This window comes from Phoxinus phoxinus (genome assembly GCF_949152265.1).
Source record: "Phoxinus phoxinus genome assembly, chromosome: 1".
Taxonomy (NCBI): Eukaryota; Metazoa; Chordata; class Actinopteri; order Cypriniformes; family Leuciscidae; genus Phoxinus; species Phoxinus phoxinus.
In genome coordinates, this window is record NC_136876.1 from 20,764,233 (window position 1) to 21,008,025 (window position 243,793).

The 243,793-nt window shown below is 40.2% G+C and overlaps 8 protein-coding genes and 1 long non-coding RNA gene across 39 annotated transcripts; 1 reads left to right on the forward strand and 8 right to left on the reverse strand.

Annotated features, from left to right (window-relative positions):
• Positions 1–23,931: 23,931 nt before the first annotated feature.
• gngt2a (guanine nucleotide binding protein (G protein), gamma transducing activity polypeptide 2a) lies at positions 23,932–26,528 on the reverse strand. The gene is made up of 3 exons (XM_079610406.1): positions 26,010–26,528; positions 24,550–24,639; positions 23,932–24,426 (listed from the first exon to the last, which is right to left on the reverse strand). Exons 2-3 carry the CDS (start codon positions 24,631–24,633, stop codon positions 24,301–24,303), a joined length of 210 nt encoding a protein of 69 aa, XP_079466532.1. The 5' UTR covers positions 24,634–24,639; positions 26,010–26,528; the 3' UTR covers positions 23,932–24,300.
• Positions 26,529–30,085: 3,557 nt separating this feature from the next.
• Positions 30,086–35,368, reverse strand: LOC307010002 (beta-1,4 N-acetylgalactosaminyltransferase 2-like; the record flags this gene model as incomplete). Its single annotated transcript, XM_079634306.1, has 7 exons — positions 30,086–30,940; positions 31,055–31,280; positions 31,366–31,509; positions 32,949–33,130; positions 33,277–33,363; positions 34,259–34,439; positions 35,222–35,368. The coding sequence occupies 7 exons, from the start codon at positions 35,366–35,368 to the stop codon at positions 30,759–30,761; spliced, it is 1,149 nt and encodes a 382-aa protein (XP_079490432.1). The 3' UTR covers positions 30,086–30,758.
• A 23,241-nt stretch (positions 35,369–58,609) lies between these two features.
• Positions 58,610–93,414, reverse strand: LOC307010512 (beta-1,4 N-acetylgalactosaminyltransferase 1-like). 4 transcript variants are annotated; one of them, XR_013800204.1, is made up of 13 exons: positions 89,671–90,028; positions 87,962–88,093; positions 81,883–81,915; positions 81,651–81,797; positions 81,105–81,211; positions 80,819–80,856; positions 75,317–75,497; positions 74,976–75,062; positions 74,637–74,818; positions 62,746–62,889; positions 62,372–62,600; positions 61,003–61,795; positions 58,610–58,721 (listed from the first exon to the last, which is right to left on the reverse strand). XR_013800204.1 is itself a non-coding variant. In XM_079635283.1 (12 exons), exons 2-12 carry the CDS (start codon positions 88,078–88,080, stop codon positions 61,614–61,616), a joined length of 1,449 nt encoding a protein of 482 aa, XP_079491409.1. In that variant the 5' UTR covers positions 88,081–88,093; positions 93,345–93,414; the 3' UTR covers positions 60,833–61,613. The 4 variants fall into 4 exon arrangements, 3 of the variants coding, with proteins under 3 accessions (XP_079491409.1, XP_079491410.1, XP_079491411.1); XM_079635283.1 differs by lacking the exons at positions 58,610–58,721; positions 89,671–90,028 and adding an exon at positions 93,345–93,414 and having other exon boundaries at positions 60,833–61,795; XM_079635284.1 differs by lacking the exons at positions 58,610–58,721; positions 89,671–90,028 and adding an exon at positions 90,617–90,709 and having other exon boundaries at positions 60,833–61,795.
• Positions 93,415–94,757: 1,343 nt separating this feature from the next.
• LOC307010442 (beta-1,4 N-acetylgalactosaminyltransferase 1-like) lies at positions 94,758–113,380 on the reverse strand. Of its 17 annotated transcripts, none has more exons than XM_079635116.1 (12): positions 113,268–113,380; positions 102,806–102,937; positions 102,658–102,696; positions 102,393–102,530; positions 102,203–102,309; positions 101,907–101,941; positions 101,537–101,717; positions 101,273–101,359; positions 100,997–101,178; positions 100,039–100,182; positions 98,652–98,880; positions 94,758–96,959 (listed from the first exon to the last, which is right to left on the reverse strand). In XM_079635116.1, the coding sequence occupies exons 2-12, from the start codon at positions 102,922–102,924 to the stop codon at positions 96,778–96,780; spliced, it is 1,443 nt and encodes a 480-aa protein (XP_079491242.1). In that variant the 5' UTR covers positions 102,925–102,937; positions 113,268–113,380; the 3' UTR covers positions 94,758–96,777. The 17 variants fall into 17 exon arrangements, with proteins under 17 accessions (XP_079491242.1, XP_079491233.1, XP_079491241.1 ...); XM_079635107.1 differs by having other exon boundaries at positions 102,393–102,512; positions 113,268–113,357; XM_079635115.1 differs by lacking the exon at positions 113,268–113,380 and adding an exon at positions 104,572–104,725.
• A 7,689-nt stretch (positions 113,381–121,069) lies between these two features.
• Positions 121,070–139,126, reverse strand: nags (N-acetylglutamate synthase). Of its 2 annotated transcripts, none has more exons than XM_079630217.1 (8): positions 138,662–139,126; positions 137,446–137,732; positions 136,797–137,010; positions 129,065–129,236; positions 128,320–128,359; positions 126,994–127,125; positions 121,384–121,566; positions 121,070–121,296 (listed from the first exon to the last, which is right to left on the reverse strand). In XM_079630217.1, exons 1-8 carry the CDS (start codon positions 139,025–139,027, stop codon positions 121,119–121,121), a joined length of 1,572 nt encoding a protein of 523 aa, XP_079486343.1. In that variant the 5' UTR covers positions 139,028–139,126; the 3' UTR covers positions 121,070–121,118. The 2 variants fall into 2 exon arrangements, with proteins under 2 accessions (XP_079486343.1, XP_079486344.1); XM_079630218.1 differs by having other exon boundaries at positions 136,797–137,007; positions 138,662–139,120.
• LOC307007894 lies at positions 134,872–135,553 on the forward strand. The gene is made up of 3 exons (XR_013799708.1): positions 134,872–135,005; positions 135,236–135,290; positions 135,449–135,553. It is a non-coding gene; the product is annotated as an uncharacterized lncRNA (long non-coding RNA).
• Positions 139,127–140,596: 1,470 nt separating the features above from the next.
• On the reverse strand, positions 140,597–148,319 carry LOC307007855 (uncharacterized protein). Of its 2 annotated transcripts, none has more exons than XM_079630234.1 (2): positions 144,908–145,393; positions 140,597–141,953 (listed from the first exon to the last, which is right to left on the reverse strand). In XM_079630234.1, the coding sequence occupies exons 1-2, from the start codon at positions 145,178–145,180 to the stop codon at positions 141,186–141,188; spliced, it is 1,041 nt and encodes a 346-aa protein (XP_079486360.1). In that variant the 5' UTR covers positions 145,181–145,393; the 3' UTR covers positions 140,597–141,185. The 2 variants fall into 2 exon arrangements, with proteins under 2 accessions (XP_079486360.1, XP_079486361.1); XM_079630235.1 differs by lacking the exon at positions 144,908–145,393 and adding an exon at positions 146,535–148,319 and having other exon boundaries at positions 140,793–141,953.
• lsm12a (LSM12 homolog a) lies at positions 147,116–157,700 on the reverse strand. Its single transcript, XM_079630311.1, has 5 exons — positions 157,510–157,700; positions 154,040–154,173; positions 153,831–153,940; positions 151,630–151,756; positions 147,116–148,593 (listed from the first exon to the last, which is right to left on the reverse strand). The coding sequence occupies exons 1-5, from the start codon at positions 157,634–157,636 to the stop codon at positions 148,498–148,500; spliced, it is 594 nt and encodes a 197-aa protein (XP_079486437.1). The 5' UTR covers positions 157,637–157,700; the 3' UTR covers positions 147,116–148,497.
• A 1,291-nt stretch (positions 157,701–158,991) lies between these two features.
• hdac5 (histone deacetylase 5) lies at positions 158,992–237,185 on the reverse strand. Of its 10 annotated transcripts, none has more exons than XM_079630140.1 (26): positions 236,972–237,185; positions 219,489–219,717; positions 185,548–185,831; positions 185,325–185,469; positions 184,315–184,420; positions 183,963–184,096; positions 182,012–182,143; positions 181,032–181,144; positions 177,128–177,247; positions 176,198–176,438; positions 175,344–175,567; positions 174,957–175,241; positions 169,972–170,137; positions 169,754–169,887; positions 168,749–168,869; positions 168,162–168,211; positions 166,829–166,936; positions 166,647–166,702; positions 166,323–166,410; positions 166,052–166,171; positions 165,668–165,765; positions 165,366–165,484; positions 164,900–165,033; positions 164,125–164,209; positions 162,918–163,074; positions 158,992–162,821 (listed from the first exon to the last, which is right to left on the reverse strand). In XM_079630140.1, the coding sequence occupies exons 2-26, from the start codon at positions 219,508–219,510 to the stop codon at positions 162,782–162,784; spliced, it is 3,282 nt and encodes a 1,093-aa protein (XP_079486266.1). In that variant the 5' UTR covers positions 219,511–219,717; positions 236,972–237,185; the 3' UTR covers positions 158,992–162,781. The 10 variants fall into 10 exon arrangements, with proteins under 10 accessions (XP_079486266.1, XP_079486268.1, XP_079486269.1 ...); XM_079630142.1 differs by having other exon boundaries at positions 175,362–175,567; positions 236,972–237,173; XM_079630143.1 differs by having other exon boundaries at positions 175,362–175,567; positions 185,325–185,466; positions 236,972–237,165.
• Positions 237,186–243,793: the final 6,608 nt, after the last annotated feature.

Here is a 243,793-nt window from a genome sequence, read left to right on the forward strand (position 1 = left end):
CTTTAAATATTTTTACCTCAGGTACATTTACGGTACTTTTTTGGTCAACAGGTCTCTCTGAAATGACCAAATTGTTGTTTTTTCTTGGCATGGTGAATTTGTTAATAATCATAAAGTTTAGGCCTATAGTGGAACCTAATAAAGTAGTGATTTGCCAAGTTCTTTAATCCTGTTCTGAATAAAATGATTACTCTGGTAAATATTACAGTGTATTTGTATATACCGGTACATATCATTCAAAAGTTTTGGGGTCAGACTTTATTTTCAAAGAAATTAATACTTTTATTCAGCAAGGATGCGTTAAATTGACCAAAGGTCACAGTAAAGACATTTATAATGTTATGAAATATTTTATGTAAAATAAACACTGTTCTTCTGAACTTTCGATTCATTAAAACATCCTGAAAAAGAGTATCATGGTTCCACAACAATGCAACTATTTACAACATTGACAATAATATGTTTCTTGCAACAAATCATCATATTAGACTGATTTCTGAAGGTGTGACGCTGAAGACTGGAGTAATAATGCTGGAAATTCAGCTTTGCCATTATAGGAATAGCTACATTTTAAAATATATTAACATAGAAAACAGCTATTTTAAATAGTTTCACAATTACTCTTTGACTGTATTTTTCTCAGAAAAATTAAGCTTTAGTGTTCATATAAGAAACTTCTTTTAAAAACATAAAAAAATCTTACTGACTCCAAACGTTTGAACAGTATTGTAGGCCTACATTTAATGAAACGCAAGCAGAACAAACTTCTGTTTATAATTCATGCACCATTCTTACATATATTGCTGCATTCTGTTCAAGATACATTTATAATTTCTTTCCACATAAATTTGATAATAATAATAGCCTATGCTTCTAGTTCTAACTCGAGAGTGAATGTCTGGCCCTTGACTGGCGCCCTTACATGTGTCATTTTGTGAGCCTCTAAAAAACGGCAAGTCTCACACACAAACAGGAGAGGGGGACAGAGATTAGCTCAACATACGGACATCATGCAAACTAACTAACCCTCAAGCCAAGGAGAACGGGGAGGCTGGGCGAGAGGAAAAGGAGGTAGGTGGAGAATGAAAAAAAGTGGGTGTGGTTGGAGACTCAAAATAATGTGACTTAGAGATTAAAAAAATAAGAAACTGAGTTTAAAGTAGCCTAAACATGAATGACAAATCAAAAAGTTGGATGCTAACGCTGTGATTGTGTGTTAGAGCGGGAAAGAGAGTTAGAGGGGAAAATAGTATAAAATAATAACACTAAATGCGCTGAGTCGCTGACGTGCCTTAATGTTTTTATTTGCTGAGCGAGTTTTAACTTTTGTCCTTCCAAAAGTCTGGATATTACTTCTGGGAATCTTGGAAATTATTTAAATTCCGCATTTCTTCCCTATTGTGATGTAGGCTAGGTATAGGCTATATGAGTTGAAATGGCGTCTTGAACAAGAACATTTTTTTATTTAGCCTATATCCGAATTGGTTGGATGTTGAAAATATATACGCTCAATGGAAACACGTCAATTTCGCAAAAACTACACATTACTAGCAGTCTGTGCCAACTCCAAAACTGACACGGATTCGATTTCCCTTTCGATTTCCTTTGGTCAAATAAATTAAAACCATCATGGGATTGATAGCCTCAAGATTCCAGCAAATCCTACAAAAACAAACTTCTACATGGAGGTCTAGAGCTAAAGGACTAGCGATGGTTGAAGGTTTAGTGATATTGCACCTTTAAATCTCCCGTTCACTCTGTGGTTCTCTCTGAAGCTGCCTACTTGCCTCTACATGCCTTAAGTGCCTTTATTCTCTCTCTCTCTCTCTCTCTCTCTCTCTCTCTCTCTCTCTCTCTCTCTCTCTCTCTCTCTCTGCTGAACACAGGGTCCCATATGACTTACAATCTGCTGTAAAAATTAGTTCACTAACAACACATTCAAACTAAAATCCACCGACTCGTATTTACTGTACATCCATCCAATAATATTTCAATACCATTGATGGCAGAAGACAAAACTGCTTTGATTATTAATCAAGGTTGGAATGACTCAATAAGGGAAGAGAAAACAACCAATCATCACCATTCATCAATCAGCCAGATACTTTTTAAATAGGTAATTTGTTGTTTAATACTTGCTTTATACTTTTGTTGTGTGTAGGCTGTTGTATTTATTTATTCTGCCATTGTGGCCTAAAACAACATACAGGATTTATATTAAACATTAAAAAGGGAATACTTTGGGATGGCGAGAACAAAAAAAGCTTTGATAGAGAAAAAAACAGCATTTAAAAACTGGAATCTCTTTTTAACCTCCAGACATACTGACATTCCTCAGTAGGTTTTGGAGAGAAGGATGATGATCTTCCCACCTTCCTCTCTCCTTAGCTTTCTCCCTTTGCCTGCAATCTGATCAGGAGTCTTGGAAGGATATTTTTGTCAGACTGACAAACTGTGCTGTCAATTGGAAGCCAGATATTTCCTCTTTTCTTTTGTCCTTCATTTAATATTCTTCCACAGACTTAATTCTAAGGTCCCAGCAGGTCAGTATAATGAAGATACAGGAAAATGTTCTTATGCAACACATATCTATTCCAGCATCGACAAATTATCTGTTTAAAACAGAGAATGCTTCATAAATTTCTGCCATGCTGGCGAGGTAGTGAGAAAGTACTTTTTTTTTTGTCAGAAAATAGAAACTCTGTATCTGTGAAGTAGCCTAAAGAGGCTTCAAATCATCATGTAGAGATTTAAACACCAGTATAATATAATTAAAAAGTTGTCAAAACTGTGTTTAAAGGCTAAAATGTCTCATCACCAGATCGTAACTGATCAGCAGAATCTGAAACTAAAAGAAAAGGGGAAAAGAAAATGAACAGAGTATCCACAAGATACAGCATAACTGACGCCCTCTACTGGCGCTCCAGCCAAAAAAAAAAAAGAAAAAAAAAAGATTTGAGATTTCATAAAGAGCCTCGAATGAAGCGATAAGATTGTAATATCTGAAAAAAAGTGATTAAAAGGGTCCAGGACAGAGTTCCTGTTCAAAATGTAGAGGAAAGTGAAAATAAAATAACATAAAAAAATATGAAAAAGTTAAGTACTAAGAAAGAAAACCAAAGAAATGAAATAAAAAAGAGAACAAATGAAAGTGAGGATTTGCAATGTCTGAAGGAATGTAAGGAAATATGGAAAAGGGGACCATCAAAGAGGAAGAAAAAAAAACAACACGACTCATGTTCATCCAACCAGATTCATTCTACTGTCAAACAAACAAGTACACAATTAGACGAGAGAGAAACTGAATTAAACAGGTATTTAACTAATATAACAATAGCAGTGACTGTCAATCATTGTGTATGGATCAGCCACACCCATTCATCTCACACACACATACAGTTTATAAACACGTTTTTATGCCCTGCAGGCATTACCTGTGTGGGTGGAGTGGATATGAATGTGTGGTGAGCCTAATTGTAGTGTTTTGGGGCATAACTGTCTTTCTGATAACTGATTTAGTGTCTGCTTTTGAAATGTATGTTGCTTTATCTAGTATTTGAGGTCTGTTTTAATGTTTCAGAAATCCATTTTTCTTGGGCAAGTCAAAATTTGTTACCCAGTTCTATAAAGAAATCTGGATAATAGATTAAATTACAAGCAAAACGTATGCTGAATATTTTGTCTAGTCCACCCGGCCACCCACAGGGTGACTATGGTGTCACGCTGGCCTGACATGTCCGGTGCAGACGGCAGGACGAAGATCAGTGTTTCTCAGGATTTTCTAGAAATAACAAACCAGTTCTTCTCCCCTCACAGATTCTCTGTTTTCTATTCTAAGTGTGAGACAGAAAATAAAAAAATAAATAGGTAACACTTTACAATTAGGTCCTATTAGTTAACATTAGCTAATGCATCAACTAAAATTAACTATAAGCAATACATTTGTTACAGTATTTATTCATCTTTATTTGGTAGTTCATGTTAGCTTAGGTCATTCAATAATATTAACAGACATAACTTTCGATTTTATAATGTATTAGTAAATGTTAAAAATACCTCAGATTAATAAATGCTGAAGTAGTATTAATTGTTAGACCATGTCAACTTACATAGTTAACTAATGTTAACGTATTTTTGGTAAAGTGTTAAAGGGGTGGTTGATTATGATTTCACTTTTTTAACTTTAGTTAGTGTGTAATGTTGCTGTTTGAGCATAAACAACACCTGCAAAGTTACAACGCTTAAAGTTCAAAGCAAAGGAAGATATTTGCTTTTAAAGTCCGCGTGAACCGGAAGTTGCAAACGACTTTTCTCCAGTGTTGTGACGTATTTCCAAGTTAAACGGAGTATTGAACAGAGGGCAGGGTTTTACTAACTCCACATCAGCAACATAAATTAATCAACTAACCATTCAGAAATGTCCTGTTGCATTCTACATGTTGTTACTTCTTCTTCTCTCCATCATTGTCTGACTCCGGTTTGAACATAAAAGGCTAAAAGTTTTTGAAATTTTCAGTGCATGTCTGTGTGAGGTAAAACACAACCTCTTGAAGCTCCACCCTCTGTACTAGGAGCAGCAGCTTATTTGCATTTAAAGGGGCACACACACAAAAAAGGTGCTTTTTTGCTCACCCTCAAAAAGTGAAAATTTTAACGTGCTATATAAAAATAACTGTGTGGTATTTTTGAGCTAAAACTTCATATGCACACTCTGGGGACATCAAAGACTTATTTGACATCTTGTGAAAAGGGCATTATACCACCCCTTTAATAAGCATATATTAAAATAGAAAACAAGATTAAGAAGATGTTACCTTGTAGGACAGCAAATGGTTGCTGTTATATTATTAAAGTACCATTGATTTTGGAGATGTTTTGGGAAGGAATTTCCAAAGAGGGAATTATTCTATTTTATACATCTTCTAAAATTTGGTATGGTATATTTGAAAATATTCTATTTTATGCCTTTCTGTTTAGAAAGCCACCTGGCGGAACCGTCTGCGTCTCCTGTCCAAGGCCTGAAAGATGACAGCAGCCCTGACTGCTAAGGCTTACAGTGCCACTGGACAGGCCGCTTGTGCCTCGCATGCGATGGCCATCCTGCAAGTACACCAGGTCAAAGCAATCAAAGAAATGCACAAGGGTAGTTCTGAGCTGGGGTTGATGCAGGAACTGCGCACGGAGACTGACCTTGCCCTCCGGGTGATGAAAGTCGTGGTGTGGGATCTTGGCCAGACGATGTCCACTCTGGTGGTCCAGGAATGTAATTTCTGGCTGAACCTTGCTGAGATGCGGCATGCCGACAAAGTGCACTTACTTAACGGCCCCATCTCGCAAGGTGGCCTCTTTGGTGACACTGTTGAGGACTGCAGACTCAGGGCGATTAAGCACATTCTGCCCCGACGTGACACTTCTGCCACCAGGCCACCGCGGGCTGCCCCCCGGTCTGCTCGTTGCCGAGGGCATTCCCCTGAAACATCTACATCTGTTCCAGCGCGACCAGAGACAACACCCCAGCCTCCCCGTCGAGCATCCCGCAGGAAGGGGATGCAGCCTGTCCCTCAGGCCACTAAACCCTCAAAACGTCCATTGAAGCAGCCCTGATATGGGCAGCCCAGAGATGTGGGCAGTTGGACTCAGTCATAATGTCAATGTATTTTATGTCTCACGAATGAGTGTGCACGCACAGTCAGTGCTGAACTGCCTAAATACATTCAGGAGCAAAACAGCAGTTCCACTGAAACATTTACAGAGGCTCCTGGGGCAAATGGCATCCACACCCATGGTCACGCCATGGGCACACTCCGTGTGTCATCACACCGGTCTGTCGCCAAACTTTAGTCCTTGGTCGGACCTTGCCTTTCTACGGGCCGTAGTGCTCTTAAAATAAGTGTCCATGCACATAGTTGTGACAACAGATGCCTCCAGAACGGGTTAGGGCACTGTATGGAAGGAGCACGCAAGAGCACAGGACCTCACATGCGCTTTGATCATTGCTTCAGGGCAAGCACATGTTGGTCTGGGTGGATAACACTGCGATGGTCAAGGAGGATAAGGAGCAGGTCTTGATGGTTGCACATGACTTTGATGGTTGGCCCACATGTACCTGGTTCTCGGACCTGCTGCTCCTTGCGACAGCCCCTCCCTGGCAGAGTCCCCTGAGGAAGGACCTTCTTTCTCAGACGCGGCAGCTTATGGCACTTGCTACCAGACGAGCTTATGCTTTGAAGTGGAGTCTGTTCGCTGAGTGGTCCTCTTCCCATCAGGAAGCTGCCCAATCTGTTCTGTGCTTTCCTTCCTGCAAGAATGGGTTGAGCGGAGGCTGTCCCCCTCCACCTTGAAGATGTATGTTGTCGCTATTGCGGGGCATCATGTTGCAGTTGATGGTAAGTCACTAGGAACTAGGGGCGGTCACTAGGAAGGTCACTAGGGGCAACAGTGGCTCAGTGGTTCATGTAGATTGTCTACAAACCGGAAGGTTGGTGGTTCAATCCCCGGTTCCACCTGACCAAGTGTCGAGGTGTCCTTGAGCCTTGCATGGCTGACACCGCTGTCGGTGTATGAATGAGTGAGTGAATGGGTGAATGTGAGGCAATATTGTAAAGCACTTTGGTGGCCATTGGCTCTGTGAAAGCGCTATATAAATGCAGTCCATTTACCATTTAGGAAAGCACAACCTGGTTGCTAGATTCTTGAGAAGTGCCAAGAGGTTAAATCCTCCTAGATCGCGCCTCATCCCCCCTGGGAATCTCTCTGTGGTACTTTCTGGTCTGCAGAAAGCTTCCTTTGAGCCTCTTGAGTCAATTCAGCTTAAAATCTTGTCTCTAAAGACAGTGCTCCTGACCGCGCCAACTTCCATCAAGAGGGTGGGGGACCTGCAGGCATTTTCGGTCAACGAATCGTGCCTTGTGTTCAGCCTCTTCTCACGTCATCTTGAGATCCCTGCCTGGATACGTGCCTGAAGTTCCCACCACTCCTTCGAAACCAGGTGGTGAACTTGCAAGCGCTTTCCCTGGAGGAGGCAGACGCAGGCCTTGCATTACTGTGTCCCGTTCGCGCTCTGCATGTTTACGTGGACCGCACAAAGAGTTTCAGAAGTTCTGACCAGGTATTTGTCTGCTTTGGAGGTCAGCAGAAGGTGAAGGCTGTCTCCAAGCAGAGGTTGGCCCACTGGATATTGGATGCCATTGCCTTGGTGTATCTACCCCAAGGCGAGCCGTGCCCCCTCAGAGTAAAGGAGCGAAGTGCCTCCTCCTTGGCGTTAGCGCGCTGTGCTACTTTGGCAGACATCTGCAGAGCTGCAGGCTGGGCGACACCTAATACCTTCGAGACAACAATCTTGGGGTGGAGCCAGTTTCTTCTTGTGTGTTGGGTACAAACAGGTAATGTGTGGGAAGGCTGGCTCGGTGTCTCCCTTGCAGTGCCATTCCCCTCTAAGTGGGGGTTACGAGCTTGGCTCTCCAGGTGAGTTCCCCACTTGGCGAACCCTGGACTGAGGTTTCCTCCAAACAGCAGCTACAACCGTCTCCATGGTAAGCCCTGTCCCTTCCATCGCATTGGCATGGAAGACTATCATTCTGGGGTTACGTGGGGTGCTGTGTAGGTTAAGACTCAACAGGAGCAGTTGCCAAAAGGGCACGCTACAGCTTACCAGCATCTGTATCTCCATCACTCGTAACACAGTCCAGTGGTTGTGCCATTTTCCATAGGGACCCCATTTGCCACTCGACATAACTCTGTAGTGACTGACAGATGGGGAACACCTTGGTTACTGATGTAACCCTCAGTCCCTGATGGAGGGAACGGAGACTTTATGTCCCCCTGCCACAACCCTGGACCACCACTGACAGGATGAATTAAATCGTCCAAAAGTGACAGTAAAAACATTTATAATGTTCCAAAATAATCCTATTTCAAATAAATGTTGTTCTTTTGAAATTTCTACTCATTAAAGATTCTTGAAAAAAAATGTGTTTAACTGTTCCACAAAAACAACTGTTTTAATAATAATATTTTTTTTCTTGAGCATCAAATCAACATTAGAATGATTTCTGAATTATCATGTGACACTGAAGACTGGAGTAACAGTGCTGACAATTCTGCATACCATCACAGGAATAAATTACAGTTTAAAGTATATTAAAAATAGAAAACAGTTATTGTAAAAAATAAATATAGTAATAATATCTCACAATTCACTGTTTTACTGTATTTTTTGATTGAATAAACACAGCCCTAGTGTGCAAAATAAACTTCTTACAGATGTACTTGTATTCGTTTGTATTTACTGTCTGTAAAGTGGTTTATTTAAATAACTTTAAATAAAATAAAAGAAACACCACCAAAATCAATTACAGTCTCCAAATATTGCAGTCAATAATAATAATAATAATTAAATAATAAAAGTTAATTTCTGACACTGCATGGAAAAACCTTGTTCACCAGACCTCGTCTGGTCTGCAGATCTGAGATATGGCAGCCCGGACAGTATTATCTCACACAGTGTGCGGTTTTATAACAGTTTTTATAATGATCAGACTGATGGCTGAGGATATGGCAGAGGGAATGGTCATTTTGATGAAAAGTGTTATCTCCTTCTATATATGTTAGGAAGTGTGGTGATGCATTTATATCTGTCTCTGTTAAACAGAGAATGTTTTATTACAGTATTTAAAACATATATATTATCTATTATCTAAGGACAATGTAATATATGGAGGCAATCCTGTATTGTTTTTTGTTGGTTTATACTGTTCGTTTACTGTACCTTCTCTGTTATGGTTTGTGGGGAGATGAACCCAATCGCAGACAGTATGCTATTAACAGTTTTATTTAGACAAAAACAGGGAAAAACAAAACCCACAATGGGGCAAAACAAGACTGGTGGGCAAAAACAAAGACAAACTACACTAAGACTTGACTGACAACTAGACTAATAACAGCAACAAGATCAGGACTTTACAAGACAGCGTTTTCACAAGGTACTCACGGGACGGTCTATACAATGTCTCACAGGAAACACACAATGAGAATCACAATGAACCGGCACAGGACAGCAAACACAAGGGGATTAAATAGGGAGAAACTAATAATGACGACAGGTGATACAGATGAAACAATAATGACTAACGAGGAGAACAAGGGGGTGGGGTTGGGTGACGAGACAACACAAGCACACAGCCCAAACACAAGGCCATGTGCTTGCACACAAAACATGGGTCTGTCATGATCCTGCCTCAAGACTTAAAGAAAGACAAGGACTAGATGGCAGAATCATGACATTCTCAAAGTCTATTTAGTTTTGTTAGTTCTTCTTTTATGTTGACTCAATGAGCTTTGCTAAAAATCCTACTTGTACTAGCTGTAGTAAAATTGGCAAATAAACTTCAACTTACCATTTACAGCCATTTCTTTTGCTAGAAAAAAAGTCATAAATACTTTTTTTCTACCTTGCATTCATTCTCACCACTAATTTCATATTCAGAGACAATGTGGATATAAATGGGGCAGATTGAGAAGGTCCTGCCACTCCCAAGGCCTCTGTCTTTGTGTCCTGTAAACATGTGTCATGCATTATTAATTTAGAACAGATCTCTTCTGGAAAAATGCTCTCAGCTGACATTTGATATTCTTGTTCTGACACACTCTCGCATTCAAAGATTGCTGGACACACCTCAAATAAGTATCTTATGCTCACAAAGGATATTTTTTGTTGTTGTTAAAAAATACAGTTAAAACAGTAATATTGTGAAATATTATTACAATTTAAATGAGCTTTTCTATTTTCAAATATAATTTATTCATGTGATGCAAAGCTGAATTTTCAGCATCATTACTGCAGTCTTCAGTGCCACGTGATCCTTCAGAAATCATTCTAATATGCTAATTTGATGCTCAAGAAACATTTATTATTATTATCAATGTTGAAACCAGTTGTGCTGCTTGATATTTGTGTGGAAACTTTTGTAAAGTTTCAATGGTCTTTACTGTCACTTTTGATCAATATAATGTTCCTTTGCTGAATAAAAGTATAGATTTCGTTAACACAATCTAACTGACCTTAAACTTTTGTATGGTATGAATTGCTTGTGATTGAAAAAAAGGCAGGATATTATTAAAAGGTGTTTTAAACTCAGTCATGACTTATGCATCTAACTTGAGAAATTCACTGAAGTGTTTCTGGTTTTGACCAATAAATGAGTGTCTAAGACGGTGTTATAAATTGTTTAGTGGCAAGAGTAAGTCCTATATTATTCTTGAGTTTCCTCTCCTCATTGGAAAAGCACACAAATTGGAAACAGCTGTGGCCTTTTCTGGATGCCGGACAGTTGGAAGTCTCGTCAGAGCGCTGGATGAGCCAACGAGAAGGGCCACGGGAGATCCACATCTGGAGAAACGAGAGAGAGCGAGCGGAAAAGGATCCCTGACGCATGCCAGTTTCACCATCCCTCCTTCTCACACACAAACACACACACTCACAACACACACACACGCACACACACACACGCACGCGCGCACACACACACACACACGCCAGTCCTTGTGCGAAAGGGAGGAACATTAGGCTACTTTCTGCTGTTGTGAGGGAGGAGATTCTGAAATCTGAGCATTCACACATTCCCTCCTCTACATCTCATGTTATATTTGAATATTTTATGTCTTCATAAGGGACAGTTCACTCAAAAAGGAACAATCTGTCATAATTTACGCACCCTCATGTAATTTCAAACCTGAATGACTTTCTTCTGTTACAAACAAAAAGTATATTGGGGAAGAATATCCTGGCATTTTAATATAATGGAAGTAAATTATATAAGTAATTTGTAAATTGTATTTAAGTACAAATAAAATAAAATAAAACTCATGATCACAAAATTCACATTTATTTGATAAAATAAATAAACAGTACAGTATTACAGTAAAACAATAATATTGTGAAATATTATTACAATAATATTTAAAAAAAATATCAACATCTATTTTATTACATTTATTGACCACAGACAACAGTTGTATATTCCATGTCTCCCAAGGTCATATCATATTTTTGCATTAGAAATATACTAAAATCTAATTTGTTAGATTGAAAACTTAAACATCTACCAGCTCTCATCTGTATGAATTTAGTGAGAAACCAATTAAAGCTTAATAAAATAAAATAATTAAAAAATTCATGGTAATTGGGTGCATCACTTTAAAAAAATAAAATAATCCATATGTAGTCACACTCAAGTTCTAATTCCAATCTATGACCTATTTTACTGTAAATGTATGCAGAATACGGTATTAAATGTGACAAAGTGGCTTTAAAAAAAAAAAAAAGCTTTAAAGTCAGCAAGCATTGTCAACTGCAATGGATGACACAGCAAATGATGAACTAGTTCGCCCAAAAATGAAAATCATTTCACTTTCTTCTGCAGAACACAAAAGTTTTTTTTTTTTTTTTTTTTTTTTTTTGTGCAGCAAGTTGTCCAATGTCATTGACTTTCATTGTACATAATAAGTTTTTTTTATAGTTTGTGTTCAACAAAGTCAGTCATACAGGTTTGGAACAACATAAGGGTGAGAAATGACAACTTGGAGGTATCGTCGTATCTCAAAGTGCTTCACTGCCTTAACTGAAAGCCTCATATTTCTCTCAGAAAGATTTCCTCCCTCTGAATCAGTATTTAGACTAGAGAGTATGAATTACAGCAAGCTACCGGTGGCTATAGATATCCTGGCACTGCCCAGCAAAGACAGGCTAATTATGTATTGCGGTGAGTTTGACATGCGTGGCGCACTGACAATCGGGTAAAACCTCCTACTCTCCTAAATTCTCCCCCGCAGCCGCTCTCTCTTTCTGACCATGCTCAGTAAATCTGGCCCAAAACAGGAAGTCTGGAAACACATACACGCACAAAATCAGATTCTACTGATGAATATTCAAATATATTTTGAAAATGTTAAAGAATTCAACAGTTCACTGCTCATTTTTCCACACATTTTTTTTTTACTTTCATATTCCACAGAAAAATAATGTAGATTTCTAATGTTAAATTAAAAGAATAATTAATTTCCACATAAGCTAGGATCTAAAGGGGCAGACAAAACATTTAAATTGCTCATGGTGTTTTCTTCAATTCTATTTCCACTAAATTCACTTTTCCTCAATAACATACAAACATACACTACAAAGTTATACATAACTATACAAAATGGAAACAAAAGGATAAATTAAGTTGGAACTGGAGGAGAGAGGTCTGAGAGAGTTTTTAAGTAAATTTAGGGTAGGATCCATCTGAAATGCACAGACACACTTTGAAAAAATATATTTAAAGAGTGAGTGAGTCAGAGAGAGGGAAAAGGGAGAGGACTGGAGTTTTGTCTCTGACAATGGCTTCATTCATCACAGGCGTATATTACACATGTTTCAAAAGGAAATGTCCACTTAGACCTCCAGAGCTCAGGCTCACCACCACACCTTTGATTCCAGGCCTTGTCAAAATAGTCGCCGGAAGATTTACAAGGATAACACCATCAGTGGTGAAAGTAAGTGTCAGGCCCCTTGAGGCCCAGGTAAATAAACTCACAAGTCAAAGACCAATTGGTATTCATCAGGTTTCAGACGACTCGACAGATAAGATGTTCTCAACAAACTGCCGCATATTTCAAAGCTAAATATTCTCAAGGATTGACTGGTTAACTGAGATTGTTTCTAACACATGATGAGAATGGAATGATATTTTACTCATAGATTTGACCACACATTTTTTAATTGTTAGATGTACATTAGTGGTGTAAATGAGATGTTAAGTCTATAGATGGCGCTATAGATACAGCTTAAACCCGTTCACTATTCTGTTCTGCAAATAGCTGGTCTTCTTTTTTTGGAATGCTTTATTTTACACAAAAGAGTCAGGAGTAGGCCCTATAAAAACCAGGATCAGGGATCAGTGCTTTAGAGCTGGTTTTACTGTGGGTGTCTTCACACACTCTTCATTTATGCTGCAATGCTGCCCCCTAGAGTTGCGATGGAATCAGACAGACGCCCGTGACGCCCAGGGACCGCTGGATCTCCACACTGCTGGCTGACAGGTATGGCTGCACTAGATTAGTCTAAAAAATGAAGTCATCTATTAGTTTTCTTCTTAACTTTTGTGGTAGATTTTCCCTACGCACCTGACTTGAGATAACCTGGGGCGTTCAAATGTAAACTTACTAGTCACTGAGCATGGCCTATAGAGCGTGCAACAGAATAAGACATCTTTGAAGTCCCCTTTTCACACTGTTTCCATGGATTATACCATCTGGATGCTCAAAATTGATCGGGTGAATGCACATTTTAAACCACTTATTGTATACGCAAGTTATGCCGGGGACACACTTAAAAGGGATAGTTCACTTTGAAATTAAATGTTGGTATGTTTTAGATTACCTGAAGTGCATCCAAGATGTAGGTGTCTTTGTCTCTGCAGTAGTTTCAATTTTGATATTTTTAGGTCAAACCGTTCTTGTCTGTCAGTCATATAATGCAGGTATATAGGTACTGTCTCCAAAAGCATGCAGTATTTATATCGTTTTTATCTCTTTTACACAACCACGTCCATCTGATCTGTTTACTTAGCCTGCGCAAGCGCCGTAATGCTCCGGAAGTGGTCTCTTCCGCGCGAGCTTACGTAAATGCATTTTTTTACATCGGTTTAAACATCCCGGATAAGCGCAAACTAGTACCATTTCTATTAGCCGTCCTACCTACAATCTCTGTTCTGTGCATAGGTTCTGGTGTAAACAATGAGTGACATACGAGAGATCACTTCCGGAGCCTTCCGGCGCTTGTGCAGACTAAGTAAACAGATCACTTGGACGTGGTTGTGTAAAAGAGATAAAAACGATATAAATACTGTTCGTTTTATCACACAAACCGCTTGTCGCGTGTCTTAGGCCATCAATGTGCACTTACGATGGGGAATTTTTAAATTTGGACTTTTCTCTGCATATGCTATTAGAGACATCTCTGCATGCTTTTGGAGACAGTACCTATATACCTGCATTATATGACTGACAGACAAGAACGGTTTGACCTAAACATATCAAAATTTAAACTACTGCGTGACAAAGACACCTACATCTTGGATGCACTTCAGGTAAGCTAAAACATAACTAAAATTTTATTTCAAAGTGAACTATCCCTAACAACTGTAAGGCCGATTATTAAATGTAATTTGATACTTAGGGGAGCGCGGGGCACAACCTAACGCAGGGCTAAATGTAACACGGACCTTTTACGTAGTTACTCAGGGTCACGCGGGTTGCGTTTACACTCTTTTTCTCTCGCTGCCAGAAGACGGTCTCCCGTGGATTTGTGAATAGTTTTGGTAATATTTTGTGAAGATACGGGACAAAGAGTGTTTTGACACCATCTAAGTATTTTTTTTCATCATACGTATTTTTCTGTTTCTGAGTTGTGTGTGTATGTCACCAAATCTAACTTTATATTGCCTTAATCACTGTCTTGTTGGCTAAAACATGGCACCATTTTGAAACATGTCAGCAACTCCATAGCAACTGTTAGCTAGGTTTAAAATATTTTTTACACAGCGGGGTTAGTTGTAGCACAGTGTTACAACTAAGCCCCCAAGTGTTCACAATATTGTAGGCTATGGGATTTGTTTACTATATTGATCACTTGTTTATTTATTAAAAATATTGCCTGTTTTCATGTAATAAACACTTTAAATGTGATTTTAAGCTTGTTTTTATTATTATTACTGTTACTATTAATAATAATAATAATTTTGCATGCAAAACTGTGCAGCCCTTTCCTATATCTCTATCCATGATATTGATCCATAATAGAAGGATGATTGGATGAGGGATGGATGTATATATATATCTATCTATACAGATGTACAAACAATATCAAACTATACAGATAAAATAGTACTGAATTATGTGTGTTACACGTGTTACAACTACAAGTGTTACAACTTACCCCTCTGTCTGTTACAACTAACCCCGAATATGGGGTAAGTTGTAACATTTTCACTTCTGTCACTTTCAGTGCAACTGTACGAAAATGGAAGGTCCTAGAAAAAAACTTTAAGTGTTTATTTGTAGCAGAGATGTGTATGTTTCTTGTGTAAAAAAAAAAGATAAACCTAACCTAATTATTTTTTAAATAATTGAGCCAAAACCAAAATGCGTTAGGTTGTGCCCCGCTCTCCCCTACGACTGATCATGCCCAAACGGGAGTCGTTTGTTCAGTCGTGTCTGCTCCAGTCATTGGAAACGGTCTGTAAGTGTGTTCAGTTCAGTTATAGGGCCTGTTTAGGCTACACTATGCCACTTCATGCGTTTCCTCAGATCGGATAGCGATCTGATTTATCAAAACGATTCCATTTACACCCGTCACTTGAATCTTCAATTCCCGCGCTATGCAAATTTAATGCAGTTCACGTCACAGAGAGCACCAGATATGAGCTGCATTTTATAGCTAATTTCAAAATCAAAGACCAATAAGAGAGAGCGGCAACAGCCCAGGTAAGATCATTTTGTTTCTTTACTTTTAATGAAGATGATTGTGTGTTAAGCATCTGCGACTTACTTTCACTTTGATTAGCAATAGTTTGCACGTTGGCTTGATGAATAGATGCTCTGCTCATTTGCGGTGATGCGTGCTGCAGTAGCGCCATCCCAGCAAACACATTTAGGCTACGTTGTGGCAACGTCTCTGGCACGTTGCATTTCTGCTATGGCAACGTCGCTGTCTACGTGCTCGCAACATTAGGCTTGTTTGAGATGAGCAAAATCTGCGCAGAACCGATCACCGGTGATCAGTGCGAGATGCATGCCGGTTACAAATGTGTCCGAGTGCGGTCCGCCTTGCTCTGATGTCATGCCGACGTATGCAAAAAAAAAAACTCTCGCGAGCGCAAGGCGACCGTGTCGAATTCTGCAGTTGCGCGCAGTTGCTCTCGGCCGACTGCGCTGATCAAAAGCATGATGGGAAACGACTTGCTGACGACACAGCTTAATGCTCATTTGTTTAAACAACCATGATGTATTGTTCTCTTTTTAAAATTTTGATTTTAAAACTCTGATATCATGTTTTATGTGCATAAATTATGTGTGAATATTCCCGAACTCCCTGACAGTGCGATCTCTATATGGATTATGTGATTATGTTATCTTTATTTAATTTTTTAAATAAAAACACGTCTGTATTAAAGAAAAAAATTATTGATAAACACGTATTTGGAATGGGATTAAATAACCAGTGCTTTAGGTGTCTTGTTCATTATATTTATTTTCTTATAAAAGCAACAGAACTACATCCAGTTTATTAGCAACACTTGTGCCAAGCGTGAATCCCGTGAATCCCGCGATATCCATTTTTGACCTCACAGGTGTGTTGATATGCAATGAATAAACAGTGTGATACTTAATGAGACCTGCAGAGGGGGCTAGCGGGCAAAGAACGTATATTGACAAGAAGTGAAAGCCAATAGAACGTTCCATTGCAACACCAGCGCCCAGCAGCAGCCCTACGTTTCCGCCATTTTGGGGTGAAAGCGACTCGGCAGTCCACTACTAGTGATGTGTCGTTCGCGAAGGAGCCGGCTCTAAGAGCCGATTCTTTGAAAAGAGCCGGACTTCCCATCACTATCCACTAGCTTCTTGCTGTCGCTATGGCAATATCAGCTGCTTTATATATATAAAAATATATATTATATATTAAATATCAAATCCTAACTGAATGATGACAACATATAATAACGTACAATCACTAGAGTGATCATCAAATCCCGTTTAACAGTTTATTTCACAGACTTAGACAAGTCACTGCTTTCTTTTATTCCACTTGGACTTCATTGTCATTCTGTTTGTTTATGTGTAACTGTTACGGTAACTGTTATCTGTGCTGTTGTCCAGTAACTCCAGTTGGAATCTTCACCCCAAAATGGCGGCCGCGCCACCTAGTGGCTGTTACCCAGAAAGCATCAGAGTTTCGCCTCTTGTTCTTCTATACTCTTTGTAGCGGGTAAAAAAGGACTGTTAGATACAGTGGTAGAAGAACGGGGTTCTGGATGTGAGGATTTTGGTTCGGACATTAAAGTTTGAGCACAAGCTCAGTGAGTACTAAAAAATAAGTCTCATTCTTCTGACACAAACAACACATGGTACCAGGAGTAAACCGATTTGTCAAGCTTCAGTTTAACTCGTAAAATGGATGTTTTGAAACCACCGGAGGGACTGAAACTGGTGGGTAATGTGGACAGCAATTGGCGGTCTTTTAAGCAACAATTTCAGTTGTATATGGCTGCCATAGGACTGGACAATAAACCTGACGCCAGGAAGATTGCTTTGCTACTTACAGTAGCGGGTCCCCAAGCCATTGAAGTATTCAATACATTTGAGTTTGGCGAAGATGAAGACAAAGAAAAGTACGACACCATACTGGAAAAATTCAGTGCATACTGCTCTCCACAAAAGAACATCGTGTATGAAAGGTATGTGTTCCGGTCTCGGATGCAACTGCACGACGAAACTTTTGATTGCTTTGTGACGGATTTGAAGCTTAAAGCGCAGTCATGTGATTTTGGAGATCTGAAAGATCCGAATGATCCGCGATCAGATAGTGTACGGAATCCAAGATAAAAGGATAAGGGAGAGGCTTTTAAGAGATGCTAAACTGACTCTGGAAGAAGCAGAGAGACTGTGTCATGCAAGTGAATTAGCCCAACAGCATGCAAAGACGTTTAATGAAGTGAATGTCACAACAGTAAATGACAGTGCCAATGTGTCTGTAGTCAAAAATAAGACAAGAAAGTTTACACCACAAAAGAAAAACAGAGAAGATTCAGCAGCATATTCCTGCAAACGTTGTGGTAGCAGACATGAGCCCCGGCAGTGCCCTGCCTATGGTAAAAGATGCTCAAAATGCAGTGGAAAAAATCACTTTGCAAGACAGTGTTTATCAAAAGACAAGCCCAAGTCTGTGAGGCTAGTTGAAGATACTGACTTAAGTGAGACTTTCTTTGTTGGCATGGTGTCATGTGATAATGCAAATAATGAAAAAAAAAATGAAAATGCTAAACAGTTAGAAAATGAAGATACTTGGATTGCTTCATTGCCAATTAATGGGGCTTTAGTAGCACTAAGGATTGATACAGGCGCACAAGCAAACTTGATCAGCATGACAGAAATTAAAGCCATGAAAGAAAAACCTAAAATAACCAAGAAACCAGTGCAACTGAAAGATTACAACGGAAAAGACATAGAAAGCAAAGGCCAGTGCAGACTAAAAGTAAAAGTGAAGGACAAAATCCACAATGTACTGTTCTTTGTCGTACCTGAGGGCAGAGAGTCACTGATCGGTGGTGTTTCTTCAAAGAAGTTGAATCTGGTAAGAAGAGTATACCACATCAACTGCTCAGAAGCAGTAAATGCTCACACAGGAACAGTTGAGTCCATTGTGCATCGTTACTCGGACGTTTTTAAAGGACTAGGATGCCTTCCATGCACATACAAAATCAAACTCAAAGAGGATGCAACTCCAGTGATCCATGCTTCAAGGCGAGTTCCAGCTCCACTCCGGGAGCGCCTTAAAAAGGAACTGGAAAGGATGTGTCAGTTAAAAGTCATCACGAAAGTGGAAGAACCGACTGAGTGGGTAAACTCAATGGTATGCGTTGACAAAAAGAATGCAAGAAAAGAACTGAGAATATGCATGGATCCAGGAGACTTAAATCAAAACATAAAACGTGAGCACTACCAAATACCAAAAAGGGAGGAAATCACAAGTGAGATGGCAGGAGCTAAGTATTTCTCCAAGCTAGATGCAGCACAGGGTTTCTGGCAAATCAAGCTGGACGAAGAGAGCTCAAGATTCTGCACATTTAATACACCTTTTGGGAGGTACAGATTCCTGAGAATGCCGTTTGGCATTATCTCGGCTTCTGAAATATATCATAGAGCAATGGACAACATGCTAGAGGGTCTAGAAGGGGTTCGTTGCTATGTAGATGATGTGGTGATCTGGGGATCTACGCTATGTGAGCACAATGAAAGACTGACAAAAGTGCTCCAAAGGGTGTGTGAGAATGGACTAAAGTTAAACCGTGCTAAATGCCAATTTGGGGTGCAAGAAATAACATTTCTTGGAGACAAACTGTCTTCTAGAAGGATAGAGCCAGATGAAAAGAAAAGAAAAGCCATTTTGGGCATGCCGCGACCCACAGACAAAAAAGGGGTGCTCAGAATAATGGGGATGATCAATTTTATTGGAAAATTCATTCCCAGTCTATCAGTGAAAACATCAGCACTGAGAGAACTTCTCCATGACTCCAATGAGTTCAAGTGGACATCGAGAAATGAGAGAGAATGGAATGCTCTAAAGATAGCACTGACAAATGCACCCGTGCTGGCGTATTACGATCCCAACAAGAGACAGAAGATTTCAACTGATGCGTCGAAGGACGGACTGGGAGCTGTCTTGTTGCAGGCAGAAGGAGATAGTTGGAAGCCAGTTGCTTACGCTTCTAGATCCATGACGAAGACTGAAACAAGATATGCTCAAATTGAGAAAGAATGTCTTGGACTAGCTTATGGATTACAGATCTTTCATTGCTATGTCTATGGGCTTCCTACTTTCACAGTTGAGACAGATCATCGCCCCCTTGTGGCAATCATAAAAAAGAATCTCAATGAGATGTCACCGAGGATTCAGCGGCTCATCATGAAACTTCAACGATATGATTTTGAGCTTGTTTACACACCAGGCAAGCACTTAGTGCTGGCAGATGCGCTATCACGAGCGCCAGAATTGAGTACTGCTGCTTGCTCCACTGAAAATGACATTGAAAATCATGTCAACATGATCGTTGAGTCTCTACCTGTATCTCACAATAAAGCAAAAGAGATTAGTGACGAAACAATCAAAGACAAAGAGCTACATACAGTGATGGAAAACATTCACAGTGGCTGGCCAAAGGGGTCCTGTCCGAAGTACTATCATATAAGATCAGAGCTAAGTGTGGCAAATGGACTGTTATTGAGAGACTGTAGAATTGTCATTCCACACAGCCTGAGGCCAGAGATACTTCGTAGGCTACACGAGGGGCATCTTGGCATTGAGAAATGTAAAAGGAGAGCCAGGAACGCCGTGTATTGGCCGGGGATCAACAAAGAAATCGAAAACATGATAGGAAAATGCGAAACCTGTAACAAGTACCAGAGCAAACAGACAAGGGAGCCTATGATGGTTCAAGATCTCCCCACTGCTCCTTGGGAGAAAGTTGGAACAGATTTGTTTCACTGTAATGGTAAGGACTATCTGCTAGTGATAGACTACTATTCAAATTTTCCTGAAATTGCTCTGCTCACAAGTGCAACATCCAACAGTGTCATTACTCATGTCAAGTCCATATTTGCCCGGCATGGGATACCAGAGACTGTAGTGAGTGACAATGGTCCTTGTTATAACAGCAAGGAATGGCAACAGTTTGCAAGGCAATATGGATTTCACCATGTCACTTCAAGTCCACAGCATGCACAGGCAAATGGAAAAGCTGAAAAGGGTGTGCATATCATCAAACAGCTACTCAAAAAAGCCACAGACAGCAAGTCGGATCCTTATTTAGCTTTACTAAGCTACAGAACGGCCCCACTTGAATGTGGTTTATCCCCAGCAGAACTGTTGATGAATCGCAGGTTGCGCACAACCCTACCTGCCTATAAAGACAGCAAGGAGAAGGCTGAGATACAGACAAAATTTGAGAATACAAAATGGAAACAAAAACAGCGTTATGACAAGTCAACCAAAACACTCAGACCACTTGCCAAAGATGATGTAGTGCGTATTCAAGACCAGGATGCATGGAGTCGAAAAGCTACTGTTCTCCAGGAGGTCGGACCGAGATCCTATGAAGTAAGGACTGAGGAGGGTCACGTGCTCAGAAGGAACCGTCGTAACCTTCTCAGAACCAAAGAGACTTTCAGAGAAACAGAAGATAAAGATGATAGTGCTTTAGTGTCATATGCAGAGTCAGTGCCAGAGCTGAAATCAGATGGATGTGTACATGTGGACACAAGTGATGGTCACACAGAGTCACCTGTCTTAAAGAGATCTGAGCGTCAAGTCAGAAGACCAGTCAGACTCGATCTGTGAATAAATACTGGACATGTGATGTTTTCATCTTGTTTTAGTTTTTTTATATATAAGTTATAGTTATATATATATATAAGAGAAAATGTGAATCTTGTACAATTCAGGTGTTATTTACATATGTTAAGGTATGTTTTTTGTTCTAAGTTTCAAAGAAAGGGGGATGTGTTGATATGCAATGAATAAACAGTGTGATACTTAATGAGACCTGCAGAGGGGGCTAGCGGGTAAAAAAGGACTGTTAGATACAGTGGTAGAAGAACGGGGTTCTGGATGTGAGGATTTTGGTTCGGACATTAAAGTTTGAGCACAAGCTCAGTGAGTACTAAAAAATAAGTCTCATTCTTCTGACACAAACAACACAACAGGTGTCTGATCCACTGCGAGAAGAGAAAACTGTCCGGCTTGCCTGCGCTTTTTTCACTCCTCCCCTCACTGCAGCCGTCTACTCTCGCATACAATTCAGGCTAGGCAAGGCGCATCTCAAACAAGCCTATTGTAACAACGTAGAATTCGTGTCAGGGCTGTAGCAACGTTGTTGCGTGACATCAGCAACTGAGAGACGATTTTTTCATATGCTGCTAGATATGCCTAGATATCCCCCATTTAGCATTTTGTTAGATAATTATATACTTTTTTATTGTTTATCCTATTTAGTATTTAATGGGGCTATCAGTAAATTAGCCTAATTATAATCAACACCTGCAAGTGTACACTTTGAAGAGAAAAAAATGACAGAGGGTTTCGTTATTAAAACTGCATGGTAATCAAATTGCACTTCCAAAAGTCATAGCCTACATTTGTGAGAGAAAAAGAAAAGAAAAGAAATAAACGAATATACAAATTTATTTTAAGTAGGCCTATAATAAATAAAACATGAAAAGCAAAGGCAGATCAGAACATTTAATGAACAAATATGGGTTCTGTATGGCAGACAGTAGTCGAAAGCCGGCCGATAAAGGTCGGTAACTGGGGAAACATCCACAAATCCAGTGGAGCAAAGAAACGAATGAGACTAAGTAAATAGTAGACAAATCAAATGAAAAACGAAACCGTGCGAGCGAGGCTACATTAGTCACATTAGAAATTAAAGTTATAGGTTGTGTTTGATAGCTGAGGTAGGCTAAATTAAACGCAATACTCACGTATCCTTGCTCGATGATGACACAATGAGCCCAACAGGTGGTTGAAACTTAAAAGGCTGATTTTCCCGCTTCAGGGCAGTGACGAGTACATATGTAGTCCAGTGGTTGTCCAGAGAACCTAGGCACAACCTTAAGCAATGGCCGTAAACGGTGGTTTAATGTCAACATTGTGACAACGCTGTAACAACCTTCACCAAACAATGCAGTTAAAGCAACCTTTTGGCCATGTTGTTAAAACGTTGTTAGCAGGTCGGCTACGTTGTGCCAACGTTCTGTGTTTGCTGGGATATAGGCTATCTGGCTAGTCTATAACACGCTCTTACACGTTTATTTTTTAGCATTGTTGGAAGGAGTAAAATTGACATATGTGGTTTCAACAACCAGATGCATTTACACTTGTCCCGTTTCGTCTGGATTGCGGTCCAGTCTCCGATTCAAATCCGTCTCGAATGCGTTTCAGAGGGCATTCACAGAAAACGCATGTTGCCGAGGTGTAAACAGCCCCTTAGGCCTCATCCACACTACTGCGTTTTAGTTTAGAAACGGAGAATTAAAACGAATACGATCTCCGTCCACACCAGCGTTTTAGCTGCGTATTAGAATTGATCTCCGTCCACATTAAAACGACTGAAAAGGCAGATCACGTGACCATTTGCCAACACTGGGCATGCACGTGCCGGTGTAAACAGGCACATGTAGGCAGTTGTAGCATTGTAAAATGCAGAATTTACTTGCACAACAGCTGCTAGCAAAGACATCAACGTCAGTAACGCTTGTAATTCGTTATCCATGTTGCAGTCACTAACGTTACATAGTCCAGGCTGTTTTTGCATGTTTTCTTCCCGGGGACGGGTCATGTAATGGGTGTCTGACGAATCAGGGAAGGATACGCCATGACTGATGACATCTAATCATAGAGCCGAGCGTGAGCTTCTGCGTCATTGTTTCTAAAGTCCTCCGTTTTGACCCGTCTTCACTAAAACGCCCTCCGGAGATTCAAAATGCAAAACGGCGTTTCTAAACTTCTCCGTTTTAGGTCTTCGTTTTTGCCGTTGTAGTCTGGACAGGAGATGCAAACGTAGCAAAAGGTCTCCGTTTCTAAACGAAAACGCAGTAGTGTGAATGGGGCCTTAGAATGTTTCAAGTATTTGCTTTGGCTCTTGTTTTAAATATTTTTGTTTTGTTATTGTGCTTGTTGTTTTCATCTGTTGACGTTGTAAGCTGAATGTGGCGGTTGGGGTAGGAGTTGTACAGTATTTTGTCCCGCCTCTACTCACCTGTGTAATAACTTTGTGCTCAGCGTGAAATAGATGCTCAGCACCTCGTTCGATGCTGGTGTTTTGAAAATGCGGCGCTTCCATTGAAAACAGTTGGGATAATATAGTAGGGAAGTATCCGATTTCAGATGCAGCCTAACTGCAGGGTAAACAATGACGGCGATGAGGTGGCTGAGTGTCTCCCTCCATATTTAAAAAAAACACACATTTTAAATGTATAGATAAAATAACCTTCTGTACCCCATGCAAAACACTCAAATTAGTTACTATTGTTATATACACAGAAAATCAGATACAAGCTTGCATGTTTACATGACTCAAAGAGAAAGCAATCTTATGTTCTCATCTTGTGGAGTCTCAGTTCCAAAAAAGAAATCCTTTATTTATGTGGTAGAAGGAAAAAGTTATTTCATTACATTGAATGAACAGAGAATATTTTGCTTTCTGAATGTGACTTTGTTTTTTGAATAATGGAATGACAGATGGAACAATAGTGGAATTACAGCCAGTTTTATTTACAAAGAGTTTGCTTCAAGAGGGCTGCCATCCTTAACAATACACAATCCTTTTTGACTCTGTAAGTCTTGCAGTCTGTATGGTGTCTAGTAGAGATACTAAAGCTAAGCACAATGTGCTTACTCCTCATTTAAGTTCAGATAACAGATAAACAGCTCTCATTAGCACAAATAAACACATCCTCGTATACTTTTGCTACAATAATTCACATAGGCTAAGTTATTATGCATCCACCCTTCTCCTTGAAGGGGTTTTTGTCCTCAGGAACTCCTTTTATGAGAGGATCTTCTGCGGCTTGGGCCTCAACCCATTCACAAATCTCCTTTGCAGTTTTAGAGACCTGAGGAAAGGGGGAAAGTATGTCAGACGTGTGCCTTTTACTGGTACCTGAAAGGCTATGTAAAGAATGAATGACAAATATTTATTTGGGTTGCCAACTAAATCAGAAGGCAGTGGAACTTACAGGCTCTCTAGTGATCTTAACCTCCTTCTGAAGTTGTTCCAGCTCCATTTTCAGGATATCCTTATCGGACATATCCCGCGCCATCTTGCCCTGAGCAAGTAAAGTTACAGGGTCTAATGTTACATCTGTGACATTGGCACACTTTTTTGTGTGTTTTATTTGGATTTCCAAATACCTCAAAAAAGGATTAAAAATAATGGGATTTAAATCCAAGCATGCACTAGCATACATATGGTGATTAATACCCCAATATTTGTCCTTTAAGATCAATTTACTGTATGACACATTCTGGAAATGGAAATGCTTATATTAAGTGTCACTGCATTTACATATTTTATTATTCAGAAGTCATGTGAGCAGAACAGGTTCAAAGCATGATTGTGTAATATTAAACTATTATATTTGAAAAAGATCAGTTGAGTCGCCAAAGGTGAAACTGAAAAAATTTGAATATCGTGCAAAAGTTAATTTATTTCAGTAATTCAACTTAAAAGGTGAAACTAATATATTATATAAACTCATTACATGCAAAGTGAGATATTTCAAGCCTTTATTTGTTGTGATTTTGATGATTATGGCCTACAGCTTATGAAAACCCCAAATTCAAAATTAGAATATTGTGAAAAGGTTTTCATAAGCTGTAAACCATAACCATCAAAATCATAACAAATAAAGGCTTGAATTATCTCACTTTGCATGTAATGAGTCTAATATATTAGTTTCACCTTTTAAGTTGAATTACTGAAATAAATTAACTTTTGCACGATATTCAAATTTTTCGAGTTTCACGTGTAGTAAAGCTCTCTTGCTATTTTAAACAGACTGGATATTTTTACACAAGATAACTGAATTACAACACCAAACTTGAATTACAACATCAAACCTGTCTGTCACCTAACAAATTACAAAATAGCCTACATTTTCGGTCTGTCACCTAAATGTTTTTTAGCGTTATATTATGATTAAGGTGTGAACAAAATTGCTAACATTAATCTAATATCAAATTGTATTACATTAAACAAGTGTATATCATAAAAGCTTGGAATTCCATTTCTACATTAAAAAGGCCTAGGCTAAATATTTATGTAATTGATTTCTACAAAAATGTAATGTCACATAAAATGACCATATAAAATTATCAAGACCTTTTGACACAAGTAGCGTTTCCCAGATGAGCATGATAAAGTATGTCATAACTTATTAATATGGTTGTTTCATTTGGGCAAGAAGATTTTCCACTACTGCAATTTAAATTGATGCCATTCAGATTACACCATTCAAAATTCCTCGTAACTTTTACTGTACTCACATTACCTTTATCGGGCTGTATTGTTGTCTGGCTGTATAATATATTGTCTGGCTGTATAATATATTGTCATTCATATAATTCATCGTTAGAACATAATTATGCATACATACAGTACAGAGTTATCACCTTTAGAGCATTAAGTTTTACTTACCTATCGGTCAGTGGGGCAGCCAATGGAGGGAACAGGTCACTCCCTGCACTTTAAGGGACCATGTGCAGGGTTTGTGGTCTGGAGATGAACTGAGTGCTTCAGTCTGGTGCTGTCGCCTCTTCAGGATCACCTCCAGATGGTAAGAGGTGAAGGGGGGTGGAGACTGATCCCCAACAAGCACACTTCCTTCATCCAGATTTCCGATCAGCTTAAGGCATCTCGGTAATTAAGGAGGGCAAATCACCCGGAATAAGGGCAGAGCGGTTTATTTGTTCGTGTGTGGCCTGTTCTTCTTACCAGATTTAATTTTATGTAATGTCCCATCAAAAAATGCAGATGATTTATCTGTGCATTTCATGATTTAAAGTGCTTTAGCTTTGTCCAAAAAAAAATTGAGGTCACCATAATACCGGTAATAATAATTCGTTATATATTTATATAGCGCTTTTCTGGGTACTCAAAGGCAAAGCGCTTTACATATGGAAGGGGGATCTCCTCAACCACCACTAACATGCCACTGACCTTCTCTTGACAAGTGAGTTAGTTTTGGATAAGAAGGAGGTGGCCTAGACATGACCGACTTAATGTGTGAGCCATCTTATTAAAAGTCAATCATTCCAAAACACATCAAGAAGAACCAATAAGTGGTTGATCGATATATAGGGGTTTGCTGATGGACAATAAAATGCTTATGTACAGCTCTTATACATAATGCTTGTATACACATAATTCAATTTACACTGCATTTACTCAATATTCCTCCAAGAAATTAGAAACAAATGTATTACTAAATGTATGAAATTAAATATATTTTCATTGTAAACAATTACTTAAAATCATTTATTGATTAAATCATTCATTATCAATTGACAAAACTGTTCTTAAAATAGGCAGTTAATCAGCCTGGCTGATATATACTCTCATCATCTATAATTATCAATAATAACTGGCATGGGGATCACTGTTTTTTAAATGCATGTTTTTCAAGGCAAGAAACACAAATACTGTGACCTCTGATCTCTCTTTACAGAGGCACAGACCAGTTATATGTGACTGTTGACATGGAGTTATCCTTCATCCCTTTCCTTGTGTCATAGCACAATCCACCTGTAGGTGAGTGTAAGCAGTCCAAGCATTTCAAATAAAATCAGAATGTTGTGATATCCATAGTGGCGGAGAAATGCAAATGTTGACCTATATAGTCTGAAGGATCTTGTATTTGGTCTTTTACCTTTGCCAATTAAAGGCCTCATCTGAGTGATCTGTTATCTTGGAGACAAGCCTCTTGCCTTAAATGCGTCACCTTAGCTAATCCCATTACAAGGTCTTGACTGTCTAAATCCAAGAGATTAGACTCAAAGATGTCACTCTCACTTTTGCTTTTCACTATGAAATATAGAACAAGGTTATTTATGTCCTGTAGAACGGATTCCCTTGCTAATAACATAATTTTCCTTCCTGAACTGGTCAGTTCACCCAAAAATGAAAAAGAATTGCCATGAATTACTCCAAACCTGTAAATTGTTTGTTCATCTTTGAAACACAAATGAAGATATTATATATCTAAAAGATTTCTATCCCTCCATTTGTCCACTACCACTTTGTCGCTTCATAAAGTTCATAAAAAGAAAAAGAGTTCAACTAATCCATATGAATCGAGCGGATCAGTCAAAGAGATTGGATCTCTCTATATGATGAACACATTGAATTTAGGCTTTTACTCTCATATAAACATTGATCAGAAAACATAAACAGAAGGTCAACTGTACTTGCTTGACACATAACAAACCTCTGGTTTTTGGTTATTGCGGAAGCTCAAACGTGCTGCGTAACCTGCAACTGTTTTATGGTCTTTTTGGGAAGTCCAGTGAGGAGTCCATTACAATAATCCACCCTGCTGGTGATGAAAGCATGCATACGTTTCTCTAAGTCTTGACTGGAAACAAAGCATCTAATTCTTGCAATATTTTTCAGATGATAGTATGCTGATTTAGATATTGCTTTGACATGACATACTGAAACTAAGGTCAGAAAGATAGTGAGGTATCTTTTATTCCAAATAAACTCTGAAATAATTTTATCAAGGCTGTGGAAAGAACATTTCTTTATATATATTGGTATACATTAATAGAAATGTTTTTTTTTTGGAAGGATGGTCATTTTTATTATTTTAATTTTTCCTCCTAATGAGATTGGGATATGAGACCATCTCTGTAGATCCCACATTGTTTGATCCGGTTAATTTTATATAGATCTGCAAATATCTTAGTGACATTGATCCCTAAGTATTTAAACTGGGTTGAAGCTTTAAAGGGCAAGTATTCAAAAGATTGTTGATCAGCTAGATTGTTAATTGGAAATAGTATACTTTCAACCCAACCGTTTTCCCATATTAAGTTTATACCCTGATATTTGTCCAAATGTTTTTAACTCAGAAACTATCACAGGAACAGATTTAGACGGATTGGAAATAATAATAAATCATCCGCATTCAACATTATGCTCCTCCCCACCTCAAAAAAACCCAAGACAGTTGTGTTCATAGAGAGATTGCCAGAGGTTCAATCTTGCCTAGGGCAGCAAATTGGTCAGGGCCGGCCCTGCCAGGTGCATTTGAAGGTTGTAAACTATGAAGTGCAAAATGATCCTATTCCGGAGTAATAGATTCCTCTAATAGTTTGGGATATCTAAACTATCAAAGAAATCGTCCAAGTGTTTGACTTCTTTTGTTGATTCTGTTCAAGTTTACCATATAATTGTTTAAATTATTGATTGATTTCTGATTGATCTCTTGTTGTACAACCAGAACCTGTGTGAATTTCTGTTTTTAATTTTGATGTTTCAGAAACTATTATCCGATGAGCCAAATTATTTAATCTTTTGTCCCCATTTTCATAATAATTATGCCTGGAGCGATTTATCAATTTTGCAGTCTCAGCTGATGATGAAAGATTAAATTCAGTTGAAGAGTTATCCTATTTGCCAGAAGTTCAGTAGTAATTACACATTGCTGCACATTGTTGATCTATTTCTGAAATTTGTTCCATTAGTTTCTGTTTATTCTCTTTTTATGTTTTAGTCCGATGTGCATAAAGAGAGATAATTTGACCTCGTCAATAAGCTTTCTGAGCTTCCCATAATGTTCTTTTAGAGACTTCAGGGGTTTTGTTATAAAAATCTATTTGGGATCTTATAAACTTAACATGCGTCTCATCAGATAATAATATATTATCCATTCGCTAGGTTGGAAGTATATCTATTAGGAAAGCTTTAGTTGTAATTTAATGGGACATGATCCAATTGAACAATGGCTTCATAATCAATATACGTTACTGCCGAAAGTAATTTAGAATCCAAGAAAAAAAGAAAAAAAAATTGTTCTTGAGTTGGGTGTAAATGTCTCCAAATGTATATTATATTTGTGGATTTTAAATAGTTCCGGATCAGTTTTGCTGATTTAGAGAGCGGCTGTTGCCTGCTTGATGATCTGTCCAATACTGGGTCGATCGCCAAATTAAAATATCCTACTAAAATTAGGTTGTGGCTATAGCCATGAAGGTTGGGTAAGATTGCTAGTATTGAGTTTATAAATTTCTCATCATCGTAGTTGGGAGCATAGATGTTTGCCAGTGTTACAGGGGTATTACAGTTTTCCAGTTACAAAAATATATCTACCATTTGGGTCCGAAATTATATCAGATGTGATAAAAGGAATATTTGTATTAATTATCATAGCCGCTCCATGTGACTTGCAATTAAATTTTTAATGGAACATATGGCCAACCCAATTTTTATATAGTTGTTTGTGCGCTTGATTTTTATGATGCGTCTCTTGTAGAAAGGCAGCTCCCCAGCTTCCTAAGATGAGCCATATTTCCTCTTTTCACAGCACCTTTCAGGCCTTTACAGTTCCAGATGAAAAACTGCACATTAATTTCTTCTAAGTGTCTTTAAGGATCCCATCACACTTTTAACGATAATCTATATTGGTAGAGGGTACAACAAATGAATAAATATCCCCGCATCCACACAAAAGGGGGAGAAAGAAAAGAAAAGAAAAAAAACTGAAAGACACATGTAATGTACAATAATATTCATCCATTTTAAGAACTCCGAACTCCTCAACATTAACATTTACACACCTTAACCACCACTTCCCAAACAAGTTATATTGTATAGTATAATATGCAAAACTGTTATCCAATCAGTGGGCGTTTTCCAAGTCTTCAATGCGGCACGGCCATAAAAACCGAGCGTTTCAGGAGCTAGGCTCAAAACCAGGGTAGAAAATAGCCTATTACTTATTCATTTTGATGTTTTTGAATGTAAAAACCAAGCGAACATCATAAGTTGACCTCAGACAATAATATACACATTTTTAAAAAGCCAGTTAATGACCCATTTAAAAGGTACATTTCAAGCTTGTTTCTCCTGTAAGGCAAGTATCCTATACGCTGAGTTTCGGTTGATTTGCTCCAGTTCTTCTTGCAGTCGAAGACGGATAAACTTTCTGCTCTTAAGTTTATTCCGTGCACTGTCAAGTGCTTCATCAGATTTGTCATGTCTTGGCAGCAATCATTAGAGACTTTCATCCAGCATAACAAACTAAATTCTCGAACAAATCGCCTACCACTTTAATATAAAGCACCCGCAACAGCTCACTGTCCTCTGCTATTCTTCAGACTGGCAGATGTTATCTGTGCAATATGTTGTCGATTATTTTTTAAAAATATCAGTATTTAATACTAATCAGTACTTGATGTAGTTAAGATAATTCTTAAAGAAATGATGGGCCAGTTTTCTCTTCTCTTCAAGTTTCCCTTGAATCCGGTATGAGTCATATTCTTTTTGTGCCCGATGTGTCTGGTGACCAATAGAAAGTCCCTTGCATGATGCAACTAACAGTTTTCCAAGTGCATCAATGAAGAACTCTGGGGGGGAAATTAAAGAAAAGGAGAATTTTAGAATGAAAAAGAACAAGAATTAAATGTGCTAGGAATCAATCAATGAAGATGTTTTTCTGATATAAAATCTAGTATGTTTACCGGTGTGTCCAACCCTTTTAAGGAATGGATCAAAGCCAATTCTTCGCACTGCTTCAGTCCTCGCCAAGAAATAATTAATGACGCCATCCACTAAAACACATCCATTATAGCCTGAAAGTGGCTGATGAAACCCTCCTTCAATACGCTTTAGGCAGCCACCTTCTTCATCTCCCTCATCATACTCGAGAATGAAATGGAACTGGTTACCTGAGACTTCACCACCAAGCTAAAAGGAGAAAACGAGCTTGTTTAACAGTGCTGTAGTGCTCCAAGACCTTTCACCCCCCAAAATAATATAATTTCATACTTACAACATCTAGTTCTGGAATTGCTTCCATAATCTCCACAAAACTCTCAACTCGTGTCTTTTTCAAGAAGAAGAAGTCATCATCAACCCACAGGAAGTATTTAGTTGTGAGTTGGGATAAAGCCAGATTTCTGCCTGCAAACCATCCCTGAGGAACCAAATAATCATCAGCAAGTGCAAAGTTCATTTTATTTATATACAGTAGCACATTTTACAACAGCCACTGGCTGACCAAGAGGAAGATTAAAAGAAAATAATACCTGCATAACAACACATCAGGAGTAGCAAAAACAGTATCAGACTCAATTAAAAATAGTAAAACCAACCAACCTTAATTATAGGCCATGGAAAACAAGTGCGCTTTTAGAAGTGACTTAAAAGTGATCACGGAAGGGGCTATCCTAATTTCTAACGGCAAATTGTTCCACAACAGAGGCCCGACCACAGAAAATGCTCGATCCCCTCTGCGTTTGAGTCTGGAATATGGGACTAATAACAGGTTCTTGTCGCCTGATCTCAGACTGAGTATATGGTTGTAGCAGTTCAGATAGATAGCTGGGGGCTTGGTTACGTAGAGATTTGTAAAGAAATAAAAGGATTTTAAAATCAATTCTGAAATTAATGGGCAGCCAATGAAGGGACCTCAGAATAGGGGTGATATGCACTTTTACGACTATTAAAAAGGAATCTTGCAGCAGCATTTTGCACTGATTGAAGACGAGCAATTTGAGAATTTGAAATCCCGCAGTAAAGTGAATTGCAGTAGTCTAAACGTGAGGTGATAAAAGCATGAACAGCCATCTCTAGAGTTTTATGATTAAGGAAAGGTTTGATTTTCGACAGCAGATGAAGTTGATAAAAACTAGAGCCTATTACAGAGGAAATTTGTTTTTCAAAGTTTAAAGACTCATCTAGTAAAACGCCCAGGTTCCGTACACGTGAAGATCTAAAAGCAGATCTACCTAGATCGATGGCAGCCTGAAAACTAACAGCGGGTCCAAAAACGATCATCTCGGTTTTGTTTTCATTTAAAAATAAAAACAATTTGGGCCAGCCACAATTTAACTTCATCTAGGCAACTTAGTAATGATGAAAAAGCAGAAGGATAATTTCTCTTGATTGGTAAAAACATTTGTGTATCGTCCGCATAACAGTGAAAATATACCCTGTGTCTTCTTAGAATGGTGCCCATGGTAACATACAGAGAAAAGAGAGAAGGCGCTAAGATAGATCCTTGAGGAAGACCACCGGTTAGATGCGCAACAGAAGAGGATTCCGATCCGAGAGATAGGACTGGAACCACTGGAGTATGATACCTTTTATCCCTACATAATACTCTAGTCTGGATATCAGGGTAGAGTGGTCAACAGTGTCAAAAGCTGCTGAAAGCTATAAGAGTACAAGAACCACAGAGTCACCAGTGTTTGTGGATAGATAGATGTCATTTAAAACTTTCAAGAGGGCAGATTCAGTACTGTGAGCAGCAGTGATCAGCAGTGGTTAGTTGCCAGGTAATCTACACTTAAAATCCAAGATGTGTGACATGCAGCATTATATCAATTGAAGTGTTGGGGCAGAATTGTGTACCTGTGCAGGAGGCATGATGTAGTGCTCAATGTTGTTTCCAGACACATGTTCAGGCTTCAGGCTGTCATCTGCAACAATGATCGTTATATTTGGGTAAAACTTCCGGATACTCTGGATGAGGACGTTCAGCTCCTTATACCTCAGAAATGTCTTGGTAATTATGGTTACTTGCGAGTTAATATCTGAATTGCAAAAGAGAGAGTAGGTGCATTTCATAAGCAGGTTTTACAAACTTTATAGATGTTTAGTCATATGTTATAACAAGCATATCTGATGGCATGGTAGCATGCTGTTTTGTAGTGTTTTAATTAGTGGGTTGTGGTCTTACCTTTTCCTGGGTCATAAAGAATAGGAATTGGTGGTCTCCTAATCACGATTGGAAATATGGCTTCATGGTCCTCAAAAGAGAAATGACCTAAGGAAAGAAGACAATTACTATAATTCCATTTGGCCACATTCACAGAACAGAAAAAAGAGAAAAACAAGAACTACAACTGACTTCCAGCCACAGCCTCAGATGAAATCAACTGAAGATAAAAGAAGACATTGAATATCTCAAGACAACCCTCTACAATGGGAGTAAATCACTCTCATATGCGACTAAATCTTCACTCTGGGCGACTAAATAATGTCTATCATTAGACATTGGCTTACAAAAATCCTACAGTAGATTTTGCTCGCCAGTGTGTGTGTGTTTTAGAGGCCAAGTTTAGCATAGATATATTTTCACTCGTTGAACACTGATTGAGAGTTTCGCTCTCTGTCGATCTGTACTATTTCAATGCAACTCAATGGATGGATGCGTAGAGGAAATTTTCAGATTTATAGATTTTTTTGACAATTGAAAAATAAACCATGAAAAATTTCAATGGGGGGTCATATTGATACCAAAGACCAGATTTGTTTAAAAAAAATGTCCATACCTTTAGAACAACTGAATCAAGCTGTGTGTGTGTGTGTGTGTGTGTGTGTGTGTGTGTGTGTGTGTGTGTGTGTGTGTGTGTGTGTGTGTGTGTGTGTGTGTGTGTGTGTGTGTGTGTGTGGATGGATAGTGTAGAAAAAGTGACAAAATTGTATGCAACTGAGATGAAGGGAACCATGTTTATTTACTATGGAAAAGTCAGAGCCCAAGATAGTGTGCACACTGAGCAGTGTTCATTTAATCTGGGATAACCCATGTAACCCATGTGGGACCTACATGGAAACTACGGACAAAAGATAGCCCAGGTCAAGTCCATCTGGGCCCCACATGGGTGTGCTGGCTGGGAAGCTACAATTCAGTCTCTCCTGTACATTTAGATAGCCTTTACCCAAGTCTGATGTTCTGACACGGTAGATAGTGCTGGTGTAGGTCACTCTGGAGAGCAGGTCATTGAGTTGTGTGAGGTTGCTAGATGAGATGCTCAGTTCACTCTGACCCTGTCCATCCACCTGCTGTCCATCCAGAACATCCTCTACTGAGAGCACTCCACTCTTCACACTCAAAGACACCTGCAGACATCATTGGGTTTAATGCAAATGTAAGTTTAGATTTAGAATGGAATCTGAATTCACCAGTCTCAAGATTTTGCATCAACATGCATTTAACGCTTAACAAATAGACATAAACAAATAGTTGAATGGTCCATCCATCCATCTTCTTCTGCTTATCTGGGGCCGGGTCGCGGGGGCAGCAGTCTAAGCAGAGATGCCCAGACTTCCCTCTCCCTAGACACTTCCTCCAGCTCTCTGTGGGACGCTCCTGGAACACCTTCCGGGGAAGGCATCCAGAAGGCATCCGGAACAGATGCCCGAGCCACCTCAGCTGACCCCTCTCGATGTGGAGGAGCAACAGCTCTACTCTGAGCTCCTCCCAAGTGCCCGAGCTTCTCACCCTATCTCTAAGGGATCGCCCAGCCACCCTGCGGAGAAAGCTCATTTCGGCCGCCTGTATCCGGGATCTTGTCCTTTCGGTCATGACCATAGGTGAGAGTAGGAACGTAGATTGACCAGTAAATCGAGAGCTTCGCCTTGCGGCTCAGCTCTTTCTTCACCACAACAGACCGGTACATCGACCGGATTACTGCAGAAGCTGCACCGATCCGTCTGTCAATCTCCCGTTCCATCCTTCCCTCACTCGTGAACAAAACCCCAAGATACTTGAACTCCTCCACTTGAGACAGGAACCTTTTTTAGTATTTAATGGTGAAACAGGAAAAGGTGCATGCATATACAAGGCCTTTTACCTACGAAAAAAAAACCAATCACAAAGGGCATTGGAAGATTAAACCAACCTTGTACGCATTCCTCTTGATTGTTGTTACACTTCTTCCTTGTGTTTGAAGAGCGAGACCTGAAATTATAATATAGGGATGCACTGATATGACAATTTTGGCCGATACCAATAACCGATAATTCTTTACATTTGAAAGCCGATACATCTAAATTTAAATTTTGATATACTTTGAGAGCCTGATTACAAGAACAAAAAGCTTACTATTAAAAGCCATGTCCCAAACACTTCAACATAAATCATACTCATTCAATACAGTAGCCTAGTTTGAACCAATGTAAGATTCCTTAACTTTTCAAATTCCTTTTACATTCCTATGGCCAACATTCTTTATTAAAAAATGGTAACACTTTATAATAAGGTTTAATTTAGTTAGCATTAGTTAACGTGAACCAAAAAATGAATGAACAATCTTAATGTTAATCTCAACATTTTCTAACATATTTTTAAGATCCAAAGTTGTATCTTTAACATTAGTTAATGCACTGTGAACTAACATGAACACAAATATTTTATTAACTAACGTTAACAAAGGTTATTGCTCTCTGTTAGTTCATGTTAGTTAATGCATTAACAAATGAGACCTTATTGTAAAGTGTTACCAAAAAAACTATTGCCTAACAAAAAGTAAAAAAATTTTTTTTTTAATGTTTTTAGTATTACAGTAATAGTAAACATCTTTAATATTAGGCCTACTGTTTCAAATAACATCATTGCTGTTTGAGCTTCGCACGCTGAATCTGAAGAGAGTGAACACCCGTAAACTGAACCGCTTTGCTAGAAGGTTAATGAACTCAACAGTTGCTGAAGAATGCGAATATACTCAAAGAATTTACAACTATTTTATTCTATTTTCTATTTTTCTATTTTGGCTCCTGCGATGGGTAGGGATGCGTCCCATCCCTGTGCGTTGAGCCGACCAGATGAACCAGTTGTTTCCAGTGCTGACGGTCTTGTGCCAGCTGCTCTGCATCCTCGGCAACTCCATGATGTTGGAGGTTGCCCGCAAGGACGTCAAGCCACCGGGTGCGGGGTTTACCTCATGGTCGTCTCCAGCCTGCGGCCTTCGGATCAAACTGGAGAATAGCTCTCGTTGGATGGTCAGGAGGGAGGCGGAGGACATGGCCGAACCAGCGGGTGTGACGTTGCGCAGCTAGGCTCTAGGCTGGGACGTGAGGGCTCTAAGCGCTTGATTGGAAATCCGCTGGGGCCATCTGATGTTCTGGATGGTTCTGAGAGCCCTGCTATCAAAGCCATCTAATCTAGCAGCAAGTGGGTTACTTATTTAAGGGCCAAGTCTCCGAGCCATAAAGCAGGATGGGGAGTACTGCTGAGTTGTAAATACGGAGCTTCGTCTTGCGTGAGATGGTCTGGTGCCGCCAGAGTGGTTTCCAGAGAGACTGCAGGGCTGACGCAGCCAGGGCTCTTCTACGAGTAATCTCTGGTTTTAGGTCCCCGTTGTCTGTCACTACGGATCCCAAATACACAAAGTTCTTGACAGGCTCTACAATGTCATTGCCAAGCCGCAGGGAATGTGGATGCGGTCTGTCACCGACATACATGGACTTGGTTTTCGTCCAGCTCACCTGGAGGCCAAGCTTCTCAGCCTCTTCACTGTATATGCCCAAAGCGTCTCTCAGCTGGCTGTAGGATGTGCTGAGCAGGATGGTGTCGTCAGCGTACTCCAGGTCAGTCAGGTGGTAACTGCTGAAGGACACTCCGGGGACCCGCTCACAAACCCTGGACATCAGATGGTCAATGATGCAGTTGAAGAGGTCAGGAGCAGCCATGCAGCCCTGGCGGACGCCACTGGAGATGGGAAACCAGTCTGAGTCTCTGCCGTTGACGCGGACACAGCTCTGAGCGCTGCTATAAAGCAACTTAAACAGGGCAACGATATTAGGTGGTGCTCCAAGGGCGTGTAGGATACTCCACAGTGAAGTGTGGCAGACGGTGTCAAAGGCAGCCTTCAGATCTATGAACCCGATGTAAAGTTGGCGATCTTTACGGAATTCATAGGTCTTCTCTATCAGCAAGCGAACGGCAGAGATTTGGTCTGTTGTGGAGCGGTTAGGCATGAAGCCAGCCTGCTGGGGATGGCGGCTGCTTCTGATGGCTGGGAGAGCACGAGTGAGCAAGATCCTGGTAAAGAGCTTGCCGGGAATGGAAAGAAGGGTAATGCCTCTGTGGTTGCCGCAGACTAGCCTGTCACCCTTACGTTTCCAGATGACTCCTCTGGTCCAGTCGCTGGGAAGCCTCTCTGTCTCCCACACCTCATTGAATATGTGGGAAAGCCACTCGACGATGCTTTCACCACCTGATTTTAGCATCTCAGCGGTTATTGCACAGATGCCGGGGGCTTTCCTGTTGTTAAGTTTTTCCAGAGAGGCTCTGACTTCCTCAGGTGTGACTGGGTCAGTACTGCAGACAGCACTAGGGGCTGCAGCGTTAGCGGCCGTTGAGATGGCGGGATCAGCCGGGGAGATACCTTGCTGCAGAAGGAGGCTGAAGTGCTCTTTCCAACGTTCGAGGCAGTTTGCTTCAGTTGCTATACGGTTGCCATCAGAATCTTTAACCAGGGCTGTCTTGATGCGTGGGCCATTACGGGCTTGGCGCAGCAGACTAAAGACACGGCTCATATTGTTGTTATTGGCCACGGACTCTAGATGTTTAGCTTATGCTTGCCAGAACTTCTCCCTATCCTCGGCTATAGCCACATTGCGCTGGCAGTTCAGTCGCTGATACTCCGTCAGATCCCCTCGGAGCCGGGCCTCACGTCGCCGGTCGATGATGTTGAGTGTCCTCTCCGATGTCCAATGCTTTTTCGGGGAAGGTCGAAAGCATCCGAAGACATTGTGAGCTGACTGGATGACACTTTCCTTGAAGGTCTGCCAGTCGTTCACCTTGTCGGTAGCCAGGTTATCAAAGGTGCGGCGGATGGCGCAGCTGAAGTCTGTGGCGATGTTTGGATCATAGGGAATAGGGAGGAGTCCAGGCGAAGCTGAGTCTTGGTGTGCTGGATGGCTCGCAGCTTTAACTCTCTCTCGGGTCTGGCCTTGATGTGGCGAGGGGGCTTGTGTGTTCCAGTGACCCTGGAGAGCGATACCGTCGGGAGCTCGCTCCTGGTAGGGTCACCCTAGGCGGGCCAGTCTCCAGGGTAGGTTCCAGACAAACAAAGACCCCAGCATGTCGGTACGCTGTGAGGTGGCAGCCCCACCAACCGACTATCCTGCGGAGGGCTAACAACCCACCCAGGAGAAACAATTTTGTTACGAAACCGATCAGACTATTTTAATACAATAATAATTATATGTAGGCTATATATATGCAATCCCAATCATAGCTTTTAATGTTTTGCATTGCTGTTTGAGCTGAAGCTTCGCTGAAGCTGAAGAAAATGAGCACCGGAAAATGGGTTATTTAACTCAACGAAACGCATCCTATATGAGATTAATCAGATATTTATATTACATAAACTTAAAATTACGACTTATATCTGCACAAAATGACGCGAATGCACAAGCGAACCTAATTGTGCTGGTCAGCGTGTATTGTAATCCCTGTTCTGGACGCGCTTTTCCCACAACAACGCGCAGAAACGGCAACTAAACCCAGAGAATTCACAACGTCTTATTACAATAGTGTTCTCATTATAATGTCATGTATATAACAGTCCCAATAGTTATCAATGTAAATTGCTGTTTGAGCTACGCGTGTTGGAGCTAAAGGTGAGCATCCGTCCTTCGGATGAAACGTTAAACCGAGGGCCTGACTCCCAGAATGTCCATCAAAAAAGAGTAGGGGTGTAACCCTAGCAATCTGGCCAAATTTGTCCCTTGGCCTCTGTCCATCATGGCCTCCTAATCATCCCCATATACTGATTGGCTTCATCACTGTCTCCTCTCCACCAGTAAGCTGGTGTGTGGTGGGCGTTCTGGCGCAATATGGCTGCAGTCACATCATCCAGGTGGCTGCTGCACATTGGTGGTTGAGGAGATTCCCCCTTCCATGTAAAGTGCTTTGAGTACCCAGAAAAGCGCTAAATAAATGTAACAAATTATTATTATTATTATTACAATGAAGAGCTTTTGCATCATTCATGCATTAACTTAACCAAACGCATCCTATATGCGATTAATCATATATATATATAAAATAAACATATTACAACTTACAATAGCACAAAATGCTGTGAATGCTCAAGCGAAGTTGACTGCTTGTCATATGCTTGAATCCGTAAACGCGCTCGTTGTGCTGAAACACTGGCGAACAAGAATCCACGACATTCTTGTCAAGTTCTCACGTGATTTGTGCTTATCTTGTCACGGTAGACGTATTCTCTGTTCCTTCTAGTCTCGTGTTTATGTTGTTGTGTGAGCGCATGGGTATAGTGGGCGTGAATGTTATGACATTACCTGATCCGCTCCAGCTGTTCATCATCATCATCACGTCACCAGCTGCGGGCAATCTCACCACTCTATATATACTCACTGTTGTTCTATCATCCTTGTCAGATCGTTGTTTGATGTCGTTCGTGTTGGTGTTCCGGTGTCCTGTTCCAGCCTTGTGTTCCTGTCTTCGCGTCTTGTGTTGGATTCATTGTCTTCTCACCGTCACCTCATCACTGCACGTCTTCACGGATTCTGGCCACCGAAGTCCCTGCGTCACCTTACCATCTGCTTGTACTGTTCACCGTATTGTAATAAACACTGCCTGCAACTGTTTCCAGTTTCCGTATCCAGTGATTATGACAGAACGATCTGACCATGGAATGGAAGCAGCGGGCGTGTCTTCAGGATCCTTGGAGGACTTCATTCATCACACTGTCCAGAGGATGGATTCGCAGCAGAGAGAGATCGGCGATACGGGTCGCGCAGTACAAGCGTTGGTGACGCAGGTGTCCGAGCTCACCCAGCAGATCCAACGCCTACAGGGTCCCGCTGCGCCGCCCACACCGGTCGTTCCCCCCACAGCTCCAGCGCGTCCTTCTCAGTCTGAGCCCCGCCTACCTGCACCAGAGTCATATTCTGGTGAACCAGCCTTTTGCAGAGCGTTCCTGACACGCTGTTCAATGCACTTCGCTCTGCAACCTCAGACCTTCAGCACCGAACAGGCCAGAGTGGCTTTTATTTTAACCTTGCTGACTGGGAGGGCGTCGCTTTGGGGAACGGCGGTGTGGGAGAACCAGAACCCATGCTGTGCCTCGTTCCAGACCCTCGCCGCTGAGATGAGAAAGGTGTTCGACCGGGCCGTCTCTGGGAGAGAGGCTGCCAGGACCCTGGCAGAACTGCGTCAAGGAGAGAGGTCGGTCTCCGATTTCTCGATTGAGTTCCGGACCTTAGCGGCGGAGTGCGGATGGAACGAGGAGGCGCAGTGGGACATGTTCCTGCATGGGTTGGCTGATCACGTCCAGAAGGAGATCTACGCCCTGGATCTTCCGACCACACTGAACGGGCTCGTGGATCTGGCACTACGGGTGGATGCTCGGCTGTCCAGGGTCGAGCGCCGGACTCCGTCTACCCGACCCACCGGAGGAGTTGAAGGTTGGAGGCCCAACGGGAGGGACGTGGTCAGCCCCACATTCGATTCGGAACCCATGCAGGTGGGTCGAGCTCGGCTTTCCCGGGAGGAGAGGGAGAGGCGGAGGTCCCAGGGCCTTTGCCTGTACTGTGGAGGAGCGGGACATTATGCGTACAACTGCCCGGTAAAAGGGCCTAGCCCGATAGTAAACTTGAGGCTACTATCGGGTGGGATCTCCGCCAGGAAGACCTCATCCACGACTACATCTACCTCCACGCTCCTCCCGGTAAGACTAAGATGGTCAGTCCACCAGCACGACTGTCAAGCACTTCTGGATTCTGGGGCTGAGGGTAATTTTATGGACCACACTTTTGCACAGAAGCTTCAGATTTCACTCAAGACTCTCACCCACAGGATCTCGGTAAATGCACTTAATGGACAAGAACTCCCCACCATTTCTCTTTCCACCGAGGACATAACTCTCATCACTTCTGGCAACCATTCAGAGACCATTTCATTCTACGTCATGGATTCACCTCTTGCACCCGTCGTCCTTGGACATCCTTGGCTCATACAACATAACCCCCGTATAGACTGGCATCATAAGACTGTGCTGGAGTGGAGCAAGGAGTGTCATAAGTCTTGTCTTGTGTCTGCCTGTTCGTCTGTCCCTGTTTCTGTCTTTCAGGAGGAAGCAGGGGATTTGTCTAACGTGCCCGCAGAGTATCTGGACCTGAAGGAGGTGTTCAGTAAGTCTCGTACTGCTTCTCTCCCTCCGCATCGTCCCTATGACTGTGCAATAGATTTACTGCCAGGTAAGTCTCCGCCTAAGGGCAAGTTATATTCACTTTCTATACCAGAAAGGGAGGCTATGGAGAAATATATTTCTGATTCTCTAGCAACCAAGTTCATCCGCCCTTCCTCTTCTCCAGCGGGGGCGGGGTTCTTTTTTGTGGGGAAGGACGGTTCTTTGCGACCTTGTATTGATTACCGAGGGTTGAATAACATCACGGTAAAGAACACCTATCCTTTGCCGCTGATGTCTTCAGCCTTCGAGAGGTTGCAGGGAGCGTCTGTCTTCACAAAATTGGATTTGCGTAACGCTTATCATTTGGTTCGCATTAGGGAGGGGGATGAGTGGAAAACTGCCTTTAACACCCCCAGGGGGCACTTTGAATATTTGGTTATGCCGTTCGGGCTGTCCAACTCGCCGGCAGTTTTCCAGGCACTGGTCAATGACGTGTTGCGAGATATGATCGATCAGTTCATATATGTCTACCTGGATGACATATTGATTTTTTCTTCTTCTCTCCAGGAACATGTGCAACACGTCAGACGAGTGCTTCAGAGGTTGCTAGAGAATGGGCTTTTTGTCAAGGCGGAGAAATGCGATTTTCATGCACAGTCTGTTCCTTTCCTAGGATGCATCGTCTCGTCTGAAGGGATGCGGATGGACCCTGAGAAGATTAAGGCTGTGGTAGATTGGCCAAGCCCGGACTCTCGCAAGGCCCTGCAGAGATTCCTGGGGTTCGCCAATTTCTATCGGCGTTTTATTCGCAACTTCAGCCAACTAGTCGCACCTCTGACTGCCTTGACCTCCCCCAGAACTACGTTCAGGTGGTCAGACACGGCCGAGGCCGTGTTTGCTAAACTGAAAGGCCGCTTCGTTTCAGCCCCCATTCTTGTCGCCCCTGATTCCTCACGTCAGTTCGTGGTGGAGGTCGACGCGTCAGAGGTGGGAGTAGGTGCAGTGTTGTCCCAACGCTCCCCTGCAGACGACAAGATGCATCCGTGCGCGTTTTTTTCTCATCGATTGTCCCCAGCCGAACGTAATTACGACATTGGTAACAGAGAGTTGTTGGCAGTTAAGTTAGCGTTGGAGGAATGGCGCCACTGGTTGGAGGGTGCGGGGGTACCTTTTATCGTCTGGACTGATCACAAGAACCTAGAGTACATCAGAACTGCTAAAAGATTGAACTCCAGGCAGGCTCGGTGGGCACTGTTTTTCGGTCGTTTTGATTTTTCTCTTTCTTACCGTCCGGGTTCCAAGAACATCAAACCCGACGCGTTATCTCGTATATTTGATTTTTCCGAACGCCAGGTTACTCCCGAGTGCATTTTGCCGGAGACTCTATTCATCTCCACACTCTCATGGGAGGTCGAGTCGAGGGTCAAGAGCGCCCTAGAAGGGGTAACGCCTCCGCCCGGGTGCCCACCGAATCGTTTGTTTGTGCCGGAGGGATTACGGTCTGACGTTATCCAGTGGGGTCATGGCTCCAACGTGGCTTGCCATCCAGGAGTTAATCGTACTAGTTTTTTAGTCAGGCAACGATTCTGGTGGCCTCGTATGGCTCGCGACATTCACGATTTTGTTTTGGCTTGCTCGGTTTGTGCCACTGGTAAGACTTCCAATCGACCTCCAGATGGGTTACTTCAGCCGCTGTCGGTTCCTTCGAGACCCTGGTCCCATATCGCTCTAGATTTTGTTACCGCCCTCCCACCCTCTCAGGGGAACACAGTGGTTTTAACTGTGGTGGACCGGTTCTCGAAGGCAGCCCATTTTGTTCCCTTACCCAAATTACCCTCAGCTAAGGAGACAGCGGTAGCGGTCGTTGATCACGTCTTTCGTTTACATGGCCTTCCGATTGACGTGGTTTCCGACAGGGGACCCCAGTTCGTGTCCAAATTTTGGCGAGAGTTTTGTAGATTACTGGGGGCGACGGTTAGTCTTTCTTCAGGGTTTCACCCCCAGAGCAATGGCCAAACCGAGAGAGCCAACCAAGATTTGGAAAGAGTGTTGCGATGTTTGGTATCCAAGAATCCTTCCTCATGGAGCCAACAACTCTCTATGGTGGAGTACGCCCACAACACGTTGCCAGTGTCGGCCACGGGCCTATCTCCGTTTGAGTGTAGTGTAGGTTACCAGCCACCTATTTTTCCCAGTCTGGAATCCGAGGTTGCGGTTCCCTCCGCTCACGCCTTCGTTCAGAGGTGTCACCGCACCTGGACTAGAGCCCGTGAGACTCTACTCCAGGTGGAGGCGCGCACCAAGGCCAAGGCCGATCGCCACAGGTCAAAGCCTCCCGTATACGTCGTGGGTCAAAAAGTGTGGCTTTCAACTAAGAACATTCCTTTGCGCACCGTCTCTAATAAGCTTGCACCCAAATTTATTGGCCCGTTTACTGTCACCAAAATCATTAGTCCGGTGGCAGTCCGCCTCAAGTTACCTCCCGCGTACAGGAGGGTCCATTCCGCCTTTCATGTGTCCAAAATCAAACCCGTGTTTCATTCTCACATTAATCCGCCGGTCCCGGTTCCTCCCCCACCGCGACTCGTAGATGGGGAGACCACATATTCGGTTAACCGTATTCTGGACTCTAGGCGGAGGGGACGCGGATTTCAGTACTTGGTGGACTGGGAAGGTTACGGTCCGGAGGAGAGAAGTTGGGTACCTGCTAGAGACATCCTGGATCACTCCCTTATCGATGATTACAATCGACAGGTAAGGGAGTCTGGGAACGCCAGGAGGCGTTCTTAGGAGGAGGGGTACTGTCACGGTAGACGTATTCTCTGTTCCTTCTAGTCTCGTGTTTATGTTGTTGTGTGAGCGCATGGGTATAGTGGGCGTGAATGTTATGACATTACCTGATCCGCTCCAGCTGTTCATCATCATCATCACGTCACCAGCTGCGGGCAATCTCACCACTCTATATATACTCACTGTTGTTCTATCATCCTTGTCAGATCGTTGTTTGATGTCGTTCGTGTTGGTGTTCCGGTGTCCTGTTCCAGCCTTGTGTTCCTGTCTTCTCGTCTTGTGTTGGATTCATTGTCTTCTCACCGTCACCTCATCACTGCACGTCTTCACGGATTCTGGCCACCGAAGTCCCTGCGTCACCTTACCATCTGCTTGTACTGTTCACCGTATTGTAATAAACACTGCCTGCAACTGTTTCCAGTTTCCGTATCCAGTGATTATGACATATCTTCCTTTTCGAAGTGATTTCATCATGGAGAACAGCGAGCATCTGAAGTGTCTCAGCTGAAGTAAATAATTCATTATCGGCTTTAATGGCCTAATTTTCTTATCGGATCGATAACAATAACACTAAAAATAACCATTAATCAGCGATATCGATATGTGGTCGATATCATGTATCCCTAATACTGGTGGAAAGTTTCTTCACATCCCGATAACAATCACTAGGTTAAGTGGTCTAAATGTAGGCTATTATTTATATCGTCTGTGGAAGAATAGGACCATAAAGTGTTAGTCCAACCAGACCTCGCGCAGACATATGTCATCAGCGCGTTTCATCATGCCTTACAGACAGATGTCAGTGCAAGCAAAAAAAAAATCTGTAAAAAAAATCCACCAAGTGCACGACTACGGAAGAGCGGTAGAGGAAGATTAGACTGGCCTTTCTACAACACATCCTGACGTCACATGTTTTTACGGGATGTGTGTGAACGCACTCACAGATTCCGGAAAATCCCTGGCAGTGTGAAAGAACCAAAATCAAACGATCCCGGGACAAATCCCGGGGCACATTATCCGTGTATTTTCCGGAATCTCTGTGTGAAAGGGGCTTATGTGTTTTGAAGGAGGCATGGCAGGAAAGCTATAGTATGCTGACCTGGTATTAAACTTTTCTTCAGAGGAGCTACGTTGAAACTGGTAGGATATTGGAGAGGAGAGTTGGCCTTGGCGATAATAATGTCTTTGTTTGTCTTCATCCTGAGCAAAACGCAAGAAGAAAATAGTACTATGTTATAAAAAAAGTTATAAGTATAAGTGGCTCCCAAAAATAATCATCAATAGAATGTTCTCCTTGCGCCCCTGCTCAGAGATAATATGAGGATGCAAGTCGGACTTCTATGAGGGATGTACCTCAAAACAACAAAGCTACGCAGTGTGTATTTAACATGACACTGTTGTGCTGTTTTACAGGATTTTGGGTGAGATGTAGAAAAAAAACAGTTCAACCTGAGTTGATGTTGATTGAACTCCTGTGCTCTGCGCTCAATGATGTCATCCAGTTGATCTTCTGGTGCAAATTGCTTGGTGAGTTCATCTCCTTCACAAGTAGCATTTGGCCTGAGCAAAGGTCCAGTTATACTATAAACATGATAAAAAAGACCCCAGGTTAGGTAGACCATCTTACACAGATCTACTTAATTTTAACTAGCAAAATTGTATTAAATGTTTACCTTGAGACTGTGTCTTGCCCAGGACTGACACTGTTGAACAGAATAAAGTCAACAGATGTAGTTATACTTTGTTAAATAGTTTCTTTGACTTTGACCACATTTACACTGCTGTTCAAAAGTTTGGGATCGGTAAGATTTTTAATGTTTTTAAAATAAGTCTCTTTTGCTCACCAAGGCTGCATTTATTCTATTTAAAATACAACAAACAAACAAAAACAAAAAATAATATTGTGAAATATTATTACAATTTAAAATAACTTTTCTATTTGTATACATTTTAAAATGTCATTTATTGCTGTAAAAGCAGAATTTTCAGCATCATTACTCCAGTCACACTGTGGTCATCTCAGGAACAGACTGAAGACTCCGAATGCATGTAACTATTGAAACAAAGGAGACAGACGAGTGGAATCAGAACAAGGCATGTGACAAAAACAAACAGAAAGTCCATGAAAACCGAAACAAACTGAACATAATGCTGACAAACCCCAGTCTTCAGTGTCACATGATGCTTCAGAAATCATTCTAATATACCGATTTGCTGCTCAAGAAAGGTTTATTATAAATAAGTAAATTTAGTAAAAAATAAATGTAGGATTATTTGATGAATAGAAAGTTTAACAGAAATCGTACTCGGTTACTAACGTAACCTCGGTTCTCTCTAGGAGAGGGAACGAGTACTGCGTCGAATCGACGCTGCGGGAAAGATATTTCTTTGTCGAGATTGAAGCCCAAAAATTAATCCTTAATTTTGTAATATGTAAAACGCTTTTCTGTAGCATACAACCCTAGGCGGAGCAATACAGCTCGCCCATTGGCTGCTCCGCCAGAAAAGCACAGCCTATGCGAGGCCAGTGACGCTGACCAATGAGGGCGCTTCGCGCCCTTCTGCGTCATCTCCCGCCGAAACAGGCGTGGCCTAGGTCTATAAATACCAAGCATAGCTGCTTCCACTCCGATTTTTGTCACAGAAGCGACACATCGTGGGCATGCACGGCATGAGACGCAGTACTCGTTCCCTCTCCTAGAGAGAACCGAGGTTACGTTAGTAACCGAGTACGTTCTCTTACGTAGAGTTCTCTCCTACTGCGTCGAATCGACGCTGCGGGAACCCCTGTAAGACGCCGTGCGTGCTCTTGGACCGACCCAGACACCCGAGGGCGCGCGCACGCGCCCCGGCATGCCAGAGCCTACACCAAGAGTATACAGGGAGAGCGGCTAGGATAGCATCATCCCTTTATAATAGGGCCCCTAGGGGCATAATAACATATATATGTAAATAATAGATATATATGGGGGGGGGGTAAATAGCATGCTCATGGGACACATTGTCGGTGAGTGATGCTTAAACATTAGTGACCTGGGCCGCAGTGCGGGGCAGGAACACTATACCTGGTCTTAGACCGAGAGCAGTTTAGCCTGCAACGCGGGAACCTCTAGGTTATAGAACCTTATAAATGTAGACGGGGAGGCCCAGCCTGCCGCCATACAAATATCATGCAAAGAGATTCCGCTATACCAAGCCCACGACGAGGCCATGCCTCTCGTAGAATGTGCTCTGATGCCCAGGGGGCATTCCAAACCTCTAGATGCGTAGGCTAGCGCAATGGCATCCACTACCCATCGAGATAGGCTCTGTTTCGTCGCAGCACGCCCTTTAGAGCGCCCACTGAACGAAACGAAGAGCTGCTCCGTCTGTCGAAAAACAGCGGAGCGGGACACGTAAGCTCTTAATGCCCTGACCGGGCAAAGAAAGCTATTTCCGTCCTCAGAGGCCGGCAGAGCCGACAGGGAGATGACCTGAGCCCTGAACGGTGTGTTGAGGGACTTAGGTACATACCCGTGCTTCGGTTTCAACACGACTATAGAGTCGTTGGGCCCGAACTCCATACAAGAGGCTCTTACCGAGAGCGCTTGCAGATCCCCCACACGCTTCACTGAAGCGAGAGCCAAAAGAAACATGGTCTTGAGAGACAGATGTTTCATGTCAACTGAGTGAATAGGCTCGAAAGGGGCCCCTTTCATAGCGTTCAACACTGTAGAAAGGTCCCAAACGGGGACTGAGGGAGGCCTTGGAGGATTTAACCTTCTGGCTCCTCTAAGGAAACGTACCACCAGGTCGTTTCTGCCCAGTGCATGGCCAAGCGTCGGATTGACGAACGCTGATATGGCTGCCACATAGACTTTGAGCGTGGATGGGGTCCTACCCTTATCCAACAGCTCCTGCAGGAAGGAGAGAACCTCCGTTTCACCGCACTGAAGAGGTGATAGACCTTGGTCTGAACACCAGTCAGAGAACACCGACCATTTGGAAGCGTAGAGCCGTCTAGTAGACGGGGCCCTAGCCTGCTCGATCGTGTCTAACACTCCTCTTGGGAGTTTAGCGGGTACCCGTTTATGGCCCACACATGAAGGGACCATAGCTCTGGGTGAGGATGCAAAATCGAGCCCCTGGCCTGCGAGAGGAGATCCCTCCTCACCGGGATCGGCCACGGAGCAGTACTCTTGAGCTGCATCAAGACTGGGAACCAGGGTTGATTCGTCCAGTATGGTGCTACAAGAAGCACTGAGCATCCGCTTTTCCTGATTCGCTCGAGCACTTGGGGCAGGAGCGAGACAGGGGGAAAAGCATAGAGCGGACGGCGGGGCCAGACTCTGGCGAGCGCGTTCGTGCTCTTTGAAAAGAATTCCGGGCAGTGAGCGTTTTCCTGGTTTGCAAACAGGTCTATCTCCGCTCTGCCGAACGTTTTCCACAGCAGACGCACTGTCTGTGTGTGTAGGGACCATTCTCCTGTCGGAACATTGTTCCGTGAGAGTCTGTCTGGTCCTACATTCAGGCGACCAGGCACATGGATCGCTCTCAGCGAGCGCAGGTTGTGCTGGGCCCATACCAGTATGCGTTCCGTCAGCCTGTAAAGGTTTCGGGATCTCACGCCACCCTGGCGGTTTATATAGGCTACTACCGACGTGTTGTCCGAACGGACTAGGACGTGGTGTCCTTTTATCCGAGGACAGAAGCGCCTCAGCGCTAAGTCCACTGCCATCATTTCTAGGCAGTTTATGTGCGGTAGTTCGACTCGTTTTGCCCATTGGCCAAAAAACGGTCTGCCTTCGAGCAGTGCTCCCCAGCCTGAGGTGGACGCGTCCGTGGACACCACCTTCAGGCTCGAAGAAGTCCCCAGGCTTACACCTGACCGGTACCAGTCTGACGCTCTCCATGGTGTCAGGGCTGAAACGCATTCCTGATTGACCTTGAGGCGATAACGACCGTGGACCCATGCTCGGCGCGGTACACGCGCTTTTAGCCAGAACTGCAGTGGGCGCATGCGCAGCAGGCCCAACTGTAGAGCTGTCGATGCTGCGGCCATGAGGCCTAGCATTTTCTGAAATCTCTTGAGCGGCACTATGTGGCCGCTGCGGAAGGATTTCGCCATCCGCAGGGCATTTCGCCTGCGTTGTGATGACAGTCGAGCTGTCATAGACAGCGAGTTCAGCTCCAGTCCTAAAAAGGAGATCCTTTGACTGGGAAACAGTGAACTTTTCTCCCAATTGACTCTCAGACCCAAGCACTCGAGGTGATCGAGAATTAGGGTCTTGTGGCGGATGAGTTCTGAAGGTGATTGAGCTAGAATCAGCCAATCGTCCAAATAATTCAGAATTCGAATGCCGCGGAGTCTCAGGGGTGCCAGCGCCGCGTCCATGCACACTGTAAATGTACGAGGTGCTAGAGACAGGCCGAATGGCAGGACTGTGTACTGATATGCCTGGCCCTCGAAGGCGAATCTCAAAAATCGCCTGTGACGTGACGCAATTTGTATGTGAAAATACGCGTCTTTCAGATCTATTGCCATAAACCAGTCTCCTCGGCGAACCTGCGCGAGGATGGCTCTGGTCGTGAGCATTCTGAACTTTCGCTTTGTCAGCGCTTTGTTCAGATGCCTGAGATCTAAAATGGGTCTGAGACCCCCGTCTTTTTTCGGTACCAGAAAATATCTGCTGTACAGACCCCCTTCGCTCTGAGCTTGAGATAAAGGCTCTATGGCCCCTTTGCTCAATAGCTTCGCTATTTCGGCTCGAAGTAGATGTGCTACTTCTGTTTTTACCGTTGTTTCGACTTTCTCCGTGAAACGGGGAGGGCGTCGATGAAACTGTAGCGAATAGCCTCTTTTTTTAGTCTCTAGCACCCATTCTGAGACCCCGGGAAGTCTTTCCCATGCATCTGCACGTGTGACTAGGGGTTGAATGTAATCTGGGCCCTGGTCGCGAAATGGCGGCGACACGAGAGCAACCGTGTGCTGTGACATGGACGCCGTGGCGTGTGAGGCGGGGGGCATGTTTAACACAGTATGCATCCCGCGCGCGCTCGGCTCTCTGTGTCGAGAGAGAGCGCGCGGGACGAGTCCCGTAGGGCTCGATATGTTTGTGAATAAACGTGGGCGCTTGGTGGCGGGCACATTTATAACACCGGGGACATTGTGTTTGTGTACTGACTGACCGTTCGTTAGTTTCGTTTTTACAGAAACCGCGGAACGTGCAGTGTGTAGTGGTTGTGGGCACTGGATAGTGGGCACGCTCACTACATGCAAAGCACAATCGGCATGAGCCGATTTTATGTGTGCAGACCCTGTGTTGAACGGGGCTGTGCTTGTGTGAATGAATGGGCACTGGGTGGGCATTGCAGTTACACACATTACACCATCGGCCTTGGCCGGAACACCAGAAATTAAACTCTTTTTTAGATTTATCTGGGTCGCCGTGAAAACGGCGTTTGTGTGCAGGCAAACGGGCTTTACGGCCGGTTTGTTGGCTGCTAAATACACTGGTACAAACACGGAACTTAGGGCTGTACAAGCGAAAATCTTTGGTGGAAGTCCGGCCGCAGCGGGACCCGAACACCGTCTTTTTCCTAGCAGGGCTAGGATGGCGCCGAGGCCTCGGGCTTGAGTGAAATCTTGGGCCGAGGACCACGCGGTGGCGGGCGGCGTCCGGCGGAGCGAGACCGTGGTCTCTCTCGGGCCTGTTGCTGCTGGGCCGGTGCGGCGGGCGCGGGGCGCTGCTGAGTTCGGGCAGGCGGCTGTTTAGGGCGGCCTGTTACGGAACCGGAGCGCTTTGGCAGAAAAATGTCTCATGGCCTGCGAAGTTTTCTGTACCTCGGCGAATCGGTCCGCGAAGTCCTTCACGGAGGATCCGAAGAGGCCCGTCGTTGAAATGGGAGCGTCGAGGAACGCAGAGCGCTCCGACTCCGCCATTTCAGAGAGAGTCAGCCACAAATGTCTCTCGGAAACAGTAGCTGAGGCCATAATCCTGCCGATGGCGTGTGCGGCGGACTTTGTAGCGCGAAGAGCTAGGTCTGTGGCGCTACGTAAGTCCGGAACACTGATCGCGCCCGGGCCTTCCTCGTCTAGCTTGCAGAGGAGGTTAGCCTGGTGGATTTGGAGCACCGCCATGGTGTGCAGCGCCGATGCAGCTTGTCCGGCGGCGGAATACACGCGGCCGTTCAGAGCTGACGATGTGCGGCAAGCTTTCGATGGTAGGACTCCCTTAGCCCGCCGTCCAGCAGAGGGTGGGCAAAGGTGAGTCGCTACGGCCTCCTCGACCGGAGGGAGAGCGTGGTAGCCTCTGTCTCGAGCACCGTCCACTACGGAGAATGCTGGCGAGGCAGAAGTACGCACTCTGGCTGAAAAAGGCGCCTTCCACGATTTCGCTACCTCTTCGTGAAGCTCAGGAAGAAATGGTGCGTGTCTGGAGGGGGGCGCAGCGCGGTCTCCAGCGAGGAAGCGGCCATCCAGCCGGTTGAGTGCAGGTTGTTCGGGCGTCGACCACTCGAGGCCGAGGCTCGACACGGCCTGTGTGAGCAGACGCATCAGCTCTGTCTCGATGCTGATCTTCCCTCCTCGACGTTCCGGAACGGCGGGGGAGGGGAGGTCCACAGAGCTCGCCCATCCCTCGCTCTCCGAAGCGAGAAGCGAACAGCAGTCGTCATCCCCCTCAGATACAGCTTGCTGGTCGTCCTCCATAACGGACAAAGCGGCGTGCTGCGGCTGTTGTCCGTCGGTGAGCGACTCGAGCGAAACGTTGAGAGGAGCTAGCGGCGGCGGCGGCGGCGAGCTCCTCGTGGAGGGAGGTTCCGGGACCCGCTGAGCGCGGCGCTTCTTACGGCGCGGCGCTACAGGGGGCGGTTGAGCAGCTTCAGCGAAAGATGCCAGGCGAGTCCGCAGAGTCGCGATTGGCATCATGTCGCAGTGATGGCAGCCGCCATCACCGAGAGCGATAGCTGCATGTTCCTCGCCCAAGCAGGAAACACATAGTTCGTGGTGGTCCCCGTCGATGAGCGCGGCTCGGCAGGAGCCGCAGGAAACGCGAGACATCTTTAAAAAGACACTCGTGCTCTTTTGTGAGGAAAAAATGTGTGACGCAGTAGGCGAACACACACACAAAACACACACAAAGACTGAAAGGATATTCCACGCCGGAGAAGCGCAGCAGGGAACGGCGGCTGAAGGCGGCGATGACCAGCGGCTTCAGGTAAGGGCTCGTCCTGCTGAGGTGCTGTGTCAGACGGCTGTGGTGGCTCGAATCCGGTCCAACGATGCGTGTAGCTTCGTGAAGTAAAGAAAATCGGAGTGGAAGCAGCTATGCTTGGTATTTATAGACCTAGGCCACGCCTGTTTCGGCGGGAGATGACGCAGAAGGGCGCGAAGCGCCCTCATTGGTCAGCGTCACTGGCCTCGCATAGGCTGTGCTTTTCTGGCGGAGCAGCCAATGGGCGAGCTGTATTGCTCCGCCTAGGGTTGTATGCTACAGAAAAGCGTTTTACATATTACAAAATTAAGGATTAATTTTTGGGCTTCAATCTCGACAAAGAAATATCTTTCCCGCAGCGTCGATTCGACGCAGTAGGAGAGAACTCTACGTAAGAGAACTGTACTTTTATTCAGCAAGGATGCATTAAATTGATCAAAAGTTACAGTAAAGACATTTATAATGTTACAAAATTCTTCATTTCAAATAAATGAAATATAACTTTCTATTCATCAGAGTTTTCAAAAAATAGTTTTCAAGATATATAATAATAATATACTAATATTTCACAATATTACTGGATTTTTTTTTAAATAAAATTAAATGCAGCCTTGGTAATGTAAGAGTCTTCTTGTAAAAATTAAAAAGCTTACCGATCCCAAACTTTTGAATGGCAGTGTATGTCAAAGATTTTGTTTTTTTGTGCATCATTTCCAATCAAACTGCAATGTCATCAAATTATGCAAAAAAGAGTATTTAATTGTATTTAGTATTCATAAAATGACATGATGCTATGAATTTAATGAGGTTAAATGATGCTTATAATGCTACGAAATTAAGTTTATCCATTTTATTTTGAGAACAAATAATTTGAGATGTGGTGGAAATTATGGTGATATATTTATGTCTTAAAGAATAAGAATGACAAAATTAGACAATTAGTATCCTAGTGAAAAAACTATTACCAAAATGTTTATTTCATACAAATCTATTAACATATTTAGTGACATATCGCTTAAGACTGATATAAATATTATAATCAAACTTTTTTTGGAGTACCTTTTTATTGCACAATGCACATTTCTTAATATTAAGCCTAAAATGTGTTATAATATCACTATTGGTAAGGACAGTATGATCTCTGTATAATATCAGTCGTTAAATCCCGGTTACTAAAAAACTCTTGTTGCTCTGAAATCAGTGTAAATCATATTGATAATTTTCTAAATAAAAAGAAATCCATCATCTCATTAAGTCTGACATCACGGTTTCCAGGTCCAAACGTTCATTCAGGTGCCAAAAGCAAACAACAAACGGTGCTAATAGACACTCAAGGTTTGCTGTAATACTACTGAAAAATCATGACCCTATAACTGTTATCGCCATACCCGAAATATCAGATGGCTAGATAGTGATTCATCTTTCATAAATCATTAAAATATTGTTGTCTGGGACGCCATCATCCCGGAGATTAGAATGTACACTGAGTTTTTAAAACAATATCTTGAAAATGTGAAACGAATAAATAGTGGTTATAAACGGCTGTTGAGATAGTGTTCTCATATTAAGGCTTGGACTCGGAAACAGTGTTCATTATGTCACGCATTGAAGCTGAAGCGGATACAGAAAAATTGACTGTTTGTGTACTTACCGGGGTGCGGATATGCTTATCATGACTTTCAACAGTAAGAAAATGATAAGTGAAGAGCCAACCAAAAAACATTTAAGGATGTTGTGAGTGCCCAGCATAATGGGAATGATCTGAAATGATGTGAAATGATGACAGTTATCAGTTACACACACACAGGAGCATCACAACATTTCAATGACAACTAAAAACAAACTGAATGCGAGGCTGGAATGACATGCAAGTGAGTATATGATTTTCATTTTTGATTATTTATTCATGACATTTATGAAATGATTACATTTACACTCTTTTCTAAGCTGTGATGAAAGCCATTCGACAAATCATTCTACGGAAGTACACACACATCTTTGCCATCAGTACAGTACATCTTCTCAATCATCATCTCAATCTGACATAGGTCCACAGCCTTCTTTTACAAACATATCCACATGCACTAGCAAAATTAAAACCACACATGGAAACCAGACAAAAGTGAGATGTATACTTACCGCGATACGCCCAGTTCTGAAGATCACTTTCCACTGCACCATCCTCCTTGTCCAGTACTGGAATGGAGCAGATCACTTTACACTGTACCACCAAGGAATTGCTGTGTATCAATATGAACACTAATGCATTTACAAAATGAAGGAGTGGAAAATCTGCAGAGAGTAATAAGGCTAAAGGGCAATATGAGCAGAAGAACCCTAAGAGAAAAACGTTTATATAAAAAAATACTTTATCTCTCTTCAAGTGGCTACATTCTGATTCTGAATGCTTCTTAGTTCCTTTACAAAGCTTTCAAGTCTCATGTTCTTGATTCAGTGGCATAAAAAGCCCCTACTATAAAAAGTGTTAACTTCTATTACCACTCTTATTTATTTATTCCCTTAATCCTTTAATTATATAATTATGTTGTTGTTATTATTATTATTATTATTATGTATTCGATAATAACCCCCCTCACTAATCTGACGCAGATTTGCGGGAACATACGCATTCGCTTAATCTGCTTAGGAAAATAATTGAATAAGTAAGTCAGAATAAATCCAAATGTAACAATTTATTATTAGTCAGGTTGGGTAAATGTATCATGTCAATTACATAATCAGTTCAAAGATAATAAATAGAAAACATAAAATGCTCTGGAATAAAGAGAAACCTGACATTAGAAAAATGTATAATGCTGAAGACATCCAGCATTACAGGCTGATCGAAACTACAAATCGCCCCGAGCCTCTTGTGGCATTTCTTTAATATTCAGACCGAGACAAACTTCTTTCACATGGAAGCAGGGACGTGCAGAGAGTTCCTCAGGGGCAGGGGCTCAAATATAAAAAGGGGCATATATATATATATATATATATATATATATATATATATATATATATATATATATATATATAGGCTATATATATAGATATATATGTGTGTGTGTGTGTGGGGGGGGGGGGGGGGGGGTTTGCCATCACAGAAATAAATTATATATTTTTAAGTAGCCTATATTAAAATAGAAAACCATTATTTTAATATCTAGTTTTTTTTTTCTGTATTTTTGATGAAATAAATGCAGGCTTAAAGCGCTTAAGGGACTTCTTTAAAAAAAAAATAGTAATGTGTGTGTGCAAAAATGTTAAAATAATAAAGTCACCATTTCGCGTGTAGTTCAGGCAGCTACACAGACCTGCAGTAGGCCTGGGCTTCATTTAACAAACTATGATAGTTGCATAATGGTAAACGGTGTATCAATATAGACTAAATACAAGTGACTTGAATACTATACCATTAATGCTACTTTTGGTGCTGGTTTGTAGTCAATTAACATCCATTAGGTCAACGACGGAGATTCAGATCACTTCAATGTAAATTCGACTGTCCGTGTAATTTTCAAATGATTTATTTATAAATGACCGTCCATCGTCCAATGATATTTGAACTTCTTGTGCCAGATGACGATTGGTCGGTGTATTATGCATGACAAACAGGCTTCAGCGAATTAAGTAATATTTTAAAATATGTGTTATGTGGATTTTTAATTGAATCGACACGCAACCTTATATTATTATAAAAAAATAAAATAAAATAAAAGTTTTTTTTTTTTTCCTGCCGTCGAGCCATAAGCCTTACTCCCTGAAAGACGCTCGAGAGCATCGGTTCCCAAGCAGACTGTGTGGGATACCTACGTGTACACTAGTACATTTTCATTTTAAAACGCATAACTTTTGCTACGGTTATGCCCGCCGCCCACGCACACTCCGGAGTTTTAGACCCTCGAAAATGGAGACCGTCATCAAGACCGAAGCACGACACGCACAACTTGACGCAAGTGACGCAACCCATAGCAACGCGTTATAGCAACGACACCTCAGACTGACAGAAACGTAAAAATAAACGTGAATTTAGGCTACTTTAGTCTTGTACACATTGTCATGTAAATTATAAGCACATGCATTTTGTTTTATTGACCACAATATTATCAATGATATTTGTTTGAGAAGGGCACTTTTGATTAATTTTGAAAAAGGGCAGGGGCTCGAGCACCCAAAGCCCCCCCCTCTGCACGTGCCTGCATGGAAGCATAAGCAAACAATGGGAATTTGCATTCAGAGTTTACACCGTTTGAGGACAGGATTCCATTTGCCTGGAAGACACCTCTGTAAGCAAGATATCTCTTTACTTTTAAAAACTTTATTACCTTTTATTTTACTTCTTTGTGAAAGAGACCTTTGTATCAGTCGCACTGAGCCATTTCAAGTGATACCAAACATGTATAGCATAGTATGATAATTGTTCCCATTAAACCATATAGATTTTTGGGTGAATTGCAGGTGATCTCAGCATGAGAGAGAGACGAGATGGGGAAGGTGATTGAAACTGTGATTTCATCTTGGATGGGGATGCTAGTTTCTCAAGAGAGCGTTCAAATGTTAATTTCCAGAAATGTCCTTTGTCTTCTCTGCATTTTCTAATTTCTCCAATCTTACAGTATAGTATAATACCAATAGTAATACTTGGTACCGCCATTTCAGCTCATCACAGTAAAATGAAGTAGTCACAATTCACTTTGTGGAAGAAATATTTTTCATATTCTGATGCTGCCAGTTACAAACTGTGAGAGAGAGCACTCATTTACCAAAATGTCTCAAGTTAAAAATGAACTGAGAACGAGAATGTGCCAAGAACTTGTCAACTCTCTATAGCTTATGGCCATAGAGTCTTAACTCTTAAAAGAGCTCAGTTTTGATGTTGTGGATTACTTTGCTGGGAGCAAAACGAGAAAGAAACTCCTGCAAAGTAAATTGTTTTGCTTACTGGATAATTGTCAGGCAAAAAAAATGTGCCTGCAAAAGTTGTGCAGACTGCTTAGACTGCATTTGCTTGCTTGATGGTGTGATGTTCACAGGCATGCGTGTCACAGGGTGGTTTTATGGTGACAAATATTATTTTATTAATTTGATGCATTCTATTCTTGAATATTTGACAGTCCATTTTTTTTACGGATGTCTGTTTAAGGGTACCGTAATATTAAGGTAACACTTTAGAATACATCATTAATGAATAACTACACATGAACAACTGAGTAACACAGTATTAACATTCTAGTAACCAATATTAGACTTAAAGAGATATCAGAAAATCTATACTTTTTTTTCATTGATTCTGTAAACCCTGTAGCCTACATTGTGTACATGCAGGGATAGCACAGGCATTTGACGTGGAGTGAGAATGGTTTGAATATTAAAGATCATCATAACTTCCACTTTCTCTCACCGTGAATGCGCAGCTATGGAAAAGAACGGAAATGGGGGAGATAATTGGCCCCAGGGCCTTTGCAAGTCATAATCCATCCCTGCATATAGTATTATATTTTCTACTGTCCATGTATCAATATTTTATAGCTGCAACATTAACGTGACATAAAAGTGCTGATAGTGCTCAGTCACTGGCATCTTACAGGTAGAATGTCATCTATTATTTATTAAATTTGTCTATAATTTAACAATAGACACAATATGTAATGTCTGTTCTGGGTTTGAGTAATCTGATTAGTTTTGCACTGTTCCCAGTTCAACTTCCTTATAGTCTTTGTTCATCGGTTACCATATGCTGCATCTCAATTCGCCTATTTATACTACGCCCTAAAAGTTTGTACTCTTTTTGTGAAGAAAAAGTAGATACTTTTGAGTGTGTAGCAAAAAGTAGACAAGCTTTGGGACATACTATCACGTCATACAATTGCATCTTTAACGGTTGCTCTGTCGCATCCCGTTACCGTAAACTGACCTGTCAATCATCTTGTCACAGTTAAAATCCTCCACATTTCATTTCCTACCAAATGCAGAAGCACTTTGGTGGTCAGTCACGGGTCCTTCACACGGAGACTCTCCTCATATTAATGCATAATGATGCTTTTAAAAGTTAATGGCCAAACGGATCACATTGTTCTTGTAGATGAAATAACAAGGATAACATTAAATAAATCGATTTTTTATCATGTTAAACTTTGATTAGTCTCTCAAACGTTTATCTAAACCTTTCACCGTCGGTCGCACATATCCGCCATGTTTTGTAGTTTAACACTTTATATCAGATCCACACGTCCGACTTCTGGCATAGTCTTTTCCAGAGGTGGAAAGAGTAATAAAATATTGTACTCAAGTAAAAGTACTACTACTTAAATGAAATTTTACTTAAGTACAAGTAAAAGTACCGGTCTAAAAATCTACTCAAGTAAAAGTAAAAAGTAGCTAATTAAAAATTTACTCAGAGTAAAAGTTACTTAGTTACTTTTTTAACAGCGGGGTGGGGTGGGGTGGGGGGCTCTCCCGTGTAGGGTCGTAACGGTATGAGATTTGCACAGTATGGCAATGTCTCAGAAAATATTACTATTAAAGAGATAGTTCACCCAAAAATGAAAATAAGCCCATGATTTACTCAAGTCATCCTATAGGTGTATATGACATTCTTCTTTCAGAGTTATATTTAAAAAGTCCATTAAAGTGCCTCTATTCATCATAAAAGTGCTCCATACGGCTCTGGGGGGTTAATAAAGGCCTTCTAAAGCAAAGCAATGAGTTTAAGAAAAAAAATCCATATTTAACATGTTACAAAGTAAAATTCTAGCTTCCGGCCAAACGCAGTCTACTTGCGTCTAAAGCACAACTTATGACGTCGAAGTAGCGTAGTGCGTAATGGCGTAGCTTTAGACTTAAAGGGCACCTATTATGCCCCTTTTCACAAGATGTAAAATAAATCCAACACACATTTATGTTCAAACATCATGTTAAAGTGAATTTTGCATAATAGGTGCCCTTTAAGTGGAATCTGTATGTTCGTGTGGCCGGAAGCTAGTTATTTTACTTTGTAAAGTTTTAAATATGGATATTTTTCTGACACAAACTCATCGCTTCGCTTCAGAAGGCCTTTATTAACCCCCCTTTAATCAATTAATAAATAAATAAACGGTTATAATAAATTATTGTTATTATTATTATTATCATCAGTTAAAAAATGACAGTTAAATGAATGAAAACAGTTTTTTTGGTTTAACAATGCTTTTATTATAACAAACTTAAAATTATGTGTTTGTTTTGTTTATTAAAATTTCAATAAAACATGTCTAATCAACTAAATTCAATAACTGACCAATGACCATTAGATTAACTATTTTTAACATTAATAATTTATTAAAATGTTTAAGAATACTCCTATGAAATGTATTTTATTCAGAAAATGAATGTTTCTTTTTATGATTTAATACCAATAAATGTAAACTGTATCCTTTTATTTTTTGGGAAAGTTCTGCCGAACAGATTTATTAAATTAAACCATGGACCCAAAAAAAGATATTCCTTAAATAATGTTAAATCTTTTTAAATTCAAATTATTCTTGTTATTATTTTGAGAAGTATGTTCTATAGGCATACAATAGTAATATATTTCTATCATAATTTCTCCTAGTTACACTAAACTTTTATTTTGACGGGTTCTAGTGAAGACCTGTTTCAGAGTGTATTTGACAATGGTTTTTCTCAAACAAAATGATGAAAATGCTCATTAGGCGTTCTCTCAGAGCAGCTCTCTAAATGTTCATGTATTCATGTCCTCATATTGTTTGTGAGAGGCTGAAAACACAATGAGCATCAGGCATACTTGAGTATGTAGTAGGCGCGACGCAGCTCATTCACACAGAGGCACGCAGAACAAGCATATTTACATAGCAGTCTTTTTGCGCTTTAATATTCAGAGACCATGTCGCGATTGGATTTATTGCACAGCTCTACTTTCAATTTATTAATATAGCCTACTACATCATTGCGTGTTTTACGTGGCACCTGCGTTATGTAAATTGAATTTTCAAGACTGGATTCCGGGATTCACTCTGCAAACGGGACATACCCTTATCTGCACGGATGGATGGTGTTCTGTTTCATCCTTTTGCAGCCACATTGCGTCCACACTTTTTGCACATTGGATAGGCTATCTATCCTCGAGGACAACCACGCGTTTTTCCTACATCTAAAGTAGCCTATTCACATACTGGCCATATGGTTCGCTTCATAAGAATTCGACGGCGTTTCACTTTCAGCTGGGTCTGCATCACCTTTTATGCGCGTTTGTTTTTCCCATAGATAGACGGTTCTCCCGCCCTTCAATCAATGCAGTAGTTTCCGGAGCGCGATTATTATTATTTTTTTTCCTTGAAAATTATTATTTTATTTATTTTTTACTCAGTAACGGATATGATTTTAAAATGGAGCGAATTACAATACTTCAAACAAAACGTACTTAAGTAAAAGTAAAATTACAGATTAAAAAAACTACTTAAAAAAGTAGAAGTACACAAAAAAACTACTCAATTACAGTAACGCGAGTAAATGTAATCCGTTACTTTCCACCTCTGGTCTTTTCAATATGCTTTGGGACAAACTTTTTTTTTTAAATCTCACATTCTGTTTAGGATGTATAGTATGGACATTGAGACGCAGGGTATGGTGTTTGATTTGCCCCCATGTGTTACACCTGTGTCTAGTTAATTACCTCAAACAGAAACAAAAAACAAACCAAACCAAAAACTCAAACAAACTGAACATAATCCTGACAATTTCAACCCCTTGCTGCCAGAGAGACGCTGTAGACCTCAGGATGCAACTTATGGCCAACAATCATTTCAATAATTTTTATAAAGCAGCCTTATCTTAATCAATGTGAGATAGGTAATATCTCTCATTTTATTATTATTATGTACCTGTGTGTAGCACAAATGGGCAAAAAATATTGAACAAAACTAATTTACAAAAAAGGTACATGAAAAATTGCTGTAGAAATTAAACATTAAGCCAAAGCAGAGAATGGCTTTGGCTTTGTCAAGCATATGCGCTATCTGGCAAGAAAAACTAAATCTAAAACTCACTCATAAATACAAATACAAAGTCTGTTAATTGTTAAATAACATAACCCCAAAAGAAGAGATACAAGCCTTATAAAGGGAGAGAAGGACAGACGCCTTTCAGAACTTTATGTAATTCAGATAGTTCTTAAAGAAATGATGAGTCAGTTTTCTCCTCGCGTCAGCTTTCTTCTGAGTCCTGAAGGAGAAATATTTCCCCCGAGACCGATGTTTCTGGTGGCCAATGGAGAGGCCTTTACAGGAGGCAACCAACAGCTGGCCAAGTCCATCCATGAAGAACTCTGAGGAAAGGCAAGAACAGAAAATACCAGTTACTCTGAAGTTCATGAATTTTTCAGGTGTTTTGTGTGAAAATATTTATCTAGGAACTAATTATATAATATATATTGTTTATGATGATTTTTTGAGGAATATTTCTGATATAGAAACATGACAGTGAAGTTAATATTATCGATTTATTAGCAATGACACTGTCGGATAACAACATTCGAACTGAATTAAGCTAAATAATGGCACAAACTGCAACATTGACACTGTTATATATCTAACTTGAACCAACTTGAGCTGAATAACAACACTGCTGCTTTCTGTATAGTTTCTTTACAGCTGAAATTTAAGCTTTGAAAGCTTTTGTATTGTATAAAGGCTATATAAACTTGGCTATAAACAAATGTGATTTCACAAGACTATTAGAGTAATAATAATTATTGAAATAAAAAGAATTCCAATAATGCTATAGTTTCCAAAAAAAACAATGCTCAGACTTAAAAGACAGATACACACTGGATCTAACCAGAAGAAAGAAACCTGCTCTCAAATAAGTTTACAATAACTGACAACATTTGGGGAATAATTACCAGAGTGAGCTACTCTTTTCAGGAACGGGTCAAAGCCAACCCTTCTCACGGCATCCGTCAGACCCAAAAAATAATTTACAACTCCATCTACTAGAATGCAGCCATCAAAGTGTGGAAGTGGCTGATGAAATCCTCCTTTTAAACGGCTTAGGCAGCCGCCCTCCATTTCATCTCCCTCGTCATACTCAAAACTGAAATAATACTGATTACCTGATACCGCACCACCAAGCTAGACAGAAAAAAATTCAAAATCAGAATGGATTCTTAATCACTTAAAAATGCAGTTTGTTAATTAAACTGTTACTAGTTTAAGACATGGGGATATCAGCAAGCAAAACTATAGTGCCATGACCTGTGAATGACAAAATGCTTACAATGTCCAGTTCTGGAACCGCCTCCATAATCTCTACAAAGCTCTCAATCCGCGTCTCCTTCAAAAATACAAAGTCATCATCAACCCACAGGAAGTATTTGGTGGTGACTTGTGATACAGCCAGATTCCTGCCTGCAAACCAGCCCTGAAAAAAAAAATCAATCATCAGCAGCAGAAACAGTGAAGATATGAATAGTAATCAATAGTCACATAGCCTAGTCACATATCAGCTAACAGCAGGGCAGAAAATACCAATAAACCACTGTAAATGTAGAAGATTGGTTTAAAATCGAAGCATATACAGAGATTAGAGTTTACATGCACACTTTTTTGCTATTCTGATTGAGATCATTCTGATTGACAGATTACGGTTGACTGTTTACATGGAACGTTATCTAAACCGATCTGGTGTTTACTGTGCTGACGCTTTCAATCGGAATAATTTTGTGACATGCACACAGCTTGTCTGCCGCATCTAGAAGCTCATTATTTCCCACATCCTGTCATGTCAAGATGGTGCATCACTTAATCGTCACACTAGTTTTAGGCATTAGCCGCGTTTCCACTGTCGGGCCAGTGCGAGCCAGGGCTTTAAACGGGCCGTGCCGGGCTAATAGCCTCAGGCCAGTAGCACCGGGCCTGCGTTTCCACTGTCGGCCAGAAGCTCCACAGCGCTTCACTGAAACGCACCCATAACACGCCTCTCTGGAACAACGTCCCACAAATCCCTGGAAACAGCGTGATCTCAAAACAAACACGATAAAAGCGACCGTTTGCTGGCATTTTTGCTGTTTAATTGAATATTTTAAACCCAAGAATCTATGTTTTACAATAAAAAGTGATACATCATAATGAATTCATTTGTGTCAAAATTGTACATTAGTCAAACACAGAAAAGTGGTTTACGCAGTTTACCATCTATTTCAAATAAGAAAGAATACAGGACATATTTACATCACATTTAGAAAGAATGATAATTTCTACATATGCCACCAAAAAAATGACCCGAGGAGCTTTAGCACTCTCTCGACTCCCAGATATGCTAGTTATATTTTCAGTCAGAGGAAGCTCCCGAAAAAAAAGTTGCTTTATTTTATGATAGTCCGGTAAAGAGACGAGACATAGGCCACTGACAGATCAAATAAAAACAGGATTATGATAGCCTTTATGGTTTGTCTTTTCTTTTTTTTGATTGCTGAGCATTATTCCGTGGAGGTAATCGGAGACAAACGTCTCAAAGAAACCATTAAATCACCTATTAAATCTAAATTACTAGTAGCTGGAATTATGTGGGAGTCTAAAGCAGTTTGGTTTAACTAAAGCAACACATGGTTTAACTTTTGAGCAGCAGAAAGAGATGTTGATGTTGCAGTTGGACCATGAGAAAATGAATTGGATGTTAAAAAGCAGGTGGAAGTGGAGAGATTTCGCCAAAGCATCGATAAGGCAAAAATAGATTTAGAGGAAGATCGGTTGTCAATGATCAGAGATGGTTTATTGTCAAGTGAGGCTCATGACAGGCAGCAGTCTAGATCATCTGACCATTTTAATGTAACTTGCGCTTGTTGCCACAATTCAGTGAAAAAGACCCAGGCCGTTTCTCAATATGCGTTCTTGTCTGTACTTGTGTTCTTGTGGACTTGTGAAACGTCATCAGTCGCTGCCCAAGTACTGTTCTAATTCAAAGTTCACATCTAGCCAAGTCCAGTTCAAATCCCCGGATGTGTTCTTGATCCGCCCCTTTTACCGAGGATGCATGTAGAGGTGACTTGTGTGGACTTGAGATAGACAGGTATCCCAGAATGCATCTCGCACCACCAGCGTCAATGGCAGAGGAGAAAACCCTCGTAATATCAAAATACTACTGTTATCGTGTCACGAAATGTAATTCTAAGAGTGTTTCAGTCGAGAATGTAGTTGTTTAAAGCTCAAATCTGTGGTTTATTCATAAAGATAGTGCCTATTTGAAAAATGTATCTGACGTTTTCGGAGGCGATCCAGGCGATCACCGGGTGTTCAACGCTCAATTACCCCGACTGGAACAGCTTTTCATCGGCTAGTGCTTCTGAAGATTGCCGCTGTCTCTGGTGTCTCTAGTCTAGTGGTTAAACATGAGATATAATTTGTCTTGTGTATATCTAACGGGCGATCTTTGGTCTCATTAATCTATAATTTGTTCCATGGCAAATCATTTTGGCTGAGGGCAAAGTGAAGTTTCATAATTTTATATATTTAGGCTATTTAACTTGAGCTATTTTTAGGCTATTTTAAGCTGACTTATATTTGACTGAATTGTTTTGTGTTGTTATAAATATATGCAGTGAAGATAATCAATGTACACGTTGCCTGAACACCATTTGTGTGGCCATTTAATGTGTTTAAGTTTTTTTTTAAATGAAAAGAGGCAGAGTGTTGTTTTATACCATATTTTGTTTTATTGTTGCCTAAAATATACAGTGCTATGCATAAGTTTAGACACCCATGCTAAAGTTGACTAAAAAGAGGAATAAAAAATCATCTTTTGGAAATTGAACTTAATGCCTTAATTTAAAAAAATAGGAAAAATCCAACCTTTAAGGACACCAATTTTCTTTGTGAATGAATAATGTATCGTAAATAAATAAATGTTCTTCCTTAAAATACAGGGTGCATAAGTTTGGACACCCCTATGTTAAATTCCCATAGAGGCAGGCAGATTTTTATTTTTAAAGGCCAGTTACTTCATGGATCCAGGATACTATGCATCCTGATAAAGTTCCCTTGGCCTTTGGAATTAAAATAGCCCCACATCATCACACACCCTTCACCATACCTGGAGATTGGCATGGAGTACTTTTCATAAGATCATCTCTCAATGCAAATCAAACCAGCTGTTAGGCTAACTGAAATAAAACCATGCCAATCTATAGGTACGGTGAAGAGTGTGTGATGAGGTGGGGATATTTTAATCCCAAAGGCCAAGGGAACTTTATCAGGATGCATAGTATCCTGGATCCATGAAGTAACTGGCCTTTAAAAATAAAAATCTGCCTGCCTCTATGGGAATTTAACATAGGGGTGTCCAAACTTATGCACTCTGTATTTTAAGGAAGAACATTTATTTATTTACGATACATTATTCATTCACAAAGAAAATTGGTGTCCTTAAAGGTTGGATTTTTCCTATTTTTTTAAATTAAGGCATTAAGTTCAATTTCCAAAAGATGATTTTTTATTCCTCTTTTTAGTCAACTTTAGCATGGGTGTCTAAACTTATGCATAGCACTGTACATAAAAAGATAACCGGAGTAGCCAGAGCGTGCTGAGTGACGCGATTAAGAACGCCGCTGTTCCATTTGCAGAATAACCGGACTTGCGTCCTCTCGTCCTCGGGAGTTCGTTATCCTAAGTCGAACTTGGCAAGTCTGAACTACCAAGGACGCAAGTCCGAAGTTTGCGTACTTGGTATTGAGAAACGCCCCAGACACAATTTTTCTGTCGTTTGACCGTGTGGCTAAGGCCAGGAACTGGCCTGAAGGTTATTGTGCTCTGATGCTTCAGTGTGTGCTTTCTGGGAAAGCACAAGAGGCGTATGCATCTTTAAGTCCTGAAGATAGCTCTAGCTATGATTATATAAAATCAGCTGTTCTTAGAGCTTATGAGCTTGTACCAGAAGGATATCGCCAGAATTTCAGGTCTTGGGAAAAAGAGAATGGCCAGACATATGCAGAGTTTGCCAGAGATCTTTCAACTCACTTTAGACGGTGGTTAACTGCACTTTAAGTCACCACCTTTGAGGATCTGTGCAACTTGGTAATATTGGAGCAGTTTAAGAATAACCTGCCAGAGCGTGTTTCCACATACATCTCGGAACAAAAAGTTGTTGCAGCTGATTAGTATATCTTACTCCATAAAAGCAGTTTCAGGGAGCGTCATGTAGCTTCTAATTTTGGTGCATGACGTAGTGCTTTTGATGCACCCTCTGATATGGTGCGTTCAAGGAAAATCGGTCATATGAAACCTGACGGTAAAACAAGTCGTACATTTGATAATAGTGATGTCTAACTATTGTCATGAACAGGGTCATTGAAAGGTGGATTGTGCTGTATTAAAGACAAAGGGAATGAAAAATAATATTAGACCTGTGGCATTTGCTGCAACTGTTATAACTGACTGAGTTTATGAGGTGTGTTCAGCTCCCATTTGTGAAGCGGATGTTTTGGCAGCTTATGCTCCTTTCATTCGAGAGGGGTCCGTATCACTGGTAGGTGGTGATGTGAAAATCCCATTAAAGATCCTAAGGGATACGGGGGCCTACAACTCCTATATTGTCAGCTCTGTGTTTCCTTTTTCAGGGGACACAGATACTGGTGAATTTGTTCTCAGTCGTGGAATGGGATTCATTGTGTTTCCAGCACCTTTGCACAGGATGGTTCTTGACTGTGAACTGGTTCAGGGTGACGTGATGTGGGTGTACTATCGGCATTGCCTATTGAAGGTATACACATTTTGGGGAATGGTTTGGCTGGTAGTAGAGTTTGGGCTTGCGCTCCTCCCTCACCAATAGTCACATCAGGTCCATCGGAGTTTGTGTTAGATAAGAGTTCTGGTGCATTGCAGGAAGTTTCTCCAGCCTGTGTGGTTACACACGCTATGCACAAATTGCAGCTTCGCTGCTCTAAACAGTGGTTGCCCGCGGCAACACAGGAAGTTGTGCTGTGTCGCCACAAGCAACCACCGTTTAGAGGAGTGAAGAAGAAATTAAAATGCACACGCTAGCAGTATGTCCGCTGTTTGGCAGTATGTCTGCTGTTTGGCAATATAACTGACAAAATTATCGAGTTTATTGATCTGGATGACCAGCCACTGTCAGTCATCAAAAACGTTGGATTTTGCCGCTTAATTGATAATTTGGAGCCCCGGTACAGTTTGCCTGGTCGCAAATACATCTCTGAAACAGCGCTCCCTAAGCTATTCGCGACAGCGCGCGAACACATTTCATGTAACGTTAAACTAAAAGATGTGCAAACAATCAGCTTTACTATCGACATCTGGAGCTGCGACGCGACCCCGTTGTCTTTACTGAGTTTGACAAGCACACTGGGTGGGCACAGTGATGCTGTCATCTATACGTTTTAAAGAGATTATTTTCTTAAATTATTCATATGTAATTTTTTGGATTCCTAGATTTATTTGTTGTACTGTTTTTTATACAGTTATATTGTAAAACTAAAATACATTTTTCCGTTTACAGTATTAGATTTGTGGCTGCATTTGAAGTTATTTTTCACCTAAAAATAAATAATATACTACTGTGAAATGTATGTCAGATAATAAAACATTCTAGTTCACTGTGTGTATTTGTTCATTTTTTATTAAGGGATAAGTCTGAAGCACACCATAAAATAATTCTATAAATTCATCCAGGGCTAGTATGAATTCCAGCTGTATAGATACACACCCAGGTATCGGATCACTACTCGGTATCGGCCGATACCCTGAGTCCAGGTATCGGAATCGGGAAGGGAAAAAGGGTATCGGAACATCTCTAGGAATTGCTGTTCAGAAAATGGGTTCCAGTGAGTGAGGATGGTGTGAAAGATTATGTTTTCCAGGTAGTTGTGCCAGCGAAGTTTCGTTCCCTTGTTTTGAAGGTGGCACATGACGAGTGTGGGCACTTTGGTGTCCGTAAAACATATCTTAATATCGTTAAACATTTATTTTGGCCTAGACTGAAAAAGGATGTGTCTGCGTATATTAAGACCTGTCATGTATGCCAGCTTACAGGTAAGCCGAATCAGAGTATTATACCTGCACCGTTGCAGCCGATTCCAGCGGTGAGTGAACCTTTTACACATCTTATTGTTGAGTGTATTGGTCCATTGCCTTGTGCTAAATCTAGTTGAAAATATTTACTTACTGTTATGTGTCAGAGCACCAGAATATCCAGCTGCGTACCCGTTAAGGTCCATTACGACCAAGTTAGTGGTTAGGGCCTTAACACAGTTAATTTCCATATTTGCCATTCCTAAGGTGATCCAGATACACACCCAGGTTCAAACTTTACATCTCACATGTTTGGTCAAGTGTTGAAACTGTTGCGCATTAAACAAAATCAGTCTTCGGCGTATCATGCGCAAAGCCAGGGTGCTTTGGAGAGGTTCCATCAGACGCTTAAGTCTGTATTGCGGGCATACTGTACGGAGCTAGATAGAGACTGGGAAGACGGACTCCCGTGGCTAATGTTGGCTGCACGAGAGGCTGTACAGGAAAGTACAGGCTTTAGCCCAAATGAGCTGGTTTTTGGGCATACAGTACGGGGACCTTTGGCGGTCTTGAAAAGTGGCTGTGTTGATACTGAGCCACCGAAGAATCTGATTGACTTTGTGAATGGGTTCAGACACCGTTTGTTCAAAGCTGGGTGTATGGCACAGGAGAAATTGGGTGTATCGCAAAGTAAAATGAAAAAGTGCCATGACAGACATACCGAGAGACAGGAGTTCAGTCCAGGTGACCAGGGGTCTCATTTATAAAACTGTGCGTAGGATCCTTACTAAAAGTGTACGTGCGCCCGAAAGGCAAAAATGGCGTACGCAAAAAAATATTCAGATTTATAAAAGTGTGCGTACGCCAGAACCTGCACAGAATTCACTTTGTAAATCCCAGTCAGCGAAAGATTGTGCGCACATGCGTCTCCTCCCTGAAATAACCATATATGGAGCTTACAACGCCTAGTTTTACTATGCATATCCTCATCTGCATATCATTTGCATATGGTTATTCATCCACGTGATAACGTTACAAGACATTAGGGAAAATTTGAAATACGGATGTGCCGTCACATTACATTAATAAAAATCATTTAGTAGCCTATCCTTGCCTTGTTTTTGAATAAATAAATCAAATAGTGTAAAATACTTTTCAGAGAAAGTTTTTCTCAATCTTTTCCACTGACCAAATAGTAGGCTATTTTTAATTGATTTATATTTCTAATGGAAACAGATAGACCTTGTTGTGCATTATATTTGCACAATCTTCTTTTATCATGATAAGCAATCTCTGTAGTTAAAACATTAAAACACAGCATGCCAAAGGAAAAGTGTTCAAAAGCATTGCATCCACAACAAATATTTATAGGCTATTTATATATATATTTTAACTTTTCAGTAAATTTCATGTAGCTAGTTTAAGTGTTTAACTCCATTAATGAGAATGTCATAATCTGAATGTTTATATCAGAAATAAAACGTAGTTTAAATCATTGTTTTATATAAACTGTAGCCTATTTATGATTAGGACTCATAATGAAGATTTACAGTTTTACTTCATCTGCCGTTAGATATGCGTCAGTTTCACTAAACGGCCCAACGCGCTCGCTGGCGCGGACATTTAAGGTGTGGATATTTGCTTCAAGTGATAGGCTTGGTGAGTCAAATTATATTTGAATTATATTTCTGTATATGTATAATTTTATTTCGATTTTATGTCTAAAAGTGACCAAAAAGACATTTAACTCCAGCTCACCATCAGTGTCGCCAATTCCCTTTGTCTCCAGAATCTGCGTACGCACCGCTCAAAGTTTGCTTAAAGGTGCGCACATTCTCCCGTCAAGTTAGTTTTTTATAGATCACAACCTTTGCGTGGGAACTGGCGTACGTACGTTTCCAGGCCCGTTTTGTGCGTACGCACGCTTTATAAATGAGACCCCAGGTCCTTGCACTGATGCCTATTATAGGCTCACCATTTCAAGTTAAATATATTGGTCCATACACTGTGAGTGAGAAGTGTTCAGATTTGAACTATATTGTGGAGACGCCAGGACGTAAGAAAGCTTGACGACTGTATCATGTTAATCTCCTTAAACCTTACTATAAGCGTGTAGTTGAGATTGATTCAGGTCAATATGTGAAGAATGTTGTGTGCCCAGCGCTTTTGGTGACTTCAGAGGTTTTGACGCAGGAGTCAGATGGGGTTCCGGAGCCAGACGAAAGTTTGCTCTGTGGGAGACTGAAAAATTCAGAGTCTCTTTGTAATTTGGATAAATTGTTGGCTCATCTGCCGGAGTCTAAACGTCTAAATTGGTTGAGTTGGTACACAAGTTTCCATGTTTGTTTGGTGACATCCCTTCACGTACCAGTTGGATTAAACATGATATAGATGTTGGAGATGCTCAGACGATTAAACAGCATTTTTATTGTGTGCACCAGCTAAACTTATTTGTTCTAAATTTCTTAAACTTATGAGTTATTTGGATGCTGAGGTGGATTACTTGCTCCAAAATAATATTGCTGTTCCTTTTGTATCCAGTTGGGCCTCCCCTTGTACTTTGGTCGCAAAACATGTTTAGTGGGTTATTATCATACTATTATTATACTCGTCATTTTTCTTCCTAATTTACAGTCTTTCTCTGCACTCAAATATTCTGGGGTTGTGTAGTCTCTATTTAGGGCCAAATAACATTCAAGTTTACTTCGTTTTTCTGTTGTTTCAGGTAATTTTCTTGTGCTTTTATAATCTGGTTGGGCCGGATTGTGTGGATGAGGGTGTCCTGAGGCTGATTATTGTTAGTCGTGTTTGTCTGGTTGTGGAGCCTCATAGCGGAGCGGCTAAGTGCTTATGTTTGGCAGAATCGTTCAGTTTATGATACAAGCGTGAAAATTGGCATGAGCAGTCTCCATGGGTCACTTGACAAGAAAATTGTCCGAGCCACTTGAAATTTTAAGATGGCGGCCATTTTTCAAGATGGCCGACACCTTATTGGAGCAATTAGGCTTAAAGGAGAACTCCGGGCAATTTTTAAATTAATCTTGATCTAACACCTTTGTGAGTACTGTCTATAGAAAAAAAAACGAACCGGATTGGTCCTTGCAACACTGAGCTGCTACCGCTAATGCCCAGAGCTCCCACTCAGCTAAAACGGCAGTTATGGGGGCATATTCATAAAGAGTGTTTTTGTGCCTCTTGAGTATACAGACAAAGAACAAGCCTCACACTCTTCACACACACAACCGGCTACAACGCGAGTTCCCACGGGACTTCAGCGCGAGACTACAGCTAGCCGTCTAAAACACTATGTAGGTGAATTTACAATGGCTAAGTTGCTAAACGCATCTTGTTGTCATCTAAGGACCCTGTTCATGTTGGACAGACATTTTAATTGCATTTTGTGTCTGTTACGAGGCACAAAAACACTATTTATGAATATGCCCCCATAACTGCCGTTTTAGCTGAGTGGGAGCTCTGGGCATTAGCAGAAGCAGCTCCGTCTTGCAAGCACCAATTCGGTTAGTTTTTTTTTTCTATAGACAGTACTCACAAAGATATAACGATCAAGATTAACTTAAAAAATTACCTGGAGTTCTCCTTTAAGCCTAATTGCTCCACTAAGGTGTTGGACATCTTGAAAAATGGCCGCCATCTTGAAATTTCAAGTGGCTCGGACAATTTTCTTGTCAAGTGACCCGCGGAGACTGCTCATGCCAATTTTCACGCTTGTATCATAAACTGAACGATAATATCACTTAGCCGCTCCACTATCAGGACCAGCTGAATGAGGGGACCTTTATCAGTGTTCATTTCATGGTTTTTAAGGGCTTTAAAACAAAAAGTTTTAACGATAAGTAAATGTTTCCAAAATTTGATGGCTCGTTTGTCAATGTGGATTAGTGCGTTGTTCGGCGTGTTCCTCTGTATTCTCAGGATACTCTTACATAATTTGAAACTTCGCTGCCATATAGTGCAAAATAGGTTCTATGACTGATTGGAATATTTTGAGCCAGATTCTAATTGGCATTTCAACTTGGATAGACTTTTTAATGGCATAGAAGGCCCTTCTTGCGTTCTCTTTCAGTTCATTCACGGCAAAGTTGAGGTTTCCATTTGCACTGAATTTCAAACCAAGGTATGTGTAGTTTGTGGCATGATCAATTTTGGTCATACCAAGGGTGAAATTGTGTCTCTTTCTCTGACATCTGGATCTTTTCTGAAACATTAGAACTTTTGTTTTAGTTGGGTTAATCATCAGAGCCCAGGTCTGAACTGATGCAGGTTCTGCTGTAGACCCTCCTCTGCACACAGCTGTCTGTCTGTCTGTCTGTCTGTCTGTCTGTCTGTCTGTCTGTCTGTCTGTCTGTCTGTCTGTCTGTCTGTCTCACTCTCCCTCTGTTAAAAGTCACCATGAAATCAAAATGGTTCAAGAAGACATTTCACTTGGACATCACGTCACAATAGGTAAGAAAAGACTATCACAACTTCCACTTCATGCCAACTCTAAAGTGTGCAGAATGCTATGTAGCGTCTGGACCAATCAGACACGCACTAACAAGTAATTATATTTAATGAATAATCCAGCAAACTCACTCTCCCAACAAAGGTCTATGAAACTCCCCCCAAAACTAACATCACAAATGAAGCTTACCCACTGGCAGAACCTGGTGTCCTGTTACAGGACACATTAAGACTGATAACAAGTTTTACAACCCCAAAAGGAATTTCCAAAGGGCTGTGACACTCACTTAATTCTGACTGAGAAGGAGAAATAAACCCTGTTAATCCTATATATATATATATAACCACTTGTATAAACATGCATCTAATTTTCCCATCTCATGATTTTCCGTTTATGTGGTTTGGCTTATGTTTTATTGTAAACTCTAATGGGTTAATGTTTCAAACTTTGCAAACTATGGTTAACCAAAATCATGCGTGGCACGTTTGGTCTCTATAAACTCCAAACTTCGTCCCTCATTTGTTAATTTACATTACATTTTGCTAACTCTGTGAATCTTAAAGATTCTTCTCTTAAACACCCAATTAAATTACTTATTCAAATGCCTCCTAGAACACAATGGGTCGTAAAATTTTCCCTCCAAAGGAAACACTTCTTACTGGCTCACAGACCCCCAGAGGCTGTGACATCTTCACGCTATAAAATCACTGATCTCAAGATCAGCTCCCTCTCTTACTCTTACTCTTACGCTCTCTTACTCTCGTGGTCCTTCCTGAGAAGTCGTGATGTGAAGATGATGCTGAACTAGAAGTCCCCCAAGGACCCACAAGCTTGTGCCAGGCTGCGGCCTTGTCTTTCCATTCACAAAAGAGACTCTGACTCCAACTGGTTCTCTCTCATCAAGACAACATCAACCAAGATCAACTGGAGCCCCAACAAACTACATCAGGACAGTTTAATTCAAATGGGCGAGACATGCAAGTATCAAACTTAGTCTCATTATTTGATACATTAAGTATCCTTACCCCTTTTAAAGAAGGGCGTGTTAGAACTAAACTGATGGTTTGCTCAAGGCTGATGATCTGCTGATAATTCAAACAATGCTATAACTTCTTGCTTTCCTATATTCTGCTTCAGCTCTCTTTCCTGTATGTATGTATGTATGTGTATGTTAGAGTAGTTTAAATGTTTAGTCTAGTTAATAAAGTCTTGTTCATAACACACGTACGGTTGTCTGTGTCTCAAGCTCATATCCGGAGTCAATAATCATAGATTTTTGGCTACTTGCTCTTAGTAGTATAAGTAAGAAAGACATTTCCCATGCCCCGGAAATGTACATTTCTATTAATCAATTAATAACCAATATTGAGGGTTCACAGGATGAACTGAGTAATTGGTTGTAAAGTTAATGTAGCTACATCAAGTTAATCCGATTAACTGATCCAAATATTCATAATCAATTATAACAAGTTATGATTGGTTATTAATATTTCATAGAGCTAATTTGCTACAGCTAGATGTAACAAGCCGTAAGTGACGAAGATAACCGCCATTTTTACCCTTCCAGTCAAATTTTGCACTGGAAACATCAATGACAGCTTTAACTTGCTGGCGAGTGACCATGGTACAACTGGGATATCACTTATGTGGTACACACAGAAACCAGGTAGAGAAGAAGTGTGAACCTGTGCAGGAGGCATGATGTAGTGCTCGATGTTGTTTCCAGACACATGTTCAGGCTTCAGGCTGTCATCTGCAACAATGATCTTGATATTTGGGTAAAACTTCCGGATACTCTGGATGAGGACGTTCAGCTCCTTATACCTCAGAAAGGTTTTTGTTATAATGGTTACCTGCGAGTTAATATCTGAATTGTGAGAGAGAGTGGGAAGTAGGTTTGACATTTCATTGGTTTATTGGCAAATTTATAGACATTTATGATACATTTGTTATAACCAGCACATCTGATGACATGCTAGCATGCTGTTTTGTAGCATGTTTCACTTTGTATTTTGTGGTCTTACCGTTTCCTGGGTCATAAAGAACAGGAACTGATGGTCTCCTAATCATGATGGGAAACGTGGCCTTATGGTCCTCAAAAGAGAAATTAACTGAAGAGAAAATGTGGTTTGACAAATAAATGACTAATCTTGAGAAAAGTGAAGACTCTTTGAACAAATATTAAAGATATAATCATGCAGAAAAATTGCCTATTATGGGCCGCCACCATATATTAAACTTAAGAAATAAAGTCACCATAAAACAAGATTCGCAATTCATTTTATTCTGTAAAATGATGCATTTCTAAACGCTTTATGCATTTCTTAAATTGAACCCTTTACATGAGTGTCTCTCGTGTACTTACCCAGATCTTTAGTCTTGACATGATAGATAGTGCTGGTGTAGGTCACTCTGGAGAGCAGATCATTGAGTTGTGTGAGGCTGCTAGATGAGATGTTCAGTTCACTCTGACCCTGTCCATCCACCTGCTGTCCATCCAGAACATCCTCTACTGAGAGCACTCCACTCTTCACACTTAAAGACACCTGCAGACATCATTGGGTTTAATGCAAATGGAGTGCGTTCCCGCATGAGAAATCAATTTTCATAAAGGATTTTTTAGGCAACTGTGATCAACGCCTTGCTCACACACCAAGCCAGTAAAAGTTTAATCCACACTCAAAAGGTCACTCACTCACACACTCAAACTTCTAACTTTAAAGGGTTCTGGTCAGGCACTTCATATATAGAATGTTTTAGGGGTTCACATCATAGGATCATTTTATGGATTTAGTTTTAATAAATAAATAAAAAGTTTTTTTTTATTTTGATTCAATTTCATGAATTAGTAGGAGCCGATACAATTGTTTCCATTAAAAATATATAAACATCCTAAAATATGTTTATACCTTAAACAAAATTGCAAAATGGCATACATTTTGTCACTAATAGCGCCTCTGTGGCCCTTTCCGACCGAACACAGCGGGAACCATCACCCGGAATATTAGTTCCGCCCGGACTCTTTTCTCACACGGACCCAGTACTTTTCCGTCCCAGCTGTGGATCATCATCCCATTAGTTATCGCCTTTATAAGGCGCGGACTTTCTCTTGTTCATTGCGCAGTCTTATCGTTCCCTATGGTCGTAATTCTGAGCGTTTATCTCTGTATGACTATGGACTGTGTACCCCGTTGACGATTCCTGCTACCTGCCATTGCGACCATTGCCTGTCTATTGAACTGTGTCCTGGATTACCTACGTTGTTCCTGTTTTCTGGTGATTATTCCTGCCTGTCGACGATTCTTAATAAAGCCTTGCAGATGGATTCGAATGTGGACATGGGACATCATGGCCGAGATCACTGAGGCCCTAGAAACAGATCCTGCTCCTCCGGAATGCCCTCCTGGACTGACCTACGTCCCCGCTCCCCTACGGCATCGCGTATTGACACTGATCCACGAAAATCCCAGCGCCGGCCACCCCGGCGTCCAGGCGACCAGGGAACTCGTTCTCAATAAGTTCTGGTGGCCTTCCATGACTCAACAGATTCTAACCTTCGTCAAGGAGTGTGTCACATGCAACCAAACCAAATCCCTACGCCAGCGCCCTGTCGGTCTGCTCCAGCCTCTCCCCATCCCAGAGAGACCATGGTCCCACCTGGCCGTCGACTTCATGACCGACTTGCCACCTTCTCACCACAACACCGTGATCCTCACCATCATTGACCGGTTCTCCAAGTCATGCCGCCTTATTCCGCTTCCCAAACTTCCCACTGCATGGGAGACTGCTCAAACCTTGCTCAACCAGGTCTTTAGATTTTATGGTTTGCCCGAAGACATAGTCTCGGATCGAGGACCCCAATTCACGTCCCGTGTGTGGAGGTCCCTCTGGTCTCAGTTAAATGTCAACGTCAGCCTCACGTCAGGGTACCACCCGCAATCCAATGGACAAGTGGAGAGGTTGAATCAGGAACTCTCCCGCTTCCTACGAGCTTACGGTCACCTCCATCAGGAGGACTGGAGCGAATACCTCATGTGGGCTGAATACGCCCAGAACTCCCTAAGGAAGCCCTCCACCCAACTTACCCCATTCCAATGTGTGTTAGGCTTCCAACCTCCACTATTCCCGTGGTCCGGGGAACCTACTAACCTCCCCGCAGTGGACACCTGGCTACGGAGGAGCGAAACTACCTGGGATCTAGCACACACCAACCTTCGACAGGCAATCCAACGAGTTACCCGCCAAGCCAATCCCCTCCGGAGAGCCGCTCCCCCATACCGGGTCGGACAGTGGGTCTGGCTCTCCACCCGGGACCTGAGACTCCGACTTCCCTGCAGAAAGCTTAGCCCAAGGTACGTGGGTCCGTTCAAAATCCTCAGACAAATCCCTCCTGTGTCTTTCCGTTTAGATCTCCCATCTCATTACCGCATCTCACCCACTTTTCATGTTTCCCTGCTCAAGCCCGCTGTGGAACCGGGAGGAGAGGGGGACCAGGACGAGGCCGCTCCGGCAGAGACTCCTCCCCTAATGGACGCAGAAGAAAGCATTTATCAGATCAACCAGATCTTGGACTCTCGGCGCCGAGGCGGGGTCCTCCAGTATCTCGTGGACTGGGAGGGATACGGCCCCGAGGAGCGGTCTTGGGTCAATTCTATGAACATGCTCGACCCCCAACTTACTGCTACATTCCACCGGGAACACCCGGAGAAACCCACTCCTCGTCCTCGTGGAAGACCTCGGCGCCGAGGAGGAGGGGAGGGGCTCTGTCACTAATAGCGCCTCTGTGGCCCTTTCCGACCGAACACAGCGGGAACCATCACCCGAATATTAGTTCCGCCCGGACTCTTTTCTCACACGGACCCAGTACTTTTCCGTCCCAGCTGTGGATCATCATCCCATTAGTTATCGCCTTTATAAGGCGCGGACTTTCTCTTGTTCATTGCGAAGTCTTATCGTTCCCTATGGTCGTAATTCTGAGCGTTTATCTCTGTGTTGGATTTTCTGTGTATGACTCTGGACTGTGTACCCCGTTGACGATTCCTGCTACCTGCCATTGCGACCATTGCCTGTCTATTGAACTGTATCCTGGATTACCTACGTTGTTCCTGTTTTCTGGTGATTATTCCTGCCTGTCGACGATTCTTAATAAAGCCTTGCAGATGGATTCGAATGTCTCCGACTCCTTGTTACAAATTTGATTTGCTTAAAGCAATTAAAAATAGTATTTTGATTTATTTATTCTAAAACAAGGCCAGGATAGGCCACTGAATGATTTTTAGCAATGTAATGTGATGGCACAACCTTATCTCATATTTCCCTAATGTCTAGTACCATTAAACATGGTATCGCATGAATGGGAATATGCATGGAAATGATATGCAGTTAGTAGTAAGTAACAGATCCGCACACCGAATAAGCTCCCATTCAAAGAATTTTTATTAGTGACGTTTCGGGCCTCACATGGCCCTTCCTCAGACTGTCTGAGGAAGGGCCATGTGAGGCCCGAAACGTCACTAATAAAAATTCTTTGAATGGGAGCTTTTTCGGTGTGCGGATTTGTTACTTACTACTACATGGATCATACTTATGATCAGGGTTCGAAATGAGGGGGGTCTGGGGGGGTCCCGGACCCTCCATAAGTCATTAGGGACCCCCCATAATAATTTATTTTTGGATTTTGGGGGGTCCCCGACAAGTATATTTTAACATTAAAAATTAGTGTGAAAATTATAGGTCTTTAGTGACGTTTTATATTTATAACAGTAATTTATTTATTTTCTAGCGTGATATGAGGCAGCAATCAGGGCAGCTATTAGCAGCGTCCTACAGCGTCACAGACGAGACGCGAAGAGGCGTCGTCCATATTTTGTTTACAGTCTATAGTCACAGATTGTTGTTGTGGTGCTCCCGCAGCTGAACGCGGCAAAAGAGTGAAATCCTGAATGGAAATCCTGTAAGTGCTTTGATTATGTTTATATCTTGCTTATAGTAAAATTAAATATTAGGAGTTCGAATTGCATTAACTAGATACCCAGTGTAATGATTAGAAGAGTAGGCTACGTTTGTTTATTGCTTGCTGTATGTGTATGAAGTAGAACGGAATGTGTAGTGTGTATTAATATATTGAACCGAAAGAAACGGTACGGTACGGTATATATAAAAATAAATAAAACTTGCGTGCAAATTAAGTAATTAATGTAATGCGGAGCGGAACTACTGTTAACGTTGATACGCGGGTTCTTTTTAGGGACCCTGCCTTAGCTCTGAAGCAGGCTGCGATGTAAGATTGCAATGAATGCTGGGATAGTGTGTGTGTGTGTGTGTGTGTGTGTGTGTGTGTGTGTGTGTGTGTGTGTGTGTGAGAGAGAGAGAGAGAGAGAGAGAGAGAGAGAGAGAGAGAGAGAGAGAGAGAGAGAGAGAGAGAGAGAGAGAGAGAGAGATGGTAAGCTATCTAGGAAGCTAATACTATTAAACCAGACAGTTTCTGGTCTCATTGACTTCCATAGTATGAAAAAAAAAAAATACTATGGAAGTCAATGAGACCAGAAACTGTCTGGTTACTGACATTCTTCTAAATATCTTCCTTTCTGTTCAGCAGAAGAAAGAAATTCATACAGGTTTAAAACCACACGAGGGTTAGTATATGATGACAGAATTTTCATTTTAAAGTATCCCTTTAACACTCATATTATAATAATAAATTGTATTTCTTAAGTAATATTTTTCTTCATTTTAATTTTGAGAACTAGTTAAGACAAATAAATAAAATGTGCCTGGACATGTTGATTTTGAATAATGTGGTTACTATTGGATTATTGTCATTTTAATGGCTTTTAGTCATATTAGAATATATTACGTTTTTTTTTTTTTTTTCACGTGTCCCTAAATATTTTAGATCAGGTTATGGATTGACTACTTTGAAACAAAGTAAACTTTCTAATGTAGGTACAGTCTTTTCAGACATCTATATTTTTCAATCCAGCGGCCAGTTGTTTTACAAATTACATTTAATGTAACATAAGGGATGAGAAATGCCATTTGTATTTGATCAAACCCCTTGAAGGTGCATGGTGCTGCCATAATGAGTACACCTGGTGGATTTAGAGTCAACTTCCTTGCTCAAGGACAGAATGACCTGTTATTCACTTTGTCATGTCAGGGATTAGATTTATTTAAGGTGATGTAACTTTGTTGCTCCAGAGTTAGAGGTTTACCTGTTAGATTATAGCCACTTCTCCAGACACCACTACAATACTGGGCCTAGCCCAAACCATGAAAAACATCCCAAGACCATTATCCCACCTTCAACATTGGTCCATATATTGCCTACAGTATATAGTGAAGCAAGGTATTCTTCAGAATTTTTTATAATTTAATAATTAAATTTTAGGGGACCCCCCAAGAGTCCTAAGTCATTTCGAACCCTGCTTATGATCCAGCACCCGTATTTGAAAATAAGATGTGCGTGATTTACTCCTATGGATCCTAATGATATGCAGTTATGCATAGTAAAACTAGCTAAATCTAGCTTATGTGCATAATGCACACTTTTAGGATGAAATCTACAGAAAGTTTTATACATGAGGCCCCAGAACCAGAAGTGATGCAACCTGTTTAACGGGATACGGAGGTTTGCTCTCAAATGTAATGACAACCACCACCACAGACAAAACCCTTAAAACTATTTGAAAGACAAATGAGGATTTCAGGTTTCAGACTTCAGGTTGTAAGTCAGGTTTGTAAAGCATGCATTCTAATTCAAATTATTTGAAAGTAAATGAAGTATGAAAACTGTCTCATTTTTACCCAACACCAAGATTAAAAAAGATTAGAAGGACAAAGGTTTTTTGTTGTTGTTGAAACCAACCTTGTAGACTTGCCTCTTTTGTGCTTGAAGAGCAAGACCTTACAAATATTTGGTATTTAGAAATATTATAAATGATTTTAATAAAAATTTAATAATTTATTATAATACATTTATATAATATAAATTATTATTATTAACAAATAACACAAAATAATAAATCTGGTTTTATAATGCTTTTTATTTAGTAATACACACTGGAGCAAGTAATTGTGAAAAGCAACAAATAGGGCAGAGGTTATTGGTTTGAGAAACATTCCTAAACAGATTTCAGCTGCCATAAACTTACCTGGTATTATAGATTTTGTCAACGGAGGTATTGTGAAACCTGTGATTGGATATTGGAGAGGAGAGTTGGCTGGTGCAAGAATAAGACTGTTCAAGTTTGTTCCCATTCTGAGACAGACAAATGAAGAAAAAAGGTTAAAAATTCATAGTTATAATCACAAACAAAAGTGTCTCTCTGGTTGATGACCGACTTAAAGTGATAGTTCAGCCAAAAAAAGGAAATTCTGTCATCATAAAAATATCCTCTTCTGTGTTCAGCAGAAGAAAGAAATTCATACAGGTTTAGAACTTGAAGGTGAGTAAATGACAGACTTTTCATTTTTGAGTGAACTATCCCTTGTGTTTCTGGCACTCTTACTATATACTATACTCTTACAGATGATATGGGTTGACTCAGTCCTAAACCAGTGATAAATATTTGTTGCATGTAGGTAAAGGTAAGAATGCAGTGAACAAACAAGTCCTTTATTTGACAAGATACAACACGCCTGCTTAAAAAACTGTGAACTGCTGAAAGAAAGAAAGAGAGAAAGAAAGCTTTATGAACCTGAGTTGGTGTTGCCTGTACTCCTCCGCTCTGCGTTTCAGAGTGTCATTCAGCATTGTTTTTGGTACATGTTGTCTTGTGAGGGCAGCTCCTTTACTGGAACATGATGAGCGATTTGTACTGAGAAACGGTCCAATATTGGGGTAACTAATTGGAATTAAAAGATAATTGAAAACATATGAGCCCCTTTTAAAACCAGACATTTGTTCTGCTGTACAAATGTATCACTTACTTTGGTTTGATGAAATGAGGGTGAGGGCTTAAACTGTTGAGCAAACAACAAAGGCCCCCATTAAAACTGTTTTTATGTAGTGGAAATAGTCTAACAAATAAAGAGAAAAATGCAGCCTAATGCTTATGGTTGTAATACAATGAGTGTACTGCAAATCCAGCCTGGTCACTTTATTAATAGAGCGGTGCAGGTATGACGTCAGAACCTGGAAGTCTAATTCACCGCTGGTTCCTTTGAGATTTTCCTATGGGGTTTTATAATGGGGGTTTTCAAGTTGTGAGTAAAATAAAGCCTGCGGTAAGCAATGCATAACTTTATAGTTTGATGGGGGTTTTTTTCTACAATATACACAGCACACACTCACACCCCACGCTGTCTTATCAATTTACTTATTAATTTACATTTTCAAAAATGAACATAACTGCTTCAAAATGTGCATTTTATTGTTTCTGCCACAACAAAAAATAAAAAAGGTATTTACGACTTCTCAAATTTCAGATTTTTACATCTCGCAATTCTGATTTTTTTTATTTATTTTTTTTACTTTATAACAATTGTGAGTTATTAAGTGCGATACAGTATAAAATCACAATTCTGAGAAAAAAGGTCTGTCTTTTTCCCCTCAAATTGGACTTTGACAGAAGTTATATACCGGTAATCGCAATTTTGAGAGAGAAAAAGTCGCAATTATAATTTAAAATGTTTTATTCTGTGGCGGAAACAAACTTCCATACGTTTTCGATATGTTGTCAAATATTAAAGTCCCCATTATAAAACCCCACAGGAAATTTTTAGGAATTAAAAGTCACAGGAATTAGTCTTCTGTGTTCTGACGTCATCCCTGCATCATCACTCTATACATACTTGGGTATTAAAGGGGTCATATGATGGTTCTAAAAAGAACATTATTTTATGTATTTGGTTTAATGCAATGTGTTTACGCGGTTTAAGATTAAAGAAAGTCATTATTTTACACATACTGTGCATTATTGCTCCTCTATGCTCCACCTTTCTGAAATGCATCGATTTTTACTAAGCTCATCATTCTGAAAAGCATGGTGTGCTCTGATTGGCCAGCGATCCAGTGCATTGTGATTAGCCAAAAAACCTAAAGCATGCATGTGATGGAAATGTCACGTCCCTTAACATATTTGGAATATCAGCAATGATGACAAGTGCTAATGTCTTTATGATCAATTCGAGCCCGAATCTGAATCGAAAAATGCAGATGACCAATCTGATCGATTGGTCGAAAACGAGCGTCTCCACATGGCAGCAATAATAACACAGCGAGAATAAGTTATTCTTTCTTTGCGTATACATTTGGCCGGTGTTATGAAACACTGCACCCACACACTGACGTAGATTTGTGGGGGAGTGTTTGAACAAAGGGCTTTAGGAAGGCGTGGCTGACCTTAACTTTTATAAAGAATATCTCTTTAGGTTTGACACGTTGAGCTTTGTAACTCTGCAGATCTATTACTTGCACTAACAACTAACACACTAAAGGAAAACAAGAAATCACATCATATGACCCCTTTAAAATGTGTAAAATTTCCAGGTGTAAAACAAACATTTTTGTACATTTGGATCAACGCTTAAAACGTACAATATAGACGTATTGACATTTAAATGTAAACATTATTCGTATTTACAGCTAAAAAAAAAAGAAAATTACAAATCTTTTATATTATACATATATTTAATCGCCATTTTACCATTTTATTGGTAACTTGTAGATTAACCTACACACAAACACCCACAAAATCCAAAACATAACCATTTTATAGAAAATAAAAATAATATATAAATGTAATGGACCGAAATGTATAGGAAAATTACACTTTTAGAAACAAAATAGCATTAAAAATTGAGCTGCTAATCCCACTCCTACCTCTACCATTTATTAAAAATATGCAGACCAAGTTATTAATTGCTGAGAATCTTATCCCAATCCACTCTATGCAATCTGTAATAAATTCTAAAGTCTTGAATTTGAGTCTGTTCCTCACAAACGTATGGATTCTAAAGATGTAAAGTACAGCGCAATGAGCACACAAATAATATGAATTACTTTTGTGAATTTATGTTGCAGGTTGTGTTTTTTGCTTTTATTTTTCTTATTACTTTATGGTTATCGGCCACAGGACTGTACGACCAAATGCCCTTTGTGTCCCTCAGCAAACAAAATAAATATTACATTATAAACAATGGTTAAACTATTACAGAAATGCTATTATTTTAATGCCCCTCCTTGAACTGCCACCTTAACGTGGTGGAGGGGTTTGAGTACCCGAAAGACCCTAGGAGCTATGTTGTCCGGGGCTATATGCCCCTGGTAGGGTCTCCCAAGGCAAACAGGTCCTAGGTGACGGGTCAGACTAAGAGCGGTTCACAAACCCCCTTATGATGAGCAACAAATCGAGGACCGTGACGTCGCCCGGTATGGCGCAGCCGGGGCCCCACCCTGGAGCCAGGCCCGGGGTTGGGGCTCGTATGCGAGCGCCTGGTGGCCGGACCTCCCCCCACGGGGTCCGGCCGGGCTCAGCCCGAAGGAGCGACGTGGGGCCGCCTTCCCGTGGGCTCACCACCTGCAGGAGGGGCCATAAGGGGCCGGTGCTGAGAGGATCGGGCGGCAGTCGAAGGCGGGGGCCTCGACAACCTGATCCCTGGACACGGAAACTAGCTCTAGGGACGTGGAACGTCACCTCGCTGGCGGGGAAGGAGCCTGAGATTGTGCGGGAGGTTGAGAGGTTCCAACTAGAGATAGTTGGTATCACCTCTACGCACGGCTTAGGCTCTGGAACCACACTCCTTGATAGAGGATGGACTCTTCACCACTCTGGAGTTGCCCATGGTGAGAGGCGGCGGGCTGGTGTGGGTTTGCTTATAGCCCCCCAGCTCAGCCCCCATGTGTTGGAGTTTACCCCGGTGAACGAGAGGGTCGTTTCCCTGCGCCTACGGGTCGGGGATAGGTCTCTCAATGTTGTGTGTGCCTACGGGCCAAACGGCAGTGCAGAGTACCCGGCCTTCTTGGAGTCTCTGGGAGGGGTGCTAGAAAGTGCTCCGACTGGAGACTCCGTCGTTCTACTGGGGGACTTCAATGCTCACGTGGGCAACGACAGTGTAACCTGGAGGGGCGTGATTGGGAGGAACGGCCCCCCTGATCTGAACCCGAGCGGTGTTCAGTTATTGGACTTCTGTGCTAGTTACAGTTTGTCCATAACGAACACCATGTTCAAGCATAAGGGTGTCCATCAGTACACGTGGCACCAGGACACCCTAGGCCGTAGGTCGATGATCGACTTTGTGGTCGTTTCATCTGACCTGCGGCCGTATGTCTTGGACACTCGGGTAAAGAGAGGGGCGGAGCTGTCAACTGATCACCACCTGGTGGTGAGTTGGATCCGATGGCGGAAGAGGAAGCTGGACAGACTCGGCAGACCCAAGCGTACTGTAAGGGTCTGCTGGGAACGTTTGGCCGAGTCTCCTGTCAGAGAGATCTTCAACTCCCACCTCCGGCGGAGCTTCGACCGGATCCTGAGGGAGGCTGGAGATATTGAGTCCGAGTGGACCATGTTCTCCACCTCCATTGTCGAAGCGGCCACTCGGAGCTGTGGCCGTAAGGTCTCCGGTGCCTGTCGAGGCGGCAATCCCCGAACCCGGTGGTGGACACCGGAAGTAAGGGATGCCGTCAAGCTGAAGGAGTCCTATCGGGCCTGGTTGGCTTGTGGGACTCCTGAGGCAGCTGACGGGTACCGGCAGGCCAAGCGAACTGCAGCCCGGGTGGTTGTGGAGGCAAAAACTCGGGCCTGGGAGGAGTTCGGAGAGGCCATGGAAAATGACTATCGGCTGGCCTCGAAGAGATTCTGGCAAACCGTCCGGCGACTCAGGAGAGGGAAGCAGTGCCCCACCAACGCTGTTTACAGTGGAGGTGGGCAGCTGTTGACCTCAACTGGGGATGTCGTCGGACGGTGGAAGGAATACTTCGAGGATCTCCTCAATCCCGCCGTCACGTCTTCCATTGAGGAAGCAGAGGCTGAGGGCTCGGAGGTTGACTCGTCCATCTCCCAAGCTGAAGTCACCGAGGTAGTCAAGAAACTCCTCGGTGGCAAGGCACCGGGGGTGGATGAGATCCGCCCTGAGTACCTCAAGTCTCTGGATGTTGCGGGGCTGTCTTGGCTGACACGCCTCTGCAGCATCGCGTGGCGGTCGGGGACAGTACCTCTGAGATGGCAGACTGGGGTGGTGGTCCCTCTTTTTAAGAAGGGGGACCGGAGAGTGTGTTCCAACTACAGGGGGATCACACTTCTCAGCCTCCCCGGGAAAGTCTATGCTAGGGTACTGGAGAGGAGATTACGGCCGATAGTAGAACCTCGGATTCAGGAGGAACAGTGCGGTTTTCGTCCCGGCCGTGGAACACTGGACCAGCTCTATACCCTCTACAGGGTGCTGGAGGGTTCATGGGAGTTTGCCCAACCAATCCACATGTGCTTTGTGGATTTGGAGAAGGCATTCGACTGTGTCCCTCGAGGCGGCCTGTGGAGGGTGCTCCGGGAGTATGGGGTCCGGGGTCCTTTGCTAAGGGCTGTCCGGTCCCTATACGACCAGAGCAGGAGCTTGGTTCGCATTGCCGGCAGTAAGTCAGACTTGTTCACGGTGCATGTTGGACTTCGGCAGGGCTGCCCTTTGTCGCCGGTTCTGTTCATAATATTTATGGACAGAATTTCTAGGCGCAGCCAGGGGCCGGAGGGTGTCAGGTTCGGGGACCACACGATTTCGTCTCTGCTCTTTGCGGATGATGTTGTCGTGTTGGCCCCTACAGACCAGGACCTTCAGCATGCACTGGGACGGTTTGCAGCCGAGTGTGAAGCGGCTGGGATGAGAATCAGCACCTCCAAATCCGAGGCCATGGTCCTCAGTCGGAAAAGGGTGGCTTGCTCACTTCAGGTTGGTGGAGAGTTCCTGCCTCAAGTGGAGGAGTTTAAGTATCTTGGGGTCTTGTTCACGAGTGAGGGAAGGATGGAACGGGAGATTGACAGACGGATCGGTGCAGCTGCTGCAGTAATGCGGTCGTTGTACCGGTCTGTTGTGGTGAAGAAAGAGCTGAGCCGCAAGGCGAAGCTCTCGATTTACCGGTCAATCTACGTTCCTACTCTCACCTATGGTCATGAGCTTTGGGTCATGACCGAAAGAACAAGATCCCGGATACAGGCGGCCGAAATGAGCTTTCTCCGCAGAGTGGCTGGGCGATCCCTTAGAGATAGGGTGAGGAGCTCGGTCACTCGGGAGGAGCTCAGAGTAGAGTCGCTGCTCCTCCACATCGAGAGGGGTCTGCTGAGGTGGCTCGGGCATCTGTTTCGGATGCCTCCTGAACGCCTTCCTGGGAAGGTGTTCCGGGCACGTCCCACCGGGAGGAGACCCCGAGGAAGACCTAGGACACGCTGGAGAGACTATGTCTCCCGGCTGGCCTGGGAACGCCTCGGTGTCCCCCCGGAAGAGCTGGAGGAAGTGTCTAGGGAGAGGGAAGTCTGGGTGTCTCTGCTTAGACTGCTGCCCCCGCGACCCGGCCCCGGATAAGCGGAAGAAGATGGATGGATGGGCTATTCTTTTTAAGGGTTTCAAGTGTATTGTTTAACATTGTTATCTTTCAAAACGAGTTTGCAGCAGAAATCACAGAACAGAAGCGAAATGGTATTTCACGTAAAGTAGGCTAAATGAGTAAACTATGTGTAATATATAAGACTGAAAACGTAATTATGAAAGTTGAATATAAATGAATCAAAATATTAATGCCATATTTTGAATATCGATAAATAAGGATGCATACACATTTGTAGACTGTCTTAAAGTTGTAGGCCTAAATACGTAAATTTTTCTGTCAAATGTCAATACGTCAATATTGTACATTTCAGTGTGTATGAAAACGCAAGAAAATACATGTGGGGTCGAACCACACTTTATGCAAAAATAGACATGAATACTCATGAGATCACATTGGCAAATCACATTGAATTAAAGTGTCTTTTAAAATAAACAAAGATAGATTGAGGGGGAGGGTGAAAGGTTATACTTGTACCCATATGCTATTACACTTTTCATGATATTCAAGGCCCCCATTTGGATAAAACAAATGACCAGTGCAGTGCCAAGCAGAAGCAAGAAATATTTAAGCATGGGGTGGCTGCAGCAGTTCATTATGGAAGATGATCTGGAAGGACAAATAGTTACATACATCAACTATTAGTTACACAATAGCAGCAACAAGAACAAAACCTTTTTAGAACATTCCGTTATGGTTGCAGTTTAATAGGCCTAATGTTGCAGCATGGGTGAACATCTTTGTTGCTCCTGGGACAACATTTCAATCAACCAATCAGATTTGAAGGACAATTTTACAGTCAATGTCAAGTTTAGGCTTACAAGGGTTAGGTGCTGCTACATTAGTGTTATTCAACCATCATTTCCCTCTGATTTTAGGGATAATTTAGGTTTAGGGCCCCCCACCCAACGCAAAACGTCGTCAAAATATGCTCAATCGTTTGTGCTGTAAAAAGTTTTGTTTGTGTTGCTTCGGTTTTTTAGATATTAAAATAATATTTTTAGGTCATTCTGAGGTCACTCAGGTCACTCTGTTGTGCCGAATTTCGAGTCCCTGCCAGAATCTGACTCCCCCTCACGTGCACGCGCAATGACGCCACTTCACTAGTCGCGGCGGTCTTTTTTTAATGTAATCGCCGGCAGTTTCCACACGTGTAATTCCTATCAGGAACTCTGGATTAATGTTTTTTTTATAGTTATCTTTATTAATGGTTGTTTTGCCCTGCTTTATTTTGTTTTCGTTCTTTTAACTAGCCAATGTTATTTTTTCATACGTTTGCGTTCAGTATCTCCATGTCAGTCTGTCTGTTCCCTCCACACATTTAAATGTAGGCTATTTATAGTGTAACCGAGCTTTTGTATCGGGTTCGCTTAAACACTGTTGGATAATAAAATAATGAAAACGAGACACAGAAGTTCCATGAACGGTGCACACTTTTAATCTCTTTCACATCAACCTCACGTGCTTTTGTTGGACCCCTGATCACCTTATGCGCATGCACATCTCTCTCTTGCCTACGGCAAGTCCCAAAGGACAGAATGTGTTACACACATAAACGCAACATAACCTTAACTTCTATTCAGACTTTAATCTGTTACAATAGCTTCAGTAGTTCGTTTGTGTGTGTGTGAATTAAATAATATTAATATGAATTAATAATCCATAGTGCACCTGCCAAAAAACAACAACAACTGTTTATTAGATCTCATGGCTGAGGAAGAAAAAAAGGTTTGAAAAAAGTTAACTTAATTCGGTCTACAACCTTTGTTGTGAGATTTTCGAGTGCGCAGAACTCAGAATCCATTCACCGCTCAAGAAGCATGAGTTTTTGTTCAGTGCTACCACTTGAACACCTCTGATTGGCCATTGCTTGCGTTCAAGGAATCAACAGATATGGTTTTAATTGACTACATTGCTCAACGCTGCAAAACATAAATCAGCGCCTATGTCATGAAGTTAAATCAAAGATGTTATGTTTGTTCACATTAATCAACAGCTTAATTTGGCTTAGGTTTCTGTGATTTTATTTAAAAAAGTAAATCGCAATAAAATCTGTTTTGCTAGAATGTCGAATATTTTACGCCATTATTATATGTATTGTGTTCTTACAAAAAAAAGTATTAACATATTAGCTACAGACAGGTATAAAATACTAATTATGAAGATAAATAATAAGATAAACATACCGTTCGTTCTGTCATCTGACGTTTAGTTGCTCTCTTTCCTGAAAGCGAAATTTCTTGTGATTTCTCTTTCCACTTCACCACCACCCAGTTGTAAAGCAAAGCGCCCTGATTCAACAGGTGAAATGACTTTGTGTGTGGCGAGGAGGACGAGACCGTGGCTGCATCCCAATTCGCCTACTTACTACGCCCTAAAATTATGTAGCCTATCCTACTATTTTTGTGAAGAAAAAGCAGCCTTGAGTGCAGCAAATGAGTAGGCAAGCTTTGGGACTCGTCATCTTTAACGGACAGATCTGTCGCGTGCATCCTGTCACTACCCTGTCAATCATTGTCACAGTTAAAATCCTCCATTCAATCTAATTTAATTTCCTACCGATTCGGAGAGAAATGTAGCTAGCTCGTTCATCTGCCAGTGGGTCTTTCGTGCGGAGACTCTCCTCATGTTTGCAATTTGAATGTAATGCATTTAAAAGTTAATGGCTAAACGTATCTTTACAAAAGTTCACAATGCTGCAGATGCAATATAATGTAGACAACATTGAATAAATACAATTTCGTCAGGTTAGATACTGATAATGAATCACTCAATATCTAAACCTCTCTACCGCCGGACTCGTCCTCCATGGCTATATAGTTTTTTTTTGTTGTTGTTGTTTTTTACACTTTTCACTCATGTTCCTATTTGCTAATTTGGTTTATTTGATAAATGTTATCATAGCATTAGTGATGTTTTCTGATCTAGGCTCACATAATAACGTTTCTAAAGAAAAGGCTTTTTTGATTGCATTCACTTCCCTCTTCAGTTTATCTCTGTCTGGAAAATCTTATGCACTTTAAAAGAACATGATCCTCTCTCACTCCTGGTATCATGTCTCTTTGTCTTGTAGTGTGAACGCGGCTTATGTTGTGATTTATAAAAACAAAGTTGATGGGAAAATTTGTGCACCTGCATGCAAACTCTGACCCATGTCAAACACTCTCGCGCACGTGTCGGATTCAGCAGTTGCTCTCCACGGACTGCCCTGATCAAGAGCACGATGGGAAACGACTTGCTGACGACAGCTTAATGCCCATTGGTTTAAACAACTGTGATGTATTGTTCTCTTTTAAAATGTTTGAATTTAAAACTCGGATTTGGTGTTTTTATGTGTATAAATTGACCGTTTAAAAAAAAGACCCGGTTATTTGATTGTTGTCATATTTATTAAAAATATTTATAAAACATGTCTGTAGTTAAAGTAAAAATTATTAATAAACACTTATTTGGTATTAAATTAAATAACAAGAACTTTGAGTGTCTTGTTCATTATATTTATTTTCTTATAAAAGCAACTGAACTTAAATCACATCCAGTTCATTAGCAACACCGTGCACAACCGTGAATCCCGCGATATCCGCCTTTGATCTCGTTGGTGTCTGATCCACTGCGAGAAGAGAGATCTGTCCGCCTAGCCTGCGCTTTTTTCACTCCTCTCCTCAATGCAGCCGCCTACTCTCGCATACATTTCAGGCAAGGCAAGGCGCAAACAAGCCTATTGCTTTCACTTACCCTTGGCCGGTGTGGAGAAGTGATGAGTCCCAGCTTCGGACCCCAATAGTAGCCTATGTCTGATCTAAAGCTGTTCTCGAGATTCTTAATGTAATCAATCAAACTTTAATTCATGTAATAATCTTTTATTTTCCTTTATATAGTTAAAGTGAAATAAATAGCATTTTTAGGTATGTTTTGCGACATTGTTAGGTATGTTTTGCGACATTGTTAAATTGTTATTAAAGGCACACCGCAGACTTTATGACCTAAAGATTTGAAGCATAGGAGTTATTTTAAATGATTCCTCAGGCCAATATGTAGCGCTTGACACTATCAATACTTTGAGCGGGGCTGCTCACTTGAAATACCGCCTATGTAAGTTTGGAGAAGACGCACCGTCTTTGGCCAGGTCATGTGACCTAGAGAACTAATCACTTTACGACCGTCACGTGACCACAAGCTCTTATATACTCAAGGAACACTTTTGCTACTATTTTTCCGCCTGCTCTTCAAGGAAAAAGTTTAAAACTCCTTCTGAGGAGGCAAAAAAGAGAGGGAAAACGCGAGAGGGATCGTGGATGTCTTCTTGACTTTTGCGACAGTGCTGCGGCGCTTGTGGCCTCTAGGGGTGCTCGACGTGAAAGTTATGGTCTAGCGCCCCTAGTGGCCAAAAGTTCTGCGGTGTGCCTTTAAGCAAAAGGCTTAGGCTATATAATTTTTTTTTTTTTTACAAGCATGTCATGTCATAATTTATTTTACAGAATTATGCTTGAATCATATTTGTTACGTTTTTTAAATCAAAATACAGTATATCATAGATGGTGAAAATCGTTACCTCCAATAATTTCGGCTAGCTGTGCTATGCTACTATCTAAGCTAACTAAAAAAACAATAAGAACGAGAAATGTTTAATTTCACAATCTATAGCTATAGCTTTGGTTATATACTAGTATATGAAACATATAAGTTAAAAGACATTAATGGTCATTATAACATCATTCAAACGCCTAATATAATAAAGTGATATCTAATTTGTAACCAGGCACTAAATCGATTACCCATAAAACGAGCTTTGAACTAATCGGATTGCTTGGGTCCTAAGCTGGGACTTATCACCACACCGGTGTGGTATAGCAGATTTCGCTAGTCGTTGCCTGGGTTACGGTTGCGTATGCAAGTGTGGGGTGGAGCTATCAAATTAATGGCGAGATCCTTTTGGGGTACTGGGGCTTGTTTGTTTTGGCGATTGCAAATATCAACATTGATATTTGTGCCAAAAGTGTTTTTCTGATTCCATCTTTACAGCTGTCTGTGTTACAGGCCCCGGCTAAGGAGACCCAGCTGACAGATTACTGTTATCTGTAAAACAGGATTCAAAGAAATGAACGGGAGAGTCGCGTCTGCTCTTTTAATGCTCCTCTGCAGATATCTTTTATTTAATGTACAATAAGTCAATTTTAGCACAACAGTTGCTTTTAAAGCATTAATTCACATTCTTTAGTCTGTCTCATTACATCACTTTTGTCACCAACATCAAAATAAATCACCTTTTGTTACTCTTGTCTCACTTCTTCACTTTACATTCTTTAGTTAACATTTAACTTTTATTTAAATATATAATATTTTATAAACAGTAATACTATTCATTAACACAATGATGTTTAGTATGAATTTACTTCATATGAACTGTGAAAGTGTATATTTCAAAAGGCACTTGCTCCTTAAAACCATTGTGAAACACAATTCACTCTTTTACCTCAATAGGAATGGATTATTGATGGATACACAGATATTGTGGCTTTCTATGTTTCTCTCAGTGCCTGGTCACGTGACTGTCAAGCGCGCCAAACGCGACCACAGAGTGAGCTTCAAAGATACACTTAACGTGACTAATTAACTAATTAACATGAACAACCAAACGTTTTATGACACAAAAAAACTATTAATACAACACTATAGTTAGATATAATGACCACTGGAGCATACTTAACTTATTTTCCTCACGTTATAGTGAGTATACATCAAGACAAACAAAACGTCATAAACTAAAACACATTTAACACTTTACATTCACCATACATGGTAATTGTGCAGTTGCTGTGGTATAGTTAAGTGTTTCTCGTTTGGATGTCCATATTTTTACCTGTAAAACAGGATTCAAAGAAATGAACGGGAGAGTCGCGTCTGCTCTTTTAATGCTCCTCTGCAGATATGAGGGAGCATGCGCAGTTCACAGTTTCGTTCGCGACTATCCAACCAGCATGTCAAAATAAGAGTCCTTTAGAATAATGCTTTACTGTCCATATAAATGTAAACATAGATTTGTTAATTTGCATAAAAACACTGCATAAGAAAATAATGTAATCATTTCACTCATTACAAAATATATATTCAGAAAAGGAAAAGAACACAATTGTGTACATACTTTGTGTGTATCACATCTGCATTCAGTTCATTATCATTGTGTATTTAAGTCCCTCCTTTTGTTTCCTTCATTGTCCAGTAGGAAACTATTCCTACAAACAAACTATTGTTTGTGTTACAGACTGTTTCGTTTGTGATTACTGTAATGGAAAAAAATTATTTTCATTGATCTTTAGATATTACAAAGTAGTGTGAGTCACATGTTTTTATTGTTCGTATTGTGGTGTGTGAACGGGAAAATATATGCATGTTTGGGTACCTGGCTGAGTGTGACACTTTAGGAGCAGGGACAGGACCTTTGAACCTAATATTGACTTTTGGTGGTCTTAAGTGACAACTAAGTGATGAACAGAAACTTATATAACAATGGGTCTCTTATCTAGAGGGCATGGCAGAAAGAAACCTGCTGGAGAAAGACCTGGTAAAATGGTATAAAGGCTGCCCATTGCTTCCTGTCTAATGTCTCACTCACTCCACAGCGTAGCAAATGTGTGGCGACTGAACTTTCTTGCAAGAATAAATACTTTTTAAAAGACTATTTGATTCAGAGTGACTCTGATGATATTTAATGAGTTTTTTTTTGCCACAACACCATATTTCTTACCTTACCTTTGTTTACCTTATTTTAATAAAGACGGTTGCTACTTGAACCTTATTTGTCCTCCTTGGAACTAAAAGGTGACAACTATATTCCTATTTAGGTATAAAAAAATATATACTTGAAATATACCTTTAACTGTACTTTAACTCTTTAATTTTAAAATCAATTTATTCTAGCTTAATGCATCCTCACTGGTACAAGCTCTTTAGCTGACTTCTTTCCGGCAGCCAAAACTGCATAACGTCACGAAAGTGCAGACCCGCCGTTTGGGAAAGGGCCTGAATCTTTCAGAACTTTGACCGGTGAGTGGATTCTGACTAAATTAAACCCCCCTGAGTGGTCATTGTGTTCAATAGGTCAACAAACATGTCTGTGATTGGTTACATTGCTCACTGCTGCAGAAATATGAAGTAAAAAGAAACATTTGACATTCTACAGATGGCAAGCACAAATGCGCACTAGAGTTTCATCAAGATATTACAGTATCAACTGTATCAACACTCCTGTAGAACCGGGCCTAGATTTACTACTCAATTGGATACAATTTATTTATGATTTAGTCACTTTCTGGACTAAAAGTATAGTTTACAAACATCCCAATTAGTGTTAAGAGTCATCTGTATTGGTTTAATTTTCCACAATGGAATGTATTCAATATTAACAGTCCCATAATACCATGTAGAAGAATCTGTTAGAATGAATAAGATAAATAAGATTTAAAAAAAATGCAATGATAATATTACCAAATAAACAACAGAAAATACATGATTGTCCTTAAATAATTATTCTTCCAAAATGTAAGATATGTCCAAGTTCATACATGTAACATTTAAAATAAATCAGTTCAGCATTTCATGTTTTTAAGTATACATAATAATAATAATAACCATAAACAAAATGAATACATTTATGCACAGGAAAAACCTTCATGCAAAGTTTAACTTTAGATTTTTTTTTCCCCCTTCAAAAAAGGACAATTATTATTACATTTTATATGAAAAGAAGCACTCCTATGAAAAGAAATACAGTTCCAGCTGCTTCAGTGCTTGGAGCCCTACAAAAGAATTGCTCCAAATTAAAACATACACATTTCAGTTCAATCTATAGTGATTTTTTTCCCCCACTGTAAACATTTTGCGCAATTTCTTAGATGAATTAAAACCATTATTGCACATGACAATCATATTTATACCACAGCAAATGTGCATTTTTTTTTTAAATCTTCACAGTATGACCTTATGTAGCCCCGCCCCTTTTCAACGCTGCGCTCGTTGTCTTTTGTCTTCCGGTCTGTATTTTCACAGCGATCTTAATATTTATAAATGAACGGCTCGTTTTAAAATCTTCCCGGTCTACTGAAATTTGTTAAGACACTCTGTATATTATATATTCTAAAGATGGCTGCGCCCTTGTTTTTCTGGTGCATAAGGTCTATACAGGGCCGTTGAAGGCTTGAATCTGATTGGTTGACGGACGTTCTAAGGTGTGCAATTATTTTCAGGGAACCGCACGGCTAAAGTAGTTCCAGGCAGGTCTTGACCGCATTACAGTTCCATATCACTTTGCGTAGTTAACATAGGATACAATTCATAACAAGAAAAAACATACAGCCCCATGCGCTTAAAGCTACAGTATGTAAGATTTTAAGCCACAAGAGGGCGCTGTTTCAAACAATAACAAAGGCGAAACTTGATGACGCTATGAAGGAGAGTGGAACGATGGGAGATGTCGTTTTCAACATCCAGAGACGTATGGAATTAATGAATCATAATCACGGATGAGCTAACTTATTAGTTTTTGTATTACCTGTACGTCTGAACGCTGTCATTTTTTATGTCTAACTTCACAATCAATGGAAACATGCAGTTTAATTTTAATAAAGTATATAGTCCTATCTTTAATCAATAGAAAATTAAACTAAATATATAAATACATTGATAGTCACAGGTTTTCGTGATTATTGCAGATAATATAACAAATAAATAATTATTGATAGGCCTATACTTAAAAGGGCTTTGTGTTTCATTTAATATGAAAGTAATTAATTTAAGACTAGCCTACTGTCATTAATAGAATCACTCACTCACTCACAAGAGCGTTTTAATGACAAAAACTTGACAAACGTCTTGAAATACATCATGTTTTGAGGTGTGGTAACTGTAGTATAAGCGGAATAATTGACTCCAGGCCGTGGAATTATTATAAAAAATAATGCACACCCGAGGTGTAACGGTCACGTGCATTATTTTATTAAATGAGAGGCATTTATTTTATTGCACAACAGTAACCCACAGTGATAAATTATACAAGATGATATATAGAAAATATGTGTTCCCTTAAATCAGTTCTCCTCCTGAAGAAGACAAAAACTTTTTTTGTTGATGGTTGATTCCACTTATTGAATGGCTGATTGTATTAAAATGCAAGTAAAATGTCACACAATTTCACTACTCTTTGCTGTACCAAAACACTTCTTATGTGAACATTCCTCATATCCATTCTTTCAATCACTCTCTGTGGGTGAATGATCACCTTTCTCCTCAAAAGTCCGTCAGTACTTGATGCATTTCAAATAATTCTTGAAGTAATGATGGGCCAATTTCATTTTTCCATCATTTCGTCCTGGAAACCTAAATTGTCTGTATTTACTTTGTTTGCGTTTCTTCTGGTGGCCGACTGAAAGTCCTTTGCAAGAGGCAATCAACAAATCTCCGAGACCATCAAGAAAAAACTCTGTGGGGTTTATGTCAAAGAGACAGCAGAAGATGAGCAATCATAAAAAAATACTCAAGAAGTTTAAAGGGATAGTTCTCCCTAAAATGAAAATTATCCCATAATTTACTCACCCTCAAGCCATCATAGATGTATATGACTTATTTCTTTCAGCCAAACAAAATCTGAGTTACATAAAAAAAATATATTGAATGGAGTCTGAGTTGATGCTCCAAAAAGTGCATCCATTCATCATAAATCTAATCCCTACAACTACAGGGGGTTAATAAAGACCTTGAAGTGAAAGTGATGCGTTTTTGTAAGAAAAATATCTATATTTATTACTTTATAATCTATAATCACATGCTTCCGGTAACGGGCATACGCAATTCTAGTTCCGGCGGAAGTAACCTCTAACCCTGCGCATGTCGTAGGACTCACGGTTCATGCGGTTAAAACTAATAGGTCTGGGCAAATTTTTCTTTAAAAATTCTTGTTTTAGACTTCTTATTCGTGACTGGTGTTTTGTTCTGTCCTCTGCGCTTCCGCATTTGTCAATACTTCATGTGTCGGGTCAGAGGTCATCACGTACGCCCGTTACCGGAAGCATGTGATTATATTTTATTTAAACTGTAGTAAACTCTTGAGTTTGCCTGAAAGAAGAAAGTCATATACACCTAGGAGTAAATTATGGGAACATTTTTGGGTGAACTAAATTTACACTGAATTTCAAGCATTTTTACTGTATACACACACACACATGTAATGTAACTGTGACATTAAGAGACCTTTCTGACTGAAAAACAAGGAGAAAGATGCCATAGTCCTGTTACAGGAGGCATGATGACTGCAGATGTGAAAAGACCAATAAACTGCAATGTCTGTAATGTAAGACACCTAAGACAGTGCTACATGGAGACAAGGAGGACAGGTGATCATCCTTGCAGTGTCAAAACACGTAACCATGTTTCCCCTCCTCAGATATGTTTGAGAACTTGCAAGTGTCTTGGTGGAACATCTCACAGCTAGAACAGGCAAATCTGCTGCAGTCCATGAAGATGAGATGCACTATAGGACTTAAAGCAGCTGGTGGACACACCAGATTCTGGCTGCTACTTTTGATATTGATCTATATACCGCATTGTTCCAAATAACCTGACAAACCTGAAGACGCATCATTATGCCGCATTATTCTTACGCCGCATCAAAAAGTCCGCTTTTAGGACCGCAGTAAGCTTTTATTTGACTGTTAGCATTTTTAAGACTTGTCTTTTAGGGACTGCCATCTTATAACATTACACTCTGACACATCGCATTTCTTGGCTGCTTAATGAGAGTTGTTTGACTCCGCTGCGTTTATCACCATGCTCTGTTCTGGACAGTCATTCGCCATCATTTGGCACCGTAAACTACAGTTTACAGGGGTGGGCTGCTTCAGTCCTGAGGGGTACACTGATTTTACACGCATTTAGCGCTCCCTGTTGCTTGCGGGTGTATTACTGACATGTAAAAGTCTAGAACCTGAATATAAGACGACCCCATTTTTTTCAGATGCATTTCCAAAAGAGACATATTTGGAATTATATTTGGAACAATACCGTTTATATCGGAAACCTCCAGATTCACCGGAAATCAGTGTGCAAAGCATAAATTAAGGTAATAATCTGAAATGATAATCATGTATTTTAATCTGAAACCCCGAGAGGTACCTACCAGTGTGAGCCACCCTCTTTAGAAACGGATCAAAGCCAACCCGTCGCACCGCATCTGTCCGTGCCAGGAAGTAGTTGACGACCCCGTCTACAAAGAAGCAGCCTTTAAAGCCTGGGACTGATTGATGGCTCTTCCTATGAAAACGTCTAAGACAACCGCCCTCCTCTTCCTCCCCTTCCTCATACTGAAGGCGGAAAAAGAACTGATTTTTTCCCACTGCACCACCAACCTGGAAAGAGTGAAGTGAGTGAAGACCTGTTCACACCTGAAATGATCCAGTATTATTAAAGGACAAGTTCGGTATTTTACACTTAAAGCCCTGTTTACAGATCGTATCTGATGAAATAGAACGGTTAAGATTAAAATTTGGACACATGCTCCTGTCCCGAGAATTTTAGTTTTATTTAGCGTTTGTGGACCTATTTTGCCAAACGCGTCACACCCAGATTCTTCCGTTGAGAGCTTGAATAATAGACACCAGTTGGTGGCGATAATGCACCTTTGCCGATTGCAAGCAAACCGCTGGCATTTCATTTAATACACAGAAGAAGCAGAAGAAGAATCGGCGGAGGAATAACGTACCTCACACAGCACATTCAATACAATCAATGGAGTTGGACAAACACTACGATAAAACCTGTTGGAATGCATCTTTTTCAGCGTTTTTTTTTGGGCCCGTATCAGTGAACACCCCTGACCACTCGGTGAGTTTCACGTCTTTGTAAACGAAAGTTTAATGTGTTTTAGGAAGGAATCTTCCAGTGGCCATAGACAACCATTGTGTGGGGGTGGGGGGGAAGCGAAATAAACCCAAAATTCTCGGGACTGGAACATGTGTCCAAATTTTAAACTTAACCGTTCTATTTCATCAGATACGATCTGTAAATAGGGCTTTAAGTGTAAAATACCGAACTTGTCCTTTAATGCATTATTGAGTTTAATATAGCTAGAAAACACATCATCTTTCCTGCATCCAGTCAGAATAAACACTAATTCAAAGCTGAAGTGAGGGAGCAAAGATCATTTCCATATCTGGGAAAGAACAATTGGTCTCATTCAGTATTGATTTTGTGAACTATTCATGTGCACAGGATAACTTCTCTTGAAAATGAAATGCATACAATAAAATACATTTAACAATATCTATGTAAACCTAAAAAAGTTTATAAGGCCACAGAGAGAGAGAGAGAGAGAGAGAGAGAGAGAGAGAGAGAGAGAGAGAGAGAGAGAGAGAGAGAGAGAGAGAGAGAGGCCACAAATATGTGGTTTCAGTTGCTCCTACATTTTGTGTAAATTGATTAATCAAAATTTGTTAGTGAAAACGTTTGTACACATCACACACAGTTACTTACTTCCAAAAAAAAAAAAAAAGCATCTCTTTACTGACCACATCCAATTCTGGAACTTTCTCCATTATCTCCACAAAGCTTTCAATCCGTGTATTGTTATTGAATATGTAGTCATCATCAACCCAAAGGAAGTATTTAGTGGTGACTTGAGAAACAGCCAGATTCCTTCCCGCAAACCAGCCCTAAGTAAACAGATAAAGAGAAATTCTGGGTTTAGCTCAGTAGGCAGGCACAAAAAAAGCTAGTTTAGTGAGGCACCTATACAATGGAAGTGAATGAGGCCAATTGTATTTAAAAGGCAAAATGTGATACATACAAAATAATTGTATAAAAGTCTCTTCTGTTAAAAATGGTGTTTTATATCATCTTCAGTCATTTTACAGTTAAGGTGTAATATAGGCATTTTTACACTTGAAACGGGTAAAGAACGGTTCCAGTTATTTCCACTTGAGCTTGGTTCGGCACGGTACAATCAAACGGTTAGCTGACCGTGCTGGTAGAATGAATGCAGTTACTTCGCCACTCATGATTGGTCACTTGTCTGTTGCCTGGCTACCAGTTTCTCTGTAGCTGGCTAAGCACAATTTGAGTGTCATAAAAACACAAATTAATAATAAAATGAAAAGAAAATTGTCCCGATGGAGGAAAAGCAGCTATTGGCTACTCCAGTTGACACGTTTCCGTCTCAAATTGCCATTTTTCCCCTCAAACACTGAAACAACCGTTTATATACAATAACGTACACCATTACACGTTTCCATAGCTAACCAAAGCACATAAATATGAGGCACACGGTTGGCTGTAGTTTGCTAAGTATCTAGCCCATATCATTCCCCGCAATGCGGAGTTAACAGCGCAAAAGCCGTGCTTGATAACCCTGCTCCAGAGCAGAAAGATTTTCTCTCCGGGGTTAAAAGTGGTGTTAAGAATGACGATAACACAGGGTTGAGCGCTGTGTGAAAAGCCCTTATGTCACTGTGGCCTTAAAGTATTTACCTGTGCAGGAGGCATGATGTAGTGCTCTACGTTGTTGCCAGTCACCTTTTCTGGCGTCAGGCTGTCATCTGCAACAATGATCTTGATGTTGGGGTAAAGCTGTCGGATACTGTTGATGAGGACGTTCAGCTCTTCGTATCTCAGAAAGGTCTTTGTTGTTATGGTTACCTGTGAGTTAATATCTGAGTTTAGAAAGAAGGGGGAGGGTCATTGACTAGACCAAATCTAGATTTGTGTGTGTGTATTTATTTTTTGTAATTGTTGTTGTGGTCTTACCTGTCCCTGGGTCGTACAAAACAGGAACTGAGGGTCTTTTGATCACAATGGGAAATATGGCCTCATAGTCCTCGAAAGAAAAATGAACTACGGAAACAAGGAAACGTGGATTTGGATTTTTAATTTAGAAAAAAAAAGGTAAGTTGAATGTAAATTCAAAACTAAAAAAAAAAGTCAACTGGACTAGACAGCTCAATAGTTACATATTATAGCTCACACCCATTCTCTGAACTTAATGGACACATAGGGCACTGCAGACATTACCCAGATCTTTAGTCTTGACATGATAGATAGTGCTGGTGTAGGTTACTCTGGAGAGCAGGTCATTGAGTTGTGTTAGGCTGCTAGATGAGATGTTCAGTTCACTCTGACCCTGTCCATCCACCTGCTGTCCATCCAGAACATCCTCTACTGAGAGCACTCCACTCTTCACACTCAAAGACACCTGTTGCACAAAAGTGTTCATTAATGGACCTGCAGTGTGATATTCATTAATTGCCTCATTGCTGGACACTTCTGCAAAGAAAGTAACCAGCTTTCTTGAGTTTGCATTTCAAAAACGGAGAACTCCGACCTTTACTGAGAACATTAAACCAAAGAACCCCAAAAGGACCTCACAAATTTAAAAACAAACCTTATATAGTTGTCTTTGTGCATGCAGAGCCAAACCTGTGAAAATGGGCAGTTTGACAATTCATGTTACATTAAGATTAAATAATGACGAATACAATTTTAAAATTCTTTGAAAGTGCATTCTGGTCATAACATCTCATCTTCTAATTCAGTTTGAAGATACAGTAAATTACTAATTTTAAAAGAATGTGTTGCACACATGACGTTTAACAACTAACATCCCAAAACAGATCGAGTGTCTTAAAGTAAACACATCTGAGATCTGTGAGATATATTACATGAAAGAAACAGTTTTACCTGGTATCACTCTTTTTTTAAGAGGTGGCACTTCGAAACCGTGGGTGGGATATTGGAGGGGCGAATTGGCTTGGGAAAGTATAAGTGGGTCCATCTTTGTCCCCATTCTAAGAAATACGGAATTATAACTTTTAGAATGAAGCTAAACCACATTTGTATTAAGGGGCAGGAACTGGAATGCACTTTTCACCTGAGCTGGTATTTCTGGTATTCCTCCAACCGACGTCTCTGAAGATCTTCCTGTTCACCCTCTTGCACATTCTGCGCAAGTATAGAAAATCCATCACAGGAACAAGACGAACGATTTTTACTGGGAAATGGCCCAAAGCTGAGGTCATATTTGAAAAAATTAGGGCAATAATAAGGAAACATTGCACAGATAAGACATTATTTAAAATGATACCGAAGTAATATGTTACAGGGACTAAGTTTACTATTCTGAATAAATAACCAACCTTTGTTTAGGAAAGACTCTATGTTGGAGGTACCTTTTGCTAAAAAGACAAAAAGGTCACCGGTGAAAAAGTTTTTCCAATGCCACAAGAACAACCAAATTGAAAACTGACAAACAAATATGACAGAGACACCAGAGTAGGGTCATACCCTAACGGAAACAGTCCGTTTGTGACATCTGTAACATCCAGAAATCCATGTTGTATACTGTAAACACCCAATGCAGTAATACTGAGCCCAATCAGGAATAACTTGAGGAGAAAGTTCATTTCTGGAAATGATCTGAAAGGAAGATGTGTTAACAGTCAATAGCAGTGAAATGTAATACTTTAAAAATGTAACATAAATTTAAACTGAAAACAAAACAAAATGGTGAAGAACATAATTGCAACTTGTTTTGTACTGACAGATACCTTGCACATTCAAGTTTAAAATGCCCACACCCTCTCTTACGTTGATGTGGAAATATTAACCCTTTCATGCATGACTTATGACAACCTCAGACATTTTTTTTTTTTTTGCTCAGATCTGAAAGATTTTTGAGAGATTTTCAGATGTCCACTTGAGTGCACGTTGATTGCGATTACGAACAGGTGGACAGGGGGCAGGAATGAAGCAGGAGAGAGAGAGAGAGAAAAAAGGAGGAAAACAAACCTAACTCATGACAAATATATACAAAATATATAATACAGCTACAATTATTGCAAACTCAATTGACCAGCAGACGAAGAACTTCTTACAAGTTTAACTTCGCGTGTCTTTGATAAGGACATGATTACCTCAAAGATATTTACAACTGGGCAAGGTACAACTCTGTGGAAACCCAACTTTGACTAAGCTCTACCTTCAGTCTACCAGAGTATTTTGATTACCCTTATTAGATGATCATTCTGATTAAGTTAAAAATTGACAATTAAATGTCTACCGTAGCTCTCCTCTGAGAAAACCTCTGACTGAAATGTACACTGATCTATTAATGTTTTCAGACAGTGAAAAAAAAAAAACCTAGCGATCAGGTTTTTTCCAATCTCATCTGAAATGAGCAGTGTTGGGGGAAATGGATTACAAGTTGCATCTGTAAGGGATCCACTGGAAGCAAGCTTATTGAGATCCCAAGTGCTGTTTATTAACAAGATCTAACATGAAACAAAAACATGGCGTGGCATGAACTAACACAACGTTATCACGTTTCCCCTGGTCCTCACCTGCACGCACTCTCACTAATTACTAAGTGAGATGGGGGATGTGGGAGAAAAAAAAACTTGCATCACAATAAGTTGTGATTGTCAAAACATTTGGTAACTTATTTTTATTAAGTTTACTGACAACATGTTACAATGTTTAGCTGCATGGTTACAATTGCTGGCAGGTTACTGTATTTATTATTGCTTGACATCTTTCAATATCGATTAATTTTGATAATTATTAGTTACTGCATGTTAAAAAATAAATCACTAATGCTGAAAACATAGAGAGCCCAAGCCTATTTTTATTAAAGGTTAAAAATAGCAACTTAAATAAAATATAATGCGCATTTATTATAATAACAACTTTATAATATTTTAATGATATAAGTAAAAATATGTAGCCTAATATAGTGGACATATTGATGGTAATGGTAAACACATACCATTTACATTTACCAATTTACCTGTTTTATTGACTTCTTACCGCGGTTGAAAAACACTGATTGATCCGAGGCATACATTTTGGTAAGTCCGGGTTTATTTACTAATAGTAAAGAAGAGCAGAGCCGAGAAGAGTTAGAGTTGATCGGGTCACGTGCCGCTTGAACTGAGGCGCTACAGAGATCTGTCACGTCACATTTACAAGCGCCAAAATGGTATTATTGTTTGAATTGCGTAATAAATTGACAGAATCTGAGAGCTGATAATTTATTTTATATCAAAAGTAACCTGCTTTGTCTGTCGTTGTCAGTGTCCTCTTTGCTCCGCGATTTTTTTCTGCGTGAGAAAATGGATGAGAGCGTGTGGAAAGGGCCAATTGCGTGAGTCTCACGCTCAATGCGTGAGAGTTGGCAGCCCTGTCATATATAGCATCTGGATAACCGATCGGATTTCTGTTTCCTGCATAATATTTAAATTAGGTAGCACGACACCAAGAGTAAAGAATACAAATTAAGCAATGTCCCAATTGCTTTCACTCACTTACTTTCCTCTGCAATCTCCAGTCTTAGATCACATTACGTTTTTTGAATGAAGGAATATTTCGAGAGTTGATCATACAAAAATAACTGGGTTATAAAAAATAAAAAAACACAAGTCACATCGATCATCTGGGATTAAGGTTATAGCATGCAATGACTATACTAACAGAAATGGGAGATTAATATGCTGAAACCATAAAAAAAAATCTACATTTAAAACATAAAAAAATGCAACACTTATTCCTCTGGCAACATGAGCGCACGCTCTTCATTAATATCTCATTAGGCTACTCACAGCTGTGATTGTACAGGCGATCGCCTCGTTCAGATAATGTTGCACAATTAAAATGAAAAATGACACACACAGTATCATGTAAGTCTAAATAAACTGTTTTAAATATTGACGTTTATTGTAACCCAGCTAACACAAATACGTGACTGTTATGTAACTGCAACGTAATCTGGTGACCAAACTTTCGTCGTGGCAACGTAACTAGTTACGTCGTGGCAACCGGAAAAGTGAAATTCCTGGATTCGTTGCCACGACGTAACTTTGTAACGTTGTCAGTAAGTAACGGCGTATCTGGAACGTTGTTGGTTATCTTATAACCTTATGAGGACGTACTGACGACGTTGTGGGTTGGTTATATGATGGTAATGAAATTTCGAGCATGCGACGTTGTAGTTATTTTTTTCGCTTCAATGTCGCTTTTTTTTTACTTTTGCGACGACAGAAAAGGCTTCAGCCAATCACATACAGTTGATTGTTTATTTGATTGCATGTAAATGTATCCCTGATGATTTTAAGAGGACAGCTCACCTCAGCAGACTGCCAGACGCTGCTCCAGACCGATTGGTTCCCTGAAGTATGTGGTTTGTCTCGTCAGATGCGGTGCCACTGTCTGAACGAGCTCCTCAAATTGTCCCACAGACATCCGAAAGTAAGTGCGTACGGAACCGGCCATGATAAAGTTATGTGCAAGATTAGCGCTACTCCCCTTCAGACTCTCCGTTATTTAAGATCAGGTGCACCCAAAACCTTTTCTGTCTTTTAAAGAAAATGAAAAAAATTCGCAAATTCGCGTCGCGGCTGATGTGAATGGTTTTGACACGAACTATTCGCATGCGAACTATTCGCTTTTCCGTTTCGCTTTTTCTTTACGCGTCCAGTGTGAAAGGGCCTTTACACTGAGATCCGATCACAATGCGTCGACTACCTCCGAAACTGGACACACTGATCGGATAGCATTCTGATCAGAATCGCGTTTACACTTGTCTTTTCAATGTTTATGTGGACAACATCCAGATACAGGTCGCATGTTAATGCCAAGTGTATACGCAGCCAGAGACTCCTTGGCTTACATGCGTCAAGTCTGGTTCCAGGATATCTCTGATCTCGCAGCAAGTATTATCAAGTTCTTCACTAATCAATCTTGTGTGTGTATCTCAGCAGCTTCAGTGTGTGATGGCTCTCGAGGATTCTCCAGTCATCCTCTCTGTGTTTTGAGTATCAACGGACCTCTGTATCTACGTAGCAGTATCCAAGTTCTGAATATCTTTGTATCGATACCCAAGTTCTGAGAATCTACGAATCTATATGCTAGTCCTGAATATCTACGTGTCTGGAACCAAGTTCTGAGTTCTGCGAGTCAACGTTTATGTTTGAAGTATCTGAATCTTCTTCCTACTCAAGTATCAAGAGATTGTTTCTGTTCCTGCATTTGTTCAAAGACTCTGGTTCCCTTGATTTCAACAGTGCTGATCTTGAAGCCTCCCAGTATCCGGGTTAAGCATCAGTGTATAAATAAAGCCTGTTAAACCGTTCTCTTTGTGTCCTCGTCCATCAGTGTTTGTGACAAACGTAGCCTACATTATAATGTAATCACATTAATTTTCGACATTACTGCAAATTGTATTCTAATAACAAAACATTTATTTACAGACAAAAATGTACTGCAGATGAAGTATTAACAACAGTCAGTAAAAGTATGAATTGCAGCTGAAATATGATACATGATGGTAATTTAGTAAACTGATGATTAATCAGAATGTCCTCCCAATCTAAAATCAATACATAGAAAACTTACTTAACAATGATAAGCTTTCTTAGATGTTACAATATTTTTTTTTACCTGCAAAAATCTTCTAGGTTATAAGGGATGGGTTGATGTTTCGGAGCAACTTGGAATTTCTGACTGGCCATTTGCTATCTTTGCTTGGAGAAGAAAAAAAATCAACATACAGTGGCTTGCCATTTAGTGGCAATGTATAGGATGATGCATAGTGTCCACTGTAGAGGTTGATGTGCCACCAAAACCCATGCAAACCCAACGGAGGCCAGCTAGTAGTTGTTGTGCGAGTAAAACCTCACTCCTCTGATCTCAATAGGGATCAGATGCTAGAGGCTGCAGTCTTTAGCCTCCTTGTTAGAGCGCCTGATTTTCACGCCGGAGACCCGGCTTTGAGGCCCGCACAGAGAGGGGCGAGTAGGACCCGGGTGGAGGGGTTACATATACAAGAAAATGCTTTGTGAATAGCTGTCCACTGTGACCTCTGTGCGTGAAAGGGTTAAAACTGAATCATTTCCATCTTTGCACCTGACCTATTTGTTTCAGGTTTAAATCAGGTCTCCTCTGCTGGAGTAGAATTGGTGGCGCTGTCACAAAAAAATATTCTACTATTAGAGGGAACATCTGTATAGTAAATGCACATGGGTTTCATCCAAGATACATATGTGGATCATTTGGATTTATTTCAAAAGCAGAAGCATGTTGTATGGAGTCTGCTGTGAATCTTTGGTTTCAACCATAGGTTTCAACAGGTAACGTCTCGGTTACTAACGTAACCTCGGTTCCCTGAGATGAGGGAACGAGTGTTACGTAAGTTGACTTACGCATCGGGAAAGCCCCTTTCTCGAGAAGATTGAAGCCTAAAATTATCCTTATAAATTGCTTTAATTTAAAACGCACTTGCTGCAGCAAGCAGACCTAAGCGAGACGGCTCGCGCGCTCATTGGCTGCTCTGCAGCAATTGCTGCAACCTATGGGGAGACGCGGCTAGCATGAGAGCCAATAGGGGAGCTTTGCGCCCTCTATGAGACAAAGCCCGCCGAAATAGGTGTGGCCTCATGCTATAAAATAGCGCGTCGCCCATAGATGCCTTGTTTTCATCGACTGAAGCGACACAGACGGAGCACAACACGGCCAGGTTATGCAACACTCGTTCCCTCATCTCAGGGAACCGAGGTTACGTTAGTAACCGAGACGTTCCCTTTCGAGAGTACTCTCGTGTTGCGTAAGTTGACTTGCGCATCGGGAACCCAGTGTAAAACGCTGTGTGTGCCCACATAAAAATTCTCTATCACCGTCCCAGGGCGAGTGCCCGGGGCTCATAGACGAGAATTAAGTTCAGGCCACAGGGGGGCAGAACCGGGAATATGTAGGAATGGGCCGAATGAAAATGGACCCAATTACATGACTGAATGCTTGACACATTATACCACAGTATGCTGTCCAGTTGGACAGTATAATTGCTATAGGGCTACTAAACAGATAACAGTTTAGCTTGTAGCGCAGGAACTTCTAGGTTATAGAACCTGATAAAAGTAGACGGAGAGGCCCAGTCTGCCGCCGTACAGATATCCTAAAGTGAAATCCCACTGGACCATGCCCACGACGAGGCCATGCCTCTAGTAGAGTGAGCTCTAACGCCCAGAGGGCAGCAGAGACCTTTGGAAGCATAAGCCAATGAAATAGCATCGACTATCCAGCGTGAAAGGCTCTGTTTTGAGGTAGCCAAACCCTTAGTGCGGCCACCAAAGGATACAAAGACCTGATCCGATTGTCTGAACAAAGCGGAGCGCTCCAAGTAAATTCTCAAGGCCCTGACAGGGCAGAGAAGATTCACGTCCCTTTCACCGTTAGATGCAGGAAGAGCTGACACTGAAATGACTTGCGACCTGAACGGAGTGGCAAGCACTTTAGGAACATAGCCATGTCTTGGTGTGAGAATAACTTTGCAGTCATTGGGCCCAAACTCAAGACAAGTAGCGCTCACTGAGAGCGCGTGTAGGTCACCCACCCGCTTAACTGAGGCCAGTGCCAACAGGAAAGCGGTTTTGAGTGAGAGATATTTTAAGTCTATCGACTGCATTGGTTCGAATGGATCACCCTTCATGGCCTCTAGGACAGTGGAAAGGTCCCAAACTGGAACCGACGGAGGTTGAGGAGGGTTTAACCTCCTTGCTCCTCTAAGAAAACGGACGATTAGGTCGTTTTCCCCCAGTGACTGACCGGAAATCGGCTTTAGAAAAGCCGTAACGGCCGACACATATACTTTGACCATGGAGGGGGACCTGCCCGCGTCCAACAGCTCTTGGAGGAAGGGGAGCAACTCCATTACTCCACAGTTTTTAGGATCCATGTTCCGTGCTGAGCACCAGCTCGAGAACACTGACCATTTCAGAGCATAGAGACGTCTAGTAGACGGCGCTCTAGCCTCCGTGATGGTATTTAACACTCCCTCCGGGAGGTTAACGGGTACCCGTTGAGGGCCCATGCGTGTAGGGCCCACAGTTTGGGGTGGGGATGCCAGAGCGTCCCTTTGGCCTGAGAGAGGAGATCTTTCCTCACCGGGACCGGCCAAGGGGCTGTCCCTCCCAGCTGCGTCAGCTCCGGGAACCATGTCCGGTTCGTCCAGAGTGGGGCGACTAGGAGCACCGCACACCTGTTTTCCCTGATTCGCATGATGACCTGTGGTAACAGCGCGATCGGTGGGAAAGCATAGTGCGGGCGGTTGGGCCAGTCGTGGGCCAACGCGTCCCTTTTCTTTGTAAAGTATGCTGGGCAGTGAACATTGTCTTCTGAGGCAAAGAGGTCGACCTCCGCCCTGCCGAAGATGCTCCATATTAACTGAACCACCTGAAGGCGTTTGGCCATAGTAAAGAGGCTCCGAGATCTTATACCGCCCTGGCGGTTTATGTAGGATATCACCGACATGTTGTCCGATCGGACTAAGATGTGGTGACCCCTCAACCGCGGGAGAAAAAACTCCAGAGCTAGCTCGACCGCTTTCATCTCTAGACAGTTTATGTGTAGGCGTTTCTCTAGGTCCGTCCATAGACCGGAGATTGGCCTGCCCTTGTGCAGGGCCCCCCAACCGAGGTTGGATGCATCTGTCGAGACTACTTTCAGTTTCGAGACAGTTCCCATGACGACGCCTGACTGGTACCAGTCGGCTGCCTTCCAAGGTTCCAGCGCTTCGACACAGCGCTGGGTAACCCTGAGACGAAGGCGACCCGCTGTCCACACGCGAGGCGGGACTCAAGCTTTTAGCCATAGCTGAAGGGGGCGCATGTTTAGCAGACCCAGCTGTAGCACCGCTGACGCTGAGGCCATGCGACCCAGAATCCTCTGAAAATTTTTGAGAGGGGTGACGCCGCCGGCTCTGAATGATGCCGCTAGGCGCTGGATGGAGAGCGCGCGCTGTGACGTAAGCCACGCTGTCATTGAAACAGAGTCTATTTCTATCCCCAGAAAGGCGATTTTCTGACTGGGCTCTTGTTCCAGTTGATTCTGAGACCCAGACTGTCCAAATGACTGAGTAACAAAACCTTGTACGATATCAGTTCTGCCTCTGACTGAGCTAGAATTAGCCAATCGTCTAAATAGTTCAGAACTCGCACGCCCTGTAGTTTCAGGGGTGCGAGAGCCGCGTCCATGCACTTCGTGAATGTACGTGGTGCTAAAGACAGGCCGAATGGTAGGACAGTGTACTGATAAGCTCGACCCTCGAAGGCGAATCTCAAGAATGGCCTGTGATGGGGTGCTATTTGTATTTGAAAATACGCATCCTTCATATCCACTGACATAAACCAGTCCCCCGGGCGAATTTGCGCGAGTATCTGTTTGGTCGTCAGCATTTTGAACGATTGCCTCATGAGCGCTTTGTTCAAAAGTCTGAGATGCTGGTATCCTTTTTCCAAGGCGCCGTCGACCACAGAGAGCGTCGAGGAAGCGGATGACTTGAGCCTAGCCGAAAATGGCGCCTTCCACGATTTCGTCAGCTCGTCGTGCAGCTCAGGGAGGAACGGAGCGGGCCTTTGCTGAGGTGCTGGGCGGCACCCCTGGAGAAACCACTCGTCGAGCCTGTTGCGTGTTGGCTCCTCGGGGGGAGACCACTCGAGGCCGAGGTCCTCGACGGCCTTGGTCAGCAGGCGGACGAGTTCGGTGTCCACGCTGGCTCTAGCTCCACTAGCGCTGGCTTGGGTTGAGGGAGCGGGGTCCGGAATGGAGCCTGACCAGTCCTCGCTTCCCGAAGCGGCGAGCGAACAGCTGTCCTCGTCGACTTCCTCATCCTCAGGCGTACCGAAGGTAATGAGGGGAGCGGCGGGAGGGCGTTGACCGTCAGGGGGTGACGGTGACTCAGACAGCGAGGCACGCGGGGAGTTAACCGGCGTGAGTTCGCGGACCGCTGAGGCCTCCGGAGCTCTCTGAGATTGGCGCTTTTTACGGCGCGGCTCTTGAGAGAGCGGCAGTGTGGTGTCTTCGCCGAAGAAGGCTAACCGAGTCCGCAGGGTCGGTAAAGCCATCTCGTCACACTCCGGGCAGCCGCCTTGGGAGAGCGCGAACGCGGCGTGGTCCTTCCCCAGGCAGGAAACGCAGATCACGTGGCGGTCCCCAGCCGTGAGGGGAACCCGACACGAGGCACAGGAATCGCGAGGCATTTGAAACAACGCCCGCAATTCGCTTTTTCAGATAAGATACTGTAAGTGACGCAACGGCAACACAGACAGTTTTAGCTTTTGTAAAAGGATATGTGGCGCCGGATAGCGCAGCTGGAACGACGTGAAGGCGCCGTTGGGGAGAGACTCCTCGCCGGCGTCCTCAGTTCTGCAGTTCCGCTGGTTGCTCGTTCGATGGAGCGAAGGCTTCTTCCAGAGTCAGCGAAGTGGATCCTTCGCTGAAGGAGATGAAATCAAGGCATCTATGGGCGACGCACTATTTTATAGCATGAGGCCACGCTTATTTCGGCGGGCTTTGTCCCATAGAGGGCACGAAGCTCCCCTATTGGCTCTCATGCTAGCCGCGTCTCCCCATAGGTTGCAGCAATTGCTGCAGAGCAGCCAATGAGCGCGCAAGCCGTCTCGCTTAGAAATCGCGTGCTGCAGCAAGTGCGTTTAAAATTAAAGCAAATTATAAGGATAATTTTAGGCTTCAATCTTCTCGAGAAAGGGGCTTTCCCGATGCGTAAGTCAAGTTTCGCAACACGAGAGTACTCTCGAAAGGGAACTTAATTTAATGACACAGACACACACACAACACTTATTTAACCATGCTTGCATCTGCACACATTTTTCCTGAAATGTAAATTGACAATTCTTATTTTATAAAATATTGGAGCATTTGTTATAAATAATTTACAGTGCATATCATTTAAAAATAAAATAAAAATTAAACCTTTAATCATAGCTCCATTTTTTTCAGTGATGAAGTGTTTACTGACGTGAGGGCGGGGCAACCTGTCACTGACATGACATCACAGCAATATAGCAAACCACAAATGAATTACCCATGGACATCAAATCAAGTCCCACCATACATCCCCCTGCTAAACTTTTAAAGAATGTACATGTGTGTAACAGAATTATACACAGACATATGAATATTTACATATTTAATTGTCTAATTGAAGATATGTCAACACTATGAATTCAAATTGAATGATTTCACTCAATTAGCCTAGGTTAATTTAGAAATGAGAAATTATCTTTTTACTTTAAAAAAACCCCATAATTTTTACTCAACAAATCTAATAACATGGATTTCTCCACAAATCCCTCATTAATAAATAGACAGAAAAAATATATAGATAAAACATATAGGCCTACAATGTCATAATCACTATTTTCCAGAGACATGAAATTAGATCAATTAATCTGAAAACTGGTTTGGATGACTAAATCTCATGTAGGGTGGATTAGGGTAACCTGGGGCATTTTTTGCCATTTGAATTGTTGTTATTTCATATTTCACACATTAAGGCCAAAATAATATATCAACACATATCATTAAGAAATCTCCAATATGTTCTTTTATAAAATCAGATAGTTTTCATATATTGTACTCAAAGGTAAAATTATGTCACCTATATTTGAATCAAATTCTGCTGTAAAGCAGCTCTAAAAAGAAGTGTCATTGTTCAGCCGAACAATAAATAGGCTACTCATTTATTCTATCTGACTTATTTGTAAGTGTGAACTCGTGAAACACAATGCGTGATAGAGAGGCATGGCAACCCACAAATGACAAGTAAACTAATTTGACTTAATGAGATACTTTTTACTTAGGCTAAATATTTATAAATAATGTAATTAGTCATTATTGAAGATAATAGGCATATAGATCATCATGCTGCACTGGCAAATAATTCAGTAAAGAAACTCACCTTAAATCCTGAAAATGATTACCTCCGAGTCCGGACGCTGAGGCAATAAAGGCTAGGCTTCTCAAAGGGTTTATACAGGAGAAATGACAGTGATTCTCTTAACTCACCTAACAGCAGGCCCGGATTGGCTAATCGGGAGCACCGGGAGAATTCCCGGTGGGCCGGTCTGTTTAATTGGCCGGGAGGGCCGGTGTTGTCATGGCACTGGTTTGAACGTGCTCCAGTCACAGCGCAGCCCCACTATTTTTTTTATATTATTTTCTCGCAGCCCCACAAAAAAAAAAGAAAGAAAAAAAGTCAGTTGTTAGAGATGTGCGAGCAAAAAATAAGAGATACAAAACATGGATAATAGGCGCAAAGGCGGAGCTGAAAAGGCCAGAATAATAATAATAAAAAAATCTCTAGAAACTCAAGCGGCCAACGAGTCAGAGCCGTACCCACCATTGAGGTCCGGACCTCGGTAACTTTTCTGAGTGTATAATGAACGTTGTGAAATAATTGCCTAATATTAACTCTTATTTGGTGCTGCAATGATTCGCATATCGCGACGATAACCGACCTCTTCATCTGAGCTGCTTCAGCACTCAAACACCGCTCGTCGGCAATGGCAAAATGTTTTTGAGAAATGAGAAAGCGATATTTATGTTCACAGAAGCGCGAGCCGCGGCCGCGCGCGAATCCCAACGCGACGCTTCACGAGATATGCAAGTGGCTCAACTAAACAGCTGTTTTACGATATAAGTTTTAAAGTACCGACATAATCAGTTTGCAAAGACTGTATCAATCAAAGCTCAGCTTCGGGAAGGGAGATTTAAAGGTAAAGATAAAGAGACTGAGAGGAGGAGATGAGAGAGGACAGCAGGTAGCCTATGAGCAATTGCCTATTCTTTTGCATGCATACTGTGCCCAGAATAAGAAAAACTTACAATGTATTCAAATAACACAGATATACATAAGTTATTCTCCAATGACAGTGGACAAATAATATGCCCCACCCCGAACCCCTAGCAAGATCACTTTTAGGACCTTTATAAAATCCTGTACGGCTATTGCACTGAATGGAAAAAATATATATATTTTTAACAAATACAATGAATTACAAGGCTGTATAGAACAGTGCACTATTGCATACTGAGGGTTTAATTACATTATTTTAATATAGTAAGTAGGGAACTAAAGTGGGCCGGTCTAAGGCATGAAACTCCAGGGCTGAAAATGAGTCCCACTCCGGCCCTGCCTAACAGGTATAGCTAATATGAATGCAGTGGGTAATCAAGTTTTCTTTATTGTTTTGGCTCAGGAGGGTTGGTCAGGCAGGAGCCAGAAAGCTGTCTGGAGTGGCACAGAAATGTTCATTGTTTCAATATAAAAATTAGTTTGGTACTGGACTGTTTTAGTGCCTACAACACATACTGGGTGAATCTGACCATTTTTGTCTTATTCTTCTCCTCCAAGAATATTATAATTAATAGAAAAGAAGCTCAGTCAGTTATTCAACAATTCTAGGGGTCTTTTAAAAACGTGCAAATGAAAATGTAATGTTTAACATTCACACGTTGCAAATGTCTTTTCCGTTGTCTCTGGTGAGTCAAACTTACACAAAATGTAGTTTGAGACGACTAAAGAACCAGAATCTCTTTTTATTCAAATGGCTGGGCAGCCACAGCAGAAATGCAGGTTTGACTGCATGCAAATTCCACTGCTTCACCCTTTTTGTAACTTTTGCAACAGTTGTCAATGACTCAAATCTGAAGAATTTCCTTATGCTGTTCCATGGAAACTGAAAAAATCATTACGTTGTAGCACTGAAATAATAAAGTGTTTGAAATAGAACCCTGTCACAACCTTTTACCTTTTGTCAAATCAACTTTGCTAATTACTGTGCTTCATTTAACACAATATTTAGAGTTTATATTGATTAAACCAATCTCTATTGCATTAACTCAAATTCCAATGAACTCAAAATTATGTAACCAGGTAACTTTTTAAAGTAAAACCAACAATATTGTTTTACAGTGAAGGCTAAATAAAACCATTTTGCAAACTCATCTTCATGTTGACACTTTTCTGGAGAAGAACACAAAAGAAGATTTGGTAAAATGCTCAAGCTGCTTTTATCCCATACACTAAATAAATGCTCTTTATTGGCATCCATGATTCCCAAAAAAGGGCTGATTCACAAAACAAAGTTATTGGGTAAGAGTTTCTTCTTAAAACCTACACTCTAAAAAATGCTGGGTTGTTTCAACCGAATTTTGGGTAAAATATGGACAAACCCAGCCATTGGGTTGAATTTTTAAATTACATTTGTAACCCAACGTTTGGGCTTGTCCATATTTTACCCAAAATTGGGTTGAAACAACCCAGCATTTTTTAGAGTGTATTAAAGCTGAGAGTGAGACCAACTTATAAGGAACAGAGAAGCCTTAGGCTATAAGAGAAAGGACGGGGTTCACCTCTGCCATATATATGATGTCATCACACTTACAAACTATGACCACAGTGATTGGCTGATGGGGGAGGGGTCTCTGTCAGTGATTTAATCATAGAAATGTTGTAGAATGAGGTATGTTGCCATTTTAAAATAAAATTGTTGCCATATTCAATTGAAGTTTTTATAGGCCAAGTGTCACTAATTAAACAAGTATATGTTTAGCTAATTGTTGTCTTGCAGATTCCAAGCGACAAAGTTCAGGAGCACGTTCAAATGGTCTATCTAATCAACCTTGAGAGAAGGCATACATACAGCCGACTTACCTATATAGTTACCACGACAGCATCCCTCCGCAACCCTGACTCCTCACTCTCGGCTGGTTCCTATTCCCAGCCGGGGACACAGGGGGTACAACGGGTTTGGAGCCCTCAATCCCCTCAAAGAGCACACCAAATGTAATCATTTGTAAGTGTGACCTCGTGAAAATAACTGCCATCGAACGTTATTTTCTTATTTATTTATTTTCAAAGATTAATTTTTGACTTTTTTGAGAGAGAGAGGGGACAGGAATGGTCCACGAGCCGGAACTTGAACTCAGGTCAGCCGAGCAGGCTATCAGCACCAACGGTAGAACATTGCTTTCAACTTGACTGCAATGTTCTTTTCTCCATAATTCAATGCATTTTACCTGTACATTTATGAATCTTTATGTTATGTCATCGCAGATTAAAATATATGAAAATCAAAATATTTCTTGCATTTATGAAGAAAAAGCTAAGCCCCCAAGGCTCTATCGCCAATTTGACTTGTGTCAAAAAATTCTTTGTAAAAAGTAGGACTTCTAAGAGGAGTCAATTAACTGCCTTACAGTAGTGCCCAAAAGTGATGTCCGGCAAAGGAAAATTGAAATATTCACCCTTTATTCAAATAGTATTAAAAATGTGTTAAAGATTTTGTAAGCATATTGTGTTGTGCTTGGAGTCAGTTGTTTGTTTATAACACAATGAAACATGCCAAATTGTACAGACATCGTTTTTAGCCAGGCTGTCATACAAAGAAATTATAAACGCATGATAAAACAAGAGAGGACAGTGAAATTTTAATAATTGAAATTAAATTGATATTAAATGTTGCCGTCAATGTATGATATTTTTTTTCCTGAGAGCTTTTTTTTCTTCCTAAAACCTCTAGCTGTAGTTTTCCTTTTTTGTCTTTTAATATTCAACAATATTATTGATCTGCCTGCATTGACACCATTGTCTGAGAACTGAACTGAGCTGGACGATGACATCACTGTTTTCTCCAGAGCGGGTGTATAGATAAATTAACTAAACAGATAACTAATGATTTTTGCAATGGAAATTAATCAACACTGAACTTAAGCTGGACAATGACACCATTTTCTTCTTGAGCCGCTTTACAACCAAAACTAACTTTGTTGCATTTTTCCCCCCCTGTAATCAAGAAGCTTCTTTGAAACAATCTGTTTTGTAAAAAGCACATATGTGTGACTTGACTTGAAATAATTTTGTCAGATAAAAACCTTAGTGATAAAAACACTAAGTTTAGTGTTTTGTTCTTCCCTCATATTTTAAAATATATAATATATATATATATATATATATTCCTCATAATTTCATGGTTTAAAAAAATTTGAAGGGTCATAAAAAATAAAATAAAAACTCTGCACATCACTTTTGGCCACTGCTGTATGTTTGGTGTGTTCAGTGCCATATAGTGCTATTTAAGACCATGCTTCTCTAGGTCGTCCTCAGACGAGCCTTCCATCGTTGCCTCCAGGCATCCCGATTCTCCATGTATCTGGCCAGTTCGTTGGTGCTCTGGGCTCCTGCATCCCTCTTGAGTATGTCCATGTATGTTAGCGTGGGACGTCCTCTTGACCGATGGCCATGTGTTGGTTCCCATAGCACCAGCTTGCTGGCTGGCAGCTCTCGATGCCTTCGGCAATGTCCTGCAAGTCTCATTCTCCTCGCAGCAATCTTGTTGCTCACTCTTGATACTCCCTCATACAGGATTTTGTTGGTTACATGCACACTCTTACTAATATTAAGCACTGCACGCAGCATCCTGGTGTAGCACCCGTCCAGGGACTTCTCTAGGGTTGGATTCAGGGTCCAGCATTCACTGCCGTAGAGGAGAACAGACTCTACTGTCGCATAGAAGAAGCTGAGCTTGATTTGGCGGGAGAGGTTGGAGTTCCATACACTGTTCATGCCGTTCAGGGCCCTCCATGCAAGTGCCTTCCTCACTTTTAGATCTTGCTCAGTTGAGTTGACCCATGCGCCCAGGTACTTAAAGTCCTCAACTTCTTTCAGCACAGTGTCTCCTTCTGTTATCAGAGGTTGATGTTCTGGTGGAACGTTGCAGGTCATGACCTCAGTTTTCTTTGCATTTAACCTAAGGCCAACCTTGGTGCACTCTAGCTCCACCCTGTGTAGTAGTTCCTGAGCTTGTTCCATGTTATTGGAGAGCAAACTGATGTCATCCGCATAGTCAAGGTCTGTTAAGACTACTGCCGGGTGCCGACTTGACTTCCTTGGTGTCAACATGAAGCCAAGTTCCTGCTCTCGCCCACTGATTGCCTTCTTGAGCGCATAATCAAGGACTATGATGAAGAGGAAGGGGGCTAATGTATCCCCTTGCATAACTCCAGCCAGGATGTCAAACTCCTCGCTGTTGCCATCTGGAGTCACCACCCTGGCCCTTGTTCCTGAGTACATGGACTCTATTGCCCGGAGTAGGTTCGGAGGAATTCTGTATGCCTTCAGGATCTTCACCATCATGCTTCGGTGAATCGAGTCAAATGCCTTTTTGAAGTCTATGAAACATAAGACTGCAGTCAGGTTGTCCTTCCTCACCTCCTCTATCAGTCTCCTGAGTGCCAAGATCTGGGTTGTAGCAGTTCGCCCTTCTCGAAAGCCATTCTGATTTACTCTCAAGTGAGGGGCGATTGCCTGCCGGACCCTGTTTAGAATCATGCGGTTGTAGATTTTCGCAGTGATACAGGTCAGGCTGATACCTCGGTAGTTGTCCGGCTTCGAGAGGTCTCCGGATTTGGGCACTGGTACGATGTTTGATAGAGACCACATATCAGGCAGCCGATTGTGAAGCAGAGCAAGGTTGCAGAACTCCAGAATGATGTCATCAAGATCACAGTTCTTCAGCACCTCTGGGGGTATGCCATCCGGACCAGCGCTTTTTCCCACTCTTACTGTGGCTTTTGCCCTGACGAGCTCACTGAGTGTGAAGGGACCATCGTTGACGTTCAGGTTTGGGAGGTCTGATGGTATTTCCTCTTCCTCAGCTGCGTCTGCTGTTTCTCCCAGCAGCCTTTTGAAGTGGCTTGACCAGGTCGCCACCCTCTCCTCCGGGCTGTGTCCCTTCACCTGTCCCTCCTTGGTCCTCTTCCGCCCCGTCATTTCATTGATGACCCTCCAGGCTTCCCCATACTGCTGTTCCCCTTGCGCCGCCTGCACCCTCCGCACTCTTTCCAGCATTTCTTCCCCTTTTGATGGTATCATAGGTTCTGAAAAGAAACTGTTTGGCTTCGTTCAGCTCACTGCGCCTCTCCTCAGTTGGTTCCCGCTCAAAGTTGAGGCGGGCTTCCACCACCATCCCACGTGCTGCTATGACCTCTGGGTGTTTTGATCGCAGGGAGGTTCTGACTTTCTCCATCTTAGGCACGCACAGTCTGGTCGCCTCCTCGTTCACAGTGACGAATCTCCTGTATTCGCCGCTTGCCTCCGCTCCCCTGTCCAGCTGCTGGAATCGTCTCCTCACCTCCTCTGTTCGCTTACTGCTCGCCAAAATGCAATTATTACTTTCATTTCTGCAGTTAGAGCATCGATTTGTAGAGTGGGAGAAGCTATTCAATTTCTTAAATGTAAGTTACAAAAAGAATACCTTCATGATCAAACTTTTAGCGTTTGATCAACTCTGTCATCATTTAACTCCAATACATTATCCTCCTCCTCCTCTTGGCTGCCATCTTGTTACTCCCAGTCCTAACTTGGTTGGGATACCTCTCCAGCACTCTTAAATAATGTAGGAGCTGAGACCTAGTCTTAACACTTAAGAACCTTTATGTATACACTTATTCTTAAGTTTAGGAATAAGAGTAAAATTATGTATTTCTTAGAATTTTGACACACTTAAGACAAAAAATTTACTCTGAGTGGCTTTAAACATTTGGTCCCAGCTTTTTATACTGTTCTTCACAGTAAGTTTTTCTTTTAAAGTCCCTGTAAAGGCAATTCTAAAAAAAAATCTTAACACATTATAAATGTTAGAAATGTATTGCTAAAACATATTACAAAGACTGTGAACTGTGAAGTAAGTTACTGAATTGAGGAGTTAGACCGTTGAACAGTTTTTCACCATTGCGGTGTTCCGGATTTTTTGGGCAGAGCTAAAATGGGGGCTCGACGATGACGCACTGGAGCCCCTGCAGCTCCTGGACACTTGAGTCACTGAGGCTGGCCCCTCCTCTAACAATAGAGCACATTCATTCACAGTTGATCAGTTGATGCCTTCGTCACAGAAATGCGTAATACCTGGATGCGATCACGTACTAAACAGATCGGTGTCCTTATTTAAATTTCCGAAAAAACGATCACATCAAGAAGAGGTGGATTCATTTTGTGAAGAGCCACCTTGATGGAGAGCTGAGGATCACCGCCAAAACCCGCCTCTGTATTGATCATTTTACACAGGAAAGTTTTATAAACTTTAGTCGGAGAAAACTGGGATTCACTGATAATCTGCTGTTACTGGTGAATGGGGCCGAACCGACTATCTCCCGCCTCGGCCTTCATCCTCCCGTCCCGCCGACAACTGGTGCCATCATCGGCAGTGCTTGCCCACCAATGAGTGTAAGTTGCAGCGCAGCCAGTGGACACGCCCCCAGCGTTTGAGAGTAGGGACTACTGCTCATTTTTTCAAGATTTTGGTAGCTTATTTTATGTAGGCTACTTGTCTGCTTTTTTTATCATTCTAATTTGGCTGGGTGGCTAATAACACATTTTTCTGTGGTGTGACAAACTCAAAACACATACTTAATTTTGACTTTACAGGGACTTTAAGAACTGTTCACAGAAAGATTCTTCTATGGCAGTGGTTTTTAACCCATATGACAAGGTTATCAAGATTGAGATCCACTGTTTTATCTGGCATTGCTACAAAACCCCCTTTTCTTTTTTAAGAAAGTGATGGGGGCCAGGAGCAAATGACTCAACTCCTTTTGTGCTCAAGAAATAATGTGTTATGCATTTGGGACGACATTCAATTTGTTCCTTTAAGCTATCCAACCAATACTCCAAGAAAATGTGAAGATATGAAGCTCTGCTTGATAATTATGATAATAATAATAATAACAAGGTCATGGGATGAGTATGGTTTTATGACCCTTGGGGTTGCTGAAGGGGTTTCACTTCTGTTGTGGTGTGAGAGCAGAAAGAGTCAGGAAGGCACTTGGCGTACTCCACCAGCTCGTAAGACTCACGGATGTCTGTAAGGCCAAGCCAGAATACAATCCAGTGACCATTTACAAAACTGCCATCACAGTGCTTGAAATACCTGAGGATTTGAAAGCAGAATGAGAGATGAATGATGGACGGGCAAAAATATGAATCGCAACAATGCAATGCGGAGGATAGGACACACCAGGGATTGATGCGGTTAGTGGCGCGGGATCTCCAGAAGAGCTTGCCCAAGTCCTGACGAATACACTCCCACAAGATCTGGCCAGTTCCTTGACCTTGTTTACTGCTGCTGACCACAAATTTGTCCAAGTACGGAGTGCCGCTGTTCACAGGCTCTGTGGTGATTATAGCAGCCGCACTGTACCTGCAATAAAATGCATTCATGCACAGATTCAGTAAGCTTATATTCTAGAAGCATCAAACTATGAGCATGATTTACCTAAAGGGTGAAACGTCATTTAAAAATACCACAACTGTGTCATGTAAAGAAGTGAGAGGGGTAAGGTTTGTAAGTGAGTGAGCTGTGTTAAACCCTTAACTCTTTCCCTGCCATTGAAGTAAATTTCAGGCAATCCGTGTTTTTACTGTTATACGGTAAGGGGCGCTACACATCTTCTGAAAGAGTACAGAATCTCCAGATCAGAACACAAAAGAAGCAGAAACAAGCAATAGAAGCATTGCTTATGCACATATAAAATAACGCGATAATCAAAAATTACACAACATATAAATCAAAACCGCTTAATTTTCCCCAATGAAATGTCGACCCATGAAGAGGTACAAGAATACACATGTTTTGGGGGTGTTGATGGACGTGGTGTCCAACTCCATCTATGTTTTGATAATTTTTCTGAATCCGATCTGGTGTTGTGCCGAATTCTGACAGATTATTACCTCCCTAGATCCCCAGTATGGGTAGGTTTAGGATTAGGCAATCAGGTAGCAGCCTCAACAAAGAGGCTAATAATTTGGCAGGGAGTCAAAATTCACACAACACAAGACGTAGTCTTTGACAAAAATTATATTACAAATGCTATTACTACTACGAATACTACTACCACGTGTAAAAAATAAATAAATATTAAACCTGGTCCTGGCGGCCTTTCTTATTTCCCAATGATTCAACTTTCCCTTTACATGGCATGGCAAGGAAAGTTTATTTATATAGCACATTTCATACACAATGGTAATTAAAAGTGCTTTACATAAAATAAATTAAAATAATCAAAATAAATAAGAATAATTAAAAGTTCAGAAGTTCAGAATATAGTTATATTCTAGTTCAGAATATAAAAGAAAAGAAAATACAGTACAAACAGTCGGACGAACAGTGGCACAGTGCTCATTCAGTAAATGCACAGCTAAACAGATGTGTGTTGAGTCTGGATTTGAATGTGACTACTGTAGGAGCACACCTGGGCCTGAATGTATAAAACATCTAAGAAATGCTCTTAAGAATAGTCTTAAGCTTTGACTTAAGTATCAAAAAATACTTAGTAAAAAGTAGGACTTCTCTAAGAGTAGGAGACTTTTATAAAGCAGCTAAAAGCAACTTTCACTAAAGTATAAGACTGATTCTTAAGTGCTGACTGAAGTGGGACTTAAGTGCTGCAAACTAAGGACTACAATGATGTTAACCCAAAATGGTCATCAACCTCTGAATCAGCCAATAGGTGAAAGGCTGCAAGGGTGAGGTCACAGCAGCATGACACCAATCATTTAATGTAATTATAATAAAATAATTTAAAAAAATTATAAAAAAAATTATAAACACTGAAACTTTAATATTTAAATGTATTTTTTTTAAATAGATTTGCTTTGTGCAAAATTATCACAAATTAGTATTGAAGGAAAATTGTCAATTCACCCTTTATTCAAATAGTATTAAAAATGTGTCTTCAGGCAGGAAATGCAGATTCCTTACCCTCGGATTGCGAGCTACGCTAAAGAACCTTATAACACAATACTTGCTTGCTGGGCTGTTAATAAATTTATACTTTGTCACGTCATTTTGCCTCCCGAGTCTTTCTGGTAGAAATCAACACTGAACTTACTTAAGCAGGACAATGACACTATTTTCTTCTAGAGCTGCTGTACAGCCAATACTAACTTTGTTTCATTATGTTCCTGTTATCTCTGTAAAGCTGCTTTGAAACAATCTGTATTGTAAAAAGCACTGTAGAAATAAAGGTGACTTGAAATAATTTTGGCAGATAAATACCTTCACTAAGTTTAGTGTTTTGTTCTTTCCTCATATATACAAATATTTTCCTCATAATTTGACGGTTTAAGCAAACTTGAAGGGTCATTAAAAAAAAAAAAAAAAAAACTTTGCACATCACTTTTGGCCACCACTGTATATTTGGTGTGGTCAGTGTCACAATTGTGCTATTCAAGAGCCTGCTAACTGTGGACTGAAGGGCCCGAGTCACTGCTGCATTTTTCCAGTCGCCAAAAATATAAAAAAATAGAATTATTACTTTCGTTTCATTGCTATAAAATTTCTTAAAGGTAAGTTACAAAAATAATACCTTGATGATTAAACTTTTTTATCGTTTGATCAACTCATTTAATATCATATTTTCGTTGAAAAGTGCATGTCCTCTCTGCTGCCATCTTGTTACTCCTAACTAGGTTAGGAGACCTCTCCAGCTCCCCTAAATAAATTAGGAGCTGAGACCAAGTCTTAAAACTTAGGAACCTTTATGAATCACACTTATTCTTAAGTTTAGGAATAAAAGTAAAATTATGTCACTCTTAGAATTTTTACAGACTTGAGACTAAAATTTTACTCTGAGTGGCTTTATACATACGGGCCCTGGTCTCTTCTGGAAGCTGGTTCCAGCTGTGGCTGGCATAGTAGCTAAAAGCGGACTCGCCGTGCTTTGAGTGAACCCTTGGTATTTCTAGCTGATGTGATCCTAATGATCTGAGTGATCTGTTGGGTTTATATTTAGTGAGCATATCTGCAATGTATTGAGGTCCTAGGCCATTAAATTATTTATAAACCAGCAATAATACTTTAAAATCAATCCTAAATGTGACTGGGAGCCAGTGTAAAGACCTGAGGACTGGTGTGATATGTTCAAATTTTCTGGTTCTGCTCAGGATCCCAGCAGCAGCGTTCTGTAACTGTCTTATGGTATTTTTGGGAAGGCCAGTGAGGAGTCCATTACAGTAATCCACCCTGCTGGTGATGAAAGCATGCACAAGTTTCTCTAAGTCTTGACTGGAAACAAAGCATCTAATTCTTGCAATATTTTTCAGATGATAGTATGCTGATTTAGTTATTGCTTTGACATGACTACTGAAGCTAAGGTCTGAGACACACCCGTTCCTGACTTGATTTTTTGTTATTTGACCTCTAGAGTGAAGGTATGCATTCACCTTGAGAACTAAGGCTAAGTAGGCTAAGTAGATCTGTGTGTCGTCTGCATAGTTGTGGTAAGTGTAGTGGCAATTTTAATCTTTTATTTCTTATTTTGTTTTCTCAATTATAAAATTGAATGTCATGAGTTCTGTATTTGGAATTCTCCTGTTGTACCGTTGATACAGCTGTGATTGTGACACTGAGACAGAGGTGAGAAGACCCCAGGCTAGGGAGGGGTTGAGGCAACCATGGGGGTTCCTCAGTTCCTGCCCTCTGGGGTGGGTGTTTAGAGAATGCTTTGATGAGAACATTATAAGACTACCAGAAAAACACCTATCTGGGTCTCACTTCTGCCTGCAGCTGGCCTATGTGGCTAGAAATGGGAACTATTCTTGCAAGAATAAATGTATCTTTTCTTTTCAATACAATTTGAATCTTGACGTCTCTTTTGCCTGGGAATGCTGTGTTTGTTAAATATTGTTTTTGCCACAACATAAGCAATTTGGTTCTTTCTCATTGTTTGGCTCATTGGGAGCATGTACAGGTTGAATAGGAGTGGTGCAATAATTGAGCCTTGAGGGACTCCGCATGTCATGGATGTCCACTCAGACTTATGGTCTCCTATACTCACATAATAACCTCTCCCTCCTTAGTATGACCTGAACCATTTTAGGACTATCCCAGAAAGCCCCACCCAGTTTTCCAGCCTGTCAAGAAGTATGTTGTGATCGACAGTGTCAAATGCAGCACTGAGGTCGAGTAGTACCAGCACTGATAATTTGCCTGTATCAGTATTTAAGGGAATATCGTTTATTATCTTTATGAGCGCTGTCTCTGTGCTGTGATGTGATCGGAAACCAGATTGAAAATTGTCAAAGTATCCATTTGAGCTTTAGAATTTGTTCAGCTGATTGAAGACAACTTTTTCAATGATCTTGCCTATGAAAGGAAGATTTGAGATCTGTCTATAGTTGCTTAATATAGTCTTATCCAGATTGCTCTTTTTCAGGAGGGGTTTGACAACTGCAGTTTTCAGGGAGTTTGGAAAACTCCCAGAGAGAAGTGAGGCATTTACCACTTTTAGGAGATCTGCTTCTAAGCTGTTTAACACACTTTAAAAAAAAATGTGAGAAGTGCGTCAAGGGCGCAGGGTAATGTTTTAAGGTGCTGTACGGTTTCTTCCAAAATGTTTCCATCAATTTCTTCTAAATCAGACATAGTAACTACTTTCTCAGGTTGTGGTCTGATCTGTCTGACCCCAGTGCAACTCAAGGATGTGCTGATCACCTTTCTGATATTATTGATTTTCTCAGAGAAGAAAGAAGCAAACTCACTGCACTTGCTGTCTGAGAGCATTTCACTGGGAATCTGGCTCGGGGGGTTTGTCAGTCTCTCTACAGTAGCAAAAAGAGTGCGTGTGTTGTTTAAGTTGCTGTTTATAATATTTGAGAAGAAAGTCTGTCTAGCTGTGCTTAGTTCCATATTGAAAGCATGGATGGTGTCTTTGTAGATGTTATAATGGACTACAAGTTTTGTCTTCTGCCACATGCGCTCTGCTTTTCTGCATTGTCTTTTCATATTTTGCACTGCTGTTGAGTTTCTCCAAGGTGCCTTTTGTCTACCACTCTTCCTGACTTTCATGGGAGCAATATCATCACTTACACTTTTAACTTTTGAGTTAAAAGAATCAAGGAGCCACACATGTGTATCAGTGAATTTGAAGTCATAGGGAGAAATGTTTTAAGAGTTGCAAACTTGTAGACTTTTTTTTCTCTCCCACAAACACAAAAAACCTTCTCAAATTCTTCATTGCAGGTGCACAAATCCTAATCTACAAATCACAAATTAAGAAACTTAAAGCTCACATTTTTGCTACAGTTGCTGCAGTGAATATGGTGCAAAACACATTCACACACCCGCATCAAGAAATGTGAAGTTTCCGCATCCGCAAATCAGTATGTGCATTCATCCAATGAGAGTTGCACACTTGTAGAATGTTTTCTCACAAATGTCTTGGATATTTTTCTAGCACATGTGTGGCTATTGTCTACAACTACAAGTTCCACTGTCACAGGCGTTCAGTTGATTTGCACCAAAAATACCTTCATAGGAGAGATCAATATATCAAAGAAAATACAGAAATGATCAGACAGTGCTACCTCCTTAATAACAATCGATGAAATGTTTAGACCCTTACTGATAAGTAAATCTAGAGTCTAGAGTGTGTCCACGATTGTGTGTGGGTCCATGTACATGCTGAGTCAGATCAAAAGTTTTTAAAACAGTTTTGATTTATTTTGCCATGGAGAAAATTGTGACACTGGATCATTTTCTTTCATATTTCTTTGGCCATACAGTATGTTGTAAAATATTTTCATTGAGGCTTGATGTGTAGAAACAACATCTTGTTGTTGTTCTTACCCTTCAGACAGGTAAACAGAATGCAGTCTGCCGTTGAGAGATGCTATGTAATCCTCTCTCAGGTTCTTCTCGAAAGACTTGTTTATCAGTGCCAAGAGACGGCCAGTGTCAATGTCATCCAGGCTGTTGTATCTGTGAAAATGATCAGGCTATTGGTAAATGAACGATTAAGTTCAATCCTGTTGTCCTGTATGCTGATATTTGTTTCGTTAAACACCAAGAGAGACATTCCGAAAGAAACAGACCATAAATAAAGCTGTCATTCACTGCTAATCTTTTTCAGTTTTGACGTCATTCATATCAGATGACACGCAGTAAACACAATATCTTAAATATTTGTCTCTAATAAACGCCTGGTCTAATTATACAGTACTTCCGACTGAGATATCCAGCCTGACACATGAGGTAAAAACTGCTGTAAACACTGTAAACGTATGTACAATACAAAGCACAAAAGGTACTTTTTTTTTTTTACGACCACTTAGCCTGCTCGAATCACGCCATCAGTTTTTTTTGTGTTCACATACCAAATGCCATAAAATGGCGCTTTTCCATTACCAGTACCAGCTCGACTCGACTCAGCTCGTGTCGGCTCGGCTCGCGTTTCGCTCCGTTTTCCATTGTATATATAGTACTTCCACAATAGTACACTGGTCGTCATAGCGACGCGACACACACCCGCTACCCACACACACAGGACAATGGAGGAAATCGAGTGTATGCTGTTTTACATAATATTAGTAATAATGGGTATATCACGCAATCTCTGGCAAAACTATTTAAAAATGCCAGGGTTATTCAGGATACTCCGTCTGGCGCGTGCAATGATGGCGCAGTGAATAGTGACGATTCTCGCTGACCAATCAGCAGTCTTCCGTGCGTCACGTCACGTTTTAGTATCGCCTCAGCTCGCTTAGAACCTCGCCGAAGGTGATACGAAAAAAAGTACCTGGAAGCAGGTACCGGTACAACTTTTACACAGTGGAAAACCAAACAGAGGCGAGTTGAGTCGAGGCGAGGCGAGCCAAGGCGAGCTGGTACTGTGCAGTGGAAAAGCGCCAAAAGTCACCAAGTAACATTCCGATGAAGCTGTGATTTGTAACAATTCAAAACAGAACATTTTCCTGTCAGAAATGACCGAAGAGCACCTGAGGGTATAATGAAAAGATCTTCAAAACATTTCAGACCTTTCTTTTCCCAAAAAGAGTATACAGAATCTGAAACAGGAGGAAGAACAGTTCCATATGGTGGATAGATAGAACATTTGGACCTAAAAACCTCTTAAAAGGGAAAGACTAAAAGAAATAAACTGCAAAAATCACATACCTGTGGATGGGATCTCCATTTTTAAACAGGGTGCCTGAGCCTGACAGACAGATAAAACAATACAGACTTTACAGAAATGCAGAAATTATGTTTCCTTAATGTTATATTGTGGGTTTAAGAAATACAAACAGTAGAAACTTTGCTTTTTTTACTGGTCCAAGATATTCTGTTATCATTAATAAACTCTTAGTCTTAACCCATATTAGTAAACTTTGTACAAATTCAGAACAAGTAAAACAGCATTCAGACCAGTTCCCAGGTTTAGTCTCTCTGGTTAATCCAGTTATGCCATGCATCGCTGATCCCATGGGGTTTCAGTGCGTAAGCATATTGTTGTAATGTTTGTGCAAGTCAATAAAGAGACATTGTTGTAAGCCAGAATTTACTTTACTGAACTGTTCTGCCGCAGAACAGTTCAGTAAAGTGAATTCTAGCTTACAACAACTTCTGCCCATGTCAGTAACTTGTGCAGCACGCTCTCTTTTATCCACGCACTTGTACCATTTCTTAAAGGGATAGTGCAATAAACAGAACAACACATATGCATGCAAAACAAATTTTGGGGGGCGTATAAATGGCACGAGAAATAACATTCGTGGACGTGGTATAGATACGCACTTTCATGAGATCGTGTTGGCTTTGTTAGCTGTCTCGGGGTCATATGTCCTTTGACTTTAATGAGAGAAACAGAGTACATAAGTGTCATTTGTCTCGGTAAGTGTGTGTGTTTTCTGTCTTATCTCACCTTTATGGCTGAAGAGCTCAGTGAGAAGCGTGCCGGCTGAGGTGAGTACGGCCGAGCTGTCAGCTGGCAGCAGGTTGAGCAGCTCTACAATGGCACTGATGCGCCTTTTCTCCACTTCACTCAGCCAACTCAGGCCTGGCAAATCTCCCGGCAGTGACACTAAACCCAACACCTGAAAAATAAAAAACATACCATGATTTTAATTAGGAACACTTTACCCCTTGATTTCAAATGTGTATTCATTATGTGCGCATTTATATTTGAGAAAAATAAAATAATTAAATAGAAGCAAACATATTTTTGTTTAGCATTAACTGCTGCATACCACCCAGAAATGTAGAAATTCTAACACTGCCACCCTGTGTTCACTTTACGCTATTGAAGCAACAATAATTTCTTGAACACATTTCTGCAGTTAAACCACTCTTTATTGAAAATTATAGCTAGACATTTAGTTTGACAGTTTTATAAACTATATATTGTGAGTTGGCTGAAAAGTAAACCTGTTTACAATGCTATGACAATTTTGAAATATAGGCTATGTGTAATGAGATACAAAATTGATAAGATAATAGGCTTTAAATATTATTTTACATTTTATAGTTTTAGAACGATAAATAGCATATTATATAAGATCAATAATTATACAAATATATAAATATATATTACTTGTATATGTACTGCACTGACAAAAAAAAATGTCGCTGTTTGGATTTGAATAGGCAAATGTCTATGACTGGATCATTATTGCTGTGATTATAATGGTCTAGCATGTTATATGTTTGGCAACAGTTCTTCTAACTCTAATAGCTTTTCATTTCTTAAACAACCATGTAGGCATCATATCCATATTCCAGGATGACAATGTCAATATTAATCAGGCTCAAACTGTTAAAGAATGGTTGGGAGGGAGCACTAAGAATCATTTCCACACATGAATTGGCACCTCTGAGTCCAGACCTTTATTTCAGTGAAAGTCTTTGGGATGTGCTGGAGGAGACTTTACAAGAGTGCTGGACTCTTGCATTGTCGAGAAAAGACCTTGACCAAAAATGTATGCACTTCTTGATGGAAATAAATGTTGTGATGCTATGGCCATGATGTGTCTTCCTACAGTATATGGTTATATAAGAAATTAAAAGCTACACATTTCATCAATTAGGGTTTGAATAACTGTTGCCAGACATATAACACGCTAGAAACATAATAATCACAGCAGTAATGATCCAATCATGGACTTAAATATTTGCCTATATAAATCTAAACAGCGATAATGTATATATATATATATGTAAGGGATAACGTATAGCGAGGCGGTTGTTATAACGAATACAACCCCGACAGCCTGAAGGAGTTGTATTCGCTATAACAACCGCCTCGCTATACATTATCCTGCTTATTACATGGCTACCTACCAAATAAATCAAAATATTGATTTAAAAACGATTGTATTGTATATATAAAATATTTCTTGTACAAAAGAAAATGATCTTACATAAAAAGATTCAACAACTGAAACAAACTGAATGAATTTTACTGACATTTGACGAACATAAATGGAATAATGTGTCCGTGAACAAGGGAGGTTCAATATCAAACGTTTTTCAAAACAAAAACGTGAGACGCATCACGCGGGCAGTGGAATGGGGGGGAAACGCAAGGTCTCAAGAAGTGTTTTTTTTTTTTTTTGTCATAGAATTTTTATTGTTGCAAACTGCATTTAAAATTGTATACAACTCCACCACACCCACAATCTCAAATAATACTTTTTGTCAAGATTTATAAAAAAAATTTTTTTTTAATTTATATGAAGTGTACAAGTTTTTGCATTATTATTATTACTACAGTCAAACCTGAATACAGAGAAAGCTATTTGTTACAGGTAACATTCCAATTCAATAAATTTTTTTACAAAAATAAACGGAAATGCTTTATCACAGCTTATTATTATTTATATACTATATATATATATATATATACATACATATATATATATGTATATATATACCGGTATATTAATTATAATTATTATTTATTTTAATTATTACTTATATATTATTATAATAATTACAGCTTAATCCATCTGGATCTGATCTCATAATTTCAACCTCTTATTTCAGTCTTCTGACTCAATTATGCTGTATGGTAATAGGCCCTACCAGTTCCTTTGTGTTTATAATTGTGTGTGTGTACATGTGTGTACGGGTGGGTCTGTTTTTCACTATTGATGTTTTAGAGTTTCACCCGTCATTGCTGAGCACTTTTTTTTTCTGCATCGTGGCCGATTTATAGATTGTACACATAAAAATTCTCAGAATTTTTGTGTTTTTGTCGATTTCCCATTCATTTCCCATGGTCGGTCATTTTTGACCGAAGAGCACAAAAGGTACTTTTTTTTTTTTACGACCACTTAGCCTGCTCGAATCACGCCATCAGTTTTTTTTGTGTTCACATACCAAATGCCATAAAAGTCACCAAGTAACATTCCGATGAAGCTGTGATTTGTAACAATTCAAAACAGAACATTTTCCTGTCAGAAATGACCGAAGAGCACCTGAGGGTTTAATGAAAAGATCTTCAAAACATTTCAGACCTTTCTTTTCCCAAAAAGAGTATACAGAATCTGAAACAGGAGGAAGAAATAGATGATTATACGTATGAGCCATGGTTGATGCCGAGGTTAATTTAAAATGACGCCGGAATTGAAAGAATATTTTGAGAGAGGAGCATACTATTGGGTTTTTCGTGTAATGTGAAAGGGACATACGGAGAGAAGAGAACACCATAGCAGAAATGTTCAAGTACAAGACTTAGCTTCTAAGTGGCACCATGGGAAAGAGGAGGTCTGTACCCAGAGCACCAATAATAATACATAAAATTGGGCAAGGAAAGCCCTCCACTTAATCAACTTTTTTAGAGCAAAATTTTGGAAACTAGGAGTTTTTCCTGCCCATATAAAAGAGGAGATTAATTTGTCTATATTTTTTAAGAAAGATTTGGGTAGAAACAGAGGAATAGCTTTAAAGAGGTAAATACATTTTGGGAGAATATTCATTGTACCGCGTTTATCCTACCTAGTGGAGATAATGGAAGAGTTGCCCATCTTAAAAAAGCGGACTTCGTGTATGAAACTAAAGGTGTAAAATTTGCTGCTTTTAAGGCAGAATAAGAAAGGGTGACATTAACGCCAAGATACTTGAATTTAGAACTCAACAGGTGGAAAGGTATGTCATTCTGTTGTCGTTTTAGGCCAGACTGATTTATGGGTAGACATTCACTCTTCTGTAAGTTGTTTGTACCCAGAAAATTTCCCAAAATCATCTAATAGATGTATTATCTCAGGAATAGATGCAATTGGATTGGTTCAAGACGTGTTTTTTAAAAGTTAAACTGATTTTAACAGCGTTTTTAGAACATCTAAGACTGCTACAGGGAGACTTGGTGGAAGAATAAAGTAACATCTCATAGAATTAATCTGCTGCAGTCCATGAAGATGAGATGCACTTCAGGACTTAAAGCAACTGGTGGACACCAGATTCTAACTGCTACTTTTGATATTGACCTGTTTCAAATCAGTAATGTGTTGCACCTAATCAGTAATCAGGATATAAAGCCATGTCAAATCCAAATGGCATGTGTGATTTTCACAATGGAGGGCAGGAGAGAAGGAGGAAGTGGAAGGGGAAGAGGAAGAGGAAGAGGATGAGGAGGAGACAGAGACAGAGGAGGAGGAAGAGACAGAGGAGGAGGAGACAGAGGAGGAAGAGGAAGAGACGGAGGAGGAGGAAGAGACAGAGGAGGAGGAAGAGATGGAGGAGGAAGAGGAAGAGGAGGAGACAGAGGAGGAGGAGACAGAGGAGGAGGAAGAGGAGGAGTAGACAGAGGAGGAGGAGGAGGAGGAGACAGAGGAGGAGGAAGAGGAGGAGGAGGAGACAGAGGAGGAGGAAGAGGAGGAGGAGACAGAGGGGGAGGAGACAGAGGGGGAGGAGGAGGAGACAGAGGAGGAGGAGGAGGAGGAGGGGGAGAAGGAGACAGAGGAGGAGGAGACAGAGGAGGAGGAGACAGAGGAGGAGGAGGAGGAGGGGGAGGAGGAGACAGAGGAGGAGGAGGAGGGGGAGGAGGAGACAGAGGAGGAGGAAGAGGAGGAGGAGGAGACAGAGGAAGAGACAGAAGAGGAGGAGGAGACAGAGGAGGAGGAGACATAGGAGGAGGAGGAGGAGGAGACAGAGGAGGAGGGGGAGGAGACAGAGGAGGAGGAGACAGAGGAGGAGGAGGAGGGTGAGGAGGAGACAGAGGAGGAGGAGACAGAGGAGGAGGAGACAGAGGAGGAGGAGACAGAGGAGGAGGATGAGGAGGAGACAGAGGAGGAGGAAGAGGAGGAGGAGACAGAGGAAGAGACAGAAGAGGAGGAGGAGACAGAGGAGGAGGAGGAGGGGGAGGAGGAGACAGAGGAGGAGGAGACAGAGGAGGAGGAGACAGAGGAGCAGGAGACAGAGGAGGAGGATGAGGAGGAGACAGAGGAGGAGGAGACAGAGGAGGAGGAGGAGACAGAGGAGGAGGAGACAGAGGAGGAGGAGGAGACAGAGGAGGATGAGACAGAGGAGGAGGAGGATGAGGAGGAGACAGAGGAGGAGACAGAGGAGGAGGAGGAGGATGAGGAGGAGACAGAGGAGGAGGAAGAGGAGGAGGAGGAGGAGACAGAGGAAGAGACAGAAGAGGAGGAGGAGACAGAGGAGGAGGAGGAGGGGGAGGAGGAGACAGAGGAGGAGGAGGATGAGGAGGAGACAGAGGAGGAGGAAGAGGAGGAGGAGGAGACAGAGGAAGAGACCGAAGAGGAGGAGGAGACAGAGGAGGAGGAGGAGACAGAGGAGGAGGAGACAGAGGAGGAGGAGGATGAGGAGGAGACAGAGGAGGAGGAAGAGGAGGAGGAGGAGGAGGAGACAGAGGAAGAGACAGAGGAGGAGGAGGAGGAGACAGAGGAGGAGGAGACAGAGGAGGAGGAGCAGGATGAGGAGGAGACAGAGGAGGAGGAGGAGGAGACAGAGGAGGAGGAAGAGGAGGAGGAGGAGGAAGAGACAGAGGAGGAGGAGGAGACAGAGGAGGAGGAAGAGGAGGAGGAGGAGGAAGAGACAGAGGAGGAGGAGGAGACAGAGGAAGAGACAGAAGAGGAGGAGGAGGAGGAAGAGACAGAAGAGGAGGAGGAGGAAGAGACAGAGGAGGAGGAGGAGACAGAGGAGGAGGAGGAGGAGGAGGAGGAAGAGACAGAAGAGGAAGAGGAGGATGAGGAGGAGGAGGAAGAGACAGAAGAGGAGGAGGATGAGGAGGGGGAGGAGGAGGAGACAGAGGAGGAGGAGACAGAGGAGGAGGAGGAGGATGAGGAGGAGACAGAGGAGGAAGAGGAGGAGGAGGAGGAGGAGGAGGAGGAGACAGAGGAGGAGGAGGAGGAGACAGAGGAGGAGGAAGAGGAGGAGGAGGAGGAAGAGACAGAGGAGGAGGAGACAGAGGAAGAGACAGAAGAGGAGGAGGAGGAAGAGACAGAAGAGGAGGAGGAGGAAGAGACAGAGGAGGAGGAGACAGAGGAGGAGGAGGAGACAGAGGAAGAGACAGAAGAAGAAGAGGAGGATGAGGAGGAGGAGGAAGAGACAGAAGAGGAGGAGGATGATGAGGAGGAGGAGGAGGAGACAGAGGAGGAGGAGGAGGAGGAGACAGAGGAAGAGACAGGAGAGGAAGAGGAGGAGGAAGAGACAGAAGAGGAAGAGGAAGTGGAGGAGGAGGAAGAGCCATCATTTCCAATGAAATTAGAGCAACAATCATACACCATGTTCTGGTTCATGGAATATGTGTATGAGGGAAGTATGAGGGAAGCAGGACTACGTGCTCAACCAAATATAAGCAGGTTCTCTGTGTCCTCCATTGTCAGGACATTCAGAGAAGAGAACAGGTAAGTGTACTATCATTTGTGGTCCCTCAAACTTACAGTACAGTATGTACAGTTGTGCAACGTCTCAGTAAATTACTGTAACATATCTCTAAAAATTGGCCCTTTTCTTGCAGTATTAAAACTAATAGTAGTATTAAAAATAATAGTATTTAATATATTGTACATATTTGGTGACATTTCAATGCATTAGGCCTGTCTGTACAATTCTAACAAGAGGTTTTATTTGCTAGAGTTGAAAGACTGCCACATGCCGGTGGAAGGAGAGGTATATATCAATATGTACAAGTAAGTAATCATGTCCAGAAATTATACAGCACTATTGAGTTACTATACATCTTTACTGTGTAAAGTACTGTGTGTAGCACATGTATACAGAGACATGAAGCCTGGAATGCTATGTCATTTCCGTTACTTCAAAAAAAAAAATTTTTTCATTTCTATAGAGAATGTTTCAACTGGATTCCATGGAGAGGCCTCATGAGTGCATCTTCTTGGATGAAGCTGGATTCAATCTCACCAAGAGGAGGAGAGGCGCAACATTATTGGTCAACTTGCCATTGTAGAGTTGCCAGGGCAGCGTGGTGGCAACGTGACCATATGTGCTGCCATCAGTGAATAACCACCGCCATGTGACTTTAGGGCCTTACAACACTGCCCATCTTATAATGTTTCTGTATGCTCTACAGGAAGCACTACTGAGACGTGAACAGAGAGGTGATGAGCAGGCAGAGCCTCCCATGTATGAGGTAATCTGGGACAATGTGAACTTTCACCGTGGTCCTAAAATTCGTGAGTGGTTTTGAAAATAACCCACGTTTCAGAAATGAGTGCCTCCCACCATACTCGCCCTTCCTTAATCCCATTGAATAATTTTTTTCTGCATGGAGGTGGAAGCTCTATGACCGAAATCCTTATGCACAGGAAAATCTCATTCAGTCAATGGATGCAGCATGTGACAACATTGGATTGGAAGCGATTCAAGGTTGGATTCGGCATGCTAAAGGATTCTTTCCCCGTTGTTTAACAAGGGACAGGATTGCCTGTGACGTTGATGAGGTCCTGTGGCCTGACCATGCCCAGAGGCATGATGCTGAGGCAGAATGACTCCAAGACATTGCTTGCTTTTGATCTGCTGCATATTTTGTTTGTGACTACATTTATATGTGTGCAGGATTGTGCAAGTACTTCATAATAAATAAAAATTTCCCCTGCTCTGCCCTGAGTGTTTTGCATTTATCTCGGTAGTGTGTAATGACTGCTGTGTAGTGTTTATGCATTAGCTGGATGTGTGTGTTATCTGAAACCAGTGTTTGGTTTTGGGTAAAGATAACATAGTTCTGAAGCAATTGTTTGATATAGCAAGACAAGTCAAAGGTTTTGATAGTGTAGCTTAAGTTTGGTGATTTGTGTTTAAGGTTTTGAGAAAGCGAGAGAAACATTCAAAAAATGTGTTTTAGCAATTCAGAAATACTGTAATAGAACTGTGATGCCTCCTCTAAACTGTTAGTGTCTTTAGGACTGTTCCATAAGGCATGTGCAAAAATTGGATCATTGAATAAGCATGACAAACATTGCTTAAAACCTTTAAAATAAAGATCTGTAAAGCGTCTTTGGAGTGTACAGTTCTTTAAATTACAGAAATTACAGTATCCTGAAAAAGGGACATTTAAGGTTTAGCTTTACTCCCCTGGCCTCAACACACAAACACACATACACAAATGCCTCCATTAATAAAATTAAGTAATGCAACGATTTCTTGTTAGTCAGATTCACATATTACTCCTACTGTACCTTGTGGTTTTGGTTACGGAGACCCCCTGAGCTGTTGAGGAATATGACTTTCTGAGGCTGCAGTGACTGCGAGACGGCTGCCGTCACCTGGATCGAGCTGAGAACAGAAGAACGACCGCCAGCCTCGCGGCCCACGGGACAGACCAGCGGGATGACTCTACAGTCCAGAGTCCACTGCAGAAGAGCCGAGTCCACAACAACTGAGGGACCACTGCTGACAGAGGACACAGAGACTAAGTGTTTGTGTGTGTGTGTGAGAGAGAGAGAGAGAGGAGACTCTGATGTGTACTAGAAGAAGTCCATGACACCACGGCCCATTTACACTAAGGACGATAACAATATAGGCCTAGTTTTAAAAATAATTTTAAATGTGAAAGAATAGCATGAATAGAGTCATGAATAATGGCAATGTTGTTGGAATCATTTTTAGATTTTTTTTTTTTTCAGCTGATGAACAATAAAAACATTGACATCCATTCAGAATCCATCTGACTTTCAAGCAACCAGCACAAGCATTTAAAGAGGCAGTGACTACAGTGCGCGTTTATAATAAACAGAATGTTATTGTTTGTTGCTATGGACGTTAATTAAGTTATCATTTAGAGTTATCGCTCTTGGTGTTGAACGGGCCTTAAAGTGGCTTATAAACCTGCTTTCATCCTGAGGGTCCCGCAGTTGTAAAAGGGCCTCTGAACTAAAGAAGGGCATCACATTGGCTGAGTTGTGCTGAAGTGCTTCTGTTAAAGCCTGGCAATGTTTCACCATCACAGTCTTGGCGAGGGAGGAATTAGTCCCAGTTTTGTTGCTGTCCTCTTCTTCCATCTCAGGAGGCAATCCCATCACCACCACGAGCTTCATATCCATGCGCTGCAGGAAGGAGAGTCCAAAGGCCAGGCTCTGAACCATCTCACGGCTATCAAACACTGACGTGTCAACCTGAGGAGGACAACACAGAAATCAGCTTCATGTCTATTTGAAATGTCATGACCCCAAGGGACAACTGAGTGTATCAGCTGCCATTAAGGTTTTTACAAAATATCTACAAACTCAACAAACATAACCGTTATTTATAATTTAGACTAAGTCGGAAAGAGTCTGCTTCTATGAAGAGCTCAGATATCTGCAGAGTATAGCAGCCTACCCAAGGTTAATTTAGTTTGACCAGTGATCCTGAAACAGAAAAAGGCTTCAATTGTCTGCAGAGTCAACAAACCAACAGAAAGGATTATGTACACTCGTGCACAATTTGAGCAGCAGCAGATGACAAGTCGGCAGAGTCTTCTCTGTTGAGACTGTTTAACAATATTTATATGATTTTTTTAAATAATTGATTAATAATAATACAGGCCTATAGCTATGAATATTGAATACTTAAAAATTATACAATTATAATAAAAAAAATTACCTGCATTGAAATTGTAGTATGAGTTATGGTCTTCTCATTGAATTAACTTAAATATTTAAGCACAGATAACTTAATATGCAATAATACAGACTCATATTTTTCTATATTTTTGCATTTACTTATGACCAAGCAAATAAAATATTAAAACAAGTTATTGCTTCACATAAACAGCTTTATTAAGGTTTGATCTCTTACATTTCATAGCTTAACAGGCTAACCACATTTCATCAATTAACAAAATACAATTATAGCCATTTGAAGAGTTAAAGTTTAACAAATTAATTGAAACATTTAAATATAAAATCCCAAATTTATCAAATATAATATATTTTCGATATAAAACAAATATTATTATAATATAATGTGAATTTTATTAAAAAGAGCATTAAAAAAAACATGTATAAGGCCTATAGTCAAAAATTGCCTTCATATTCTCACTGTATGGTCGCAAGACACGCACCTGCAGTACCGCAAACACTGGAGATAACCCGGCCCGCTGAAAGTGTGTTAACCAGTACCGAGCCTCCCGTGGATCACCTCCAATTTGATTGAGAAAAGCCTTGACATCTCTGTAGATCAGTGTGCGGTTGGACCAGAGGTTGAGCTCGCTCGGGGAGGTGTTGGGGAGCTCCTGTAGGGTCCACGCCGGGGTTTTGCTGCCTTGTCCCGCAGCACTGGCTGACCTCAGGCGCCGGTTCACTGGGACTAGTCTCCGCTGATGATGACCGCTCCTCTGCTGACTCAGGGCTGATGGTTTAGTCCAAAACTGGTCAGCCATGATGACCATGGCCCTGCAACCGGACGAACCGCTGTTGACTTTGGCCATGAGTTGTGCAGAGCAATCGAATGCCCCCCGAAAGCTTTACCTTCAAATGACCACATCAGGATTTGGAGGGGTGAATGTGGTAGGCGAGGACACGTGGCTGAATCAGCTGTCAGGAGCTCCAGTGGTGTGCAATAGAGAATACATGGTTTCTAATTTAATTAAAAGCAGTGTAAAACAAAAAACAAACAAAAAAAAAACAAAAAAAATGCTACGATGCTTAAATAAATGTACAGAATATATATATTTTAGAATGATAGGCTACTTTGTTTTAAATTGATTTTGCATTAAGGAAAATTGCGGGGTAAAGTTAGCTTAAATGTCAGGAAATACACCTAAAAATAAAGCATATATAGGTTATTATAACGACAGTAGGCCTAAGCTATCAAACAAACCAATACATTGTAATAATGATCATAAGCCTACCTGAAAAAAAAAATCTGCTATTTGTTTCTTAAAAAATAAAAATGATTTTTTCTCTCTCTCTATGGGTCTCAGGAGGATATATCAGACAGAAAGGAGCATAAATAGTCTTATATTGGCCATATGAATTCAACTTGAAAAGCTGTTTTTTTCCCTCAAGAAAGGAACAGGCAGTATCTGTTAGTCTGTCAGCAATAATCTGATGATGCTGCTGTCAGTGAGCTCCATATGGCGCCAAACACTCACTGACCTGGATTTCTTCACTTTCTCGGTCCACACAAATCGGTTTAAACTCCTGTTTAAACCCAGCCTGTGCCACAGCAATGCAACAGAGGATAGAATTAATATTTTATACCGATTTTAAAACAGATCGATATAATAACCTAAAGAGTTTCCCCATGTGCAATAATACTTAATCTGTATCATGAAATTATGATTTGAAAGTTCAATAAGGGTGCTTGATGAACCATGCACATTAATTGACGTGTAATCCTTTGACAGCAGTTGCAGAGAATTAAGCTTTTAGGCTTTACAGCCAACCAGAAGGAAATTCATTTTACAGTCTGTTTTGGGCATACAAGGACAAATGATGGCTGCGACCGAAAACTTACAAATGCTGCCTTCGGAGGATGCACTGCAAGGTTGGAAGGCAACAAAGCCAAAGTTAGCTTCACTTCCTGTCTCCTGATATACCTTCATCTGATCGATTTTTGAAGGCAGCATAAATGTATCTTTCGCTGCCTTTGATATCCCACAATCCTGTGCTTACCATTCTGTGACAGTTGAGCTAAAAATAAAGATGGCGTCTGAAAGTCGATTGGTGGTCAGTTTGTGTGTAAATGTACGTTTTGACCAACGGTTTCCACTTTTGCTGTCATTTCTAGCGAGAAATTACTACTGTAGTAATAAATATTTTCTTGGTGATCACCTCTGTTGTAGATCTTTTACCCGTTACGCTGACACAGAAGCCTGTCTAAAATCAGTTTCACAGGGTACCTGTACCTTATTCGTACACAAATGCTGCCTCTAAAGTCATTGCCTTATAAGGCAGCGAGGCAAGTCACCGCCTAAGTTTTCAGCAGACGATGAGCTTTGTCAGAAGGGGCTAGTAAATACAATTTAAATGTATTAGTCTATTTTGTTTTTATTGTACAAACTGGAACATAATTATTAACATATCCTATTGAAACAGTATAAAACATCAAGATTACCACTAAGGGAAAGACTTTTGTCATTGTTAAGACCGAGAGAGAGAAGGGACAAATCAAAAGTAAAAGCGCAAAAAGCGCTCTTGATGGCAAGAGGCAAAACTGCATATAAAGTCCTTAAATAAATAAAAAAAATAACAAAAACAACCTTGCTATTTTATGTAAATGTCATGATAGAGTTGAAGGTAGCTTTTGACAAGAGTTTGTGAGTGGCAAAGAGGATCCCTGAAAGAGACTACCACTGTAATATAATTCATGACACATATACACAACTAATTGGTTATCTAACACAGATTGTAATCTTTAAACATCCCATATTTACATCAAATTCAAGTTACCAATGCTTTTATTCAATGTTTGCATTATAAGAGTCTCAGTTTCAATCACCACATCAACTCAGAACAAATGGTTTCAAATCAGTCCAGTTTCTCGCTTTAATCTGTGTATTTGCTCTTTGTTGGGAAAAGAGGCCAAACCAAGACCATCGCATCTATATTTTCAATCTGTATTGTCCTCCTGTGTACGTCACCTCACTGCTCTTGCGGTTCCCCCTCATTCTGTTCCCAGTATTTTCTCTTGCGTTTTCTCTCCGCCATGATCAAGGCACCAAAGACGGTCACAATCACAGTAGCAGTGATGACTAACACAGTAACGGTCTCAGCCACACACAACTGGCTGTCCACCCAAGCCAAAGAGGCTCCGGCAAGCTGCCAGGGCTCCCGACATGTTACGTTGTGATAGTCGTCCACAAAGAGTCGTCGCACACTAAGCAGCTTGCTGAAGACACGGTGCAGGTCGCAGTCACAGTTCCACGGGTTCCCAGCCAACTGCAGGTGCGTAGCAGCCGTGTGCAAGCTCAGCAATGTCTTGAAGTTCAGGTGTTCCAGATGATTCGCCTCCAAGCCCAACAGAGAAAGACTGTGTAATGGTGCTAGCGCATTTACCTCGATCCGAGAGATGTTATTGTTCCCCAGGAGCAGAACTTCCAGTCCGGGCAGCATGGTGAGGGACCCGTCTCGCAGAACACCCAGGTGGTTCCCTTGGAGGTAAAGGTGGCGCAGGCGGGACAGGCCACGGAACGCACCAGGTTCAACAGATTGGATATGATTGTGGCTGAGGTCCAGCTTCTCAAGGTTCTCCAGATGTTCTAGGCCTGGACGTTTCAACAGCACCAGTGCATTGTGGTCCAGCCGCAATTCACGCAGGGAAGACAGGCTCTCTGAGAAATTTGGAGGGATCTTAGTGAGGTTGTTACGACTCATGTCCAACTTCTCCAGAAAGGACAGAGAGAAAAAAGCCTGTGGGAAACAGACATTTGGGTAAATATATATACGGTAGAGGTTGAATGACTGCAGATTTTTGTTTATGTGATTTAAGTCGAATTGACTAATCGCTGAATCGTCATTGATGCACAAATAAGCCAGAACCTCAAGCTGAGACTCGAACACGGGTTGCCTTGTGCACAGCAATGGCATTATGACACAGCGCTGCCCACAAGGCTATTGCTCCTACATAACAGATTTTTTTGATCAGTTCTTTTGTCATTAGGTCGTTATGTTTCTCACAGATTTCTACTCGTTCTGAATCAGAAGATGCAGATAAAGAAGCGATTTAGTAGTAATTTTTTTTGTTTCAATTTTGATTTTGGCTTCCAACGATTATGAAAACATGATGCCGCTTTCCGTTCCTTCCTTTAAAGCGGTGTGCTGTCACCCATATGTAACAGCCAAATCAGCCGAATAATCTAATGCCACGTGTACAAGTGTATTGAGCCACGAAAGAGGCGGCTTTCTGCCTGTGCGATCCAAGATGGAGAGAAACACGGACAAGTACAGGCTACTTTGGGCTTCGGGTATGCGCTTAAACGGACAAATGCATGCAAAAATGTCAAAATGTCCGTCTTGGGTCCTTTAACAAACGCATTCTGTTGTCTTCAGTGCCATAACAGCTGGGAAAGTAATCAAATGCTTGTTAGTATATTAGGTCTGTGCATTTGGTCTTAAAGTGACAGTAGCCTAATAAACCTTCTGCTCTCGCTGTCATTAATGTTAATCAAACAACAAAAGAAAATGAGAGAATAATTCACTGCTCTTCTCTGAATAACATTGGTAACTTTAATAAGAATCAATTTATATTTAATTAATATAGTAATGAGTATGGAATGTTTTATTTATTATTATCCCCCCCCCACCCATTTTATTACTTTATTCAAGTTCTGTATACTGTAATTATAGTTATAGTTCTGTATCTGTATAGTTATAGGCTATGGTAGTAGGCTTAATTGACCCTTCGCTAAGCCACGACCGAAAAATGCCACTGGCCAATCGTGGCTTAGCAACCGTAACTAGGCGCGGGAGGTCTGTCAAGCTTTCGAGCGAGGGAAACATGCCGAAGCGGTGTGCATATGGATTGTGCAAATCTGATACCCGGTATCCTAAAAGTTTGGATGGAATTTTTTCCCTTCCCGAAACCTAAAAGCCAAGGGGAGAAATGCTGGGCGTGGATCAAGCAGTGTGGGAAGCCCCATTCACAACTAAATGTCGACAGGATTAACAAAAACGTAAAAATAAGATGATTAAAGGCAAGACGGAGGCTCACTGACATACTTTAAAATATATTTCAGCATTTTGTTAATCGACGGCCTAACGTTACTTGAGTAACTTGAGCTACAGTATCTTTACCCCAATCCGATGCAAAACTTTACCCCAATCCCAACACTGGCTCTCCTGGTGTTAGTGTTATTCCACAAGATTTATGGATAAACTGTTTAATTTATAATTATTTGATTATTTTCACATTTCACTTACCCTGCTGTGCATGAACATAGCTGTTCCTGAATTTGTGTGTTTCCCAATTGAATGGTCAGCAGCGTATGAGGCGGCTGCTGCTTGCGCTGGGACCTATAGGCTTTAACTTGAATTTTGATAAAATGATTCCCTAATCGGTTGCATATAATGTCGTGGATATATCCCGCGAATGCATACTGCAGTATACTGCAGTCCATTTTGTCTTGCTCTCTCAGATATTTCACCTGTTTGCCAAAAATGACTAATTAACTCCTTCTGTGCATACTGTAATAGACGTGCCAGGCGCGAAAGCTTGTCAGGCGTAGCAACAGTAACTAAGGAGGGCGGGGTTTAGCAAAGGGTCAATTGTTCATTTGATTTATTTGATCTTTTTTTCCTGTTGTATTTGTTCTATTGTTTTTAGTTTTTATTGTATTACTGAACGTTTCAACTGACTGTTGTTTGTTGACTGTGAACTGCTATGAAAGAACAGATTAAGGGGTTGCGGGCCATTTTAAGGGTTTTGAATGCACAGGCAAAGTTTTGCTTAGGGCCCCATGTGTGAGACCGGCACTGGTGCAACCCCTAGGGAAGGGATAGGCAACTCCGGTCCTGGAGGGCCACTGTCCTGCAGAGTTTAGCTTCAGCCCTGATAACAACTCACCTGCCTGTATCTATCTAGTAATCCTGAAAACATTGATTGCCTTGTTCAGCTGTGTTTAATTAGGGTTGGACCTAAACTCTGCAGGACAGTGGCCCTCCAGGACCGGAGTTGCCTATCCCTGCCCTAGGGTCTCGAAATTCCGACCAGGATTTGACAGTGCAACTGACAAAACCAAGCAACACTCTTCAAAATCAAGGTTCCAAAAGGGGGGTTTAGAAAGTGATGCCATTTAAGAACCATTCCCCCAGTTTCACAGACAAGGCTTAAGTCTAGTCTCAGAGAAAAAATATATGTTTGAGCTGTTTTAACTGAAAGCAACTTGCACTGGCATATATTAAAATAATGTCAGTGCCATTGTTTTGTCTTTTGTCTGTTTTTTTCCCCCAAGGAAAAAAAAAAAAATCTTAAATGTCCTAATTGAACTAAAGCTTAATCTAAGCCCTGTCTGTGAAACCAGGCCATTGTTTTCTTATTGTAAAGAACACAATTTAATAATCTGTCGCTTTTTTCCACTAAATAATGGTTCATTATTGGCATACATGGTTCCATCAAGAACATCCAACTTTCCCTTCCACAAGATTTTTTTAAAATGTTCTTCGCACAATGAAAAAAAAAAAGGTTATTTTAAGTTAGGTCCCCCCCCCCCCCCCCCTTTTTTTTAAGAGTGTAAATAACCTGTAAATGTAATGTATGAAAAGGTTCCCTGAATGTTAAATGTTCTTCATGGAATATCAATGGCAATCAATAACTTTTATTTTTGAGTAGGCTGCTATTATGGATTGAAGAAATGGTCCTACTCTACCTGCGTATGAAGAACCTGGATGCTGCTGTCCGAGAGCACTAGAATACGTAAAGACCAAAGGCCAGCGAAAGCTCGACTCCGGATCTCCGTAAGCTTGTTTCCTCCCAGGTCTAGGAGCCAGGTGCCGTGGGGAAGTCCGTGTGGAATATCCTCAAAACCCCTGGCATGGCAATCCACCAGGTCTGAGTGTTCATAGCACTGACAGAGGTGACACAGTCTTGAGCTTCTCGACGGAGAAAGAAAGAGTAAAAGCATCGCGACAGAAGGCAACATGATGTGATGACAGATTCAAGAGATCTACCTGGAGCTCTACAAAACGTGAAAATGTTTGACCAGGACGTCGATTAACGGATCCTCAGCTTTCTACGGAAGAGGAGCGAGATCTCTGTGATAAACGCAGTTTCCATTTGTTTCAGTATTGGAATAGCAAAATAGACTTTTACAGATAAGCAGAATATCGCAGCCTGTAGTGCAGCTGGAATGTCTGTCAGAAGCACTTAATCGCCTTAAAACCATGCGACTCAATTTCTAAGCCCCCTCCCCACACGGTCTCTCTCTCTCTCTCTCTCTCTCTCTCTCTCTCTCTCTCTCTCTCTCTCTCTCTCTCACACACACACACACACAGAGAGAGTTAATAAATTACATACGTAGCATACTATAGTAGGCCTAGTATAGCAGCATACAAATAATGCTTAAAACAGTAGCCTAATGCCTGTTGTCACTTCTTGTCAAAAAAAAGTGCTTCTTGTCAACGTTCTTTCTCAATTAACTGGCTCCACACACCAAGATAAGCAGCGCACTATGTGATGGGCAGAGGCTCATTTCCGCGAATCGGTTCTTTCAAAGAACCGGTTAAAAACAATCAGGGATTCTTTTACGTTTTAATGACCTGCTAATTGTATTATGTATGTATGTAGGTACACATTGCTGTTCACTGCAAATGGATTTGCGATGATTTTTTGTGTGCTAGTTCAGTTGTCTGCAGCCATGATTCAGCAAAAAAAAAAAAAAAAAGTAGGCTAATTTAGACATGCATTAAACTGTGCTAAAATTAATTAACATCAGTGTGCTTCAACTTTTGCATGTCTTAATAAATTATTTTAATGTATTAAAATTGTATGCATTATATGACCGCATGGCTATTCATTTACACAATGAATGTGCTCAGATAAAACGTGTAATTCCAGAGGCACAACACCTGTCCCTGCACACGTGGATGGGATATTTGTAACAATCAATCTATTTCAAACGATTTAAGATGAGTCGGAAAAAATAACAATTTGACGTGCACTCTGAAGGGCAGGGGCAGCTGTCACATTTGGTCATAATCAAATACGTTTTAAACCATATCCTTTTATAAGGTAGACAACGTTGCATTTTCTTTTTATTTAAAATAACTTTATATACAATTCTTATAGTGTCCAATGTGATTTAATTACGCACAATAATCTCAGCCAAATTTCTGATGTTTAAATTTAGATCAATGCCAGCCGAGAGATTTATTACACAGCACAGACGCAAGAGGATTACAAAGGTTTCACCGTTTTTAACGCATTTTGAACGGATCCGCCTTATATGCAGACTTAAAGAAACAGTACAACCCGAAATAAAGTAATTATTTACTCACCATTTGATACCCACAGCCTATATGCGTTTCTTTTTTCCTTGGTACACAAAAAGTTATGCATGAATGAAAGTCACCATTTATTTTGGTTATAATACAAAAAAATAACGTCAATAAATCTTGACTGAGACTAATAGTCCCTAATATTATGTCTGGCGTTTCTTTTTGTGTTTCAAGTACAAAACCCCCTCAACACTATTACATTTGGGTCAGCGGTCCAACACCATGTGCGATGGGGGTCAGGGGCAGAAATAAGAGCTCATGTGGGATTCAATAATGCATATGTTTGTACATGAATAATGGAAAACCCCTCAACATCAATGATTCATTCCAGTCAAATGCATATTTTGGCTGTATTCATTCAAACTCAAACAATGGCAAGGGATCCCCTTTGATTCACTGAAAATGAGTCACCAACTTATTCTGTCCCCTTATGTGACCACAGAATATGGGGTTACCATTGAAGATGCAGTGGAAGACACCCAGTTGACTCAGAGCATTATTGTAGGCTAACAGTATATAGTTTAACAAATTAACATGAACCAATTATGAATAAAATAAAAGAGGGATAAAAACAAGACAAGTGAGATTTTTCTCTTTTTTATTTCTTCATAACTATTTAAAATAAAAAATAAAATACTGCGAAAGAAACCTATAGGCGAACAGCATCCTTGTCAACACACAGCGATATAAACTGGTATGCAACCCGGATACACGTCACAGCTTGGTGCCACTGCTTGAGCCTCGATCAGGCTACGAGGTTCACGAGGCTGGGATGGGGAGGATTTTGGCTTCGAGCTAGTGCCACCCGTGCCACCCATAACCCCCCCGTCCCCGTCCCAGTCTCTTAACATGGCAAGATATCACTTTAACATTTCTTTTAACCAAACAGGTGATTACAAATATTCCCGTTCAGAAAGAGATCAGTTCTGTCGCGAGAGATGAGCAAGCTATGAGCCGTCTTACGCTGACACATATCTGAAGAAAATTGACCGTCGCTGGAATAACGAAGGAATGCAAGAAGTCAAAGAGAGGTGTGAGTCTCTCATTGGTCACTGCATGTACCCTTCCAGTTTGTATGCGTTTGGAAATAATAATAATACAAACAAACATTGCATCATAGAAAATGGTCCCACTATGGAAGAGGTATTCAAAATGGCAAGTACAGGACCAATATGGAAGAAAATGACAAAATAATATACCGCCAAGTAGTCATGGCTCTCCATTTCTCTCTTGGTCAACTGCACCTGGAGCTGAAGAGAGACAAGACCACGTTCTACAAGTAAACTGAAAGGATGCTTACAGCACTCAAGAGTGTTACTCCTTCGTCTATCACTTAAAAAGTAAAAAAAGGGAGTTTTATATAAAAATAAGATGTTGGGTAGATGCTAAGTGCAATTTAATTTCCCATACTGTGCCTTCAGCCCTCAATAATCCTAAACCTAAAAAATAAACCCTGTATTTGCTGCTAAAGAAATTATACAATAGTCATCCAGTCTAACTTAGGAAAATTGTTTTTGTTCCACCCTCACACCCTTTCTACCACTAAAAAAAATGTGGCACAAAGAAAGATCATGGATTTGAACAGAAAATGTGATTTTTTTTTGGTGGCTAACCAAATGAGATGAAATACACATGGGTTATTTAATGATGCTGGAGATCCAGCATGGTTCCAGTGAGTAGGTTTAGTGAGTTAATGATGTTGGAAAGGATGTTTTCTATATAAAATGATATTCTAAGACAGCACTCTATTTTTGCCCTCTCTTTTGTCAGTGGAAGCATTTTTTCTCTTCAGATGTGTAAGGACCGTCATCCCTGCTCAAAACGCTGAGTATCAGCTATCTCAACCTTTGTCTGGCAATTGGTTTAAAAAAAAACAAAAACAAAAAAAACATCAGAAATTATTAATTTAAAACAAACAACACTTCCTTTGTCAGCATATTGTTTCCCCTCTCTGAGCCTTGGCTCATGATGATAAAGCAGAGTCCTTCTGTGTTTGTGGAGCTTGTTGTGAATGCGGCACTGATTTTTGGCTCTCCACATCCCGAAAATGTTTCTCAACCTGTGGACAAAGAACAAAGGTTAGAACAGTAAAACACCTCACACTCCTATAATTATGTTATTTATATCAACAGGATATTAATGGTTAAAAAAATAAATAATCCATTTGATATGAGTTAATGCTTTTAACTTGTATATATGTAAATCCCTAAAGAAAATTATTCTATGAAATCAAAAAGCTGACTTGTTCACCAAAAAAAAGAAAGACAATTCTGTCATTGACTACTTACCCTCATGTCGCTCCAAACCTGTAAGTCTTTCGTTCATCTTCGGAACCCAAAGGAAGATTTAAAAAAAAAAAAAAAATTCTGAGAGCTTTCGGTTCCTCCATTGACAGCTAAACAACTGACACTTTGACGTTTCAAAGTTCATAAAGAGATCGTAAAACTAATCAATATCAATTGTGTGGTTTTAGGGGTGTGCACAAATATTCGATCTGTATTATTCCAAAAATAAAACACATTTAGAATTTTACTACGTTGCTTTGCAGGTAAATGATAAATATGATAAATTATAAATAAATACATTTCCATGATAAATAAATCCCAAGCACTAAATCGCAGTTATAATTAAATGTACTGGGTGGCGCTGTGGAGCGTGTTATTATATTGTATTTGATCACATAATGTCGTCTGACTCGGGAAGTTTAGAATTACTATTATGGAATTACAAAATGGAATTACTTTTAATCTAATTAATTCATGAAACTGATTTATCACAATAAATCACGACAACACCAAAATGAGAAATTAAATTAAATCAAACCAAAAGTTTGGATAAATCCAAACAGCAGTCGAATGAGGAAAGACCAAGGGGGTAATCCATCCGCCGGAAACTGAAGCCTCCCCAGGAGATGCCATTGTAGCAGAACATCACCTGCTGTTAGCATTCCATTGACTCCCATTCATTTTGGCATCGAATAACTTTACATCGGAGGCGTTTAAAGACTCCATTTGTCCATTATTTATTTCTAAAGAAACACGACAATGTATAAAAGGCTCCATTACTTTGTACCTTACGTTATGGCCCCGTAGAAGCCGTTTTTGTAAAAATAGGCTAACGATTGCGTCATAACCACGCGACTCTCTGTCGCACTGAAGAGAAATTACCGTATAGACCGGCGGAGAAGCTCGCATGCAATCGGTGGGACATGGAGGCATAATCTGATAAAGTCAAGGGAGAAACCCATAGAGAGTCATAAAGTTGATCCTGCTGCTAGCTCATGGACAGCTAATACTCACGCTCTCCGTCTCTGCGAGATTCAGATTTCTCTCGGCACAGCTACTAGAAGACTGACAACTGTCAGACAGGTTGCTCACGTCACATCTACGTCATCAAGCTCAGTTTGAGCCTGCGCACTACGCCTGGCGATCGGGAAGTGAGTGCTTCAAATGGGCTTCACTTTTCTCCATTGAAATCTATGGGGTCGCTGTGTCCAGTTTATATACTGTCTATGGGAAAGACAGCGGTCCATCACTGCATTCACGACTGCAGGTAAGCGCAGCTGTACCGAGTGAATCGTGATCCGAGATTACTTATCTGATAGCAAAATGATTGAGACATATGGTCCCTTTAAGTTTCGTTAAGGGAGACGGGTTTAAGAACAGAAAACGCTAAGTGCTGTTAGAAACTTTTATTGTGGGTATTATTGTTTTTCTCAACATGAAAGTGAAACAAATATAACCTGACTCGAGTGCATACGTACGATAATTGCGCAGTCTGCTTTATTGGTAAAAAAAAACGTCTTTCTCGTTAAACGTCATTTAAATAAACGAATATTCAAAATATATATATATATATATATATATATATATATATATATATATTTTTTTTTTTTTATGAGCCCGAATATTCCAATACAACATTTTTGAAACATGCCCATCCCACTGTGGTTTAGTACAAATTTTCTGAAGAGATACAATCGTTTTAGATGATGAATAGACTTAGAGGTATTTAGCTATTATTCACATTTAAACACTGGTTAAATAAAAACTAAAATAAATAAAAAATATAAACAGAAGCTCTACTGAACCTGCTTGACGTGCGAGAACAAACCTCATTGGTTCTTGCGAAATCTCAAATGTGTTGCGTAACATGAGAATGAACCTCATTGGTTCTTGCAGAAGCTCAAACGTGCTGCGTAACAAGAATGAACCTCATTGGTTCTTGCAGAAGCTCAAACGTGCTGAGTAACATATCATTGGTTCTTGCACGTCGAGCGAACATGCTTGAGCTTCCGTTTACCACAACTGATGTGAGTTGATAAATGTTTATATGCGAATATAAGCCTAAATTCAATCTGTTTATCATACAAAGTGATCCAGTCTTATTAGAAAATTTTGGACTAAACCACACAATTCATATGGATTAGTTTTACGATCTCTTCATCAACTTTTTGAAGCATCAAAGTGTCATTTGCGTAGCGGTCAATTGAGGGACACAAAGCTCTCAGATTTCATCAAAAATATCTTAATTTGTGTTCTGAAGATGAATGAAAGTCTTACGAGTTTGGAACGACATGAGGGAGAGTACATTTAAAGTATTTTTGGGTGAACTATCCCTTTAAAGACTCATTAAAACAACCTGATCAATGCAGTTTTCTGTCCTGTGGCGACTTATTTCTAAAAGAAAATGCTAGTAGTAAAAACCTGTAGAAGTGCTCATCTGCCCCCAACAAATACATTCAAATATATGTATTTGAATATATTTTAAAATGTAATTTATTCCTGTGATTTTAAAGCTGAATTTTCAACATCATTACTCCAGTCTTCAGTGTCACATGAATCTTCAGAAATAATTAGAATGATGATTTGATGCTCAAGAAACATTTCTGATTATTATAACTGTTGAAAACAGCTGTGCTGCTTAATCTATATGGAAGCCAAAATACATATTTTTCAGGATTCTTTGATAATAAATCAATTTAACGTGCCCTTGCTAAACAAATGTATTAATTTCATAAAAAATACAAATATCTTACTGACCCTAAACTTTTTAATACTAGTGTACAATACAGTGCAGAGTTGAGACGACTTACTATTTTCCGCACGTGACTTAAAGCGCTGCCCTCTTTGCCTTTACAGTTGTCCACTTGGTATGGCGGACTGATGACCACATCATCCATCACTAGGATGTTTTTCTCCTGCCATTTGCAGTCTTTGATGCTGCGGATGAAGACGAGAAGGAAGAAAGTGAACGATTCATTCTGTTCAAGGTAAAGTATGCTTGATATAATCTTATCTCTTAATTTATACACAATTCGTTCACCATAATAAACAGAGCTCTAAAGCAGAACATATAGATCCAGATATCAATTTCAATTAGTATAGGCCGTGATCAGTATTGGGTAAGTTACTCTAGAAAAGTCATTTATTACTAGCTACTTATTACATTTTCAATGGTGTAATAAGATTATTATTAATTACTCTCTCGGGCCGGTTGAAAAATACAAGGATAGATATTTATTTGAAATAATTAAAAGAACAGTTTTATAATATAACATTGAATAAACTGACCAAAGCATTTAAAGGGAGAAAGTTACATTACAAACATCTATACAGTATTTGGTAACACTTTACAATACGGGTGCACTAATTCATGATTAACTAATGCACAGATAATCATGTGTTAATGTATGACTCATGAAGAACTAAACCATTAATTAATGATTACTGCATCAGCAACTAATAAAGATTCTATATGGTTAATATATTAAGTAATATATCAATTGTTATTAATAAAGTGTGTCTATTTGTATTCATTTCTTAACATTTTATTAACTAAAAGTGTAAATTAATGCGTTTTATTTAATGTACTTCAACTTCCAGTTGTCTGCTTTAATTAATCATTAACTAATGATTTGCAAATGTATCATTATGTTATGACTTTACTTGTTGAGGCACATGACTATTAAAGGTTGTATTAGCGATTTCAGGCCCAAAAAAGGCCCAAACATAAATGATCACATTCATCTAATCTTTCCTCACGATCCGCTAGCTGCCCGCCCCATAAGCAGGCCGTCAAAAAAACGCGTCTCTGTAGGCAGCCTAGGCTCTGAGATCTGCACACAAAAACAAATGGTTTCACCAACCACTCAAATCCAAAATAAACAGTGTTCCAACCAATCACCGACAGGGGCTGGGTGTTGTGAGGTTTTGCGCTCGATCACGGCTGCACGCGAAGTCGAAGGTGAAGAAGACGTCGTGTCTTGGAATAAACACGATGGTATTCCCTCGCCCTAATCCTCCTCCTCCTCCTCCTATTGGGGATTGACTCAGCCATGTTCAATCTCTCTTGTAGTCACTTGATAGTCACGGCTTCTTCTTCAGCTCCGACTTCGCGTGCAGCCGTCCCTCGAGCTCGGAGTACGTCAGAAATAGAGTGTGGCATCAGTTTACTGTCTGGGTTTTGTCGTGTAGCTTCGCACCGCATCCAGTGTAGTATGACTGACTAATGGACGTTCTATTGTCTTTGTCCAGTCTTGACACAGTGTTATGAAATAGCAATGCTCAGCCGCATGTTCTCAGTGTACCACGACCTCAAGCTTAACGTGACATATTCCTGTGCATGAACAACAAGGTACTGGATGCGGCAGTTCAGCGGACTCAGTGAAATCTTGGTTGTAGATGGTTGGAAATTGAAATCCATGGCTTAGTGTGGATGTCAAAACCAAAATGACATATTACTTAACAGTTAGTTAATAGGCATGTGCCTCAACAAGTAAAGTCATAACATATTGATACATTTGCAAATCATTAGCTAATGATTAATTAAAGCAGACAATTTGAAGTTGAAGTACAGGACTTTAACCCATTGTGGTAATTAACACATTAATTTACACTATTAGTAAATAAAATATGTTAAGGAATTAATACATGACACATTTAATTAATAAATTACTTAATCTATTAACCATATAGAATCTTTATTAGTTGCTGATGCAGTAATCATTAATTAATGGTTTAGTTATTCATGAGTCATACATTAACACATGATTATCTGTGCATTAGTTAAGCATTAATTAATGAATATTAGTGCACCCGTGTTGTAAAGTGTTACCCAGTATTTAATGCTACATAAAAAACTAACTAATTAAACGACAAGAAAATGAAGAGTAATTTCTTTATGTTTTCAGGTAATTAAATTACATTAATTAATTACTTGGGAAAAGCCGAATTGCGGAAAAAGTCCAAAGGTTAGTCAATTGAAAGTGAACGTATCAATTGGAGTCTCACTTACGTTTTATGAATGGTCTGGAACAGCAGTTGGCCCTCTACAGAAACACCAGCACTAATTGCATAAGCTTGAGACAACTTATCTTCCTTTTCCGCCCGTGCTCTATTCACAAGCTGAAAACAGCAGTGGAGAAATAAGACATTAATTATAACACCTTTCTCAATCATAGATTACTAGATAGCAGAAGAAAATGGGACGTCATTTGGGCTCACCTTGCTAAAATTGAGAGTTGCTAAAGGGGGAGGAGTTTCAGCACGGTCACTGATGATGTCCACTTCGGACACATAGGCCAAGTTAACGAGCACCACATCGCTGACGTTGGGTTTACCACTGGACGGGGCACATTCTGATACGGTCAAGAGTCAAGGTAGTTGTTTGGCAAATGTGTATTTATTAAAGCAATGAATGAGATAGAAGCCTCCTAGATGGGTATTATCATGGGATCAATGCTGTATCAAAGCCCTACTTTGTGTATTGCTTCACTCCAGTTTCATGTTTAGAATCTCATGTTAACAAACAGGATTAAATGACATGAATGTCTGTCATTTAGGAGATGAGTGTCATGGTGGAGGCTGCTTACTAGCATGACCGATTGCAATCAGATCTGAGCCGCATTCAACTTGGAGCGCGCGAGGACAAGACAACCTGTCACTCAAATGACATCACAGCATTAGCAAACCACAACCATTTAACGATACAATCAAGTCTCGCCCTATATTTTTTTCTTAATCGAGAAGCTTTTTCAGTTGGATACAACAGGGAAGACAAGACTATTCGACAAGACTTGAATTTTTGCTGACTTTAAAGGTATTCAGATATTTTTGAGAGGATGTGTAATGGTTTAAACATTAAAATCAAAACCGTCTTCAAGCCTTCATAAACCACTCAGTAGTTCTATAAAACAAGCACATGGCTTTTCAGATGTTTTATGTTAACTATTATTTTTAAAACTTAAAACAGGAAGAAAACCAAAGTAGCAAGCTAGTGATGTCAGCAAATTTGACATTACATTAGCTGTCAAGCTTTACAAGCTGCTGCATGACTGGATTTGTAGCTTTTGTGGGGAAACGGTTAAAACGTGAGTAAAACAAACGATTATCAGTTTAAACTAAAGGTTTGACTCGATATGAAGTGTTCCTTACAACTTACCAAAGATCCAGTGATCCACGGATATTGACATGCACAGGAATCGTGTTTCCTGACATTTATGTGCCTGATGTTGGACACCGGGGAAATACAATAAAGCAAATTTGCCTATGAACACTTTATATAAATACAATATAGGTAGGTCTAAATCTGGGTGTTCACTTATCAATGTTATTTATATATATATATATATATATATATATATATATATATACACAGGAAAAACTATACTAGTTTTAGGGCTAGACGAGATATATATATATATTATCGTCTAGCCCTAAAACTAGTATAGTTTTTGTGTTTATTTAAAAACATCCAATTATGCAGAAAACATGATGGTAAATATTGAATTGATGAGTTGTCATAATACAGTAGGCTATATGCTAACAATACAATATATATATATAGTGCATGATTTTACCCCAAAATTCAACATATTGACAAAATAACTGCAAATCCACGTTTCCCTGCCTGGAGTCCAGTTGTTTCTGTGAATTGCAACGATCCATTTGCCTCTCTGTGTTCTGTAGCTTTTGGCAGTCAGTAAAAATATACCTCAGATGTCCTGTCAAATCTATTTGCAGTCAAATCTCAAAGCTCTTCTCCATTTTAGATGCGCTTAGTGTGTTTTTTTGCTTAGTGTGTTCTGAAACCAATGCTGCCGCTCAAGTCTTTTTGCCACGCAGTGGGTGTAACCGCAGTCCCTCCGGCCGACGGTGACGTCACGCACATACTGTACTACCCTCTATTTTGATTTCATGGTGACTTTAAATATCCACATTTTTGTGCTTCGTTTAAATAACCTTTCATGCAATTTGGCTTTCTATGCATTTTCAGACCAAGGACCAAACTGAGCTTATTTTGGTGATGGTTATCCACAATCTGTCATAAACTAATGCAAAAGCTGGCTGAGTTAACCACCAGAAGAGGTCTGACAAAATCAGTTATATTAAGTTTTTAAGTATATTAAGACACCTCCCTATTTAGTATAGGTGGTTAAATGCTCATAAAACAAAAGTATTTTAACACGTAGTGGTTGTTATTTGAATGCTGAACAGGAATGGCAGCACATCAGGAGGTTAGTCATCAAACCAGAGTGAACTCTGCAATTTTTATTTTTATCAATACACTGATAAAAATAGGGCATGGTGCATGGGAAAATGATATACTTTGTATATAGATGCAGTAAAATGCTTCATTTAGATGAACACACCACCACAGTGAGTGTATGTTAGGGTGCGCATTTTGTGTCAGGCAGAGAAACTCGGATGTTAGCGTTCAGGCTAGCTGACGCCCCCTAAGCACGCATGCGCAGATCTGTGTATGGGAGAGAGTTGACAGCCTGTCCACCCCTCATTCACTTCCATTATGGCTTAAGCCGGGACTGCAGTTCAAACGATACTACAAATAAACATGCTAAACCCCTTCAAGTCAGAAGCATCAACGCTTTTGAAGTTGAATTTACCAGACTTTTCTATGACCTTTCCATTAGCTTGAGATTACTGTATAATGAGACTAATTCACTAATGAATCATTCAGACCGATTAATGAACCCGTTCGACTGAGTGGAAAGAATGCGCGAATCAAATCTTCTAGTTCACCTATATGCACCGACTCGTTGCTCGCTCTCACAAAAATCTGAGGGGTTGCTAACAGATTCTCCATTTATTTATAATACACACGCCATTTTATATTTACGGTGGTGAAATAATTAAGATTGTGTAAACATGACAAATGACCATACATTAAAATTACATAAGGACAATAACGAAAATGATTAACCATACCATTTTTGGGCTGTTTTATTGTACTTTCTTCATAGTTTGATACCCAGAAGTTTACAAAATTAAGAAATTAAAATGATTTTTTATTATTTATTGACTTGCAGCTATTAGCTGGTGTAACGATATAACCTACAGAAATGGCCAGCGAACCGATTCAAAAGACTCGACTCACTGGGAAGAATCAAAAATCCCCCCCAACTAAAAGAATGTCAATCAGACATTACCACGGCTTTGCGAGCGTTTCATGCTCCACAGAAATTAGCATAATGAATCACCAAATAGACAATATATACGGCATAACAAGACAATTAAATATGAAATACAGCATTTGCTACATTACAGCACACTTTAAAAATCTCTAATATTTCAAGGTGTTCTACGAACAGGACCCAGTAACGTTACAATTAGGCCTATTATTATTCGTCGTTTGAAACACCATATTGCTTATAGTACACAATAACACATTAGAGCTACATTTCTTGTTGTGCGAGTACAAATTTGAGTTTGTTTGACATAAAGAGGATGTATTACACACTCACATGCTACGAACTAAAGAGCACGAGAGAAAATCGAATAACCAATCGGAGATTCAAATGCGCACCACCTGACTCGGCATGCGCGAAACACGGAAGCGAACGCCGAGTGGACTGACTTCACCGTGGTGAAAATATCTTTGGCATACCCGCAGACCAGGCCTCTTGCAGTTGTGGATCCCGACAATTCAATGACAAGCTGACACGATAAAAGGATACTCAAAGTCAGCATCTTGGACGGGTAGTCAAAAGCCACGACCTCTCCTTGCAAGCGCTGCCCCAGGCAGGTGAGGCAGGAGACATGGCTCCCGACGCTGAAATACTCCCCTGGTCCAGGAGCCGCCATCTTCTCCGCCAGGAAACGGGAGCAGTCGACTCGCCTCACGTAAACACGCGCAGCCGCGTCAGCATGGGTGGGCGCGCGAGTAGGCGTTCCGCGGGAATGAATGAAGTGACGCGAAAACGGGCGCTGCAATTGAAGCCACGCCCGCTTTACTATGGAGTAGTAGATCAGGAATATCTTACTACAGTGCACTATACGCCCTCATTTAACCACTTCTCCCTAACTCATGTTCCTGGTTTATACACTAGGTTATTTTGAAATTATAAGGGAGCCAGTTGTTACCTTCAGTGACCTAGATCAGATGTTTTCAAACGTTTTGATGCCCCAGACCCCCAAATATGATGGCCTGCTATTGAGGGACCCCCCCTTTAAGGCAGTTACATATTTTCAAGAATAAAGACTCTTTTATACAGTGAAAAACAAAAATATTATAAATGTCTAAAATGTCAGTTTACATTACATTGTATCTGTTTTCTGTCCACAATTAAAGTGCTTTTAGATGTATAAACCTGAAGAGAAACTTACAATTTTGACTATAGCATAATTCATATGATTTCTGATTATTTTTTGAAAGAAACTGTAATGTCAAATACTTTATATATTATATATATAAAAAAAAATATAGGCCTATAATATAAAGTTGTCCTAAGACAAGAATGGGTATTGTTTCCAAATTCATGTATAACTTTGATGAAAGGTTTTGATCCACTTCAAATGTTCACTACTGTATATATATATATATATATATATATATATATATATATATATATATATATATATGAACTTTCCAAACTAAACTATAACAAAAAAAGCCTAATTACATGATTTCTTGGCTAAACTTGCATCTCACAATATTTATATTTTTCTATTATATAGAAAAACATGGTATAAATATAAGTAAAAATACTTCTATATGCAGTACATTACAAATAATCATAATAAAATGCATTAGAATATGATATAACATTATTAAAAATACAAATAATAATAGTAATAATACATTATTGATAATTATCAGTGATTTCATTATTTTAAAGAACCTTTTAATATTATAAAATCTTAAATATATAAATAGAGACAATCTGAATGAAAATAAATGTTTCAGGGCATGTTCAGCTTTAAAATTAAATATTTGTCACAAATATCCATGCATCGATTTGAACCCATTTAAGACGATAAGCAGAGCATACAAATCTAGACAACACTGCAGGAAGTTAAAATGAAGGGCAATAGACTATTTCATAAACTAAATTTCTTGTACAGTATGTGTATCACCACTGGCCTAAAGGTTTCCTTGTATGTGCTGAGCAGTGACATATAAATGACAAAAAAATAAATAAAAAAACCCCAGAAAGATTCAAAGGGACAGCAATTTTTAATGATTAATAGTCACAGTAATAGATTGCTCAAATAGCGTGTATTGCACATGTGTACACATATATGCACCCTATATACACGTGTGTAGCAGTTAGTATACACACCTTTGTATTGTCGCAACATGAAAGCATTGAAAGAACACAATAAATCAGGGAATGTGCTTTGATAATTTCAGATAACTTCTGCATATCAATATGACCAGAAGATAGACAAAAAAGAGAGGAGTTTAGAGAGAGAGAGAGAGAGAGAGAAGAGAGAGAAAGGATCTTAAAAATGTAAGGTTAAAAGGTCTCACAAATTGAAACGACCAATCACAACAAGTGATGTAGAACAGCAAAGAAACAAAGGGACAGTGAAGGAGTCACAACCTCTCTTTCAAAAAAGTCAAAAAATATACAAGCACTCTTTGAACCTTGACGATCATAGGTCACAACATATACACAACATATGAATTATCAATAAATATACATATTTACCCAATAGCAAAATATGTGGCAGAGACAGTAAAGCTATCTTCCATGGCGAATGTCGATGTCTTTTACACATACAGAGGTTTCCCGGTGTCCGTCGTAAGGCCATTCACGCCGTTGACGTTGTTTTCTTTGTGTAAAGATCATTGCGTATAATGAACAGCCTCCCTCAGTGCCTTGTTTAAGAAAGCCAAGCGTCATACTGTATTACATCTGATCGATTATTTCCCCTCTCTATGTATTGCTTAACCCAACACACCTAAGGAGAAGGTTTACTGTAGGTCTCAATAAAGCAAAAACAAAGAAGAGGAACGGAAAAGAAGAGAGAAAAAGCTTTCACCACCAACTGCACGGTCAATAAACTCTTTGACACCATATAGGGTGAAGATACAAAACTATGCACAAATGGTTGGTGATCTACATCCAAACGTTACAAAACCTGATCACAGTAGTTCCTGATTCAGACAGCCACATAGAAGAGGGAAATTCTCTTAGTGTATATTACAGTATCTAAGTACAGAGGCTAGTGTCAGCCTGAAGTGTTTCTCTTTAGTTGACTTTAGTGTTTCAACATACAGTTCAGACGTATAATACTTTATCCAATGGTGACATGGCTCTTCATGTTGTTGTGAAAAAAAACTGGCCTTATTGTTGTTGTTGATCACTTTGTAATGTTATTGCCCAGACAGAGGCTATGAGGCTGACAAAATGGAGGTACTTAATTTTTCATAGAGTTACAACGAGACAAGCATTGATTCAGGAGCAATGCAACTTGCTTTCAGCAGCCATTTCTGACTCCAAATAAATAAATCAAATGAGAGGAGAGTCAAGAAATGCGCATCGAAATGTCTGTCGCTTCCACATCAACAGTTCATCAGTGAACCAATGAACATACACAAAGAAAAAACGCTGACGAGAGAGTTCACGTGTCGTTTAAACGCATTTGCTGAGATAAGTCACTTTGCTTTTAATGCCTCATAATTTGCGTCTGAGAACCGGAAAAAACACACACACACACACAATTAGGTTGGGACCTACAGTGTAGTATTAGTGCAAGATGCTCGAGACCCGGTTCAGTCTCACTGAAAGTACTTGCCATTAGACACGTCGTCACCTCTCAGACCAAGTAATGTTGCGTCTGTGACATTGCTGAAGGAAGAGGGTGACGTTAAATAAAGACGCAGCAGATTAAATCGAATTTGGCCCCCCAAAACTGTTGTCACACAGTGAAAATGTAAGAAAGGATAATTATTTCAGGGTCATAAACAAGCCATTGCATTTCATCCACAAGTGCACAAGTGATTAATCAGCATACGACAATACTAATTAGTCTGGTGAAAAATAACCATGTCGATAGCACAAAAGCTATATCAAAAGATGATGAAAATGTAACCAAAAGTTTGTAGTATTAGTATTAAACAAAAAAGTGGTAGTCACTCTTATTGCCGGAAAAAAAATATCCTTAAGTCCTGAAAAAGGACAATGCCAAATGCACTGCACAGTGACATAAATCAACATCATCGATAATATCTGTACCACGCTGTACATTCCTTATCAGAGAATACTTCAAATCAAATGATGAAATTAACACTGGTATAGACTCTTTTTTTTGTTTTTTTTTTCATTTACATTTTTGTACAAAAAAAGGAAATGTTTTAATAAAAAAAAGTCACCGCTAACACTCTCTCGCCAATGGAAATAAAGTCCAATAAACGAGTGTAAGGGAGCCAAACAAATACATGTACAAAGGAAGGTGGCGTTAATATAAAGAAAACAAACAGGAAGTTGGTCACGACATTGTCAGTGTTTCCAAACAAATCACGTCATGTGCTAGTCTATCGCACAGGACTGATAAATAAAACAATCGTTGAATTTCTTTCATTCGTTTTTTTGTTAACAGTAAAATAAAAAAGGAGGAGTATCAAAACCTTTTTCCAAGAACACAACATTTACATCTTTTAAAAAAAAGAAAACAATGAGAAAGAAAGAAAAGAAATCGGGGCAGATTGAAGATAATAATCGCTTTGTGCTGCTCTCTGTCGTTCATGGCTGAAATTAGTTTTCTTTGAAAAAATTAAGGCAATTTGAAAATCAAACAAATCAATGAAAGTTAAGTCTGAGGATTTGCGATTTTTGTTAAGTATTGGTGTTGTTAAATGTTTTCCTTAGTATAAAAGGCACCAAGTTCTTAAAAAAAGAAAGAAAAAAAAAGTCTTTCTTCAGACATTACCACAACGCGTCTTTCCTCGTTCTCTACGAAGGTCGAAATGGACACTTTGAAAATCCTTTCTTCGTATTTTACACCTTTGTCGTAAAACGGATGGGTTGCCGTTATTTATGTTTATGTGCGAGCAAGTTATAGCAAAGCCGCATATTCCAAAAAAAGTACTGTTTTCTCTGAAAGAAAAGAAATGCTTCTGGGAAAAAAGGCTAACCATCATTCTTCCACTTCCAGATAAAAGTCTGCAGGCTCTTTTACTGTATGTACAACCACGGCTGATAAGAAAATGTTTCATAAAGGGGATATAAAGTATTTATATATTTTCCTGTGTTCAATTGTGTATACGGTACACACAAAACACATATGCTTATATGTATGTATCTATATTTATATCTATATTTTTCATATGTTTGTGTGCTTTTCACAACAGGTTATTATACAGATGCAAAAGTATACCAAATAATCGACACGGTACAGTGTAAACAATATACTTGTCTGCAAAAGGTGTTTTGTCACGACCCGAGCATCATGTTCGTTTGTGAATGAGTGTATATGTGTGTTTTGTGCTGAAGTATTTTTGCTGCTTGTTGGCTTTTTTTGGAACTTTGTACATTTCTTATACTTTGTACAGAAAACAAAGCTTATTTCGCGGCCTTCCGAGCAACAACATCCACATGCTGTCGTGTCGTTTTTCCCTTCCTCCTCCTCTTCCTTTTTTTTGTCGCATTTTCTTCTTTACGTCCCCAGTTCAATACAATGATAAATTGAAATCAAAGGCTTTTCTCTGAAGAGTACTCCATTGTTCGGCCTATCCAGCTGAGCAACCCTCACTGAGTGGTCCTGCAATTACCCATCATGCCTTTGTCGTCCCCTTTCGGCAACAGTTTGCTATGCTTTACCTCAGAAAAGCGAAAGTGGGTGGGCTGTGAACATGTCAGTCAAGCACCTGGAAATGAGTGAAGGACCGAGGGAACCAATCAAAGAGCTGGGAGGAGGAACATGAGGCGTGACGTCAGGGTGACCAGTGCCAAGCACACGTGGACAAGAAGGTTGGAGCAGTGATGTACTTTACTCGCTCTTCTACAGCACGGGCTCCTCCTCCATTGGCTCCTCTGCAGATCTGAGGAAGGAATAATTGGTTAACGGTTATAGTTAGGCTAAAGCTATATGTTCGGTATACGCTGTAGAACAACAGACTCGACTCCAGTTGCGATACCTGCTGGTTTCTGTGGAAGTGGTTTGCTGATCGGTGTCCACTGTGAGAGACGCCATGGCGGTCAAAGTGTCTGCCTCGTCCTTCTCTCGTCTCTGAGTGTCCAGGAGAGATTGACCCACTGTAGGAGCCAACCTCTGGAGAGACGTCCAGTGTTTACCTGCAGATCACGAGAAGATAAATAAATAATGATCAGCAATTACATATCAAGACCTCAAAACTGATTTTTAAATATTTCATTAACATTTTCTACGCTATGTCAGAACAATAAACAAATAAACTTATAATAGAAAAACTATTCAATTTAATATTTAACTGAAATTTAGCAGTTTTTCCTGGTAAGATATTTATTTAAAATAAACATTAAAGGCACACTACGTAATTTTTTTGCCGCTAGAGGTCGCTTATTTAAAAGGCGTAGCTTGATGATGCCTTGATTTTGTGGAATCATGGGAGTTGTTATCTTCACCTCTACAGCCGGTGGAGAATACGACAGGGTCTCAAGGAAAAAATCATATTCATGGCTAATGAGAGACGAGCGCGACACACGGCTCGAGAGCAGTGGAGCTTTTATTATGCCACAGACCGCTTCCGCTATTCCGGTATGTGGGGTAACGCAGCGCTGTTTTATCATATGATCGGCGGCTACTATATGAGACACTTGTTACACACTGCAGTGAGCTAGATCCATATTAGGAATGGTAAATATGGTACTCGCAGTAAATCAAGAAAACGAGATTTAAACAAAAAGACTAACTGTGTTGAGCTATACAAAAAGGATTAGTTTTCTGTCGATGAATGTATCCAAACAGTTGCTCACCTGTCTAATAAAACACATAATATATTAAAGCGTCTTTGGTGTTTCCATGGTTTCTACAAAATAAAAGCGGAAATCGTGGGTATAATGTCATTGATAGGTGACGCACGGACACGATCCGGTAAAACTGCTTATTTCTCTTGATTTAAACATTCTTAGAAACATGTGGGATAATGCAAGTACACAAATCAACAAATATAACATTGTTCTAGTGGGTTTTGGATATTTTAATCCAAAAATCTTACATGGTGTGCCTTTCTAGATATAAATTTCTATAAATTTCTAGATATAAAAGCCTACTGAACACACTTTCTCGTACTATAAAACAAAAGGGGGACTGAATGTAGAAATGAATGTAATTCTTAACCAAGTATCCTTCGGATTCTCACTTACTCTGAATCTCAATGACCCTTTCTAGAGAGGCTGTTGCTTTTGGACACGGTTTCTGTTGAAGCACCGTCAGTGGCAGAGGATCCAACTGCAACACACACACACACACAAAACATTAATAGATCAAGAAATAAAATAATTTATGTTTATTTCACCCACAGGAACACTATAGCTGCATCAAAAAATTGCATATTTCCCTACTAAATAATAAGTAAAAAACGTATTCAGTAGAATGTCTGAATTCCCAGTATTCGGATGATCTGCTATTTGCGGTGAGAAGTGCGCATCCAATGGACACTATCCCATGAGGCCAAGGGAGAGGATTTGTAAAGGGCATTGAAGTGACGCAACTCATGCTTGTAGGTCACATGACAATGACAGAATGTCGTACGTTGTACATCCTATTATATCCATACTACACACATTTGTACTATATATAGAATGTACTTTTTAAGGTTCGCTGGTAATTATTAAAAAGTCGTACTCAAGAGAGTATGAGATTTATTTTCAGCTATTTAAAGCTCATATTGACCTCACTGTTTTTATGTTTAGGGTCCCAGACACCAATCAATTTTGAAATGAACTTATTTACTCTACAAGATCTTTTAATATGTACCCCTGGCATGATTAAATGCTAGCAGACAGATATTATTTAAGATTTAACCCTTTGTTTTATCACTGAGACCCCAAACCAGAACATGAGAATTAAAATATAGTTATGCAGCCTATATAATCCTATCTTGTGCTAGTTGGATGTGTGTGAATGAATGACGGGCACCTCGTCTCCAAGCAATGCAGCCACGCAGGATTCAGATGCGTCACAGATGGCGGTAAGGTCGTGACCTCCTTCCAGTGCCAAAACCACACGGCCGCCAGCCAACTTCATCAACTGCTTAGTGAGATGGCCGAAACCTACGCAGAGAGCCAGGAGCATGCTGGGTAATTCATGAACTATAAACAAACTCAAAAGCCTTCAGTAAACCGTAAACGCCCCCAATTTGAACAGAAATGCAGGTTAAAAGTGAATAAGACTATAATTCTATCGAGTTAATACGGTCTAGTGGTATGACCAGTGTGACAGCAATATTTATTGACCCAGAAGAACTTAGGTAGTCCATGTATGACTGCATTTTAAATGGTCTTTTATGTGTATAATACAACTCATCTATGTAATTAGGGGGTACGAAATAATAATTTGTGCCATCTGACCTCTGGTTCTGGAAACAGAAAAACAGCAAACTCACATTTGGCGGTGACGTTGTATCCACCGAGGGGGGACTGGTGGCCCTCCACTGCATCAAAGCCAGCTGACACTAGCACCACATCCGGGGAGAACTCATTGGCTATGGGCATCACCACCGTTCTACAAGCACACAGACAGGAAGTGTTTGAATTACAAATGATCTGCACAGCTCCTCGAACCATTTAATGGGGTCAGAGAAAATGTTTTTAATGTTGAAAGAGAGTTATATTTTGCATTTTTTCCCCTAACAGACAGAAAATGTCTGTTATATCTATTTGTTATATATATCATGTCATATCTCACCTGAAGGCAGTCAGATACTCCACATCACCCATAGGTGGCTCCACTCCACCCGTCCAGGCAATGTTGACGTTAAAGCCCTCTCCTGGACCCACACCTACCTATAAAGATCCCATGAGAAAACCAGTTAGATAGAAAAAAAAGGACAATTTTGGTCATATGACTACAGGAAGCCACCATTCACAAGTTAAAGGGATAGATATTTTGAAGAATGTCATTAACCAAACAGTTGATGGAATTTGTGTTCAGAAGAAAGAAAATAATAAATTCATACAGGTTTGGAACAACTTGAGGGTGAGTAAATGATTAAATGAGAAATTACATTTATTGGGTGAACTATTCCTTTAAGCATCTTCACAGTTCACACAGTGACTGAAATGTTGTTACCTCCTCAGGAGCGCCACTGCCTGGGAAAAAGTTGCCATCGTCATAACGGTGCAAGGAAATGTACAGCACATTGGGGTCATTATAAAAAGCCTGCTGGGTCCCGTTTCCATGGTGAATATCCTATGAAAAGAAATGAAATCTTTTAGAGAAGATTTTAATCTTCTTATTCATCAAAATTAAACTGAATCAGTACAATAATATTGCTTGTTACATGTGGACTGTAACATCACAGGAGGCTGTGTATCGCATGGAGCTCACCCTAAAAACTCACCCAGTCTATGATTAGGATCTTGCCCACCCCGAGTTTCTGCTGCAGGAGTTTGGCAGTGATGGCCACTGAGTTGAAGAAACAAAAACCCCTGCCAAGACACACACAGAGCAGTGGACTCATTTATGTGAACGCAGATAAATGATTTATACAGTACATCTAGATATCAAACATCTGGCCACACAAAACTCACAGGAAGACATAAAGCAATCCAATGTTCAACATGTTGGGATGTTTATGTAGAAAAACATGATTTCAATTACATATTCAAATATTTGAAATGAAGCATTTTATACAGACTCTCAATTAAAGTTTCAAACTGCTTACATGGCAGTGGATTCTTCAGCATGATGACCAGGAGGACGAACCACCGCAAAACCGTTCTATCCATCAAACAAAAATGGAAGAGAAGGAAGATTAGGACAACAGAAGAAAATGTGACGTAATATAATATTTATACCAGAACATCAAATATACATGAATCCGTGGTAAGAGAAGTGAATATGAACCTTCAGCTCCCCAGCAGCAACTTTAAAGGCCAGCTCAATGACGCAGCCCACCGCCATGCGGACGGCACCCGACGAGTGCATCTCGTTCCACACTGTGTCGCTGTCCACCTACAGGACATACAATCATGTTACATTGACCTACTGTCACAAACTGATGAACTCAGAATGGATCCTATTCACTTCCTTAAGAAAAGTCCATAGTTTTATTGGGGACAATTCATTAGTGCAAAAAGTATCAACATCAATAATAATTATTATTATTACAATTTAAATGTTATTATTTTATTTTAATATTATACTTAAATAATACTAATAATACTAATAGTGAGTATTCTAATTATTATTTAGATTTTTATTTTATTTTAAATAATTGAATATCATAATAATACATACAAATATTATTATAAAAAATATATTATTATTATTATATTAAGTCATAACATTAAAGTAAAACATTATTATTATTAAAGGTGCACTATGTAACTTTTTTTTGTAAAAAAAAATTAATAAATAACAAATGAGTAAATACATCCGCAAACCTTCCAAAATTTGTTTTTGTCTTACCCTGATTAACTATGGAAAGCTTATTATAATTATTTATATAAGCTTATTATAATTAGACCGAGCGGGATGGTTTTCGCAGGAAATTGCGTACTTGCATGATTTGTTTGAGCGTGTCTCATCATATCCGTAAAAGTTGCTCCGGCTACTTGGGAGCTACTAATGTGGGAGTGGCATAGGTTAGTTGTCACTACGAGCGAGAAAGATTAACATGGAGCAGCTAAAACGTGAACATCCGGAGAATCACTTGTTTAAAAAAAGGCAGAACAGGGGAGGGTCTGCTGCCAAAAGGAGATCGCGACAAAGTTCGTAATAAAACCAGAATCAACATTGGCTTTTCGGAGATGGTGAGAACATGAAGGATTTAAACTGTTTGAAATAGCGTTTTTATTATTCAGGTGAGAAAGATATTTTATTGGACAGATAAATTGCCATATGTAGCTATATAACAGAGTTCATTGTAAAGCATTATCTATCGTGGGAGTCATTTCATTAAACACAGTCACACAGAGCAGAAGTACAAACAAAACAATGTTCTTCTACGTTCTTTTACTGCTACATAGTCTACCTTTAATAATAATAATATTAACAATAACCAAAAGTAAAAAAAAGTATCCACTTATATCTACATTCCACAATCCATACAAATCCATATGTATTCTGTTTTGTTCATATATACTTCCTATTACATAGAGTTCAATGCAATGTGAATGCCATTTCATTCTTTATTATATAAGTGGGATGAATGGACAGAAAAATGGAAAAAACTTACCCCAATGCCTCCACATGGCAGGACAGCGTACATTTTCTGACTTATTGGGCCTAGAAAATAAAAAAATGAAATTAGAAGCTGATCTTAAGGAGTGTTATGTTTAGGCACACATCTGTTGTTCACATATTATCTATTCAGGTAATGTCATAATTGGCTATACTTATTCAGTCTCAAGGATGTTCATTGGATGATGCTGACGCAACTATCATCTGTCTCACTGTTCTACAAAGAGCACTCAAGGTCAAAACAGTCTGCACTTCTTCAAAGTGTGTCTCACATAAAAGTGGAGGTGGTGATGGCAACTCTGCCCGTAGCTGAACCTTCTCACCCTCACACACACACACACACACACACACACACACACACTGCTGGTGAGTCAGAAGCGGGGGTGGGCAAATGTCTAGGACCTAAAAAAAGCCTAGGCGTCTGTCAAAAGAGGTTTGCTTAAGCAACCCATCAAATAGGAAGCAAGCAAGAGAAGCTTTTTGTGGATGGTGTACTAGGAGGAGAATCCTGTTTTGGTGTCCTAAAATCAAGACGGCAGAAGCTCAATTCACACATCACAACAGAGAGCTTCTAAAGCACACCTAAAAGTTTCTTGCTGTCCAGTTTCTGTCGGTTCAGTGGACTGGTGCCGTAGAGCAGCGTGTGGTACTCAGAATGAACGGTTTGGATTTCATCTAGTGTGGCCTTCCTTCCCCTGATCCTCTGCACACAAACAAACATAGAAAATACATTGAGACAACATCCATGACTTACCAAGCCACTACAAGGGGCCCATTATCTTTACAGTTATTTGTAAAAATCATTTTGATTGGTATAAAGTCATTATAAATTATTCAACAATTTTGTTTAAAATGTCTTAATATTTTCAGATTTGCCGTGACTGATGGAACCCTGAATTACATTGTAAACAATAGCTGTGAAATTTTACCACTAAATTATTGCTTAAATTATCTTATATTTAAAAATATGCTGCTCAAAAGTATTTAACATTTGTGTGCACTAAGATTTTTTTCATGCTCTTGAAAAAAGTATTTTATCACCAAGGCTGCATTTATACAGTAAAATTAGTAAAAACAGTAATATTGTGAAATATTATAATGTTATTTTAATATATTTAAAAATATAATTTATTAATGTGATGGTAAAGCTGAATTTTCAGCATCATTACTCCAGTCTCATGATCACATGTCACATGATCCTTCAGAAATACTTCTAATATGATGATTTGCTGCTCAAGAAACCTTTTGTTTTATGTTATTATCAGTTGAAAACAGTTGTGCTGCTTAATATTTTGTGGAAACCGCCATCATTTTTTTCTATGATTCTTTGATGAATAGAACGGTTAAAAGAACAGCATTTATTTGAAATAGAAATCTTTTGTAAAATAAATTACTTTACTGTCACTTTTAATCAATTTACAGTGTCCTTGCTGAATAAAAGTACTCTTTTAAATTTTTAAATTGGTACCCAAACGTTTTGAACAGAAAGAGCTGAATTTTCAGGTAAAGAGATGAGCTTTAACATGAAGCTTCGCATTGATTGTTTCTGGCTAATTCTTCCAACTTTCCAGAAGGTGGCGCACTCACCTCACAGCGACCAAGCAGGCCCGTTTCCTGCAGCCTAGACCAAACACTCTGAATGCGACCGGCGTGTTCGGGATGGATGTGTGTGTTCCCACACATGCACTGGTGCTTTAGCATGAAGGTGTCGTACACTAGCCCTGAGGAGAGAGTGAGAAAATGATTAAAAACACAATACACTAAGGATATTTCTTATTCGACTGATGGACAGCGGTGCAGCGTACCTGTTGTGAAGAGATGCTTAATGGGCACCTCGTTCAGGGGTGCTGCTTTAAGACTAGAAGTGACGGGCGACGACTGTGCCCTTCCCAGGGGTCTGTGGGGCATTCCCGTGATGGACAGGGAGGCCTGGAACACATTCAGTTGCTGCACATGCTGCTGGTCCAAATACTGCGGAAAAAGCACACAATCATCATTAATTCATTACAATTCAGCAGTTCAGTTCATCTCAGTTTGATTTAGTTCAGCACACAATTTAATTCAGTTCTCTATGGTACAGAATTGTTTTATTCATTTCACTCTAAATAAGTTCAGGTCAATTTACTTAAGTACAGTTTAATTAGGTTCAGTACACCATCAACAGTATTTCATGTAATTCAGTTTAAAAAAAAAAATGTTTTGCATTCTGGGAATCCACTTTTTGGAGTCACTTCAATAGAGTTTGAAAAAGTCTCCAGCCAAGATCAACCAATCAGAAACATGGACAGTCACATCAATGTAACCTGTGTCATCATCTGACAGGCGAAATGTCTGATTTTGACAGCCTATATTTTATTGTTAACTAAAACCTTAACTATAAAAAATAGTTTCTGTAAACTGAAATAAAATAAAAAGAATAAAATAATACATTTAAATATCTGAAATAAATTGTATAATAATAATAATAATAATAATAATAAAAACAACAATAATAATAAATATAAAATAAAATACTTGAAATGTTGCCTTGGCAAATATATAACTTAAGACAATAAAGTGCTAAAATTACTAAAAGTAAATCTTTAATAAAATGTAACCTTAATTTAATGTTTAATAAAGAGCTAATAAAACTAGTAAAACATAAAATTGACAAAAGCACATAACAAAATGACATAAACTTGAACTAAAATGAAAATGAACACTTAAAAAACTTGAAATATTAATAAAGACTATAATTCTATATAAATCATACTAAAATAACACAGGAGTGAGTAAGTGAGTGAGTGAGTGAGTGTAAAGAGCAAGTTAAGATCATAACAGACTAAACATCAGTACATGATGTACATCAAGTACATGGTCTGGAGCATGTCACCAAAGAATCCCAGCGAACATTTGCCAAAAACCGACTCAAAAGTATTTTGCAGTAAACAGCCCTAGAGTCTGCTCTACATCAGACGAGCGGAATGAACGTGTGTGTGTGTGTGTGTGTGTAGCAGCGAGAAAGCCGCTGATGCAGTACAACACACAAATGGAGGCCCATGCGAGATGATGGGATTCTTACTGGTTGTTTTTTTCTTCTTGCATGAGACCTTGAGGTTGAAGTTATGTCAACAGAACACACACAGACACACACATAAACCCACAATTCCCTTCTTCATACCAACTCTCTCTTTATTCGAGACACTAAAGCTATGCAGCATCTGTCTCTCTCACTATGGCAGGTGACGGGGGCTCAATTGGTATTCAAGACACTCAGCAGCAAGCAGAGGCATCCACACACACACACACACACACACAAGGATGTAGGTGGGGGTGTTTTAATGAGAAGGAAAGGCCAGCTAGGGGCCGTGACTGACCAAAGTGACATGGAGTGTTTCGTATATCGCTGCCTCAATGGTGACTGCATGTCACCGCATAACAGACACACACAAACACACACTGCGGCGTGTCACGTCACCCTGGTGGGCTGTGATTGGGTGTGAAGTGCAGGGCAGCAAAGGCGGGCGGGGTCCGGAGGAGGAGATGAATCACCAAGGAGAGATGAGTCAGAGAAGGTCCATTCACGGAGGAGTATATATGTGTAGATGTGTGTGAGTGTGTGAGTCTGCCGCTGCGCGAGGAGGACGCGGTCTGAATTCTAATGCTGTGCTCTTTTGAAAATTTTTCTCAATGATTGCAGGCAGAGTGAGCGCGAGGAGGAGGGTGTTGCTCTCCTTTCAATAATTCCCTCTCCCTCTCATTCACTCTCACTCATTCATTTGTTTTTCCTTCCTCCCTCCCTCCCTCACAACCAGGGGTCTGTTTTTAAGATCAAGATGAGCTCTTTTGGAGGATTTAATCTGCAAATGCAAACGAATAGGCTGGAATTCATAATGCGATCTCAGTGGCGTGCAGTGGTGTTCTGAAATAGGGAGGCAAAGACCTCACAGCTTTTTGTTTTGTTTTTTTTAAACCAAATGTAAATTCATGTCCCAGTTACACTTAATGTTGTCACATTTTCCTGGTTAAAAACAACATTAATTTCACCAAGCTAATTGCTCACTCAAAAACCCCCACAGCCATCAGGTTTTTAAGCAATTTCAAGTTTGATTTTGACATGACAAAGAGGTGATATCTAAGTGGGTGTTGTTTACATACTTTTTCATTATTAATCTTCCCATTAACGCCTTCATTTTGATCATTCAGACCGATTCGCGAACACGTATGAAAACAAGAGGCGTGATTTATCGCACGAACCAATCATATGACTTTCCCCCATTTGTTCTCAATTACCCCCCTACCAAACCCACCGCATGCTTTAGGGGTCTGTTAAAGCTCACAAATTGTTAAATCACATTTTGCAATATTTGTAATATGTCTTATTTTCCTCATCATTTTTTGAGGAGGCACTGTATAGATTCAGATTCACTGATTCAAGATTTGTGAGATAAAAAATAATGAACATTTATCAATAGATTAAAAACACATTACAAAACTACACGCATACGTGCGGCACAAAAAGTCTTTATGAAAAGTGCAATGACGTTGCAGTATAATGATGGTATCAGATTAGATGGTACTGTTAGTACTTTGAAAAACACCATGGTGGCAATATCCACAGTAACTTAACCATTACAAATACTTTTTGGTAACTGAAATAAAGTTGAATACAGTATATATATTAGGCATAATATATATTTATTGAAGAACTTAGTTAGTTAGCACTTAAGTAAGCAACTAAGTTAGGACTAAAGTTGAAGCACTAATGCCTGGTTTCACAGACAAGGTTTAAGTCTAGTCCCAGACTAAAATGCATGTTCGAGTGGTTTTAACTGAAAGCGCTGACAAATCTTAAAATATATCAGTGCCATTGTTTTGTCTCAAGATTCACACCAGTATTTCTAAGGCTTGTTTATAAAAGCTAGTTAAAATTTAACTAAGGCCAAATCCTGGCTTAAAATAAGCCCTGTCTGTGAAACCGGGGCCTAAAATTGCAAACTGGAAATAAATTAAAACTTAAAAATAAAACTGAGATAAAAATAAATTAAACCAAAAAAGTTATATTTAACTAATTTATATAAAATTGAAAAAGGCACATAACAAAACTACTTTTAATATTAAACAAACATTTAAAAAGAAAACTAAAATAAAAAATAAACTAAAGCTAATTCAAAATATGAATAAAAACTACAATAGAATATAAATAATACTTAAATAACACAGGTAAGATATGAATAAACCTGCTCAAATATGGTTTCTTTTCAAATTTTATAAAAAATTATAGTACCACCTTGCTAAAATGACCATATCAGATTATAATTCCATGGTATCTTCAAAGTACTGTTTAAATAATATGGTATATTAAACAGTATTTTAAAGAATACCATGGTATTGCTATCATAGTAATGTTAAAAATATATAAAATATAAAATAAATATAAATATAAAAATATATAGTACCAAATACAAAATTCATAATAATACTTTTTTTTGTAAGATAAGAGTAAACCTGCTAAGTAACATTTTAAGAGCTCAACCTCTTTAAAAAGTACTATACTACAGTGACTCTATCAGATGGTAAAAGCATGGTACTTTTTTGCGAGATAAGAATAAATCCAAGAATAAAATGCAGATTTTTACACTTTCTGAACAAAATGTGAGTGTTGCTTGCCACTGGCACCACAATGCTAAGAATTGTTTTTAGCTCAGGTGGCAAAAACTTGCCTTAAGCCTTTTCTGGTTCCTAGATGCCTTAGTTTCATGTCAAAGTTTAATAATTTGGGATAGGGGTTTGTTTAAATCTCTAACTCAGAAGTATGAGCAATAGTAATACTTTAAAGCTAAACACCTAAGCAAGCAACGCAAACTAGATAAACCTTTGCTCTCAGAGGAACCTCCACCAAGTCGAGTTTATTGCGTCTTCCCATCAAGCAATTATTTATACGTTTCTTTTTCCCTCTTCTCGTCCGCTCCCCTCCAGCCTCCAGTGGTGAGTCACTGGTGGGAGGAAGAGAAGAGAGCAATCTTCCTCTTTAATCCCTCCTTTTCAGGGGGCGAAAAAGCTGCAATCGCTCTGGTTGAGAGGGATACCCTCGATCTCCAGTCACCAAGCCCCCGCATGTGTGTCGCAACACTCATCAGGAACTTGCCTACGCACTTAAGCTCTCGAAATGTGCAGTGACAGAAGCATCGGAAAGACGTGGATCTTAAAAGCTGAACAACAACACAAATTTGAGGCACAGCTGCTTCTAGTTGAATAAATATAAAATAATAAATGTAAAAAACATGTTTCATATCTAAACTAAGTTGCACAGGTGCATAGGTTTTGAATAGTGACTCATACATAGTCACTGCTCTGCTTTGCTCGCTTGGCACTAAAGTCGAAGTTTCTGAATACGTTTTGATTGCTTTGCATGTTATGCAAAATAGAATGGGGATGGGGAACGGCAATAAAGGAGAAAGGGATAAATATAGAAAGCTGGCCATATCCGTTGTTATTGGAATGGAGGACAAAGGTTAACAGTAGTATTAGAAGGTTAGAGATCCTTCAAGAAACTAGCTAAACCATGCACATGTAAGTACATGTTGGTGGCTCAGTAAATCACATTTAAGGTAATGTGTGTCATTTTTTCCCCATGTTAAAATACCAATGGCGTTAGACCTATGGCAGATGATGGCTTTCAAGAAACCTCTTTGAAAATAATGTTTGCAATTCCGTTTAATGACACTAGTGCTGCAGAAATGATACTCTTCACCTTTAACTTACGAACAAAAACCTCAGTATAAAAAGGCAACACGCTGTAATTTCTCACCTGGCCATAGGGGGCGCCCTCTTCATCACATTCCCTCAGTTCAATGGCTTCATCATCATCATCTTCTTCCTCCAAGTCACTCTCTGTGCTTTCTCCCTTAAACTGGACCAGACGTTCCGAAGGGGGTGTGGTCTCTCCAGAGCTCCCTTTCTGTAGCCCCTCCCTTACATGATCAGACCCCTCCCCTCGCTCGTCTTGCATTTCTGTGGTTTCCGTGAGCTCCTCCTCCGTCTCCTCTGGGTGAGTGGGAGGCTGTCTTGGAAGCTCTACCCCTTTGGAGAGGATCTAAACGAAGGTGGGGCTCGTTAGCAATTTTTTACTAAATCGTTCAAACCACATAAAGAAGTTTTTTGCTTGAATAAATGCTGGCCAGAGCATCAAACATACCATCAGAGCTCCCTCTACCTTATGTAGCTGGTAGTGTTTCTGTTTCTCAAGGAAGTGCTGATGCTGCTGTTGCATTACGAGGTGCTGCAGGGCCTGCGGTGTTTGCGGCAGGGGCGCTGACTGAGTACGGCTCAGCGGTCGGTGCCTAGGCAACTTATTTACTGTACGCATGCTGTTGGACACTCGCTCACCCGTTACCAGCGGAGACTGTCCGTACATGGGAACTGTGAAATAAAGATAGAGATAAAGAGTGAGCTAATACAAATTCCCAGATTAACTTTGTTTGGACATTCCAGTAAGGTTACGAAGCGATGCAAACAATGTAGCTAAATGCCTTCGCCTTAACACTACTGATATATTGTAGAAAAACTGGTAATGTTCATTGTCTTTAATGTTAGTTTTGTTGACGTTTCACATTTCTTCTTCGCACACAGTCCTTCTTGTGCAACCGACATACTGTATACAAAACTCCATTAATATTATCAACCATAATGTTAGCCATATTAGCAAGTCATCAAAATAACAAAGGAAAAAGAGGTAAAGTATGACCGTAAGGCCTGAAACAAGCGCAAGTACTTGAACTAGACAAAGACTGTTCAAGCTTCACATGCTCCATTTTGCATGTTGCTTATGTCTAAACAATGTGCTGTCTCAAGGGATACTACAGTGGGCATCAATACATTTTCTCTTTCTATGGTCAGTTTTCTCTTTCAGGTCAACTACTTGCAACTCGTGGCAGTATTTATCACCCCTTAAACACTGAGACTTCTTGCTGCCAGAACAACGCAAGAGTATTTGCATAATGTTTTTACCCAAAGCAAATAACAGTGCATTTGAGGTAAGATTTTTTGTACCTGCGAGAAGTGCGCTCTGTTGACGAGCCTGCTCCAAGAGTAGGACGTGCTGGAGCAGCGAGGAATGGCTACTGTGGCTATTAGAGGCGGAAGGGGGCTCAGGGTCATGGGGTGCCCCGGTGGGAAGGCACGTCGGCAGGGACGATGTGCTGATGAACTTCCCTGTCAGTGCCCCACCTTGACGCAAACTCTGGATTGTCTGCCGCTCTGCCTCCTGCTGGGGACTGAGTTTCTGGGGGGCCTAGAGTAGAGAAGAGAACGAAAATGTATTCTGCAGACTTGGGAATATTGTTGGTTGGTTGGTTGGTAAACCTATATAAAAAAAAAACTCTAAAACGGATTCAGGGTTGACTGTTTAAATTTCTTCTAAAAGTGTTTCCTGATTTCCAATAACCAGAACAATTTAGTAAAATATGTTTAAAAGATACTGAATCGGTCCTGATCGACATTATCGGTATATTTGATCTAACTGAAAATAAAGATGCAACTTTTACACAGATTAGGGTTCATTTTATACAGTTGGTTGTTTGTACACTGATCATATTCATTTAGCCATTTCTTGGGAATGTTGAGCTGCTTTTTGCCATAAATCTACAACAATAGTCTATAAGGCTGTTTACATTGCTTGGACCAAACCAGAACAGGTTCGATTCCATTCCAACTGCCCCCCGCTCTCCATCTTTTGACATACTTTTGGGTCATAAACCGTATCCAAAACCACATTTTCAAGCAGAATTGGGTGCGGTTTAATGGTGTGCATATGACTTCTGAAAATCAGTTCAACCAAACTCTTGAGTCTAAACCAAAAGCCCTAGTGTGAAACCACCTTAATAATCTAGCAAGCCCACTAGGGTTTAGCCTACGCCTCTTGCAAACTCTGAATCATCTCAACTATCAGAAAGCCACCAGGCTTTATCAGAGGACACTTACCGTGATGTGTGCGTTGGCAGGCAGTCCCAGAGAGATGTTGGGCAGAGATGGAGAGGTGTAGAGGCTCAGGGGACTTGGTGTCCCATCCCCAGTCAAAGACTGATGCAGAGAACGCAACTGCTGCCGAATGAGAAAAGGAGAGAAAGACATAAGTCCCATAGGACAAACAACGAGACCTACAGTTGTATAAAACATAATAGCAGTACAACATCAGTAACCTGGTGAACCACTGTTATTTAGTAGTAGTGCTTTTTCTACACTGCAGATCATTAACTTGTAGATGTAGTAGTGTAATAGAAAAAGAACAGACCCAACTGTCATGACATGCACGCTGCTTGTTCTTGAGTAATTGACTCATTCATTGAAAGGGGCGTGTTCAAAATAATAGCAGTGTGGAGTTTAATTAGATAGGGAAGCAAATGTTTCACACATTGTTGTAAAATATATTTCCTTCTGAATTGCTAAGTAAAATGGGCTTTTCCAAACATTGTTCAGGGGAACAACGCAATTTGATTAAAAAGTTGATTGGAGAGGAAAAAACGTATAAAGAAGCTCAGCTAAAATGATCTCGAATGCTTTAAAATGGCAACAAAAACCTGAAGAAAGCGAGCAACTACTGTTTAAAACCGACCGAAGAATAGTCAGAATGGCAAAGATTCAGCCAATCGTCACCGTCAGAAAGATCAAAGATGATCTTAAAATTACCTGTAAGTACTGTTACAATCAGAAGACATTTGACATTTGAAAGCACCACTGTTGAAAAAATGTCATATGCAGAACCGGTTCAAATTTGCCAATTGATTGCCGCAGAGAGAAAATGCCATAACATTCTGTGGACGGATGAGAGTTAAATTGTTCTCTTCGGGTCTAGTGGTCATCGGCAGTACGTCAGGCGACACCCAGGTACTGGATTCAAGCCACAGTACTATGAAGACAGTGTAGCATGGTAGCACAAAAATGATGGTATGGGGATGCTCTTCATACTATGGTGTTGGACCTATTTACCGCATACCAGGGATCATGGATCAGTTTGATTACATCAAAATACTTGAAGAGATTATATTGCAATATTCCGAAGAGGAAGTGACCCTGAAATAGGTTTTTTAACAAGACAACAACCCCAAACACACGGGTAAGCGAGCAACATCTTGGTTCCAGATGAAAAGGATCGAGGTAGTGGAGTGGCCTGCTCAATCCCCTGACCTCAACCCCTTTGAAAACTTGTGGGGTGACATTAAAAATGCAGTTTCTGAAGCAAAACCCAAAAATTCACAAGTGCCAGAAGTTGGTTGACTCGATGCATCGCAGAAACAGTGGTTATGCAACTAAATATTAGTTCTGTAATTTAAAGTGAAGTTTAATCTTAAAAATTTCGCTATTTTTTTTCTTTGCTTTCAGTAAAAGAAATAATGCAGACTTGATCAAATTTATTAATAATTTGATTTTGAATTAAATGTGTAATGTTCCCATAACATTTGAAATCTGGAAATAAAAGCTATTAAAAAAATATTTGCACTCTATTCACTTTCATTAATGCGCTGCTATTTATTTGAACACAACTGTATATTTCAGGTTGTACACTTCAAACACCACAACTTTGAGGAAAGAAGCCGTTTTATCTCAGGAAGGAATCCCAGACAAGAAGTCTTGGCTTGACTTGATCACTTAAAAGCATTCTTCTTTGGAAATCCGTACTAAGATTTTGACAGGGAAAGCAGCATGTGGGAATGGATTGTCTGTATTTGGGAATGGACGAGCACCACCTGAAGAAGACAACAGTTTCTGGGCCATGTTCAAGATATGGCCCAGAAAAAGGGTTTTGCATCGTCTCATTTTTAAATTCCTAATGAATAAAAAATGACCCAAAAAAGAGCCAAGTGAGAAATACGGAGGTGTTTCTGAGTGCTGGTAATCCAATCATCTCACCCTAGACTTGGAGTGCAGCCATTATTTAAAGCCAAAGAACAAAAACTAATGGATCTGCTTTACAAGGCAACGTTTATTCATCCCCAAAGACACAATTTAAATCTTTCATTATACGTTGTTTATTGAGCTACGTCATTCTCACTCTGACTCGAAGGTTACACTCAGAAAAGACGAGGTAGAGAGAGACAAACGGACATTCCGTGGCAAAGTGCCCTACTTGCAGCTGCGATGATGTCAGCATTCTATTCTCCATCAGATCTCTCGAGGTTGTCCTGCTAGGCTACAGAGGCTCTGGGATAGCGATCTAACACTATTTTTGGGGAGTGGTATGCAGCCTTTACATGCTGGACAGAGCTAATGAGGGGATTCTTAAGTCATCTCCACATGAGCCTATTTGAAGGGATTTCCTTTATTGCTGGTTGATGAGAATGAAAAAATGTTCTCTTTTCTCTTTGAAAAAATTTCAACACACCCCATCCTCCATCACATCACATGACAGCAATAATGTAACAAATTAAAATATACTATGCAGTGGTACATATGTTAAAGGTACATAATTGTACCCTGGAATTCTTGCGAGAGCACAATTTGAATTTGCTCAGTGAGTCACTCTGACATCGAGTAATGATGCTCATTAACTATGCCCTTCTAGCCGAGCTGCACCAATCACATCGGTGTATCTGATATAGGCGGGCCAGAGGCAAGCTAAACCAATACTAACCAACTGCAGAACCACAGATGAGGACAGCGCTGTGACGCCGAAGTCATTAGTAAACATTGCAAGATGGCTATGGATGAACACCACCAGTTGTTTGAAGCAGTTTTGGCCGCTACAATGAACGAGTTAGACTTGGCTTTTTATCTAAAAGAGGAACAGAAGACGGCGCTCGAATCGTTCCTTTGCAAGAAGGACGTTTTTGCTGTTTTGCCGACCGGATACGGCAAGAGTCTAATCTACCAGTCAGCTCCGCTGGTAGCTAAGTGTTTGTGATTGGTCGTAGTGTTATCCAATTGCGTGCAGTGAGATTTTCGAAAGCATGCTTGGTGCCGCCCCTCGAGTTGGCCGTTTTTCATTACTCGACGCAAGACCCTTAATCTTTCGGATTTAGGTCTGGATTTCCAGGCTAACATAATTGCAGAAAATAAAAAAAATGCATTTTATTAATATTAAAAACATTTTCATCAAATACTATTTAAGTATACTATACAAGTAAATATGATTATTATTCTAGGTATATTTTATAATGTTAATATTGTATATTAATATTAATATCATAAATTACCTTGTTTATAATACCCATTTATATATATATTTTTTTCATTGGATTATTTTCTTTTTCTCAAAAGATACAATTATTCATAACAAATAAAAGATAAGTCTGACCTTCGTGCATTGCATGATCTATTTTGTCCATAATACAATTACATGGAATTATTTAGCATAACTAAAGAAATTATAAAAGCATAAACGACATGTAAACGTTATAAATGGTAATATTTGTCTGAAAAGAGTGTTTCGTTTTGCATTTAATAGAGTGGTCATCCAAAATCAAACACAAACTAGCTCATTCAAATTCAGCGTTCCTCCCCTACAGCTTCAAGTCCTCTGTGGCATGTGCGCACACAATTTCTCCGGCTCTGAAGGTTAAGGTAATGCTCAAGGCTGGCTGCTTAGCATGCATGGTCGACCCCAGGCTGCTTCCTGCTGTCCATCCAGAGCAGCTGTGGCCATTCTAGAGCCTACAGACACAACTTACTGCAAGGATGACTTTCAGAACATGTGTTTTTTTTTTAGGATTACCATATCAATGTTAGCCCAAGCTATCACAGGCCTCTGTACGGTAGACTGTTTCCATAGAAACGCTGTCATTACCTAAGTGAAGCCAATTCATTGTCTTTTTTCATCCCTAACCTTTTGTGAACCAAGGGGAGTGCAAGAGCAGAAGAGAGGCAAATGTGTCGGGGGTAAGTCTCTCACCTCAGCGTGGATATTTGGGACGGATCCGCTGGAGCCATTCTCTGAAATGGCACAGTTAGAGCTGTTCGGAGAACTGGGACCCGAGCCAGGGGCACTGCTGCACATAGAGGACACTGAAACACACACAGATTTCAACAATCACATTTTAGCTGCATCGGTAGGAAATATAGCTGATGATTTCACAATATTTTGTGACTGATTGAACCCGTTTTAATGGATCAGCAGGATGTTAAACTGTTCCCTTCCTCCAAGCTCTTTTATCTTAACAGTACTGAAATCACACGATACCCACGTGTGCATTATTCATGTTTGAAAAATCTTCACACTTATCATCTGACGGCAGAGGTCTGTTATTCACAGGCCATTTGAACAACTCAAGTGCTGATATAATCTCAGATCTTCCATATAAACTCAAGCTGAATGCACACCTATGCCAGACCTTTTTATTTTTTAAAGATTTATATTAACGTTAATAATAATGTTTTATCTAAATCAGAATAATGTTAAAATACATATAAATACAATAAAAAATAATAACTAAACACATTTTTTTAAAATATAAAAACATGCTGGGTCGAAAACGAATAGAACAATAGAAAGTAACTATTTTTCAATATAATATTTTACACATATTTGGTGACCCTATCCAAAAATTTTAATATATTTATATTAATTTCATGAAAAATATATGGTAAAACTAAGAATATCATAAATGTGGATATTATGTTTATTTGCATTTTTAAGATACCTTTTATTTTATTTTATGAAAATGTATATAGCTGCCTCTATATTTTAAGATAGGGGATCTGTCAGATAGAGATCATCATATTTGGAGAGTCCTTAGTTTAAAAAAGTTTGAAAACCTCTGGCCAGAAAGTGTAGTTACTGCATTCTTGGTCCAAACCTATTTTAATGCCTTCCTGTCCCATTATTACCCATGAGGTTGTGCAAACAGTTCTGTATTCTCACATATTGTTTACCTGAGATCTCAATTGCCCTTTTCTTGAAGGTGCTGATCACAGTACCATCTTTCCGTCTTAGCAGTGGGCTGCTTCTCCTCTCAGCCACCTTCTGTTTTAACCGTGAACGTACCTTCAGATTGGGCTCAGAGGCTGCATGAGAGAGAGAAAGAAAAAAAGTTAAAATACCTTGGTTTCACACCCGCATGATTTGAGATATCACGCATGTCTTTGGCACAAACGCTGCAAGATTAGTTGCACAGCAAAGTTTACTAATTACACTTAGGGGCTTATTCAAAGTCACCAACCCTATGTATGTTGCCTTAATAGACACTAATAATGAGGCTTTGGATCTGTCACTCTTGTGCATCAGGACCATGGACAGCAACCGCACATCCCTCCTCTCTCTCACATACACACTCACACACACAGAGCTGTAGATAAAAGTTATATTTACAGTGTGCCGATTTTATCTCTTGTTGATTCCGGAGATGATGGGCCAAATTAAACTAATTGAAGTAAAAAGGGATTTGAAACAGAAAAAAGACAAAGGAAGTGGGGCAATTACCCGACCACGCCGTGTGTAATGCGGCTTGACCGAGGCCAGTGTTTTTTCTGGGCCCGTTTGTGCGTCACAGCCACACTAAGCATATAGAGCAGAAAGGACTTGAGTGCCTAATGCTATCAGTGACTTTAGTATGAATTTAATTAGATTTAAAATAAAAGTGTGAGACGTGGGGGAGGGGACGTGATGGAAAGACACACACACAAACTGAGGGCAGGTTATGTAAGGAGATTGCTGTGGTGTTGCCATAACAGTGGTAATATGGAGTAAGCTCTTCGCCCACGGTAACAGACCCGTCTGCGATTACTTTATCAGTGTGCTGAAGTCCAAGCTAGAGGGCGTGTGTGTGCGCGAGTGTCCTCCTATCCTCTGTATGGTATATGTGTGTCAGTTCTATTATAGTGAGCCTTATAAAGCAGCGTGGGTGTGACAGTTTAAAAGATAGCTGTGTAAAAAGCAGATGGCAGATGTGTGTGTTTGTGTGTGTGTGTGTGTGTGTGTGTGTGGGAACAAACTCACTGAATCTGTGTGGGTGTTTTGGAGTATGGCTGGCAGCTATGAGAGTGAACAGCAGATGACCGGTATGAGTGTGTGTACTCAGGTTATACTTTGAAAACATCCTCACAACATCCAAGACATTTGAGGTGGTCCTTGGTATTTGAAACTCTCAAAATCAGGCCAAATTGTGTTTCGCTTGAAATGTATTAATGCCAATAGGTTGTGTGAGGGTTACATTGTGAGGTAGGGTATAATAAATATCATTATTTTAGTATGAAATCCATTTCTTCACTAATATAGCCTCTAAGGTGTGCGTTTATGTGTTGGTCCACTGTTCTGATGACTCATTATGACTCACACCTGCAGACTCCTCACTATAGAGTCTTCAACCCTCCGCACACGCACACACACACACACACACACACACACACACACACACACACACACACACACACACACACACACACACACTCCTGTGATACCTCTAGACTGTTAAAGAGCTCAAACTTCTCCACACAAAAACACTGTTGGCTCCATAACAGCGTCATTCATGCACAGCAAGAAAATCATCATCTGACATTTACATGCAAACACAGTAATGCTTTATAATGCAGTCTCAACGTCGCAACTATTACTCATTGAAACAATTAATTTAAAAAACAACTACATTTTGCATTTCCCGGAGGAAATTTGAGGGCTTGCAAGGCAGTACAAGGATAGTGTTTATTGGTATAATAATCCAGAAAAGGCATCAGCAGCTGAAGCGAGTGGGCCAGTATGACATCATCATTAGACGTTACATTCTTACAGTGCAAGTCGATGGGAGATTTTCAAACATTAAATGTACAGTACCGTTCAAATGTTTGAGGTCAAATTTAGACGTCTTGCAAATGTGTGTTTCGTACTCACCGGTCTTACGGAGAGGGAAGTCATCCTTGCCCTCATAGGACCCTAACAGCGAGGGGAGTTTGTAGGAGGGCGGTGTGCCCGGTGTGTTGCTCTGTGGAGGGGAGCCCTGCTCCAGTGACGCGTGGTGAGCCCCCCTGAAAACAAACACAGGCCATTACAGAGACTCATCCATCACAATGCAAATGAGTATGAATGAGACCCATAAACTTCTAGCATAATGTGGCTCATGCTCAAATGCATTCATTTTGTTTAAGGCTGAAAAAAAAAGTACAAAAAATAAAATAAAAAAGGCACTTTGAATTTGAGTTTACCAGCCCAGAATAAGGCTGAGTGAAAGCAAGGTTCCTCTTACCAGCACTTCTGGGGGAAGGAATGGTTAAGTCCACCAGGGCCAGGTTCCTTTTTGCTCAACAGGAACTCCTGCAGCTTCAGTTTGACCTCAGTACTGGCGATGGCACCTAAGAACAAGAGTCAAAGGACACTGGTGATGTTGGATTGGAAGAGAATGATGTTGAATCAGTTTTTTTTTTTTTTTTTAGTTAGTTTCATTCACCTCTGCTAAAGTCATTTCCATGGGTTAGCGGATAGCTGCTATGCGGTTGTTTGTGTGTTCTATGTAGTTGCTAGGGTGTTGCTATGCATTTGCTAGGGTGTTGCCTTGGCTATTGGCTTGCTTAGTTGGAGACATTTAATATTCAACAATATTATTGATCTGCCTTACTTAAGGTGGATGATGACGCATTTTTCTTCTAGAAACAAACTTTGATGTGTTATTTTCATGTTATCACTGTGAAGCTCCTTTGATACAATCTGTATCGTAAAAAGCGCTATATAAATAAAGGTGACTTGACATGTTCTGGGCTTGCTAACTAACCAAAGTCAATAAGAACACAACTTTGAGAAGAGTCCCACAGGTGCTGCAAATAAGTGGTGCCTATGTGTGCACTTAAGAGGTTGCATCTCTGTTAGAATACTACGTAGGCAGCTCACAAGGTTTTGGAACAGATCCAATATGCTAATTTTGTGGCTCAATAAATCCTATTACTGCATTGTGTTATTTTTAATAGTAAACAAGCAAAGAGAAATAATAGAGCAATTTGTGCCTGCTGTGCCTAAAGTACTTTAAAGAAATATCCATGACAATGCATAATTATAACAGCAAACAGCAATAAACATCACCTACGTACTGCTCAGCAAGGTGTTTACTCGTTGAACTAAAAGGTGAACAGTGCATTTAAACTGTTCCTATTTTGGAAATTAGCAGCAGAATAAATAACAAGAAAATTATGTAATGCCATGAAATGAGTTCGCTCGCTGTAGATCTATTGTATATAATGGAAGGATTAATGGAGAGATGCATACTCTCTTTGCCCTTCTCTTTGTTCCGTAACATGAGCAGTTGTTGTTCCAGTCGTTGCTTCTCCATCTCTTCGTGACGCTGCTGTTCCAACTTCCTCTTCTGCTCCAGCTCCTGTTGACGCTTTGCTGCAAGGATCTCCTGCTGCTGCTGTTCAGGAAGAAAATCAGAGTCAGGAATCCGAGCTCAAGGAGATGATGTGGACCGAGAGGACAGGAAGGGTCGTACCTTAAGATGCTCCTGTAGCTGCACTTCATGTTGGCGTGTCAACACCTCGTGCTGCTTCTGGAACTCAGCGAACAGCAGCTGCTTCTGGAGCTCTTGCTGTTGCTTGAGTAAGAGCAGCTCGTGCTGAAGCTGTTTTTCTCTCATCGCCGGGTCCACTGTGCTTAGTGCGCTCAGACGCGGGTCTGTACGCAGGTCCACCGGACCTCCGCTACCTCCGCCCTGATCTCCTCCACTTCCCACCGGGCTCTGCATCCCAGATGGTAACAAAGTCTTCACATCCACGGCTGGAAAGAGAGCGATACAGTAAATTAAAGAGTCATTTAACTGCCATTAGAATTATTAACCTACCACACACACACACGCACGCACGCACGCACGCACGCACGCACGCACGCACGCACACACAACCACACACACACCTGTTGCATTTGTATTTAAGAATGGGTCACCTCTGCCTGGGTTCAAACATGTTCCCTTAACCTCTAAGCTAGTAGCACTTAAAATAGCATGTTGACACATAAACATACAATTTGTTTAGAGCACACAGTTACATAAGCAAAGGCCAGGGGTGCATTTGAAATTGAGAGGGTACTCTGTGGTTCACGTATCATGCTGTGTCTGTAAATGCAGGGCTGGCATGTGTCTGTGTCTAACCATGTTACCGTAATCAGGTGTAATCAAGCTCAAATGTTGACTGGCTAGTTGACGTTGCCGTCTTTTGTATCACAAGCCCGTTGGGAATTTATCCAACTGAGCTCTGACCAGTTTTATCAGGGAAGGGCAGCACAGAAAGTTGTCCAAAATTGTAAGTTCAATGTAAAAGGGCGACATCCTACTTTAAGATCATTAGAAAAACAGTAACACCCAAGACCTTCCTTATGGTAGGGCACTGTACTGGTGAAGAGAGCATGTGGTTATATAACCTAGAGGGGAAATCAAGGTGATGCCCTGAGGCTCGTCCTAAAAATCACCCCAAACAGTCACTTTCTCTCCATTTCTGCTCTTTCCAAAAGTACCACTACCCAAGAATACTGAGCAAGTTTTTTTTGCATAACTGATGTACTAAAAAAAGGCCTCGGAAAACCCAACATTCATGATTTTGTTTGTGTTGTACTTTCACTGCGGTAGGGTGGCATTAATGAGTTGCCATGGGGAAAGCGATGTGTTTCCAGGCTCTTGTGCACATTAGCCTGAGCTCTCTACAAAAGGCATTCAGTCAGGGAAACAAATCTCACCAATTAAAGGTGACCAGGTCATAGCAGCTTCCAAACATGAGTCCGAATCAAAAGTACTCATCTTGAACTTGCCCCTTACTTCAAGACCAGATTTAAGGTTTTCTGTGGCACATTATGGTTGGATTATGAGTAAGGATAGCTCTTAGGCTGCAATTTAAATCTTAAATTATATAAGACATAAAAAGTATTACTAAAATAGTTCAAAATAACAGATTTTATTTCAAATAGAAGCCTATCGTACATAACTGTCTTTACTGTCACTTTAGATTAATCCATCCTGGCTGAATAAAAGTATCAATTTCTTAAAAAAAAAAAAAAAAAGTATTATTCTATTCCCAATAATAAATAAAATAATGATAATCAAATTGGTGCCTGCACTGAAATGTTGGTATTGCATCTTGTAGCTCATACAAAAAAAAGGAAGAAAAAAAAACAGGTTACGGTTTGACAAAAAATATAGCCTCAATGTAATTTAGCCGCTGTGTATACAAGCATCTCACAAATTAATACAAATGTAAACGCAATGGGACAGACAAGTTAGCATCTAGGAAAATTCATTATCCTCAAGGGCAGCATTGTCATCACATTTATTACCATTTTTTTTAAATAACTGAAAAATAACCAATTTTGGAAAAAGCATGCATACTTCACAGAATACTACACCACCTGGACATGCCTGGCACACTTTGTTCATCAAACTATGAAAAGCACTTTAAATCCTTGCATTGCTGTATGCAAATAAACCAAGTTTTTAATGCTGAAAATCGGCACATCACTTAATCGAAATAGGCAGTATGAAGTAGTATGAAGTTATAGTGTCTTTGTGGTGTCCTTGAATCGGCAGAGACCTCGCATGTGAGGTAGGGTGCCACTACGCGGGGGCCACTCACAGCTGAGAACACATTAACTCACATGTCACTCAGCCTCTACCGTGGGCCGGGTTGCCCTCCCAGCATCGGCTAAAGTTTACCAACATGATAATGATCCGGTTTCTTTGCTGGATGCCTGCCGGAAGCGTTCGGCTTACATGAAAATCAGATTACTCCCCCTTCATCAGTCAGGGGCTAAAAATATCTTTCCTCATGCCCTCAGGCCGACTGACTGTGTCAAGCCTTTGACGTCAGAGTATGGCCAGCCGAGGTCGCCAGGGCTACCGTTCTGACCAGACGAGCTTAGCATAGATTTCCCCAGATACCCTTAGTCTTCCAGGAGACTAACAGGTATCATTCCCAAGTGTGAAGTTCAGTGTGGTCTGCAAAAAATGGCACAAAACTTCAGTTAATGAAGCAGCCTGCGTAGAAATGGTGAGATTATGGGTGAATTCAATCTTAAAAGACTGAATTGTGAAATAATAATAAGGCTATAAATTATAGATGGACTATTGTATTGTCTTCATGGGCTGCAAAAACAAACACACTGTGAGAACACTGTAGTCTGATTCGCTGACTGAGTAGGGATGTGCGAGACTAGTCAACTTAACAATACTGCTGCTGCTAGTCAACATAAAACTAGCATATAACAATTAAGCTTGCTTATAGGCTTGTTATACTTCCTGTTATGAGGGACAACAATAAATACCTTGACTTGCTGACTCTTGTTGGCAAACATTTATTTGAGGAATTCTGTTCATAACAGGCTGTTGAGTTTATACTTATTGCACTGCCTATTGATTCAGTTTATTCTAATAAATGTCCACATTGGTTAACATTGATTGAATGCTTAGGTGTAATGTACATTGTAATCAATGATCATAATGCAAGGCAGACACATCGCATGTATATGACTTATTTTTCAGCAGCATTCAGTATGGGTTTTCACTATTTGATCCATAGATGAATTAGGCTATTTTTAAAAGGATGATTCGTTTGACTTCCATTTAAATGTTAATGAAATTAGTCATGGCGCACATCCTACTTATAAGCCAGTTATTTAAACGAATCACTCAAATAGACTCAAGTTAGCGTGTGTGAATTAGTCTATCAAATGTAATGGTCTCCTCACTGCAAATACTGCCTTTTTTATTTCATGTCATTATTTGTGTACAAAAGCAATCGCAGCATACCAGCTAAATAAATAATCCTGAACATATGACTGTACCTATGATTGTGAAGACTTTCTAAATATGTAAAGGAATCAAAATGAAGCTCTATTAATAACGAAGATTGGTTACAGCCATTAAATGTTTTGTTAACATGTTTGTTCACAGTCTACCGTGTGTGAAGCAGAACCACAGATAAGTAATCTGTCCAAACACAACATCTATGTGAAGGACTCCCACATCCCTAAGGAAAACTCCTTTGAGGTGATAATTAGCAAGTACAGAGACTATTAAAGACAGCCTTCCTATCAACACTTTCCTGTCCAACAAAAGACAATGGCAATTCCGTCACAGCTAATGTCTATCCTTTTTCAAACTTCTCGTCCATTTGAAATATCACCCGCCTCCAAATTGGTAGTTACTCATTAAGGACCTGTTTTTAAGTTGAAAGGAAGAAATGAAAAACGCATGAAGGACAAAAATAGAAAAGGGGGAGGTACTCTGGGACTGGAGTCTTCGAGGAAGTCCTCAGTGAGGAGGTTGGGCAGACTAAGGGGGTTTCCAGGCAATTTCCCTCAGAGAGCTCTGACCAAAGTGGAGTCTCGACTGATTACTGCAGCGCCCACACATATAGCGCACATATACACAAACTAGCAGACTGATAAAAACAGAATCAAGCATGCATGTTGTGTACTGAACAGGACATAATTAGGACTTAAAAAGATAAAGTTACTACTGTTGAGTCCCTTGATGAAAAATAAAACTATTGTCAAATGGGAAAGGAAAAATAAACTTAATTTAAGATATATTCTGGAAATCTGCTTCTCGAGTAAATGTAGGCTAACATTAGTAAGGATGTTTAGTACTTTTATAGTAAAGCCAAACAAAAACGTAATATCCATCGTTGTATTAAAATTCTGGATAACATAAGCCAATAATTATTTTCTACTGAAATAAATTATAAAAAATAAATTATAACAAATAAAACACTTAATACTAAAATGAATTGCTTTAAATGCAATACAAGTGAATTAAGGTATCAATGTACAGTATGAAAAATTATTCATTTCGAGATTTTGTTTAATCTGCTTTTAATCGAAAGCAGATTCTTGAAACGAGCTGATTCAGATTCCCGCCACAATGACATTATTGTAGGGACAAGCCACGCCCACAGCTGGTGACAATCTGCCCTATAGCAAAGACACAGCCTTGAGTGAGAAGCACAGAGTCCGCCATTTCTGTGTCCACGCTGTACAATGCCAAAGAGGCATTGCAAGTGTTGTGTTTTGGGATGCATCAATGCACATAAGAGTCTCCATAGACTCCCGCCATCTGAGTCATTGAGGACATGTGGTTAAATCTTATGTCCCAAAGAAAATCGCTAAAGTCTTAAACGTTTGCACCAATCATTTTGCGCCGGACTGCTTCACAAACGAGAGTCTTTTCAACACTGGACCATAGTCGGGTCAATAAATGTTACATGCAACAAACAGGCTCCAGTCCAGGATGGTCAATCATACATTTGTGAGTCTGCACAAGCTGGCGCATCCGTCTTTTCACCTTTATTACAATACAGTACGTAACATAAAAGCAAGATGATAACATAAGTTATAACCGTAATGCAGCATATATTCACTGGCTCTGTAGGCATTTTACAACAGTTCCCACACGAGCACCGGTACAGCGATTTATAGATTGTCATGACGGAACATGCAACATCAACCATTTCATCAATTAACCATTCAGAAACGTCCTGTCGCATTCTACATGTTGTCACTTCTTCTTGAGTCTCATTGTCAGACTATGTGGACTATGGTTAGAACATATAAGGCTAAACTCTGACAGTTATGACAATACTGGCAGTTTCTGACATTTTCAGTGCGTGCGATTGTCCTGTTTTGTTGTTGCCGGTATGCTGGAGCATGAGCATGAGCTCCAGCTCATTTGCATTTAAAGGGACACACACAAAAAGTGGCAATTTTAACATTATATGAAAAATTATTTTAAAAAATTATAATTTTTTTACATGTGCATCTATATCCATGTTGTTCAATGTTTTTCCAGGTGATGTATAAATGAGGAGAGTGGTGAGCTTGTCCCAAGGGGAAGGCCTTCAAAAGCAAAAAAATATTTCTGCTGAGGCACTTACGATGTATTAAAAACGAGGTAAGAGCATTGTAACCTGACAGGATGGAAATAGAAGAGTGAGAGAGAGAGAGAGAGAGAGAGAGAGAGAGAGAGAGAGAGAGAGAGAGAGAGAGAGAGAGAGAGAGAGAGAGAGAGAGAGAGAGAGAGAGAGAGAGAGAGAGAGAGAGAGAGGTACCTCCTCATTAAAAATAAAAGAAGGTGTTGCATAAGCTATGGGTGAGGTTGGGTGAGTGAGAGAGAAGGGGAAAGGAACGAGATACGACAGAGTAAAACCGGGAGATGTTATTTGGATAAAAAGCCAAGGAGGACTAATCAATGGAGTGTCTGGAAGAGGGCCAGAGAATGCTTGAGTAGCCAGATTTACCTTTCATCAGATTAAATCGTACTCCATGGATTATGCTAATCGCCTGGCGGAAGGAATAGAAATAGCTTCCTCTCACTCCGTGTCACTGGCGTTAAAGCATGGTGCCAGTGTGTGTTTGTATACGTGTGTGTTTATTTACACTTGATCCCCTTATGCAGCAGTTAGCTTAGTTTGTTTAAAAGCAGCTAGGCAATTGTTAATCACAATTCCCAGCACAGTCAGGTTTGAATTTGACAATAAGATTAGAGCGCACAGGATTGTTTTTTAATTGTAACACCCTAGACAAGGGGTATTCAATTAAAGTTTCCAAGAGGTCCGCTCTCTATATTTCCTTGGTCCGGACGATACTCTTTTGGATCAGCATTTCCATCGGGGCAGCCTTTGTACTTTGTAAAAGAAAAAAAGCCTATACATTTAAAATAGTCATCCAAGATGTAAATCTTGGGCGCCGAGAGCCAACACAGTGATGTCTAAAAATAAATCTCAAAAATTGACCCGAAAAAGTAAATATTTATGAAAACTCCATATGAATATAAAAAGGTAAGATAATATTCAAATGTTTTATCAGGCTATTATTATTATTATTCTTTTTACATTTAGACACCTACGTGCATGACACATAGACTGAGAAAACATACTGGGGTGCAGGGAAGAAAAGTATGGACCATTTTTATATTTTGCTCAAAGTAATAAACTACCAAAAAAAAAAACAATCTAATAATCAAAATGCTCATCAATGATCTGCAGCTCTTAAAGCCGCATTACGCTTTACGTCTTTAGCGGGAAAGAGAAGCAATGCGCACAGAACGGAAAGAGCTTGAATGAAGCACTCTAAAATATTTTATAGAGGTGGTTTGAGGTGGTGGTTTGGCTCTAAAATATTAGAGGATATAGCGCCTAAATATCATTACGACCATATATAAACGACCCTGAGCGCTTGTGGTGTGAACCGCTCCATTGTTTTGACGCGCTGCTCACTTTAATCTGTAGAAACTGTAAAATGTCGCAATTATGCACCATAGTCCGGATGGAACCGGACCGCGGTCCGCCATATGAATACCACTGCTGAACGTGAATCGTGTGACATGTCAAAAGTAAATTGTTTACATTTTAATCAATAAATCTACATTGAAAGCGGTAGAAACAACATATACTGAATGAACCTAAATACTTAAATGTACTACAGGAACATTTAAAAAAAAATGTTTTATTTATTAATAATAATAATTATTGTTCTTTTCTTTAATGCTGGAATGACCCTGGACCTATCTATTTTAGTCACACTACATAGATATATATGTTTCTGTCGCTGCTTGTGTTTTAATCGGGAGTGAAGGGGAGGACGGGGGCCGGGAAGGATGAGGAGGATATATATAATTATCTATATACATTTTTTTAAATGCTTCTTTACTTGTTGGCTATTTCTCATGTGATGGAGGATCTGTACAGGTGAAAAGTTCTGCAGACAAAAGCTTTGATTGCCTATTTCCTCCAATCACTTTCCTGCACCTTCATACACAGCTCTGTACTTCCACAACAACAGAAGACAATCATTTAGAGAGACCCAAGCTTGTAATAGTTGGCCCACTGGAAGATGTTTATCGCAATATGGAATTCTCTTTGGTCCAAATAAAAAAGAAGAAATGTTAAAACGAAACCATGCTGCTTTTCGAAACCTTGTCTACTGTACGTATTGAAAAAAAAAAACGACCCCATTTCCACCATAGCAGGGGGTCTTTCCTGGCTTCAAACTCCTTCCCCTTTGTCTTTCCCGCTTTCCTCTACACCTCCGCCTCCTCCTCCCCGGCCCCCATTCTCCCCTTCACTCCCAGAAGAGATTAAACACAAGCAGCGGCAGAACACAGTCTGCCTGTGAAAAGCGCAGTTATAAATAGCCCTGGATTAATAATGCTCTGGGGGGAGTGGAGGGGAGCGAGGGGGGATGGGGGGGCACGCTGCGCTTTTAAAAGTGCGCAAATCTATTTTAGGACACTACATTGCCAGGCGGCTGTGCTTCTCTCTTTCCCTCTCTCGCTGTTCCCTCCCTCCCATCTCGGATCGGCATTATAGACGTCTGAGATGAATGCAGCATGTAGTTTCTTTGCAGAAACATAAGGACCCTCGTGAAAAGCATGTTGTTAGCCTCAATAATGTCATAAAAGCTCTGCCCAAGGACTCCAAGCAAGGACAATCTATAGATGTGCTGTGGTCTAAACCAGCACCTAACCAGAAAATAATCTGACAATGAGTTACACAATCTAGCTGAAGCACTGAAACATTTTTAAGGATAACTTTCCATCGAAAAACAGTGTTTAAGTTGACATCTAACCGCTATATCCTCAGGGACGATATCCCTCATGGCAGCAACAACCTAACGCTCTCCTCTCCTCTCTCCCGAAGGGCTTTCCTTTTGTTTTCAGAGCTCAGTTGAAAGAGAAACTTACAGCTGACACAATTTGCTGACACCATTTCCTGCTTTCATTCCAGCCAGGGGAGCTTTATTTTAGCAGTTAGTCCAAAGCCCTGTTGTGCAGAGACAAAGAGAGACGTTGACAAAGAGGAACAGACATATAGAGAAAGAAAAAGAGTAGGGATGTTCTGATATCGTCGATACGTAAAAAATACTAATTCAAGTTGCATGAGATTATTGTGTGACAAGAAACAAAAAAACGGACAAATTTAAAACAAAAAAGTATTATATATATATATATATATATATATATATATATATATATATTGCGTGTGTGTGTGTGTGTGTGTGTGTGTGTAAAAGTATTGGGACACCTGACCATTACACCAACAGGGACATTGCATTCTAAATACAGACATTATGGAGTTGGTCCTCCCTTTGACGCTATTACAGCTTCCACTCTTCTGGGAAGGCTTTCCACAAGATTTTGCAGTGTTTCTGTGGGATTAGAAACTTATACTTTTATACAAATGATATATAACCGTTACCCAGCAAAAATGTTATATTATAATATAATATGTGTTTTTATATTTTTAAATTATACCTATACATACAAACACACACACACCCCTACAAGAGAGATAGAAAGAGGACACTAAGTGAGAAAGAGAAAGCTAAGGACGCTGAGGTAGGACCTCAAGGACAGTCATTAATAAATGTGCCTGCACTTCTCTCTGTTCTGCAGAAGCATCTCTGTTGGTAAGCTTTGGGACACAGCAGTGAATCATGGGATGTGTTCCCCCAGCACAGAAACAAACTAGGGGCTTATAAGGTGCAGGCCTGTGTTAGATTCAAAAAAAGAGACCGTACACACACACCCACAGCAAGAACGAGATACATTTGTACTATAAACCAACAATATTCAGGGACCTGGATTCACAAAACATTAAGAATAAAATTATTCTTAACTGCTATTTGTCGTCTTATTTTCTAACTTAAGAAAAAAAGATGAGAACATTTTGTATTCGCAAAAGATTTTCTTAAGAAAGTTTGGTAACTTCTTTAGTTTAGGGTCCAATTCTCACTATTAACTAGTTGCATCTTAGCATGCATATTACTAGAATATTGGCTGTTTATTAGTACTTATAAAGCACATATTAATGCCTTATTCTGCATGACCATATTCTACATCCCTTAATGCTACCCAATAGGGGTCGTTAACCTCTTCAAAACAATAACAAAGGTTGATGATGCAGTGAATGAGCATGGAATCACGGAACTTGTCGTCATGCCGATGGATCTAATAATGTTTATGGATGAGTGAATACATTCATGTGTTTTAACATGACTATGGTATGAAGCAGGCCGCGATTGCTAATAAGAGACAGATATCAGCGACTCACGCGCGTCCTGTGGATATAAAGGAATGAGGTTTCACTCTGTCTACTACACTATCATACTAAACAGCATTTGAGTGTGTTGAAAGTTATAATGTTATTCTATATGTTAGTTTGTTGGCTGTATGAGACTAGCAGTAAGCTAGATCAACATTAGAATATTATACTGATCATATTCTGACATTTCATCATGTTGAGCTATATAACATTGATTCGTTTTATGTACATTTGCTCACCTGTCTAATAAAGCACATGCAAGAACGGCGTCTCTGTCAAATCGAAGTTTGTCGCGAAGCTCTCGCCATCTCGAAAACGCCACGCCGATATTGATCCTCGTTTTATTTCTCCTTTTGTCCCAAAGTCTGCTTGCTATGGTCCATAATGTTGACTTTGAACGGAACAACAACAGCGTGCCGCTAGACATCACATAGTTGTTCACGTCTGTTGCCGTGCCTACCGTGGCAGTACAAGCGGAAACCAGGGATAACGCAGATATTACGTCATTGACAGGCGACAAGTGACGGGCACTATTTAAAATTGTGAATTTCTCAGAATTTACAAATTCTTGGAAACATTTAGGATAATGTAAGTACACAATTCAACGAAATATATAACACTGTGCAAGTGGTTTTTGGATATTTAAAAACATATATCTTACATATTGTACCTTTAATAAGCAGTAATTAGGAGTTTATTAAGGCAAAAGTTGTTGTTAATAGTTAGTTAGTAAGAATTAGACCCTAATCTAATGTGTGACCAAATGTTCTTATCTTTTTTCTTAAGATTGTTCTTAAAACATTTAAGAAGTATTCATATTCCTGAAAAGAATATTCTTAAAAACAATCGTATATAACTTCTTAAAGTTAGGATAACCCAAAACCTGTCTTAAATCCCCAAAGGTAAGGTGTTTAATGAATTGACATGAACTTATTACTAGTACCAGAAATGTGGACAAGTGATTCAGATCGATCATTAACATTGCATTAGACTGAACGCGCAGGTTATACATGATTCATTCACTCTTGAAAGAGCGCAAGAAAGATGGAGCGCAAATGAATGGGAAAGACCGCTGCATCTTGAGACAAGCTCTTTTAAAATAACTATCTTAACTTGACACCGTGCATTAAAATCACAACGTGATTAAAATTAACTCCCGTCAAGCCAAGCGCTTTTGATAACTACGCTAATATGCCGGGAGCGCAAAAAGATGGCCTTTGAGGAGTTTTTAATTCAGCAAGTCTCCAGGAACACTGTGCAAGTGTTCCTCAATCAAATAACACCAAAGCTTATCGTTTTCTTCTTAAGAAAAAAAAAAAGATGCTCTTAAGAAAATATTTGAGAACTTAAGAATTGTTATTGAGTGCAAGAATTTGCACTTAGAAACATTCTTACGAACTCTTAGAATTTATCTCTCAAGAATTGTCTTGCTTTTCGTGAATCCGGCCCCAGGACAGAATGAGGGGAAGAAAAAAAATATGGTGGTTTGCCTTCAAATAAAAACTGTCAGTAGAAACCACACGGCAATGAGCAAATAATCGCTGTAAGAAAAAGTTGCAATCAATCAATTAGGACTTTAGTGGAAGGGGTGACGTTTTCTAAAACCAACAGGGCTGATTACTTTTTCCTTAAATGTACTTCATTTTTATAAATAGTTTGTGGTTTCATATTGATTTTACTGCTTTTTTGACTGAAACGAGTTCTTGCCTCCCTGGAGGAACCATTTATTATTTGAGCTCTTTGGGCACTCTCTACCATCCCCCTGTTTTAAAGTCTATTTTGCAGAGAGCCCAGTTTACGTCATGGTTATTTTCTTTAGCAACGGTACACCAGCTACGCTTCAGAAGAGAAACGAGTGGGAGAGATGGAAAGGCAGAAAGAGAGAGAGAGAGAGAGAGAGAGAGAGAGAGAGAGAGAGAGAGAGAGAGAGAGAGAGAGAGAGAGAGAGAGAGAGAGAGAGAGAGAGAGAGAGAGAGAGAGAGAGAGAAAAGCATGAATATTGCTTTCCAGAAATAGCACACAGCGACGTGCGGTAGGCTGCCCTGTCAAATCGGTCCTGCATCCTCTCCTTGTTAACGGCACATAGATGAACGAGCGCGAGAGAACTAGGAGAGAGAGAGAGAATCAAATGGACTCGGTCAGATCCAGCCAATGGTTTGCGACACTGAGACCAAAACTGGAGGAAAAGAAGAGTAAAAAAAAAGTACTGGGTGATATTTACATCCTTTGGAAGGGCTTCTTGGCAGCTTAAACTTGGGGTTTGAAGCTGGTAAGGGAGAGTTACAAATAGCCAGTGTGATTTATGGGCCCCAGGAACCTCCGATGCCTTGGCAGGCCTAAAGGAGGGGTAGGCTCCCCTCGTCCTGGGAAAACAAGCAACCAGCAGTTCCTTGGTGGAAGCCCAAAAAAAGACAGCTGTAAAAAAAGGGAAAGAGAGGGCTTGTGCACCACATGATGTTAGTTCATAATGACTGTTGATCCATAAGGCATGCGGACAATGACGTCAATTAAAGTGGATAATGACACTGCTGAAAGTCAATAGCATTTATCGGCTAATGCATGTCGATTTGTTCACGTCACGCTTGCCGAATGGTGCCATCTTTTATTTTAGCGAGAGAGCAGTGCTTTTTATTTTTATTGTTGGCCTTTTAATTATTTATAGGTCAGCTGAGAGAAGACAGCATATTATGGGAAAAGTGGGGCTAATGTTATCGGGATATGGCGCCAGTTTGAGCACATGCACCAACCGTTAGGCTCAATTTGTATTCCTGTTGCTTTGTGCGTGGAAGATTACGTATAAGGTTTTCACAACTAATTGCATGATGATCATTAAAATCTTATACTAAAAACATTTTTTTAAAAAAAAGAGTAATAACAAAAGTCAAAAACAAAAATAAAATAAAATGTTTTAAATGCTAAGTGTGAATTTATGCTTACAATATCACAGGCCTTGGCTTGTCCACACCAATAAGTTTTCGTTTTAAAACTCATCTTTTTCCCTACGTTTTGGCCTTCAGTCCACACTGGTTTTTGTCAACAAAGATGAAGCATTTTGAAAACGCTCTGTTAAAGATGAGATATTTTGCCAAACAAAATGATCCTGCTAGAAGAATAGCATGAGAGCTTCATTATGTGTTCCGTCTATATCATCTCAGTGAGTGCTTATGAAGTTTTTCGCATGTGCAATACGATTAATTTGCCATTTTCTGACGTTTCAGTGTGGATGTGAAACTTCTGAAAAACACTTGAAAATGCGGATTAATGTTGATGTACTGTAGCAGCAATGTACAGTATGAAAATTGATATTTTGAGATCTGCTAAAGGTTACATGAAAGATTGTTATTAAATAATTTAATTAATATTGTTATAAAACTTGCATGCAAATGAAAATGTAAAAATATGCAGAAATGAGCATGCACAATTAAATATAGAAGGCTAGATATAGGTCAGTCAGTATTGAATATTTAATTGTGCATGCTAATTTTTCTCTATTTTCTACAATTAGATAACCTTTGCCATCTAACACTTAAAGTTGATACTTAAAAGTCTAATATTTTAATAAAACTATTAAACTTAAGCAAATCTCTAAACTAGTATCCATTTTTTATACAGCACATTATAATGTTGTGATGCACAAGTTGACATTTAGCATCTATAATGATTAATTTTAGCCTATAATATTCTATTTTCTATTTATTTTTGACAAAATATTACATTTTAATATCTGCCTTGTACCTGCATTGGTAACGGTAGTGGGAGAACCAGTCCATACTGATGACAGCTGAATCCATTGTCATTTGTAGGCATCATATGGCACTAAACTTGAGCCACCAACTCCATTTCCCATCACCCCCCTCCTTCCCCATCAGCCCCAAAACAGTGTCCCATTCAACACCAAAACCTCTACCAATCATAGCGTGAGCTGCGTATGCCCAACCACCATTCCTTAGGGCTCTGGTTCAAATGGTACAACCTTTCATGAGAAGGAAAAAAAAGCAGAGAAGAAGATGAAGCCACATGCAAAGCATAAACATTCAGACGATGAAATGTCATCGCTAAGTAGCAGGCTGAGTGCCGGCCACTGTTTACAGGTTCTATAAATGCACCAGCATTGACGTCAAACGCTTGCATGAGAGGAATGTTGTTTTCTGGGTAAACTTCAATGTGTGGTGCGGAATTCATCTCACACCACTTTTTAGAAAGAAGCAGAGAGGGGGTCGCAGAGTGTATTCCAGCAGAAAAAATAAAGATTTTCCCCCCTCAAAAAAGACATGAAATATATATCAAGGTGGTGTTATGGTTTTTCAAGTTAGTATTGATTAATTTTCAAATACTAATAGCAGTACTTTCACATTACTATTCTGCAAGCATTCGGGTGGGATGGGGAAAAGCTCCTCTAGAACTAGAACCTTTCGAAATGATCATTTAATCATGACCATTAATATTAAAATGATTAATTATTAGCATTATTCATATTCAGTCTAAACAGCAGAGGAACAGGTGGCCCTGACAAAATGCCACCAACAGTGGTTTCAATTCTCTGGCCTGAACTGCCTCTGGTGGGTACAAAAACTCCCAATATCCCAAATCCCAACACTTTTGATTCTTCTTGCAAACAATTTCATTTGGGTGACCGGCAATTGAGAAAGTCAGAGAGGGAACTAGATCTTTGCTTTGAATATCAGCCTCAACTCTACAGATCTCCTGAGGGGTTTGGATGGCATGTTTTGTAGAAAGTTTATTCTTTTTCTTATGAAACTATTTCCAGTAAAGGATATTAAAGGATATCTGGAATTTACAGTCATGGGTCATTTGGCAAGAGAAACAAAATGGATCTGTCTCTATGTTTGAGCAGTTTTTTTCTCCTAGTATCCATGTTTGAGTAACCATGCTTGCTGCTATTTCTTATTAAGACGAGAAAAGAAATGAAGATGAGCAGAACATACAGTACAGCAGCCAACATTTCTAAACCATTGTTTTCTATTAATATGCGCACATCACCACCACTATTAAGCGTCCATCGTCTGTGCCCTGGTAGAGTTTCAGAGGTTGCAGAAATATCTTCCACGCCACTCATATAATTTTCCAATAAATTCAAACAAAACCTTCAAAAAACAAAGGAACATACATAATGGGCCCTATTTTAACGATCTGAAACGCAAGTGTCAAAGCGCAAAGCGCAAGTAACTTTGTGGGCGGATCCCGGCACTGTTGCTATTTTCCCGGCGGGATAAATGACTCTTGCGCCCGACGCAAATCTAAAAGGGGTTGGTCTGAAGTAGCTTCATTATTCATAGGTGTGGTTTGGGCGTAACGTGAAATAAACCAATCAGAGCGTCCTCTCACATTCCCTTTAAGAGCATGCGCGCTTGTTCCATGGCGGATCGCTATTATAACGGCGGATTTGCCAGCGCGCGCCAGGAGCGGTTCACAGCCGAGGAGGCCGACGTTCTCGTCAGGGCCGTAAAACACAGAGAAGTGACATTGGGGATGATGGGAGAAACCCACCCAAATTAGCTTCGGTTAAACAGGCGTATAATTTGGGTAAATGTGTAGCCTAATCTAGATTTTTTTTTTAAAATCTAGATAGATCTTTTTCACATCTTCACGGACACAACCTCCCTCGTGTGTTAATATTTTTCCTTGTAATAATGTATGATTTGCAAAAATGAAAACTGCTGAGTCTGTTTATAATTATTAGAGAATCAAAGTGGATGCAAAATAGGAATGATACATGCGTCGGTGTTCCAAGTCAATTGCGCTGGGTGCAAGATAGGGCCCAATATGTTTTCATTATAAATGTGACTTTTAGTGGGTTGACAGCTTAAATAAAGCCTAGGCTACATAAAAACAAAAATGTATCAATATAAAATGCAATACATTTTTCTAGTTTGCAGCTGTAATGTATCTTTATTGAATTATGTTAAATCTCATCATCTGTTGACTTTTATTCTTGTTCAATGTGCACCCCCTTAAAGGGATTGCTCACCCAAAAATAAAAATTCTGTATTCATTTACTCACCCCAACTGGCCATAGGATAATGTCCAAATAAAAAAAAATTATGACAAAATGGCCAAATCAAAATTATATTGGATATAAACCGATGTGGCTCTTTTGACGTATAGTAAGTAAATATGCAATTACCCAGAAAACCCAAGCAACAACAAGAAATGAAGTGTAGACTTGTAAAGAATCTGACACAACAACCAGGACACGACCGCAAAGAACAGGCCTCACCCCTCACCAATTTATGCATATTGTTGTCTGCAATACTATCTTGCATCCAGAAATATCCCTGAGTGCCATAAGAAGACTACACTATACTAAAACCCAATAATAGTAGATAATAACATGAGACCAGTGAGATATTATTAGCTCATCATGTGTAGGGTACAAACAGAACATCTTGGAGTATATATATATATACTGTATACTATGTCCACTCTGCTGCACAATGTCCTCAATCTGAACTGAATGTTCAGTGTCCGCTATTATCTCCTGATACTGAACTACTAGTGAAGAGAAGAACATTTTAACATTCATTATTTTCCATATTGAGTATCTTTTTGTTAAACCTAAAATAAGCTTCACCTGTCAACACCATTGACAAAGCTTCCAACTTTCCCTTAATGATTATGTGATGCATTTTGTAGCCCAACACAGATTTTTTAACCCGTGAAAAGAACACAACCCGGAAACAACATTGATAACTGCTACGCGAAGAAAGAGCAACAGATAAACAACTGATCAACCACTGAATCACTGATAGACTGACTCATGTCTGTCAACCACGACACCAAGTGCCCAGCAGTTTGAGAATAGACCTCAAAGTAGGTGTTGAAAGGTTATAGTGGGTGGAGCTAATGCATTCAGTGCCCTGAAAGCTCCAGTTGTCATTCAAGACATGGGGGTGAGACCATAGGGCTGTAAACAGGCAGCGCTTATTATAGCACAGGGCATCACTAGGGAGACAGTTGACTGGCCATGGTTGAAACGATACACCTAAATTTAGAGCTCTTAATATAGGCGGCTATAAGAAAGCACACTTGGAATGCAAATGAAAGTGCAAATGAAAAATTTCAAATGAAAAAAAAAAAAAACTTTTCTGAAACTATTTTTCTTGTTGTCTGACATTTAGATCATCTGTCAAACCACAGTTACATTCTTTTGCATTAATGAAAGAATCAGTAACAATGTGTTAAAAACTGCATAATAGTACATACATGCATAATATAAAATGAGTTTTCCAGCAAAAACATGTTTTATTTGTGGCTACATTATAACTGTATAATCCCCAGCTTGTTGCAAAAAGGCATAACTTTTTAAAAACATTACTTAAAATACAAATTGATCATTCTTTTATGGTGTAGGCAGTGAACATTTTATCAGGGAAAGTAGAAAAGTTAAAATCTGATTTACTGGCCCACCTTATAAGCCAACAGAAAACAAAAATCTATGGATAAAAATAAAGGTTTAAGAGCCAAGAAATACAATAAATTACCAAAGTCCTAAGGGTTGCTATCATTGTACTTTGTGTTTCACATTGACTTTATTACTCAGGGCCTTTTTTGCATAACCATTTATTGCCAACGTTTCCCAGTGCCAAATGACAGCATGGCCTTGCATGACAATTCCAGTCTGTTTGGCTAAATCCATTTGCTATTTCTGGCATATAACTCAGATGGCACTTGTATACCCAATACGCCATCCATATACGCTATCGTTAATGTAGCATTGTTTGCATGTCCCATTACTTACAAAAAAATATTGATATTGCTTCATGGTTATTTAGGAAATTTGCCAGAGATCTTTATATGTGGTTTATACCAGGAAAATTAATGATATAATATCTAAAACATATACAGAATGCAGGTGGTGAACCGAGAGGACGGGGGCATGTCAAAGTCATGATTGATTTCTATATCAGCACCCCATTCAATACATTTATGTAATGTTTCGGCTGCAGTGTTGACTGTTTCTGTCTCTGATTTCAAAGATACTGTTCTTTGCCTTTGTTTGAAGTGATTGACACAACACAAACTACTATTATGGTCTACATTTCTGCAACGCAGATTAAACAGACCACAGAACAAAGCCGTTTCAATTGTCTGAATTTCTTTCCAATCAAACCCGTTTAATCTTAGCAGGGGTTTTCTTTATCACAAAGTCAACTGTTTAAAGTTGCATTTAAAAAAATTCTCTTTATTCTCTAGGACTGTTTTACGGTCACATGTTTTCAGTCAGATAAAAGCTCGGACGGGCAGCCACCAGTCGGTCATCAAATCTGCAATCCATCTAATCCATAATGATTCAGCAGGATGTTGCAAGGTTTTTTTTTCCATTACATAACACAGGTACAATTAATTAAAAACCTCCTCAGGGAGTATCGACTTATAATGATTCGATCCCAGTTCAGCAAGTTTAGAAGATCAGCTCAGCTTATCCGGTAAATTCATCGTAGCTTGCAAAATCTGCAAAGAAATGTTCCAGCACTGGTGAGGGAACTCATTTGGCCTCAATCATAAAGTACTTAAAGGTACACCAACTATTTTTTTTTGACCGATGTCAGAACATTTCTTTGTAGAGTCTGCAAATTTGAAAGCGTCTGCTGGAACAAAACACATCCACACATGTCAGACACCTCCCGGTTGAATATTTTACAGAATGTCTTGCAGCTATTCCACTTATAAACAAACTAAGTGACCAGTTTAACCAGTAACCACAATTACACAGACAGATGTCTAGACGCGTACAATAATTGTGCAATCCCTGATGCAATACATTGTGTTCCATAATCAGAACACATGCTGTACTTGATGTGTTACAGCATATGCGGATGAGTGTCAGGTTCCCTTTACGACAATTAGACATGTCAGCACTCTATACACTAGTGTTGAAGAGTAAACAACTATGACACATGTTTTGTTAAAGGAGAAGGTTCTGCTCTTTTGACATTTTTTGTCTATCCTAAAGGAATTTTATTGGATTTTACTCATACTTTGGAACAAAAGCACCCTGGGAATTTTCTTATAGGATTCCAACAAAACACACACAAAAATAGTTTTAGAAAAAAATAATGGTAACTTTAAAAAAAAAAAAAAAATTATGTTGGTTAATATTAGTTAATGCATTAATGTTACAGTAACTAACAACAGACAACATGTTTAGAGCATTTATTAATCTTGGGTAATATTAATTTATGAATGACTATTGTTACGTTTTGTTTTATCAATTATTATTGTTGATTCAACTTTGTTCATAATCCAGTAACTGATTTGAATTTAGCTTCAAACGTTTAAAATGCATTAGTACACTAACATTCAAATATTCAGGGTCAGTACGATTTTTAAAAAGAAATGAATACTTAAATCACACGATACACTTTATCATAAAGTTTCATTTGTTAACATTAGTTAACTACATTAGTTACCATGAACTAACAATATAACACTTCTACAGCATTTAATAATCTCAGTTAATGTTCATTTCTACATTTACAAATACATTATTAAAATCAAAAGTTGTATGTCAACATTTGTTAATGCTCTCTGAACTAACATGAACATTAACAAAGTTAGTAAAAATGCAGTAAAAATATATTGCTCTTTGTTAGTTCATGTTAGTTAATGCATTAACTAATGTTACTGTCATTGTAAAGTGTCACCGATTTGTTTAAGTTACCAAGATATATGATGAAGACAAAGGGAACATAATTAAAATAAAACAAAGTATAATATAAAGGATCCACTTTCTAACTCTGTACAATAATGAAAAATATACATTTGTTATTTAAATGGAAAAACTTCTTGGGTAGAATTGTCAACACTAAACTGAACCCTTACAGTAAATCTAGTTCAATTGTTGCCCTGGCCTAAATCAACAGAGAAATGCATTAATACATTTCAAAAATATACAAAGGGATCCCTTCTACAAATAAAGAGGTGAATGGATCTAAAATAATGGCGAATCTATCTATTTGAACAGGTGACAGATAAACAGGGCCAGTGCGAGGCAAAAGAAGCGCTTGCACACCCACACACTGTTATATAGTCATTCCTCTGTGTTGATTCAAGCGCAGGTGAGAGATGGCCAAACCTCGCAAAGCTCTGACGGGAATGTTGACGTCACTTCTGACAAGGACGAGAGACAAGTTTGCTCTGCCAATATAAGGCTAAGAGCTTCTTGAACTCTGAGGAACAAAATTATATTATTTTAAAATCTGAGAACATAAAAAAAAAACTGCTTCAAGTTCAAATTCACAGTGGTCATTTGCAACTGGTTAAATACTTTCAGGAGCATTCGAAACCACGTGTTGACCGTAAAAATCTTAACCTAATATCCTCAACAGATTAACCAGCCGAAGAGAATGAACAAATTAGCAAAAGAGTGACATTGGTCATGGTACTGTGTGAAGGAAAAGCAGCCACCTTTGTTTCAGGTTTACACCATGACCCTCGTGGTTTTACCCAATACATAGCTTGACCCATACAAAACAAAGTCAAGGTGTAGCCACAGCACGACTGTTGTGCTATCAAAGAAACATCAACACCTTTGACTTCAATGCATCTTCAAATGAGAGCAAAGCAAGCACATTTCTACCTGCCACCCCAAACCAATACACTTCTCTTCAAGCATGCTTGCATTTGTGTATCTGCTTCTCTCTAGCCCGTTATCTCTCTCTCTAACTCACCAGTGCTAGGCATGCTGGTGCTTCTGGATTGAGGAAGCAGCTCCACGGGTCGCTCTCTGCTGGACGTGCTGTCTGAAGAAAAGCAGGATTCGGTCTCATAGATCGTCTGCAACATTGCGCACAGTCCCGGTACGGTTGGCTTCAAAAGCATGCCAGTCTCAAAATACCGCCACACAATAAATGCAAAAATACAGCAAAATCAACATGAAAAAGGAGATGGCAACCCACTCTCCATCAAAAAAAGTGAAAAACGCAAACACATTTGAAGGAAGAGGGAAAAAGGCAGTGCGTCCTTTTTTTTACCAAAATGTACATGCATGCAAAGAATCATCAACCGCTTTGCCCGTTAGCTCCATGGTTTAATAAAAAAATAGATCAAATAAAAAATGCAAGCAGAACCAGTCTCTGTGGGAAGGAAATGCCGTAGACAAATCCTTAAATTGTCAGCTGTACGACACACAAACGAGTCTATTCATTAACCACATCACCTTCTTGTCTAATCGTCTATGTCAGAAACAAACTGCTAATTCACGCCGACAAGTCCGAGTGTGGCTTGTGTCCAAGTCCCCCCTGTCTGAGCGTGCCTGTATCCTTCAATCATCTGAAGTTAAGCATGTGGTATCGGCAGACTCCAAAAGAGAGACTTCCCCATGACGAAACGCGACGGAGCTTGGAAAGACGAGATGAAAGCCACCGAAACAGGAGAGACGATCACAAAATAGATCACTGGGGGATTTTTTTTTGCCTGCCGGTCTCTCTGTTCCTTCCTTCCCCTCGCCTCTCTGAACAGCCAGCCAGTCTTCGCTACAGCACAGTACAACTCGCTCTCCTGATGAATGGGCTTAAAGTGAACCGTCCGACGTTGTTCTGTTTAGTGTGACTGTTGCTTTTGTGTATTTGTTTAAAGCCGAATCTCTGCAGCTTCACCCGCTGTGCGTGGCGAACGGGAGAGCAGAGGTGTAGAGACGTGGAGTTTACAAACAGACTGGAGCTGCTTCAGGCTGCTGGAAATAGCTGCCGAGCGACAGGGGAGGGGCGGGACCGTGCTATAAATAGAGTCGGGAGCTGAGAGCTTGCTCGGAGAAAGAGAGAGAAAGGGAGAGGAGGGAGGGGGGAAAGAAGATGGAAGAGAGGGGATGGTTGATTGTTTGTCACGTAAATAAAGGAGCCAAAAACAATAATAGGAGCCAAAAAAGGAGCCAATCTGACACAAGACCGTGACAGGACTGGAGGAGTGAGACCAAACAGAGTTTAACTTGATAATACAAGCCAACCCGAGAGCAAACGAGATACAAAGCAACACGAGCGCTGCTAAATTTGTGCCAATGCACGCTGTAATGATTGGAACTAATTCACGCATTTGAAACACAAGCGTTTAAATCTAAGCTTTTGGTTCTGAGAACTGCTTGCTGTTTACACAAGGAATTTGCGTCAGCACTATTGACACAAGGGTCACCGTTTCACAAGCGCATGTGGGTTAAAAGACTAGGGTGGCCAATACAGCATTACCAAACCTGCGAGGGCACTGGATTTATCATTCAGATCAACAGCAGCAACTTACAAAGCACAAAAATGGTAAATTAGCCATTTATTAAAAAGGAGAATAATTAGAAAAATGTGTGTTTAAACTGTATTGATAAAAAAATCAAATAATATGTGACCCCTGTGCTGTCGAAATGCACATTTTCCAATAGATAATGGTGCCCTGTCAAAAAAGAGACCAGAATGATGTCTGGAGGTGAATTTAAATCAGTAATGTACTAAATCTTTGTGACGTTAGGTTTGAGGACAGCAAAATGCATCTATTGTGAAATGCGCCATTGATTTCATGTCCTCCTGAATGATACTGTATATGACAAGGTTATCGGGCATCTGCGTTCTGCATCAGCTTAGAGACCCACTGCCTAATGGTAATGGGCATTGCATTTATTATACAAGACAGACAGACCTGTTGCACAAGCACAAAGCTCCAGAAAAGATGTGTCAAGACTAAAAAAGAAAGATAAAACGAATCAGTTTCACAGTTTTCTTACAATGACGGCTAAACATTTGATTCATGCAAGGAAAGTTGGTCGCATACCAATATTAAAGGGTAAGATTTATCCAGAGCGCCTAAATTAGACCTCTGACGTGCTTTTCTTAGAGCAGTCTGTCACCATGACCACTAGTGTGTTGGAGAGTGAAAATGGATTTGGCTTAAGAGCAGGCAACAATCAAAGAGAAGCTTTGTCAAGCACTTGTTTGAAAAAAGGACGTGTTTAAAAACAACATGGCACAGATGTGCACGACACGTACCCAGCGTCGACTATCATTGCCTGGCCATAGGGTGGGATCTAAGAGGGCAAATACAGGCTGCGCACATGTGTGTGTGTTTACGCTGGCGAAATCAAAGCAGTCAACTTTCAATGCGTTGGCACCCATTGCAGGGCCAACACATAATTTGATCTGAGGCTGTAAATAGAAGCAAGTTTTCGACAGCATGCAGCATGATCAGTGTGTACGTATGCAGTGCATGCTTGCATCTTGCAAATCGCTTAGACTTTGCACTTGTTGCTCTTTAGGCATGCCTAACTGCTATCTGTCCCACAGCTGCACGCACGTTGAAGATTTTACTTGGTCCTTTTAACTTCAGTCTCGTCTGTTTGCTTTAGTTTCCAGCCACCCCTGTTATTTATAGGTGGATGTACCTTTTAGGCTTACTGACGTTAGTTGGGCTTATATTTAGCCATGGGGAGGTGGTGGGGGGGGAGCGCACCACTTGTTTTTAAGCCCCTTTTTTTTACGAGTGATGAACTCATGTTGGTAATGTCAAGGACTTTGGCAGCAGACTTTGTTTGACAGCTAGTCTCTCGCCTTTAGCCAGACCTGACCCAATTAAGGCCAACCCAAAGCGAGCCGTAACCTTTTGCCACCGGGTTTTGAAGGAATCTTGGACGCTGGAGAAGAATGGTAAATAAATGTGGCCGTTCCTCACTGTGGCTGCGGACAGATGGGCTAAATATGCGTCGAAGCTTTGGGAGCATGCAAACTCTCTCTCCCACCCTAAATGACATGGACTATATTAACTCACACTTACGAGCCCACAAAAATAGTCTCGGTTTGGATGGGATTCATTAAAACAAAGCCAAGAAAAACACAGCGGTTTCTCACACAGATAACCAACTCTCTTACTGGGGACTCTCCTGTGACCGCTGGCATGTTAGAACATTTTATTTTAAGCATGCTTACATTTTTTTTTATCCTTTTTTGCTTTCAAATGTTAACCATTGAACCTTTTTCTTTTTACAAAAACCTGCAGGGAGCTCTTTAAAGCTTCTCTTGCTGATAAACTTATAAATGAGTGACTCTCATTACAAATTTGGGAAGATGTTTGGCACGTTGCGTTATCAAATGCACGACCCGAAGTCCTACCGTCAGCCAACTGGCGAGTATTTTTTACAGTATACTCGCCAACATCGATTTCTACTCGCATACGGCACTTGGCGGGTGTTAATTTTGGACCCTGGCTGAGATGTTAAGGGAGTCCCACACAGTCACTAGATGGCACTGCTAGCTTGTGCTGTGGAATAGGAAGCTACAGTCTCCATGCATGAAAATATTTTAAATGTGTTACAAAATGCAGCTATTTTTCCCCCTTGGATTCACATTCTTGAATTCACGTGGGATACACTTTTCTTAGGTCGGAAAATACGGATAAAATCACATCCCTGATGTAGTGACCAACATATTATATAGACTTGGTTTTGGGCAAATGAGCAACCATCTAGCAATAGCATAGGCTATAGCTATGTGCTCATCACTCAGATCACCTTAGCAACAACCCATAACACCCTAACATTTTTTTTGTGCATTTTATTTTTGGAAAGTAACATGTCGCTGCACCAGAATCCGACCCCGTCGCTCAAAGAACTCGGCTTGTGCTGTGATCCTTTTCACTGCAAGTCGATCCAGCACAGAACAGAAGAGTCCATGGCCTTTTTATACCGCCTGAACAACAACAACCAACCATGAGCAATTTGTTCCCTGTCTTTATTGTGAGCAAAGAGAATTTCTCAGGTGCGCAAAATCTATTTTGAAAGTGCTGTCAAGTCCAAAAACAAACCCAATAAAAGAAATTAAACGGAATCACCTGGAAGGAATGAGAAATTAGCTCCAGTTTGCAAAACTGTTTCTTAAATGTCCTTGTTTGAGCGACTGCCAGACATTCCTGTGAGGGAAAGGCAAAGAGAATTAGCTTTCAGTTCTGCTCTGCAATGGGGTCTAAAGGACATGCGCACACGCGCACACGCGCGCACACACACACACACACACACACACACACACACACACACACACACACACACACACACACACACACACACACACACACACACACACACACACACACACACACACACACACACACACACACACACACACACACACACACACACACACACACGCCTTCTAAAAAATCCTTCTGAGCAAATGCGGTCAAACCTATCAATAAACTGCCCATGAAAGCTTGATATGAAGCCCGTATACATTTACAGCGAGAAAAACAACATTTTTTAGAATCATCATTTGATGACTCATATCAAGGCATAGACTGATGCACTTACACCCAAAGTGAGGATTCACACACACACAGCACAGGGGACGCATACAGATTCTTTCTCCTCAAATAGAAAGCTGCGATGACTCATTCTCTGCACAGCCCCAACTGCAATGCTCCTCCCTGCCAGAGAACACGCACACGTTCACATATACATACACACTTGTGTGTATTTATTCCACCGATTCAAATATTAACACATGCAGAAAATGACAAGATCCTCTGTGTTGGAGGAAGGACTCCTGCGGTATTCCAGAGAAATCGATGTTTCAAACAGGCTGACTCATTTAAAGCGGTGCTCACTGACCCGTGTCTCGCTCACTTTTCAGATAACAAACCGGTCCAATTATAATGGGAGTTGAGCTGCAACTGCAAACAGAGGTTTAAAAAATTATGCATGAAGAACAGCGCATGCACATACAACGCAATGTTTATTTAATGTGTGCAATTTCTTCTGGAAAATGCCATTTTTAGTGCTTTTGGTTAAATGTGATGTGCTGCTAAAACGGATGTAAGAGCATTATTATTACGCAAATGTTTTCACCACTCTTTAATATCAGATATATAAAAAATGTGCTAATTTTTTCACACACAAAATAAAAAAGTAGATTATAACAATTCGACTGACCAGATCTGCATATTACACACTTAAAAAGGTACTTCATCGCTTGCAAAATGGGCTTTCAATAAAACTTGGCTGCCTATAGTAGAAAGGAGATTTTTTTTAAATCGGTGCTACCTGACCAGAGAAAACAAGGCTGTTGTCTTTTCTATTGCCAAAAAGTGAAGAAAACTTCAACACTCATAATGCACCGAGTATGTTGCCGTTCAAGGCCACTTCCACCAGTCTGCTATGGATACACTTGATCAGAGTCTCAAATACCGCCTTCTTTTAGTCAGAAATACTTCTTAGCAAACTTTTAGTCATAATGGTGTCAAGTATTGTTCCCGGGTGCAAGAATTCAAAGAGTAAACGTGTAGCGGGACCGAGTTACTTTGCCAGGTACAAGTGAAGGATCCAGCTGACTTATCTTTGAGCAACAGTTTTCTGGCAAAGCCAGCATCATATTGGGATTTTTTTCCTCAAAACAGTCATCCTTAAAATGTATAGAACAAACGCTTAAATTAACACTGCCGTGACTGGGACGTCCGCAAAAAATAAAGTGCATCCATTTTTCCCTGACGTCTGGATTTTTCGGCAGCGTATTCAAAGATGTTGTTTGTCCACAGCCAGGCACAACAGCACATCTGCGTGGCATCGTAATTTCCCTGTACACAGACCCACTCGGCTCGCTGTCCGTCGACTGAACACTTGTGAGGCGCGCGGCACGTGGGGCGAAATGAGCGTAGTTGCCTTGCGCTTAAAGCGTAGTTGAATTTGTGCTGGAGGCGGTCATATGCAAACGCTGGTGCGTCACTTCGCACCGTGACGTCACTTCTTACCATGGATCCAGAACGAGCTGTATTTAGAGCTTGATTAAATAAATGATTCGTTTATAATGGGGAGGACGTCTTAAGCTATGAAACTTGCAGGACGTTTTAATGGTACAAAGACCTCTTATATACCAAAAGATCAAGGCAAATTTGGTTTCTCATGTCATGACCCCTTTAATGCAAAACCTGCCAAATTTACATTTTTTGTTTTTGTTTTTTGAGTGTTTATTATTATATCTAAAAATAACTATCAACTGAATTTAATATTTTTGGCTCTGTTGTTAATTGTAACCTTTAATGTTATAGTAATGTGCAAGAAATGCAGTATATGCTTTATATATAGTTTACAGCATGAACTGCATTTAAGAAAATGCTAATTATAATCAAATTTATTTAAAGAGAGACACAATTTGTTCAATAAACCACTGTTTAATAAAAAATAAGCAATTTTGTATTTTTACCCTTCTGCTGTACAGAACCCTGACTTCAATACCGAAGTTCCTACCGAACCGTCTTGTTTGTATACCATTATTACACCCCTAGATTTGACCAAATCGCCCTACTCATTATTAAAACTAAAAGTAAGGAAGGAAAGTAGACACTAAGGACCCTATCTTGCACCCAGCACCATTGACTTTGAACACTGACGCATGTATCATTCCTATTTTGCACCCACGCACAGCGGGCTTTTCCCTCCACAGACGCACGTCGGTAAATTAGGGAATGAACTTGCGCTCCCGGGGGGGCGGTTCGGCGAAAATAGGAGGCGTGTTCCGGCGCAAAAGTTCCCAAGTGCTATTTTTGAGTTTCAAAAAACAATTCCGCCACTGACCAGGAAAACCTAGTCTAAAGACAGTGGCGCGTCTTAAAGGGAATGTGAGAGGACGCTCTGATTGGTTTATTTCACGTTACGCCCAAACCACACCTATGAATAATGAAGCTACTTCAGACCAACCCATTTTAGATTTGCGTCGGGCGCAGGAGTCATTTATCCCGCCGGTAAAATAGCAACAGCGCCGGGATCCGCCCACAAAGTTACTTGCGCTTTGCGCTTTGACACTTGCGTTTCAGATCGTTAAAATAGGGCCCTAAAAGACCAAACACTAGTACATTCTTCAATAAAGAAGCCTTTAGAAGTCACAGATAATATCTAACCCGAGTTAGTAAATAAATAAATAAATAAATGTTCTTGTCACTCCATAGCTTCTCTGAATGTGTTTACACATCCTTTTGTGTTATTGGTGATAACTTCATTAAAAAAGCCATCAAAGACACCATTATTATATCACAAATGACTGATTTAATTAAGCAAGACATAATCTAGACATGGACATGCTGTACCAAATGACCAACAAAAGAATAGGAGCACAAAGTGACAGTCTACAACGTTTGACACTTGTGTCCCTGAACTTGACTGGTGCAAAGCATGGAGCCCATTATGGTGAAGGGCTTCAGCAGATGAAGCGGCCTTTTATTGGGGGAACAGAACTGTACGACATGTCCCCAAGAGAACAAAAGGCCTAACTGCATGGTTGAATGGATTGATACTTGTTTCTCCTTGATGGGCTTGGATGTGCTGGATCACATGGAGCTCCAGGCTCACTGGACATAATCACAGAGGTCCTTTGATACTCTATAAACATCAAAAGCATCTAGAGATGATTAACATGAAGCTAGCTGATTGTTTCAGCTTGGAGAGCTTGGCTAATCTATGACAGACAGCTCTGCAATAAAGCAATATGCCAAAAGATGTGGGACAACATTACAGTGCTTTTACTGTAATTTAAAGCAGCACCAGGTAACTTTTCAACCTTAATAATATATTTCCAAGTCTCTTGTGATGGTACATCGACTTACAATAGGTTGAATGACACGTCTGCCATAGCCTGACGGGGTCTGTAGCGTTTTTAATCGTACTTTTAAACTTCGGGTTTCGGGTAGTAACCGGCGAACAAAGAGAACTACAAAATTCGACTGCTTTACGGCATATACGTCACTTCCACCACCACCCCCACTTCCTTCAATCGGACGTGCGAGCCAAACTAGCGTTTGTTTGCCAAATGTTATAGTCATGGCCGAAGCAGCACAGAAAAGCAAGAAAGCAAAGGTTTTGTCGGAGGAAAGCAACAAGAGGAAACGAGAAAGTGATCGTATTAAAGGCAGAACGAGGATCAACATTGGGCCAGCGTTTTCTCGCTGGCGTGAGCTGGAGGAGGAGGAGGGGTGCCCGTTGCCACCCGTCCCGGTTTTCCAGGGATTATTCTCTTTTTTGAGCGACAGTCCCAGAAAATTCATATTCTTTCCCGGGACACGAATTGTCCCGTTTTTTTGTGAAAATGTACTTCTAAAGTAGAATTTCCTGGTTTCAAATTAAACCGTTTCCGTCTACTGTTACTGTGTTTTCTTCATAGTAGTGTACAGTACATCCAATCCTGTGTCCGTAAACGGGTAAAAACCATGGTAAAAACGGGTAAAACAGTGGATTGGCCAATGTGACGCAATGCCAGGCGTTTACTTTTATTTGATTGGAAGCTCAACTTATCGCCTAGCAACTGCCTGTGCTGTCGGTCGGTCGGTCGCGCGCGCGCATCAACACACATCCAAGATGATACAGTGTGAGTTTAGTTGCTAGCTAGCTTTTTAAAAACGGTCTATTTACATCTATTGTGTGAAATGGGGGGAGAGACGGACGAGGAGGATAACCACTGTCTATGAGGATAACACAACAAAGTCGGATGAGCCACCAGTGTCAAAGAAAATACTATTTACAACCTACAACTCAGACTCAGACCACAAAAAATAATAATAATCTGAATGTCCCGGTTTTTCACAAATCAAAGGTGGCAACCCTATGCTCGACCGATGCGGACTTTCAAATATCAAATGAAAGCCTATGTCTAAATGGCGTGTACAAGTTTGGTAGGGGCTACATTCTTGCAAGTAAATATATAAGATGTACAAAATAATATTTTAGGATACCTAACATGTCTGTGATATTTGTTTATTTGTCTTGCCTCAAGCTATAATGCAAATCGATTTGTAAAATTTGCAGATTCATCTATGGTAGCTTGATATTATAATATTGACGATATATGTTTATTATATCTCGCCTACCACTCAAACATTGCATTGAAGTATCATATAGATTCAGTAAAACGGTAACCAATAGACTAGGCTACTATAATGACGCTGGCTTGTAAACATGAGCATCGCGATCATTTGTCGTTTGAAAAAAAATAAAACCCATGAAATTATATTCATATGACATGCTGAAATATATGCCACTGTACCTGGATGAAGACATTTCACACGCGACGCAAGCAGAACACCTGCATGTGAACTCCTACAGTGTTCAGGGCTATCATGGTTGTCAACAAATGCACGTGCATGTATGACAGGGTTTACGACAGTAGTAGAGGACAATACTGTTTCCCAACTGTAGGGGGACCCCGAGAGCAAAAAAAAGAAAAGTAACCTAGTGTTACTTTAAGGAGTGTAAGTTATTACAACAATAATATGATACAAGTAGGGATGCGATGCGGATACAATGCTATAACATTTCTGGTACTGATAAACCGATAATTGTCTTAATGTTATGGCTGATAGAAAAAATTCAGCTATAACATAGTACATCCTTCTCAATAAAGTGCGAGTTTGGTCTTTTATATCACTGTATTTGTCCATTAAGCTAAGCGTTTTATATGTCCAGCAATCCTGAATTATTGAGGGAAACCCACACAGCACATCGCCGCGATATAAAGTTAAGGCAACTAAACAACCAAGAGAAAGTGTCTACCTAAAATGTAACATTTGTTCTGTACATCAGCATCGGAGGAATAACGTTATAATCTCGTTCACGGTAGAGACAGATGCATGTAGGCTACACAGGGACCGTGAAGACACTGATTTAAACATAAAAACAGCCCTCACAATAATCACAAATACACTTACATTTCTATAAATCAGTTTTTATGAATGAATGAATGAATGAATGAATGAATGGCTTGCTCTAACTGTTGCGCTGGTCTTCGTCAACAACACGCGCTTGCACCCCCTGCTGGTGAGGTTGATTAACAGCAGATGGAGATTATGCTCGGTAATCTACTGCTTTTCCTGCAGTTCCTGGATGTCACTGTTGAATTTGAACCACTGAATTTGTGAAAGCGAATTTGTAAAGCGAAATAAAATGGACCGAAAATTGCCTGTTGAATATATTAGGTTGTATTTTTAAACACTTTGAATGTTTTGGAAGTGAAATATGAATGGTGAATATGGATTATTGAATTTGTATTCATGGAAATGTGTTTGAAATGTTTTGAATTGAAATATTCACAGCTTAAATATATAACCATGTTGAATTGCAGCCCATAAAAATGCAATTCAACAGGCTTTTTTATTTAAAAAACATTTGGCATTATTTTACTTCCATACGATATAGTTTATGTAATTGTGGTTATGTTTGAATGATTATTGTTCCTGTTATCTCCTGCGTGTTCCTGGTTTGATTTATAATTAAAGACTTTATTAGTGAAAGCCTTTTCCTTCGTTGTGCACTCATTATAGCCACTCAACCCCTGACAACACACTTTTCATGGCAATACTTCTAACTGTTGTTCTATTAAGCTGTGAATCTGTTTGTAGAGTTGATCAATAACAGGAGCACAAAAAGTTGTACTGTAACTGATGATGGTAGCGCCGCCGCCAGTATGAGCTCTCACAATCCAAACTCAAACATTTGGTCCATTATCCCGCTGTTGTGGTTCACAGTTGTCTTCAAATTCAATGGGACCTCAAAGAGAGAAGATGGTAAACCTCCTCAATGTGATGAAAATGAAAGGACAAGACTTGAAACCTGCTAGCTGAATAGCTATCATGACAAACCAGCTAATCACATCAATACAGAAACACAAAACAGAAACCAAACGCAAAAGAACCAATGAGTTTGCATCACAGTGAGCAAACAGGCGAATCAGCAAAGAGCCCTCGGGGCAATGTTGATGTGGAGTGGGGCGAAGCGTAGAAGGTTGCCACGGCATCCAGTGACATTCAAAGACGTCATGAGGGGGACAGAGGGTTAATAGAGGTTGTTACCGGTTCTAATTATAAACGGCAGAGAGTCAGAGAGAGCCAGGCGGGGAGAGGCTGGGGAGGAGAGAGCGGGGGCGGGCACAAGGCCGAAAGGTATGAATTAAAGGCGCATTAAGAGGGGGCTGATGGGAAAAGAAAGGGGCGAGGAGGAGAAGAAAGCTGCAGGGTACGGCAACAGATAATAAACGATGGACAAAATCCACAGGTTTTGTTTGCCTGAGCAACAAATCTGGCTAAGCTTCACCTGAGACGTGACAATTACACGCAATTACGCACACAATCATAACAACGGGTTATTCGCCCGCTGACAGACCAAAAATCTTCTTCGAAGCGTGATCTGTAATTGCTACAGCTGTGAGTCAGGTTGCATTACCACTACTACTACTACTACTACTACTACAACAACAACAACAAATTCCTTTAAATAAAACTATGTTAATCATTAGTTTCCAAATAGATTCAATCGCTTTGTCACCAATTACAGTGCAGATTTTAAAACATCCCACATTTTATGAACCAGTGAAATTCACAGTTTTAGTGTAAAGGGGTCATCAGATGCCCACATGAAACGCACAAAAAAGAGCTTTTTTTTGGCAGCAAACACGTAAGATGGGTTTGGTGCACACAGGGATAAAAAAGTACCCCATGTGTAAAATGAAATACTTTGCTGTATCTTTACTGCTGTGGGCCTAATTTTCTGCCAGAGGTCCTGGATATCTTGTTCAGATATCAAACATGGCATCATGGATTGGATCAAATACCAACAGATAAACAATCAAAACCTAACAGACTGGGCTAGAAATCTTATAACGGGCCATGTTTGGATCTTCCAACAGGACAGTGATCCAAAAACAAATATCCAAATCAAAACAAAAATGGGTCACTGAGCACAAAACCAAGAATCTGCAATGGCCATCCCAGTCCCTGGCCTGAACCCTATAGAAAATGAGTGGGCTGAACTGAAGAGAAGAAGCACCAACATGGATCTGGGAATCTGCAGGATCTGGAGAGATTCTGTATGGAGGAACAGTCTCTGATCTCTTGTCAGATGTTCTCCAAACTCATCAGGCATTGTAGAAGAAAACTCTGAGCTGTTATATTGGAAAAAGGAGGTTGCAAAAAGTATTTAATAAAAGGGGGAAAATAATTGTTCCCAACGTGTTTTGGAGAAAAATATTTATTTCATAATGTGATTTCCCCCCCACCCTCAATTATTTTACTTCAATGAAAGGTTAGATTTTTGCTAATTTTTTTTAAAATTAAATATCAAAGAATTAACAATGCAAATGTTTTTTTTACAGCCATCTTTGATCACATTTACCAAGGGGGCAAATAATTTTGACCAGCACTGTATAAGCCAGTTTGCCTCTTTAATTTAATGTAACAAGTTACTTGATGTTTAGTATGCACAAACAAAACAATATTGCTAGGAAAAAAATTGTAGCCATAGTCAATCATCTAAATTTAATATATAAATATATATAAAAAAAGGCATCCACTTCAGGTGTGTGTGCATGTTTTACCCCAAAATTTGAAAAATAAAGCTATCTTACCGAATTGAACATCAACATCAACAACAACAAAACTTCTATTCACACAGGTCATGTGAGGAAAAGCACCACAAAACAATCTGTGATGGAGGTTGCTGAACAACAAGCAAACGAGTGCAAGTCCATCCATGGTGACATCCATGGTGTCACCAATATCAGACAATGCAAACGTTCATGTACTGCAGCTCTTCTTTTGGAGGCCCAGATTTTATCTGAAGACTTCTGAGCTGATTCTGAAGGGATAAATCTCGAGAATTTTTGCGGAATGGAATTTAAGGCTGGAATGCAATATATTACTTTTCAAATCAAAATATATTTGAAAACACCAGACATCATACACTTACCAACTTTGTAATACATTACTAGCAAAATACAATAAATGATTGAGAATCACACACTACAAGACTTTCAAGTTGTTCCAAACACAACAAACTCGCACAGAAACTTGTGCCCCGCTGCTAGGAGACGCATGACAAATGAATGCGTTTTAAAATCACTACAAAATATCAGACATGTTTGATATTTGGATGGAATCAAAGTCTGAAAAAAACACAAAAAAACAGTGCCTGTGCCTATCGTACACTATGCATTTTCTGTGAAATGAAGAACTCCAACTACTGAAATTGTGCAGACTGGCTCTGACTTACAGCAACTAGTGTCGACTGCAAACGGGGGCAAATATCTAGACAAAAGTCGTGAAGTCAAGGGGTTTTCAAACTGGGGTCTGGGGACTGCAAAATAAATAATACTAGTATGAGTAGAAAAATTACACCTAATAATGTAACTTAATAGAAACCAAATATCTTCCAAATAAATATTTGAGACTAATATTTTATATATATAATATCAATTATTCACACTAAAAATTGGATATTTAAAACATGGATGTTTAAAACATTGGATACTTGGAAGAATTATCAACTGAGACAAAATCTTCTATTAGCAAACAGCAATGTTTCAGAGTGCAACATGAATGAATGAGTAAAAACTCTTACCGGGTGTGTTTGGTGAATTCATGGATCACACCACTGATCTTCTCTGCCTCTAAAGTTCTCCAAGTAGCAAGCGAAGATGCTTTTTGGATAAACCTCAGTGTGCAACCTCTGGTTCAGAGGCAAGATGCCGCAAGACGGCGAGTTCTAAAGGGGGTCTTCGGCGTCAGCCATGACCGTAACCCTCACGGGGAGGGCTGTGATGGCCGCTGGTGCCAGCTGAACACCCTCACTGCAACAGATAAACACACTGACGTTAATGAAACTGAGTCCACTGACACCCTTCAAGCCATAAAAATACCCTCCTCAAAATTACAGTAGATTGTGGCTGTGACCTGTCTGAAAAGCAAAAACATTAATAATAATATAAAGAAAAACAGCTCATTTGTTTTTCAAAGAGTGAATAGAGTCCCCTAGCTGCATATTAACGGGGTTTGTACGGGTCATTAACGCCCGTGTGAGAATGTTGTGCCCGTAACAGAGTTGTATGTTTGCTGCTTACAAAACAGATCCAGAGGATGTTAATGGATGACTCACCCTGCCTCTAAGTCAGTGGAGACGCACTACAATACCCACGCTGCCTAGCAGCGACTGGATACGCAGCAGGATAGCACATTACCCACGCTGCCTTTCATTTTACCATGAGCCCTGCCCCAAGCAAAGAATAGAGAGGTTCTCGACCGTCTAGTTTTAGTGATTATTAAAACACTGGCCCACACTTCCTGAGCCTTAGGTCTGTTCAGTATTCAAGTAGATAATGTTATGCATCACAAAGCATTCGAGTTTCTGAAACACACATTCTTATGCAAATCAACACACCAACATGAAATATTAAGATTAAACAAAACTGAAAATAGGTCAAAAACTTTTCTGTGCACACCAGGTGCCTTTTTGGACAAATCTGCCAGATACTTCTGAACAATATGCACAGACTAATAGCATTAAATCATTGGTAAAACTGCAGCACTGCATTGAAAAGATGACAAGCTTCGAGTTGCCTTGAATGACTGGGACGGTAGCCTCACCTGCTGGTTGAATCATGCAAGTTAAGTCTGGCTGTCCTCCGACAGAGCGATTTGTCTAATGACCCAGTGGGACCACAGCACACTTCCTTTGGTATGGAATAATTCAATCAATCAATCAACCAAATCAGTTTTCTTGAATTATTGAGTGAACAACAGTGTCCCAGGTCCCTACTTGCATATCTAAATGAATCAATATATGTACGAACACATTGTGTGTGTTTTCAGCTCAGAGCCAATAAACCGTAAATGAGTGACTGATAAATGTCGAAAATAGTCTTGTTGTTTTGCTTTGACGCACTGATAAAGTAATTTGAACTTGGGCCAGGACTTTATGGTAGCTGGATTTCTTGAGTGTAATGTTTCGACTGCTAATCTCAAACTGCAAATCCACCATTTATGAGCATTTAAGAATGTGGCTCAACATGATGAAGGTCTACAGAACTGTTCTTTAGATCTGTGTGTTTCTCAAGTTTAACAACCTGCAATCGTGTTGATGCTCACCAATGAAATAAGAGGAGAATCACGTAATAAACAGTTAACAGTTAAACAGAATGGACACTTAATGCAAATAAATATTAGTTAAAATATCAAAGCACTGCTTCTTAAAAACATTGAAACGATGAATTATGTATAAATAATAGAACACAATCAAGAATGGTTGCAGTTTTGGATGGAGGTGTATATTGGTTAAGTCTAAAAATACTTTCTTATATTTGTTTATTTAAATTAAAATTGTTACTAAAATCTAGGGATGCATCAACAATATTAAATGAATGAATTAAATGAAAAAAAAAAAAATGATATATTAAATATCAATATAATTTTGTCTAAGGGACTTAAAAATAAAATGACTGAAAACTAAATGCAATTGTTTAAATGTGCGCCCAATCCGAGTCATTGAATATTGAGTATCTGCTAACACCGAGTCCCTATCCGATACTTGTATTTTCCAAGTGGTTTGAGCACACTTCAAGTACATTCATGTTTCAAAATCAATCCAATGTTTCAGGGGCTAAAATGTAAAATCATCTATCATGCACTTCCAATATAACAATAGCTACAGTAATTATATTTATAGGCCTATAAGCAGAATAATTGCAACAAAAAGAAATAAAGTGTAGGCAGACCCCTTTTGCGCCGACATCACAGTTACGTCACGGCGCTAGCTGGTTGAAAAACAGAGTGAAAACTGGAGGTGACCAATACAAACCAGCACAGATTCGACATAATAAGGAGCTTAAATTACTATTATTATTAAATGTCATCTTGTTGGGTTCTAGAATCGACGGAGTACAGGCTACAATTTTACATTTTATCGCATAATGTTTTCAAAATTATTGTGATTATTTGTGAATCATCTATGATTGTTGTTTTGATTGATTGTGACTAGACTTTTTGAAGAACCTGGTAAGAAAGGCCCAAGGGTAATCAAATACATGGTTAAAAAATTTATATGCTGTATCTGGAATTTTATTTCTAGAAAATATTTACATAATTAAAATTGCACCGTAATGTCACTCTTTACATCAGGGGTCACCAAACTCGATCCTGGAGTTTAGCTCCAAACAGGTCCAACACACCTGCCTGAAAGTTTCTAGTATGCCTAGTGAGACCTTGTTTCGCTGGTTCAGGTGTTTAATTGGGGTTAGAGCTAAACTCTGCAGGACAGCGGCCCTCCAGGACCGAGTTTGGTGACCCCTGCTTTACATAGTTGTCTTCTGGCCTTGGCGCTGGCTAGGCAGAACTTCCGATCGTACCACACAAGTATTGTACGTGACCATTCACATAGTTATAGGCATCTGAAGATGTATATGCCCTCAGTTTCTCTTTACGCTCAGTTTCTCTATCGGGTAGGTGTAGAAGTCAGCTTCTCAACCGGAGGTAGCGTTAACGTTCATCCTGTCAGATCGTCCGTCATTGAGTGAGCGTGTACGGGTCAGCCAATCTGGTTCCGTCCGTTAAAATTAACTTTTGCAAATAACAATCGTGGTCCTGGACAGTGAGTGACGTTACAGATTAAGATGATTCGGATTTTCTCCAGTCATTGTTAAAAAAAAAAGCTAACAAAACTGGCAAACTAACCTTAGTGAAGCGGCCAGATAGATCTTTCTAAGCCCCGCCCACATAAAAACGTCACCATGTTTACTAACTGAAAAGGGGTCTATATAAAGTTAGAATGCATGAAGCTTGTGGCGTCAGAATCTCAGTCTGTCAGTTAAGTCCAAAGCAAGACGCAACACATAGCAACGCGTTATGACAACGACATCTCACATAGTCTGACGGCAGATAAAAAATAAATAGTAAATAAATTACTTTCGAGTGATTTGTTACAAAGGTGGTGCACATCAAATATGTTAAACATAGATCCTTGAACGTGCATGTGATGTGTTAGAACAGACCTCAATGGTTCTCCGGCACCACACATTTGAGCTTCTGCTTTCCTTTCAATGGCGGTTGGCAAACCCACCTGCAGCACCTGCATGACAGCTGACGTAAAATAAAGGATCGGGCCAAGACCGATCAGTTAAAAAATCTTTTTAAAAAAAAGCTAAATTGGGACATCCCTAGTATTTGCATTATTTACCACCAACAAAAAGCATGTCTTGACCGATTTTGCGCCATGACAGACATGCAGATCTTTCCAGTCCCATCGGTGCTTTCATTAAAGGGATAGTTCACTTTAAAATGAAAATTCTGTCATCATATACTCACCCTCAAGTTGTTTCAAACCTGTATGAATTTCTTTCTTCTGCTGAACACAAAGGAAGATATTTTGAAAAATGTCAGTAACCAAACAGTTACCAGGTCCCTTTGACTTCCATAGTAGGAACAAAAAATACTATGGAAGTCAATGGGACCTGGTAACTGTTTTGTTACTGACATTTTTTTAAATATCTTCCTCTGTGTTCAGCAGAAGAAAGAAATTCATACAGGTTTGAAACAACTTGAGGGTGAGTATATGATGACAGAATTTTCATTTTAAAGTGAACTATCCCTTTAAATTGTGGCATAAGCACCACAGAAATCAAGTTTCATTACAGAAAGTCTGAGTATTTTCTGCCATGGTCTGCTAATAAAACTATAGACCAATATGTATTGTTTCTTCTGTCATTCTGAAAGGCTTGTTCTTTTCTTTGGCCACAACCAGCTCTGACATGTCCCAGAGCCTTGTGGGGCGCTAACATGCTGGTACAGTTCCTGGAAAGCCCTGTATTGACTAAAGAGCAGGCTGAAGCTGGTCTCTAAAGCTCTGTCAGTGATTTAATGGAAGAGCTGAAAGCTCCTCCAGTCCAAATCTCTCTCTCTTCTCTTTCTCTTTCTCTTTCTCTTTCTCTCTCTCTCTGTCTCTCTCTCTCTCTCGTATAAGTGGTCAGGCTTTGTGCCAGAGTGCTGATCAGCGTTTAATACTCTTTAAAAGGATGGGACATTTGATGAGAGTTTTAACACTGGCTTGCTTAAGAGAATCATCCTTCCTGAGGTGCTTAGCTCTCTTTCTTAGAGGCTGAGAATATGAGAAGGCATCAGTCACTCAACGAGGGTGTGAATAGCGTGGGGGTGGAGATGTGTTGATTAGTGTCCGTGTCCGTGCTGAATGTTAAAGCCTCCCGCATCTCTCTGAATGAAGGTTTCCAGACCATCAAGGTCCACTAATTTTACCATCTGTGTCACAAAATGGCAAAGCAAACCCCAGAGTAATCGGTAAAGCATCAAGGCACATTTTATAGTCTTTAGATTCAGGCTAACCTTATTCAAGCAATATTTAAGCAAAAAACCCTTCCTATGATTTTCTCAAATCAAACTACTGAAAGCACAGCTCCAGCTCATTTCACACACTAAACTGCACTACAATTATAAATTGTATACCACTGTGTACCACTCTACAGATAAAGCATTGTCGGGATAATTTCGGTTTCGCGTATCTACCCCGAAGTGATAAAATTCTGTATCAAAATTTTTAAGGCCAGACAAGTAGTTTGTTAAGGCTTGGTTTGTAGGGAATTACAAACCTGCGCACATATACTCAAATGCGCATAACTATATAATTAATTCTTAATGCGCACGTGAGCACCATCAGCGTTCCTCACAGGTTCACGTTTAAAGTCTGTGTAGAGAGAACGATGCCGTCTTAGTGGTCTCTAATTTAATAACTAGCTAATGATCGTTGTGATGAAAGTGAATCAATTAAAACTAACTTATATTGGAAAATATATTTATTCAAGAACCTCTATAAAGACTAAACAATCTCGGTTACCTTAAATTATCCGTGTATCACTGTAAAGCTGCTTTGAAACAATCTACATTGTTAAAAGCGCTAAATAAATGAAGATGACTTGACTTGACTACAATTATTACACTCATATTGGCCCTCATTTATGAAAAGTGCGTACACAAAATTTCCAGCGTACACCTGGCGTACACCCAAAACCACGGTGACTTTGCGATTTATCAATATGGACGTTGGCGTACGGAACGCTCAAATCCTACGCCAGCTCAGGAGGTGGTGTACATGTACGCACGTTTTGAGTTAGTGCTGAAATGCGCAGAAAAACAATTCCTAACACCACAAAACGCACTGACAAACTAAAGATGTGATATATTATGACCCACTGTAAAAAAACAACAACATAGAAATGATAAACTTCAGTGTTTATTTTTGTGAGTTAAATGGTGCGCACGGACTGGGTTCAGAAATGAAAGGCTTTCAAATGACCAAAAAATTATTCAGACTGACACAATAATTAAAATGACATTCTTCTTCTTTTAAATAATAATACAAATAATAATAATAACAACGACATTCTTCTTCTAAATAACAATAAGCGTCATTAATAATCAAAATCATAATACTAATAAGAAGAATATTACAAATTGTCATGCAATTATTCACATCATCATCACTATTGTACACCCTATTACATGTGATGTCATGCAAAATTCAACGCTAACAGTTTCAAAACACGTGCTGTAAAATAATGCATTGTGATAGGTAATTTGCTCAACCAACCAGCGATTTAAACTGGATTTCCACCGGAGAAGTTTCTCCTCTTTGCCGTCTTCCGTGTGTCCATGGCATAAAATGAGGGCGTGGGGAGGCGGAGACGTGAATATATAGGGGCGTGTTAATCTAATGACGATCGTTTTCAGCCGCGGCATTTATCAAGAGGCAGGTATTGCGTACACCTGAATTTCAAAGGTACGCACAGCTTCATAAATCAGGCGGTGAGAGGAGTGTAAGCATAATCTTACGCCAACATATACGCCCGTTTCGACGCAAGATTGATAAATGAGGGCCATTGTGTTTGTTGACTCATTTTGGGGAGTCATCTATTGTTGTCTTGTATCATTTTTGAAGTGTTGTTCTTGCTTTTTTTAGGCCTAAACACAATATCTCAAGGGGCTGGGTTGACGCAAATTTCGCAATTCGATTTTCGAATCAATACTTGCAATTCTCAAATATGTAGTCTAATATAGTGCCTAAATTTAGCAAAATGCTCCTACCTAGAGTTTGTTTTTCTAGATTAGCTGTGGTAATTTAATGACTTTTCTTATTGAACTATTAATTAAAGGCACTTAGCGGTACTACAAAAATAAAGCATGTTCTGCAAACGGATTGCGTCTCCTCTAACTCAAACGTCACAGATCTTACTGTGCTTGTGAAGGCATGACTCAACAGGTTAACGTAGGCTACTTTCAATAAAAGGTTCAACATATGAGGAATACTTAGCTGTGTTGTTTCATGAGTTAGCAACTGAGCAGCTAACACTCTGTCTAGAGCGAACGTGAGAGTCTCGCTTATAATAAAACCAATCTAAAGAATCTGCACCGGGTGCATAGCTGTTTGAGGCTGCCTACATTAGACAATAAAGTAAATCATATAAACCATATTATAAGATGTTGTCTTTCTGAAAGGGTACATGATGATGTTCTATTGAAGTGTCCATCGTAGCACGTAGCATAGCAATGCCCTGTTCTCTTTGAAGTGTTCATGACCTGTTTAATCTTTGAAGGTCGAAATGCAGCGAATTTTTAAGTCCACAGCGATTGTACACACTGTAAAGACAGTAACAATGACGTCGATTTTACCATATCAATCAAGGCGTGAGTCCAAAGATGAAACATTGGAAGAACTAGGCTAGTTATTAAACCCAAATCCATACCAAGGACCATTTGAGCATTTTGCATTTGATGTTTCTCAGTGATACGCTACTCGGTTTTATGTACATTATGAGATGTTGCAACTGTAATTCCTCACCATCAGCATTAACAAGTGCATGTCTATTAACAAACCGATGTGTAAATGTCTAATTTGTAGCGGTGAATATGTTAGCCGAGCACTAACGTGAATGACTGATGTAAAATTACAGTTTGTAAAACAAATCTCGTTACAGGCGTTTATTGTTACTCAAAGTAGCAAGAACAACAGACAATCTGCACAGAGACAATTTTAGGTAATAGTAGGCCTACAGTGGATTAGCAGTAGGGCTGCACGATTAATCGCAATTTCCATGTAATTGCACTTAAACCGATTTGGCTTATCGCGATTTTGAAATCGCAACGGCTGCGATTATTTTTTATGCCCAGCTTGTCATTGATGTACGGCTAAACGCTGCTCCGTCTGAAAGCACTGTGAGTTTAAGTCACTTATAACGTGCATTTGAAAAAACAACACGCATCAAACATCTTTCCAGACATGAGAAGCATTTATGAACCTCTTGTCCATAAAAGACAACATTTAATAACATGCTTTTACTCACTTCATAACTTTGACCTCGCAGAGATTTGAGGAAACAATCGTCAAAAGGTTATACTGCTGTTGTATCGCCGTTGTAATTTTAACCACTGATACAGTGATTTAGTGTGTCTCCTTTAAAAGTTAATGAGATGCGGTTCCACGCACAGGGGGCGGAGCCTAACCAGCTCGCACTCAGAGCCAGGACAATCTCATCTCACAGAAAGATGATCAAAACAGAAACTCACAGTAACGGTGTTCGAGTCGGACAATAATGCCCACAGAGCAAGAGAATATATGCTGAATAGAGATAAAACAGGTATGTTTATTTTAATTACGTTTATAACTTATATTCCATCTGCTCCACTATAAATACAAGCCTGCTGTAGTTGACCCCGTCTGAATGATGACCAAAATATACTGATGAGTTCAATTAAGTTTATTGTACATCACACAAAAGATGAAGCGTTAGTTTTACTGCAGAAAATCACTGTAAGAATAAAGTCTTATCCATAAACTCTCTCTCTCTCTCTCCCTTCATTATCATGGAACATAACGTTACACAGCGAAGTACACAAAACACTCGTTACAACTAACAGTAAACAAATATATACACACCTTTCAGTTGATGCTTTATAAACTGGTAAACTGTATATCTGTAAAACGACTCGATGAGCTCGAGCTGTCATAAAGTGCTCGCTCTCACTTTCATTTCTGCGTGATCAGTAACGTTAGTCCTGTCGCTCCGGAGACTGTAAGCTGGATCACGAGAGCAGTTGTACTGATCAATCCTCGAGTAACAACGAGAGTAAATGAAGACTGCTATGTTTATTCTAACATCCAAAAAACAAAACACCTCAATCGCTTTCGGAGACATTCTACAGCTGCTCCAGCGTCGAAACAATGGCGGATTGTGTCCAGCTCACTCAGGGCGGGTCTATGCTCAAACTGCAGTGTCAATCAACAGTCGTGGGCGGGGCTTGTGCAATTCTACGTCACATTGCCTTGATTCTGAGAACAGCTCGTTCTGAGACAGTGCTTATGATTTATGTGGATTAAAAAAAAAAAAAACACTGGTTGGATTTTTATCATTATAGGGTGGTTGTGTACACACTGCCAACACACATATGTTCAAACACCATGTAAAAGTGAATTTTGCATAATAGGTGCCCTTTAAGATCATAGAACCTACATAACTGACTGTATACATCAACCTACATCTATCCATTACAGCCTTATTTTCATGCAGGTCCTGTTAAATGTCTACTCAGACTAAAGGCTGGCCCACACTAAAAGATTTTTAAAATCTTGAAGAAAATAGAGCCCCGATTGTGACCAAACCTCTCAAAAATCTCTCGCAGTCATACGTGACTTTGGTTGCTAGAGTAACATGGCGGATGACCGACAAGAAGAAATGCAGATATTAGTGATTTAACTGTTTTTTACAGAAAATTCATGGGGGAAAAAAAGAACAAAGTTTGGATGAAGTCATGTTATGCTTCCATAAGCTCGCTTTCTGATTTGGTATAATTTCGTACCACGTGACAACCCACAGAGTGTGTGCGCGTTTGTCCTCGGGGTCCCCCCCCCCCCACACACAACATGTTGGATATTTACAATTTGAGATCGGTGCGACCCAAATGTTCTTCCAAGCAGATTCAATCACTCTTCTTTAACACATTTCAGACCACAGGAAATAATCTGTAGAACCATCAAGATAATCAGGAGTTGGCATAGGAATGTCAGAAGGGGAAAATTGGGCCCATAATTGGACAGATTATCTTGTAGTGTGGGTGCCTTAAGTGACACAAAAACTGTAAGGAGTTGTGGCAGAAAGCAGTCACAAGAATAATTGTAGTATTTAAAACCTTTAACCACCTCTGAGTGGTAGCTGGAGCACTTCGGATGCATTATCCAAGTGACGTGTGAGGATTAAAATAGTACAATAGATTTAGCGTGCTGCCGCACTCCCTGCCGCTCCACCTTCCCCTGGGACGAAGAAACAGACGCGACGGGCCGGCGGGAATAAGCGGCCTGTTCGATTGCAGGGCGACGGGTGAGCTGTTCCACAAGAAATCAGGTGCACACTGCCTAGTGACTCAGGAAGTGCTCACCTTGGAGACGGCGGAGACAAAAGCCCTTGTGTCATTCTACCGAGATGAGATCAAGAGGCTTGTTTGACTTGATTTTAAAAGGAGGCCCTTCAAATTCAATTAGCTTTAATAATAATTGAAACAAATAAGGACAATCAGTCATGCGTCGTCATGCAATGAACACGGTAATAACATTCTACAACATATAAGGTCTATAATATTGAAACTTTAAGTAGCAGGTGTATGCAGTTAGGTAAGGTTACAGAGTCCTTGCTGCTTTAGAGCGGTCAAACGAAAAGCTTAAATTGGTCATTAGCATGCAGCATGGAGCATGTCAGGTGTGGCAGCCGCCCAAGAGAGTGGTGGTGTCCTCCGTCAGACCTCGAGTCTCTGCCCGCTGTGTTCCAGGATCCTGCGTGGCTCACATCCGCAAAGACAAATGAATCTCTCTATCCCTTTGGCAACGGTTGCATGACACACTTCAATCACTAATCTAGTCTTTTGGATGCCACAATACGATGCCACTTTGCAACTTAAAAGAGACCCCTCCCAAATTAAATGGCAGCTACAGGTGAAACTCGAAAAATTTGAATATCGTGCAAAAGTTCATTTATTTCAGTAATTCAACTTAAAGGGTGAAAATAATATAAGACTCATTACATGCAAAGTGAGATATTTCAAGCCTTTATTTGTTATAATTTGGATGATTATGGCTTACAGCTTATGAAAACATTTTCACAATATTTTAATTTTGAATTTGGGGTTTTCATAAGCTGTAGACCTAAGCCATAATCATCAAAAGTATAAAAAATAAATGCTTGAAATATCTCGCTTTGCATGTAATGAGTCTATATAATACATCAGTTTCACCTTTTAAGTGGAATTACTCAAATAAATTAACTTTTGCGAGTGTATATATTTGCAATGTATAAAGATCAATTATAAACATAAAAATAATATAAATGTGTAAAATATTTTCTGCTAAATAATAAGAATGAAGCCAACAACGTATGTTTTTTTCTGTCTACCATGTACTGAGTACTGATAAATGATAATAAAACTCATGACTGTCTATAAAATTGTAATAAAAAAGTGATAAATCTTATGATTTTCGACCATTCGTTAGAATTAAACAGTGATAAAATGCCAAATTTAGTCAATTTTAACATAATAGAAATAAATACAATTAATAAATACAATGAATAATAATGCTGTCTTTTTTTAATAACTAATAATAAAATAAAGAACTATGAATTAATTAAATAATCATAACAAAGAGAAATACATTCTATTTTTCTCTAAACTTTTCTACTGTCCCCAGAACATGGAACAAGATATTTTGAAGAATGATGGTTGACAGTAGCCATTGACTTCAATAGTATTTTTTTCCATATAGAAGTCAATGGCTAGTGTAAGCTGTTCAGTCACATTCTTCTGAAACAAACCTTTGATGTAATTACTAGATTACTCACTGATTACATGGCGCTCAGCTCTTTTTGAACCTGTAATGCCCAGAGCACAAAAAAAGGAGAAAAAAACGACAAAAAAACAATGAACCCAAACAATAACCTGGCTTTATGTCCCTCAAAATTGGCAAAATTGTGCAGTTAAGGGTCAGTGGAATAGCCTCACCGCAAATCTCCCTGAATAAGAGATCCATTAAAAATATAAAGCCAGAAAACTGTCAGAAGAAGTCTATTGGGAAATTTGTTCCATTCCTTTCAATATTCTTCTGAAATATAGACCAGTATAAATTAAAACAGTAATGTCTAAAATAAGCTGTGTGACACAGTTCGCAAAAAGACTGCTATTCACTCACCCAATAGTTCACTACAGTTTGACAAAGAATGATATTCAGATTCACACAGAGCTCTGTTAAGCAACACCACACAATCCAGAGCATTACTAAATCAGACGTCAGAGAAACCGACAAGAACGCTTACAGACAAACACACAAAAGGTTTGACTGCATAGTGCATACACAGAAGTTCAGAAAGGGAGGCGACCAATTCAGATTTCAGAATGATGAATAATAACACTAATTATCTGACATCACCTTAATAATTCAACCATTGACAAAATGTTAATTGCTGCAGTCTATTTCAAATGATTCAATGACTCACTCATAAATACTTGTTTCATGACTGGATGAATCAACGTTTCTAAACAAATCTCTTGAATTAATTATTCAATGATAAATACTAGGGGTGTGCACGAGATCTCGTGAGAGAGACTAAAATGTGATTTCTCGTAGTCGTAAAAGTGAAAAGCAGTCGCCCGATATTGCCATGACGGAGCCTGAGAGTGAAATTAACATCGAATATTCCACCGCTACATTCACATTACATTACTCCACTGTTGTTTTGCTGTTTTTTATAAAAAATACAAACCATTGTAAAGTACTGTAAACGTCTGCTCTGCTCATCCAGCAGGAGTTGCAGTCGCACACAGTGCAGCAGGAATCACAGTTCACTGATCGCGTGACGATTGATGATTCGTTGTGCAACCGAGCCTTAGCGTCTGATAAATGCCTTATCTTGTAGAATGTGAGCTCAGCACTACGCCGAGTACGTGTGATCGTCAATTTGAAAGTGAAAGCAAAACTCCGCGCAAATTAGCTACATACAATAGCTTGTCTTAATATCAAACCTATCTCTGGACTGTGTAGTGTGGCTCTGCTCTCTGTTTTGGTATCTGTTTGCACTTAAATACTGAGGGAGTACTTTGATTATGGTTGCACTTGCACTTATTGTTTGCACTTCATTCGACTAAGAAAAAACTGTTGTTTATTTTTGCTATTTATACTGTTTTTATTTCTATGTTTAATTTGTGGAAAGGAGTTCAATTAGGAAGTCACACACAACCTCAATCAGAAGTTTTGGAAGCTGATAAATCATGTACAGTCATTTGTAGCAAAACCTTTTACAGTGCTTGTATATTGTTGTCTTTCAATGCATTTGATAATTCATATACTTATAAAGATACATTTTGTCATTGAAAATTTCTATAAAATATTGTGAAAAAATCTCGTCTCGTCTTATGAGATAAGTGTCTCGTCACACCCCTAATAAAGAATTGTTTTAACAGTCACTTTGTAACCGCTTTCTCAGGGATAACAGACATGGTCGAATCATGTTTAAATTGAGTGTTTTTTAATTTAAAATGGTTTGTTTAAATCATGCAGCTCTAAGACATAACTAGAGAGAGACCTCAGCATTCTGTTGCATCTATATCTACTGTACAGTACCGCTCAAAAGTTTGAAAACATTACTATTTTTAATGTTTTTGAAAGAAGTCTCTTATGCTCATCAAGCCTGCATTTACTAAATGCAGAAAAAAAAATAATACTGTGAAATATTATCATTTAAAATAATGGTTTTCTATTTTAATATACTTTAAAATATAATTTATTTCTGTGATGCAATTCAAAGCTGAATTTTAATTAGCCATTACTCCAGTCTGCACATGACACGATCCTTCAGAAATCATTCTGATTCGCTGATTTGATGTGCTGCTTAATAGTTTTTTGGAACCTGTGATACTTTTTTCAGGATTCATTGATGAATAAAAAGTTAAAAAGAACCGCATTTATTCAAAATATAAAGATTTTCCATTCTAACAATATGAAGGTTTATTATCACTTTTTATCAATTTAACACATCCTTACTGAAAAAGTATTTATTTATTTCAAAAAAGGAAGAAAAAAACTGACCCCAGCGTGTTGAGCAGTAGTGTACATTGTTGCAAAAAATAATCTATTTTAAATAAATGCTGTTCTTTTTTGTTTGACTGCATGTTAGAAATATGGCCAAATCAAAAGAAGGGTCCAAAAAAATTAGGAGAAGATATCATCGCACTTCAAAGATAAGGAACAGGATACAAAAAGATAAGGAAGGCACTAAATGTTCCTAGAGACACCGTTGGAAGCATAGTTCACAACAGTGTTACACTACCTGGACGGGGCAGAAAAAGGCAGGTATCAACGGCTGCAACCAGAATTCTGAGAGGGCCGGTTCAGAAAAACCCTCGAGTGACAGCAAAGACCTGCAGCAAGACTTGGTGGCAACAGGCACTGAGGTTTCAGCTTGCACAGTACGTAAGGCGCATACTAAACGCATGCCAGAACTCCAAGACGTACTCCACTACTGACCCAAAATCATATAAATAAGCCACAGATGTTTTGGGATTCTGTTCTGTGGAGCGATAAAACAAAACTGGAACTTTTCTGCCCTATGGATCTGGAGGAAGAAGAATGAAGCATATGCTGAAAAGAGCACTCGGTCTACAGTTCAGCATGGTGCTGGCTCGGTGATAATATCACAACATAATAAATATAAGCCTAAGATGGCTGTGGATGCTGCACCCATTAAATCCGAAGACACATGACTATTCTTGTCTTGTTTTTTGACTTCTCATTCTGTGGCACAGCTAGACCACCTGATTCCTGCCCCTTTGATCACTACCATGTTCACAAACTCATTACATAAACTCTTCCTGGAACTGGAAGTCACACCATCTGAAGCACACCTTGATTACATGCCACTTTAATCAACTGCTTTTGAGCCTGCAATGTCCAGAGCGATCATCTGCACAAATTATGGAAGAGAAGTGGATTTCCCAACACCGAAGCCCCTAAAAATGTACCTTAAACATAAATGTTTATACACTCAACAGTCTGCTGAAATCCTGAAAGGGAGTTGTTGGACACCTCTGAGCGGACAGGATCATTAAAGAGGGTACAGGTCATCCGTGTGTGTAGCGTAACCACGGCAACGTCTGTTTTCAACGCATCAAAATATTTTCAGATTTTCACACTCCTACATTCCACACTCACCTTCTGGCCCAGAGGGGTTATGCTCATATTGTTAAGCGGCTAAAGGAGCCTGGTGTGGCTGTGGGTGGTGCAGAGGTTCAGATCTATTCATTACTAGGAGTCATCGTGCCCTTCATTTAGAACGCAAAACAGACCAGAATTCTGCATTCCATTCTGACAAACCACGTCGTAAAGATGAGGGTGTGAACGTGGACGACGTGTAGGTGAGGCACAAGGCAACCAAAGAAGTGGAACAAGTTTTACGCTTAGACACAATTGGAAAAACTACAGATGTCCAGTGCAAAAACTGTAACTAAATGTTTTAGGCACCTTTTATTGACCTACTTTGAAAACAGAAAGTACTAAGTATTTGTGCCCCTATAAAGTACAATTACTTTACAAGCAATGTGAAACTCGGCTTCTCTGAAAGAGCGGATCAAAGTCCAATAGCCTGTCAGATTAAGCCAATCAAAACAAACCACGAGCAAACAGCCAAAAATAGACAAAACTACGCATACTGTAAGATAAGACCAAATGCAATTGAATAAAACTACTATGCAATTTTTTTTAAACCTTTTAATGCATCTGTGGTCACCTATAGTGCAAATATATTGGCCAAATAAACAGGAAAGTAATCCTAATCTAATCCTGCACATTATCTTGAATCTGTATTGTATAATCAAGTCAAAGGTGATGTATAAGAGAATACAAGGACATCCTTTACTTCAGAAACCACCGTCTTGTTCTCCATTTCTTCTCTGCTCATAGACTACTGCTGTACTGACACCTAAATTATGCTTCTAGTTTGTAGATTGCACCTTATTCATCCAATTATTTGGCTGGAACGATAAACCCTGTGCTATTCAAGCCCACAGAAAGCACTCATAACCGAATCGCAGGATTGGAAGTTATATTCAGCAGATATTTTGTGAGTGAATTTAGGTCAGTTTGATCTGCATAAATCTAAAACAGTGCAAACAGTGTGTGAAAATAGCAATGTTATCAGGGGGCACAACTCATTTTTAGCAAATCTCCCCCACTATGTTTTCTTAATACCCACAACTTAGGTTTACATCCAAAAGACATGAGCACAGACCAAGAGTATGACTCATGGCTAAATATGAAATTCATCTGATTTGCATAAAAAAATCAATCCTGAGTTATAACCAGTTCAGAATTTTCTAAATCTACATGGACACATCAGTGTATCAATCCCTGGACCTACCTATTGCTTCGCCAATTCTAAAATCACATTTTTAAGGAACACTTTTTTTCTCTCTTCAAAAACAGATGGTGGCCCTTACCAGATCCATAACCAGAGAAGACGGCATAATTTCCTGGAAATCACTAATAAGATTGTGCTTGTATCCTTGAGCACGGTCATAATAATATCCACTATCAGCTGACCCCACTCATAACCTAAAGAGCAAACACAGCTTTTTAAGCTTCTTTAATGGTTGAAAACCCACACATTCAGTCAATAATCTTCTAAATGCATGTTTTAAAAAAAGTCACTACTTTCAGAAGCACCACCAAAAAGTGCAACCAAAACTATTTTTGTTGCGGTTCACCTAGCCTAATTAATGTTACATAATTGAACCTGACTTAGCAATACTAACCTACAATGATGTGTTCATTGTTACACCCATTTTGAAGTCATAACATAATAATAATGCTATAATGGCATCATCTTCAATTCACACACATCAAAACAAATGAGCCACATCCTGCAGTAGCCAAGAGAAAAAAGTCAATGTTGGTGCATGAGTGATACACCAGCCTATTTTCTGGGACAGTTGACGTCGTGACTTTATTTGATGAGTTAACCAGGAGAAGAAAAAAACAACAACTGAGAAATTATTCGATTACTTGGAGTCCTCTGTCAACAACCCCCTCGACAAGAGAGGTGAAAACGCTCAACAGCGGACAGCCTTGACTTGACCGCTGAGAAATACACTTAATACAGTTTAATAACCAAATTGTAACTATTGGAGATGTCACTGTAGGCCAAATAGGACAGACAGACATATAGACAGACAGACAGACAGACAGACAGATAGATAGATAGATAGATAGATAGATAGATAGATAGATAGATAGATAGATAGATAGATAGATAGATAGATAGGACCTCATCTACCATAGTACAGAATGTTCTCTCTGATAAAAAAAATAGTTTTGTCTGAGAATAAATTCAGCATATTTTGCTTATAACCATTATAACTTATGTTGAAACCAACACACAGAATATACATTAATAGCTCAATAAAATACTTCAGACATAGCTCATTTATCCTGATCACTGTAAAATGGCATCATAACCTTGCGGTATGGCTATAAATACCGATTCTATTTCTTTTCGTACATCGTTGCGCAATAAAAGAAGATCATGATGAATATGATATAATCGCTTGCTTCTCCTCCAGCTCAGGAGAACATCATCTTCTGCGCTATACTGTTCAACCTTCAACTGACTGTATAAAACGCTCAGATATGATACTGGGAGACTGGTGCTCATGAAAATATCAAACTCATCCCGTCAGGCGATTCCCACGGGCAAAGAAATGGCGATAGTTTGAAGGAACTCGGACTAAATCAGACAAACTCTTGATGTTTGTTTAAGGCTGTCCAGTGTACGAATTCGCCAATGTGCAAAAAGGTCTAAAGCTGTCTAAATGCAATACAGAATACATCCGATGTCAACATAATGTGTTTCCCTGCGGGTAAGACCGTTGCCTTTCGGTGGGTGTCAAATCCAGGATGGAAAAGACAGAACATAAACCATCACTTTCAGATAATGTATCTTATGTTTCTGTCTACTTTACCTGATACTTGTTGTCGGTCCGGGCGCCGTCACAGCCCGTCTTCTTTCAGCGTCTGTTTTCCACTTTATCACTTTTGCAAAGCTATTTTCCTCCCCTGTTCATGAAAAGTACAAATTTTCCTGTCTCAACTCTCTTTCCTCCATATTTGCAGCTTCTCCACCAACAACAACATTAATGACGTGCTCTCGACGGTCACGTGACCACGGCTGTGGGTTCTAAAAATAGCGCGCGACACGACAGATTACAACCCGCAGAGCGGGTCTCGCGGGTCTCAAAGATGCCGATGTGAAGACCGCTGTTAATTATGACTATGAGTCTGAGTTTGCTACAAAGCATGGTCTAATTTTACCAGGAGTTTGCTATGTTTTATATATGCATAGAGAGCCTATATATATTGAACAGGAACTAAACTGGTTTTAGAGAGGAGGGCGCCCCCTTTGGGTAGGTTGAGGAGGACTGTATGTGATGCGTGGGGCGAATGTGGTGGGCGAGCGAAGATGTTACAACACTTACAACAATTCTTAGAGGTGCTGGTGCTATATGCCAGGACTTTTAGATGCCGTGGACCCACAAATATGATTCATTTATTTAATTTGAATGTAGCTTGTCTAACTCTACTATTCTTTAATATGGAGAACGATTTTTAGACTTTATCTAGGACTGTGAAACAATTATAATTTGCATCCATAATAAAAGTTTGTGTAGCCTACATGTGTGTGTGTATAATAATTTTGTACTGTATATATAAATACATACGCATGCATATATATATATATATATATAAACAAATGTCTATGTATATACTTTATATATATTTATATATAATTTAAATTATATATAAATGTAAATATTTTATATATAAATAACACATTTTTCTTTAAAAAATGCATGTGTGTATTTATGTATTCAAAATAATTATACACAGTACACACACATATTATGTAAACCAAAACTTTTATTTTGGATGCGATTAATTGCGACTAGCAGTTATCGTCCTTGGTGTGAACGGGTCTTAAGTCTTAGAAAATCTGATAAAGGGCTAAGGGCTTCCACAACTATACTTATTAGCAAAGCTTTCCGAACATAGGAAATTAATTTTAAAGCGAGTAACCATCTTGGTGTACTCAACCAATGCATTCTGGGTGGAGAGTTCTGGGAATTTTCTCTTTTTGCATCCTGGGTTTGACATCTTGACCCCACACCCACCTGTTTTGTGCTTAAATTGTATTCATTCAAATGCTGCAACACTCTCAAATGAGTTTTTGCATTGGTAATGTTTTTGACATTTCGAATTAGCGTTTCTGGAGGTGTCACGACGGCTTCTTGCATGTGGGTGGTTCATCTTGACAGTTCATTTCAAGACAAGTGGTTCGGTTTTCTGTTCTCCAGTGCACAATTACCCTACATATCACTTAGATCAAGTCTTATCGTGGTGGTCTCATAAATGCAGTCTCTCTCTCTCTCTCTCTCTCTCTCTCTCTCTCTCTCTCTCTCTCTCTCTCTCTCTCTCTCTCTCTCTCTCTCTCTCACACAGCCCATAGTGATTGTTTACTCTGCTCTGCACACTCACCAGGTTGCCATGGATGCATCTGACTGCCTGCTTGCCTCATTCTAGTCCACAGGTCACCACAGAGCCATGCCTTAAACATAAATACATACGCTGGTGCACGTCATATATTCACTATACGCTTATACACATAAACAGTCATTGCCCTTAGACTTCAGACTAGTCGAGAGTGCAGCAGTGCATCAACTCTCTCTCTCTCTCTCTCTCTCTCTCTCTCTCTCTCTCTCTCTCTCTCTCTCTCTCTCTCTCTCTCTCTCTCTCTCTCTCTCAGCAGATAGTTTGCTCTTTTACGTCAAAGGCTCATTCATGTGAAGGTGGTGTGGAGCGATCGATGTGCACACGTTGACAGATAAGAAAAGCAGCTAAAAATAAACCATCCAAGGCAAAAACCATCCACTACCTCACAGCCGCAAGGACAAACACATGCATTTTTGCTCTCTTCCTGGTACAACAGAGAGAAAACAGGATAAGAGGAGGATGAACGCAGAACAAAGATTAAGGAAATGACACTGAAACCAGCCCTGTGTGTGTGTGTGTGTGTGTGTGTGTGTGTGTGTGTGTGTGTGTGTGTGTGTGTGTGTGTGTGTGTGTTCAAAAGTTGCAGGTTATTGCATACATTTAAAAAGCATCTTTGCTCCTATGATTTGATAGATGAACATGGAAAATGTTCACCCAAAAGAAAGTCTACCTTTAACAACTTCCAGCCAAATATTGACAGTATTTAAATGGCAATATAAAACACCTAAAAGATCTGTCATTCATCTTATTATGAAAATATTCATATATTTTATTTGGCCTTTTAAAATATTGCATTCACAATTCATATTATTTTATTTATTGATTCTTTTTTTATTATTTCAAATTGTTCATTTGATGAACTTTTGCTTTCTGGCCATGCATCTTAGTTGTTTTTTTAATTGATTCATTATTTAAATATTGGTAATCAATTGATCACTGATTGCACTGATCGTAGGCTGCATCAAAAAATCACACTCTTCCCTATATATAGTAGGCAAAAAACAGTATGTGACAAAAGGCGTATGTCAGAATTCACAGTACTCATAAAACAGAAAGCAAAAAGTACTCGGATGACTTACTTCTTCCAGCGGGATACTGAGGTGTGCATACAATGGACACTTTTCTATCCCATGAGGCCACGGGAGTGGATGTGAATCGTTTCTGACTCTGGTATAGGTCACATGATAATGAAAGCATGGCAAATATAGTACGTCCAGATTACATTCATACTATATAGAACATACTTTTTTACCGGTTGCAAAGTATTTATTCGAAATAAGTACCTACTCAAGAGAGTATGCGATTTTGGACGCAACTATAGTGTTTGTGCAAAATGAACATGAATGATTTGACTAAATTGACCAAAACATTTTTTTTTTTCAATCCAACTGACAACCATAAAAATACTGGGTTACACTTAATTTAACTAAGCTTTAACTTAATTAACTATGGCCTGGTTTCACAGACAGGGCTTTAATTAAGCCAGGATTAGGCATTAGTTCGATTAGGACATTTAAGTAGCTTTTCTAAACGAGCCTTAGAAAAAAACATTACTGATGTGTGTCTTGAGACAAAACAATGGCACTGATATGTTTTAAGATATGCCAGTGCAAGTTGCCTTCAGTTAACAGCTCAAACAAGCATTTTAATCTGGGACTGCTTAAGACAAACCACAGGGATATGTACTTACTAGGGTTAGGGTTTGGTTTAGGGTTAGTATACTAGCGTGGAATTATACATCATTTATAGTTATCAGTACATGTAATATGAACACTGTAAAAAAATGAAATATTAACAAATACTAAAATAAAGCATAGAATATAGCTTGAGATTGCTTAAAAATAGATGTGCCAAAGCGAATCTTTAGGAGAGTGCTGAGATCCGGGCAGCATCACGTCTCCATGGAGAAGCATCTCCAGTCCTAACAGTTATGACTCACCATTAGCGCATGAAATAAAAGCATGAAAACCTCCACGGTCATAGTCCTCCCAGAAGCATCCGTGACGTTATTCCTCACAAAGATTAGGATCATCCATTGTTTCTCACTATAATGAAAACACACTGAGTTTATTGCACTCTTTCACACAAACGAATTCCATTCCCTTTTCCCTCGTAATTTGTAATACTTTACTTACAAAACCTACATACAAATATTTACATGTACCCACCCCTAGACAAACTATAGAACCTATACAATTTGAATGTTATTTTTACTGTCTTGGACTCAAAAGCATCCAGAGAAAAAGGTAATTAGGTAAAACCGGCACAATTGTTATAGGCCGTCTAATATAGCCAAAATCATATCATATCATCATGAACTACTCATATTGTCATATTATAGTACTAAAGGAATTAAAATAAGGAAGTAATTATTTGGACTTCAGGTGTGTCTGTTTTCAAATGCATTTTATTTTAAGCTGTTTTCCTGTCTTACTTCTCTCTGTTAGTTCTTGGCTGGTGTTGGAGGCCATCAGGCAGTAGCAGTGCAGAGAGCCGGCTGTTGTCATGGCGACAAGACACGTCGCTGTACTGCAAGTTACCGCAAGTTAGCAGGTTAGCAGATTAGCGTGCTCTGGAAGCAAAACAAGGCACTTCAGCACGTCGTTCAGCACAATTTAAGGTCCCAAACACGAACCTACTGTAGCTCCCAAACACGCACACGTATTCCAGCGTAACCTTACAGCTTTGGGATGTAAGGTAGGCCAAGTGACATTCATGGTGGGTTGGGGTTTTAACATTTAGATTTTTTTAACAGATTTTGTAACTTAATTTAGTAACAAAAGGATGGGTCATAAAAGGGACTATATAAACACACAGTGCTCAACGCTAAGGAGTTTACTGGTTATTTGCCCTGACACAAGACTGCATACGCTACTGTCACTTTAAGACCAAATGCATGGATCTGACACACACCTGTTGACCTTCATTAAGACTTTTTATTATTTGAACTCAGTTACTGTAAGACTGTGCTTATTAGGAGACTTGCTAAAACGAGCATTTTCGTCCGTTTAAGTGCGATAAGATGCAAAAGAGACCTCTGTACCGTATTCACAGCAACGCCATCCCCAATTTTTAACAGGAATGAAAGCGAGGCTGTGAGCCTGAGGGGTAGAAAAAAGCTGCGTTTTCATCACCCTTCAAATCGCGCAAATTGAAAATACGTCCAATGGAAACACGTCGATTTCACAAAAACTCCCATATATCGCAAAAAAGTTTTTACGCTGAGGTGTTTTTTCAGGCAATTCGAAAAAGGAGTAGGCCTATTTCTATTTGGCAACACGGCAATGGAAACAGTTTTAACGCATTTACAGGTCACCTGACGGTATGTTTGGACAAAAGAAGAAACAGAGTTCTTCATTAAACTCATTAAAGACAAAAGTATTACGGGAATACTGGATTCTAAACAAAGAAATGCTACAATTTATCAAGACCTTGAAGCAGACAGGAGGGAGAAACACCTCATATGTGCGGCTCCCAAGTACAAGGGGCTTTCCATGCCATTAATGCTTGGACAACACGACTACGTCTCCTTCGATTAAAAATAATGGATAGTGCGGTGGCTGGGATATACAAACCTACCAACATCCTATAGAAATGCGGCTATAGATCTCTTCAGTTGGTTTTGTAGTTATTTAATGTGTTTTTGGATTGTTCTGCTGACGAAACACTGCAAAAATATATTTCCAGGAAGTTTCAGTAGACGAGAAACTCCAGACAACATGAGCTGTGTAAAATAAGTAATCAGGGAGCTTTCTACAGTTCTACCTGTCACGGCACTGCTCTGAATAAGGTCTGAGACGCAGCTCTCTGTGTGCGAATTGAGTTTCTTTCGCATCTTCTTGCTCAAGAACGGTTTAAAATCGATTGAATGTTTATGAAGACCGCGACCACGTTCTAATACCGCTTTCTAGTTTCTAAATAACAAGCGGATGTTTGATTCCAAGCAGCCGAAAAGCACGATCTCCCTCTGGAGCTGAATTGAACATCGCACCAAATTTGCAATGCTTGGTTGTTATTTTGGCGTCCAGGGTGGGCCAAGCTTAGGACTGGAGCCACGGGCCTGGCGCAAACCTGCTGTGCTGAACGGACCCGCGGGACCATGCAATTCCCATTCATATTCATGGCTGCGCCTGTCAAACAAGGTCAAAACAGGACAGACGTCAATATTGATGCATGTCTGTGAGAAATCCCTGCATCCTTGCGCATAATGTGCAGGTATCACGTGGTAAGTTTCACAGGGGACATTTTTTTATAACGCTGCAGTGAGACAAACTCAAACTGAAGGTGGATCTCCTCACCTGACAGGAAGTTGGCCCTTAGCTCAAAAAGGACGAGAAACAAAGTGGGGGGAGAGAAAGCTTCCAAATGTGTAATCGTAAAACAGTGAATCAATTGTGAGTCATTGCTTTGTGATGTCATACTCGAAATGTCATCTCTCATCACTCACTCCCACCCCCAGCAGAAAGGCAGGAAATGAAAGGACAGGGAAAGTGAGGGGAAGAATGGTGTTATTGACGGAGAGCGGGATTATAGCGCTGACGATAATGCCAGTGCTGTGACACATCATGCATACACATGTCAGCAGAAGCTCTAGTATCGTGGCCAATGACGAGACAGGAGATATTGCAGATGAATTGGAGCTACCGTATATCCACAGCTCACTGCGTCCCTCTTGTGGTCAGTGTGTGATATAATATAAAGGATGATATTCAAGGTTCAGCTGGTGTATAATGCTGTGGGCTATGCAAATGAACTCAACAGATCATTCTGTCCCGACCAGGCAACTCGACATACAGTTGTGCTCATAGTTTACATACCACTTGCAGAATATGCTAGATAATTTCAACAAAATAAGAGGAATCATAAAGTGTGCATGTTTTATTTTATTTAATTTAATAATGTCCTGAATAAGCTGTTTCACGTAACAGAGGTTTACAGAGTCCAGCAAGGCAAACTATTAACTGAATTTAAATGAACCAGTTCAACAGTTTACATACTCTTGGATATTATACTGTGTGTTGTTACTGTACCTGGATGATCAACGACGGAGGGCAGTACTAAAAATAAAACAATTATGATCTTTATACAAAATAGGAAATAATTACACATCGTGATCCTGTTCAAAAGTTATAAAAAGTTACTAATGGCATAAAACAGCCATTGATCATCCATTATAAACATCTTGCATATTTTGCAAAGGGAAGGTAAACCTATGAGCAGAAAATTATAGCTTTGTG

Bases quoted from the DNA above. Each gene is read 5' to 3' on its own strand.
- gngt2a (XM_079610406.1), bottom strand. From the start codon at position 24,633: ATGGCGCGGGATATGTCCGATAAGGATATCCTGAAAATGGAGCTGGAA. The intron at 24,427-24,549 runs GTAAGTTCCACT...CCCTTTCCTCAG, and splicing joins TTAAGATCACTAGAGAGCCT to GTCTCTAAAACTGCAAAGGA.
- LOC307010512 (XM_079635283.1), bottom strand. From the start codon at position 88,080: ATGAACTGCTGCAGCCACCCCATGCTTAAATATTTCTTGCTTCTGCTT. The intron at 81,798-81,882 runs GTAAGTGATACA...AATTCCAATTAG, and splicing joins CCTCATTTCATCAAACCAAA to TTACCCCAATATTGGACCGT. The intron at 74,819-74,975 runs GTAAGACCACAA...CTCACAATTCAG, and splicing joins TCTTTATGACCCAGGAAACG to ATATTAACTCGCAGGTAACC.
- LOC307010442 (XM_079635103.1), bottom strand. From the start codon at position 103,136: ATGAAAGGGTTAATATTTCCACATCAACGTAAGAGAGGGTGTGGGCAT. The intron at 102,310-102,392 runs GTGAAAAGTGCA...CGTATTTCTTAG, and splicing joins TACCAGAAATACCAGCTCAG to AATGGGGACAAAGATGGACC. The intron at 98,881-100,038 runs GTCAGTAAAGAG...CACTCTTTCCAG, and splicing joins AAGTTCCAGAATTGGATGTG to GTTGGTGGTGCAGTGGGAAA.
- nags (XM_079630217.1), bottom strand. From the start codon at position 139,027: ATGGCCAAAGTCAACAGCGGTTCGTCCGGTTGCAGGGCCATGGTCATC. The intron at 128,360-129,064 runs GTGAGATAAGAC...TCTGTCTGTCAG, and splicing joins TGAGCTCTTCAGCCATAAAG to GCTCAGGCACCCTGTTTAAA. The intron at 121,297-121,383 runs GTGTGTCCTATC...TCAAATCCTCAG, and splicing joins ACTAACCGCATCAATCCCTG to GTATTTCAAGCACTGTGATG.
- LOC307007855 (XM_079630234.1), bottom strand. From the start codon at position 145,180: ATGTTGCCTTCTGTCGCGATGCTTTTACTCTTTCTTTCTCCGTCGAGA. The intron at 141,954-144,907 runs GTAGAGTAGGAC...TGTTTCCCACAG, and splicing joins TCCAGGTTCTTCATACGCAG to GCTTTTTTCTCTCTGTCCTT.
- lsm12a (XM_079630311.1), bottom strand. From the start codon at position 157,636: ATGGCGGCTCCTGGACCAGGGGAGTATTTCAGCGTCGGGAGCCATGTC. The intron at 153,941-154,039 runs GTGAGCCCAAAT...TGCTGTTTTCAG, and splicing joins CAACTCTCAATTTTAGCAAG to CTTGTGAATAGAGCACGGGC. The intron at 148,594-151,629 runs GTAAGTCGTCTC...CTTTGTCCACAG, and splicing joins TAAGTCACGTGCGGAAAATA to GTTGAGAAACATTTTCGGGA.
- hdac5 (XM_079630134.1), bottom strand. From the start codon at position 205,978: ATGCTTTTGAAGCCAACCGTACCGGGACTGTGCGCAATGTTGCAGACG. The intron at 185,470-185,547 runs GTACGACCCTTC...CTTCCTGAACAG, and splicing joins AGCTACAGGAGCATCTTAAG to CAGCAGCAGGAGATCCTTGC. The intron at 168,212-168,748 runs GTGTGCTTTAGA...TTTATTTTCTAG, and splicing joins GGACAGCAAGAAACTTTTAG to GCCCAATAAGTCAGAAAATG.